The following is a 244909-nucleotide window of genomic DNA, read 5'->3' on the forward strand; positions in this document are numbered from 1 at the left end:
TTAACTGGGAGCAGGTTTGTGTACAGGGCTAGAACAGCTGACAGTGTGGAGCCAAAAAAAAAGCCCATGTTTGGCTCCTCTGAAGAATCCCGGTATGGTGAGGGAATAGAAGAGTCCATTCAGCCCGTAAAACCCATGCCAGTGCCCTCCAGGAGCAATCAATCTCGTCCCATAGTCACCACAGCACCATTCTTCTCCCATAGCCTTGTAAGTTCTTTCTTTTCACATGCTTATCCATTTCCATTTTGAAAGCTGAATTGAATTGGTTTCCATCCTGCTCTCACACAGTGCATCCCAGGTCCTAATCACTTGTATGCAATCATTATTTCTCCTATTTCTATTGGTTCTTTTACCAAGCACGTTAAATCAGTGTCCCCTGGTTCTCAGTACTTTTGCCAATGGGAACAGCTTCTCTCCTGATGCTTGATAATTATGAAGACCTCGATCAAGTCTTCTCTCAACTTACTACAGGAAGGATATTAGTAAGTCGGAGATAGTTCAGAAGAGATTTGCCAGGATGTTGCCGGGCATGGAGGGCTTGAGTTGTAAGGAAAGGGCACCCACTGAAGTGTAGGAGGTTGAGGGATGACCTTACAGAGGTATATAAAATTATGAGAGATATAGAGTAGGTGAATATCAGGTTTTTTTTCCCCTCGGATAGGAATTTCAAGAATTGGGTGGGGGTGAATATATTTTTAAAGTGAGAGGAGAAAGATTTCAAAAAAAGACATGAGGAGCATTTTTGTTTTTACGCAGGGAGTGGTTTGCGTGAGGAATGAACTTCCAGAGGAAGTTACATTGTTTAAAAGACATTTAGATAAGTACGTGAATAAGAAAGGTTTAGAAGGATATGGGCCAAGCATGGGCAGGTGGAACTAGTTTAGTTTGGGATTATGGCTGGCATGGACTGGTTAGACCAAAGGTCCTGGTTTCATGTTGCATGACTTTATGACTCCATATCTTTGTTTCCTCAAAGGCGAGCAGTTATCTTATCTCTGGTCCATCTATATAGCCATGTAGAAGAGCTAAGAAGTTGGTAACCATTTCATAATGGTAATAGGAAAAGGGCAGGCCATTTAGTCCCTTAAACCTGTTCTAACATTTAGTTAAGTCAAGGCATAACTCTATCTACTGCCTTTGTTTTGCATCTAGGGTTGACAACATTAGTTAAATGAATTCCTTATGGTTTAATCACAAGCAATAGGTACAGAAAATGTTGGAAATAATCAGTGAACTTGGCAAGCCTTTTCGTCAAAAATTGAAGGACAATGGGAATTTAGTAGCATTTGAGCATGTTAAAAGGGAGAGATCAAAGGAACAGCAAACAAGACATGATGTGTTGGACAGCAGGAAAGGTGAAGTTAGTTGTAATGGTTGGAGTAAAGAGTCAAAGTTGAGTTTGAATGGAATTCTGCTTTACACTGCACCTGAATTTCATCTTAATTGACTTCACTGAAAATAAAAGGTGAACATAAATACGAAACAGAATTTGCAATTCCCAAGACCCTGATGCCACCAACCTGGAGAAAGCAACCCAAGCTTTTACAGTCTATTCCTGATCACTGTATCTTTTAGACTTAGTAATGAACGAATTCTTGTCCATCATTTTTGGATCTTCTGAAGTCCCGAGATAACCTTTATTTTATACTCAGTACCCCAGAAATGTTTACAATGGTCTAAACAAGTTTCAGCATAAGTTTAATTTAACTACTCTGTGTATCCTTCCTATAGATATTATCTGCAGTGATTTGCATCCATTATATCGACTTTGTTCATTTGTGTTAATGAATGTTGCAGGTCAATGACTGTCTATATACTGGATCCAGCCTGTTATAAAATGAACTTGGGTGCCATTTCTCCACAGACTTGTACATTTTTGGAGAGAATAGTGATGTCCCTGGGCTAGTAATCAATGCTTCATGGTTACATCTTCAATGGCAGCTAGTGGAATTTAAATTCAAAAATAAAGGCGGATTAAAAAATAAAGCTAACCTCAGTACATAGTAGGAACTGCCGATGCTGGGCAATCTGAGATAACAAGGTGTAGAGCTGGATGAACACAGCAGGTCAAGCAGCATCGGAGGAGCAGGAAAGCTGATGTTTCGGGTCCAGACCCTTCTTCAGACCCTTTTTCTGAAGAAGGGTCTAGACCTGAAACATCAGGTTTTGCTTGGCCTGCTGTGTTCATCCAGCTGTACACTTTGTTATCACGCTAACCTCAGTATTTGTGATTGTTATTGCTGTAAAATCTGCATGAGATCGAAGTACATTTCAGCTTGGAGTTATGGATAGTGATGGGATTCCAACTTCCTTTCTGCTGGTAATTGGCCAGGAATCTCTCTGTGTTGTAGTTCCTGCCATTGCAGTGTAAGGACTTGCAGTTTGATACACAGTTTGCTTGGCTGCAGTATGATACCCCTTCCATTGTCTTCAATGCCTGGAGTGGGACTTGAACCCACAAACTTGAGCTCAGAGGCAGGATGTGAACCGCTGTTTTGGGTCTGGACATTTCTTCAGAAATGGGGGAGGGGAAGAGGATTCTGAAACAAGTAGAGACAGAAGAGGAGGCAGATGGAAGATGGATAAAGGAGTGGATAGGTGGAGAGGAGACAGACAGATCAAGGAGGTGGGGATGAAGCCAGTAAAGGTGAGTGTAAGTGGGGAGTTAGGGTGGGCATTGGTCAGTCCAAGGAAGATGGACGGGTCAAGGAGGTGGGGATGAGGCTGGTAGATAGGACGTGGGGCTGAGGCTTGAGTTAGGAGAAGTGGATAGGTGGGATGAAGGGCAGGTTGCAGAGGCTGGGACGAGCAGGGCTGGTTTTGGGATACGGTCAGAGGGAGAGGAGATTTTGAAGCTTGTGAAGTCCACATTGATACCATTGGGCTGCAGGGTTTTCAAGCAAAATATGAGCTGCTGTTCCTGCAACCTTCAGGTGGCATCGTCATGGCACTAGAGGAGGCCCAGGATGGACATGTCGTCCAAGGAATAGGAGGGAGAGTTGAAGTTCACGACTGGGAGGTGCAGTTATTTGTCACAAACTGAGCAAAGGTGTTCGCCAAAGCTGCCTCCAATCCTCCACTTGGTTTTCACCATATAGAGGAGGCCACATCAGGAACAGTGGATACAGTATACCAGATTAGCACTTGTGCAGGAGAACATTTCCTTGATGTGGAAGGATTTCTTGGGGCCTGGGATGGGGGTGAGGGGGGAGGTGTACGCGCAGGTGTAGCTCTTCCTGCAGTTGCAGGGGCAAGTGTTGGGTGTGGTGGGGTTGGAGGGAAGTGAGGAGCGGACAAGGAAGTCACGGAGAGTGTGGTTCCTCCGCAAAGCAGATAAGGGTGGGGAGGGAAAAATGTCTTTGGTAGTCTGGTCAGATTGCAGAAGTGTCTGGAGATGATGCGTTGGATCCGGAGATTGGTGGGGTGGTATGTGAAGATGAGGGGAGTTCTGTTTTGGTTGTTATTGTGGGAAGGGGTGAAGGAGAAGTTGTTAAGGGTGAGGACGAGTTCAGCTAAGAGGATAAGGGTGTCAGTGCTGAAGGAGAAGTTGTTACTCTCTTTAATAACGACCACTCTTCACTACTGATGAAATCTATCAGGATTGCTAATATCATTTAGGGAAGGAGATCTGCCATCTTTACCTAGACTGGTCCACATGTGACTCTAAACCCACAGCAATATGATTGAACTGCCCTCTGAAATGGCCTGGCAAGCAACTCAGTTCAATGGTAATTAAAAAGGTGGACAAATGTTGATCTTGGCAGCGATGTCCACATCTCAGGAAAGAATAATGAAAAACAAACCTGGATGCTGCTTTCCCATGTTTGCATGAGAAACTAGATTTTTAATGCTTTCAACCATGTGTTGCTTAATTATAACGGCTAGCTCAAGCTTCAACAAACACCAGCAACATCAAACACAGCACTGCATCCATGTCCTAATAGAAAGTGATCTGGAGATTTGGTATGCTTCATATGAGAACCTGTCTCATTTAATAATTCACACTGTAACTGGGAATGTGTGGTAGATTGAATTTCTCTTTTTATTCATCCACTGCAGAGAAATTCCAAACAGCTAACGTCAAAAATTCAGCTGCTTGTTTACAATTTCGCAGGAACACGCACACTGTGTAACACAATGGTTCTGTAATGCAGTAATGTGAATGTTACAGAGTATTCCTGGCCCATGATGGCATGCCAGGTTAATACATCTCCTGACCCAGTGCACGAAGAGCTTGGTTCGAATTGCTGGATAATTGGCTATTGAATTAGCTGAAGGGGGGTCAGTCAGGACCAGTGTGTTACACTTAGACCCCTATGTGCCATTGGACGGAGGTCAAAGAGTTACTGCAGGAGGCCATTCAGCACATTGTTTGCTTGCTCGCTCTCCAAATGAGCATCTCACCTCATGCCAATCCCCTCTGAGGGTGAGGGGTGACCTTATAGAGGTTTATAAAATCATGAGGGGCATGGTTAAGGGTGAATAGCCAAGGTCTTTTTCTCAGCGTGAGGTAGTCCAAAACTAGAGGGCATTTATTTAAGGTGAGAGGGGAAAGATACAAAAGGGACCAGAGAGGTAATGTGTTTACGCAGAAGGTGGTACGTGTGTGGAACGAGCTGCCAGAAGAAGTGATAGAGGCTGGTGCAATGACAACATTTAAAAGGCACCTGGATGGGTATATGAATAGGAGAGGGTGAGAGGGATATGGATCAAATGCTGGCAAATGGGACTGGATTTATTAATTATCTGGTGAGGATGGACGAGTTGGTCCAAAAACAAAAACAAGTTACTGGAAAAGCTCAGCGGGTCTGGAAGCATCTGTGAAGAAACAAATCAGAGTTAACATTTCGAGTCCAGTGATCCTTCCTCAGAGTTCTGCACCTGGACCCAGCCTCTTCAAAGTCTGCTTCAGGACCGTATAGCTAGTTGGGGTGTCCCGAGGTTGTAAAGAGCCCGATATAAGGCTTTCTTACATCACTTGGATTGATTTACCTATGAACAAAATGTTTGAGAAATTAAAGTATGAAGATGAGGTGGGAAATGAACTGACTGCAGAAGGGCGGGTGGTGTGCATACACTTGGCACAGTCCAGTCAGTCAAAGAAAGGTTGCTGTGGCGAGATAGGACTGTTATAATCCTGGGCAACTGTCAAATGGGACATAAGCCCAGCTGTTGTAACCAGTGACCGTTGCTTCATGACAAACAGGCCCAAACTGCCTTTATCATTGCTTAACATCGGAGTTCTTATTGAAATATACCCCATCTTATTCAAAAGCCTGGACTTCCTTTAAGGCCTTCGTGCTCAAAGCTTTGGCAGCCAGTCCTAGGAGTATTGCTGGGAATGTAAGCGCAGGGAGCATGATTTTTAATCAGGTTGCAATAAGGACTGAATAGGCCAGCATGTTGAGACATGACATCTTTAATATGTCAGTGCCACAGACAGGGTTCAGCATAGTGGCTGTACCGTAGTAAGTGCAGAAACATGGTGCTACAGCCTGCCTGCTATTCACCAGCAGCACTTGCTTCCCTGCAGTCAGTGGATTTTTTTTGCTGTAGTGGATATCAATGTGTTGCCCCTCTGGCCTGTTTTAGATATGATCTAATCGTGTGGCAGCCCCAGCATCGCTAACAAAAAGCTTGCAATTTCTACATGCCTTAGTCGCACATTGGCCAATCGCCAACATAGAAATATTGAAAATAGGAATAGTAGTAGGCCATTCAGCCCTTCAGGCTTGCTCTGCCATTCGGTGTAATTGTGGCTGATTATCCAACACAGTCCCTGGTTCTTACTTTCTCCCTATATCCATTGACCCCCTTTAGCTCTGAGAACTGCATCTAACTCCTTCAACATCATCCTGTAGGCACTTAAATTGTGGACTACAGCTCAAACCTTCTAACTCAGTGACTAGAGTAAAATCAACTGAGCCAAGGCTGCCCCTTTGTGAGGAGGCCATAACATAGTGGCAATTCTACTGGGCTACTAGTCCAGAGGTTAAGACTAATGTTTCTTGGTCTTGGGTTCAAATCCTGCCACAGCAGCTGGTGGAGTTTGAATTCAATTTAAAATTTTGAGATTATTATAAAATAAAAGCTAGCTTTCACAATGGTGACCATGACACCTACCGTCACTAGCTATATAAGTGGAAAGGCGATGGCCTAGAGGTATGACTACTGGCCTATTAATCCAGCAACTCAACTAACTTTCTGGTCAGCTGGGTTCAAACCCTGCAGATGGTAGAATTTTAACAAATCTGGAATTAAGATGACCATGTCAATTGCTAGAAAAACACATCTGGCTCACTAATGTCCTTCAAGGGTGGAATCTGCCATCCTCACCTGGTTTGGCCTACATGTAACTCCAGACCCACAGCAACGTGGTTGAATCTCCATTGCCCTCTGAATTAGCTCATCCACTTTTGATCATAGAATAAGGAGAATGGACACCATTGGTGGCTGCGCCTTCCAGCTTTCCTGATCCTAAGGAATTCCCTCTGTTCCCTCCTTGAAACTGCTCCGTAAAACCTACTGCCTGGACTAAGCACTGGAAACAATAAATGCTGGAGATCACAGCATCCGTGGAGAGAGTGCAATGTAATGTTTTGAGTCTGGATGACTGTTCATCAGAGCTGAAGTAAAGTGTGGAGGGGACAGCATTGATGCTATAGTTTGGGGGGGGGTGTGGTGTGGTGGGGGTAATGGGTGTAGGGTGCTGATGAAGAAAAGATGTTGATAGTTCAGTTAAAGTGATCAGAATGTGTGTCTCCTGCCAGACTTGAAAGGACAGTAAGTGGGATTGGGGGATAACAAGCTGAAAGAAAGGGAAGAAATAGCTCGCAGTTTAAAGGTGCTGAACTCAATATTAGGCCCAGGAGGCTGTCAAGTGCCTAGTCTGAAGATGTGAGATTGTTTCTTCAGTTTGCTCTGTGATTCACTGGAATACTGCAGCTAGCTGAGGACAGACATGTGGGCATGGGAGCAGGACGCTGTGTTAAAATGACTGGCAATGGGAAGGTCGGGGTCCTGCTTGTGCACAGACCAGAATCCGATCACGCTGATGTGAGTAACGGGAAGGAGCAAGGACAGAAGCACGGGTGTTAGGTCAGATGTGGTTGAGGACCACAGTGGGTGGGAAACCATGGTCATGGAAGAAGTAAGCCATGTCAGCTGTGCGGGTTTGGAAGGTGGCATCATCCAAACAGATGCAATGTAGGGGAAGGCAGCTAGTTATCTGCCCAGACACCTCCTTTAGTAGCTCAATATTTATCAAAGTAATCCTTCAACTCCATAACCATCAGTGTCACTGCAGTTAAAATACTGTATACATTTCTGGTCACCACAGAAAACAAGTAAAAAAGGATATTTCAGTTGTTAAGGAGTTAAAAAAGAGAGAAACCTAAAGGATTTGAGGGTTTGGTGGAGGAAGACAGAGGGAAGTTAAGGCTAATGAGGAGATGTGCCAAGTTATATTCTCACTGTAAATGAGAAGGTCTGGAAATGGCATGACAACTGTTTTCTGAATATACAACACGGTTGTTGACTCTATCAAGCTGTATCACCCTCTCCAATAGTGTAGAATCATAGAATGTTGCCGTGTGCTCACATGGGAGCAGCCCAATTCAAAAGAATAATCAGAAATTGTATCTCACTAAGTGAGTGATAAATCTGTACACCAGATGCCCTGACAAGATGAAGGGAACAGACATTGTGACTCATTCAAAAGAAAATTAGATAGATCTCTGTCAGAAAGTCAAATGTTAGGATAAGTAAGCTGAGTCATGTCCTGTGGTAAATGCAGATTTTTCTGCTATTCTTCTATACCACGTGGCTGCTGCTGGCTGGGGAGCATTTGACGCTCATCCCGAATTGGTTTTATTGGTTTATTATTGTCACATGTACCGAGGTACAGTGAAAAGTGTTGTTTTGCGTGCAGTGCAGGCAGATCATACCATACAAGGCACATTAGGGTAATAGAACGGAGTGAGGAATACAATGTTACAGCCGCAGAGAAGGTGCACAAAGAGCGAGATCAACATTAAATTTACAATTTGAGAGGTCTAATTGCCCTTGAGCTGACTGGCTTTTAGCCAATTTCAGAGGGCAGCTAAGAGTCTACCACATTGCTACGGGTCTGGAGTAACATGTAAGTAAGGACATCAAATTTCCAGTCCAAAGGTCATTAGTGAACCTGATGGATTTTCTTTTAACAATTGAAATGCTCATCATTAACAAGCCTTAATTCCAGATTTTATTCAACAGAATCCAAAGTAATAGTGACCATCTCCCCAGTGTGTGTGTGAGGGCTACAAGACTTCTGGATCTACTAGACAGGTCACTCTCTCGACAAATGGTGTTTACCCACCTCCTTGAGATGTGGGCTCCTCGAGGTTGATAACTGAGATGAGCCAGCAACTACATTGTTCTGGTGTCATTGTTTGGCTAACCGAGACAGGGGACAATTTGTGGCACAGTGGGTCACATACTGTCTCTGAGCTGGACGCTGTAGGTTCTAGTTCTGCTAAGGTCTTGAGGACAATGCAAGAAGTTTCAAAGTGCGGTCAAACAAATTACGCACCAACCTGCAAATCCTTCCTAAACATGTCACTGGTAGCCAATAAGTTGGGGGAAAAATGTCTGGTCAGCCACAAGATGGGAAGACAATTAGATCGTCTCCTACCACTAATCATAGCTCGAGCCTGTGCAGAGATCTCTCCCACTGCGACTCACCTGTAAGACAAACCTCAGGGGGTCTACCTCCCACTGCAACTCTCTTGAACCCTATTTATTTCAGAACCCTCTTCCCCTCCCCCATTTCTGATGAAGGGTCTAGGCCTGAAATGTCAGTTTTCCTGCTCCTCTGATGCTGCTTGGCCTGTTGTGATCATCCAGCTCCACACTTTGTTATCTTGAATTCTCCAGCATCTGCGGTTCCTATTGTCTCTTCTATAAAGTCCAGCTGGCTGACCTGGCTACAACCACTTCAGTTATCTTACTGCATCAGTCCCACTCCTCCCATCCAACTACAATAAAGGGAAACTTACTTCTTGTGCTGGTCAACTGCTGAGACAGGGAAAGGTGCAAATTGCAAACAGTTCGATCAGAAAATAGATAGCACACCCCCATCGTGTCTACCTTAACTGAGCTGTCCTGTACTAAGCCCAGAGTAGTGACTGTCATGGCCACAGTGTCATGGCAACAAGGACGTTTACAAGGCACAGTGCCCACCTTCCTGCTGGGAAGGGAGCTGGAATATTCACAGACTGGGAATGAACATGACCAGCAGGTTCAGAGCATTAACACCAAAGGTTAGCAAGGCTCTAGACAGATCTCACTCCCCACTTATTATGTTCAGTACACTCCACTACATAAAAGGAGTCGGTTCATCTCATTTTTATTTTACTTCTTCAAAGAAATGTGGGCAGAGCTAGTGAGGCCAGCACTTTATTACCCATCCCTTAGTGTCCTTGAGTTGCAGCTTACCCAACTTTGGGCCTGATTTACATATAAGCCAGGCCTAGTAAGGTTAGAAGAGCATTTTATTCCTCAGAGGGCAATTAAAAATCAAGAATGTTGCTGTGGATCTGGAAACACATATAAGGGTGGCTCAGTGGTTAGCACTGCCAGCTCACGACGCCAGGGACCTGGGTACGATTCTACCTACAGGCAGCTATCTATGTGCATTTTGCACATTCTACCTGCATCTGCGTGGGTTTCCTCTGGGTGCTCAAGTTTCCTCCACAGTCCAAAGCTGTGTAGGTTTGGTGGATTTACTATGGGAAATGCAGGGTTACAGAGATAGGTTAGTGGGTTGAATGCTCTTTGGGTGGGCAATGTGGACTTGATGGGCTGCTTCCACACTGTAGGGATTCTATGATTCTATGGATGATCAGTTTCCTTCCCTACCAAGCCAATGGTTCGCTATTATAGACCAGCTTTTCAAATTCAGACTTCTATTATTTCAAACATCACCATCTGCCAAGGTGGGATTTGAGTCCACGACCTCGGTAGATTTGTCTGGGAGTTCTGTATTACTGGTCTGGTGACAATATCATGATACCTCCAGCTCCCCAATTGCAGTAAAGCCTCTAGGGACACACTGTAAATGGAGCTTACAGAGATTGGAGCAGAAATCCCAACAAAGTTCAATAAGGAGGGTGAATCTGATTATAAAAGGAGAAGCAATATGGGGGAACACCACAGAACAATGAATGCTGCAATAGCACAGGGGCAGGAATGTTGAGTGGACACCTAATGCTGTTGGTGATTAAACACCCTGACCCTCATCAATCTGGTTTCTTGTCAAGGGGATTTGATCCTCCAGTGTCACAGAGTCAAAATCTTAGAATTCCCTCTCTAACAGCATTGTGGATCTACGCACAGCACATGGACTGCAGTGGTTCAAGAAGGCAGCTCACCACCATCTTCTCAAAGAGCAGCTAGAGGCGGGCAACAAATGCTGGCCAAGACAGCAACACTCATGTCCCACAATGAATTTAGAAATAACCTCAAGAGAAATAGTGGGAACACTGTTTTCTGGAAAATTGTACAAATCTTCTGAAGACCAGCAGAAAATTGGGATAATCAAACAGGGGCTTACAAAACCCTGTGTGAAATGATACATGAATAGTTGAGAGGAGTTAGAAACTGGTGCATGTATAGAATGAGCTGCCGGAGGAGGTGGTGGAGGCTGGTACAATTACAACATTTAAAAGGCATCTGGATGGGTACAGGAACAGGAAGAGTTTAGAGGATCATGGGCAAAATGTTAGCAAATGGGAGTAGACTAATTTTGGTATCTGGTTGGCATGTTAGATTTGGACTGAAGGGTCTGTTTCTGAAGAAGGGCCTGACCCCAAATGTCAGCTCTCCTGCTCCTCTGCTGCTGCCTGGCCTGCTGTGTTCATCCAGCTCTACACTGTGTTATCTCCGACTCCAGCATCAGCAGTTCCTACAATCTCTGTTTCCATGACTCTTTGAGTTGCAGCAACGGACCAATGAAGAGATTGAGATTGTATTTCAGCAAACAGATAGTTAATGAAATGATACTGATGAGCGCAAAGTGTAACAGAAATAGCTTGAAAATCTGTCTCATAAATATTCAACAAATGGAAATGGGTTAGTGCAGACTTAGAAAGGAACCTGGGAGTAATATCAGACGAATTACATTCAACAGCCAGACAATTTAGTGTTGGAGAATCACAACTGTATGGTGGGCTAAAGATTCATAATGCATTGGATACGCTTCACTCAGATGCATGTGAATAGGAGCAGGCCACGCAGCCCCTGCCAATCTGTTCTACTGTCAGACCAGCCAGATACTCAGCTCTTAGTGGCTTTGGTTAACAACAACTTATTAATCTAATATTTTAAATTAATAAATTGTTTAGCGCTGAAATTTCAGTTTGCAGGAGAGAGTTCAAAATGTGTACTGTCCTTCTTATGAAGATGTGCTTCCTCAATTCAATCCCAAAAAGAATTTGATATAATTTGTCAAATATACCCCTAATCCCAAATTCTCCAGCTCTCAGAAATAGTTTAACTCTCTCTACCCTAGTAATTCCCATAACATTTTGAACATTTCTAACAAAATAACCCCCTTAACCTTCTGAATTCCAGGGAACACAACTTTTATTTTCTTATTTTAAGGGTACAGGCATCATTTTCTAGTAAATCTATATGGTACGCTCCCTCCTATCCTCCTGGACGATCAAAATACTTACATTGGCATAGCACCTCTTATGGCAATCAGACCTCTCTAGGCACTTTACAGCTAATGACGTACTTTAGAAGCGTCATTATTGTCGTAATGTAGGATTGTGTCCACAAACACCCACAGTTCAGCTCCCCTCCAGAATGGGAATGGCACATGTTCCCAGCAAGAACGTGAGTGCTGGTAAACAAAATGTTTATTGAACTTCCCGAGAGTCAGACCTCAGGCCCTCCTAGCTATGAGAGATGGAGATACCGCACGTAAAGAGTGAAGACAGTACGTCTAAGGGAATAGCTTTTCAGCAGCATAATCCCAATCCTCATCTCAGCCTAACCCATGAGGACTGACCAATGAAGAAGTGTTTCAGGGAATACATTTCAAATCAGTTCTCACCTCTTTTTATCAGTTTATCGCTATGATATGATTAAACTCTGTCCCAAAACTGCTGACGCATCACCCATCTCCATCAACTGGTCCACTTCAAAATGAAGATGGAAATCAAGCTCAGAGAACATAAATAGGAATTAATAGTTACAGCTTAGTCACTATTAGGGAGAAAGGGCAGCAAATGTATTGGGTAGGGGGTGTCACTGTAGAGAACCAGCAATCCAGAGGAGGGGGCCAATTGATCAAATCCTGTCGTGGAACTTGGGGAGTTTAAATTCAGTTAAGAAAATAAATATGGAATAAAATAAACTTCCATGATGGTGACCATGAATCTATCAGACTGTTGTAAATACCCACCAGGTTCTCTGATGTCCTTTAGGAAGGAAGTCTGTCATCCTCACTTGGTCCAGCCTATATGTGACTCAAAATTACAATGTCATTGGCTCTTGACTGTTGTCCTAAACAGACAAGCAAGCCAATCCATTGTACCAAGCTGACTAGCCTGGAGAAGGTGGCTCACAAGCACTTTCTCTCGAAATCAATAAATGATTTGCCAGTGATGCTCTTATCCTGCAAATGCATGAAATTGTGGCTACAGGAGCAAGTCAGAAGCCAGGAATACTGTGGTGAATAAGTCATCTTCCGACTCTGTCCACAAGGCACAAGTCAGGACCGCGATGGAATACTCCCCACTTTCCTGGATGAGTGCGTCCCCAACAACAGTCAAGAAGCTTGACACCATCCAGGACAAAGCAGCCCGCTTGATTGGCACCGCACCCACGAGCATCCACTCCCTCCAGTGATGCTCAGTATCAGCAATGTGTACTATCTACAAGATGCACTGCAGAAATCTGCCAAAGATCCCTACATAGCACCTTTAAAATTCACAAAGAAACAAAGAAAATTACAGCTCAGGAACAGGCCCTTCGGCCCTCCAAGCCTGCACTGATCAAGATCCCCTGTCTAACCTGTCATCTATTTTCTAAGGGTCTGTGTCCATTTGCTCCCTGCCCATCCATGTACCTGTCCAAATATATCTTAAAAGACGCTAACGTGTCTGCGTCTACCACCTCTGCTGGCAACGCGTTCCAGGCACCCACCACCCTCTGTGTCAAGAACTTTCCACGCATATCTCCCTTGAACTTTCCTCCTCTCACTTTGAACTCATGACCCCTAGTAATTGAGTCCCCCACTCCGGGAAAAAGCTTCTTGCTATCCACTCTGCCTATACCCCTCATGATTTTGTAGACCTCAAACAGGTCCCCCCTCAATCTCCGTCTTTCTAATGAAAATAATCCTAATCTACTCAACCTCTCTTCATAGCTATCACCCTCTATACCAGGCAACATCCTGATGAACCTCCTCTGCACCTTCTCTAAAGCATCCACATCCTGTTGGTAATGTGGCAACCAGAACTGTACACGGTACTCTAAATGTGGCCGAACCAAAGTCCTATACAACTGCAACATGACCTGCCAACTCTTGTACTCAATACCCCGTCCAATGAAGGAAAGCATGCCATATGCCTTCTTGACCACCCTATTGACCTGCGTGGTCACCTTCAGGGAACAATGGACCTGAACACCCAGATCTCTCTGTTCATCAATTTTCCATAGGACTTTTTCACTTATTGTATAGCTCGCCCTTGAATTTGAACGTCCAAAATGCATCACCTCGCATTTGCCCGGATTGAACTCCATCTGCCATTTATCTGCCCAACTCTTCTGTCCTCTGTATTCTGCTGTAATCTCTGACAGTCCTCTTCACTATCTGCTACTCCACCAATCTGCAAACCTGCTGATCGGACCACCTACACCTTCCTCCAAATCATTTACATATATCACAAACAACAGTGGTCCCAGCACAGATCCCTGTGGAACACCACTGGTCACAGGTCTCCAATTTGAGAAACTCCCTTCTACTAATACTCTCTGTCTCCAGTTGCCTGGCCAGTTTTTTATCCATCTAGCTAGCACAGCCCGACCCCATGTGACTTTACTTTCTCCATCAGCCTGTCATGGGGAACCTTATCAGATGCCTTACTGAAGTCCATGTATATGACATCTACAGCCTTTCCCTCATCAATCAACTTTGTCACGTCCTCAAAGAATTCTATTAAGTTGAACCTTCCCTGCACAAAACCGTGTTGTCTATCACTGATAAGCCCATTTTCTTCCAAATGGGAATAGATCCTATCCCTCAGTATCTTCTCCAGTAGCTTCCCTACCACTGACGTCAGGCTCACTGGTCGATAATTACCTGGATTATCCTTGCTGCCCTTCTTAAACAAGGGGACAACATTAGCAAGTCTCCAGTCCTCCGGGACCTCACTGTGTCTAAGGACACTGCAAAGATATCTGTTAAGGCCCTCGCTATTTCCTCTCTCGCTTCCCTCAGTACCCTGGGATAGATCCCATCCGGACCTAGGGACTTGTCCACCTTAATGTCTTTTAGGATACCCAACACTTCCTCCATCCTTATGTTAACTTGACCTAGAGTCCCTAACCATAAAATTTCTAACCTCAACATCTGTCTTGTCCCTCTCCTTGGTGAATACCGATGCAAAGTACTCATTAAGAATGTCACCCATTTTCTCTGACTCAGCACATAACTTTCCTTCTTTGTCCTTAAGTGGGCCAATCCTTTCTCTAGTTACCCTCTTGCTCTTTATATATGAATAAAAGACTTTGGGATTTTCCTTAACCATGTTTGCCGGCAATATCTCATGTCCTCTCTTAGCCCTCTTAATTCACATTTGATTCTATTGAGAAGGACAAAGGCAGCAGATACACCAGAACACCACCACCTGCAAGTTCCCCTCCAAGCCTCTCATCATCCTGATTTGGAACTATATTACTGTTCTTTCAGTGTTGATGGGTCAAAGTTCTGTAACTCCCTTGCTAATGTCATTGTGGGTCAACCTACACCAAACTTGAACACTACCTTCTCAAGGCTATCTAGGGATGGGCAATAAATGCTGACCCAGCCAGCAACATCCATCTCCCATGAGTGAATAAAAATAATTTCAGCAGCAGAAGGGGAAAATTGTCAAGCAGTTGCTCCCACGGGTAGGTTTAAAATGATCTGCAAAAGTAACAAGCGTAAATTAAGGCAAAACCTTTATATTCTGTGCATAATTTGCACTGGCTTGAGTGACGTCTGTCTTCGCGATAAATATTTTAGCTTGGCTTTTCAGGAAGACAAGTTGGACTCAAACCCCATTGAGACCCAGAGAAGCGGGAGTTAAATGGGAAATAAAACACAAAAAAAGACAAGTGCAAAACCTGCAAGATGTAGTTGGCACAAGTCTGCCTGTATCAACTATCCTACCAAAGCTGAAAGCAACATAATACTCATCTACAAGAGATACTGCCTTGAAAACTGATTAAATCATTAATTATCGATACAGCAGCAATGCAGCATCAGAGGGGACTGGAAAAATATACTCAGTTAATTAACAACATCACTGACTAAAACTGCAACCTGACTCCATTCCTGTTCAAGTACCACATGCTGTGCAAGGTTCTGCAGCTCAAGGAGCACAGTATTTGAAATAAATGAAAAGAGGAAGTGCTGGAGAGACGCAGCAAGTCTGGCGGCATCTGTGTAGAGTGAAACAGAGTTAATGTTTCGGGTCCAGTTTGGACCTGGATCTGAAGTTCCGAGTTCTGAAAAGGGGTCACCAAACTTGAAACATTAACTCTGTTTTTCTCTCCACAGATGCCGCCAGGCTTGCTGACTTTCAGATTTTGATTGTTTCAGATTTACAGCATCTGCAGTTCTTTTTTTATTAGAATATTTAAAGACAGTTTCTGCTTTAGTGTGGCCTCACTTATGGCTGAAATTATATAGTGCCACATGAGTGATAAATCAATTATTTATTCCGTTTATTAACAACTTTCATGAAATTATGAACACACTTCACAATCAAAACTTGTTACAACCATCACATGGTATGACTTCAACCAGTTAGAATTTCTTAATGGAAGAAGATTCACCTGGAAAGTATTCCAAAAAGTACAGGATTTAATTTGGCGTGACTTTATAGTCAATGCTAATCTGAAGGTTTAACTTGTTTTCATGGTTTATTCATTATATCTGAATGCACACGATATAAAGAATAAGGTAAATGAGCTTGTGGCACAGATCAAAACTGGCAGGTATGACGTGGTAGGCATCACGGAGACGTGACTGTGAAGGGATCAGAATTGGGAACTGAATATTCAAGAATATACATCCGATCGAAAGGATAGGCAGGTCGGCCGTGGGGATGGGGTTGCCTTATTGGTGGGAAATGAAATTAAATCAATAGGAAGAAACAAAGCAGGGTCAGATGATGTAGAATCTGTTTGGGTACAATTGATGAACTGCACAGGTAAAAATAATCATAGTTGGGTTGTATACAGGCGTCCAAACAGTAGTCAGGAGCTGGGGTGCAAGATACACCAGGAGATAGAAAAGGTGTGTAACAAAGGCAAAGTCCCAGTGATCATGGGGGATTGTAATATGCAGGTGGACTGGGAAAATCAGGTTGGTAGCGGATTGCAATAGAAGGAGTTTGTGGAATGTCTAAGAGATGGCTTTTTGGAGCAGCTGGTGGTGGAGCCCACAACGGAACAGGCAAAGCTGGGTTTAGTGATAATGGGAACTGCAGATGCTGGAGAATCCAAGATAATAAAATGTGAGGCTGGATGAACACAGCAGGACAAGCAGCATCTCAGGAGCACAAAAGCTGACGTTTCGGGCCTAGACCCTTCATCAGAGAGGGGGATGGGGGGAGGGAACTGGAATAAATAGGGAGAGAGGGGGAGGCGGACCGAGGATGGAGAGAAAAGAAGATAGGTGGAGAGGAGAGTATAGGTGGGGAGGTAGGGAGGGGATAGGTCAGTCCAGGGAAGACGGACAGGTCAAGGAGGTGGGATGAGGTTGGTAGGTAGGAGATGGAGGTGCGGCTTGGGGTGGGAGGAAGGGATGGGTGAGAGGAAGAACAGATTAGGGAGGCAGAGACAGGTTGGACTGGTTTTGGGAGGCAGTGGGTGGAGGGGAAGAGCTGGGCTGGTTGTGTGGTGCAGTGGGGGGAGGGGACGAACTGGGCTGGTTTTGGGATGCAGTGGGGGAAGGGGAGATTTTGAAACTGGTGAAGTCCACATTGATACCATTGGGCTGCAGGGTTCCCAAGCGGAATATGAGTTGCAGTTCCTGCAGCCTTCGGGTGGCATCATTGTGGCACTGCAGGAGGCCCATGATGGACATGTCATCAAGAGAATGGGAGGGGGAGTGGAAATGGTTTGCGACTGGGAGGTGCAGTTGTTTATTGCGAACCGAGCGGAGGTGTTCTGCAAAGCAGTCCCCAAGCCTCCGCTTGGTTTCCCCAATGTAGAGGAAGCCACACCGGGTACAGTGGATGCAGTATACCACATTGGCAGATGTGCAGGTGAACCTCTGCTTAATGTGGAAAGTCATCTTGGGGCCTGGGATAGGGGTGAGGGAGGAGGTGTGGGGGCAAGTGTAGCATTTCCTGCGGTTGCAGGGGAAGGTGCTGAGTATGGTGGGGTTGGAGGGCAGTGTGGAGCGAACAAGGGAGTCACGGAGAGAGTGGTCTCTCCGGAAGACAGACAAGGGTGGGGATGGAAAAATGTCTTGGGTGGTGGGGTCGGATTGTAGATGGCGGAAGTGTCAGACAATGTTGCATTGTATCCGGAGCGGAAGTGTCGGAGGATGATGCGTTGTATCCGTCACATCCTGCATTTCCCGCAACACAACCCTCACACCCTGCTCCTGCCACAACCGCCCAAAGAGGATCCCCCTCGTTCTCACACACCACCCCATCAACCTCCAGATACAATACATCATCCTCCGACACTTCCGCCATCTACAATCCGACCCCACCACCCAAGACATTTTTCCATCCCCACCCCTGTCTGCTTTCCGGAGAGACCACTCTCTCCGTGACTCCCCTGTTTGCTCCACACTGCCCTCCAACCCCACCACACCTGGCACCTTCCCCTGCAACCGCAGGAAATGCTACACTTGCCCCCACACCTCCTCCCTCACCCCTAGCCCAGGCCCCAAGATGACTTTCCACATTAAGCAGAGGTTCACCTGCACATCTGCCAATGTGGTATACTGCATCCACTGTACCTGGTGTGGCTTCCTCTACATTGGGAAAACCAAGCGGAGGCTTGGGGACCACTTTGCAGAACACCTCCGCTCGGTTCACAATAAATAACTGCACCTCCCAGTCGCAAACCATTTCCACTCCCCCTCCCATTCTTTAGATGACATGTCCATCATGGGCCTCCTGCACTGCCACAATGATGCCACCTGAAGGCTGCAGGAACAGCAACTCATATTCTGCTTGGGAACCCTGCAGCCCAATGGTATCAATGTGGACTTCACCAGTTTCAAAATCTCCCCTTCCACCTCCGCATCCCAAAACCAGCCCAGTTCGTCCCCTCCCCCCACTGCACCACACAACCAGCCCAGCTCTTCCCCTCCACCCACTGCACCCCAAAACCAGTCCAACCTGTCTCTGCCTCCCTAATCTGTTCTTCCTCTCACCCATCCCTTCCTCCCACCCCAAGCCGCACCTCCATCTCCTACCTACCAACCTCATCCCATCTCCTTGACCTGTCCGTCTTCCCTGGACTGACCTATCCCCTCCCTACCTCCCCACCTATACTCTCCTCTCCACCTAGCTTCTTTTCTCTCCATCTTCGGTCCGCCTCCCCCTCTCTCCCTATTTATTCCAGAACCCTCCCCCCATCCCCCTCTCTGATGAAGGGTCTAGGCCCGAAACGTCATCTTTTATGCTCCTGAGATGCTGCTGGGCCTGCTGTGTTCATCCAGCCTCACATTTTATTATGCTGGATTTAGTGTTGTGCAGTGAGGCAGACTTGATAAGGGAGCTTAAGGTAAAGGACCCCTTAGGAGGCAGTGATCATAAGATGATAGAATTTACTCTGCAATTTGAGAGGAAGAAGATAGAATCAGCAGTAACGATATTATAGCTGAATAAAGGTGGCCCTGGAGGTATAAGGGACGAGCTGGGCAGAATTTACAGGAAGAAGAGCCTAGAAGGAAAGACAGTGGAACAGCAATGGCAGGAGTTTCTGGGAGTAATTCAAGAGACTCAGCAAAAATTCATCCCTAGGCAAAAGAAGCATGGGACAGGGTGGATGAGCAACCATGGCTAACTAAGGAAGTCAGGGATAGCATAAAAGCAAAAGAGAAAGTATATAATGTGGTGAAGGGCAGTGGGTTACCAGAGGACTGGGAACCTTATAAAGACCAACAGACAGCATCAAAAGCGAAATAAGGAGGGAGAAGATTAAATATGAGGGTATGCTAGCCAGTAATATAAACGAAGACTGTAAGAATTTCTTTAGCTATATAAACGGCAAAAGAGGGCAAAAGTGGATATTGGACCACTGGAAAATGACGGCGGAGAGACAGTAGAGGGGAACAAGGAAATGGCTGAGGAACTGAATAATTACGTTGTGTCAGTCTTCACGGTGGAAGACACGAGTAATATCCCAAAAATTCAGGAGAATCAGGGGGCAAAACTGAGTATGGTGGCCATCACCAAGGGAAAGGTGCCAGTAAAACTGATTAGCCTGAAGGTGGATAAATCATCTGGACCAGATGGACTACACCCCAGAGTTTGAAAGGAGATAGCTGAAGAGATAATGAAAGCATTAGTGGTGATCTTTCAGGAATCACTAGAGTCAGGCAGGGTCCTAGAGGACTAGAAAATTGCTAACGTAACACCCCTGTTTAAAAAGGGAGTAAGGCAACAGACAGAAAATTATAGGCTGATTAGCCTAATTTTGGTTGTGGGTAAGATTTTGGAGCCCATTGTAAAGGAAGATATTTCTGAACATTTGGAAATATATAGTAAAATAGGGCAAAGTCAGCATGGTTTTATCAAGGGAAGGACAGGCCTGACAAATCTGCTAAAATTCTTTGAGGACGTAAGAGCAGGATAGACCAAGGAGACCCAGTGGATTTTATCTACCTGGGCTTCAAGAAGGTCTTTGACAAGGTGCCACACAGGAGGCTGCTGAGTAAGACAAGAGCTCATGGTGTTCAAGCCAAGGTGGTAGCATGGATAGAAGATTGGTTGTCTGACAGAAAGCAGAGAGGTGGGATAAATAGGTCTTTCTCAGGATAGTAGCCGGTGATAAGTGGCATTCCGCGAGTGTCAGTGTTGGGGCCACAACTCTTCACTTTGTACATTAATGGTCTAGATGAAGGAACTGTGGGCATTCTGGCTTAGTCTGCAGATGATACAAAGATAGGTGGAGGGACAGGTAGTATTGAGGAAGTGGTGAGGCTGCAGAAGGACTTGAACAGGTTGGGAGAGTGGGCAAAGAAGTGGCAGATGGAGTACAATGTGGGAAAGTGTGAGATCATGCACTTTGGTATGAAAAATAAAAGAATGAACTATTTCCTAAATGGGAAGAAAATTCAGAAGTCTGAAGTGCAAAGAGACTTGGGAGTTCTATTCCAGAATTCTCTCAAGTTAAACTTGCAGGTTGAGTCAGTAGTCAGGAAGGCAAATGCAATGTTGGTATTTATTTTGAGAGGACTTGAATATAAAAGCAGGGATGTAATGTTGAGTCTTTATAAGGCACTGGTCAGGCCACATTAGGAGTATTGTGTGCAGTTTTAGACTTCATATCTCAGGAAGAGATATGAAGATATATACTGGCCCTGGAGTGGGTTCAGAGGAGGTTCACGAGAAAGTCCCAGGAATGGAAAGCTTAACATCGGAGGAATTTTTGGGGACTCTGGGACTACACTGAATGGAGTTTAGAAGCATGGAGGGGGGGAATCTAATTGAAACTTTCTAAATGCTGAATGGCTTGGGACAAAGTGGAAGTTGGAAAGATGTTTCCATTGATAGGAGAGATTAGGACCCGAGGGCACAACCTTAGAGTAAAGGGAAGACCTTTTAGAATGGAGATAAGGAGAAACTTATTCAGCCCGAGAGTGGTGAATCTATGGAATTCACTGTCACAGAAGGCTGTGGAGGCCAGATCATTGAGTACATCTAAGACTGAAATAGATAGGTTCTTGATTATCAAGGGGATCAAGGATTACGGAAGAAAACGGGAGAACGGGATTGAAGAACTTATCAGCCATGATCGAATGGCAGAGCAGACTCGATGGGCCAAATGGTCTAATTTCTGCTCCGATGTCTTATGGTCTTATGTAACCACTCCACATTGATGCTGAGCGTTGTCAACTCTGATTAGATGACTTCTTGGAGATTGAGACCTCCAACAGTCTTGCCATTGGATGAGCAACATGCCCATCAAGGTGTCTACATTAAAAGACCATAAGAATATAAGATGTAGGAGCAGAAGTAGGCCATTCTGCCCATTTAGCCTGCTCTACCATTCAATGAGATCATGGCCAACCTAATAATCCTCGACACCACATTCCTGCCTTTTCCTTAATCCTTGACTCCTTCATTGATATCTTAGCTTTGAATATAAAAAACAATCCAGCCCTGACTGGCCTCTGCAGTAAAGATTTCGACAGTTTCAATGCCATTCAGGAGATGAAAATCTTTCTCATCCCTGTCCTCAATGTACAACCCCTTACTCTGAGTTTATTCCCTCTGGTCCTGGACTCTCCCATAAGAGGAAGCAACATCTTGGTATCTAATCTGTCAAAATTCCTAAGAATCTTGTGTGTCTCCATAAAGTTCCCTCTCATCGTTCTAAACTCCAGCTAGTACAGGCTTAAGTATGAATAAATGGAAAACCGAGATCGTTAACCAAGATTGTTAATCGATTGGACAAATCTAGTCTGTTGATTGAGCAGTCTCTATCTCTCCTCCCCCTCTTTTATACTTAATACAAAGTGTTTACATAATATTCATTCTGAGTGCTGCCTGGAGAATGAATGTTTAAAAAGTATTATCTTGGAACAGGATTATCTTGGAACAGTTGCAGCACTGTGCTCAGGGTATTATACAAACAGCTTCATTCTAACTGAGGACTTGCGCTCTGTCTCTGGGGCAGTGTTGTTGTTGGAAAGTTAAAGAAACATCGATCCACAGGGTGTGTTCACAGATAGTTTATTTAATCCAACTGTGTGTGGGATGACCCCAGGGTGGGGGAGATAGTGATGGGTGTAGGGAGATGCAATCTGTCATTTATTGGCAGTTCCTAGTTACCCTGAGGTGGTGTTGACTGAGCCTTTCTCTCGAACCGTTGTAAGAACAGGGGGCTGATGATAATTTCACTGGGACCAGAGGCCAAGCTAATTCTCTGAGAACGCTATGGCAGCTAGTGGAATTAAAATTTATTTACCAAAATTGGAATATGGAGCTAATGGTGACCACCAACTGTTGGTCAAAAAAATCAGGTTCATTAATGGACTCCAGGGAAGGAAATCTGCCATCTTTATCCAGTAAAATGTGACTCCAGACTTATAGTAATGTGGTTGACTCTTACTCACCCTCAAATGGCTAAGCAAGCCACTCAGATTAAGAATGTAAACAAAAAATGAAAGAACTGTGGATGCTATAAATCAGGAACAAAAACAGAAGTTGCTGGAAAAGCTCAGCAGGTCTGGCAGCATCTGTGTGAAGAGAAATCTGAGTCAATGTTCCAGGTCCAGTGGTGTTCTGAGGAAGGGTCACCAGACCCGAAACGTTAACTCTGATTTTTTTCTTCACAGCTGCTACCAGGCCTGCTGAGCTTTTCCAGCAACGTCTGTTTTTGTTCTGGATTAAGAACCTCTCTGTTTTACAAAGTGGAATCAACGATGTTAGAATAACTCCACAGAGGCCGGTATCCTATAACCAAGTTACCTTTTATTTAAATATGGAGAGTCCTTGACACTGATCCTGCTTCCTCAGAGCCAGCTCTGAGTGAAAAGAACCTTTGACACTCCTGTTTATATGTCAGCCAAGGCTCCCTGATTGGATGAGATTAACAGCTCTAATCATATTCTATGACGTCCATCACTGCATATGCATAATCACAACAAGAATTAAATAATACAAAAAAAAGGTCGGTTTCTCTTAAACAAAATCAGAAATTGCTGGGAAAACTCAGTAGGCCTGTCATCATCTGTGCAGAGAAAGCAAAGTTACTGTTTCAAATCCAGTGACCCTTCTTCAGAACTGATTGTAGCTAGGGATTGGTTGTTACATATGCTGGGGAAGGGGTATGAAGAGAGGGATGGAGTAAATGATAAGTGGAGATGGTGCCCACAAAGTGAGAAACACAGGTGGGAAGACAAAGTTCAGGGTCTCTTAAGCTTGTTTATAACTCTTTTATTGCCATATACCCCTCATGGTATGAGATATGCCAGGCTTGCATCTTATTGCTACATTGTTTAGAGATTGTTCCCTTAACTCTATTAGTCTTCCAAATGCAATCTCTCTCACTCACTCCAGCTACACTTTATACCCGGTCAGAAGCAGCTCTGTGACATTATCACCAGGTTGTTCCAGGGTCCGAAAGCCCTCACACAGCTATTGCCAGCTCCTCTGACAGGGTAGGTACTGCACCAGAGCTGGTAATCTGGGTTTAGGGCCCCAATTCATGGAGGTGGACTTTGTGATGTTCTGACTCCAAGGGGCTGGTTATACCAACTGGGCCAAATATTAGTGCAATTTTAAAATTCAATGTTTCCCAGAAACTACTGAGGGTGAAAATAAAGGAGAGATTCGTAGGTTGAGCTCTCTCAACAGAACACTCCTGATCTACATTAACTGTCCAGCAACAATGGTGAGCCACTTCACTGTGTGTTTAGTCCCTGCAATAACTTAGTAACTGATTATGATAAAATGTGAGGCTGGATGAACACAGCAGGCCAAGCAGCATCTCAGGAGCACAAAAGCTGACGTTTCGGGCCTAGACCCTTCATCAGATGAAGGGTCTAGGCCCGAAACGAGAGCTTTTGTGCTCCTGAGATGCTGCTTGGCCTGCTGTGTTCATCCAGACTCACATTTTATCATCTTGGAATTCTCCAGCATCTGCAGTTCCCATTATCTCTTAGTAACTGATTAGTCTGGTTTAGTGATAGAAGAGCTCAGCTAGTCCTCTCTGATAGCCATGACAAAGAATGCTCCCAGTGAATTAATTCAGAATTAGGGGACACCATTTTAAAATTCAATGTTTCTCTTTCAGTACAGAGAACTTTTTCCTCTTAGGGTTGTGCAAACTTGGAACTCTGTCTCAGAAGGTGGTGGAAGCCTGGGTTGGGGGACAGGGGTGAGGGTGGTGTGAAGGTGGTCACTGAATATCTTTAACGTAGAAATTGACAGATTTATCAGGCAAGGGAATTAAAGGCTATCAGGACTAACAAGAATGCGGAATTCAAACCACAATGTAGCCATGATCTTATTGAATGGTGGAGTAGGATTAAGGGGCTGAATGGTCTACTTCCGCTCCTGTTTCATACATTCATAAGAATAATGCCACGGGATCTTTTTGCAGCCTTCCGAAAGGGAGCAGGGCCTCAGTTCACTGTCTCATCTGAAAGGCAATATCTTCGACTGTGCTGCACTTCCTCAGTGAAGCATTGGGTGTGTCAGTCTAGATTCCGGCCATGATGTGAAGGTTCAGGGCTGGTGAGGGGAAAAGCAGAGTAAACAAGGAATATTTGGGGTTTATTCAAAACAGCCACAAAATGCCTGTGGGAAACTGGTAGAGTCTGAGTAGTATTCAGTTCACATCCTGCTGCCTGGGGTGGGGTTTAATATAACTTGGTCAATGCTGCCACCTCTTGGCTAAAAGAGTTTGCTTGCCCGCGTTTTATTAACAGTTACTGATAAAGTCAGTACTTACTCCATCTCTGAGTCATTCTTTGAGTTGATTTCCTTCAGAATTTAGCTTTAGCTTCAAGAAGAGAAAGGGGAGAAGAAATTACTTCCCCTTCTTATTCTAGATTTGCTTTTTATTGTTCTTTCATGGGAATTATTCAATATCAAAAATGTACTTTATTCATAAAAAATATCTTTATCGTCATTAATGCAGATCAGTTCTGGAAAGTACCATATGGGGAAACAAACAAATATTGGAGATTGGCTTTATCCAACAAACTAACCAAAGGCATCTTTTACTTAACCATGACTATATTTATATGCATTTGAGGCATTGGGAGGGTCTGATAACTGAACAGACCCCACCATTTACCTTCAGCAGGAAGCCCTCAGACAGTGGTCTTTCCCCACCGCACCTTGGCAGCAGTTGCCCCAACCTTTAGTGCATCCCTCAGCACGTAGTCCTGGGCTCTGGAACGTGCCAGTCTGCAACACTTGGTCGAGGTCACCTCCTTTCTCTGGAAGACCAACAAGTTTCAGGTAAACCAAAGAGCGTCTATCACCGAGCTGATAGTCCTCCAGATGCGGTCAGTGTTTGTCACAGTGTTATTCTTTCGTGGGACATGGGCAGTTGCTCCATATTCCTAGTTGTCCTTGAATGGAGTAGCTGGCTGGGCCACTTCAGACGGCACTTAAAGTGTCAACCACATTTCAATGGGACTGGAGTCACATGTACGCCAGACAAGGTAAGGACAGTAACTTTCCTTCCCTGAAGGATGTGAGGGAGCCCGTTGAGATTTTATGACAAATAGCAATGTTTCAAAGGTCACCATGGCTGAGGCCAGCTCTCATTTCCAAAGCTTATTTGAATGTAAACCCCACCAGCTGCAGCAATGGGATTTGTGGATATTAATTCAAACCTTGGGATTACTAATCCAGTAACATTACCACAGAATATAAGATGTAGGAGCAGAAGTAGGCCATTCTGCCCATTTAGCCTGCTCTACCATTCAGTGAGATCATGGCCAACCTAATAATCCTCGACACCACATTCCTGCCTTTTCCTTAATCCTTGACTCCTTCATTGATATCTTAGCTTTGAATATAAAAAACAATCCAGCCCTGACTGGCCTCTGCAGTAAAGATTTCGACAGTTTCAATGCCATTCAAGAGATGAAAATCTTTCTCATCCCTGTCCTCAATGTACAACCCCTTACTCTGAGTTTATTCCCTCTGGTCCTGGACTCTCCCATAAGAGGAAGCAACATCTTGGTATCTAATCTGTCAAAATTCCTAAGAATCTTGTGTGTCTCCATAAAGTTCCCTCTCATCGTTGTAAACTCCAGCAAGTACAGGCTTAAGTATGAATAAATGGAAAACCGAGATCGTTAACCGAGATTGTTAATCGATTGGACAAATCTAGTCTGTTGATTGAGCAGTCTCTATCTCTCCTCCCCCTCTTTTATACTTAATACAAAGTGTTTACATAATATTCATTCTGAGTGCTGCCTGGAGAATGAATGTTTAAAAAGTATTATCTTGGAACAGAATTATCTTGGAACAGTTGCAGCACTGTGCTCAGGGTATTATACAAACAGCTTCATTCTAACTGAGGACTTGCGCTCTGTCTCTGGGGCAGTGTTTTTGTTGGAAAGTTAAAGAAACATCGATCCACAGGGTGTGTTCACAGATAGCTTATTTAATCCATTTTATTTATGAAACAGGCTGCATTTCCAAAGGTATTTTATTAGTTTTCACATGCTATGGGAGCACACTGAAATACGAATGACATTGAATTTTTTTTTAAGAGGTTTTGCAGTTATTCTGGAACAACTTGTTGAACCATACGGCCAGTTGGAGTTTGTGTGGAGAGAGATAATGTGAACTGCACATGCTGGAGAATCCAAGATAACAAAGTCTGGGGCTGGATGAACACAGCAAGCCAAGCAGCATCTCAGGAGCACAAAAGCTGACCTTTCAGGCCTAGACCCTTCATCAGAGAGGGGGATAGGGAGAGGGCTCTGAAATAAATAGGGAGCGAGGGGGAGGCGGACCGAAGATGGAGAGAAAAGAAGATAGCTGGAGAGTAGAGTATAGGTGGGGAGGTTGGGAGGGGATAGGTCAGTCAGAGGAGGATGGACAGGTCAAGGAAGCGGGATGAGGTTGGTAGGTGGGAAATGGAGGTGCGGCTTGAGGTTGGAGGAGGGGACAGGTGAGAGGAGGAACAGGTTAGGGAGGCGGGGACGAGCTGGGCTGGTTTTTTGATGCAGTGGGGGGAGGGGAGATTTTGAAGCTTGTGAAGTCCACATTGATACCATTGGGCTGCAGGGTTCCCAAGCGGAATATGAGTTGCTGTTCCTGCAACCTTTGGGTGGCATCATTGTGGCACTGCAGGAGGCCCAGGATGGTCGAAGAAATGGGAGGGGTGAGTTAAAATGGTTCGCGACTGGGAGGTGCAGTTGTTTGTTGCGATTCAGTAGAGGTGTTCGGCAAAGCGGTCCCCAAGCCTCCGCTTGGTTTCCCCTTGACCTATCCCCTCCCCACCTATACTCTCCTCTCCACCTATCTTCTTCTCTATCCATCTTCGGTCCGCCTCCCCCTCTCTCCCTATTTTTTTCAGAACCCTCTCCCCATCCCCCTCTCTGATGAAGTGTCTAGGCCCGAAACTTCAGCTTTTGTGCTTCTGAGATGCTGCTTGACCTGCTGTGTTCATCCAGTTCCACAATTTGTTATCTTGGAGTTTGTGTGGAGTTGGAGTTGGAGTTGGAGGGAGGAGGATTGAAGTGAGACAGGAGAGGGAATGTGAGAGGACACTGTCCTCTGTGGCATCCTGTGGCCTGGTCACACATGGAGCTGATGAAGGATTTGAGTCATGGACTACACTACAATGGTGATTGTGCAGTGGTGCCAATAACAATGCTCAGGCCTGTTTTGCATTATATAAAAGTGTGTAATCAAATTCATTTCCTAAGAAAACAATCAGTAACTGACTGTTGTGTACACGGTATTGAGGGGACACACACATTACCAAGTAAGGGCTGTTGTTGAGTATTATTTAACATGATGTCAAGTTGAACAGGTTGGTAAAAATAAAGATCGCATTTCCGGCAAATTAACAAGCACCTTTTTGCTCCCCTGCCGAGTATTAAACGGAGGGGGAATAATTATTATATTTCTGTTGGCGTTGTGTCACCATGTGTGTTCCTCCTATTCTGCTCCAGCCCAGACTATACTGGTGAGGCCAACCATCAGTGTCCCACACAAGGCAGTTCAGATAGTTTAATTCCTAGTGACAGTCTACGTCTGTAGTCCAGATCCCTCCAATGGCTGTGAATTGAGAAATCTGCTCAGAGGCAAAATCACTAAAAGAAGCTTGAGTTTGACTTGAAAATATATCACTGTTCCTCCACTGTTGCTGGATCAAAATCCTGGAATTCCCTCCATGATGCAGTGTGGGTCAACCCACAGCACATGGACTGCAGCAGTTCAAGAAGGCAGCTCACCCCTGCCTTCTCAAGTTTCGGTACAAAGCAGCTTGTGTGTCAGCCATGTACCAGGGCAAATCCAATTCCCTGAGTCAGGATGTGCGGTGTTCATTCCTCATCCCAAAGTCATGAACTGTTTTAAGTTTGAGAAGATTTGTAGCTCGGGTTGTGGATGAGTTTGTAGTCTTGCTTGCCAAGTATTGGGTTTGTATGCAAACATTTTGTCACCCCGCTAGGTAACATTGGCAGTGCGCCTCCGGTGAAGTGTTGGCGTTCTCTCCTGCTTGTTATTATTACGCCTCAGTTCGTTGGGGTCTTTAGTACCACTTCCAGTTTTGTTTGAGGTATCAGCGTAGCCCAAAAACTAACAACCACCCTACGACAGCTACTGACAAATGTAAATGATCCCATACCCAAAACCGGTATAATATACAAAATATCATGCAAGGACTGAGAGAAACATTGTAGAGGCCAAACCAGAAGAAAACTGACAATACGGATACACAAACACCGAGTAGTCACCAAGAGACACAACCAATTCTCACTTGTCTCACTCCAAGTGGATATTGAGGGACACGAATTCGACTGGGACAACACATCGATAATCGCACAAGCCAAACAGAGACACACCAGGAAATTCCTGGAGGCCCAGTATTCTATCCAGAACTCCATCAACGTTGTGGCATGAGTCAGTCTTGACAGACCATGGATCTGCGCCTGGAGAGTTTTGATTCAGCTGCTGGTGGTAGCGCAGTGTCTGTTGTCGCTGTACAGACCCACACGGGAGGGACAGTCTCGGTTGCAGCGAATGCATTTGAAGACACACTCCTCCAGTGTTGCCGTGCTGCTGTCTTTCTGTCGAGCACACTTTTCCTCAGTGGCAAGCCTCAGTTTCTCCTCTCCTCGCTCCAGCCCTCTGCATAGTTTCCATCTCCAGCATGAGCGATCGTTTGCGATGTCCTCCCATCTCTTGATGTCCAGGTCCAATGACTTCATGTCCCTTTTGCAGACGTCTCTGAAATGAAGATGAGGTCGTCCTTGTGCTCTTTTGCTGATGGCCAACACTCTGTACCGCACATCTTTCGGGATCCTCCCGGCCGGCATGTGATGTACGTGACCCAGCCAGCAGAGGCAGCGCTGTTGGAGTAGGGTGAAGAGGCTGGGTACCTGGGCACGGGTGAGGACTTCGGTGTTGGTGACTCAGTCGGTCCACTTGATGTCCAGAATGCGTCTCAGGCTGCGAAGGTGGAAAGCGTTGAGACACCGCTGGAGTAGAGGCTCCAGGTCTCAATGCCGTAAAGCAGTGTGCTGAGGACGCACGCCCTGTAGACTGCAATCTTGGTGTTGGTAGTCAGCTGTTTGTTCTCCCAGACTCTCTCAGTCAACCTGGCGAACGTGGAGTCTGCTTGTCCGATCTGCCTGTTGATCTCAGTGTCCAGGGAGAGGCTGTCTGTGATGATGGAGCCGAGGTTTGTGAATTTGTGGACTACCTCCAACTCGTAATTGTTGATGGTGATGACAGTGGGGTGCTCAACGCCTTGACCCAGCATGTTGGTCTTCTCCATGCTAGCGGTCAGGATGAATTCCTGACAGACTCTTGAGAGGTTGTCAATGAGGTGCTGCAGTTGCTCTTCAGAGTGTGCTGCCAACGCTGCATCATCTGCAAACAACATGTCTCTAATGAGTACTTCACAAACCCTGGATTTTTCCCTCAGCCAGGTCTGACTAAACAGCCTTCTGTCCAATCTGGTGCGGAGGTAGACAACAGCAGTTGATATTCCAAACACATCTTTCAGCATGACTGCGAAGAAGATGCCGAACAGGGTGGGGGCAAGCACACAGCCCTGCTTCAAACCGCTGCGGATGTTGAAAGCCTCCAAAGAAGAGCCATCAAATTGAACGACGCCTTTCATATCCACGTGAAACAATTGGACTATTCTGAGGAGACTCGGAGGACAACCAATCCTGGTGAGGATTTTGAACAAGCAGTCTCTGCTCACAAGGTCAAATGCCTTCGTGAGGTCAATGAAAGCAACGCAGAGCGGTTGTCTACGTTCTCGGCATTTCTCTTGTAGCTGTCGGAGGGAGATGATCATGTCGATCGTCGTGTCAACAAACACTGTGAATTTGACCCTGTTTACAAACCACTGAGAAACAGAACTGGAAGGAATAACAAGCACCCAGCAAACTAAAGCATATAAATAACAAGCAGGACAGAACACCAACGCTTCAATGGAGGGACACTGATGATGTTACCTAGCAAGGGGACGAAATGTCTGCAACCAAACCCACCAGCTTGGTGAGCATGTCTATAATCCCATGAACAATATATCTAGGCTGACCCTCTGGTGCTGCACTGTCCAAGAGGGTGTGTTTCAGATGGGACGTGAAACTGACATCCTGCTTGCCTTCTCAAGGTAATATGGAAGATCCCAAAAGGCAGCATTGTGGAAGCAAAGGGAAGTTCTCACTGGGGTTCTGGCCACTATTGATCCCTTAAACGGAATCTATAAAACAGAATATGCGGTCATTATCACATTGCTGTTTATGAGAGCTTGCTAGAATTTTAATTACTTTTTAAAAATTTTTAGACTTATTTTTAAAGCAGAGCTGCTTCACAGAGCCAGTGACCTGGGTTGGAGCCTACCCTCAGATGACCGTGTGGAGTTTGCACGTTCTCCCTGTGTCTGCATGGCGTTTCCTCCCACAATCCAAAGATGTGCAGGCTAGGTGGATTGGCTATGCTAAATTGCCCATAGTGTCCAGGGATGTGTAGATTAGGTGGGTTATAGGGGGAATGGGTCTGGGTGGGATGCTGTAAGGGTCAGTGTGGACTTGTTGGGCTGAAGGACCCGTTTCCACATTGTAGGGATTCTATGGTGATTATATAAACAAACGGAATACCAAGCCCATCAACATCTATATGAAGCAAGAGACATTACGTTCACACAGAGATACATTCTGTGGGACTTTGTATCTCTCCTTGATTCACGGGCCTGTAGTCCTTTCCTTACCCGTTCTTTGTTTCACGGGCTTTGTGGTCCTTCCAGCTGCTAAACTCAATAAATAATCAGGGAAGTTGCTTCTTTTGTGCATTTTCTCCAGGTTATGCTAGCCATTTCAGTCAGTGAACTCTTTCCAGTAACACGACTAATATCTACACCAAAATACCGAGGATGGGGGTGGTAGAGTACGTTATTTGGCCCATCTTGTGTCCAACTGTGAAGCATTTTGCACTGAAACTGTCCTAATCTCATCCCTGGAACCATTTCTGTAAAATCTCTCCTGCACTCCCTTCATTATCTTTGGATGTGTCTCATCCAGTGCTGCTGCTTTCTCAACTTTACAATTATCCCCAGCAGAACACAGAACACAGCAGGAACAGGCCTTTTGGTACTCTGTTGTCTGCACTGACCATGATGCTATTCTAAACTAATCCCATCTGCATGCACGTGGTCTGTACCTCTCTATCCTCTGCCTGATCATATGTCTATCTAAATGTTAACCACTGCTACAGTATCTGCTTCTACCGTCTCCCCTGGCAGTGTATTTTAGGCGCCTACCACCTTCTATGTAAAAAAAAACCTTATTTGCACATCTTCTAACATTCCTCCTCTCACCTTAAATGTATGCTCCATTGTATGTGACATTTCCACCCTGCGAAGAAAAGAACTCCAACTTTCCACTCTATCCATCTCTCCCATAATTGTATACAATTCTATCAGGTTGCCCCTCAGCCTGCTCTAGCAAAAACAATCCAAGTTTATCCAACCTCTCCTTATACCTAACACACTCCAATCCAGGTAAGTTCCTGGTAAACCTCTTCTGCACCCTCTCCAAAGACTCCACATCCTTCCAACAGTGTGGTGACCAGAACTGCACACAATTCTCCAAATGTGGCCTAACTAAAATTTTACACAGCTGCAACATGACTTGCCAAGTTTACTACTCATTCCCCTGACTAGTGAAGACATGCTTGCCCTCTTTACTACTTTATCATCAACCCCACCCATTTCAGTGTTGTCTACAAACTTACTAATCAGGCCACCCATATTTTTATCCACATAATTTTCATAAATGTTCTACAAACAGTCAAGGTCCTAGCACTGATCCTTTTGGAGCAGCACTGGTCACAGGTCTTCAGTTAGTAAAACAGCCCTCCACAATTACCTTTTGTCTTCTTTGGCCAAGTCAATTATCACCTCATCATGGATCCCACATGACTTAATCTTCTGGACCAGCCCACTGGAAGGGACCTTGTCAAATGGTTTAGTGAAGTCCATATAAACAACATCCAGTGCCTATCCTCATCAATCATCTTTGTCACTTCCATAAAAAAAACTCAATCAGATTAGACAGAATAAGACCTCACTCACATAAAAGCCATACTGGCTATCCTTAATAAGTCCATTATTTTCCAAATGTGAGTAAATTCTGTCCTAAGAATCTTCTCTAATAATTCCTCTCCGACTGATGTAAGGCTCACAAGGCTACAGCTTCTTGGATTACTGCTGTTGCCCTTCCTGAACATTGGCTACGGTGCAGCCTTCTGAAATCTCACCTGTGGCTCTACCTTATATCTCCACCTTATTAATCCTAACCCTTTCTTGTGACTGGGATTCCTTTTTTTGTAATCATGGTCTGGGCAGAATCTACCCTGTAGATGAAGACAGATGCAAAGTATTTAATACCTCAGTCGTGCCTCTTTGTCTCTGAACATAAATGTCTTTCTTGGTCCCAAATTAACCCTACTCCTCATTTTACCACCTTTTTACTATTGACATGTTTTTGAAAGACTTTGGGATTTTGTCTTATGGTGCAAGGCTTGGGAAGGCACCGATACTGCATCTAATTCTGTTTCCATGCTATACACCTCTATGACTGTATAACTCTAAATCAAATCAGGTCACGCACCATAATGTATTGCAAAATGTGTCATACATTCACTATTTGCAGGGGACAATGAAGCTGTGGTCAGGGTGTAATAAATGTATTCAGTTTGTACAGTACTACCACAGCCCTATCCTACATTAGTCCTCTACAGAATGTGGAGCTCTCAACCCATTAACTGCAGTTTAGGCAGCAAGCGAAGCCTTCATGGGCACTGATTGCAGAGATACAATCTACTGCCATATCGGGGCCAGCCTAATTAAACACCCGAGAATATCAATGAAAGCAGTTAATCATACCATGTACTAACCACCCAAGGGAAGCCATGCGGCCAACATAGAAAATTTTCCTGATAAACAGCTTAATGTTGTTCTTGCACTAATCAGTATTCCCAGATTCAGAACTTTAAAATCGGCCAAGCCTTGCACTTGTATAGTACTTGTCACATCATTAGGATATCTCTTCACCTCCTCTGCCGCTCCCAAAGCAGTTCGGAATTGATGAGGCAATGATTCTTGAGTCATGTCACAAGAACTCACTTGTCAAACGGCAACACATTCAAATAACTGGCTAATTTGAAATAAAAACAGAAAACATCAAAACTACTCCGCCCCATTTGTGAAGAGAAGCAAAGTTAATGTTTCAGGTCTGTGACCTTCTACCAGAGCTGGGTAAAGTTAGGAGTGGGAAAAGATTTCTTTTTTATTTATTCACTTTGTGGGATATGGGTGTTGCTGGCTGGTCAGTAATTATTGCCTATTCCTTATTGCCCTTGAGAATGTGCTGGTGAGCTGCCTTCTTGAACCGCTGCCAGCCCACCATTGGGGAGGTAATTCCTGGATTTTGAACCAATGACAGTGAAGAAACAGTGATATATTTCCAAGTCAGGATGGTGAACAGCTTGGAGGGGAACTTGAAGGTGGTAGTGTTCTCATGTATCAGCTGCCCTAGTCTTTCTATATGAAAGTGGTTTTGGGGTTGAAAGATGCTGTTCGAGGATCTTTGGTGAATTTCTGCAGTGCACCTTGTAGATAGAACAATACAGTGCAGAACAGGCCCTTCGGCCCTTGATGTTGCGCCAACCTGTGAACTAAGTGTTGGTGATGTAGGGAGTAGATGTTGTGGATGTAGTGCCAATCAAAAGCAGGCTGCTTTGTCCCAGATGTTGTTGAGCTTCTTGACTGTTGTTGGAGCTGCACCCATCCAGGTAAGCAGGGAGTAATCATCACACTCCTGACTTGTGTTGTATTGATGGCAGGCAGGCTTTAGGGAGTCAGGTGAGTTACTTGCTGCAGGATTCCTAACCTCTGACCTGCTCTCGCAGCCAGTGTTTATCTGGCAAGTCCAGTGGAGTCTCTGGTCAATGGTAAGCCCCCAAGGAAGTTCATTGAATTCCCCCCTATGATGGTAACATCATTAAATATCAAGGTAGTGGTTAGATCATCTCTTATTGATGATGGCATTTGTATGGAGTAAATGTTATTTGCCATTTGGTAGCTGAGCCTGAATATTGTCCGGGTCTTACTGCATTTGAACATGGACTCCTTCAGTATCTGAGAAGTTTTGCATGGCGTGGAACACTGTATGATCATCAGCAAATATTCTCATTCCTGACTTTGTGATGGAGGGAAAGCCATTGATGAAGCAATTGAAGATGTTTGGACCTTAGGGCAGTACCCTGAAAACTCCTAGAGATGTTCTGGAGCTGAGATGACTAACCCCCAGCAACCAGAGCCATTGTCCTTTGGCCATGTATGACTCCAACCACTGGAGAGTTTGCCGTTTGATACTCAGTGATTCTAACTTTGCCAGGGCTCCTTGATGCCAAATTTGGTCTAATGCTGCCTTGACGTCAAGAGCTGTGACTCTCACCTCACCTGTGGAATTCAGCTCTTTTGCCCATGTTTGAATTAAGGTTGTAACGAGAGCAGGACCTGAGTTGCCGTGGTGGAATCCAAACTGAGTGTCACCAAGCAGGTTAACGATGAGAAGGTGCAGCTTGATAGCACTTTCGATTACACCTTCCATTATGTGGAGATGGTGGTGTTGGACTGGGGTTGACAAAATCAGAAGTCACATGCCACCATGTTTTCATCTAACACGTTTATTTGAAATCATAAGCTTTTGGAGCGCTGCTCCTTCATCAGGTGAAGTCCTCCCTGACAAAGGAGCAGGGCTTCAAAAGCTTGTGATTTCAAGTAAACCTGTTGGACTATAATATGGTGTCATGTGGCTTCTCACTTTAACTGATGACTGAAAGTAGGCTGATAGGGAGGAAATTGCTGGAGTGATTTAACATAAGTAGGAGCAGGAGCAAGCTTTCAGACCTGTTGACCTTGCTCTACCATTCCATAAGATCATGGCTGGTCTTTTCGTGGTCTCAGCTCCGTTACCCGCTCGCTTGCCATAACCTTTAATTCCTTCACTGCTCAAAAATCTATCTTTGCCTTAAAAGCATTTAGCAAGGTAGTCTCAACTGCTTCAGCAGGCAAGAAGTTCATTTGGGTGAACACGTTCCTCCCCAATTCAGTTCTAAATCTGCCTAGTTTGAGTATGCACCCTAGTCCTAGTTTTACCAGCCAGTGGAAACAACCTCCTTGCTTCTATCTAATAAAATTATGAAGGGAATAGATATATGTTTTATAAGAGCCCCCAACATTCTTCTAAATTCCCATGAGTGTAGTCCCAGTCTACTCAATCTCTCTTCAATAAGCCGAACCTCTCAAATCTGGAAACAACCTCCTCTGCACCAGCTCCAATGCTAGGTCATTCATTCTCAAGTAAGGAGACCATAAAGTATACATTTGTTCTGCTTTTTGTGTACAGGACATACCTGGGAGATTTTCCATATAGTCCAGTAGATGTTGATCTTGTAACTACTTGATGGTATTGGCTGGGGCAGTGGCAAAATCTGGATGAGAAGTTTTCACTTATCGCTAGAATGTTGTCAGGGCTTTACCTTTGCAGTATTCTGTGCCTTCAACTGTTTCTTGATATCGTATAAAGCAAATTGAATTGGCTTAAGACCCAGATCTGTAATGGTGGGGGCCACTGGAGACAGCTGAGATGCATATCCACTTGACACTTCTGACTGAAGATTGCTGGAAGCGCCCCAGCCTTATATTTTGCGCCGTTTGTTGGGCTGTCTCAGCATTGAGGTTGGGATATTTGTGGAGCCTCCTCCAGTGAGCTGCTTAATTACTCACCACCATTTGTGATTGGACGAGTCAGGACTGCAGAGCTTAGATCCGTTACTTTTGTTGGGACAGCAGGTTTGTCATACAAGGAGAGATTTGGGTTGAAGAAGAATGAAGAATGTTCAAAATTCTGGCTGAGCTGGACAGACTGGACAAGGGGTGGAGATTTCAGAAAAAAGGGTCACAGTGTAAGGAAGTGGGGTCAGCCATTTCAGACTTAGATAGGAGAAATTTCTTCACTTAAGAGGAGGGGAATCTGTAGAAATATCTACAACTGAAGGCTAGAGGTAAAGTTACTGAATATATTTAGAGAGAGGGTGGGATTGCAGCATTGAAATAGAGGATCAGCCATGACCATGTTGAGTTTTTATAAAAAGTGAGAGCTTCATGAGCTAGGCCAGCATTTATTACCAATTCCTATTTGTCCAGAGGGCAGTTAAGAGTCAATCACATTGCTGTATGTCTAGAGCCACACACAGGCCAGACCAGGTAAGGATGGCAGTTTCCATCTCTAAAGAACATCAGTGAACCAGATGGGAGAACAAGCTTGATTGATCAAATCAAACGACCTACCTCTGCTCACATTTTTTTTTAAATGCCCCCTCCCCCAGTAAGTTATTAAAAAAATCTGAAAATTGGGTGCAGAGGAGAAAGAAGTGGAGACACCAGAAATTCTAAACATTGGCATTCCAGAGCTTAGAACCTGTTGATCTGAAAGGGGACACATAAGGGTTCAGAATTGGAGGAACCAGGACTTAGAGGGTACTGAGGTTGGACGACATTAAAGATATTGGTAATGTGGAGGTCACTCAAATCAGCTGTCACTCTGGGAACAAATACATTCTCAATAAAAGTAAATACATCTCCTGTACGTTTACTTTCAGCATGAAAAGTTTCAATTCCCTCACATGCTTCCCCAATCTAAGAAAATTTTACCAAAGACTAAAATCAAAAGCAGAAAAGGTTAAAGCTCACAAAACAGAGAGATCACTTGACCAAGTACAGATACAATTAGAGCTTTCTGGATTTTCACTTTGCCATATAAAGGTGACTGGTTAGCACAATGGTCTACACAATGAACTCAAAAGTGCAGATAACACTCTGACTCAAATGCTAGCAATACACTGTCACAAAACAATGGTAATGATTCCAAATAATTATCCAAACAGCTCTTACTGTTAGGCAAGAAGGAAAATGGAACGAGAGGTGTTGCAAATTACATATAGTGTGTACAATGGTAAGATTCCCTGAAGAGCATGAATTACACAGCAAGACTGGTTGTAGACTTTTAATATTTCAATGCACAGCAAAGGTACAGAATAAAACTTAGCATTTACTTATAAATGGAGGTAGAACTTAACCTAGTCCACAATTACCTATTATTAAATTTAAACATGCTCTTTTAAAGAATTTCAAAATAAATCCAAATGCTAATCGTCAACTGATTAGACATTAAAACTCCATTCTGATCTCTGCCGTTTCTCAATTCCTCATGTCCAGACTGCAGAAGTAGTCGATTGTCCAATTTCTACAAAGGGAAGGGACACACAAGCCCTAAGTCAGTGGCACTTCTGAAATTCTGCAAAAGTCAGGTGTGATTTAAGTGCAGTGCAAAGAACTCCGGCATGGAAAGAACCAGCAGAAAGTTACACAATTTAAATGGTTCTTCTTGACCCTACTGCATTAACTCCAACAGAAACTGCAGGGACTCGTGGTCACTTTAGAACACAGTCACCACCCTCCAATTACACCAGCAAATCTCTGAATGGCAAGTTCCATCCAGCAACACTAACGTAACACCCACCAAAAGGTGCTGAAAATAAAATTTCCCATGCTGCCCCAAGCGCTGGTAATTGTCATCCCTAGTATGGAATACAGGTAGAAAATGACCCTATTCCCCAAATCCATTAGCACCAAGAATTTATTAAGAATTGTTAAAAATGAAGAATTGTTAAGAATTAAGAAACATTAAGAAATATCAACAGATCTCAAAGCTTTGTTAATTAGTCAGTCACAAAGCAAGGAGTTTCATGGACAATCTAAAACCCATAACTGTAATTTGATGCTGATCGCATTAAACCTTTAATTCAATAGGTATATGACAAGTATGATCAGAACATCCTCTGAGTTTTAACTGCATTCAATTATTTGTCCAACTAGCCAATAGATAGTCAACTCTGCAAATTCAGGAAGAAATCCAGGCATCAAATGAAAGCGTCATAAAGAGAAAGGTTACCGCAATCCTGCTCAGCAAGCAGCAGGTACAACTAGTGGACTTCCAAAGGCCACCACTGCCGTCTTGGGGCAAACTATCATTCTTACACTTGCTTCACTACCATTCAATTATTACCACCTTAACATGAAGATATTTGAATCTCAGCCAACAAACACTTAATAGATTAGAGTTAAATTTACAATTTGAGGAGAGGCATTACGTTGCATTAGATGAGGACAATGTAATTTCATTTGTACCTGCTTAAGTAAACAGACTGTTTGCCAGGTTTTTGACATTAACATCAGTTTCCTGAACACAGGTTAATTTTAGAACTTGCTTTATGCAAGCACGCAGCAACTCTGCCCAATTATATCAAATTCACTTCTGACAAAATCTTATTTATTTCAACCAAGGGAAGGGGAATCAATCCATCTCTGCAGGCAGATACCAAAAACCTACTGTATCAACATAAATGCTGACATGGCAATGCCAACCTTGTTATCACCACTCACTGAGCAGGGTGATGCGCTTTAGTGATCATTGTCACAAATACCATAGTTCACAGCAGATAGCTATTGGTACTAGAAGAACATCAAAATCAGAAGTAATAGAGGATAAATATCACACAATTAAAGCATGAGTATGCAAACTCAAGAAATGTGTGCAAAATCAACTTTGTGATATGCTGATGAAAATTTGGTAAATGAGAAACAGGAACACAGACAACAAGCTGACAAGAAGATAAACTACAAAGTCTGAACTTGAAGATTAAACACGTAATTTAAATTAAAAGCTCCTTAAATTTAAGCATACATAAGTCCCACCATGTTTATTAAGGATTAAATGACAAGAACAGCTGGGGTATACATGACTTATCAACCCAAACAGAAGACTGAAGAGTGATCTAGTAGAGGCGTTTGTTTGATCAGTTCCTTTTAACATGCTGGATATAAAGAAACCATTTCCTCAGGTTGAAGAAACAAGTACAATGGATCAGACTTTAAAAATTAGAGCCTGTCAGTTCAGCAGCAAAATCAAGAATCACATTTTTTAGGCAAAATTTAGCAAAAAAGTAGAATGTTACCATTCAAAAGGCCAGGATGGAAGGACCAAATGGAGCATTCAATACGGAGTTGAACTGATTTTCTTCAGGCAAGAATATCAGGTGAAATTCAGCTTGTCTGGACAAATAAGGCACAGACCAGCCTAGTCTATGTGAACACTAGAACAATGAGGCTGAATGATCTTCTTCTATTCCTAATATTCCGAGCTCAATTAGCACGAGGGAGAAAGTTGCATCCCCAGCATCAAGGCTGGGAGGCATGATCACTGAGTGGATCAGAGTTCTATTAATAGAATGGTCACAATGACACTAGATCCACACATGATGTTTATCAGAGAACTTGCAATGAAGTGAAAGACTTATCTCACTAACAGGTGAAAGACCCATCACCAAATACTGAAGGAAGATGGGGTAGAGACTGCCAAAACCAGATTTGGTAAACAAATTGTTATCACGTAGAAGTATCTGGGAACACATTAGGTACAGATTCTTATAACAGGAGAAGAGTCAAGAGTCAAAAGCCTGCTATATTTCTAAAACATAAAACATCCTTGTTGGATCAAAAGATTGTCTAGAAAGTAGTATCATTCATTGGTAGCTCATGTACTAGTCTTTGAGTCAATAACTTGTATTTTCTTCAAGTACCATATCCTTATACAGCCAATGATCTAGTAATTACTTAAAATATTTTCTGCTGCTAAAAATCCTTCGCTCAAAAGTTTGGCAGGCACCAACACCAAGAAAGAATTGAAGATAAAATCTACAATGGGCAATACACGTTTATAAGAAAACCTGAAGATCGGGAGAACAAACTATTCAAAACAGTTCAAGTCATTCAAAAGGGTTCTGAGGAAGGGTCACCAGACCTGAAACGTTAACTCTGATTTCTCTCCATAGATGCTGCCAGACCTGCTGAGCTTTTGTAGTATTTTCTAAATATTAGGTGAAATTCAGCTCATTTTTGTATTCAAAATGGTCATGCTGCTTCTGTAATCCATAAGCTGGAGTCTCCCACAATCAAACAGACAGCACTTAGGACAATACGAAAATTCATGGCTTACAAAGTGTTCAGAAGACTTGTTGCTAATGTAACGTAACTGACGCCTCAGTAAACAGTCTAGGTAACAGCTTAAAAGTGGAGTTGTCCGAAATGTAACCAAAGATTAGGTAACTCAGTGCATAAAATGCAATGCAGGATTTAGGCGTATTGAAGGAATGCAGACATTTCTCCCTCTCTCAGTGATTAGAGAGGAGGAAGTGGCTAATTATTTGGATCAACTATGAGCATTAATTTGAAAGGATGAATTTTAAACAGCCTACTATTGAAATTGCTTTCATTTTACAAAGTTAAGAAAAACAACTAAATTAAATGCAGAGAAATTTACAAAGAAGTTCAATGATTCAGTTTAATTCATAAGAGAGAGCGTGAAGAATGGAGCATCGCATGGATTAGACAGCAATGGTCCTGTCACTTGTCTTTTCACATCTCGCTGCAAACTCTTAAAGTAGAAGCAGTAACTATCAGAAAGCCAAGATAATAAAATGTGAGGCTGGATGAACACAGCAGGCCAAGCAGCATCTCAGGAGCTTTTGTGCTCCTGAGATGCTGCTTGGCCTGCTGTGTTCATCCAGCCTCACATTTTATTATCTTGGAATTCTCCAGCGTCTGCAGTTCCCATTATCTCTGATACTATCAGAAAGCACCCACTAGCACCTACAAACTCACAACTGCTCACTTGTGAGGATTGCTAGAAGTTTCTGAGCCACCTTCTTATATTCAAAAACATCTTCTGGATGGTGGCCAGAAAGATCTGTCTCTGACCTCTCAAGCGGTAGCGCACGTGAGGAGGCAAGTGGCAGAGTACATGGAAAAACCAGTTGCAGAGCACATGGGAAAACCAACAGGGTCGAGAATGGACCTGATCACAAAAAAGCTTCATTGTGGCATGTACAACGTGGTGTCACTATCATCCACACCAGAACTTTGTACAGGTATTGTCACCATTGCTACAAAAATGGGATGTAAAGAGGCTGCAGAGAGGTTGATAACCATCGAGCAACTTTGGAACTGCAGTTTGCTGAGATTCTTCCTGATGGAGTAGGTCCTGTCTGGGAGGGGTGCACAATGACTGCCATTTAACAACCAGCTCCTGGATCTGATCATGTTACCACAGGCAGGGGATGCCATGCACTTACCAAGCAAACCAGAGTGTAGAGAAACTAAAAGAAAAGGGCTCACTCTTTAATTTAGCCAGTGCCTCTGATTCACAGTGCAAGGATGATGTTGCTTCCAGATCCTTTTTCTTTGCTGGGGTGGAAACAGCACCATGCTCCAGCTCTTTCAGCACACACAAGCAAACCCAGCAGCAAGAACCTTGAGGCTCCTCCCACAAAGAGATTGTTCAAATGGCTCCCACGAACTGCAGTGAAAACCATTGTTAACAGTTCCAAGCTACACAGTATTATGGACTCAACAAATTTAACACAGATCAACTTAAAAATTAATAAAATATACCTTGATTTCTTCTTCTAAAAAATAAAATCAAAATATCAGTGGTCATTCATGTAAATTAGTCTTTGATTAAGTACCTTGTGCATTAAATGCTACTGCATGATTATATACAACCTTTCGCCAATCTGTTTTCTGTCTGTGCCACTAGGACAAGATGATAATGGGGCAAGGCACACACAAAACAGCAAATCCATGATGTGTACAGCAGGAGTTATTACACAGAGATGGAGCCTTCCCTGAAGTTTGTTTTTCCTATCAGGACATTTATGAGGGTCGGATTCCCTTTCCGACATTCCCCCTGAGCAGCCTGTATTAGATCGTCCATTTGATCTTCATTTTCCCGGTTCAGTAGAAAGCCTTTACCGCCATATCCCTCAGCAACTACATGATAATCTGTGGAGCAAAGACATATCAAAGTCATTGTCCTTCCAAATGCTAAGAATGCTTGCAGCAACTGGGGCTAATAGTGGTCTCCATGACTGCTGTTAGCCCCATGGAACTATATGGCAAGAGGATTGGACTTTATCCTCTCAAATATTCCCTTACCGAGTGAGCTCCTTGAAACCAGTCGGAAGGACACAAGGTCCAGACAGTCACCTCTGATTTGAGCAATTGGTACCTTTAATGGTTTCCTTCCCTTCACTCAGGAACTTACCAGGTTTGTTAGCAGAAGTTAAGCAAAAGCTGTTAATTTCCAAGTTAACACTGGAGTAACTGAATAGCACGAACAAAAGTTGTTAAATTCTATGTGCCATCCTACAGCTCAGCTCAAAAACACACCATGTGATATGGAAGAATCCGGGGTCAGTTCCAGAGCTGTGCCATTTAGCTGACGTATAGGGAGGGTGTAGGGTGGCTACACCTCTAACAAATCCCTTAGGCTCAAAACATATCCTTAATACTGCATCTGTTCACTCAGCAAACCAGAGGAAAGCTAAGTTACGATAGTCTCCAGAGGGAAACTGCCTATTGACACTGTCTAAACTCTCATGTGTAGAATGGGTACTTGGGTCCCTAAGATGATGGTTGTCATTTATGGAACTGGATCTCAGTGAAAATAGGCTTAAAGAGCAGAGTGAAGTTAAAAAGCAGAGCCAAGATTTTGCTTTTTATACACAACCATTAGCACTTGTCTGTTTAGTCAAACTGGCTGTGTCAGCAGTTAGACAGCTTGCAAATTATTAAACAACCATGTGCTTTTCACATGGAATTGAATACAATGTGAAGCAAACTCCTTCCTCTCTTCTATGTGTCTGCCTGTTATCAATATGAAAACATAAGGGGTGCTTGGACAAGCTTAATAAGACAGAATAGGTATATTTTCAGTGTGAAGCTGGCTGAACACTGCAGGCCAAGCAGCATCTCAGAAGGGCTGCTTGGCCTGCTGGGTTCATCCAGCTTCACACTTTATTATCTTGAATTCTCCAGCATCTGCAGTTCCCATTATCGCAGGTATATTTTCAGTTCTGTATTACCACAGTTGAAGATCCAGCACTTACCAGTGTATGCCAGGCCACAGGCCACATTGCTGCCCAACAAAGGAACCTGCTCTCGGGAAATCTGGCTCCAGCCAGCATCATTGCCGACCAAGGCGATTACAGGAGTCTGAAAGAATACACACCAGTAATGAGGGAGAAAATTAATTTTACATGCATCCCCTCAGGTACTAGGAAGAGTTACAGAGTGATAAAGGTAGCAAGACTAACCTCAGTAAAGATAGAGGCAGCAACACAGGATCAGTTTCTTTTTAAAATTCACCTGCGGAACATGGGTATTGCTGACTGTCCCTAGTTACTCTTGAGAAGGTGATGGTGAACTGCCTTCTTAAAATGTGCAGTACATGTGTTGTGGGTTGATCCACATTGCTCGTCAGGAATTCTAGGATTTTGACCCAGCGACAGCAAGTGAACAGTGATATGTTTCCAAGTCAGGATGGTGAGTGGGTCTCTTTTGTACTGATCTATTGCGCTTCCCCATCACTGACAATGGGAATATTTATAGAGCCACCTCCACTAGTGAGTTGTTTAATTATCCATCACCATTCACAACTGGATGAGAATGACTACAGAGCTTGGATCTGAGTGGCTGGTTGTGGAATTGCTTATCTATCTATCACTTGCTGCTTATGCTGTTTGGCATGCAAGTAGTCTTGATTGGTAGCTTCATCAGGTTGACACCTCATTTGTAGGTATGCCGAGTGCTGCTCCTGTTTGCCCTCCTGCATGTTCATTGAACCAGGGAAGATCCCCTGGCTTGACAGTAGTGGTTGAGTGGTGATATGCAAGGCCATGAGACTGCAGATTGTGCTGGAGTACAATTTTGCTGCTGTTGAAGGTCCACAGCACCTCATGGATGCCCAGTTTTGGGTTGCTAGATCTGCCTGAAGTTTGTCCCATTTATCATGGTGATAGTGCCACAAAACACAATGGAGGGTATTCTAAATACGATGGTAGGACTTTGTCTCCAAAAGGACTGTGAGGTCGTCACTCTTACCGGTACTGTCATGGACAGATGCATCTGCTGAGATACAGTGGTAAGGATGATCCCTTGCTCTCTGGCCAACATCTGTGTCTCCGGCTTGCTACAGTGTTCCAGTGAAGCCCAGCGCAAGCTGGAGGAACAACACCTTACTTTCTGCCTGGGGACCCCTACAGCCCTCCAGACTCAATATTGAGTTCAATAATTTTAGGGCCTAAACTCTGCCATGTCCCAGCCCCCTATCCCACACACCAGGCCTTGTTACCACATAGCCTGCCATTACACATCCCCTGTTGTTAGTCACTAACAGTCCCCATTAACAACTATTCACCCTCACAGTCTGACCATTACCTACTCCTTTGTCTGTCCAACTGTCTTTCTCTCTCTTTGGGCTCTATCCTATCGCTTACTCCCCACCCCACCCACCTTCCTAATTTCTGCATCTAAACTAACGTTTTCCCAGCCACGATCAGTTCTGAGGAAGGATCACTGGACCCGAAACGTTAACTCTGTTTTCTCCTTCACAGGTGCTACCAGACCTGCTGTGCTTTTCCAGCAACTTTGTTTTTGTTGTTGTTGTTCTTGTAGGTAAGGTTGACGTCAAGTATGTTCTTCCCTCTTGTTGGTTCCCTAACCACTGCTGTAGGCCCAGAATAGCAGCCCTGTCCTTTAGGACCTGACCAGCTTGATCAGTGGTGCTGCTGCTGAGCCATTCTTGGTGGTGGACGTTGAAATCCCCCATCCAGAGTACTTTTTGTGCACGTTACCCTCAGCGTTTCAACCAAGTGCTGTTTAACATGGAGGAGCACTGATTCAGCAGCTGAGGGAGGATGGTATGTGGTAATTAGCAGGAGGTTTCCTTGCTCATGTTTAAATTGAAGTCATGAAATTTCATTTCATGGGGTCTAGAGTCAATGTTGAGGACTCCCAGGGAACTCCCTCCCAAATGTCCACCCACTCTGCTGGGTCTGACCTGCAGGTGGGACATGACATGTCTAGAGACGGTGAAGCTGGTGTCTGGGACATTTTCTGTAAGGCATAACGAGTACAACTAGGTCAAGTTGTGGCTTGACTAGTCTGAGAGACAGCTCTGCCAGTTTTTGCTCTGGACCTTAACAGGAGGACCCTGTAGAATCGATAGGGCTGTTTCAGCCACTGCCTTTTCCAGGTGATCCACCCAGTTTCATTTCTTTGTTGAGACTTCATAGTGATTGACACAACCGAGTGGCTTACCACATATCTGTTCGGAGGGCAGTTGAGAGTCAACCACATTGCTATGGCTGGGAAGGACCGTCCTTCCCAAAACAACATTAATGAACAGGATAGGTTTTTCTAATATTCGATAATGGTTTCATGGTCATAGCAGATTCTTAATTTCAATTTTTTTAAAAAAATCTCCCAGGTTCATAGAACATTAGGTGAGTTACAGGATTAAAAGGTCTAGTGAAAATGCCATTAGGCCATTGCCAACCCCGCATGTTATCTGAATATTTAATTCATGCTTTGCTCCTTTCATAAGAAAATTGTCTCTACTTGTTTGAAAATACATCAGACCAAATTCCTGTATTCCTAAATGACCTTAGTGAACTACAGCACACTCTACACTGGTTGGTCCATACCTATAACTCTACAAATGGGGAGTTATTAATCTGATCACAAATCTGTCTGAAGGCATTGCACTGAAGGCTAGGCTCACCTCAAGGTCCAGCCACAATAACAAGTTGCAATTGTATTATGTCCCCATCACAAAAAAATGACCGTGCAGAACGAAACATTAGCAAATGACTAGGTAAGAGCAGGTAGGAACATGTAGGACCACTACTCACTCACCTGAGGTTGCCATGTGGCACAAGAAACCTAGACTACTTCCACTAGAAAAGCAATTGTGGAGAAGGATTGCTTTCATAAAGGGCAGCAGCAGGATGGGTTGACCAACCCAAATTCCTGTTCAATCAAGACATCTGTAGACTGCTGAGACATCTCCTGATAGCAGTGAACCTTTCATTGTAGTTAGCAACAAGAAAGTACTAAAATATTAATAATTGCCCATTTAACATTAGCAGAGAGGTGTAACACATACCTTGTGACGTTCGAATGTGTCAAATTCAGCAATGCTGTAGCCAAGGGATCCATCGCCATAAACAATCCAAACCTAGATATCAAATAAAACGCAGTGAGTCTGAACTCTGACCAACACTACAGCAATATCTCACTTCAGGATTCCCACAAGCACACATTTTTAACTTTAAAAAAAATGAGTTTGTGTTTCAAATTTGTGAATGTTTCTGAATTTCTGAAAGTGCTGGGACACACTTGAGGAACTCAGCAATCTCTAGCCAGGAACAAGAGGTCGTATGTGCAGTAAGGATTTCAGTTTCCCGTCAGAATTGTAAAGTACAGCCACCTCACAGTTCAGTGCTGCGTGTTAAGATTTCTTTCTCCAACAGTTCCAGTTTATTTGCTGCTGGCGTTTGCAGGAGATGCAAGTTGCTAAACTGAAGGTGAGGGATATGGGACAGCTGAATCTTGGCCAACAGCAACTGAAAGAAAATGCCTGAATTTAAACCAATTGATCACTCAAATAATCAATTCCAGAGGGAGTGGGTTCAATGGTTAGCACTGCTGCCTCACAGTGCCAGGCACCCAGGTTCAATTCCAGCCTCGGATGACTGTCAGTATGGAGTTTCACGTTCTCCCTGTGACTGTGTGGGTTTTCCCTGGGTGTTCCGGTTTCCTACCACAGACTAAAGATGTGCAGGTTAAGTGGATTGGCCATGCTAAATTGCCCTTAAGGACCAAAAATGTGCAGGCTCGGTGGATTAGCCATGTGGAATGCAGGAATAGGGTAAGGCTTGGGTTTGGATGGGATGCTCCTTGGACCCAACGGAACAAATGGCCTGCTTCCACACTGTAAGGATTGTATGAAATTAATAGTGAGGGAAAGATCGGATATGAAATAGAGCAGTAACGGAAATACAAGAACAAACAGAAATTAAAAATCCTCGCCCCATAGTCTAACATCTGCCAGCGTGAGCACCTATTGTTTACCTCCTGGATTGGGTGCGTGTACATTTTGTTGGGTCTAAAAACTACCTCCTTATGCTGTGAATCCCCACTGCCTGATTTTCTGCAGCAATTTTTAATTATGACAAAAGCAGCAATTTCTTGAACCTCGCAACAAGATTGCAGATGAGCTCCCACTGACTGGTACAAATTTGTGATGATTTGTAACTCATAGCACTGCTCCTTCCTGCCATAAATTGCTGGAACTTCATTTCTGTGGCAATAACACTGTGCATTGCAAACTCTGCATCAGCTTCCCTGAAAATTATGGAATAACAGATCTTAATTCTGAAGTTAAGAAAGTGGATCCCATCCGTACCACACAGTTGTCAACTACAGTAATCCTTATACTGATTGCGTTTGCCAAACTAAAAGCAATTTACTGGCCCAGTCTCATTACACAACAACAGTGGGGACCCAGGGCTTTGCAACAGGCAATTTCCTAGATCTGATCTGCATCCCTCTCCTGAAATGTTGACACTGAGCAAAGCTTTAAAACAATAGTTGGGTTTAGTTGAACCAGAAATGAAAAGCCAGATGGAGACACACAGCATTAACTGAGCAAAAAACTTAGGCTGGCTGGATTGCTCTCATACATGCTCTCTCAAGTCATCCAAAAATTTTAACTAGGACATTTAAACAACTTGATAAACTCTTTATAATATGCCATAACTTCTCATTATCAGTTCTAGGCCTTGTGCATACAGCTTCTGTAAAGGATCAGGGCAGAAGGTACTGACCTGTGACTCTGGTCTGCAAAGCTTGGCTCCAAGTGCAAATCCACCACCTACTCCGAGTGTGCCAAAAGCTCCTGGGAACAAAAAGACACGAGATGAACAATCTGCTAGAAATGCAGACGCTGCTTACAAACAATTGGGAAAACACAAGATGGATGGAGGTCTTAAATCAGTGTGCATGCTTGGTGTTTGGGTGGGGGTGCAGAGGGAGAGAACAGAACAGCTCAGTTTTTCTTTTCAAGCACAGATGATTATAGGTTCAAGCCTGGGACCAACAGTTGGATTAGGAACATAGGACAACATTCAGTGCAGCAGTGAAGGAGACACGTTCCAATTCAGTCATCAACCTGCTCTCACTACAAATCAACAACTGACCAGTGCTAATTCCAGATTATGAACCTTTATAAAACTGTAAATAAGAGGCAATCACCACCTGGATCGCTGATGTACCAGAGAGGCCATAACTATGCCTTGCTGCCCCAGATGCCAAATAACCTGTATTGTCCTAGCATCAAATAGGTGAAAACACTTTCACTCAACAGCATCATAGTCTGCATTACTGATTACTTCCAATACTACTAACCCTGCCCACTCTACCCCGTCTGATCATATATATTAAGGTTAATATTGAAATGGATACAGGAAATATAACATTATGGTTGCACCATCAAGATTCTGCAGCACGTAACATAAGCAGATGCTCCAGCACACCGCAGACAGACTACTGCAGTAACCCAAGATCATGTCTTTCAGACAAAACATTGAAGTAAAAATAGCCCTGGCACTATTTGAAGAGCACAGTGATCTCGGTATGTTTGCTTATATTTCTAACCAAACTCGCTTTACTAAAAGCGGATTATCTGGTTATTCAATCTTGCTGTGAATGAGACCTTATTATATCAAACTGGTTGGAGCATTTGCTTAATAAAAGCAATTACTATTGAAAAGTGATTCATAGGTTGCAAGGCATATGAGATGTCCTGAGGATGAAGTAAGGTGCTATGTTCTACAATTCATTGCAAAATTAATGCCTGAATAGTTCCAAAATTATAACTTGATTGTAGAATTAACATTCCTTGCCTTCCAAACTTCTCTGAGAAGCACCAACTCGTTGGTACCCCACCCAAGAAAATGTTTCTAAGCATAAAAAGTGATAAAACCACAGAAATGAATTCTAGCCAGCTCTAAACAACATCCACTTTCCACAGGGGATCTGCTAAGCACCACCAGAAACACCATATCTCACCGATACACCCAGTCCCCAGAGGCTCCTTCAACAATTCAGTTTGCACTAACCGGGATCGAGCCATCGGAGAGGGCCTCGGGGTTTCAAGATATAGGCAGCGCTTCCCACAAAGTCACCCCCATCAGTCACTATTATACTGTCTTCTTCCATCAAATGCTCGACACGATGCAGAACTTTCAGTGGATTCAAGTGGGTCATCACTTCCTCCTCTGCTTTTTCACTGAAAGATGAAAAACAAAATTCCATTCCAAAAGCTGTGCCCAAACAATACATACCAGCAGCTCAACATTCATTTTATTCGATGAACCTCTTCTTTAAAAACTTGAAATATTGTCCTCTGTCACAAGTTGATCACACCCACATAGTCAGAGTCATACAGCACGGAAATAGATGCCTCAGTCCCACCAGGCCATACCGAAAAAAATCCCAAACCAAACGAGCCCGACCTGCCTGCTTTTGGCCTATATCCCTCCAAATCTTTCCTACTCCTGTACATACATAAACATCTTTTAAATGTTGTAATTTGTGCCCACAACCACCACTTTCTCTGGAAGTTCATTCAACATGCAACACACCCTCTGTGGAAAAAAATTTATCACTCAGGTCTTTTTTAAAATCTCTCTCCTCTCGCCTTAAGACTGTGTCCCCTAGTTTTGAAATTCCCCATCCCAGGGAAAATACACCCACCATTAATCCTATCCACATCCCTTATGATTTTATAAACTTCAATGGAGGTGACCTCTGAACCTCCTACGCTGCAGTGAAAGAATTCTCAGCATACACAGACTTTCTTTAGAACTCAAACGTTCCATACCTGGTAACATGCTGGTAAATCTCTTCTGAACCTTCTCCAGCTTAATAATATCTTAGACTTTTTTTTAAAAAGTTGTTTAAGGTACATGAGTGTCAGCAGCAAGACCAATATTCTTGTTCATTTCTATTCTTGGGAAGGCGAGGGTGAGCTGCTGCAGCCCATGTTAGGAAGGGACTTTGAGGTTTCTGATCCAGCTGAAGGATGGTTTAAATCCATCCAGAGACTATGACCTATGCTTACGTTATTCGGCAGTACTAAGGAAGAGCTGCAATATCAGCGGTGCCATCTTTTGAATGGATTATTTGAATGGCACCTTACCCAACAGACACTAACCAACATCCCTTCTTACTACAAACTTCCTAATGTTGAACACACACCTCTTGTTGTTTGAACCTTTCATCATACATTATCATTCATTTGCGCATCTGAATTTAACTCCAGAACTCAAGTCTCCAACAATAAAACTCGGCTGCAATTCTAGCCGCTTACTCATTGGTCTGACCTGATCCTTCCCTCGAGGTTTTGACATTCGACATCTGCTGTCTTGATCAAAAAGTACTATTTGTGTGAGAGCCCTGAAAGCAATTAATTGGTCGGCTTGATCTCTGGGTGCCGTTCCGTCATCGCTCAACACAAATGCTCATGCAACACGCTGCAGGGCTCCTCAAGCCTATACCCGAGATTGGAATCCTCAGCTTATTCTTCTCAAAATAAAACTGACCCAGACGATTACAACACAAATTACTACCTTTAACATGCAGGTCAGCTAACAGTTCAGTTCGAGGTCAATTCCACATCCTTACATCTAGTTACTCCATTTGATTTCAAATATTCACAACTGTAGAGTTCTTGTGTCACAGTGGATAGCATCCCTGACTCTGAATTAGAAGCTCAAGGTTTAAGTTCCATGCCACGATTTGATGGCTCAGAAAGGTGCATTCATAAAGTGGCCAAACTAGAATTGCAGAATCCCTGCAGGGGGTGGGGGGAAGCAGGCCCATTAAGTCCATACCGATCTGCCGAAGAGCATCTCACTCAGGCCCAACCCCAAACTATTCCTGTGACCCTGCATTTGTCATGGCTAATCCACCTAGCCTGCATATTCCCGGATACTATGGACAATTTAGTATGGCCAGTTCACCTAACCTGCACATCTTTGGACTGTGGGAGGAAACTGGAGCACCCGGAGGAAACCCACGCAGACATGGGGAGAATGTGCAAACTCCACACAGACAGTCATCCAAGGAAAAACTAGTTGAGTATCAACTTGCAAATCCTATAAATACACACTACTGGCAGGTAGCAATGGATGGAGAGATTCCTTATCAGCTATGTGATGTCTCTACCATCACTATCCATAGGTCCAGGCTATAATGCAGAGTTTTGATGTAGGCCAGTTGGGTGTACAGCTTGTGTGGACCAAACTGATGTCATCAGCATGGGTTTTAATTCTGATTTCACTTGGACTGGACTCTGGAGCTCATTCCATATGGAGATCACAGTGTTGTGGGTCAGATTGTTTTTGCCTCAACAATTTAGCTTGAATTTCCTAAGCTTAGAAGTTTCTTTCATTGCCTCTTCTCCACTTAATTCTACCCCTCGTTTAAAATACCACAAATCACTGGAAATCATTAGTGCCTTCTATCCGATCTCATCGCTTCATAAGTTAAAGGGCTATCATGTTAGTCTGTAATCTATATTAAACGAATAAAGAGTACATTTTTCAAGGTTATAGCCTTCATGTTCCTTTCCTTTTATATACATGTATTCGTACCTATTAGCCTTTTCCTTTTTAATATCTCCATCCTTCAGGTATCGGGTCCAATCGCTGGGAGCCTGATAACCTCTTAACCCTTTTGCCAACTGCACTAAAAAGGAACCAGCATCACCTGAGAAAGAAAGAAAAACTAAATGTTCAGATATTTTGTAAGAGTTACAACTAAACAAACTGAATAAGATTATATGGCTTCAGAGTACAGTGATGGGATTGGATCAATTCAACTAATGGAAAGTCAGTCCCAATCTGCAAGAATATCCTCCCAAAACAATGTTGCCAAGTGTTATCCACTTATTCATTCATTCAGTAAGCCAATGACTGCCAAGAATTTCCATTCCTGGTTGGTCTTTGAGCAGGTGTAATGAAAGACATATTATCATTTTGGATTTCAATAAAATCCAAATGATAAAACGAACTAGACACCTGTTAATGGCAAGCTGTTGATTCTGTTGGGCTTACAACAGGTAGAGAAAATGTTCAAGGTTACTTGCTTTGTCTCCAGCTCCATTCAGAAAACACCAGCATTGAATTTAGAAACAATTTTAGTTTCTCAACCAAAGTCAGCAGTTCAGGGAGCCAGGTACCTCAGCAGAAAGGTTTAGTTTGTGGAGATTTCAAGCCAAGCAAGTTCGGTTAGAAAGCAGACTTGGAAAGAACTTAACGAATCATCTCCACAATCCACAGCAAAGAAATTGTAAGAAGTCAGCTCAATAGTTTGGGTCTCTGTAACGGATAGTGTCAAGGAACAGGTTGAGACTTGGCTTTACTGTGTATTTCAAGATTAGAATTGTCTTCTATCTTAGGTTATCACAAAGTCAGTGCCTCACTTTGATACTCATTAAGTAGCAACGGCTGTAACTTAAGCAAGACTGTCCTTCCTCCTTTTGGTCTCTGGTACAGGTTCTATGCACAAAGATCTGTGCAGTGAGTTTGAGGGGTGGGGCTGGAGAGCAGGCAGTGTCTGAGTGGTGCTTCCCCCCAAAAATGCACATTGGAAAGGCAAAAGTTGCAGGGGTGTTCACTCCACCTTGGTGGTTACAAGAAAACAAGTCAGCCAATTAAGATAGGCTGCTCACCATTCACAGACTTTTCTTGACTCTATTCAACAGGGTCAAAACTAAACCTAGCAACTCTTGCTTAGTGTTTGAATTAACATTGGAGGCTAAGTCATGACATGCAAGGTTTATGGGGTCAGATACAACCATGGACTATGTTTCCCTGAGCCCATTGTACAGAGCTACCTCTTGGTTCTTTAATGAAGATATCACCGCCTACCTCTCACAGCAAGTGTTGGTTTCCAGAACATGTCAGAGTTCTTCAGCAACTGCGAACGGTCACGGTTTACAGCAACTATCTGGCTCCGTTTGCTGAGGACACGGCCATAGGACAAACGGAAATCGCACACCACACCTGTTTGTCAAAAACATAAATGCCATCAGGCGTGGTGGGGTCTATGACACGTGGTGCAGAGGTTGAGGGGAGCTTAATCACCAATATCAGAGTAGGAGAGAATCACACAGAAGGTCAACTGACAAGGGTTTCTGATTAAGGGCAGAACTTTGCTACAGTTAAAATAAATCTGTCTTGCAGGCTGCGTTTCATTAAATGTAGGTTTTTCTGCATTTAATTGATCATAATTTACCAAGTCAGTGCCCAGCTAACAGCAGCTGCTCACAAATGATCCACAGTACAGATGAGGAGAAATGTAACATATCTGTTCTCTTTTAAACAGAAAATTGATCGGCACACTAGTTAGTATCAATTTGGTTAGACACACCCTGTGCTAACACGGAAACCTTCAAATCATGAGTCAAGCAGCTCAAGATAGGGTTTACTGAAAATCTCATTTGGCATTTTTCTGTATACGGATGAAGGAAGGAAGGGAAGAAACACCATCTTAAACAACAGACCAGAAACATCATCCTCCGACACTTCCACCATCTACAATCCGACCCCACCACCCAAGCCATTTTTCCATCCCCACCGTTGTCTGCCTTCCGGAGAGACCAATCTCTCTGTGACTCCCTTGTCCGCTCCACACTCACCTCCAACCCCACCACACTTGGCACCTTCCCCTGCAACTGCAGGAAATGCTACACTTGCCCCCACACTTCCTCCTTCACCCCCATCCTAGGCCCCAAGATGACTTTCCATATTAAGCGGATGTTCACCTGCACATCTGCCAATGTGGTATACTGTATCCACTGTATCCGGTGTGGCTTCCTCTACATTGGGGAAACCAAGTGGAGGCTTGGGGACCGCTTTGCAGAACACCTCCGCTTGGTTCGCAATAAACAACTGCACCTCCCAGTCGCGAACCATTTTAACTCCCCCTCCATCAGGGGTCTCCTGCAGTGCCACAACGATGCCACCCGAAGGTTGCAGGAACAGCAACTCATATTCCGCTTGGGAACCCTGCAGCCCAATTGCATCAATGTGGACTTCACGAGCTTCAAATTCTCACCTTCCCCCACCGCATCCCAAATCCAGCCCAGTTCTTCCCTTCCCCCCACTGCATCACAAAACTAGCCCAGCTCGTCCCCTCCCTCCACTGCATCCCAAAACCAGCCCAGCCTGTCTCTGCTTCCCTAACCTGTTCTTCCTCTCTCCCATCCCTTCCTCCCACCTCGAGCCGCACCTCCATTTCCTACCTACTACCTCATCCCACCGCCTTGATCTGTCCATCTTCCCTGGACAGACCTATCCCCTCCCTACCTCCCCACCTATACTCTCCTCTCCACCTATCTTCTTTTCTCTCCATCTTCGGTCCGCCTCCCTCTCTCTCCCTATTTACTCCAGAACCCTCTCCCCATCCCCCTCTCCGATAAAGGGTCTAGGCCCGAATCGTCAGCTTTTGTGCTCCTGAGATGCTGCTTGGCCTGCTGTGTCCATCCAGCTTCACACTTTGTTATCACAGACCAGAAATTGTCAGCAGTCAGTCAGTCCAGGGCTGACTTGTGAAAGGAGCCACCCTGGTGAAGCCACACCAGCAGCAGGAGCACAGTATGCAGGAAAGAGGGGAAGCTATCACCCACACATATTACAGGCACGTACTGCATCAAGTTGGAAAAGTCCCAGTAGACAGGCAACATTAGATTCATTGTACTAGCTCCTAGCACAGCATAAAGCATCTAACAGTGCCACATACACAGAATTAGCAATTGCACTTCAAGGGGCATGGCAAAGCCCTATACAATCACAAATATTCGTTTTACTCAGCTGTAATGCTTATTGCAGGCTTCTGACACAATTCAAGACCTGCCATGGTGATTCGATCAGGATCTCACTGACCTGCCAGTATGACCAGGTCCGCCTCTTTCAAAGCATCCCTTCGGTTCTGTCGGATGTGAATGGGGCTGTCTCTTCCCAGCATTCCTCGAGCCATGCCTCCCAGAAAGCAAGGGATAGCCAGAGACTCCAGAGCTGCCCTGGTTGGAAAGTTTTTTTTTAAAACAATTTCTGGTACATAAACATGCCATTGTCCTATTACAGAATGGTGTTTAGCAGAACTAAAGGATCGAACGGAAAATAAACAAGTAGAAATCAACATAAACGTCAAAATATTATTTCTTTTTTCCAATCTGCAACTTTAACAAGCCTTTCAAAAAAGGATGCGGAATATTGGCCAATCTCAAAACAGTTCACAGAATATCTTGCGCGTGTAAATTCAGTCCTTCTGGCCTAGTCCTAGATTGATTCAAATCCAGAAGAGTTTTATTACACATATACAGACTTTAGAGACAATTTTAATCTTTGCCCTAAACTCATTTCATGTAGAACTGGCACACTTCATACCCAAACCTGACTAAGTGATACCTAGACATTACAGGCCACAATCTCCGCTTTTCTTGTCTCTTTAATCATCACATCCCTGATTTTTACCACTTCCTTAACCCAATACATACCTTCCCTTTGCAAGTCTCAAACTTCCTCTCTGACCATTCCTCCAGCTCTCCTTTCCACACAAGGTACAAGAGAGGTGGGAAAGGTCGTCTGATCTTACCAAACGAACACCAGTCACTATTGTTGCCTCGACTTGAATGCAGCATGAGTGTATGCACAGCACATCCTATTGTATCCTCTGAAGCTCTTCCTTCATTAGTTCCACTAGCTATAACAATAGGACAATGCTGCAGCGTATCTGTAATCTCACTGGTTTAATAACGCAGGCTCTGCAGATGTGGTTTTAAATCCCATGGTAGGTGATAGAAGTAAAATTAATTATAAATCTGGATTACAAAGATAATATTGGTAATCATGAAATCAACATCATTAAAATGCATCTGGTTTACTGATGTCTGCTGTCTTTAACTCAAGCCTTCCTAAACTAGTGATCAAGACTTTATGTACGGTCACAGGCTATAATTTTGGGGGCGTGAGCTCAAGAGGCAGTAATAGCCAGAGAAAGTAGGAACTATCTGCCTGGAACTAACAGCCATCTGCCCGGAGCCTCTCACTGTCCCATCTTTCCCAACCACTGCCCCAATGCCTCACACACACACCACCCTTAGCACTCAGCTCTCTGAGATAAGTGGCGACAATTTTCAACCCTCAAAATGGGGTGACAGTGACAAACTGTTTAGGAAGCACTAACTTATGAAGTCAGATATTAACACAACACCAGAATCCACAGCAGTGTACTCTTAATTACCTCCAAATTGTCTGATAAATCCACTCAATTCAAGATAACAAGGGAAAGGCAACTAATGTTGCCCTTATCAGCGATGTCCACATCCCACAAAACAATACATTGTTAAACATGAAATAAAATCCGAAAGAACTGCTGATGCTGTAAATCAGGAACAAAAACAGAAGTTGCTGGAAAAGCTCAGCAGGTCTGGCAGCATCTGTGAAGAAAAAAATATCAGTTAGCGTTTTGGTTCTGGTAACCTGAACTGAGGAAGGGTCACTGGATCTGAAACATTAACTCTGATTTCTCTTCACAATTGCTGCCAGACCTGCTGAGCTTTTCCAGCAACTTCTGTTTTTGTTCTTAAAAGATTAAGTTAGATCCTGGGCCTCCATATGGTAATGTACCACGATTCTTTTCCCAAAATAACTCTCAAATTGTAAATTCCAACTCCTACAACAAGGAAAGGAGGGAGAATTTCAGACCATAATCCACCCCAGATCTAAATATTACAACAGGGCACTGGCCCAGTGTCTAACCTAATGCTTAAAGAGCATCCCAAGACATTTCTATCGTCACTGATCATTTCACACATGTTTAAGCAAATAAAATGGAATGTAATTAAATGTCGATAAAGCACGATCAAGTGTGTAAGACCAGCTCACAGATAGTTGTTGTTCAGTGACTTACCGAACATTGTCCACAGGTGTTGGTGGGAGTGTCGCTTGGCTGCCCAGAAGGATGACTGGTTTTTTAGCCCTGCTCACCATTTCCATACAGTGCTGCACCTTAAAAAAAAAAATCAAAAACTGGCATTCAAATTGATGCCTAAACCTCATATATAAAGCATTAATTTTGCAATCCTGACTAAAGCTCTAGTTGGTCAATGCAGGAGATAAGTAAGGACCAAAGGTTTTATAAGGTTTGAACCAGTTTAGTGGGTCTCAGCAGAAGTGGCGAAAAGCAAAGGGTTGCAAGCCTTGGGAACTTTCCCCAGCGACCGCTGTAGCAGGTTCACCGAATAATTTTAACTTAGAGGTGGAACAGATTCTTGACTAATGGGGGAAGTGAAAGGGTATGGGGAGTTGGGTTGGTGGGACAGTGGATTTGAGGCCACAATCACATCAACCACGACCTTACTTAAAATCAGTGCAGGCATTAGAGTTCAAATGGCCCACTCCTATTCCTAATTCATATGCTCATATTAGAATCATATGGCCATTCCTAATCTGCAACAATCTCCAGCAGTCAAAAATGCTAATTCCCACAGTGTCTTATAAAAGCCATTTCCCACTTTGAATATTACAATTCTCAAAAATCCACCTCATCAGCTTTGGCCATGGGATGCTCCACTGGTAGCGGCGAGATATCCCGCTTATCCCAGGCTCCAGCAAACAGGTTGTTTAGATGGTTATGAAGATACCTGAGGAAAGATAAAGTGAACTTATTGCAGAAGAGAAAAAAAACTGATGTGCAACTCAAAACACAACTCTGACCAAGGTCCAAACTTTGAGTGGAGCATTTATTACCGTGTGACCTTCACAACTGTCATCAGCTCTTCGTGTATCTATGTGAATGATTTGTACATAATGAGCTCAGAGAAAAGAAACACCAGTATGTTCAAGATAAATGCAGCTAGAATTTTGGAGGTGACCGTTCCTCAGAACTGTGCTTTTCCAGCAACTTGTTTTTGTTTCCTATTTTACAGCATCTGCAGCATGTTTGGTTTTTATCCTCTACTCTTTTCTTGATACAACTCAAATACCACACCATTACAATTCAATGATTTTTATCCAAACCTACTGGCATAGTCCGAATAATGCACCCAACCCTATATGTGTCTATATAGTATACATAAGAATTAGCCAGACTGCACGATCAACGAAATATCTCACCCTTACCCCACCACCCCTCACCTTGATTCATGACCCAATTTCCCACTCACAACTAAGTCAAAGCATATATAAGGGAACTGTAAAATGATCCCACGTTCTGCGCAATTACACACAGGCCTTTGGAGCTGTTAAACCGCAACACCACCATGCATTACTGTGCAGGCCTAGCATTTAAAGGTAATTCTGCTGATTGAAAATAGATGGCAAACATTCCCTGATGCCACCATGGATTAAGTATTCGTGCTACACTCCTATATTTCCTATTGATAGATTGGGATTGGGGAGGAAGTGACAAAGGGTCAGATTTAAACTTCTTCCTTCACTACTTGCCATATTAGAACTGCACCGCCCATCCAACCACTCAACGGTCCAAACATAACTGTACAAATGGAGCCTGTTTTTGACTCTTATACCAAACCATAATGTATCAATGAAAGAATTGTTGAGAAAGAGACATGTTTTTGAAGCAGGTCATTTTGCACTCACTAGGGTAATTAAAAAATACTGAAAATTTGAAAGGGCGCAACAACTTCTACTGCTGGAAGAAATAAATAAATTGGTCAGCGAGGGTTGACCACAATTGCTTGAGGTGTTGCCATGAAGAATGCACCAAGGAACTTCAGTTTCCCCCATGCCTTTATTTACTTCATAATAAAACACTGTGCCTGGATAAAGGTCCTTTGCCTACAGGGTGCATGAATTCACAATGTTACAACTCCAACTGATGTCATTACTGGGCAAGTCAGATCTTGGATTGCTAACCTGGTATGTAAAAATCACTTTCACTTTTTTTTCTGGTTTTAACAAAATTGTCTTTCACTGAAACAGAAGCATGCAATGCAATAAAACAGGCTATTACCAAAAGAAATGAAGGCAACACAGAATACACCAATCTATTTATACGCAAGACAAACAAAGATTTTTATACACTTGATAAATGCATAATCCAAAACACGCCTTTAGAGATCCCAAAACATTCTGTGTACTGTATTGAAGCTGGACAAGTTTTTTTCTCACACTATGACTGGTTTATGTTAACAGCAATTTCAACTTCCAGTCTGGAAAATCTGATAACTCCAGGAAGAAGGTATTCTCACACTTAAACTTAAACATACTTAATACAAATAATTTCTTCAGAGTTTTAATCAAACTCTCCTAGTCTGACACTACACCCAATTCCATATCTAAGGTAATTAGATTAGATTAGATGCCTTACAGTGTGGAGACAAGCCCTTTGGCCCAACAAGTCCCTACCACCCCTTGAAGTATCCCACCCAGACCCATCCCCCTATAACCCACACACCCCTGAACACTATGGGCAATTTAGCACGGCCAATCCACCTAGCCTGCACATCTTTGGACTGTGGGAGAAAACCAGAGCACCCGGAGGAAACCCACGCAGACACGGGGAGAATGTGCAAGCTCCACACAGACAGTCGCCCGAGGCTGGAATCGAACCCGGGTCTCCGGTGCTGTGAGGCTGCAGTGCTAACCACTGAGCCACCTGCCGCCCCTATCTAAGGTAATCTAGTATTAACAAACTTTCTCCCTTTCTCAGCTGTATACATTCACCTTCATCCATGGAATTTTGCAGAACTGCCCAAAACACAAACTCCCTCTCTCTGAGCTACTGGCATTTCCCCTAAGCTTAATAAAAAAAAACTAAGGTCTAGAAATTTCTAACCGAAACCTTGACTGTAATGTTTTCCCTTGCTTAGCCATTAGCCCCACCTAATATATATAAAAACCTATTAGTGCTGAAGGTTAGCTCTCATAAATTGTTTTGAGAGAAATCACTTTGGTTAGTTACAAGTTAAGGTCACTAACTTAAGTTCCAAACATCCAACCTTAAAATAAATGATACTGAACACATGTACGTGTGTATATGTATGTATATATTGAATGTCATGCAGTCTACATCACAATCGGAGTTGCACATATGAATTGGATTTCCTACCAAACTGCATCAATTATTATTGCAGTTGAAGAGCTTCCACAATATGTCTCCTTTTTCAGAAAAGCTCAATTTCTATACCATCAAGCAAACATTGCTAACATGCAATGTTACAAAATTTGGTCAGTCAAGCCTGGTCTAATGGCTGATTTCACTGTAGCTTCCGCTTGGCCTGTCCATCCTCTGTAACCGCTCACTCCCTTGTCAGTCCAGAGGACACTTTCTGGGAAAAGAAGTTGATTAATGAACCCTGATTTAAGAAAATGAACACTTCTCATTTTAATAGTCCCCTAGCTATAATCCACCCCATGACGGGAAACACCCTTCCAGCATGTCAAATCAAGAATCATGTTTCATTGCAACACAGGGTTAGGAGTAGAACATTTAGATCCTCAGATTTTCAACCCCATTCTACATCACTCCATGGCTGATCGGACTCTTTGTCATTTTCCCGGATTGTTCTCATATAATTAGTATTTAAAAATATATCAATTTCTATCTTGACCACGTTCAATGACAGCCCTCCACAATCCTCTAGGATAGAGAATTTCAAAGATTCATGATCTTTGGAGTGAAGAAGCTGCTCTTCTCACCTCTAAATGGTCTACCCTTCATTTTGAGTGTAGGTTCTAGATTCCCACAAGCCATCTTTGCTGTATTTACTCCAGGAATTTTAAAGATTTCAAGAGGATTACCTCCCACTCCTCTAAACTCTAGCCGAAACCAGCTCAACACAACTTCATAAAAACAACTTCAGCCCAGGAGATGGTCGAGTGAACCCTTTCTTCTACGAATTTGAATTTAATTATATCCTTTCTTAGTCCTTTTAAGTTCAAATGGCTGTTTTGCTTTCATAGGGGTTGATATTAATTTTCAGCATTCCAACCCCAAATTACGAAAGGGAAAAAAAACAAGCCAGCGTTCCAGTTTCCAAACCCCAGCCAGCTTACCTCTGCTGGAAACAGTGTGGACGCTGGGGTGAAGACAGGCTTGAGCTCTGCTGTGATGCCTTCATGGTTGAATTGGCCACACACACTTTCTGGGCTCACATTGGGGAAATGGCCACTTTTGTGAGGTGCTGAAAAGGTGCCCGTGGAACTGTCCTGCAGCACAAGTCACCACACTAGGGAGAGAAAATGGGAGAGCAATACTTGTGGCCATGTTCATTTAGTGCCAGTGGAGATGATGGCTAACTTGAACAGAAAACTGGGGAAAAAGCAACAGCATCTTCCGGTGGCTAGTTGACTCCTTACACCCTTTCCTGCCCAGAAAAACCACATTCATTTGCATGATAGGTTGACAGTGTTGTAGCAAAAATTTCCTACTTGCTTTCAGCAATATGCCTTCACAAAACTTATTGGGAAAAATAACTGATCATACAGTTCACTACACAGATTGTTGCTTTAAAACACAATTGAGGGTAATACTACCAAACTAGCTTTACTCTCTTAATGCGGTGTGATTTCAGTAAACTCACCAATTTACAGCTTTTCCCATAACTCCTTTAGGTGCATTTTTTGGAATGACCTCTTTCCGAACTACATGATATGGATAGAGGACATCAATTGGGAACTCAACAAACACGGGTCCTAGGCACGAAGGGGAAAAAAAAAGTGTATATAAAAAAAATCTGTTTTACAATAGACATCATTAAATACAAACTAACTAAATTTGGACCAGCAGATTCGGTCAAATAGGAAAACAGTTTTTTTTAAAAATTAATTCATTCATAGAATGTGGGTATTACTGGCAAGGCTTAATGGCCATTTCTAACTGGCCTTAAAAGACTAAGCAAGTCATTTCAGAGGATAGTTCAGATTCAACTACGTTGCGGAGTCTGCAGGCACACAGACACCAGGTTAATTAAGGATGGCAGATTTCCTTCCCTAAGTGACACATATGAACCATATCGCTATTTTATGACAATCTGATACCATGGCAAATAGCAGATTTTTATTGGATTTAGATTTATTTTATTAACTGAATTTAAATCCCCAGCCACAGACTGAACTCATGCCTCCAGAACATAAGTTCACATTTTAAATTAGTAATCCAACATCACCACTATGCTACAGCTCCCCCATTTGAAGAAGTCAGCAATAAACTGCCTGTGTCTCACAAACTAGAAGATACCTGAAGCTTTGTTTATTCCTGCCCAAGCAATAGGCTTTAACCTTGGAGAGGCCGATTCTGATGCGTGTGCAATTTCCACTCTAGAAATGAGTCAGTGCCTCATCTCTTCACATATCCCTGCAAACCCTTCCGAGAACATAGAACATTACAGCACAGTACAGGCCCTTTGGCCCTCGATGTTGTGCTGACCTGTCATACCGATCTCAAGCCCATCTAACCTACAATATTCCATGTACGTCCATATGCTTATCCAATGATGGCTTAAATGTACCTAAAGTTGGCGAATCTACTACCATTGCAGGCAAAGCGTTCCATTCCCTTACTACTCTGAGTAAAGAAACTACCTTTGACATCTGTCCTATATCTCTCACCCTCAATTTAAAGCTATGCCCCCTTGTGCTCGCCGTCACCATCCTCGGAAAAAGGCTCTCACTATCCACCCTATCTAACCCTCTGACTATTTCATATATTTCAATTAAGTCACCTCTCAATCTTCTTCTCTCTAATGAAAACAGTCTCAAGTCCCTCAGCCTTTCCTCGTAAGACCTTCCCTCCATACCAGGCAACATCCTAGTAAATCTCCTCTGCACCCTTTCCAAAGCTTCCACATCCTTCTTATAATGTGGTGACCAGAACTGTACACAATACTCCAAGTGCGGCCGCACCAGAGTTCTGTACAGCTTCACCATAACCTCTTGGTTCCGGATCTCAATCCCTCTATTAATAAAAGCTAAAACACTGTATGCCTTCTTAACAGCCCTGTCAACCTGCGTGGCAACTTTCAAGGATCTGTGTACATGGACACCGAGATATCTCTGCTCATCTACACTACTAAGAATCTTACCATTAGCCCTGTACTTTGCCTTCCGGTTACTCCTACCAAAGTGCATCACCTCGCACCTGTCTGCATTAAACTCCATTTGCCACCTCTCAGCCCAACTCTGCAGCTTATCTATGTCTCTCTGCAACCTTCAGCAACCTTTGTCACTATCCACAACTCTACCGACCTTAAGTGTCATCTGCAAATTTACTAACTCATCCTTCTACGCCCTCATCCAGGTCATTTATAAAAATGACAAACAGCAGTGGACCCAACACCCAGCCTTACGGTATACCACTAGTAACTGGTCCTATTCATATATCCATCCAAATGTCTTTTAAATGTTGAATTTTATGCACATCCATCACTTCATCAGGAAGTTCATTCCACACACAAACCATCCTCTGTAAAAAATTTTCCTCTTACATCTTTTTTAAAATCTCTTTGCTACCACCTTAAAAATGTGCCGCCTAGTCTTGAAATTCTCCATCTAAGGTACATATCAATCCACCTCATGTGCTTTTGTTGCTTCTGGACTTAGGGAATACAAAGCTCTCCTGGCTGGTCAATTATGCTGAGCTTGTCCAAAATGGTATGTCTTATCTCCTGACTTGCATCAAGTTCCCTTTTCCCAACATCCATGTGCTCACTTACAAACACTGCATCCTCCTCCAGGAGTGCATTGATTTTAAAATTCCCATCTGTGCTAAAATTCTTATGGGCTTGGCCATTTTTAGTTCTGAGAGATTTGGAGGAGTTTACAGATCTCAGCTCTCCTTCAATTCTGTCTCTTGCACATCCAGGTTTTGCCCATAATAGCAATTATGTTGTGAGATGCCTCGCCACAAATTTCTAGAGCTTCCTCTGTAAATATTTACTAGCCAAGTCACAAGCTTATCTCCCATTCTGTGTACTATACTCATTTTGTAAACCTTACTTTCTCTACCTGACTAAATGTTAACCTGTGTATTGCCAACCCTATCCTCTGGGCGTAATACACATTACTCTACCAGATGGATATGGTACCCTATGCATGTAGTATTGTAGCTGTGAAAATTTGCATTCGACGTTAACCGTATCAAGTCAAGAAACAATCATTAGACTGTGACAAATGTACAGATGGAAGTCTTTAAGGAATTACAAAAAAGAGCTCAAAAGTCTTGGACTCATAGATAAAACATTTGATTAGCCAAAGATAAAATAACTCTCAAAGGGAGTTCATACGTATCACTTCCTTTAAAATTAGCACCTGTTTCATAACCAGTGATGATGACATTAATGTGATATTAGTGTCTTAGGAAGAACAGAGAATCAATCATACAAAACTGTTCAAGGACCTCTCAATAACCATCACCCCACGACACTCAAAGGCATTATTATCCCTGAATCCTCGACAATCAACATCCTGGAGGTTAATATTCTCCAGAAACCAAACTGGACTAGCCATGTAAATACAGTGGGTACAAGAGCTAGGAATTCTACGGTGGTCAACTCACCTGTTGAACGTTGTTTTGTGTGCTCTACAGGCAGATCATACCACACAAATTACACCAGGTAGCGGAACAGATTCCAGAAAACATTATTAAAGCCAAAGAGAAGATGCAGAGATTAACTTGACATTTGACAGGTCCATTCAAAAGTCTTATAACAGTACAGATGAAACAATCTCTTTCCTGTATTCTGTCTCATCGTTGTTTGAGATCTGACCCACTGGTGGTATCACCAGCAAATTTGTACATGGAGTTAGGGCAGAATTTGGCCACTGTTGTGAGAGTGTCTAAGGAATATAGTAAAGGGCTGAACGCTCACACTTGTGGGGCACCAGTGTTGAGGATTACTGTGGAGGTATTGTTGCCGATCGTTACTGATCGCAGCCAATGGGTCAGCAAATCGAGAATAAGGTTTCCGAGTTGGGGGTGAGGGGATGGGCAAGATATAGGTCTTGGAGTACGGAGATGACTTTCTTTGGAATGATGGTGTTGAAGGCTGAGCTGTTGTCAATAAGTAGGAACTTGCAGTAGTTACATAAAAACCAAAAGAACTAAAGTTGCTGGAAAAGCTCAGCAGGTCTAGCAGAATCTATGGAGGAGAAAACAGAGCTAACGTTTCAGGTCTGGTGACCCTTTCTCAGAACTTCCTAGTTTTCTCCTCCACAGACGCTGCCGGACTCGCTGAGCCTTTCCAGCAACTTTGTTTTTGAGCTTGAAGTAATTATCCTTGTTATCCAGAAGTTCCAGGGATGAGTGGAGGGTCAGGAAGATAGCATCTGCTATGGACCTGTTGCACCGGTAGATGAATTGCAAAGGTCTAAGGCAATGTGGTAGGTTACAGTTGATGTGAGCCATGGCTAATCTTGCAAAGCACCTCATAATTACGGAAGTCACAGCCACCAGGCAGTAGTCATTGCAGCTCATTGCTTGTGTTTTCTTTGGCACCAGGATGGTGGTGGTCTTTTTGAAGCAGATAGGGACCTCAGATCAAGGTAAGAAGTTAAGGGTGTCAGTGCATACTCTCACTAGCTGGTCCACACGTGATCTGAATGCATGGCTGGGGTCTCCATCTGGGCCAGTCACTTTCTGTGGGCGCACTCTCAGGAAGGCTGATCTAATGTCTGTGGTGGTGACTGTGGGTACAGGTGCATCTGAGGCTGTTGGGATAGGTAATATTGTCTCACTGATCTCCTATTCAAAGTGAGCATAGAGTGCAGTGAGCTCTTTGCGTAGGGATGCATTGTTTCCCACAACTATGTTTGACTTCGCTTTGTAGCCCATTATGTGGTGCAGTCTCGCCACAAACAATGGGTGTCTGTGGGGTTGATCTGGGTCTCAAGCATAGTTTGGTATTGCCTTGTGGCAGCCCTGATAGCCTCGTGAAGGTTGTACCTCCTAGTGCAGCTCCAACAACATTCAAGATGCCTGACTTACCTATGGCAAAGTAGCCTGCTTGACTGGCACCACATCTTCGAACATTTATTCTCTCCACCACTGAACACTGCAGCATCAACGTGTACAATTTACAAGCAGAAATTCACCAGCACTCCCTATAGTTCAGCCTTCCAAACCCATGACCGTCTAGAAGGACAAGGGCAGCATGGAAACATCACTACCTGCAAATTCCTCCCTAAGCTACATATCCTAACTTAGGAATGCATCATCATTCCTTCATGGCATTGCATCAAAATCCTTGTTCAATCCGGGCAAATGCGAGTTGATGCATTTTGGAAGATCAAATTCAAGGGCGAACTATACAGTAAATGGAAAAGTCCTAGGGAAAATTGATGAACAGAGAGATCTGGGTGTTCAGGTCCATTGTTCCCTGAAGGTGACAACGCAGGTCAATAGGGTGGTCAAGAAGGCATATGGCATGCTTTCCTTCATTGGGCAGGGTATTGAGTACAAGAGTTGGCAGGTCATGATGCAGTTGCATAGGACTTTAGTTTGGTCACATTTAGAGTACTGTGTACAGTTCTGGTCGCCACATTACCAAAAGGATGTGGATGCTTTGGAGAGGGTGCAGAGGAGATTCATCAGGATGTTGCCTGGTATGGAGGTTGCTAGCTATGAAGAGAAGTTGAATAAATTAGGATTATTTTCATTAGAAAGACAGAGATTGAGGGGGGACCTGATTGAGCTCTACAAAATCACGAGGGGTAATAGACAGGGTGGATAGCAAGAAGCTTTTTCCCAGAGTGGGGGACTCAATTACTAGGGGTCATGAGTTCAAAGTGAGAGGAGGAAAGTTTAAGGGAGATATGCGTGGGAAGTTCTTTACACAGAGGGTGGTGGGCGCCTGGAATGCATTGCCAGCGGAGGTGGTAGACGCAGACACGTTAGCGTCTTTTAAGATATATTTGGACAGGTACATGGATGGGCAGGGAGCAAATGGACACAGACCGTTAGAAAATAGATGACAGGTTAGGCAGAGGATCTTGATCGGCATAGGCTTGGAGGGCCGAAGGGCCTGTTCCTGTGCTGTAGGTTTCTTTGTTCTTTGTTCTCTCCAATAGCCCCTGCAGATTTACGTAGGGAATGCAGCAACTCAAGAAGGCAGCTCACCACTACCTTCTCAAGGTCAATAATTGCTGTCTCAGCTAATGACGCCCACATCTTTTGAATGAATATTAAAAAAGAATCCATTGACGGCAGACTTGTGGAACATCTGTATATCGGAACAATGAACCATGGGACAGAGAAGGGATAGAAAAGAAACTAAGCACCAATCCTTTTTAATAGTAGATCAGGCTTGTGAGCCTTATGGCCTACTCTCAATTTTTAATTTTCTCACCTGTCAGCTGTCCTGCACCAATATCTAAAAACTAGATAACAGTGTTTGTGCAACTGAAACAAAAGTTTGATTTAGTATCTTTAGACAAATATTGACCTGACCTTTGGCTCTGAAATCCTCACAGACCTGCTATGCATTATTGACAGAAATTTATTTGAGATTGTTTTGGGGCCAGGGAGCAGAAACATGTACCAAGTAACAGCATCAAATTTCATACCTGGAGTACCAGACTGAGCGACTGCAATAGCTTTCCGGAGTACAGGAACAATGTCACGAACTGTACGCACAGTAGCACAAAACTTACAAAGGGTTCTGAAAAGTGACAGCTGGTCAATATCCTGCAGTGCACCTCTGCCCTAGGAAATAAGTGAAAACAGGAAATTGTACTTAGCTAAAGTCATGACTGAGATTTGCTTGTTGTGCCAAATTTCCCCCATTAGCCCATTACAGCCTCTGGACTAGACCCGTGCATCTATCTGATGATCTTTGGGTTTTGGTGGGACTTCCTTCTCCATGATCCGTCTTCCCATCATGGTACAGCAGCTTAAAAAAGTATTTCACCTCTTTTTCCTGAAACACTATCTTGAACTCTATCTTTTTTCCTCCTCTCTTTAGTAGCCTTGCATGTGCACTGATGGTATGCAACATAACCTGCCCTGCTGGTTCTCCACCAATCCTTCTAGTGCCCCTGAACTCTGAAGGTTTTCACAACCTCAACATCCTATTCAATCAGCTTAATCGATTGGCTTAACATACATTCAGTGATACAAAAAACAATTGCACAGATCTCCATAATATCATTCAATTCTACACTACCCCAGTTCATTTGTTTGTGAAATTCTCATCGAAGCTTCCAATGTCTCCTGAACTCCTTAATCAAGTGTTTCCTGTCTTTCAGCTTCAGTACACTGCCTTTCTGAAGCCGAGTTTTAAATATCCCATCCCATTCAGCCAACACTTTTGGGGCTCACTGATCTAAAATTAGTTCCAAATCCTCCAGTGCCTCAGATGTAAAAGAGTGCACCAAAGGCAAATATCACCGCCAGATGGGAATGCACTTGAGCTGTATTAGAGCATTGCAAACCTGCACCACTGTAATGCACAGGAGTACAGGGTACCTGTGATAAAGATGGAGCAATCCATATATTACAGGGTGGAAGCTCCAGAGCATCCCCAACATTGCTATAGATTCTGATTGAGAATCCTCCAGAATGCAAATTAAAACCTGTCAGCCATCACCATCACAGTTAGTATCACATCATTCAAACAAAAATGCAATTGCAATGAAAATTGTTTTGAAACTACACGAATCTGACTACTGGGATTACTTAACAGCTCCACTATGACATCCTAACATTATTAGGATGGGAGGCGAATCACAAAATGAAACTTGGTTCTTTCTCAGCCAGCAATGTCTCGGTCTTCTTGTGAGGTGGATACTGGGTTAGGTGCACCCTAGTGTTACAGGCTGGTTATTTTGTGGCAATCTCTAGCCCAGGACGACGCCAATTAGGAGAAAAAGGAGTCAACTATTGTGAGCATCTCTGACAGGCCCCAGTTGAAGGCTAAGCACCAACAGTGTAATATGAGCATGTTATCCATCCACTTTAAACAATACCACCTCTGCCCCACCATGCAAGGATATGTGCATCAAGCACAGCACTATTTAGAATGCACAACACCAGAGGGGAACGAAGTCATTCTTGATCCTAAAGGACTGCTGAAGGGAAGATTTTGTGACAATGAGGCCTGAATCTATACTGATTTATTTGTCATCCAAAGCCACAGGTTTTTGTTTTATCTTGATCGTTAATTTAAGACCTCAGCTCATTTTCAATTGTATTTGCCATGACTTGACATGCTCAGGGGCCTACCGGCAACTACGTTTCCCAGCGCAAGTCCTTCCATGCATCACAAACAACTCCTGGTGGCTATTTTTAATGGCACTGTGCAACGAGGGAAACACTCCAATTTCAAATTCCCTTTGTACTTACATCTTGTGCTCACCTCTCATCTCTCTTTGTCCTACCCTGGCTGCCAGTCACTCAAAAATTCATGTTTGACTCATGCTTGATGAAATCCTTCTTCCCAACACTACTGGATGTGCCTTCAGAACTCCCTTCCACATTCTCATCTATCTTTCAAAGCCTGGTTTAAAACTTGCTAGGTTTCTGTGACCCAACTGAATTTCTCCATCCATCAACTTGTTATCTGATTTTTCTACCTATTCTACAGGATGTACAGCACTGAGACAGGCCACTCCGCCCAACCAGGGAATATGTGCCCAAGCATCCTTTTGTCTCCCCTCATCTAAATCTATTGTAATCGTCTGTTCCCTTCTCCCTCTTATCCTGGTCAAGGATCATCTTAAATGCATCAATGCTACACATTTGAATTACTCCTGGTGTTAATGAGTTAATTATCCTGACCACGATTTTGATCAGAAGCTCTACCTGTTTCTCCTGAATTTTCACTTGGATTTTTCTGGTGACTATCTTATATTGATGGCCCCAAGTTATAGAAACATAGAAAATAGGAACAGGAGACGGCCAATCGACCCTTCAAACCTGCTCCGCCATTCATCACGATCATGGCTGATCAACCAACTCAATAGGCTAATCCTGCTTTCTCCCCATAACCCTTGATCCCAGTCACCCCAAGTGCTATATCTAGTTGCTTCTGGAATACATTCAATGTTATGACATCAACTACTTCCTGTGGTAATGAATTCCACAGGCTCACCACTCGTTGGTTGAAGAAATGTCTCCTCATCTCTATCCTAAATCGTCTACCCTGAATTCTCATACTGTGACTCCTGTTCCTGGACATACCCGCCATCGGGAACCTCCTCCCTACATCTACCCTGTTCAGTCCTGTTAGAATTTTATAAATTTCTACAAGATTGCCACTTCATTCATCTAAACTCCAGCAAAAACAATCCCAACCTAGTCAATCTCTTCTCATACGTCAGACCTGCCATCCCCAGAATCAGCCTGGTAAACCTTTGCTGCTCTCCCTCGAGAGCAACAGCATCTTGCCTCAGAAAAGGAGACCTAAGCTGCACACAATATTCCAGGCGTGGTCTCACCAAGGCCCAAGACAACTGCAAGAACACATCCCTGCTCCTGTACTTGAAACCTCTTGCAATGAAGGCCAACATATCGCCTGCCTTCTTTATTACCTGCTGCACCTGCCTGCTTACCTTCAGCGACTTATGCTCTTCCCTCCAAGTGGAAATATTCTCTCTGTGTCCAATTTTCAAAACATTTCATATTTTTAATGACCTCTAATCAGGTCACTGCCTTAGCCTTCTTTTCTCAAAACAGTAAAACAGACACAGTGTGTTAAGATTTGGTTGCTGTTCCACTGGAAATAATATGATTTCTAAAACAAAACACACAAAGCTCTTGATTAACATTGTATGTACCTTGGAATCTAGACATAAACTGTTGAAAGCTCCTGCAATCAAAACCTTTTTCAAGTACTTTCTTGACAGCAACTTAATTTTAGATAAGTGATTTCACACGCACGGCCACACTTAACATTTTACAACAGAAGGGTCACTAGACACTGAATTTTAACGCTGATTTTTCTTCACAGATCCTGCCAGCCCTGCTGAACTTTTCCAGCACCTTCTGTTTTTGTTCCTGATTTACAGCATCTGCTACAGCTTCTCGAGTTCTTTTAGATCTGGACTAGAATGCATTAAAAGCCAAGAATAGTTGTAGCACCAGAGTTTGTTATAATACTTACCACAATACTAAATTAAACAGCAATATGAGCTACTACAATGATAGCACTTTGTAATTCACCATTCAGTGCAAATTATATCTTGTGTGCAGACCAAGCCGAACACATTTCTTCTCATCTTACATCTTCCTGAAACATGAGCTCAAACACTGCAGGCCACATTTTAACTCACACCATATCTTGTTCACTGACATACACCAGCATTCAGAATGGTTACATTTTGATTTTAAAATTCTCATCACTTGTTGCAATCCCATTACGACCTCAACTCTCCCCTTCTCCGTAACCTCTAAAGCTACAATCTTTCTCAAGGGGCAATGGGGAAATAAAAGCAGATCTTGCCAGCAATGCAATCCCATGATTGAACTAGAAAAATCTTCTAATATCTCTACCAACTCTAGCCTGAAGTATCGCAGACTTCCCTGACTCCAATACCAACAGTCGTTCCTTAAACTAGGAGCCAACTGTAGCATTTCATCCCCAAAGCTTGCTGCCCTCCTTCAAATTGCTCAAAGCCTAACTCTTAGACACAGCTTTTGATCACCTGCCTCATTTTTTTTTTATGTAGTTCAGAGTCAACTTTGTTGATAACATTCTTACAAAAACACCTTGAATTGTTTTATGACATTAGGACCAGTATATATAAATGCATTTGTTGCAATGCCTGAAGGCCAGACACTATCAAACAAATAAAGATAAATGAACATCACAAAACAGGTTTCCAGTGAGATGAGCCTAATCATCCCTTTAGAAGTGAGAAAATTAGTGATGTCTTCCCCGTTCATTGTAAAATTTGGGGTGAGAGAAAGATCTGAGACCATGCATCAGGGCTTGGTGCAGAACTCTCAAGGAACCCTTCTGTTGTCTCTCTCTCTACTGGCTGAAGAACTTACAAAATAGGGTAAATCTGAAGTGCAACTAAACAACATAAACAAATAACTTGCTCCTGATTACATCAGACACATCATCTATGATTCTAAGAAACTATTTCCAAAGTTCTCAAAGTTTTTCGCATCTAAGTTTGCTCAGAAATGGCTTAGTCTGCCAACATATCTTAAAAATCCCAGTGCAGAACTGTCCAGGAAACCATTGGTACAACAAGTCAATTACCACTGGTTTGTAGCAGTAATAGCTGTTCGAAAATCCAACAGCAAAGCAGTGCTACACAAATGATGAAAACCCATCTTAATGAAATCCTCATCCGTGCCTTTGTTATCTTTAGACTTGACTATCTCAGTTGTCAATCCTTCTTACACTTGGTTACCTGAAGCTTTGCTGCCAGTGTCTGAACTCAAACCACTTCTCATTCAATCATCACTGCATTGCCTGCTAACCTACATTAGCTACTGGTCCATTTCAAATTTCACTTCCAAATCCTTCCATGATCTCACTCTTCCCAAACTCCTCCAATTCCACAACTGCACAAGAGAAACAGGTGTCTGGTAATTTCGGCTTTGGTCAACCTCTATGCCCATCACTCCGCAAGTGATGGCAGGGCTTTCAGTTGCCTGAGCCGCAAGTTCTGCAATTCTCTCAGTTTCTCTTTCTTTATTTCACGCCTTTTTTATTTGAGTAATCTTTTGATCACCATGCTAATACCTCTGCCTGTTGCTCCAAAGCACGTTGGCATGTGTTACAGTGGGATAAAAGCACCACATAAACACAAGCTGTTGTTATTAAGTGCATCAGATGTACTGAACGGAAACACTCCCTTGTGGGAAGACTGTTTACCTGTAGAAGAGTTGCAGCTGCTCCCCCAATCAGCAGTACTGGAGTCTCTGCCATTTGTGCGTTTTTCACTGCAGTCACCGTGTTGGTTAAACCAGGACCTGCAGTAACTGCAGCAACACCAATAGAACCTGAAACAAAGCCAATTAGCTATCAGTACACACATTCAATGGCCATGCTTCTTGCACTGCAATGACAGACAGACTCCTCAATATACTGAGATTAAATTTATCATTCCCTACATTCTGCCAATAACTACAGCACTCATGGTCATGGTTTATTCGTCATTCCCATAAAGAGAAACACACTAGGTGTAATCTCCTGAGTTTTTAGTTAAACACTAGATGGTGCTTGGTCCACCTGTACAAATACTGGGCTGTATAGTTTGGGAGAAGTATTTATATGGCAAATAAAGAGGGCAGACCAGCAGGCCTACAATATTGAATCTACACCACAGTCAATTCCACATGGAACAGGATGTCAGTCCCAATAGTTGCAGACCAGCTGCTGTTGGTTGCAATCCTACAAGGTAACGGAACTTAGACTAGGATAGCAAAACAAAGAAATAAGTTCTTTTATTAATCCATTTTAAAACTTTATCTCCAACTTGTTTATCTTTGACCTTACACTGCCCCTCATTAAACATTTCCCAAATGCAATTATCCCATACACCATGTCATAAGGCTAGCAGTGATATTTAGATAAGAAATACACAGACTATGGATTGAAGTAGGAGCCTGCAAAGAAATGGCAAAGTGCACTGAACAACCTTTGCATTTTCTGCTGTAAAGTGTTTAGCAAAGTGGCCCACAATGAAACAGGTCTGAGACAGTAATGAAGGGCACACTGTACTCAAATGGTCAGCTACACATCACACAGCGATAACTACATGATGGAGCCAAATTAAAGCTATAACAAAAAGGCAAGAGGTGAAAGCTGCTTGTTTGCAATATCAACAAAATAACAAAACCCACTGAAGTAAATAATCAATGTCACCCAATGGCTGCAGAGCAGACCAAGTACTTTCAAGAGAAGGTCATGAAAAGGAAATTAATATCTGCAGCATCTGACCCATCAGAACAACAGGAAGACCATTCGGCCCCTCGAGGTGATTCCATCATTTGGTTATATCACGGCTGATCAAGCTTAGTTCTATACCCCTCAATATCCTTGGAAGAATAAGACTCATCAATTTTCAACTGACCCCAGTGTCAGCAGTTTCTGGGTGAGGTTTTCCAGAGTTGCACTACCCATTGATTTCACCCCGAACAGTGGAGCTCCAACAGGAAGGTTGTACCCCCTTGATCTGGGCTGGCTGTGGAAAATACTTGTCCCACTCTCTACTCCTTCATGTCAATTAATTATCCTAAAATGCTAGTATTTGATTCTATACGCAAAAGAATATCTCTGTTGTCAGTCAAACCATTGCAAAAAGAGGAGAAAAGCAGGTTGCAACTGATGAAAATAAATAGTTTACAATATGTTTGTGTATTATTGGCAATTGACCTGAATGATGGTTATGGAAAACTTTTGAAAGGAGGGAAGTGTAAAGAATTTAGCTTAAGAAACATGCGTCAATGATCACTGTTAATGCATAATCGAACATTCAGAGAGGTCAGGTTAGGAAGAGGATTAAGAGAGAATGGCTGGGGGGGGGGGGGGGGGTGGATATTCCGCATTTTAAGCATTAAATCTTCGGTTATACAGCAGGTCCTAGGTGACCAAAAATGAACAGGATGACGATTCAATGTTGCTGAATTCACTGCAAAATGACCCAATTCTGTGCAACATTCCTACATCACAATATCAGGAAGATAGATAAGTGAGATTCTGATCAATGTTCTTGCAGACATAAACAGCAAATGCCAGGTTACTTTTTGAAAAATTTAAGCTTTGACATCAGTGGAACACCTTTTTACTGAAGATAAAAATCAACATTGAGTCAAAGAACAGAACATTAGGACAGATTAAATAGGTAAGTTGAAGAAAGGTCTTGAATGAGAATTAGAGGGATAGAGGGTTCTAAAGTGTACATTAATACGATTTGGCTTGGAATAGCATCAAGTTCTAGGCAATAGGAGCATGAATTTGAGAATGAGGCCAATCTGCTGTAATGTCAATGTGCGTCTTCGCCAAAAAAAAACTTAGGAATTAGGAACCAAAACCCTTCAAGCCCACTCCACCATTTAACATGATCTTGGCTGATCTTATCCTGGTCTCAACACCACTTTCTTGTTTGATCCTCACATCCCTTTATCGTGCTTATCAAACATATCTATTTCTTTCTTGAAACTGTTGATTGATTCTGCCCCCACTGCACTCTACAGCAGTGAGTTCCGCAGACAAGTAGTTTCCCTCATCTCAGTTTTGAACCTACCTCCTCTCACTCAAAATCCATGACCTCTCGTACAATACTGCCCCACAACAGGGAACGTCTGTTCAACGTCCAGCTTATCAGACCCCTTTAGCATTTTACATATCTCAATCAGATCCCACTTCATATTTCTGAACTCCAGTGACTATAAGCGAAAGCTATTCAACTACTCCTTGTTTGACAGTCCTTTCAGCCCTGGAATCAACCTGATGAACCTCCTCTGAATTGCCCCCAGTGACACCACATCTTTCCTCAAGTAAGGAGACCAAAACTGGACAGAATATTCCAGGTGTAGTCTCATCAATGACTTATATAAATGTAGCAATGCTTCTTTACTTTGAGAATCCAGTCCTTTTGCAATAAATTCCATCTGCGTTTTTTATTACTTACTGCATCTGCATACCCACTTTCTGTGATTCATGCACATAATGCCCAGATCCCTCTGCACTGACGCACTTTGAATCTGCTTCTAATTTAAGTAATAATATGCCATTTCAGTTTTCCAACCAAAACGGAAAACTTTGTACTTATCCATCTTAAAACTCCATCTGGCAGATTCTGGCCCCTTATCCTAACCTACCAATATACATCTTTACCTCCTCATCACAGCCTACTCTCCCAGCTTTTTTAGTATTTTTATGAATTTTGCTATGTTACACTCTGATCCTGCTTTCGGATCATTCATATAGATTGTAAATAGTAAAGGTCCACAAACTGAACCCAATGGCACCCAGTTCGCCATCTAGAGAAAAGTACATTTATCCTAACCCTCAGCTTTCTATCAGTCTTTCTGTCAATCATCTACCCAATCCATTACTGAACTCTTACCCCCAAGATCTAACTTTCTGTATCGGTCGTTAATGCAGCATCTCGTCAAATGTCTTCTAGAAATCTAGATATATCACATCCATCAGATTCCCATTATCCCCAAATTAGGAAGATTGTCAGGGAAACCACAAATCTGAGAAGCGTTAGTTTGGTGCGGTTGGGTGTTTCTTCAAAAGCTTGTTGTCAGCATACGATTCCTCACTACAGTCCCGTTTATTACCTGAAAGCCTGGCCACAGCATCAGCAGCAAATACAGCTGTGACCTCATGTCGGGTGTCTACCACACGGATGCCGATCTTCTCACAAGCCACAAGAATTGGTGAGATGTGTCCTCCCACCAAGGTGAACACGTACTTCACACCATGAGCCTTCAGCACCTCAGCTACACTCTCACCGCCATGTCTGGGACTTGAAGCTTCCACCTGTTCAATGAATCAAGAAAAAAAAATCACACACCCACTGAGATAATGGGAACTGCAGATGCTGGAGAATCCAAGATAACAAAGTGTGAAGCTGGATGAACACAGCAGGCCAAGCAGCATCTCAGGAGCACAAAAGCTGACGTTTCGGGCCTAGACCCTTCATCAGAGAGGGTCTAGGCCCGAAACGTCAGCTTTTGTGCTCCTGAGATGCTGCTTAGCCTGCTGTGTTCATCCAGCTCCACACTTTGTTATCTTAACTCACCCACTGAAATAGCTTCAGTTCTGATACACTGCACCTTATTTTAAGTTGGACTATAAAACACAACTGCAGAATGTCAGTCTCTCCTACTTTGGAGCAGTTTTGTCATGACTACACACAACGGTCAGAGTCAGAGTATCATGGATTCCCTAGGCTAGGAATCACTGGCCCCTTCAAATCATTTCACCTCTCACATCCCAAGACCCCAGGAAGAAGAGTGCTCCAGGTATTCAATTCCCGATGCACCCCATAAACAGCATGGCCCTCTGACACCCCAGTGCTAGAACCGGGAAAACTTCCCCCAACCACCATACAACTGATGCCTGTTTCCAGGTCAGTGAGCATTGGTTACTGACCTCTGACCCCCTATCAAGGCTCGTAGAATCTATAGTGTGGAAACTACGGTGTGGAAACAAGTCCTTTGGCCCAAGAAGTCCACACCGACCCTCACAGCTTCCCACTGCACTGACCTCTGACCTGCCCCAACAAGGCCCACTGACCTCTGACACTTGCCCTCCCTGAAGGCTCACTGATGTCGTACCCAGCCCCCTTCCTCACCCGATACCGCAGCCGCTGAACCAGACCCAGTTTCCAAGCCACGAAAAGCGAGCAGCCAAAAGTGACAGCCAGCAGGCACCACGAAAACAGGCAGCCAACTGCCGCCGCCTCAAGCGCCATGGCCGTGTCGCCGGGTCCTCCCACCCTCAGCTGGCCCCTGTGTGACCCCCCCCCCCCGCAAACCCCAGGTGGATGACTGACACCAGCATCGACCTATCATAATTATGTGTGTACGTCATCAACACAGCTACCCAACCACTGCGCTGAGGAGGCGGGAGTACGCGGGGACGTTAGGCGAACATGTCACTGCGGCACCGTGCTTCTGATTGGTTGCGTACGGTGACGTCACGTCGGGCCCTGTAGTGACGCCCTTTATCCTGAAGGTGGTGCTCATCCGCACTCTTACCACCAAGGATAGTAGGCGTCAAGAGATGACCGTGGGCGTTCAAATGGGTGTTTGTTGGGACCTCTGGTAGGTGGATCACAGCAACAAGTTGGTGCAAAGTTCTAGTTGTTTTTATTCATTACTGGGATATAGGCCAGTATTTATCACCCATCCCTAATTGTGTAAAGGGCAATTAGGAGTCAACCATATTACAGTACAGTTGGAGAGATAATGGGAACTGCAGATGCTGGAGAATCCAAGATAATAAAATGTGAGGCTGGATGAACACAGCAGGCCCAGCAGCATCGGTGCTGCTTGGCCTGCTGTGTTCATCCAGCCTCACATTTTATTATCACAGTACAGTTGGAGTCGTATTTAGGCCAGACGTTTCCTTTCCTAAAGGACGTTTTATGACCCAGATAACTATTTTATAATTTTATATCAGTGCATAAGCAAAAGGAACTTCTATGGGTCTTTTGACTTTTGGAGCCTTCTCTTTCATTCAGTACGATCTTGACAGGCTTTCTGTTGCGACTTTAACCTTCCACGTTGTCCTTTATATTATTTAATTCTCTTGGTCCTTTGACCTCTATTTTTAATACGCTGAATGTTTGAGTTTTCATAGACATCTGGGATAGAGAATTCTGAAAATTCACAAACTGTTGAGGAAGGGATTTTCTCCTTATCTCTACTAAATAGCTATCTCCAAATTCTGAATCTGTAATTCTATGTTCTGGATTTTCCAGCCAAAGACAGATTTTTCTCCTGCATCAAACCTCTAAAAATATTAAATGTTTAAATTCAATCTGTTCTCATTCTTCTAAAGTTTACTAAATCTAGTCTACTTAATGCTTACTTCACTAAACAATTTGCTCACTTAAGGAACCAGTCTGTTGAACTTAACTTGCCGTGGGGCAAGTATGGTTATTCCCTTCGTGCTGTATCATCCTTTTTTTAAAGAAATATATTTTGGAATTACATATTTAAAATATCCACAGTTCTGTGGGGTTCTGACTTGCTGTTATAATGACTTAAACTATAGTGCAGTGACCAGAGCATTGCACAGTCCACCAAAGTCCTGTACAGCTCCAAGATAACCTCCCAACTCTTATGATGTATGCTACAACTGTCCGTGTCAAACTACTTGAGAATAACCCAGCCTCTCCTCCTGGATTCTCTCTCTGATTCCTCTTTCTTTAAAGTGAAGACAGATGTGAAGTACTCATTTGACACACTTTTTTATAATGTCCTCTGGCTCCAGGCATGGATTGCTCTCTTGGTCGTTAATGTGCCTTATTCCTCTTCCTCTTCATATACTTATAGAATATTGAGTCAAAAGGTCATGGGACCAGGTAGGAAAGTGGAGTTGACACCAAAGTGAAATCAGCCCTGATCACGAACTTTGACGAATGCTTTGCTGAAGTCCATGTAGGCAATGTCTGCCACTCTGTCTTCGTCAATCTTCTTTGTCACCTCTTCAGAAAAACTCAGTCAAGTTAGTGAAACACAATTTCTGATGCCCAAAGTCATGTTGACTATCCCTAATCGGTCCTTGTCTTTCCAAATTCTTGTAAATCCTGTTTCTCAGAATTCCCTCCAAACTAATGCTCATTGGTCTATAGTTCCCTGACTTTTCCTTTACAGCCTTTCTTAAATACTGAGAGCATATTAGCCACATTAGTCTTCCTCCCCCTCACTCGTGGCCATCGATTATACAACTTTCTCAACAGTCTCTTCTTTAGGTTCCTCCCAAAGGAAAGACCTGATCAGGTCCCAGGGATTTATTTAGCTGTATGCATTATAAGACCTCCAACACCAAGTCTTTTGTAATCCGAATTAAGGGACTTGTGTTAGTCTTTGCTGATCTTTTTCTATTCACATATTTCTAGAAGCTCTTACAGTTTTTAATTTATGCTGCAACACTCTACTTTCCCACTTTCATCAAATTTTTTTGGTCCTGTTTTGCTAAATTTTAAACTGCTCCCAACCCTCAGGCTTGCTGGTTTTCCAAGCAACATTATATGCTTTCTCTTTGATCAAATAGCGTTCCTGTTTATTTTGTAAGCCTTGGTTAAGACACCGCTCTTGTTTTATTTTCGCACCAGATAGGGATGAAAAATTTCTTGAAAATCATGCATACGTTTCTTAAATATTAACCATTGCCTCTTCAATGTCAACCCTTTTAGTAAGGTTCCCAAATCCATTATTATTTACTTGTGCTTCATAGTTTGGCTTATTTCAATTCAGGACCCTAGTTTCGGATTTGACTTCTTCACTTTACATGTTAATGAATAATTGCATTATTTTATGGCCACTCTTACATAATAGATCCCATACAACATGCTTGCACAATAAGTGAAGGAAGTAACAAAACAAGGGAGTACTCAATGAAAGGCAGGACACGAGGAAGCTCAGAGGACAGAGTAGGGTGCTTATTCGTAGATCCCTGAAGGTGCAGGACAGGTTAATAAAGGAGTTAAGAAGGTATATGGGACACTTGCCTTAACTAGTCATGGTAGAGATTATAAAAGCAGAGGTAATGTTGGAGCGAAACAGGACTTTGGTTAAAACAGAGCTGGAGTACTGTGCAGTTCTAGTTGCTGCATGAGAGGAGGGAAGGAGAGGGTGCAGAGGAGATTCACCAGAATTTTGCTTAGGACAGGGCAGTTAAGCTATGAGGAGAGGCTGGATAAGCTGTGGTTGTTTGGAGCAGAGAGGGCTGAGATAGGACCTGATTTGGGTGTATAAGATTGTGAGGAGCATGGACAGGGTAGATAGAAAGCAGCTTAGTTGAAGGGTCACTAACAAAGAGGCATAATTTTAAGGTGAAAGACAATTGGTATAGTGGGGATTTAAGGAAAATATTTTTCATCCAGAGGTTGGTGTGAGTCTGGAAGGCACTGCCTGGGAGGTTAGTTAGAACATAGAACATAGAACAGTACAGCACAGAACAGGCCCTTCAGCCCACGATGTTGTGCCGACCATTGATCCTTATGTATGCACCCTCAAATTTCTGTGTCCATTTGCATGTCCAGCAGTCTCTTAAATGACCCCAATGACCTTGCTTCCACAACTGCTGCTGGCAACGCATTCCATGCTCTCACAACTCTCCGTGTAAAGAACCCGCCTCTGACATCCCCTCTATACTTTCCTCCAACCAGCTTAAAACTATGACCCCTCGTGTTAGCCATTTCTGCCCTGGGAAACAGTCTCTGGCTATCAACTCTATCCATGCCTCTCATTATCTTGTATACCTCAATTAGGTCCCCTCTCCTCCTCCTTTTCTCCAATGAAAAAAGTCCAAGCTCAGTCAACCTCTCTTCATAAGATAAGCCCTCCAGTCCAGGCAGCATCCTGGTAAACCTCCTCTGAACCCTCTCCAAAGCATCCACATCTTTCCGATAATAGGGCGACCAGAACTGGACGCAGTATTCCAAGTGCGGTCTAACCAAAGTTTTATAGAGCTGCAACAAGATCTCACTACTCTTAAACTCAATCCCCCTGTTAATGAAAGCCAAAACACCATATGCTTTCTTAACAACCCTGTCCACTTGGGTGGCCATTTTAAGGGATCTATGTATCTGCACACCAAGATCCCTCTGTTCCTCCACACTGCCAAAAATCCTATCCTTAATCCTGTACTCAGCTTTCAAATTCGACCTTCCAAAATGCATCACCTCGCATTTATCCAGGTTGAACTCCATCTGCCACCTCTCAGCCCATCTCTGCATCCTGTCAATGTCCCGCTGCAGCCTACAACAGCCCTCTATACTGTCAACAACACCTCCAACCTTTGTGTCGTCTGCAAACTTGCTGACCCATCCTTCAATCCCCTCATCCAAGTCATTAATAATAGTAATTAATAGTTGATGCAGGAATCCTCACAATCTTTAAGAAATACTGAGATGAGCACTCAAAATGTCAAAACACTCAAGGCAACAAAGTGCTGGAAAGTGGAACTGCTGTAGCTTTACAGTAGTGTTTTCTTGGTTCAGACTCAATGGGCTAAAGGGCTTTAGCTGAAATGTAGCAAATTATTACCCAGTCTCAGATAAATATAAAGAACTGTAGATGCTGGAAATGTGAAACAAAAACCAATCTCTGTACAGATCCTACTCGATCTGTATGTTTTTTCAAATTTATTCATTCATGGGAGTGGATATTGCTGGCTGGCCATTATGTTATTGCCTGCCCCTAGCTGCCCTTGAGAAGGTGGTGGTGAGCTACCAAATTGAGCCACTACAGTCCACCTGCTGAGGGTTCACTCAGATTGTCATTTGGGATGGAATTCCGGCATTTTGATCCAGTAGCAATGGAAGAATGGTGAAACATTTCTAAGTCCGGATGGTGAGCACCTTTTGTGGGGTGCTTGCTGTTGGTGGTGTTTCCCACGCATCTGTTGCTCTTGTCCTTCTCGCTGGAAGTGGTTGTGGGTTAGAAGATGCTGTCTGAGTATCTTTTACTGAATTCCTACAGTGCATCTTGCACATGTTGTTGCTGCTGAGTGTTGGTGGTAGAGGCAGTGGGTGTTTGTGCATGTAGTCCCAATCAAGTAGGCTGCTTTGTCCTGGATGGTGTCAGGCTTCTGGAGTGTGGCTGGAGCTGTACCCATCTAGGCAACTGGGGGAATATTCCATGACAGTCCTGTCTTGAACCTCGTAGGTGATGGTCAGGCTTTGGAAATTCAGGAGGTGAGTTACTCACTGCAGTATCTCTAGTCTCAGACCTGCTCTTGCAGCTGCTGTGTTGATGTGGCGAGTCCAGTTGAGTTTCTGATTATTGGTAACCCGAAGGATGTTGATAGTGGGGGATTCAGTGATTGTTATACCATTGAATATCAAGGGGTGGTGGTTAGATTCATTTCTAATTGTTGATGGTCATTGCCTGGCATTTTTGTGGCGTGAATGTTGCTTGCCACTTGTCAGTCCAATCATGGATATTATCCAGGTCTTGTTGCATTATGTCATGGACTGCCTCAGTATCTGAGGAGTTGCAAATGGTCATGAATATTGTGCAATCATTAGTTAATATACTCACTTCTTAATCTTATGATGGAGGGAAGGTTCTTGATGAAGCAGTTGAAGATAGCTGGGCTAGGATATTACCCTGAAGAACTCCTACAGAGATGTCCTGGACCTGAGATGATGTGGAAGTGCCGATGTTGGACTGGAGTGGACAAAGTCAAAAGTCACATGATTGACCTGCAACAACCACAACCATCTTCCTATGTGACAAAGCGTGGAGCTGGATGAACACAGCAGGCCAAGCAGCATCTGAAGAGCTAAGATGCTGCTCGGCCTGCTGTGTTCATCCATCTCCACGCTTTGTTATTTCGGATTCTCCAGCATCTGCAGTTCCCATTATCTCTGACCATCTTCCTATGTGCCAGGTATGTCTCCAGACAGAGGAGAGAATGGCTCCTGATATCCACTGATTCCATTTTTGCCAGGGCTCCTTGATGGTATGCTTGGTTTACGTTAAGGTCTGTGACTCCTGCCTCACCTCTGGAATTCAGTTCTTTTGTTCATCTTTAGAACAAGGCTGTAATGAGGGCAGGGCTGACCAGTCCCAGCAAAACCTGTTGGACCTGCTGTGTTTCTCCACCACTGTTTTTCTATCCAGTCTATGAAAGCCTGTGCCCTGGTTTGTTCATTATGTGTTTGACTTTTTTAAAAAAACAAGTATACACTCCAGGAAATCCTCCTCCACAGTATTATTGCTAGTTTGGCTCATTCAATCTATGTGAAGTACCCATGATTGCAGTTTTACTCTCTCTGCATGTATCTTTTAATGTCTTGCTTAATGCTTTCCATTACAGCTCCGGTACCCTTTGAGGACCTATATAGAACATATAGTTTTGTTTACCCCTCTGTTTCTTATGACCACCCGAACATATTCCACATCATGATTTTACAAGCCGGTATCCTTACTTCATCATTGCATTGACTTTCTCCTTTACAAACAATGCTAGTCAACTCCATTGCCTCCGTGTCTGTCCCTGCCAAATACTGAATACCCCCTGGATGTTCATCCTTGGTCATCCTAGGGAGGGGCAGTAGGGGTGTGGAAAGGGGTGGGTAAAGGAAAAGGAGGGGGTGGGCATGTGGAAATAGGTTGGGGTGGGTTTGTAGGAAGGGGAGGGGTTGGGGCATGGAAAAGGGAGGGGTGGCGGCATGGGAATTGGAGGGCATAGGAAAAGGGAGGGGGTGGGGATGTGGAGAAGGGAATGCATGGGAAAAGGGAGGGCATGGGTAAATGGAGGGGTGGGGGCGTGGAAAGGGGAGGGCGTGTGTAAAGGCAGGGCATGGGAAAAGGGAGGGGGAGTGGGAAGGAGGTGAGGTTTGGGAGGCCGGAGGATAATGATATTTGGGACAGCGAGTAGAGCAGCCAGTGCCTTTAGCTGGTTGTGAGCTGCCAGGCGGGGACTGCGTTTCGAGTTGCGCGATTTCGCCGCTCGGGCTGTGACTCCGCGCAGCCGCCGTTGGGAAGCAGTTCGTCCGCGGGCAGAGCGCGCGGCGTCCGGAGGAAAATCGTAGGGAGTGAGGTAACCGGGAAAAACTGGGAACACGGGAAATAATACCAGGAAAACCGGAAATAGGGACATCAGGCAAACTGGGAATGGGGGGAGACATGGTGGAAAAGTTGGGAAGGAGTGGGTGGCGGAGGCTATCGCTGGGAAGAGAAGGGATCTCACCGGGAAAAAATGGGAGTAATGGGGCTGTCACCGGCGGGGGGGGGGGGGCGGGGGAAACATAGGGTGATATCACGGGGAAAAGAGGAGAATGTTTCCAGGGAAGCTGGAAATAGAGGGCGTTAACACAGGGGTAACCGTGCATAGAAGGGGGATATCATTGGGAAAACTCGAGAGGAGATTAACACTGAAAAGCAGGAATGGAGGGGATGTACACCTGGAACATGATGTGTACTAGGTAAATAAGGAAAAGACTAGGAATTGACCAGGGGACCAAGACCTGGAAAACCTGAGGGTGGGCAATCCGGTAGTGAGAGATCGGGAATAATAGATGCAGCTTGGCCTGCTGTGTGCATCCAGCTCCACACTTTTGTTTTCTCGGAAATAATAGGAATCTCGACAAGACGGTCAAAATATGGATTGGGGAACCGGGAAGTCTTAGAATGTCAAAGATGAGTTAATTTTGGGGTGAGGGAATGGAATGTGGGGAGTGAAACTTGGTGGGGGTTGACACAACAGAGGAGACACCTGGGGTATTAGTGAGGAGATTGGGAGCAGGTAGTGTGAGGGGCAATGGGGGACAGTGTGAGCAGGAAAAACGAGGGAGTAGTGACAGGGCCAAAGATTGTTCAGGGAAAGGAGAAGCTATGTTCGGAGTGCCCATTATGAAGACTTTGAGTGTGGTGGTATGGTGACCTGGGGAAGTTGAGTGGGATGGATGAAGTTTGACTGTTGGGTTAAAATACCAACAGTCATTTCTTTCTAATGAATGAGCAGCCTTATGGTCCAGTTGGACTAAGGTGACTTTTATGCTAAAACATAAGACCATAAGACATAGGAGTGGAAGTAAGGCCATTTGGTCCATCAAGTCCACTCTGCCATTTAAATCATGGCTGTTGGGTATTTCACCTCCACTTCCCTGCACACTCCCTGTAGCCCTTGATTCCTTCTGAGATCAAGAATTTGTCGATCTCTGCCTTGAAGGCATCCAATGTCCCAGCCTTCACTGCACGTAATTTTTCAGTTGACAAAAACTGGAATTAATTGCTTGATTTTTTGATTTGTCATGTATTGTATTGAGATGTAGATTATATTTGAAAATCAGTACAGTGGGCTTTCTTGGTATCTTTTTACAGTGCTAAAATTAATGAAATGGACATTATGAAGATTTAGTTGTGAAAATACCAGGCATAGAGGCAAGGAGGGTACAGCCTTTCAAAAATAATTCATAATCTTTAACCATGTTCACAAGTCTACCGGGTACTGTTTAGTTATGTCTTGGAAGTGATTTGATGTGTGCTGTTGTCCAGTGTGGAAAATCTAGTAGTGAGCTGTTGGGACTAGTACTATATTGTAGACACAAGACAATTATTTTGCATCAAAGATCATAAATGTTATGTGTTTGTTTTGTCACAGATATGAATTTGATCTCTGTGAGAAAAGCTCAAGAACTAATTTCTTGCTTAGAAAGCCAAGTTAAGGGCATCACTGCACTCTGAATTTAGATTTAATTTGATCTTATCTAGGAATTTTTTCCGCTCCACTTGTCTATGCTGGCAGATTCTGATTCTGCCTTTCAGCTAGATTCACTGGATATTAGAAAAGACTTCAGTGCTCTTTGAATGTTTGATAGCGGGAACTAGAATCCTTTGCTTGTTATAGCAGCTAAGAGTGTAATTGCTCAGTATCAAAGCTGCAAGGTTGTCTATCCCAGAATGGCAGGCCATTGACACAATGGAGTTAATCTTTTGGCAAGAGGTGAGAAAGTTCATTGGCCAGCATTAGTTGTCTAAATTAAGTGCACTAAAAGACTGAATATTTGCTTAGTCGATGCATGTTTTTACTGTGGTAACTCATTTATTGTGGGCACTGTCTTGGATAATTGTGATAAACTGTGGACCTCATATTGATTAGTTTTAGTTGAATAGTAACTTTATGGTGTTTTTAAATTAAGATTAGGTCAGCATTGGATCTGATTGTTTTAAAACAATAAAAATACAAAGTTTTCAATGGATCACTCAGCCTTTTATAATAGTTCCCTATGAATAAACAGTGTAATAGACAGTAATGTGGATGAGCATTCATTTTGAAGAAAGCACAAAATGGAAATGTCAACATTATATTTTTACAGTTGTTTGTCTTGCTGCACAGCTTCTGCATTTTTATATTTATTCTGTTAAAAAATCACCCACCCACTTTTTGAGTCCTCAGGGCATCCCAGTCAATTACTTCTGAAATGTTATTGCCATATAAAAATAGACAAGAATGGCATTCCATTTCCCCACCACCAGATCTGATGAGCAGAAAAAGTAGATGACCAGGCTTGTTTCCAGAAGAACTTTTATATCACTTTTGTGACATCTCCACCAGGCATTGATTTAATAGCACCTTGATAAAATGAGACATTCTATCTTTGCTGTATTGATGTACCCCATTTAGATTGTTTTCAAGTCTCTCCGGTGCAGCTTGAACCTGCAAGTTTCTGACCTAAGCAAAAAAAGTTACGACTGAATTAAAATTGCTCGTAGCCTGGTTAGAAAAGTGTTTCATTATTTTCATCAAGGGAGTTAATTGGATATGAGATTTATGTAATTTTAGTATCCAGTGCCAAGATTAAATCTAGAATGAATGTTACTGATATGTGTACATTACTATATTTGTTGATCCAATTATATTACCTCAGTTGATATACTCCAAGACAATGCATGTGCTGATTTGGAATTCCTACTAAAGGATTCAGTTTATGTTAAAAATGCATTTAAAATTATTTTTTGAACTGAATCCTGATGATGTTTCCTCAAATATGAAATTTCAGTTTTAATCTGTTCAGACTTCTGAATGTTTCATAAGTAATTTTTAAAAAAAAAGGACTGCGTGAGATGAAGATGACTTAGTCTGAGTGGTCTGTTGAGTTAACCAGGCAATGCCAAGCAGATCTAATAGCACACGTGCAGAGAAACAAAGTTAAGGTTTTGAGTCAAGTCGTCACCAGTGTCGGCAATCACTCACTAACTATTATTGTATGCCTAGAAAATTCTGTTACTTGCTGTGAGTTCTGTGGGTCCTTTTGTGGTTGATGAGCTCAAACCTGGAACCGTATCTCTGACCACGCATTTAGCAGGTCTTTCTGAGAAGTGGAATTGATCGCTGGCATTCCTTTCTCCAGTTCCCTGTCCGTACTTGCTCCAGCTGAAAGATGATCCGAAAGCATTGTGTCCCTTTTAGACAGGAAATTGCTCCAAGTCATCGGTTCTTTTCTGAATGAGGCCTCCCACATATTGACATCTATGTTGCTTTGCTTGAGAGAAGTCTTCAGGGAGTCTTTGAAATGCTTGCTTTATCCTTATACTTATGTGTACTTTCTTTGAGCAGTGCAAAGAAGATTTTCTTTGGCAATTAGAACTCAGGCATTCAAAGCAAGTGGCTGGCCCCACAGAGTTGGTTTTGGATGATCCTGATCTAAAGGACACTGATATTACTCTGTCTGTTCTCACGGCTGATGTGGAAAATCTATTTCGAACGGCATCCATGCTTTGAGATGGCAAAAGGATGACTGTCATATACCCAAGGATCATGGTATCAGCCAGTGAAGACTCTCATCCTTAGGATTCTGAAGATGGTGCTCACAAATTAGATGCAGTGTTGAATCTCTTAATCAATGTCAACCTGTGATGAGAAATAGCTTCTCCATTGATTTTTAGTGGAGGGGTGGCCTAGAACAGGTTGGCAAAGGATGTGATTCTTCTTCAGGTTGAGGCTGAGACTGGTTCTTCGGTATGCTTCTGTGAATGTTAAGCAAGTTGAGGTAATATTGGCATCTATGTACTGAAGTGCAACAATCGAGGTTGGTGTTGTTTTCTGATCTTTCACCAGAGTCAGTATTCTAGTGCACGAATAATTTAAACACACAGACCTTTCCAATATTCTTGTTTGGCGATCCTCATATTATAAGGGCCAAGGTCTATGCATTCTGTGCAGAAACATGAGTTGCTGCGTAGCCTTCAGGGATCATTGCTGTAGACTCAGTGTCTCCAAAAGAAATAATCGCCAGGATTATTGACTATTTTCAACATTTTCAGTTATAATGCTCATTGAGCAAATTTCTGTGGACTCCCTTGGATCCTGTTTTTCCAGCTGTATTGTTTTCAAAATCAAAAGCTCCACATGAGGCAACACTATAATGTCTGTGACCTAGTCTTCTTGGAGACACTGAGACTACAGCATTTACTTTCCCCTGTATAACACTGAAATATTATCCCACCACCTTTGTGTAAATTGGCCCTTAATTTATCATTTGTGCATGGCCAGGTCAGTAAAGCCTTTAAATGGTTCATACATTGAAACAAATCACTGGTTAAGAGAATTGGTTTCAATTCTTAAATGTGGGAAATTGGATCCATATAGTTGCTTATGTGGATTCCCTTGTAAAGGACTCTGTGAGCATCTTGTAATTCTGTCAGTAATGTGCTGACCTTAATTTGCGGGGATAAATTAAGGAAAGCCTGTGTAGACGTGCTCAATTTGTGACCTCTGGACAAAGTTGATTCTTACTGTCGTTGAGGAAAAGAAAGGGCAAGTTGTGAAGAAGGGTGCCGAGAAAGCAATGAAGAGCAACAAGATGAGGAGCACGCCCAGGAAAAAAGTTATGCCATTTATTTTTATAAAGTGGTGAGGCAGGTTTCCCTTGACACCAGCACCTCCTCCAAAGCCATGAGTTCATGAAGTTGTTTGCCAATGATATTTTTGAGTGTATTATGGGGGAATGTTCCTTCTTGACTTATTGCAACAAACACAGCACAATCAGCTCCAGAACACGTATGTCTGCCCTTGCCTGGTGAGCTGGCCAAGCACATCATGTCAGAGGGGCTAGGTGGTGACCAAGTACACCAGCTCCAAGTGAAATACCACATTGTCCTGGAAAAATTGGAACAACAGCATGCCACTCAGTTCTTATAGCCTTTTCTATTATTCATTTAGATCGTGGCTTTTACTCCATATACCCATCTTGTTACCGTAACTTGTAATACTGTTACTGAACAAATCTCTTAGTCATCTAAATATTTCAAATGTTTACTTCGCCTCAGAAACTTTTCCAGATTTCTGCTACCCTGTGGTGATTTGTTTTCTGATATCACTTATGACTGGCTTAGCTCGAAATTTAAGATCAAACTCTTGCTTTGGTTTCCCCCACCATGTTGAGGAAATACTGTGCTCTATCTACACTATCAAATCTTTAACTAAAATCAATGAATTTAGATAATTCCTTAATTGTATATACTTTAGGGACTTCAGGCCTGGTTTATGCAATTATAATTTTAACTTCAGAATTCTGGTGAAATTGCATTGTAGCCCCTTCAAGGCCTGTGGTATGGTGTCCAGGACCGAACACCAAATTCTGGACATGCTGTGTCCATAATTTGATATGATTAAATAATCTCCACATCATCGTATTCCACCCATTGATATGAATTTTGTTTTGAATTGGTCTTTTAGCTTTGGATTGTTTCATAATGTAGATCCCTAAAGTATGCCAGTTTTCTACAATTCTTTAATTTCTCATTATTTAGAAACTATTCTGACAATTCTTGGGTTCAAAATGAATAACTTCACACTTGCCTAGAGTAAACTTCATCAGTGACTATTTTTTGCACTCATTAAATCTTCAGTTTTTCTTTTGCAACTTTCTAGTCCCATTAACACGATCTACATTGTCAACGAAATTCCAGTGGTGTCTTTGATATGTAGCTGTCTATCTAGTCTGTCATTTATAAATTTGTGAAAAGTTGATGTTAGTGTGGATTCTTTTGGGGCAGGGGTTGCGTGTATGGCACCACTTGTCATGTCCTTTTATTCTGCCTTGTGCACTGTTGTTTTTTTGTTCTCTCTGTAGATCCTGATTTGAGTGTCTTCTGGAAATCTGTATACATAACATCTACAGGCTCTTTGACACATTGAAAGTAATTCATAGTCACCTCTAAAATGTAGTTACTTTTTGTAATGTAGGCAGTACAGCAGCCAATCTGTGTGCAGTAATTCCCATAAACAGGAATAATATTGATCAGATAATTGTTTATTAGTAGTGTAGCTGGGGAGTAAATACTGGTCAAGGTAGCATAGATAATTTTTCTGCTCTTCTTTGAAATAAAACTCTGATATTTTTCCATCCAGGTGGTCAGACAGGGCTTGACAGTGTTTGTGGCTAACACCACAGCTAGGTGGAGCAACATGCCGCATGTGTAGAATTGCAATGAAGTTTTGAAATTCTCGAGAGGTTAAACACATGCAACATGGCTGCTGAGCATGCATAGACATGTCCATTGACATTAACTGTGACAGACAGGCCTCGGGCAGTATCTGTGCATGTGACATTGCCATCGTCCTGTTCCCCAGTGGACACAGGTCGAAAGCTGGGAACAGGAATTGAAAGTGCATACACACCATACACTTCCATCACTGCCATTAGATGAAATTGGCCAAATGGCTACAAGTGCTCTTGCGGTGTTTGCAATAAATGTGTTCTTCAAACTCGCATTCAGCAATGGGTTTGCAGCACCAGCTTCAGTGCCTTTGATTAGGCATTGGTAAAGGTTGAAGTTTCTAACTCCATAATTAAGTGGGCCTTCTAAGTTTCAAATCAAGTCCTGTGAGGTTGTGCAATTTTCAAACCTACAGTTATAAGGAGAGTGTACTTGCTGCAAGGTTGCTTTTGGCCATGCCATCGGTAGAGCTATGCATGGATGAGATAATTGATGGATTAATCAAATTTTAGAGAAATTATATTAAATTTGTATGAAACCCTGGATCAACCACAATGAAATAGTGTGGATTGTGGAAGGCGTTAATTTAACATCTCATCAGAAAGATGACCTTCCTTAGTACCCTGCTGGAATGACAGCCCAACTACCGCTGGGCCGTAGCTAGCATATGTTTAATTCTTGTTTGTGACCTCTACCTTTTTGTATGTTGAGTATGTCTGTTTAATTTTACTAGTTGTCATTTTTATTATGCCTATTTGATGTGACTATTTATCTCCTAAAGAACGGAATGTGAATTAAAATGCTCACGCTGATGGTACTTGGTTTGCAAACAAAGAAAATTGAATTTCAGCAATTATCTCCTACAGATGTTGTGTCAGTACTTTGACAGTTGGTTTCATTCTTTTCATATTGCCTTGTGACCAACTTGCAGGGTGGTAGAATAATCAGATGCTACTTTATTTATTTATTTATTTATTTATTGTCTATGCTTTAATATATGTTTTTAAGTGACAGATGAGTAGCCTTAGTTGATTTGCGAGAAACTGAGGTTGCGCTGTCTGATTCTGTAAAGCACTGTTGCTTTTACATGACTGCATACTTTTACTTCACAATGTAGTATGCCATTTATCACAGCTTATAAAGTTGACATGATTGCAAGTGAATTGTGAGAGTCCACCTAATGATTGTAATTAATACATTGCTCTTCTTATAGCTGGTCATGTAATTTAGATATATTAGATACCAAATTTTGGCAAATTCGGTGAGGTAGATCAGCAGGAGTTAACACTAGCCAACAATTGTTTTCTGAAACATTAGACAACGATCACTGGGCTGCTGATCTGAGACTAGGTAGAAGATTGGTCTTTTATGCCGGAATTACTCTGAAATTGATTCTCTGTCCCCGATTATTTTGTTAATATAATTTATCTACTGTGCAAAATAGTTTCAGCTCAGCTAGTATATGTCATTATTTTTGCTCCACCTGAACGTCCTCCCTCCTTTTTATCTAATTTCATCAACACAAATGAGACAGACGTCTGAAGGTGTTGAAGGATGCCCTCCTAGGAACAGGATATGATGCTCAATTCACCGATCATGCCACAGCGAAAAACTGTAATGATCTCCTCAGAAGACAGACACAGGATATGTCCAATAGGGTACCCTTTGTCATCCAGTACTTCCCGGGACTGGAGAAACTATGTCATGATCTTTGCAGCCTTCGTCACATTGAAGACGACGAGCACCTTGCCAAGATCCTGCCCCTGCCTTCACTTCTCGCTGTCAAACAACCACCAAACCTTCAATAGACCATTGTTCATAGCAAACTACGGAGCCTTCAGGATAACATTGAGCGCAACCTCTGCAAGACATATCAGATCTTCAAGATGGAAACTACCATCGCACATGAGAACACCATCCACCACGTGCACCGCAGACACTCACATGACTCAACCAGCACTGTTTATGTCATACACTGCAGGCAGGGATGCTCCAAGGCTTGGTATATTGGTGAAACCATTACAGACCCTACGGCAACGGATGAATCGACACCTTGCAGCAATCATCTGGCAAGAATGTTTTCCCCCACCCCAGTGTGGGATCACTTCAGTGGTCAGGAACATTTGGCCTTGAATTTTCGGGTAAACACTTTCCAAGGTGGATTTTGAGATACACAGCAACTCAGAGTTGCCAGGCAGAGGCTGATAGCCAAGTTCGGCACCTATGAGGATGGCCTCAGCTGGGATTTTGGGTTCATGTTGCGCTTCGGGTTACTCCACCACACTATACACACTCTCTTGCATGCACCCTTGTGCACGTGCATATCTATGGAGTAAATTTGTAATTGCAGATATATTCTATTTTGTTCAAAAAGCACACAATTTATGAACAGTCAATGTGGCGTTTTATAAATTCCTGCTTGAGAAATAAACCCTGTCTGACTCCAAACCAAAACACACACACACGTTCTAAACAATGCCTCACACCTGACATGCATTGTCTGACCTAAAATGTCGTCTCTTGTTTAGATTGATAAAACCTTTAGAACTCTCAGGATAATGACTTAAAAGGAATTTGGGGATTTATGTATGCATATTAGTCAATTAAAACCTTCCAAATAATTAAAGATTCAACAGCATCTTAGATTTACGTAATGCGTCCTCATCAATGGTGACCCTTGGATCTTTTACTTATAAATTCTATGTCTGACACTATCTTTGTCACTAGCACCTGAAGAAGGAGTAAGACTCTGAAAGCTTGTGTTTTCAATAAACTTGTTGGACTACAACCTGTTTTTTGTGATTTCTGACCTGTGAACAGATATTTTTACTGATGCTGGTTGAAGGGTAAATATTGGCAAGACAGAAGAGAATGTTTTTATGCCTCTTTTAAAGCGTGGCATGGGATATTCTGCATCCACCTGAGAGAATGGGTGGAGTTTCAGCTTTGTGTGAAACATGACACCTCCCAACAGTGTCAACTGATGTGTCAGCCTTGATTAGATGTTTGTGTCTTGGGAGTGAGTCTGAAAGTACAGCGTTCTGACTTGCATTATCAACATGGTTATCCATCATTCTTAAGCTGAGAGTCCAGGTAGATTGCCAACCTAAATCTGGCTATGGGAAAGTGCTTAAGCATTGTATGGTTATGACTACTCTTTCTTTCCTTCCCTCACAGCAAGGAGCTGCCTGATGTGTAATCTTGAACTTCTTTTCTGTTTTAATATTTTGTAAGAGCTGTTGACTGCCTGTAAGATTTGAAGCAGCTTTCCTGTTACATGGTTGCACAGTTTTCTTTGCAAATTATCGATTAATGGTGGTAATCTAAAGACAGTTTGATCATTCCGCATTACCACTTGGGCAAATAGCCAGGGGTCTGCCTGTTTAACACGGTGTTTTTAACTGAGGTTTCAACACAGACAAAAAATTGCAGTGAGTCAGTGAGGGGGGTGGCTGGCAAAGCAGTAGTTCTAATATTCAGCCTGAGTGTTTTTAGAAGCTCTGAAAATATTTGTATGTGCAAGTTTTTAAATTGTTGACTTTCATAAGTTTCAGCATAATTCCTTATTTTTGAAGCATTATCTAACTCCCTAACTTTAGAGTTTCTGTATGTCCCAGAAGCTGAATGGCATCTCCACAGAGCCAAGATTCAAGTGCAAGGAATGAAACACCAGCTAAGAAAAGCAGGTAAAGTATTCACTTCGTAATAATATCTAGTTTACTGATGCAGCTATTGTCTTGTGTTTTACTTTGAGTCCAGGGATAATTTCTTCAATTTGTTTCAAGATTTAAAAAAAATGTTTGGCGAGAGAAACTAATGCCAAACCAAAGCTAAGCCAAAATATCTACAATTCTAACCAAGATTGTATGGTGAGTGGAGGTCTATCATTAATGCAAAGTAAGCATTAATAAAAGGTACTTTAATCTTTTTGGATGATTAACATTTGGACGTCACCAGTTGACCATGGATCAGTTTAACACTAACACTGACGATTGTAACTTGAAAAAACTATGCATTCCTGTCCTTTTTTATCGATTTCTGCTTTTTGTGTAGGGTCATGCACAATATGATCTCAGTTTGTCTTTTCCAGTGGATTTATGGGAAAGAAATACATGACAGTCTCTCTTGTAATATTATCTTCATAGGTAAAATGAAATATTTACTCCTACATTCCAAATGCCGTCAAAAACTCTGCCACGTGCAAGTAAATGGAATCTAACTGATTAAAGTTAAAACTTGTGGCAATTAAAATTGGATATATGGTCTAAAAATTTATGTGGAGATCAGAAGAAATTTTGTTTAGCTAAAAGCATCTAAAATCAGGGCAATCTGATCAGGATGTGAACACAGGAGGTATGATTAATAAGTTTGAATATGACACCAAAATTGTAGGTGTAGTGAACAGCGAAGAAGGTTACCTCTGAGTGTAACGGGATCTTGATCTGATGGGTTAATAGACCAAGTTTAATTTTAATAAATTTGAGGTGCTGCATCTTGGAAAGGCAAATCAGAGCAGGACTTGTACACTTAATGGTAAGGACCTGGTGAGTGTTGCTGAACAAAGAGACTTGGAGTACAGGTTCGTAGTTCCGTGAACATGGAGTCGCTGGTAGATAGTATAGTGAAGAACAGGTTTGGTATGTTTGCCTTTATTAGTCAGTACATTGAGCATAGGAATTGGGTGGTCATGTTGCGGCTGTACAGGACGTTGTTTAGGCCACTTTTGGAATACTGCATGTGGTTCTGGTCTCTGCTATAGGAAGGATGGTGTGAAAGTTGAAAGGGTTCAGAAAAAAACTTACAAGGGTGTTGCCAGGGTTGGAGGGTTTGAGCTATAAGGAGAGGTTGAATATGCTGGCGCTGTTTTTCCCTAGACTGTCAGTGGCCAAGGGGTGAATTTATGGATGTTTGTAAAATCATGAGGGGTTATGGATAGGGTAAATAGACAAGGTCTTTTCCCTGGGTGAGGGTAGTCCAAGCACTAGAAGGCATATGATTAAGGAGAAAGATGTAAAAGGGATCTATTTTTCACACAAAGGGTGGTGCATATTTGGAATGAGCTGCCAGAGGAAGTGGTGGAGGCTGGTACAATTACAACATTTAAAAGGCGTCTCGAAGGGTATATGAATAGGACGAGTTTAAGAGGGATATGGGCCAAATGCTGGCAAATGGGATGAGATTTATTTAGGTTGTCTGGTTGGTATGGACAAGCTGGAGTGAAGGGTCTGTATCATGCTGGACATATCTGTGATAAAATTAATAGTTTATTGCTTCCCTCAGGAAAATAAGTAGGTCAAATAGAGTCCATGGTAGGAACCATTGCATATTTTTGAAACAGAAAATAGGTTTCATAGTCTGATTTTACTCATTTCAATGCTTGTATGTTGTCTGTCTGAAGTGGTTTCTACCTGTACTTTTCAAGTATCAGTTCAACACCCACAAATATTTAGATGTATTGCTCCAAATGAAAAGGAACCACAACTGCCACCTCCAAAACAAATCTTCAGATTTTGAGAATATTAAAACAATTCCAAAATATTTTGGGAAAACATCATACGTAGGGAAATTATCTCCTAGCCAGTTCGTGAAATATGAATAAAATCTATCTAGGGAACATTGGAGTGAAAATTTTCTGTACTGCAGAGGGTAAAATATTGCTTGGTTTTGATGTTTTCCACTATGTGGGGAATCAAGAGGTCCACAGGATAATTGGATAAACCTTGAGCTGGAGCCGTGTTTCATGGTGAATCAGAATAAGTTTGTCAAAAACTGACATTTGATGCACTCGAGAAAGGAAGTGCTGAGTGTACTAATGTACTGCTGCAAACAATATCAACCATTCCATAGAACAAATCAGCCCACAGTGTCAACATAGAGAGAAACTTGGATGTGTAAACAAGAATTGGTGGTCCGTAATTTCCGCAAGATGTGGAATTTTGAACGTCAGGATGAGTTAACACAAACACGTGCGAGAAGTGATGCCCACTGTCAAAACTGGAGCCACAAATTGGAGTTGAGATGATGGGGTTGGAGGGGAATGTCACATTGATGAGAAATGGAGAGCAATAGGTGGAAAAGATATATTTGTAAAACAGAGTTCAGTTTAGCATCTTTGTTTATATCAAAGACTGGTTAATCAAATGACTTGATCGATGTAATAGCTTCTACTTATAACTGCTGTTTTGAATTACTAAACACTTGCATCAGATTGCAGATTTGCCAACTGATATTGGCTCCAATTTTTGGCACAATAGAAAATGTCTGCACAGTGGCAAAAATTCTGGATGAAGTCTGGAATCCCTATTCCCACCCCTGACATTTCTCATTTCCACAGGGATGGGATTACCAGGTCGTAGCTCGCATGTGCCTGTGTTCTGGAGGTAACTGACATTTAATATATCAGAGGCCGCCACTGAAATTTGATTTTTAGAGTCTCTTGTGCTTGGAATCTGAGTGTGTGGAGATTGGACCATGCAAAAGCCAAGTGTGTTGCCAGTCCATTTCTTTTATACACCAGTGTATCCCTCTGGAGAGTGAGGTACAGTACCAGGACTGCTTGGGATTAGGGTTTCGGGTCATCTGGGGTGTGCGGTCGGCTGCCCTTTACGATTATTAAGTATGGAGAGGATTGTGTGTAAAGAAAAAAAAGTGCATAAATCCCATGGAACCATCCAACTTGTCATCGCATGTTGATCTTAGCAAGAATCAAGACGTATGAATGAGAGTGTTTTTGCAATATAATGTAGTCTACAATATAGAAATTTTAAAATAATGAAACTGTAGTTTTTCTCCTGTAGGCATGGGTAGTTGTGGATACTCAATTAGTTGTTGTACATGAGAGTGAAAAGGTTAGTGAGGTGAGGCACTAAATTGGCATAGGATCCATGTGGATAGGTAGAGGACATAAGGTTGCATAGGTTGGCATGCGGTGTCTGAGGCTAAGGGAGCACGAACAGTTGTGAGGGCTGGAAGAATGTTATATAGCTCCACTGTTTTGGAGAGATATGATACTACTTTAGTGTTTGATTCTTTCAAACCTCTGTTGGAATTGAGGCAGCATCTAGGATTGTGAATAAAAACATGAATTGATGCACAAACATTGGAGTGGGCAAAGTTTTCAAAAAACCGTGTTTAAAAGCGGGAATTAAAACAAGGATTGGCTATTTCATGTAAAACCAGTAAAGGATTTGTGCTGTGTGACTTGTTTTCCCCTAACTTGTCATTTTCACAATGATGCCTATTAAGGACAGGTCCAACTGTTTATTAAATTAATACGTTTGTTTATATAAAGTATTAGTTGAAGAATTTCAATGTATTTGGCTCCGTTTTTGTATCAGTGCAAGTCTCGTTGTTGACTTGCTTGCCAAGCTGGCTTGTTTTCGTTCAGACATTTCATCACCATGCTAGGTAACATAATCAGTGAGGCCTCTGACGAAGCGATGTTGTTCTACCCTGCTTAGAACTTTTACAGTCTGGTCTATTATGTTGAGTAGTGTCATTTATGGTTTTGTTCTGTATGGGTTTGTATATGGTATCCAATTCTATATGTTTGTTTGATTTGCATTATGGGTTGAGAACCATGCCTGTAGGAATTTCTGTGCATGTCTATGTTTGACTTGTGATGCTAGGGTTACGTTGTCCCAGTTCAACTGATGGTCTTCATTGTCCGAGTATATTGATATTAAAGAGAGTTCATCATATCGTTTTGCTGCTAGCTGATGTTCATGTATTCAGATGGCTAGTTTTCTTCCTGTCTGTCCGATGTAATGTTTGTCATTGCATGGTATTTTGTAAACTGTGTTGGGTCTGCATGTTATGGGAATTGGGTCTTTAATCCTGGAGTGTTTGTCGTAGAGTTGCTCTGGGCTTGTGTGCTATTGTTATTCAAGTGGTCTTAGGAATCTCAGTTCTCAGTTCTGATATGCAGTGTGGTAGGGTGTACAGTGTCCTCTTGTTGTCTATTTAGTAGGCACCTGCAGATGAAGTTGCAGAGATATCCGTTCATAATAAAGCTTTTCTATATGTGCCGTTCCTCTTAACTGTGATGTTCTGACGTGTTGCAGTGACTGGTGGGCCGTTTTAAGTAGTGTCCTGATACAGCTTTGTTTGTGGACATCAGGGTGGTTGCTGTGGAAGTGGAGGATTTGATCAGTGTGAGTTCCTTCGCTGCATACTGAGGTTTGGAACTCCTAGTGGGTTGCACATTCAATTTTTGATGTCAGAGTTGAAGCTGTTTGTTTGTTTTCTTCTCTGAACTTAATCTCGGCAAATATGTTGTTGATGAGGTGGTGGGTCTCTTCTAGTTTGTGTTTAATAATGATAAAATGTGTCATCCACATTTCAGATCCACAGTTCACTTTGAATGCAGGGGAGGTAGTGTGTTCTAGTCTTTATATGATTGCTTCTGCAATGAATGCTGAGATGGGTGACCTCATGAGTGTGCCATTGATCTGTTATATGCTTGCCCATTTAAAGATGAAGTGTGTGGTGAGGCACAAGTCAAGTAGTTTGAGTATGTAAGATAATAAAATGTGGGGCTGGATGAACACAGCAGGCCAAGCAGCATCTTAGGAACACAAAAGCTGACGTTTCAGGGCTAGACCCTTCTTCAGAGAGGGGGATGGGGAGATAGTTCTGAAATAAATAGGGAGAGAGGGGGAGGCGGACCCCTCTCTGAAGGGTCTAGGCCCGAAACGTCAGCTTTGTGCTCCTGAAATGCTGCTTGGCCTGCTGTGTTCATCCAGCTACACACTTGGTTATCTTGGATTCTCCAGCATCTGCAGTTCCCATTGTCTCTTAGGGCTGAGGGGGATGTCTGGTTTGTGTACCTTCGGAAGCCCGTAGAAGAAGAGGTGTTCATACCTTCTGGTTTCATTCTCATGTAGTCCTTGATTATTTGTCCTGCATCCTTTAGTCTCTTCGGTGTCTGGGTGATTCTGTTACCTAGCTGCAATGTTGGGTCTATTGCCACCTGTTGGTAAGTGTTTGTATCTGCGACCAATGCCTTTGGTTTCTTAATGTCGTCCAATTTGTTCATAATGACGGTCATGCGCTCTTTGTCCGCTGGTAGGATTATAATGTTCTTGTCTTTCTTGAGTTTGACTAGTGCTTTCCTCTGTGTTCAAGACATCCCATTTGTTCCTTTGGTTTAGTGTAGGGATTATAGTTTGCCAGATGGCTTGTTGTGTTTCATCTGTGAGTTTGTCTTTTAATTTTGTTTGCAGGGCAGCCATGAAGTGTGTTCTGTTCACATCTTTGAGGTTATAGTTTAGTCTGCATAATAGGACAGCTTTCTTAGTTTCTGTGAGTCATCTGCTGGATAGGTTTCTTACCCAGGTTTGTTGTTGTCCTTTTGTCTTTGTGGTGGATCAGTTTGGTAAGCTTCTTCTGTGGCTTGTGTCTCTTAGTTTTGGTCCTGTGTTGCTTGATGATGGTCTGTTCCAGGGTTGTAGTCCACTGCTGGTCCATAGTGTTTAGGTATTGTTATTTTTGGTGCAAAATTTTCCATTCGTACTTGTAGAGTCGATTATGAGCATCATTAGTCATTATCTGTAGCATTCTGCATCCGTTCTGTTCAGGTATTTTGTGTGCCTCTGTGTTGTTGAGTGGAGTTTTGTACTTCACGCTGCGGGCAGTACCTGGTTACTGAGGCATTTGTGGAGAAAGTGAAGTTGTTCACGGCGAGAGCTCAGTCAGTTGGTGAAAGTTTTCCATTGTCGAGCAATTTTTAGTGTGTTGCGCCTGTAGGTGTTTAAGGTTTTGGCAAAGATTTGTAGCTTGGGTTGTGGGTGTGGTTGTTGCCGAGCTGGCTAGTTTTGTTCAGACATTTCACCACCATACTAAGTAACATCATCAGTGAGGCCTCTGAAACAAAGCCCTACATCAAGAATATATCAGAACTGACAATGAGACTCCTAGGACCACTAGGAATCATAGTAGTATACAAGCCCACAACCACTCTGTGACGAATGCTCACAAGGATTAAAGACCCCATTCCCAAAACCTGCAGAACCAACCTAGTTTATACCATGCAACAACTACCACAAACGTTATATCAGACAGACAAGAAGGAAACTAGCCATCAGAATGCACTAACATCAGCTAGCAGCAAAACAATACAATGAACCTCTTCTTTAATATCAATACACATGGACAATGAAGGCCATCAGTTTAAGTGGGACAAATTAACCATAGTACACCAAGCCAAACAGACATGGATGGGAATTCCTAGAGGTATGGTCTTCAACCCACAATGCAATAAACAAGCATATAGAATTGGACCCCATATAGAACTCATACGGAACAAAACTGGAAATGACACAGCTCACCATAACTGACCGGACAGCGTAAATTTCAAATTGAGTAGAACAACATTGCTTTGTCAGAGACCTCGTTAATGACGTTACTTAGCATGGTGGCGAAATGTCTGAATGAAAACAAGCCAGCTCGGTACGTAAGTCAACAACTCTCACCCACAACCCGAACTACAAATCCTTGAGGTTTTACCAATGTGAGCATGTTTCAGAGCTGTATTTTTTTTTAATGCTGGGTAATAGGTAAGTTGCCATGAAGAGGGAAGAGAAAAATGTGCTGGTGGAATCTGTCAGCACAGAGGCTGTAAAAGGCAGTGCTAGTGATTGTCCCTCATAACCCTTATGGGTCTCCAATGGGGCATGGGATGATTGACTTGCGATTAGAGGCATGGGATTGAGTTGTTTGGAATAAAGTGGAATGGAGTGGGTAGGAATAGGTAGGAATGGATTAGATAGGGGAATGAGGGGGCCATGGGTGTGGATAGAAGGACATATGGTGGCATGTGGTATGAGTGACTCATGGGTGAATTTTGAGCATAGGGTAGCAAAGGGGTGTGCAGCAACAAAGGGAATGGGTAGATGGGCATGGTGAGTGAGGGATGAGAAGGAGAGATGTTATACTCCTTATTTTATAATAAGATATATCTGATGATGGATCCCTTTGGAAGCTTTCCACCCAGCTTATCTTAGGAGCTGGCAGCTACTTAGAAGTTGGGTCAGATGACCCTGGAAGAACAGTCTTGGCCCCCTTGACCAAAAGTTAGAATTGCCAATGGCCCTTTTAAAGGTCAACTTTGTGGACCTGAACTTTTTCTGACTGTCCCTGACATGGGAGAGAAAATTAGGGGCCGTTATGTCTGAACTAGAGAAAGTAAAAGTCATTCTCCTAACTCTTAGCTTTTAACAGCTCAGTTAACTAGCTAGTTTGACAAGCTTTTGGATTGTGAAATTGTTTGAACAGCAGGATAACAAAATGGCTTTAGCAAACAAGATCTGACTTATTTTCATCCTGTACTGCCAGTTCCCAAAAGAGTTCCTGTTAACTGATTATTATTATTATTGTTGGTCATAACTTTACTTGCTGCACACACACTGCAACAATCAAAGTAACAATTTTGACATTGAATGCAAATCTGGTCTGAAAGTCTTGAATTCAAGGAGAATATGTCTGCAGTTGGAATATAAGACATGTCCAGGAAACATCAAGTTTTTGAGTTAATTGCCAAGTAATTGCTACCTTGTGTTTCTGAATCTCCTGTAATGAGATTCATTAACTTCATATTTTTGTACATTCTAAAACAAAACAAATTTTTTTATTAACAAGAATTACTATGAGGTCATAGGTATTGGATCTGAATTCTCTTTGGATTTAAAAAAGAAATGAATCTGGCAGCAACATGTACGCTGTTACTGCATACGACCATAAGAAATAGGAGCAGGAATCAACCATTGATCCCATCAAGCCTGCCATGCGATTCTGTGAGATGATCATCGATCTGCCCCAGGCCTCAAATCATCTTTGAAGCTACTTCTTCGTAGTCCTCAGCTTCGCAATATTTCAAAACTATATCTACCTTTTTTAAATACTTCGAGTGATCTAACCTCCACAGCTGTCTACGATAGAGAAGTCCAGACATTCGCTTACACTCTGAGAGAAGAAATTTCTTTTATATCTGTTTTAAACGAATGTCTCCTTTATTGTGTAACTGTTAACTCCTAGTTTGAGATTTCCCCGTTAATGGAAAAAATTTTCTCAACATCTACCGTTAAGAACACTTAGAATCTTGTATGTTTCAATAAGATCTCACATTATTTTTCTGAACTTAAAGAAATTAATGTCTATTGAGCCGTTCTTGATAAGCCCCCCTCTTCATTCCAGGAGTCAGCATAGTAAACTTGTTTTGAATTGCTTCCAATGCCAGTACATCCTTTCTTAAATACAGAGACCAGAACAATAAGCTGCACTTCACGTGTGGTCTCACCAAAGCCCCTGTTTCATCGCAATGTGAAATCCCTGTTTTTTTTTAAAACTCCAACCTCCTAGTTATTAAGGCCAAAATTTCATTTGTCATCTTAATTACTTGCATGCTAACGTTTTGTGTTTCATATACAGGAATACCCAGATCCAAACTCTTGTTCTCTGTGTGTTAACCAAACCTCAAACCATGCTAATCCAGTATCTCCAGTACTCTGAGCTGTTATTTTGTGCAATAAACTTCTGTGTGGCACGTACTGAATGTCATCTGTAAATCCAAAGGCAGTATATAAACTAGTTGCCCTTTATTACCCCTGTTGGTTATATCCTTGCAGCAAATTTATCAAGCATGAGTTCCCTTTCACAAAACTTAACTGTGTGATTGTGGAAAACTTTTCTTGATATTTTGCTAGTTCTTCCTTAATAATCGACTCTAACATTTTCCCAATGGCAGATGCTGGGCTAACCAGCCTGCAGTTTCCTGCTTACTGTCCCTCCCTTCTTTTAAAAAGTGATGTTGTCACATTAGCAGTTTTCCGATCCATTGGGATCCTCCTGGAATCCTGAGTTCTAGAATATTCTGACCAATGCCTCCATTATCTCTGCAGCCAGTTACTTTACAGCCCTTTGGATGCTTACAGTCAGGTTCCGGTGACTTGTCTGCCTTCAGTCCCATTAGCTTGTCAAATACTTTGTCCTTGTGATAGAGACTGGTACAAGAACTTTGCTGTCATTAACACCTTATTTACCTGCTGTCTGTGGTGTGCTTATTGTGTCCTCCACCATGAAAACTGATGCAAAATGCTGGTTTGAATTATTTGCCATTTCTCTGTTCCCTGTGGTCACTTCCCCAGTCACATTCTCCAAGAGTTTTGCACTCGCTTAAGCTAGCCTGTTTATATACATACTCAAGCTCTTTCCCTTCTCTTTATTTTTATACTTCTTTCATATACAATGTTTGCCCTTTTTTTATTGTTTAGTTTTTTAAACTATTTGCTGCTGGTTCCTAAACACACATTCACAATCCTCTGGCTTACTACTAGCTTTCACCATTTTGTATGTCTTAGTGTTTCAGTGGACACTCTCCTTAATTTTCTTTGTTAGTCACAGGTGATTCATCCTTCTCATTGAGTCCTGCTTTTCAAATAGAATAAATTTTTGCTGAACATTACGAAATATCTACATTAATGTCTGGTGCTGCTCATCCCTCTTTCCCTTAGTTTATTTTCCGAACGCGCTTTGGACAGTTCTTCCTTCATACCTCTTTTTAATTTGCTGTCACTTGTGTTGAAGAAACTGGTTTTGCACCAGAGGCATTCTCCCCTAAAATGAATTTAAAATTCTGCTACCATGTGATTGCTACCCCCGAGAGGATCCTTATGAATTCTACCTCATTACAAATGACGAGGTCTAAATTAACTAATTGCCAATTAGCTTGTGTAACGCAAGACAAATCTGCAGACTGTTTCTTAGAGCAGTGCATGTTGCTGTGAGCATCTGATTTGTCTGGTCAGTATGCATATTAAAATAACAATGACAATTATTGTGCCCTTCTTTCACTCCTGTATTATTTGTAGATATATATTTTGTTCTGCAGTGAGGCAACACTTTGGGGGTCTTGAGAGCACTCCCATTCAGGATTCCCTTTGTTCGCTATTCTTCATTTTCATCCAAATGAATTCCATATTGCACCTACACCACTAATCACCACCACACAGATACCATTTTTTTAATGCTACCCCACCTCCTTTTCTCTTTTTGTCTTTTTTTTTAAGAAACTTAGAATACTGTTGAGTATTGAGTTCCTAGCCCTGGTCACTCTACAACCTTGTCTTTATTACAGTTATCAGTTCAGATTTACTTATTTCTATTTGTGCTATCAATTCATCAGTCTTGTTACAAGTGCTATATACATTCAGACAATGAACTTAAACTTTTTATCAGTATTCCTCATCCTGGTCTAATTTCTGCTGCATTATTTTGTCCTATCTTGTCACACTTCATCATATGCCTCTTTACTTCCCTGCACCCCTGCTGTCTTGCTTATTTTTGTTTTTTTTTTAAATTTCCCATCAATTGACTCTTCCAGCCTATCCACAAGCCTAGTTGTGTGATTTAGTGAGGACACTGGTCCTTGCTTGACTCAAATGAAGCCCTTCCCAATGGAGCAACCCTCTCTTCCCCAAGATTATTATCTTTATGATTCTGGCTTTTAATTTTAGCCTTGAGCTATTTATTATCGTTCAGCAGAAGCTGTTTCCTAGTCCTGCCTATATCTTGGTACCTTTTGCAGATCACAACAACTGAATCCATCCTCTCCTCCAGCTTCCTCTGTAGTAATGATGAATTGCCCAAACTTGCACCTGTTATGGGTATATCTTTTGTTCCTTATCCCATTGTCAATCCTTTTTGTACTGCACTATGATCTCCTTTTTATTATATCTTTTTATCACTCCTTGCTTTTAGCCTATTGGACCTTGCCTGACTCCATACTTGCTTCAAAACTTGTAAATCTCTAACTTCTTCCAGTTCTGATGAAAGATACCAGCTTTCTCTCTCATGCACACTGTCACATGTTTGCTCTTTTTTTCCCCTGCCCCTATGAGTCTCCTGTCTTAATGGCATTTCTATCCTTTGTTTTGTTTTCAACACCTGCCAAATTCTGTTTATGTTCCATTTTGCTGTTTTGTTGAATGTAAAAATTATCTTTATTATCAGTTACATTTATTTATAATGACAGACATTTTAAAATTAACATGAAACAATTGATCCAACAGGAAGCTTTTACCCAGTCTGAAGACAAAGAGACCCCAGGACTTGGTGTTGGTGATTGGAACAGGCGTGAGTGCTGCTGTAGCACCACAGGTCCCTGCACTCAAATCGTGGACAGGACTAATTCAAGCTTTGCTGGATGCTGCTAATGACTTTGACCTCCTCGAGGAGGAGGAGAACAAAAGATTCCAAAAATCCCTCCAAGAAGATAAGAATCTTGTGCATGTTGCACATGATTTGATACAGAAACTTTCACCAGTAAGTGCTTTCTTAGTACTTTGTGATTAGCAAATTTGCCGAACTATAGTCCATGACAACCATCATAGTTTCAAATTACCAGAGATCCAGCTTTTATTGTTTCTTTTCCCTAATAGATCAGCTTTATAAACACTTCTGTGCAGGTAATCTCAGTAAAAGGAGCGTGTGCACAGAATCGTTTTCTATTTCTAGGAATGAAATTTTGAAGTGAAACTCATATCTGGCTCTATGATTTCAAAACTCATTTGTGCTCTAGTTCATCTACTTAAAGAGAAGCGATTTGCAATCATTGTTACTGAGTACTGGTATACCCAGAGTTGTTGCGAATTTAATTCCAACGTCCATATGATCTCTTTCAGTTTTGGTAGAGCAACTGTAATTGTCGGTGGCAGCAATGTCTTTGCTGCAATAGTAACACTGATATCAGTCCTTTTCATATTTTTGTCCATATTCTAATGTTATTGGTTGAACTCCTTTTCATTTGTTTCATGACTTAACTGTGCACAAATTTAGATATAACTTGATGGAGAGCTGATTCAGTAAGTGATCTTAATTCAGTTTAGTCACGCTGCTAATGGTCTAAATTGTGGCTCACTCTCCCTTGCCCTGTTCCTTGGTAAACTGTATTTGGATCTTTATGTAGACACTGACCAAGTAGGTTTGGCTGATAGAACTATCACTCAACACTGAACCTTCGTATTGTCCTTGCTCTTTGTTTGGAAGTATGCGGTATCTGAATGGATTTTATTAAATTGAATGGACAATCTTTGCCATCCTTGTCGGAAAGTGCCTTCCCTATACTTGGAACCTGCACAGTGTGCCAAGTGGAATTATGAGCTAACTTTTTGAAGAATCATATGTCCCATTGCCCCATGATTTAATGTGTTGGGGCATCATTAGGATTGATCTTTACCTGAGACTTACTATGATTCTCTCCATCTACAGCTGCTTCTTTTTTTTTGAAAACAAATACCAAATCTTGCATAAACAGCATTTATCTGGGTGACAGATGTTTCCTGCTAAATGAATTTTTCAGTCCACTTACCTTACTTTTTTTTATATACCCAGTGATTCAGCTGTGTGTATTTCTGTTTGTAAATTAACTTTTTTTAAAACTATATTCTTTGTTCCTTTATTATTTGTACTTCAGGTGTAAATTTGTGTGTGCCTGAGCAAGGACTATCAAGTTTCCAAGCACATAAACAACAAGTAAATATCACTGTTTTTGCACTTGGCAATTTTGTCTGTACATCTGGTCTTCCATCTATCTCTGACTGTTAACCTGCAGTAATCCTGCCCAAGTATTTATAGCGAGGTTGCTCCTTTTCTGTTCATCCGTTCAGACCATACATCCTCCCTGACTGCCTATCATATTGCAGAGCATTCACTTTCTGGAATATGCAGTTCACAAATTTCTCAACCTGTTGGATGCACTGCCGTAAACCCTGTTGCTGTTTAAGCTCTAAATTTCAGTTCTCCAGCCACTCTGATAATGCTTCCAGCATCCCAGGTTGTCCAGGATACAGGAGAAATCCTGAAGGTCCCACGTGATGCAGAATGTGTATTGAATGGGATTGCCCTGCAGTTTTCTGTTTCTGACTAATTAAACTTACTAGAAATGCTCTTTAAGAGCTTTCACTAATAGGGCTTTAAAAAAAAACTTGGTACTTGTTAATTGCACTCCACTGTCAGGTGTTGGCCCTCTCTTGAAGACTATCTAATTTACTCATCCTCGGAGCTAGTTCTCAGCATAAAGTGTTTTTGCTTTTTGGAAGCTGTGATGAGCTGGTGAAGTGACTATAGCAGGAATGGCATTTTATTCCCTCTTGAAAGCAGATTGGGAGCTGGTGTTCAGTCGGTACTACATCTGATTTGATTTTAAAATGATTAAGGTATTAGTTGCTGTACTTTCATGGCAACTCCCCACTAAGCTACCTCAGCAGAAGTTGAATTTTTCACACAATGCAAGATGTTAGAACCTCATTTGCAAAAAGCAACTGGTATTTGGGAAAATAGTAGTACTCATCATAGATGGGAGTTGCAAAAAGCTGCATTTGAATTAATTAGGGGTGAGAGATAGACTTCTCTCAGAATTTTGAAAAAAATTCCACAAAATAGTATAATGAGCATTACTCTGGGAGTACGTAGTTTGCTTTTAAATCAACAACTTTAAAGAATTATCAATCCCTTTATCTATAATGATCTTGTGCAGTCTCTCACACGTGTCCCATTTCTTGTTTTCAGCCTCACATGAATATTTAATATTTTCCTTCAATAGGACTTTTGTTTTCAGACAATGTTTTGCAAGTCCTGTTGAGAATTGGAGGTTTTGCTGCAACCCCAGTGCTTGTTTTGTGTTGTATGATTGTATCTAATGATCCAGTTCAAATCCCACAGCGCACCAGTAACGTTCGGTCAACATTCTTCAAAGATTGCTTATATGAGGTTTTCGATGACCTTGAATCCAAAATGGACAATGTTGGGAAGCATCTTTTGCAATCAGTCCTGAAACTCATGGAGAATGGAACCCTGGTTTTAACCACCAACTTTGACAATCTTGTTGAAATCTATGGAGCTCACCAAGGAACGCAGTTAGAGTCCTTAGACCTCACGGATGAAAAAAAGGTAAATAGGATGAGATACTTCCTGGATTACAAACTAGTGACAACTTACACTAGCTCACCGTGGCTTTGGTCAGAGGTATTTGAGCTTTTGGAGCTGGGGTATGTACACATGGCAGAACCTGTGAATGGGATGCACAGAAATGAAATTTTGCCCTACAACCTTCGGAATTACTTAGAGTAACAGTTGCTTTGATTGAAACATAAGACCCTGAGGAGTCTTGACCGGGTAGATGTAGAGAAGATTTTTCTCATAAAGGAGCCTTTGGAACTATGCGGTTACTATTTTTAAAAGATCAGGGGTACTCATTCCAAAAGAAATTATGCAAAACCAAAAGTACTCTGAGGGTTGTGAGCGTCTTTGGAACTGTCTTCCTGAAAAGGTGTGAAAGCAGAGTCCCTGAATATTTTTCACATCATGTAGGGGGTGAAAGGTCATTGAGTTAGGCAGGAATGCAGACTTAAGATTACAGCTCAATTAGCCATAATCTTATTGAATGATGGAACAGGTTGAAGGGACTGAATAATCTACTCCTCCTGATTCGTATGTTTGTATATAACTAGAATGTTAGTGAGAATTCCCTTTTTCTTAAAAAAAATGGCACATCCGAATCCTAATAAGTAAAGTGTAAGTGCGTAAAAGGAAAAAAACATTTCTAGCCCAGCGGAAAGAGTATGGCCAATAGTAATCTTCCTTTTTTAGGAAATATTTAGGAAAGGTTATATATGGATAGATTTAGCATAATGTTTCCAGGAGTGAAGGAGACTGGAGAAACTGGGCAGCTCTTAGAGCAAGGAAGAACAGGAGTAGATTTGAGTGTGGAAAGTCTTGAAGAGTTCAGATAAATAAAGAAAAATAATTTACAATGGCTGAAGGATTGATTATTGGAGGCAAAGACTTAAGGTAATTAGACCAAGAATTAGAGATGACATGAGGAAATTAATTTTCACACAACGAGTGGTTAAGATTTGATATGTCTTCACCAATACAGATTCAATAGTAGCCTTCAAAAGGCAATTGGATGAATATTTGAAGGAGACTGATTGCAGGGATTTGGGGATCGATTGAGACTAACTGGATTGCTCTCTGAAAGAACCAAATGTTCTCATTTTGTACTGTACTAGAATATAAATTCCCCTCCTTGTGCTATCCACCCACACACGATCTGAGTTTGGAAAGGACCATTGTTGAGCACCTTTCTGGGAGTTAGGAAATTGCCAACTTCAGCATGACTGTGGAGATGTATGAAGAGAAACTAGAGGAAAAAGAAACAAAATAAAAATTGGAAATTCGTCACAATGGGATAGACCATTCTGCAGCTACAGCATGTCTTGGTCTGGGTAACTTTCTTTTTCCTGTGTTTTCCAGGTAGAAATAAAAATAGCCTTTTTTGTTCTGTAGCTTTTTTTTAAATTTAATTTAATTTTGTTTTTGTCCTTTTTTTAGTGTGTCTCTAAAGGCTGTCTGTCACCTTTCCGATTTTTATTTCTGATAATTGGCATCCACCCAAATCTTAATTTGTTTTCTTTCTGTTGGAATGCCCGCACACCTGCTGTGTATTCGGGGTAATTCCTGTTTTAATTTTAGATATTGTTCATTGCACTATTGGTTCAGAGGGAATGACTATACACAATTGTGTGGAAGAGTTAGGAGCAAGGAGACAATCTGCAATAAGTATTTCCTGTTAAGTGAGTCATTTTATGCTTATTCCTACACTATTCTAAAAAAACCCTGCACTTGCTTGGCCTCTGGAAGCTGAAAAGGCAGAGGATAAGCCTCGGATAAAATTCTTTGCGGCACTAAATTGTTCTTTACTATATTCAGTGGATCAGTGTGTGAATGCTTTCTAAAGCTTTACGTTTGAACAGTTGTTTAGCACGTAAGGTGTACTTAAACATAATTACACTTTGGATGTTATCAAAGTTAAAAGTATAAACTGAAGATAATGGATAAAGTGAAAATTAATATTACACCTAGCTGACAGCTGAGTAAGACAAACATTTGAAACAAATAAGAATATTAATTATATTTCTTGAGAGTTTCCTTGTGTAATTAATTGAAATGAACGAGGCAGAAAACATCACTTAATCTAATTAAACACATACCGGGTATAGCAATTTTCAGTTACCTTGCTGTATGTATTTTGATAGCTAAGTGAGCTAGTCTGTCTGTTTCATGTTTCTGTTTGTGATAGGTACTTGAGTGGGCACAGGAGAAAAGAAGGTTGAGTGTGTTACATATCCATGGAGTTTACACTAATCCTAGTGGGATTGTTCTGCATCCTTTGGGCTACCAGAATGTGTTGCGTAATACAGAAGTAATGGTGAGTTGTATGTTACTTTCCTAGCACAGACATCTAATGCGCAATTTGAAAGGTTATATCTGAGAATCACACCAGCACTCTCCACGTCTGTTTCTGCTGTCATGCAGCAAGACACCAGTGTATGAAATTCCCTGGAACATATTGCTTGACTAATTATCCTAATCTGTGATTTTCCTTCACTACTTCTCCACACCCTCATGCCAGCGAAAAGTGATTGTTGTCACCACTTGGGATAAGGCAGGTTAATACAATATATGTATTATTAGATGTTAGTCGGAGGTTCAGTTTGTGACAGCTTTGTAGTTCCTAGATCTATCATGTTGCTTTGATCAGTGCAGAAGGAGGGACTCCATAAAGCCTAATTTTTGCTAAAGATGGCATTTTCAACCTCCTTATCCTAGCGAATTATAAGGCTCAATATTTAGCAACCCACTCCAATGTATCAAGAACACGTGGGAGTACGTTCAAATAATGGTGTCCAAGAGGTAATATCACTGGGCTGGTAATTTGGTGTCAAGACTGGTGTCTAGGGTCACTAGTTCAGATTCCACCATTGCAACTGGAGGAGTTTGATAGAGAGACTGACCTTGTGGGAAGGTCGGAGAAAGAAGAAATGCAAAAGGCTCTGAGATCGGCTTTTCATGATGCAGCCAACATGTATAGTTTCACAGCTGTGAGATTGAGAAATTACACAAGGGCTCTGGAGATTGGATTTCACTGAAATAACAAACAAGCAGTGTGGTTTCATAGCTGACATGGGAGATCCAATATCCACCTTCAAGTGCAGCTGCAGGTGTATGTGATTCAAAAATATCACTGCTTGAAACTACAGTAGAAAAGAACCACCTTTGCTTTGTGAGCCTAAGTGTTTGATTTTAAGACTTAATTTTTTTTTGTGAATCTGTAATAGTGAATAAGGTGAGGGCAATTTTTAATTATATTTATACTGAGATCTGCCTCTTGATTGACTGACTTTTAACAGTTATCTCCAGAGCAGTGATTTTGAACAATAATTGCTGCCTTTTTGACCCGGTGTTTGTTCTTGTGTAATTTCTAGGTTTGTAGATCGTTAAAGGCGCAGAAACAGCCTTCAGTGGTGTAATGTGCTCTTCCTGTCAGATGTGAGATCAGGGAGAATTTGTTCCTGGAGACTTTGTCTGCAGGAAGTGTTTGTTTGTGCATCCTATTGGACTGTATGGATCAGTTGCACTGTCAGTTGGCATTTTCAGGAAGATGGTGACACCGCAGATAGTTGACTGACAGGAATGGTAAGAGGGTAGTCAGGTAATGCAAGAGTCTCCTGTGACTAACCCCATTGCAAACAGGTATGCCTGTTTTGGATACTGAAGGGGGGAGTGGCTTCTTGGGAGTATAGCACTGACAGCCAGGTTTCTTACTGTAACTGGCTCTACTGTAATAAGGGGTGTATCAGGTTCCAAGCAATTGATTGCAATAGGTGACTCTCTGATCTGGGGTACAGACAGACGTTGCTGCAGCAATCAGTGATACATCAGGATGGTGTTGCCTCTCTGGCGTCAGGGTCAAGAATGTCTCAGAGACAGTACCGAATATTCTGAAGGGGAGAGTGACCAGCAGAAGGTCATTGTGCCTGTTGGTACCATAGGTAGGGAAAGGGATGATGTTCTGTATAGAGAATACAGGAAACTAGGCAGGAAATTCAGAAGTCCTCAAGGGTAGTAATATCTGGACTATTCTCGCCATGTACTGGTAAGAGTAGGAATGGGAGGATAGAGCTGGTGAATGTGTGGCTGAGCGCCTGGTGCAGGGGACAAGGATTCACGTTTGGACCATTGGGATCTCTTTGGGGTAGAAATGACCTGGAAAAGAGGGACAGGTTTCACCTAAATTGGAAAAAGGACTAATATCTTTGTGGAGCGATTTACTAGCGTAACTGAAGAAACTTTAAACTCCTAAGGGTGGTGGTGGATGAAGGGTTGTTGACATCAACGCCAACAAAGGGCTAGTGGGAAAACAGGAAAGGCTGAGGCAATACTTGACCTTCTGTTGGGAAATGATGCAGGGCAACTGTCTGAGGTGTCAGTGGCGGAGCTCTTCGGGGTGAGACATCATAATTCTATTAGTTTCAAAATAGTTATGTAAAAGGATAGAACTGATTGAAAACTTTTCAAAGTTCTAAATTGAAGTAGGCCAATTCTGACAGTATTAGACAAGAAGTTTCAAAAGTTGATTGAGGCAGACTATTTGCAGGTAACAGGATGGTTGGAAGTGAGAGGCCTCTAAAGATGAGATAATGAGAGTTCAGAGACAGTATGTTCCTGTTAGTGTGAAGAGCAAAGCTGATACGAGTAGGGAATGCTGGATGACTGAGAAAATTGAGGCTCTAGTCAGATACAAGAAGGCATATGTCAGGTATAGACAACTGGGATTGAGTGAATCCCTAGAGGAGTATACAGACGGTAGGAGTATACTTAACAGGGAAATCAGGAGGGCAGAAAGGGAACATGAAATATCTTTGGCATATACAGTTAAGGAGAATTTGAAGAGATACTATAAGTACATTTAAGGGCGAAAGAGTAACTAAGGAGAGAATAGGATCCCTTAAAGATCAGTGTGACCAGTAATGTATGGAAATACAGGACATGGCTGAGGTACTAAACAAATATTTCATGTAAATGTTTACTGTGAAGGACGTGGATGCTAGGAAATTTGGGGAAATAAATAGTGATGTCTTAAAAAGAGGAGTTGGAGTTCTTAAAAAAACATAAAGATGGATTACCCCCTGGGACCTGATCAGGTGTTTCCCAGAACTTTATGAGAAGCTAGGGAAGAGATTGCTGGGCCCCTTGTTGAGATACATTGGGTACTGGTAGAGGGTTGCTTTTCAGACTGGAGGCCTGTGAAAAGGATTGGTGCTAGATGCATTGCTTATTGTCATATATATAAGTGCCTTGGATATGAATATAGGAGGCATGCTTAGTAAGGAGTGGCAGATGGAGTTTAATATTGATAAATATAAGGTATTGTATTTTGGTAAGACAAACCAGGGCAGGACTTGTACTGTTAATGGTAGGGCCCTGTGGAGCATTGCCAAGCAAAGTGGCATGGAGTGCAGGCAGATAGTTCCTAGAAAGTGGAGTCACAGAACGAATGCTTACCTTCATTTGTCAGACATTATTTGCAGGACGTTGGTGAGGCCATCTTTTTTTTTTGAAAAATGCATTAAATTCAGGTCGCCTTTCTGTAGGAAAGATATTGTTAAACTTGAAAGGGTGCAAAAAATATTTACAAGGACATTGCCCTGGTAGGAGGGTTTGAGTTATAGGGAGAAGCTGAATCGACTGGGGTGTTTTTCTTTGGAGCGTCGGAGGCTGAGGGGTGACCTTTATTGAGGTTTATAAAATCATGAGGGGCACGGATAGGGTGAATAGCCAAGGTCTTTTTCCTAGTGTGGTGGAGTCCAAAACTACAGGGCGTAGGTTTAAGGTGAGAGGGGAAAGATTTTAAAAAGGACCTAGGGGATGACTTTTTCATGCAAAGGAATGGTACGTGCATGGAATGAGCTGCTGGAAGAAGTGGTGAAGGATGGTACACTTACAATATTTAAAAGACATCTGGATGGGTTTTTGAACAGGAAGCGTTTAGAGGGACGCAGGCCAAATGCTGGCAAATGGGTGTAGGTCAGATTAGGATGTCTGGTTGGCATGAATTAGTTAGATTCTGACTCTCAATAAAGGAATGGCTGAAGTCACTGGATGCTGCAAAGGCTATGAGCCTTGACAATGTTAAGGAAATACCACGGAAGATTAGTGCTCTCTAGAACGAGCTGCCAAGTTGTTCCAGTACAGTGGTCAGTGTATACTGTTTGACTGTGAGTTACAAACTGAATCCATCTGGAAATGTGGAAAATGGGCTGATTTATGTCCCGTTACTGAAAAGTAGCACAAACCAAACCTGGCTAATTACTGGCCACGTTCCAGGTGCAGGCTATTGATGTAGCAGCTGAAAATGTTCAGGCCTAGGACGTTAATGTGCATGCTGGGATGAATAGGATGTTTCAGGGTGTATTTTACCAGTCTTGTCTTATTTAAGTATATGCAAAGGGACCAAAAGACACAGTGATGTCTCTCCTCTGGCTCCAAGAACAGTGGATATGGCATGTTTTTTTGTATCCTGGTACTACTTGGCTAGTCTGTTGGTCACGATTCATCCATACCCTGTACTTGTCCGGAAATGTTTGTCCGAAATTAAGCCTTTTATTACATTTAGGAACTTCTGCAGTGATGTGCTGTGGCTGAGATCATTGACCTCCAGTAACTTTTTTACTTTGTGCTTTGTCTATCTATAACCTGTCATTAGTTTATCCCCTATTTCCAGTGGTCACCAGTTTTGCCAGGCCTTTGATTCTATGCTCTGTCAAATACTATCTTGATTTCTAGAGCAGTCACCCTCCCAACCCTCTTGAGTTCAGATCTGTCTGTGATGAGTTCAGATCCAAGTAGGACTGACAGAATATAAACGTTACCACGAAGCAAGATATTTCTTGATAGCACCTTCCGTCGCTTTGCCGAAATTTTGATTGAAAAATACACCTTGCAACGTCCTATTTTTCCTACCATACACAGTAATGTCCTAAGCCTGAACATTAGCCATGTTGAATCTGTTTTGCTTTCTGTGGACTGGACATATCTAAGCCACTGGCTAACTTGCAACACAAGTCATCAATACTATTTCTGGAAAGTTTTTTTCTTAAGATATATAACCTGTATCCAGTGTCTTCACCTTTTTGTGAATTACTTAGTGTATGAAATTGGCTGAAGCCTGGCATCTGTGTTACTGACTGCTTCCAAAGAAGGCTGAGATTGGTTATCCACTTGGCACTCCTGGTTGAAGTATGCAAATGCTTCACTGTACACTTTTGGCTCTCATGTTTTGGGTTACAGCATCTGTGAGGATGGGGATATTTGTGTAGTAAATTGTATAATTAGATGAAGCAGAACTGCAGAGCTTAGATCTGATCAGTTGGCTATGGGATTGTTTAGCTCTGTTTATCGTATACTGTTTGCACTGTTTGATACACAGGTAGTCTTGTGTTGTAGCTTTACCAAATCAACACCATGTTCTGCGGTATACCTGTGTTGCTTTTGGCATGCCCTCCTGCCCTCTTTCATAAAGAGTCGATTTCATAGCTTGATGATAATGGTAGAGTGGGGGATATGCAGTCCATGAGGTTACACATTGTGGTTGAATATGGTTCTGCTGCCAATGGCCCACGTGGATGCTCAGTCTCGAGTTGATTTGATTTTTAAGGTCTTTTCAAAATCTTTCCCATTCAGCATAGTGATAGTGTATGGCACTTTAATGAGTATCTATAGTGTGAAAGGACTGTGTGGTGGTCACACCCGAGACCATTCTTGGGGGATTGAAAGAGGGTGGGTGGAGGCCGCTCTTAAGAATGACTAGCAGCATAGTTCAGGTCTAATGGCCTGTTTCCGTCCGGTAAACCTGGTGTAACTGATAACATAGTAATTGAAGCAGGATATTTTGATCTGCTACTGGATTTCTATATACTTCTGCAATTCTTGTGAAGCAAATCCATTTCATCAGATAAACTGTGCATCACAGAGCTGACATCTGTGGGATAATACATATAGAATAAATATGTATCAGCTATAAAGTTGATTATATTCTGACATTTGTTGATGGAAAACTTTGGAAAGAAGAATGTTGTGGTTAGTTGTCCAACTAAATCGAATATCACATATTAGCAGATGTACTCTATTTATGACTTCACACTTGGGTCAAAGGAATACAGATCAGGAAAGGATTTTGAAAAATTGAGATAAGCACCCCCTGAATGGTGCATTGATAAATCTGCTTGTGTGGTTTAGAGCCAGAGCAGACAAGTGAGTTGGCTGATCTCAGTCATGGCAGCAATTTTGTTGATGTAATTGATCTCGGCGCCCTCTGCTAAAGAGGAGGAATAAGGCCATAAAATTCACATAGACCTGTTTTCAATCCAATGATTCATGCAAGAAAATGCATGGTTTTAATGAGGTAAAGATTTAGCATTTGGTGACAAAAATAGAAATTGCTGGAAAAGCTCGGCAGGTTTGTGGAGAGAAATCAGAGTTAACATGTTGGGTTGAGTGACTCTTCCTCAGAGCTATTTTGAGGAAGGATCACTTATTCCAAAACATTAACAATAATTTCTCTTCACAGATGCTGTCAGATCTGCTGAGCTTTTCCAGCAATTTCTGTTTTTGTCTCTGATTTACAGCGTTCGCAGTTCTTCCAGTTTTATTTACTATTTCATAGTATCATAGAATACCTGCACAGTGTGGAAGCGGGCCATTCAGCCACTGTGTCCACACTGATGCTCCAAAGAGCATCCACCCAGACCAACTCCACTACACTATCCCTGTAACCCTGCGTTTCCTATGGCTAACTCACCTAGACTGCATGTCCCCGGACACTGTGGGCAATTCAGCCTGGCTGATCCACCTAACCTGCACATGTGTAGACTGTGGGAGGAAACTTGATTATCTAGAAGAAATCCACAAAAACGAGGGGAGAATGTACAAACTCCACACAGACAGTCACATGACGGTCGAATTGAACCCAGGTCCCCGGCACTGTGAGACAGCAGTGCTAGCCACTGTTGGTGTTGTATTTTACCCACTGCTGAATAGATAACTAACATTAAACTTTGAGGTTGGCAGTGACATGGGAAAGGACCTAGAAAGCACTTATGCACCAGCAGGAGCCATCAGAATAAAGGAGAACATAAACATATGCATATATGTTTGAACTTCAGTGAATGTTAACACTTGCAATTTGGTCTACATTATGGCCAGTAACAAAATCTTGTTTTCATATTATGGAATCAGCGCTGTTAACGACTATGTTTTATTATCGAGCAGAGGGAAATTCAGAAACTGTATGAAACTAAGGCCTTTGTCTTCCTCGGTTGTGGCCGGACAGTTGAAGACACAACGTTCCAGTCGCTCTTCCTAGAAGCAGTGAGAAACAAGTCTGACCTGGAGCACTTCATGCTAGTGCGCAGAGATGATGTGGATGAGTTTAAAAAGCTTCGCGAAAACATGTTGGACAAAGGGATTAAAGTGATCTCTTATGGAGAAGATTATTTTGATCTGCCAGAGTATCTTGAACGGTTAACAAACACCATCTGTTCACCAGGGAGGCAAGGTATGTTGTTGGAAAGTTGAATAAGTGACTAATCCAATAGTTAACAACACAAGTTATAAAAGATATTGGTACCAGGTCATTTTGCAGGGAAAGATCTGGATGGTGATGTAGTGGGATGAATGCAGCGTTCAGAATGGTGTGTGTATATATAGGGAAAGTCAGCTTGGGTTCCTGTTCCTGCTTGCTGTTCAATGGATGTTTGGCGAGAGGGTGTATCTGAATATGAGGCTAACCGAGACTAACTTGTAGGAAATTAAATCCCAACGTTCAGCTTCCATGGACAAGAATCCAAATCGGTAATCGGCTGAAAGATAGGACAAAGTTTGAATAAAGTGTTAGTTGTCAGAATTGTTGACAGTATGTTGAAAATTGTTCTCTGGACATCTGTACGGGTGCCTCAAATTTTCACGTTAAGTGACTTCTTTCTAAATCATTAGTAAATAATGAAAGAATTGGGGGTTGCACTTTTAGGTTTTAAGGTGACGTGAAGCCAGGAAGAGCAGTATGTTGTGAGGTTGTCTGAGAAAACTGAATCCAGATGTTTGCTTAATTGTCGGAGTTGAGGATCGAGGGCAGAATAAGGGATTAGTGTATTCAGGTTCACACCCCCTAAAAACTGTCACACAGGTACAAAAAGGAACACCAAAAAGGTGACAAAATATGTTCTGATCCCAGATGAGAATATCAACTTATACTATGATCTAGTTTGGGACCACTAGTCTTTATTTTTAAAGTAAACAATACGTGAAGTTCAAGCACTCACTAAAAGACTAAACCACAATATTCCACAGTTTTGAACAAATAACAATAAACTTTTTTTTAATATTCCATGTTAGGACTGTGATACAATCTACAATACATGTACTGTGTAGTTGTACCCAGTAATAACATGTAGTAAACATTGGTAATAGGCTGTGATCGAAGGCCCCACTGCAAACGTCAAATGGCAGATGTGATCATGCTGTGTTTATGGATTTCTCAGCATCTCATCCACCCCAGATATTAATTCATGATGAGTCATTAAAGCTCATTAAATGTCTATAAAGGTTTACAATTCTTTTATTTCCACTGATCTGTCCTCATTCTGTGGGAGACTATCTGTGGTCTGCAGAACTGCTCCTGCTCTGGTCAGTCACCTTCTTTTCCTGGATTCCAAAACTGCATTTCAGTAGTTATTTGCAACCATAATTCTAGCTCTTCTCTGACAGTTTGTTTCGCTAGCTAAAACTGTCTTTAGGTCTTACCCTAACCTGTAATTTTGCTTAGTAGAATCCAGTATAGGCAACTTTTGGGCTCCCTATGCCTGCTTGCTGTAAGGAAGTATCAGCACTTGCAAGCTTCTTCCAGACCACTTGTGGCTTCTTCAGCAAAGTGCCAACTTTCTCAGCTCCCATTCTCCAACACTTTGGTGTCTATCAATCTCTCAAAATTAGAATTTGTTACTCAGCTGTCCACAGCAGTGCTTTAAAATGAGTCTGCCTCCCTGTGTCATACACTCACTTTGTTGCCTTCCTGTAACACTGAACTCCTGTTAGTTGACTCCCAAACCGTCTTGAGTGACCGAATGAAAATCTTTTTCTATCTTGTCACCTAGCAGTGCTTAGAATTATCTGTTGTATACATGTTACTGATCATAGATTGCAGTTCTTCAAATAATGGACACCAATAGAGAGTTATTGACACAGTGAGGCTGGAGTTGTATAATTTTTTTTTCTTAGATCCCTTCTAGATTTGGGCAGGGAACCTTGAAATGGTCTTAATCTTGGAATGGATTCAACATAAATTCACCAGAATGATACCAGGAATTGAGGGTTTCAGTTATGAGAAAAGGTCATATGAGCAGGGCTTGGTATGCCTTGATTTATGATTATTAAGGAAATGTTCATCAAGAAATTTGGGGGGGATAAAAACTGTCTTCTAGTTGGGGAATTTAGAATAAGTGCTGTAATATAATTTGAGCTTGGTCATTTAGCAAGAAAATAGTTGGAAGATACATTGAACATTCCAATAATATTCAAGAATACAGGGAGGAATTAAGTATCATCACCGTCACTAGCATTAGACAAACAAATGTGTTGTAGAATGAAAGTGCTATAGAACTCAGGCCCAGGAGTTAGGTACATAATTCTTTTGAAGTTTGCATCATATATAAAACGAGGTGCTTAAGAAGGCGTTCACACTCTTGCCTTCATTGTTCAGACCTGTGGATATAGAAGTTAGGACATCATGTTGAGCGAGTTTTGAGAAGAATTGTAACTCAGGTTTAGGTTCTGGATAAAGTTTGCTCGCTGAGCTGGAAGGTTCGTTTTCAGACGTTTCGTCACCATTCTAGGTAACATCATCAGTGAGCCTTCGATGAAGCGCGGGTGTTATGTCCCGCTTTCTATTTATGTGTTTAGGTTTCCTTGGGTTGGTGATGTCATTTCCTGTTCTTTTTCTTTTTGCAAAACGAATGTCATTTACAAAATACCTTGCAAGAAATGTGACAAATACTACATTGGACAAACAGGCAGAAAGCTAACCACCAGGATGTGAACATCATCAACTAGCCACAAGACGACATGACCCACTATCACTAGTATCCTTACATACAGATGAGGAAGGACACCACTTTGATTGGGACAACACATCCATCCTAGGACAAGTCAGACAGAGACATGCATGAGAATTCCTAGAAGCATGGCATTCCAATGGGAACGCCATCAACAAACACATTGATTTGGAGCCCATCTATCACCCTCTGAGAAAAAGAACAGGAAATGACATTTCCAACACAGGAAATGACATCACTAACCCAAGGAAACCTAAACACATAAATAGAAAGTGTGACATAACACCAGCGCTTCACCGGAGGCTCACTGATGATGTTACCTAGAATGGTGATGAAGCATCTGAAAACGAACCTTCCAGCTCAGCGAGCAAACTTACATCCAGAACATCATGTTGAGGTTGTACGGGACATTGGTCAGGCCACTTCGGGAATACTATGTCCAGTTCTAGTCTCCCTGTTACAGGAAGGAAATTATTAAGCTAGAGGGGGTTCAGGAAAGATTTACCAGGATGTTGCCAGAAATGGAGAGTTTGAGTTATAGGGAGATGCCTGATCGGTTGGGACTTTTTTCACTGGAGTATAGGATGCTGTCTGAACAGCATCCCAACCAGACTCAAACCCCACTACCTTATCCCTGTAACCCTGCATTCCTACATTTCTCATGGCTAATCTGTCTAGCTTGTGCATACCTGGACACTATGGGTAACTTAGCATGGTCAATCCACCTAACCTGCACATCTTTGGGAGCAAACTCATGCAGGCATGAAAAGAACATGCAAACTCCACACAGTCACTCAAGGCTGGAATCCAACCAGGGTTCCTGGCATTGTGAGGCAGCAAGTGCTAACAACTGAGCTACTGTGCAGCAATATATAGTTTTTAAAATTTATTTAGTTCCATGTAAGTATACTTGTTGTTCAAACAAATGGTCACACGAAATGTCAACAGTTAATTCAATCAATTTCTCCTCAAATACTCTGATCTACTGCAATGCCCAAATAGTCAGTTGAGGGTGTGCGTGAGAAGGCTCTCTGCTGGTAAGTTTTATTTAAGGCAAAGTTACATTTTTATTTAATGATTTGTGTTATAAATAAAATATAACATTGTGTATAACCCCCACATTACACTTCTAATATTTAGTGTGTGTTTTTACATTGATTATGTGGACCTCTTGACCAATAGGAATATTTGGTCACTCAGCACTCTCCTGGTCCCATAGGTGCCAGATAGTTAAAAAGCTTGCTGTACGTTTACATTAGTGAATCCACAAATCACTTTGTACCAGTACAAATATGGCATTTCAGTTGTAGCTTAGCTAGTCCCTGACCACAGGAAAACAGCTTGACACTGGCTTTTCAATGAAGTGAGAATTTATAGATTTGTATTTTTTTTTAACATGGGGGCAGATGATGGGTCTTGGCATCATTCTGAACATGGGCTGTGCTGGGTTCAATAGTAATATATTTGACAATAGTAACTTAATATTCCCTCATATTTCTTCTTAAATCCAGAATAGAAAAAAACTGCTTTCAAATTAGGGCTAAATGTACGAATTTTTCTGTTTCATTGCCTGGGAGCAAGAGTTTGGCTAGCCAAAAAAGGGTACATGATGTGCGGACGTGACAGGCCTCAAGTTATTATCTGTTGAAATTAATGGGGACACAATCAAGGGAGGTTGCATCCTGACTGTTCAGTTAGTAGTGAGCTTGGTAGTAATGAAAAAAATCCAGGTCAAAATGTGGATAACCTTGGAGGCTGGTCTGGGCAATCAGATGTCACAATGATTTAAGAAAGATTATGCTTCTTAGCTTTGGGCTGGGGGTTGCTCTCAGTGCAAATTACAAATGCTTTTTGCACTGCAGGCCCATTGTGCCCAACCCCAGGGCACTTGGTGTTATTACCTAATTATTTAAGTGTTTAGTTTCCAAGAATGACTTCTTTCATCAGCTGAAATGTTCACTGAAAAAGCAATTTTAAATGCTAAATCTCATCTTGTAGTAGAAGACTGTTGCTTGAAGTTATTACTTGGTTGTGTTTAATCTGCTTTACTCCTTTCCATTTCTTTCTGATTTGAAGCATCCAATGTTGACAGCATACTGAAGAATGGTCCTTTTATGTTGAATAGCAAAGGTATGAATTCTGAGTTATCTTCACATTTTGAGTCCTTCATCCGTCATGCTTTAGATCACACTTTATGCTATTTCTAGAGTAATAGTCATAGAATCGTGCAACACAGAAACAGCCTACAATGCCAGGGCATAGTAGATGCTGCTTACATGTTGTGAATGTGCCTATCTCCGTCACCCCCCCCCACCCCCTAGCAGCATTTTCCAAATTTCTATCATCCTTTTGTGTAGAATAAAGATGTTCCTGGATCTCTTAAACCACTTACTTCTCACCTTGAACTTATGCCCTCTAGTCTTGGACACCTCCGCCAAGGGGAAAAGATTCTCATGATCTGCTTGGGGGGTCTCATAATTTTGTACATCTCAATTGGATCCCCTCTCTGCTTTCTCTACTGCAAGTGAAACAAATGAAGCTTATCTAGATCTCTCCTTTATAACTGAAACTTTCTATCCCAGGCAATATCCTCATGGATCTCCTCTGTATTCTCTTTAGTGGAATCAAGGCCTTGCAACAGTGCAGCAACCAAAAGGCACATGGTATTCCATCTCATTCTGTGTTCTAGAACCTCACCATCCTAACTGAGACCCCTGGCTACAATATTTTTGTTCTGTGAATAGAGAAGTGTTCACGTAAGACCTCACCCCCTGTCCTCTGACTCCACAGATTGCCTTTTTGTCTCTAAAGGTCTTGCTCTTATCCTGGTAATTCTCTTGTTCTTAATACACTTATAAAAAGCCTTTGGTTTTCCTTGATCCTCTAAACCAAAGGTATTTTGTCCCCTCTCTTAGCCCTCCTTTATTTTTTAAGCAACTCCCTACACTTGCTGTACTTTTGATGGGCTTCCCTTTTTAATGCACTGTCATTTGCTTCTTTCTTTTGTCAAACTCGTGATATCCCTTGGCATCGAGTTCTCTGGACTTCCTGTCCTTTCCATCACTCCTTGGAGGAACACACTCTGGCTCTGGATTCTCACTTTATGACTTCTAAAAGATTCCCTCTTTCCAAATGTAGACTTAACTGCAAGTAGCTGCTCCCAGTCTGTTTGCCAGATCAGAATGTACAGGATGGTTCTCTAGCTGGAGTTTCGTCTTTGAGATTAGAGTTTGGATGAGTACCAGTCAGTTAGACTAGAAAGTGAAGGAATTTCATCACGGTGGTTCAGATTATTGAGCATATTTGGGTCAGAGTTCAATAGGATTTTGGGACTAGGACAATTTAGAGTATAAGAAGGAGAGAAATATTAAGTTAATGTAGAGGTTCTCACCATGATCTTATTAAATGATAGAGTAGGTTTGAAAGGCTAAATAACTTACAACCAGCTCATATGTATGCTAGGAGTATCTGTTACACGTTGTAGGTATTATCTGTTGAAGCTGTCTGCTCAACAACAACTTTTGTCGCTTCTGCCCAGGCCAGAGAATGGAAACAGATGATGAGATAAAGCTTGGGAGATGAGTTCGGACTTGCCTTTCATAAGAGTGACTGTTGAATCACAGATGACAATGTTGCAGGGATACACAATAACTGACCACATGAAGAGGCCAATCAATACCTGTTACTGGCATTGAAAGTCAGAGAAAACGGCTCAAAAGAATGTCACTCCGTGCTGTATTGAAAACACTCCCATTTTCTTCACTACGTCAAACTTCTAGGCTTCACAGCCACCAATGTGTTTTTTGTTTGCTTGTTAAAATGAACTGAATTTTATAGACATCAGTATAGTTCTCCCATACTTGACAACTCTTGCAATTGTACAGTTCAAGTTTTGATGTAGAAATTTTGTACTGTTGATGACTGACTTCTGTACAGATTATTTTATCATTAAAAATCATTATTGATGCATTTGTTTTAGAAATAACACTTTGGTATTTTGTTCATGTATATGTGCATGAAAAATTAATAGCATGTTTAAACACCGTATGGGTCAAGAGGGCAAGGATCTTTTTCAATTTTCTGTGCATGTGTTCATGATTTATTAGGAAGGGACAATGACCAGAACCTAGTGGCATACAAACAAAGGTTAAGAGTGTATAACAGGTTGGCTTCTTCATAACTTGCCCTCTTGTCACTGAGGAGTAATTCAGATACCCAAGCAGTCTGTGTTTGAATGAACAAGATCTAGACAAGATCAGGCTTGAGCTGACAAGTGGCGAGTGATGTTTGTGCCACCCAAATGCCAGGTTATGACCATGATTGAATCCTGACTATCAACAGGTTGGGGGGGTGGAAATCATTGACCAGAAACTCACCTGTACACACCACATAAATAATGGCTAGGAATACTGCAGCGAGTAACTCACCTCCCAACTTTTCAAAGCCTGTCCACCATCTACAAGGCACAGGTCAGGAGTGTGATGGAATACTCCCCCCTTGCCTGGACGAGTGCTCAAGATCACTCAAGCTTGACACCATCCAGGACAAAGCAGCCTGCTTGACTGGCACTACACCCACAAGCATGCACTTCCTCCACCATTGACATTCAGTAGTAGCGTGTATTATCTATAAGATACGTTGCAGAAATTTATCCACAATCCTCAGGCCGCACCTTCTAAATCCATGACCACTTCCATCTAGAAGGACAAGGGCAGCAGACATATGGGAACACCACTATCGCCAAGGTCCTCTCTAAGCCACTCACCATCCTGTCTTAGAAATATATTGTCGTTCCTTCACTGTCACTTAGTCAAAATCCTGTAATTCCCTTCGTAATGGCATTGTGGGTCAACCTATGACTGCAGCAGTTCATGAAGGCAATTCACCACCACACCTTCAGGGGAAACTATGGGGGGGGGGGCAAAAAATGCTAGCCAACCAGTGACACCCACATCCCACAAATGAATTTATTAAAAAATCTGTTTTCTATGCCACTTCAGAGAGTAAAAGTAAACTACTTAAATATCAAGTGTTGTAAAAACCAGGTACATTACTTTGCTTGAAGTGCACAAGTAAGCCAGATAGGTTTCACAACAATCAATGCTACAAGTCATGAACACCATTACTAAGAGTAGAATTATTAATTTGTCAACACCTACCATTGAGGGATATGAACCGGAATGCCCAGGATTCTGGGTATCTTCAGCCCAGTTAGCAGTGTAAGTATGCCCTAATAAGATTCTGAAGTGGTTTTGTCTGAACCTGCATATGTTGGAAACGTATGTGTTAAAAAATTGTTAACTCAGCTTCAGTGGCAGTGAATTTTAAGGTATTTTAATAATCCATGTTGTAACAAAGCTCATTCTACCTCAGTGAATTAGAAGCTTCAGCCTTGCTTGTTGTCTGCTCTTTAAATCATTAGTGCTTATTGCACTTCCTTTAAGTCATTGAAGAAAATGTTATCACCTTGCAAGTTGAACTCCAGATTGAAAAATGAGCCTATTAGAGTTCTCAACATGTTAAACGTCAGTGTCAGGATTGCAGTTATGCAGTGCAAGGCAGTGAAACAGCTGTACTCACTGTAATAGATCCCTTTCTTAACTTTTTTTTCTGGTAGATTAAAGAATGATCTGGTTTGAAATATACCATTAGGCCCAACTGTCCTCTGTTTGGTACTGGTATGTGCTTGATCATATTTCAAAACGCATTAGCTACAAGTGAGGCAGTTACCTAGTGGTATTATTGCTGGACTGCTGTTAATCCAGAGACCCAGATAATGTTCTGGGAACCTGGGTTCGAATCCCACCATGGCAGATGGTAGAATATGAATTCAAGAAATTTCTGGAATTAAGAATCTAATGAACCTATCTGGTTCACTACTGTCCTTTAGGGAAGGAAGCTGCCGTCCTTACTGGCCTAGTCTACTCCAGACCCATAGCAATGTGGTTGACTCTTAATTAGGGATCAGCAACAGTGATGCCCTCATCCTGTGAATGAATAAAGGACCTGATACAAATAGTGCCCCAAAATCCTCAACTTTACAAAATAAATATCCATTGGAGACCAGGAGAAACTGGGGTTTATTCCTGCAAGCATGCATGCTTTTAAGTTTCCCAGTATTGTAATTGTTCCTGCTTTTTTTTTTGAGCAGATAGTGAAATATATTTGCACGGGCATCGAGGAACTAAATTGAAATGTTAAACAAATACTGATGGCAGTATTCAAAATAATATTTCCTTAGTTGTATCAGACAGCAGAATCAGAGCATATATATAGTAATAACTGGAATTGCAACTGTTCTGAGGTCAATTAGGCTGTTTTGTATAGGAATCCTGTGTACAGACAAAGTTGCCTTGGACCTCTGGCATTTGTTTTAATTATAGTATTCAAGTAAATCTTTCTTCAGTTTGGTACTGAATAAAATATTATTTTTCCAACAGTGTACAGAAAATTCTGGCACCTTGGAAACCCGTAAAAAAAGTGGACACAACTGACAATGCCACAGCTGACAATGATAGCAGCTTTATTTAATAAATTCTCTTTACAAGTTCTCTAATTCATAGGCAGCCAGTATTGAAGTTTATTGCACTAAGAATTAAAAGACATGGGTTTTTATAAAAGGAAAAGCAGTCGATCTCTTCAGTGATGTGGTGGTAGTTTTTGCTGTGTATCCATTTTTTTAATAATAGCAAGTTGGAAGGGACTGATGCTGGAAATGTTGCAATGTGAACAGATGGTTTCAATGTATTCAACAACAATCCTTCAATATGCAGGGAACAATCAATCAGTGAGGGGCTGGAGAAGGGTGATCCAGTGGCAGTTACGCTGCATTAAGACAATAGTGAAAAGCAGGTATTTAAGCCTTCATTAGAGCACTGACGACAGCCTTGGCATTAAGGCTGCGCAAGTCATTGTAGGTCTGTCCAGTTCCAACGAAAACTATTGGCTGGCCAGTGATGTAGGTCATTGAAATGGCAGCACCAACCTGAAACAACAGAAAAGTCTGTAAACCTTAGAGGTCAACTGAAGGGACAAGAGAGTGGGTAGAATGATAATAGGTACTAGTCTGACACTGGTGTTGGGAGCAATCGGATGACATATAGCCATTATGCCCAAAGGATTTTAATATAGGCAAATGTCAGATCATCCGCTTTGGACTTAAGGTGATAGAGCAAAGTACTTTCTAAATAGTAAAAACCTGGAACAATGAAAGGTCAAAGAGAATTGGGCATCCATGTACATCAACTAAAATGTCCTGAAGAGGCACAGAAAATATCAAAAAGGCTAATGGAATACTAGCCTTGACAAAGAGGATTAAAGTATGGAAATTGTGCTGCAGCGATATTAGACAAGGTTAGAGCACAAGCTACATGCTCACTTCGGATTTGTTAATAATATTATCACCTTCTGGTCCAGAGAAGGTGACTTCAAACTCCGCTCTAAGATTGATGAGGTACAAAAGCTTTTTGACACTCCTTCTCATCTGAGGCAGAAGGCCTGGGATCAAAATCCAGCTGCTGCAGAGGTGGATCACAGCATGTCAGATTGATTAAAGATAATTCTAGAGTGCAGCTGAGAGTACTGTGAACAGTTCTCTGGAGCTATGCAGCTTGGATTCACCTGAATGACATTTAGATTCCAAGAATTAAATTCAAAGGAAAGATTAAATAAACCAGGGTTGTATTCACTGGATTTTGGGATAGTTTTCAAGTTAGTATGGGAAGAGGATAGGTACAGAAAGACTTTCTCTACAAGCTAAAATTAGAACAGCCTTTATTATCACAGGCGCTTGAATAAGTGTGTAATGTCTCTCAGCACCATCATAGATACAGGAAACCTAGGTATGGATACTTTAAGTATGTTACAGAAATTAAATAGTAAAAACAAAAAACTGAAATGGGAATACAGAGTGTAAAAAGTCCAGAATAATAAAGAAAGAGGAGGTAGGGAGATTTAGAAAATGTAAAACCAAAGCCAGTCCTTTCAGGTGTGCAATTAATAAATAGTTATATTCACTGAAATTTAGAAAGCCTATAGGTGACATTTAGGGTCGAGAAAGAAACCATTTCTGCAAGTTGAGGAGGTTAGGAATGGGTGGGAGAGGACAATGTAAAAATCAAAGCCAGTCCTTACAGGAGTTATGTCAGGAAATACTTTGCATGAGCAATGTGGAATGCTTTTTCACAAATCGCAGCTGATGTTAAACTGAGATTGATTTTTTTTAAACAAAGGAGTCACAAAGGCAGGAATATGAAAAATATGTGTTAGATATTAATCATGATCTTGATTCCAATTTTCAAGCATTGGAAACCTGCGACTAATGGCAGAGAACATGCCATGTAGCCTTTCTGGAGTTTTAGTGGTAGAAGGACTGAACTAGGTGGAAAAATTAAATCCATTTCTCCTGTACTTACAATCTGAAAGTTTAACATTGTTTAATAAACATATGTAGATCTCACCCAGAGTTCACTATCCAGGTCAACCTACACCAATTAGCATGAATTTGAGCAGCACGGTGACTCAGTTGTAAGCACTGCTGCCTCACAGCGCCAGGAACCCGGGTTTGATTCCATCTTCAAGCAACTGTCTGTGTGGCATTTGCACATTCTCCCTTTATTTGCATGGGTTTTCTCCGGGTGTTCCAGTTTCCTCCCACAGTCCAAAGATATACAGGTTAGGTGGATTGGAAAGTTGCCCAAAAGTGTCCAGAGATGTGCAGACAAAGATTAGCCATGGGAAATGCAGGGTTGCAGGGATGGGATAGATGAGTGGGTCTGGGTAGGATGCTGCTCAGAGGATTGATTGGACTTAACGGGCTGAATGGCCTGCTTCCACATTGTAGGGATTCTATGAATGAAAATCAGTTGAGAAATTTCTGTTTACATTTACACAAGATCATAATGGTGAGGCATTTGCAGCTTTGAAAAGTGAACAAACAACTTGGTTAAATCTCACTGCAGTTGTACCAAATTCCACTCAAAATACACATTGGTTCATGATTATTACCTTATCGTCAATTGTATCGAATTTAGTCAGTACAATGCCATCAATCAGCCGTGGCTTCTCAGCCATTGAATGGTCAGCCAAAGCTTGGTTAAATTTTACCTGGGGAAAGAGTGGGAGAAGAGAGTCAGTACAGAGCACAAGCCCTCAGTGCTGGGATATTGCCTGGATTTCAGTAAAACATGTGAACTTGTTCCAATGTGGAAACAATATAGTAGGAATTACAGGTTCTGTTCTTCCAAGCCTGAAGTGTGCCTGGGGAGAACATCAGGATATGTAGCACCACCATAAACTGACACAGGCTACGTATATCACTCACACTGGCGTACATAACTGATGCACTGAGGTCTGTCAATCATAAATGGTACAATAGTGATGGAAACAGCATTGAGGTATAGTAGTGATTAGTACCAGTCTGTCACTGGTAGCTTAAGCCGGGATGTTGCATTACGTACATCACACTCAAGTGTTCAATGAGGAAATGTGTGGGCAAGTTCAAAATAGCATCCAGCCCTTCTCTGACAGGCAGCCAAATGAACATTAAGCTGCCTGGTGAAGCTATGACAATTACCTGCTGCAGGGGCCAGGTGAGTAACATGCCTAGTCAAGTGTGATGATCAGGATTAATGCCACTCACGCTCTTTAGCATATCAGAATAAATTCACAATGGCACTAAAGAAAATGAGGAAAGACAAGATTACCCAACATTGCTACACATCAGGTAAATGACCCGAAGTACCAAAAGTATGGCCAGTGAGCCTGTTGCATAGTTATTACTTGATTGTATCTCAAATAATAACAAGTGTACATTCAAGGCACATAAAAAGGTAGATTGGAAAAATTTGTCATTCCAATATTTTCCTTAGAGCAAGGTACCTCCAGCTGCTGCAAAGCCAAAACAGCTGCCTGATGCACAGTCACTTACTGGCACCTGGGCTAGACAAATTGAACCTGCGTCCGTTATTACAAGCAAATGCCAATGATGTCAAAAACCTTTCCCAGCATTTGTTCTGCCAGTTATACCTCATCTTGACCAAGTTTTTGATTAAATTGTTCCAAAATCACATGTCATTTTGCTTTGGACAACCATGCTTTTTAAAACACTTAATCACTCCTGCCTTCCGCTTGATCTCAAATGCTCTTTCTGTTTCCATCCTCATTCCCATCAAGGCATCACCTACCATTTTCCCTCTTCTTCTATATGCATAAAACCTAACAAATACAGAAAATAGGAGAAACAAGACATACAACCCTTTGACCGTACACTGCCATTCCACATGATCACATCTGATCCTCATATCCATGCCTTATTCCTTTTCTTTCTCCAAACCGTCTGACGCTCTTAGTCTCTAGTAACCTATTTCTTTATTTTGTTTGCTGATTTGGCCTCCAGTCTCCTGTGGTATAGCCTCCAGTATTCTGTGGTAGAGAATTCCATAGGTTGACGACCATCTAAGAGATTTCTCCTCCGTCTGAATGCCCTAACCCTGTATCCCGAGACTGTGATCCTTGTTCCAGAACTCTCAGAATTTTTTATACCTTTCAATACGATTCCTCCTCAATCTTTAAACTTTAGTCAACTCGATCTCTCCTCATACAATAATTCTGCCTTTGCAGGTATCAGTGTAGTGAACCTCTGTTGCTCTCCCTTTAAAGCAAGGATATATTTGCTGAAGTAAAGAGACTAAAACTGCACACAAAACCCTGTATAACTGCTATAAGACTTCCTTGCTCCTGTATTCAGATCCTCTTGCAATGAAGACTATTTGCCTTCCAAACTGTTTGCTGCATTTGCATGCTTGCTTTCAGTGACTAGTAACACAAGGACAACTAGGGCCCTTTGTACATCAACATTTCCTGATCAATCACTATTTAAATAATAAAGTGCTAGTGTTTGTCCGACTGAAGTGGATAACTTCACAATAATCCAAGTTGGCCATGCATTAGCTCACTCACAACTTGTTTAAAAAACACTGGAGATGCTTTATTTTCTCCTCACACTCTCAATCTCATCTAGTTGTGTCAAGCTGGTTTTCAACAAACTTAGAAACATTATATATGACTCCCCCATCCAAATCACTGACATACATTGTAGATAGCTTAGGTGAAAGCACTGATCCCTGTGTTACCTACCAGTCACTGACTTCCACTCTGAACAAGACCCATTTATCCTACTATTCTTGTCTGCTAAGCAATTCTCAATCCATGCTAATTTATTAACACCAAACCCATGTGTTTTGATTTTATACAATAACCTCTTAAGTAGGACGTCATTAAAAGCTTTCTGTAAATCCAAATATACATCTATTGGTCCTGTCGCATTTATTCTACTAGTTACGTCCTCAAAATGATTCTGATAAGTTTGTCAAACACTATTTGTCTTTCATAAATCCACGCTGACTTTGTGTAGCCCCTTGGTATTTCCTAACTGTCCTGTTACAACACCCTTTATAATAGACCCCAGCATTTTGCCAACCACAGATGTTAAATTAGTTGTTCTATAATTCCACGTTCATTCCCTCCCTCAAATTCCCAATTTCCAGTTCAAATAAAAGATCAGCAACAATAATTTTTTGTCTCCCCTCAGCTGCCCGAGCTGATTATTTCTCAGCATTTTATATTTTCGCCAAGCCACTGAATTATTATGGTGTGGGAGGCCATTTGGCCCATTATGCGCACACCAGCTCTCCAAAAGGGCATTCTCCTGCCCTTTTCTTGAAACCCTGCACAGCACACATCCAATGTTTCTTTGAACACCTCAGTTGAAACTGCCTCCACTAGACTTACAAGCAGTGTATTCCAGATCTGAACCACTCACTGCATAAAAAAAGTTTCTTCTCATATTAAATTTACTTTTGTAAATACCTTTAAAATATGTTCCCAATATTCTTTATCCATTTGAGCAGGGACAAGTTCTCCCTGTTTACTCTGTTCAGGTATTTCATAGTTGTGAGAACTTCATCAAATTTACTCTTAGTCTTTTCCTCTCCATGGAAAATGATCCCAACTTCACCAACGTTTGTAACTGAAATTTCTCATCCCTGTAACCACTTTTGTAAGCCTTTTTTGCACTGTCCTCAATGCATTCATGTCCTTCCTTAAGTGCAATGCCCAGAACTGGACATACTTTTCCAGCTGAAGTTTAATCAGTGCCTTATACTTAACGTAATCTCCCTGTTCTTGAACTCTGTGCTATCATTAGTAAACCCAAAGACACAGCATGACTTACTTACTGAACACTCTCCACCTGGCCTAGCGTCTTTAGTGAATGTCCCATATGCTGTTACAGAACAGATCAAATCTCCTCAAAACATGTTAAAGAGATGGCCTGGATCTTGTCTTTTTCTTATTTTGAAGGCAAGTGCCAGGCGTTGCATTCCAGATGCAAGTTGATTGGTTAAACTACCAGGCTTGAAGCAAAACACATTTTATCCATTCATTTGTTTTATTTTAACTAGAACATAAGAAGAATTGGAATACTAGAAAACTTAACAGAATAATTGATTATTTAAGTACAAAGCAGTAACTATTCCAACAGAGTTCTTTCCCATAAACATTCTCTTGGCAAAGGCAAATTCACCAAAATAGATGGTATCACATGCAATTTTAGCAGCAGGAAGAAAACCACAGCTTTTAGCTGTAACAGAGAGAAATAATAGCTTCCAATTCAGCTTCTCAAGACTGTAGCAACTGTTGGAGGCTAAACTAAAATCCTGGCTCTGTGGGAGCTTGACCCCACCATTCAGGCTGCTTCTTTAAAAATCCCAAAGGCTTCGCAAGCTGTTTACTGGCATGAAGTAGACCACTCAGCACCTCCGGCTCAGCTTCTTTTCATACAAAAAAAGGACAGAATACACATCTTAAAGCCACAGTATCATCACAGTACATGCTTTGTCACACCAGATTTCTTTGCTCCGACACACCCTTTACAATGGTACCCTTTATACTCTCTAGGTTCTTTGTACTGAAACATATCATCTCAAATACTCTACATTAATCTGCCACCTATCTGCCCACTCCACCTCGTCAATGTCTGAAATCCTACACTGTCCTTCTCACAATTTACAACATTGCCAAGTTTTGCATTATCCACTTTGAAATCGTCCCTTAGAACTGCCAAGATCTAGTTCATTCATATAAACCTGGAAAAACAAGGGTCCCAATCCTGATTCCTGAGGAACTCCACGACATAACTTTCTACAGCCCCAAAATTAGCCACTAACCATCACCATTTTTCCCAATCACTCAGCCAATTTGTATCCATGTTTCAACTTTACTCCATCTGTTTTGATTGTTTAGTTAAAACCATGAATTCCCTATCGTGAGATATATATATATTCGAAAGGGTAACACTCAAGTCGCATAAAGGCAACAACAGAGGCAAAAAAAGGTATCATTTCAAAAATTGTTGAAAGTCAGGGAAGGCAGAGCTATCGATGTCTATTGTTGGGTGACTGACTCAGAATGGGACATGAGCTGTTTGCTCCTGTTGTCAAATTCCCACAGTGGAGACTAAAGGAGTTAAGTAATTCCTGTCATGTGGTACACAGATGGAACTACTAGGTAACAAGCAGCAGCTGATACTCACCAATTGATCTACTGCCTCATTCCCCACCAATGCTTCACCAACAAAAAGCACCAGATCTGGCACATTAATGGCAATGAGTTTGGCAAGTGCAGTCATCAAAGGGGTGTTGTCCTGCATTCGGCCTGCAGTGTCCACCAGCACCACATCAAAGCTCTGATTTCGAGCTGTGGAAGAAAACGTACACTTAAATTTAATATTCTAAACTAGGCACCAGAGGTTTAAATCGAATCAAGCAAAAGGGGCCTTGGCCCACCTCTAAGCAAACATCACCACAGCTGATTCAAGCAGGGGTGTATTATTTTCAAATCTGAAAAGGCAATTCTTTATCGTGGCGACTACCCTAAATACCAATGTAAGAATCAGCAATCCAGTCAGACTCATTTCAGCGAGGGAAATCAGATAAGAAGCTACTTGCTGCTTTGAGCACAATTCTGATTCTGCAACCAAACTGTATCCTGAGCCTGGGGAAGCCTCGTAATTACCAAAATGAAGTCAATTAATTCACGTGGTGCGTGGGACTCCAAATTTAATTGATATCAATATCATAGATCACAGAAGATTTCTGGATCATTATAATGTGAAAACATGCCATTTGGCCTACTGAGTCCACACTGACCCTCTGAAGAGTAACCCACCTAGATCCACTACCCTGCCCTCCTCTCCCTATCCCTGAAACCTCATATTCACCATGGCTAATCCACTTCGCGTGCGCATTCCTGGACACTATGGACAATTTAGCATAGCCAATTCACCAAACCTGTACATATTTAGACAGTGGAAGGAAACTGGCGCACCGAGAGGAAACTCAGACAAATATGGGGAGAATGTGTAAACTCCAGTCACCCCAGGGTGGAATTGAACCCAAGTCCCTGGTGCTATCTGTTACCTTGTTCCTTAGGGTGGTAACAGTCATACTTTTGGCTTTGTAGATGCCAAACACTGCTGCAACTGTTTATTGGTGGTGGATGGTGTAAACGTTCGAGGGGATGAATAGGACACAAAACAAAGGTGTTAAAGTCCTGAAGTGTTATTGCTCACTTCAGCAAGTACTTTATTCATTTCCAGGATGTGGATGGCACTAGCTATGCCAGCATTTATTGCCTATCCCTAATTGCTCACAGGGCAGTTATTATGAAACTCGTTGTGGCTCTGGAGTCACATATAGAACAGACCAGGTTAAGTTAAGCAGTTTCCTTCCACAAGGGTTATCAGTGAACCAGATGGCTTTTTCCAACAATCAATAACAGTTTCATGGCCATCATTAGACTCTCAATTCCAGATTTATATTGAAACTAAATTCCACCATTGGCCATGGCAAGATTTGAACTCAGGTACCCAGATCGTTACCTGGACCTCTGGATTAATAGTCTGACAACAATGCCATTACGCCATTGCCTCCCCCCGCTCCCCCCTGGCTTTCGTAAGTTCAGCAGGGCAGCAGTGGAGAATTTTCCATTGCATTTTTGACTTGTGTCTTGTAAACGCTGTATCGAAGACTGATGCTTACAGACCTAGTTTCTAGGTGTTTTGTTAATAATAAGGGCCGGCGACGGCCTAGTGGTATTATTCGTGGACTTTTAAACCAGAGACCCAGATAATGTTCTGGGGACCTGGGTTCGAATCCCTGCATGGCAGATGGTGGAATTTGAATGCAATAAATATCTGGAATTTAAAAATCTAAAGATGACCATGAATCCATTGTTGATTGAACCCGTCTGGTTCACTAATGTCCTTCATGGAAGGAAACTGCCATCCTTACCTGGTCTGGCGTACATGTGACTCCAGACGCACAGGAATATGGTTGACTCTTAACAGCCCTCTGGGAAATTAGGGATGGGCAATAAATGCTGCCTAGCCAGCAACGCCCTCATCCTGTGAACGAACTGAAGGGAAGAAAAATTAACAGCTGCTCATTTCTGCAACGCTTCCAATTTATTCTCGCAGGTATCTGGCAAATATACAGAAAAAAAACCCCTTGATTTTCAATCTACTGGATTCCCTACACTTGTAGAAACTACAAAAAGACATCAAGAGTCTTAAAATTTCCTCCAAATGATCTCAGTTCCAGCTGTGCTTCAGTGTATATAATCTGCAGTTTATCACCCTCAGTCAGACGGGCCAGAGTTTAAAACAAAAAATCAGAAAATAACTCACTAAATCACAAAAAAAAATAGAAATATTTAAGATCAAATTGCATTCTCCAAAAAGAGACAATGAAATACTTTCAAAAGGTTAACATATAATTTCCTAAAAGTTACCAAAAGCAATGGCCTCCATTGCAATACCAGCAGCATCCTTCCCATATCCTCTTTCAAACAGCTGGACCATGCACTGGCCATTGTGTTCCTCAGGTGGGTGCAGAGTACTTAGACGGCGAGTGTGGGTGCGAAGCTGTTCTACAGCTCCAGCTCGGAAAGTGTCACAAGCAGCAATGAGAACCCGAAACCCATTCTCCATCAGCCAGAAGGCTATCTGCAGGAAGCAAAGAGCAGAGTTCAATTTCCTATGAGTTTATGTGAAACTGGTCTCACAAACAGCCAGATCCTTCCATCTAGATCTGACATTTCTCCCCTCAAATTTTCAGCATTTGGAGTTTCTCTGATTACCCCCTGAAATTTCCAACATTATTGAATACGGGGAGTTGGAGGATTTTCTTACGATAGTAATTATCACTCCAAGTCCAGCAAAAGCAAACATGCCTTTTGAACCTCTCCATGTCCTCAAGAGTTGGTCTTTTCATCTCATTCCCAACAAGATAAAATCATTGAAATTTGTCCTTTCACAAGAATCTGCCTCCATTGACACCCAGCAGTGTCCCTTATAGGGTGAAGCATTTGTTCTCGGCTGCCTAACCACTCTACCTGAACAGGGCTTTTCTCAGCCCAGCTGTCTATATCCCTCACACCCTTATGGGGCCTCATTTATTTTGCCACCTCTACTGGGTGTCTAATGTGTAATGCTGTTTCTCTCCTTTATCTGTGACTGATGCCCTTCTGCATGTGCCCACAGAGAGCCTGAAACAAATAAAATTGCTCACGGGAGATAATCTCCTTGGTGCTTCACTTCAATTGAAGCCCCTTCCATTACTTAATGGAAGAAACTGATTCATTTCTACATGTGCCAGAATTCTTGGAAACTGGAATATTGTAATCCAAAATTTTGTTAGAGGTGGGGATAGAAAACAGAAGTCAGCTGTTTAGCAATAGGTTATGCAAAGTGGAGACTGCAGGAAGTAGGAAAAGGTCCATACTCTGTCCAGAATATTCTAACCCATGGGGCAGTGTTGTCAAACTTGTACTTAGTCAATAGTCTTAAAGAAAACTTGCCTTTTGGTGCTCCAGAGGTAGAACAAAATAAAAAGACATGACAAAAGGAGAAAGAATGACTGTGTGCTTGAACTGACACTTGAAGGAAAAGCAGGAGGATGGACAGGCAGAGGGGATTAGGAACATACAAAAACCTAGGAAAGTTAGCCCCAAGCCTACTCTGCCAGCCAGTATGCATAGTCAAACACTGTGACTTCATTTTCTTGCCCATTTCCCATAATCCTTGACTTCCTAACTGGCCAAAACAAATTTGTCCATCTCAGCCGTAAAGATATTCAACAATCCTCAATTGCAATTGTCTGAGACAGAGAATTCTAAAAATTCACAACAATTTGAAGAAATTTCTCAGCTGAGCCCTAAATAATTGCGTCCTTTTCCTTAGGCTGAGCCCTATGTTCTAGATTCCTCAACCATGGGAAACAACCAGACAAGCTTCCTCAGAATCTTGCATGTATGGGCCAGATAGTATGGGCCAAATTTAGTCAGCCTCCTACCTGTGGTAACGTTCTCATCCTAGGAATCAATCCAGTGAACCTTTGCTGCAAGTACATTCTTCCTTAAATATGGTGGTAAAAAATGCAATGCTCCAAATGTCATCACACAAAAGTCCTGTCCAACTGCAGTAAGACTAATTTATTCCTGGACTCCAATTCTCTTGCAATAAGGCCAACATCTAATTTGTTTTCCTAATTATCTGGTCTATCTACATGCCCACTTTCAGCCTTCTTTGTTTGGGCAGACCATGTCCTATGAACATGAACATTTACAAGTTTCAAGTCCTTTAAAAAATATTTGATCTTCCTACTTTTAGTGAAAAATGTCAGGGTCCTGCACGTTACATTTACATTTTGTTGTTCATTCACTTATCCTACGTATAGCTCTTCGTATATTTTTCACAGCTGATAATGTCACCTCATTTTGTATCAATAGTAAATCTGAATACATTGCTTTCATTCTTTTCTTTCAAGTCATTAGTACAGATTGCAAACAGCTCAATTTAAGCAGGAAACTTCAGGAGTGGGTGATTATAATGGAATTGTTGTGCGGGAGCAGGCTACAATATAGGAGTGAACCAGGCATAAGGTCAGAGGAAAAGACAGTGGGCAGAAGATAGAGTCTAAAGATGATAAAAGAACAGACGAGATTTTCAGTATCAGTTGGACTGAAGCAGTGTGCAGACGTCTGATGTTATAGATGAAGGAAAATGTTGGAGGTGAAACGAGGTGTTAGAGGTCACCCCATTACAGCAAAGCAGTCCACCCAATCGACACCACGTCCACAGACATTCAGTTACTCCACCATTGATGCTCATTACACAATGCTGCTTCTACGAGATGTACTGCAGAAATTCACCAAAGATCTTTTAACAGCACCTTCCAAACCCAAGACCATTTCCATCTACAAGTACAAAAGCAGTAGATATATGGAAACACCACCATCTGCAAGTTCCCCTCCAAGCCATCATCTGACTTGGAATGGCAATATTTCGTTCACTGGAATCCCTTCCCTAACAGCACTGTGAGCCTATATTCAGCACACGGACTGCAGTAATTCAAGAAAGCAGCTCACCATCATTTTCAGGGACAACTAGGGATGGGCAATAAATGCTGGCTCAGCTAGTGATACCAGCATCCTATGAGTGAATAGAAAAATGTGTCTTTAAAAAGAAATGCAGTCCTGGGCTGAATAGCTGAGTCAGTGAGAAAGGAGAAAGACGCCAGTCCTAAAAGCTGGAGACAAATACAAGTACTCAAAGCAATGGTTGTCCTTGAAACTTCGAAAATGAAATGGCATAGGAGTCAGGTCGGGGGATGGAGACAAATACTTGTTGCTACTCTAGTATTTAAGGTTCATCAAACTTTATCATTTTGTATATGAGGTTTCTCATGCCTGACCTTGGCAAGGTTGGTAGACTTTCCAACTCCATTCACACCGCAAAAAGTAACAATGAAGGGACGCCTCTGTTTTCGAGCTTCTATAACATCACGCAAGATATCGACACGTCTCTTTGGTTGCAGGATCTGAACAAGGGAATCCTGCAAGGCCTGCTTCACTGTCGAGGTCACCGCTGCCAGTGAACAGAGAAAAGTATGCTTAATTAGCTAGTTAGTAAGTAATGGGATTTTGCGGATGGTGCAAATCAAAAAAATAAATAAATAAATGAAGTGCACACAACCAAAACCTAGATGGGGTGCTGCCATTAAAAGCAACCACTGTGATCCAGCTGAGAGTGTGAAAGCACCTGCAACCTTGTTGCCACCACTTGTTGTAGCAACAGGGTAAGTTCTTTAAGAACACGATCAGGCATACATTGTGTTTTGTTCCTGAAGTTTGATGAGGCTGCATTTCTGATGCCAACATTTTTAAAAACAACCACCACTGCTGATACCAAACAGATTTTTTTATTTCCGTATGTTATTGAAAATGAGCAATAGTCCCTTTAGATGGATTCCCTTTAATTGTTACAGGCATCGTTTTTATTTGTATATCAAACCAGAAGGAACATTCCAATTTTATACATGAATGCTCTACCTAGTGTGGCGTTGGCCACAAATGCAGATTTATAAGATGTTACATTTGGGATCCTCTTTCCATATACTACATGGGTACCAGGTACGCTAGCAGCCATGCATAACTACACCGTGCCTATCTGATATCCTTCCTGCTAATGGACCTACACGATTCTGCCACACAGCTGCACCCTATCCACAGTTCATTGATTGTCTATTCATAAACAAGTTCCAGCTGAAATTACTCATATTTCAGGAGCAGAAACTGTACTTAGCTATTTCCTCCCAATCCTACCACAAAAGGCAAGATCAGCTCATTATTCTGCAGATCCTATACTTTTAAAAGAGCTGAACCTTTCTTCTGTGATTCATCCTTTTTCTCAAAAAAAAAAGCTACAGTACTATATGGTGACGTTACCTTGCTGTACACATAATACCTACCAGTAAACAAAATGAGCACGTTCACAGGTAGAAGCTGCCATCCAGAGGCGGACAAAACTCTGCTAAATCTCAGGGATTTCAGAAAAACAGTCCAGTGACACAGGATCAGGGAATAATTACACAAGTTAAAACCACAGCTAATAAGAGGTGCCAGTTAATTGGAATTAATTAATTTATTGGTTTATACTGTACTACCATTGATTATGAAAAGAAGTGTTAAAATTACAAAATTTGCTCAACTTCTGTAGCAGTTGGAATTTTTCTCATTTTATCCTTGCAGTTAGCTTAACCCAAATGTTCTTGATGTCACTCTGGAGTGACTGCAATCACACAATATCAGTGTCTTCTCTCAGGATATCTGTGATGATTCAGTGAAACCAACGTAAGCGACTAAAGGGAGGCCTAGTCACAGATGGCAGTATCCATTAGAAAAGTGCCCTTACAATGACAAATTTCTTGAAGAAGGCTGACCATAAGCTGGAGATTTCATTTTAATTAGGCTGAATGTACCATTACTTTCACAGCAGGTAAATTTTGGAAAGCGAGAATGAACCCATGAATGCTACAAAAACTACTAATCTAAATATAATTTTGCAAGATATTCAGTGATAAACAAGAACAATGATGGAAATATGAAACTAAAGAATAACTCCTACAAAACCACTGCTTTGTGACATTCAAGGTCTAATCAAGCTTCCTAAACTTGGGGACCTGAAGTTAACAAGTTGGCAAAGGTCCACATTATCAACTGGAAATGCTCAGTGAGAAAGATGAACTGAATTCCCACTCAAATCCTAAGTTTAAACCCATGAACCCTAATGTAAACATGGATCATGTCAAAAGATGACAGTTGGATAGACACTCAGGATCATTACATTAATTCAACTTACTGCTGAAGGTTCCCATGACTTTTCCCTCCAACTTTTTGGCCACTGATTCACATAGCTGGACTGTGATATCTGCAGCAACATTTTTAGCTGGAGCAAAATAAAAAAAAGGGGACAAAATAAAGTGAGTCAAGGATAGTATCTTACGCCAGTAGGATTAGTTGTGGCATACAACCACATATCAGCAAAACATTTTACAGTATTATTTAGCATTACAGAGGAAATAGCTATAACATACCAATCAAGTGATCTTTCATTTTTTCAAGGACAGGTTCCATGTCTTGGGGGGTGAGACTTTTAGACCCAACCAGGCCCTTTAGCATTCCAAACATGCCACCAAATCCACCTTTCTTCTTCACACTGTGATCAAAAAGTGAACTGTTAGATCATTCTTTTTTAACAATTTTATGAATAGTTTCTTCATAATGGAGAGGTAGTTGCATGCTCACCTGAAGGAGATCATTCTGGTTCAATTTAGACATACATACCTGGTGTTAGAAATTTCTTGAACTACTACTTCATCATCTCCTTCTTCCTCTTCACAGCTCTCATAATCTACAGCTTTCAAATCACCTGCCATTGATCCACGCCATAAATTCTGCAATATTGTGTGAAGAAAAGCAATTTATAAATGAACCCTTAAAAAATTATCTAAACAGAATAATAAATCATCATTGGGCGGCACAGTGGCTCAGTGATTAGCACTGCTGCCTAACAGCACCAGGGACCCGGGTTCAATTCCACCCTCGGGCGACTGTCTGTGTGGAGTTTGTACATACACCCCGTGTCTGCTTGGGTTCGGTCCAGGTGCTGCGGTTTCCTCCCACAGTCCAAAGATGCGCAGCCTAGGTCGACTGGCCATGTTAAATTGCCTGTAGTGTCTGGGGATGTTTAGATTAGGTGGGTCAGACATGGGGAAATGCAGGTATACGGGAAGGAGTCAGGGTGGCATGCTCTTCGGAGGGGTGGTGTAGACTTGTTGGACTGAATGGCCTGTTTCCAAACTGTAGGGATTCTATGATCTTCCTCTCTTCCTGGAATTCTCTACTCATCTCACACTTAATTTCTGAAAGGCACACAGAGAAAGACAGTCACTTATAGTGCTCTCTCCCATCACTACTTTGACTTTTGCTCAATTCTTCCAGTAAATCATAATTTGGACATATATGGGACCAGGAAAGAAATAGGTGTATTAAACATACCTTGACACAGAATGAACTCAATACCCTAATGCACAATAAATTATTTTGGAATGCGTGTTTATCATATATGGAAGAAAAGAGTAGCTACTTTCAACAAAACAAGATGTCATCTCCAATAAAAATAATTAACCACCTGTTCATTCATATTTGGTGGCATTAGTTGAGACAGTGAATGTTGGGCAGCAAACCAGAGGAAAGTCTCTTTTCTCTGAATAGTGCAACCACTTCCTTAACATTGTTCAAACTGTCAAAACAAATTTCACATCTCAAAAAGAGATTACTGAGATCTATGTGGATGAAAATTACTGTCCACAAATCCCTCTAAAACCTTAACTTTACACACCAAACTAAATCCCTAGAATCCTTTCCATCTGATTCCCGGAACAGTAGGACCGACATACGAGGAAAGACTGGATCAACTAGGCTTGTACTTGCTGGAATTTAAAATAACGAGGGAGGATCACATAGAAACATATAAAATCCTCATAGGACTGGAAAGGCTGGATGCGGAAAGAATGCTCCTGATGTTGGGCAAGTTCAGAACTTGGGGTCACAGTGTAAGAAAAGGGAGGTAAGCCATGTAGGATGGAGATGAGGAAGAATTTCTTCACTCAGAGTTGTGAACCTGTGGAATTCTCTCACACAGGAAGCTGTTGGGGCCAGTTCATTTGATATACTCAAGAGGGAGCTGGGCACGGCCCTTGCTGCTAACGGGATCAAAGGGTACGGAGAGAAAGCGGGAATGCAGGAAGAAGACACTGAAACTGAATGGTGGTAACTCCAGCATCTATTTTCTGTGTTTATGTTTCTACGTTATCTAAAATTAAATCCAGGTGTTTTGTCCATAGGTAATTTTAAGTTTTACACGGTAATCTATATCTCAAATAACATTTTTAAACAAAAACCTGACTTTATTGAATAATTCCTATGTTTTTAAGATACACCGTAAGAGATCAGCCAGCATGTCCAGGGACTATCCAACGAACTGCATGTGGGAGAGGAACTGAAATTGGAGGGACAAGCTAGGCCTTGTTAATATTTTGTAGTTGACTATCCTGGTATCAGTAAAAGCCTGACAATTAATGACATCTCTGCGGTCTCAGCTTCAGGTCAGGTCAAACGTAGAATGAAGAAGCAAAGATACAAAGTTGAAAAAATACCCAAAGGCTCACAGAAGAATAAAGAACTTGCAGTTATATATTTAAGTCAAGACATCATACCACCCACATAAACATGCAAGGGCCTTTGCAAAAAGAAAATCACCTATCTCATCTAATTCCACCCACATAACTTTGCTTTCTTGTTCAGGTTTATCTAGCTTCCACTAGAACATGCCTAAGCTTATTTACCTGCACTACTTCCTGTGGTAGCAGGTTCCAAATTATAATCACTTTCTAGTGAAGTTTCTTCTGAAAACCCTGTTGAGTTTATTAGAGTTTGCGCTGTATTTATGGCCCTTAGTCAGGTCTCACTGAGAGTCTCCACATCTACCATATTAAACCTTTTCCAATTTATTAGATTGTCATTCAGGCTTCTCGGTTCCGTAGAAAAAAAACCTGCATGTTCTTTTGTTCTTAATAGGGATAATACTTTGGTGTTATCTTTGTGAATCTTTTTTGCACCTTGTTCCACTGCCTCTATCTTTTCATAAAATGGAGACAACAACTATGTTTCACATACTCCAAGTGAGGTCAAGGCATAATTCTATATGAGTATAACAAGGCTTCTGTTTTTTAAATCTGTCACTAATGACTTGCCCTTCTACAAGTTTGTTACTGTGCTCTTACATTTTGTCGCATTTCTCCTTTGTACTTTCCCCAGTCTTCTTTGCAGAATATATGCTATTAATAGCTTGTGTTTTGGACCTATTTTAAATTAATATAAAATTACACCATACCAATCTCATGATAGGCACTAACTTTGAAACTACATCCAAGTTTCTGAGCTTTTTTCTTCCCATTTGCAATTGTGCAAAATTTACTTGAGGAAATAAAATAACAAGACTAAAGTAATACTCTGATTAGAGGCTAATGATCAATGTTAAAAGATTAACACAGTCTGTAATGAGTAAACATACCATATCTGCACTGGTGTCATCTCCATTACTGGTGTAGGTGCTGGATTGACCATTGATAAGTTTCTCGCTGTAGTCAAGATCTTTGGCATTAGCTTTGTTGGAATCTAAAGGCCAGACACGACGGGTTTTCTGCTTTGGTGGCTTAGGGGACTTGCTGCTGCAGTTCATGGGGGGGAAAAGAGAGGGAGGGGGAGGAGAGGGAGGGGGAGGAGAGGGAGGGGAGAGGGAGAGAGAGGGAAGAGAGGGAGAGGGAAGAGAGAAGAGAGAGAGACAGTCACACACATTAGTACAGCCGGTCTCCATGCACCGCCACCTCATGAAACGTATGTTGAGAAATGAAATGCTGGAAGGCGCAGATCAATAAATTAGAAAGCAATTGCACGGTATGATGATATTCCAATGTTTGGCAAAGTAATGCGAGTTCCTAAAGTAAATGTTAAGATTAATTTCCGGATAATCATACATTCAGCAAATCAGATGTGCCAAGCAAAATATATATGTTCAGCACTGTCAAATTAAATTCACCAAAGTGTTTTGAAGTGTGTTACATGTAGATGCAAAAGTTGTTTTACAACATACATGCATTAACAAAGTGTAGCTAAGAAAGGCTAAACTATCTAGAAATCAGCCACGAGTGTCTCTTCGAATTAGCAAGAACAGCAAGTTTTATTATTATAGCATTACCCACCAGGCAAACAAAGCAAATACAACCAGCTAGTTGATTCGAAGATACACTCCCTTAGAAATAAGGTGCCTTCTCACCTGCTTTCTTTTTTCTCTTTCCCCAGTCTTTTACGGAAAAATTCCTCCCTATTTCTCTGGATGATTTCTTCCTGAGTCAAACCGTTTTGGTTGGCATCTCCTGCAGCCACGGAAGCCTTTAACTGAACCTCAGTTTTCTTTTCTGGTGCATCTTGTACAGGTGCTGGATTCGAAAGATGAAGGAAAAGAGAAGTAAATAGAGGAGAAAAAAATGAGAGAGATAAAAAGTAATCAAAGTACAGAAAAGAAGTTAAATAAACTTTCTGACCAGCTCCTCTAAATACACAGAAATCATATTATAACCCATCAAGTCTGTGATGTTTTCACTGCAAGAAAGGAATAGAAAATAAGTGAATCACTGAAGCACGACAGTGAAAAAAGTACACCAAGGTGCAAGTTTTATTTCTATGTTAGCTAGCACCACTACCCCATCCTAGAGAGGAGAACAAACCACATGAAACATGTTAAAAGTTTCCTGCCTGGTCATTTTTATTCAGCGATCACCGAAAACTGCATGCATCAGGAATTAGGTAAAAACAGAAGCAGAGCTGGCCATGTCTTCACAGTTCAACTACCCATCAAAACCAATGACACCCTAGTGTTACTGTGAATCAGAAATTAGCAGTGGCCAATTAACTGGATGAAGTAGATGTGTTCTAGATATCACTCCCCCAAAAACCAGGAGCTACAGTAGGGGACCGCTTTGCAGAACACCTCTGCTCGGTTCGCAATAAACAACTGCACCTCCCAGTCGCAAACCATTTCCACTCCCACCCTCCCATTCTTTAGATGACATGTCCATCATGGGCCTCCTGCAGTGCCACAATGATGCCACCCGAAGGCTGCAGGAACAGCAACTCATATTCCGCTTGGGAACCCTGCACCCAATGGTATCAATGTGGACTTCACCAGCTTCAAAATCTCCCCTTCCCCCACCGCATCCCAAAACCAGCACAGTTCATCCTCTCCCCCCACTGCACCACACAACCAGCCCAGCTCTTCCCCTCCACCCACTGCATCCCAAAACCAGTCCAACCTGTCTCTGCCTCCCTAACCTGTTCCTCCTCTCACCCATCCCTTCCTCCCACCTCAAGCCGCACCTCCATCTCCTACCTACCAACCTCATCCCACCTCCTTGACCTGTCCGTCTTCCCTGGACTGACCTATCCCCTCCCTACCTCCCCACCTATACTCTCCTCTCCACCTATGTTCTTTTCCCTCCATCTTCGGTCCGCCTCCCCCTCTCTCCCTATTTATTCCAGAACCCTCACCCCATCCCCTTCTCTGATGAAGGGTCTAGGCCCGAAACGTCAGCTTTTATGCTCCTGAGATGCTGCTGGGCCTGCTGTGTTCATCCAGCCTCACATTTTATTATCTTATACAGGAGGAGGGTAGGATCAGGTACGTTGTATTAATCAATATTCTCGGACGTCTTCATCAAAATGAATTGCAGGGATTGACACATCACTGGATCATTCTCATGATCAGCAATAGTGAGGAAGAGAATGTCACCAGTTCACAATTGGTCATTAACTCTAGAATCTCAAACTTAAGTAGTAACAAGCTTAAAAATAAGCGGATTGGAGGTTAAACACTCTAAGAATTAACAAGTAATTAATTTAAACTTCTTCCACCTTTTTCTAACTCTGTTAACCATAAATTTATTTACAACAGTCTTTTCATTAGAAAGTGTCTTCACAATTGGTTTCAGCAAAACTGAGAAGTTTCTTTTTCCACACTTGCAACAACCACCTTCACCAACATGGTAGATTAACACATTCTTACCACCAAGAAACACCTGGACAGTTACAGAAATGACTCCCCCTCCTGCTCAGAGGGCTTTTTTGCCAAGATGACCTCCAATTATAAACCTTGTGACACATCACAGTGGTACATTTAGGTGCTACATTAAACTGGATAGGATATTGCTCAAGCACTACAAATATCTGTATACAGGCAAATATAGTTGCCTCCTGTTGCCAATTTGAGAACACTCATCTGCACAGACTTCTTTCAAGACACAGATAAGCAGCAATGGCTCCTGTCATTAGACATGAACTTCGTTCCTGCCTCATCAGGTGCTCCACAGAATAAATCTAATCTAACCAGCAACTCAAAAGTTGAAGTACAAACATAGGAAGCAAGAGAGTGACAGTAATGAACATTCTCTGACAATTAGATTCCTGCCTCCTTAAATAAATGTTTACCTTCCAGTAAGGATGGAGCTGTCTGATGATTTGCTACCTTCTTTACTCAGCATCCTGTTAATCACGTATTGTAGCATCTGTGAAGGAGAAAACAGAGTTAACGTTTCGGGTCCAGTAACCCTTCCTCAGTTCCGAGGAAGGGTCATCAGACCCGAAACGTTAACTTTGTTTTCTCCTTCACAGATGCTGCCAAACCTGCTGAGCTTTCCAGCAACTTTGTTTTTGTTCCTGAATTACAGCATCTGCAGTTCTTTCAGTTTTCACCCTGTTCATCACAGCTGCTTCTTTCACTACAGCACAATAAACAATGTGAGCCATTTCCTTTGCAATACACCATTACATACCATCTTTCTTGTTTTTCTTGTTCTCCTTCCCCTTTTCTCTACGGACTTCTATCATAGATTTCACAGTTTTCTTTGATTTATCAGATTGTTCAAATGTCTTCATGACAGAAGGTGCTTTACCTTTGGTGCGTTCCTCAGCAGCCCTGAAGAACATCAACAAAATAGAATGGCTTAAGAGCAGAATTATCCAGTCACTAATGGACAAAAGAAAGCAATTAAAATAAAATCGCAACGTTTTCATAAGATTTCTATTCTCCATTCTGACAGAAATACACTTCTTTTGACTCCCCTCTCTGGTAGCTCTATGGGAGGTAACCAGATATGTTCCCAAAAGAAAAGTCTAGGCAATGGAAAGTGAGCTGGTTATTCTGCTGTAAGGGGGATTCACAGTGAAGTATGATGCTTTCTTGATCTATAATTTGCCTATTTGCTTGAAAACAGGGGTTGGTTAAATGTAATCAGAGATTACTGGCAAACCTTTAATGGAAAATGGTCTCTCCTTAAATGACATAGTTCAGCTGCTGTCAAAATCTATTTCCATAGGAGGATAAAGGTGGGACAAAGCCAAAGCTCCCAAAATGATGAAAAATATTGACAGCAAAACGAAACAGTTGATGCAGTGTGTGTGGACATTCAAAAGACATTTCATAAAGAGTCACATAACAGGTTTATCAGCATGGAACAAAATGGGCAGTAGAAGCAAGGATATGAAACTGGTTGAGTGACAGGAATTGGAGTAGAGACAAATAATTGGGGTAGCCGTTCATCTCATTGGTATACAGTGGGGATACCCAGGATCAGTATCAGGACTGTTACTTTTCTTCAACTATATTATTTGCCCAAACTTGTGTGCCCAAAGCAGAATTTCATATGTGGATAATACAAAACTTAGAAATATTGGGAAGTCATGTTTGACAAACTTTGGGATTTGCAAGATATTACTTATAAAATTCATAGAGAGGAGCTGATATACATGCTTCGATTTTTAGAAGGCTTTTGATAAAGTCCCCTACAGGAAGCTGGTCAGAAAAATTACAGCATTTGGGACAGGAGCTAACCTATTGGCATAGATTAACAATTGGCTAACTGACAGAAAACAGAGAAGGAATAAATTGGCCATTCTCACAGTGGCAAGCTGTGGGTAATGGGGTACAATAATGATCAATGCTTGAATTCCAGCTTTTCACAACATATATCAATGAATTGGAGACAGGGATCAAATGCAAGATTTGCTAATTTAAAGATGAATTCATGAATGATGATTTATTGTCACTTGTGCTCTACACTAAACAATATGGTTAAATGCAGTGAAAAGTTTCAACTAGTACAATAATAATAATTTTTCAGATAAAACAAAGCTAAATGGGGTATATTGTGAAACAGGGTTTTTGACTGGCTTAGTGAATGGAAAAGAACCGGCAAAATAAAAAATGCGTGGTTGTCCACTTTACTAAGAGAAACATATGTTTAGAGTATTTCTTAAATGGTGTGAGGTTGGAAAGTGCACATGTACAAAAACCCCCAGATGTCTTTGATAAGTCACTGAAGGCTAACATGCCCAGATGCAGAAAGATATTAGGACGGCTAATGTTGGCCTTCATTGTAAGAGGTTTCAAGAACAGGAGCAGTGAAGTCTTCCTTTAATTGTTCAGGAGCTTGACTAGACCACATCTGGTGTGCAGTTTGGTCTCCATGACAGGAAGGATATTAATGCCACTGAGGGAGTGCAACAAAAGCTCACCAGATTTGTTCCCAGAATGCTCTACAGAGGCAGAGTGGGCAAATTAGGCAGTATACTCTAGAACACAACAGAACAGTACTGCACAGGATCCTAGTCCTTTGGCCCACCATGTCTGTGCTGACCAAGATGCCATTCTAAACTAATACCATCTGCCTGCATATGGTCTATATCCCTGTATTTCCTGGAGTTCATGTAACTGTCTAAAGGCCTCAAATGTTGCTACTGTAGCTGCTTCTACCACATCACCACCACCCCCACCGCAACCACCGCCCACCGCCACCCCACCACTGACGATGTATTCTAGACATGGGCCAACCTCTGTGTTTTAAAAAAAACACTTGTCTTGCACGTCTCTTTTAAACTTACCCACTCCTCATACTGAACCTATGCCCTTAGTATCTGACATCTCCAGCCTAGTTTTGAAGAATGAGGGGCAATCTATTGAAACCTACAAAATACTTAGGCAAGGCAGACACAGGCACGATGTTTCCCTTCATTCCCCAAACAAGAGATATGCCTTTAAGGATGTGATGAGGAGAAATTGTTTTACTCAGGTTGTGAATCTTTGGCATTCTGTACCACAGGAGGCTGTAAAGGTCAAACTTTTGAGTTTAAGCTAAAGATTAATAAATTACCGTTGACCAAAGGCAGACAGGATTATGGGATGGGCAAAAGACATTCAAGTTTAATCATTCATTATAATGTATTGAATGGGAGCACAGTCTTGACAGATTGAATGGCCTACTCTTGTTCATATTATGTGCTGCAAAGAGGGTAAGGATAGGCTTCAACTGGACAAACACACACTGATGAAATGGGTGGACAAGAGATAGATTAAGTTTAATGTAGAGAAGTGCTCATTAAAGATATTTTTGTAGGAAGTACAAAGAGAATGTTTTTAAAAGAGCTGCTGGAGTAGACCTGTGGGCATGTGTACAAATTTTTGAAGTCGGAAGGGCAGGTGAAAAAAGCACTCAAACAGAGAAAGAATACAAAAGCAAGAAAGTTAATAGTCAACTTTTATAGTTACACTGCTTGAACCTTAACTGGAACATTATCCAATTGCGAGTGCCATGATTTAGGATGGATGTGAAACAGCACAATCATAGTTTCAGTAATGAGGGACTTCAATTAAACAAAGAGATTAGAGTGCTACGGCTGTTCTCCTTTGAGAACAAAATCACGGGGGTCTGGACAAACGGCTGTATGAGTTTGTAATCTTTTCTGGAGGGTAATTCTATTTCTTTCTCCCCCAATCTAGCTAAAACTTGTTTAAAAACCTTTCAGAAGCATCTGTAATTTGCATTAGGCTATTACAGTAATTAAAGCTTCATATTAAAAACAGGGAAAACTGTTTAATTCAGAAGGACAAAGGATATTGATTTAAGGTAAACTGCGAAAGTGAAGACAACATAAGGCAAAATGTTTGTACACAGCAAAAAGTTAGAATTTGAAGTTGGAAAATTATTTAAAGGAAAAACATTCACAGGGCTACAGAGAAAAGGGAGACAACGGTGACTGGTTTTTCTTGTAGAGAACCATGAATGAATACAACAGACCACATAGTCTCATTACGTGCTCATCATTTATGCAACTCTACAACTAAAGGAGGTGCAGGAATTTTAATTGCTCATTTGAATCTGACTGAAATGTACTAGTTATTAATGTTTGGCAATCAACGAACTGTGGATGCTAGAAATCTGAAACAAAAACAAAAAGCACTGGAGAAATGCAACAGGTCCAACAGTATCTGTAGACAGTTAACATTTTGAGTCCAATGACCCCTCATTAGAAGGGAAACAGCTGGGAGAGGATGTTATTTATGTTACTGATGGGGTGGGGAGTGGAGAGTGGTGAGGAGGAGGGGAAGCGAGAGGGCAAGAGAGAGTGCGAGAGGGGAGAGATGGATGAAGATGGCAAATAGAATGTACTATAGCCCCCTAATGGTTCAAGATAAGTAGAACAGCCAATACATGGGCAAGTTTCAGACAGAGATGACTGGTGGTGGTTTAACACTAGAGTTAAATTAGATTTTGACAATACACCTCAGGCAAGATGAGAAGAAGGAAAATGTTTCCTGGTAACCTCAGCTGTTGTGGGAATGGAACCTATGCTGTTAGCATTACTCTGCATCGCAAATCAATTGTCAAGCAAACTGAGCTAAACTGCATATCCTTATAAACCTTTCCTCAATACTTAACTTTCAAAGCTGAAGAATTCAAGCTGTTTTGTCTGTCCTCTTAGTTGGATTCTTTATCTCCAGCTATTTTTCACTCCACAGATGTGAATATTTCCATTGTATTGCTGCATATCTCTTTGGAATCAATACAGCAAAACCTTTCTTTTTGTATACTCGCACCTTGCAATAACCACACAAGAGACTGATGCAAGTCTTAAGTGGTTTTTCTTGCCTTGAAAGCACAAATTACAGAAAAGTAAATTCTGAAAGGTGAAATTTCATTCTCTTACCTCAGGAGACCTCTGAAGTCATCCAAAAAGTCAAAGGAACCATTAAGGAGACCCATCACCCCTTGCTGCTGTAACTGGTTCCTGTATTTATCCCGAAATTGCATGTGGATGTCATCGATAAACTTGTCTATATACGTTAGCGTCAGAATTTTTTGGTAACCCACCTGAAGCACAGAGAGAAAGGAGTAAAAGCCATTAAATGAACTGGGTCTCATTCTGACAGTCACAATAACGTGTAAAAATCAGTCAATGAAAAAAATCTCCATTTCATTTTTGAATATTTAGAAACTTAAGACCATAAAGATGTGGGTGCAGAAGTAAACCACTAGATCCATTAAGTCTGCTCCACCATTCAATGAGATCATGGCTTACCTGGTAATCCTCAACTCCACTTTTGTGCCTTTTCCCCACAATATTTGACTTGATTACTAATTGAAAATCTTTCCATCTCAACCTTGAATATATTCAAGGAACCAGCCTCTCCAGTAAAGAATTCCATAGATTCATTAGCCTCAGAAAAAAATTCCACCTTGTCTCTGACTTAAATAGGGGACCACTTACTGAGATTCTGCCTACTGATCAGAATCCCATCCACAATGAGAAACAATCTTGCCATCTAAGAACCTTGTATGTTTCATTAAGGTTGTCTTTCATTCTTCTAAATCCCAGTGACTATGAACCCAATCTACTCAACATCTCACAACAAAACTTCTCCATACCTAGTAATGAACCTTCTCTGAACTGCATCTAGTGGCAGTAAATCTTTCCTGAGATAAGGAAACCAAAAATGTTCAGTTGCTTTCATAATGAAGGCCAACATTCCTTCTGCCTTCCCTATTAACTGAATTTATATGATAGTTTTTTGTGATTTATGCATGAGAACCTCCCAAATCCTTCCATGTCGCAACTTTCTACAGTCTTTAGCTAACTAAATGAAATTCATGATGTGAACGTGCCAGTTCACTGGACTGGGATGGACAAAGTCAGAAGCCACACGAGGTTAGACTTCACCTGAAGAAGGAGCAGCGCTACGAAAGCTTGTGATTTCAAATAAACCTGCTGGACTGTAACATGGTGTTGTGTGACTTCTAAATAAAATTCAATTCCTCTATGTTAAAACTCAGAATATAGTCAATGTAATGGACTCATTAAGATACCATTTAATCCTGTAATGTTGGCATTTATTCCAGTAAATATGGGGGAAAAATCCACTGGTTTTTCCTGCTGTATATATGGATGGGCACTGCACAGCAAAAAGTAAATCAACACCCATCATAGAAACAGTGAAACCACTAAAGTAAAAATAAAAAAGGTACTTGTATCAAGTATTCATTATTTCATACTGCCATTATTTTCATATTAATTTTGCATACAGTAAGTTGGAAAAATCAACTATTTTAGGATCTCACACAGCATTTTTTTTGTCTTATCTTTACTTCATATCATGAATATGTTAGATCTTTGTCAGAATGCACTTGAGTTCATGCTCCGTTGATTGATTACCCAGTTCATTGCTATTTGTGCTTCTTCTACATGGAGGGTGGCCATTCTGATTCTACTCAACACTAAGCTGGCACTATGAGGAGTTCCCAGAAATCCTTAAGTACACTTCAAAGTGGAGTCGCAGGTAGACAGGACAGTGAAGGTAGTGTTTGTATGCTTGCCTTTACTGGTCAGTGCATTGAGTATAGGAGCTGGGAGGTCATGTTGCACTAATATAGAAATAGTAAGAACTGCTGATGCTGGACAATTTGAGATAACAAGGTGTCAAGCTAGATGAGCACAGCAGGCTGAGCAGCATCACACGAGTAGGCAAGCTGACGTTTCGGGTCAAAACCATTCTTCAGAAATGGGGGAGGGGGAGAGGATTCTGAAATAAATAGGGAGAGAGGGGGAGGCGGATAGAAGATGGATGAAGGAGAAAATAGGTGGAGGGGAGACAGACAGGTCAAACAGGCAGGGTTGGAGCCAGTAAAGGTGAATGTAGGTGGGGAGTTAGGGAGGGGATAGGTCAGTCCAGGGAGGACGGGCAGGTCATGGAGATGGGATGAGGTTAGTGGGTAGGAGATGGGGGTGGGGCTTGAGGTGGAAGGAATGGTTAGGGAGGCAGGGATGAGCTGGGCTGGTTCTGGGATGCGGTTGAGGGGCGGGGAGATTTTGAAGGTGTGAAGTCCACATTGATACCCTTGGGCTGCAGGGTTCTCAAACGAAATATGAGATGCTGTTCTTGCAGCTTTCGGGTGGCATCATTGTGGCAATGCAGGAGGCCCAGGATGGACATGTCATCCAAGGAGTAGGAGGGGGGCTGAAATGGTTCGTGACTGGGGGATGTAGTTGTTTGTTGCAAACAGAGCATAGGTGTCCCACAAAGTGGTCCTGAAGCCGCTGCTTGGTTACCCCGATGTAGAGGAGGTCACAACGGCAGCACTGGATCCAGTATATCACATTACCAGAGGTACAGGTGAACATCTGTTTGAAGTGGAAGGTCTTCTTAGGGCCTGATGGGGGTGAGGGAGGAGGTGTAGGGGCAGGTGTAGCACTTGCTGTGGTTGCAAGGAAAAGTGCCAGGGGTGGTTGGGTTGGTGGGAAGTGTGGAGTAGACAAGGGAGTCATGGAGAGAGTGGTCCCTTCGGAAAGCAGATAAGGGTGGGGAGGAAAAAATGTCTTTGGTAGTGGGGTCAGATTGCAGATGGCAGAAGTATCGGAGGATGACGCATTGGATTCGGAGGTTGGTGGGTGATATGTGAGGACGAGGGGGATTCTGTTTTGGTTGCTGTTACAGGTAGGAAATGTGAGGGATGAGTTGCGGGAAATGCAAGAGACACAGTCCAGGGCATTTTCAACCACTGTGGAGGGGAAGTTGTGGTCCTTGAAAAACGAGTTATCTGGGATGTCCAGGAGTGGAATGCCTCATCTCAGGAGCAGATACAGCGGAGGTGACGGAATTGGGAACAGGGGATGGCCTTTTTACGGGGAAGGTGGGTGAGACGAGGTGTATTCTAGGTAGCTGTGGGAGTTGGTAGGCTTGAAATGGATATCAGTTTCCAGGTGGATGCCAGAGATAGGGACAGAGACGTCCAGGAAGAGGTATCAGGGATGGTCTTCGTGAACTTAAGGTTGGACTGGAAGGTGTTAGTGAAGTTGATGAACTGTTCAAGCTCCTTGTGGGAGCATGAGGCAGCGCCGATACAGTACAGTACTAACTACCACACTAGTATAGAACGTAGGTTAGATCACTTTTGGAATACTGCATTCAATTCTGGTCTCCCTGTGATAGCAAAGTTGCTGTGACATTGAAAGGGTTCATTAAAGATTTACAAGGATGTTGCTGGAATTGGAGGGTTTGAGTTATAGGGAGATGCTGAATAGGCTGGAGCATTGGAGGCTGAGAGGTGACCTTATGGGCATTTATAAAATCATGAGACATATGGACACAGTGAATAATCAAAGTCTTTTCCAAGATAGGGGAATCCAAGATTAAAGGGCGTAGGTTTAAGGTGAGAGGGAAAAGATTTAGAAGAGACTGGAGGGGCAACTTTTACATGCAGAGGGTGGTGTGTGTATGGAATGAGCTGCTAGAGGAAGTGGTGGAGGCTGGTACAATCACAACATTTAAAAGGCATCCAGATGGGTACATGAATAGCAAAGGTTTAGAGGGATACAGCCAAATGTTGGTAAATGGGCCTGGATTAATTTAGGATATTTGGTCAGCATGGCTGAGTTGGACTGAAGAGTCTGTTTCCAAGCTGTACATCCCTATGACCTTACAACAAGACACCAACCATAAACAAGAGGGAAAGTTGTGAAATTACAAGACAGAAAGAGAAGTTCAGACTGCGGCCCTCTTTCTTGTCACATCCAATCCTCTCAAACTCCATTTTTCCAGATATTTATTCTCTTCCCTTTCTTCTTGGTAACTGCTTCTAGCACCAACAGCTGCAACTGGTGAAGGATCCAGCAAACTAAAATTGCTCCATTTTAAAAAATACTGATCCTGAATTTGTCACAGGTTTCATCAGTGCTACTTCTGCTCTTATATTGTTGTTGCTCTAGCTCCCAGCTCTGAGAGGAGGAGGCGGACTGGTATTTTGGTGCATTAAAAGCTTGAAACCATGGATACTTGAAAGTTACTAGATGCAGCCTAAGCCATTATAAATACATTGTTTGCAATAGTCAAACCTGTCCAATTGAACAGATTTTACTGCACTCCCACTGAAGCAATTTCTTTCATCCTTGTGATTATGATTTTCTTACGCTCATAGTCTCAGATTTAAGGAATTTGTAGCCCATAATTTGTTAACATTGACATTCATCAAAGCATCTGAATAGACATGAGATGCAGAATAACCTCTTGCTGAAAGTACTGTAGATACTCAAGTGAAAGATGTTCTCATGTAAAAGTCAACCCCCTATTTTTGGCAAATAATCTGGAATTTTCCGTATATCTTGCATAAAAGTTGACCCTAGCTCTTCACAGATAACAAATCAACATTTGAGAATCAAGGCATAATACTGTACATAAATGTTACAATGAGGAATTGCACTTTTTTTTCCTGCTATTGTGAGTTTTAATATGTAATTGATACCAACGTTAGGCTACGGATTTCTTAAGTTCATTATTGAATGAGCACTACAACTAGTGTGATGCAAAGTTAATCACATCATCAGTTCCTACATTAGACAGGTCTACATGCATTTACTTCCCAATAATTATCATATCACAGATTGATTGGACGTCCAGCAGTTGATCATTTCTCTTTGACTACAACAATCGGTGAGACTGTATGAGAGTCAAACGTCTGCTAACTTTTCAGAAATAAAAGCTTAAAATGTTAGTGTGAAAAACCAAACAAGAGTAGACAAGAGAAAATAGAGGGAAATAAAAGAATGTGGCACGAAAGTTTAAGATGCATCAGGTCAAGCTCCCTTTGTGTACAGTGCAGCTCAGCTCAGATCACCTGTAGCATTTGTGGAATTACAGTAATTTGTTTATTTTCTTTATTCATTTAGACATTAAGAGGGCTTCTGTTCATATATATGGTGTGATATTTTGGACTGTAGCATGAATTTCAGCCCGTCAGAACTAGTCTCCAAGTATTATTCACCCCATAAATCTAACCTTAAAAAAAGGTTTAAAGAAATTTGAATTTTACACAAATGTATACGATATCCTAACTCTGTTGAATACTCACCACAAATAGCAACTCAAACTCATTGTCCAGCTTGTATTTTAGAGTGAGGGCTTCATGAGTGAAAGAATTATTTCCTCCTCTCTCCTGCAAAAAGGATAACAGTTGAATTAATAAGGTCTGTGTTGTCTGACAAATGTGGATAAAATAGCAAGACTTAGTGAATTTACTCTGAGAGGCCAATACAAAAGAATTGCTCTTGTTCCAACACATTAAGCAAGGATGACTAACTCACCAAATTTCTACACTTGAAAAGGTTTGGAAATGGAAACTGCATTACAATATCCAAGGCATAATTGCATTTTTCTCTAGATGAGGTGTGGAAATAGGAATGTACAAACATACATTCTAAATCTGTTTTTGTATGATTTGAATTGTGTCTATGAAACCTGATTTGAGCCTCACTTCACTTGATGACCTATACTTGGTCTCAACTCACTCACATCACAAGAAATTGATTAGTACATACATAGGAACAACACAGCTGGAGGAAAGTGGAAGAATTGCTCCCTGGGAGCAATTAGAGCTCAGCTGCTCTAACTGACAAAAATATTTCTACTTGCGCAGGCCCTACAGTATGACTGGCATACAATTCTTATAAGCACAATTTAAAATAAGGCAAGATTTTATCCTGTAAAGTACTGATAGGGTAGTACAAAAGAAGTTAGAGAAAATTCTGAAGAACTGAAGCAAAAGATTTCCATTGCATTTCAGATGATTCAGAGGCTACGATAAGTGCTGGAAGAGAAGTTTAAGTAGACAACTCATGACAGGTGTGCTACTTTGATGTGCGTGTCATGGCCAGGACCCAACGGGAAGATAGCTGAGATATATTTCACAACACAGATATAAAATTAAAATCTAAACACAGGCAAAATACAACGGTCTGTAATATTAATGAACGTTCCCGACAGCCCAATAAAATCAAGTGAGCTAGAATTTTTTAAATCCTGCCTAATTTAAATTTCATCTCAAATACCTTAAATAAAACATACATTAACTGCTTTATTCACTTTTTGTCTTGCTTCTGAACCCTAAATATGTTGCAATGTGATGTAAGCTATGTTGAAGTCTTAAGTAACATTACTGGGGATTGTTATAATTGAGCAAGAGCTCTTTGGTGGCTCAGTTCACAACGTGGGGCAGTGCTTGGCGCATGAATCCAAAAAGGTCCCAGGTTTGATCTGCAGCCAGTGCTGAATTAGCTGACAGCATAAAAAATAATGGCAACAGAGCAGAATTCATCTTATTGAATCTACTAGGGAGGGTTTTGCTTCTAACTGGCAGCGAGCAAGTATCATGGAAAACACTGAATAAAAACTGAAAGAACTGCAGATGCTGTAAATCAGGAACAAAAGCAGAAGTTGCTGGAAAGGCTCAGCAGGTCTGGCAGCATTTGTGGAGAAAAAAGTCATGGTTAACATTTCGGATCTGGTGACCCTTCCTCAGTTCTGAGTAAGGGTCACCGGGCCCGAAATGTTAACTCTGATTTTTTTTTCACACAGACGCTGCCAGACCTGCTGAGCTTTTCCAGCAACTTCTGTCTTTGATCATGGAAAACACAACTATTTTTATCAAGTGAGAACAGCTTCAAACTCAGTTTGGTGCTCTTTATGGTCAAGAAGCTAACAACACTCGCTGTTCACATTCGTAGTAAATTAGCTATTACTTGTTGTCTATTAACAGAGAATTCAATTACATTCTGCAAACAAAAGCACTTCCAGGACTATAAACAACAAACTATGCAAGAAAACACCAAGACTGTCTCAATTTGAAAGATATATTTTATCAATCCAGAAACACCTTAAAAACAATTACACCTAGTATGTGTTTCTGACAACTTGATACCAAAGTCAAGTTTAAAATAACTTGCCCTTGGCATTATATGTATTCCACTACAAATAAACAGTCTACTCAGTAATCTCTGAATGGTAATGATGCTCAACATATTTTTGTTACATCATCCTTTTGTGGGCAACTACTTTTAGACATCTCACATTAATCTAAGAATTCAATTCCCCAGCCTTACCTGTCACAAGCAAAGAGGCACTCTGTTGTACTCCAATGAAAAAGAAACTGGAGATAATTAAGAAAACAAACATTGTTGCAGGATCGAACCTTCTGCATTCAAGAGTATGTCTATGTGCAAAAGCTCTACTTAGACTGCAACTGATGAAAATCAATTCTAATCAATTGATTTAAGCAGGATGACAACTGGCTGATTTTGTTCATTGTTCTAATAACAGAGTAATAAATGTGTCTGCGCGTGTGTGTGTGTGTGTGTGTGTGTGTGTGTGTGTGTGTGTGTGTGTGTGCGTGCGTGTGCGTGCGTGTGTTTCAGAACAAATGTAGCACCTCTAATGCAATAAAATGCTTCAAGGCATTCTGTCGGAGATATATGAGGTGATATTTGACCTAGAGTCACACAAGAGACCAGATCCAATTATAGTCAGAGTTTTTATGGCATGGAAAAAGATCCATTGGGTCCTAATCCTAACTGGTCATCAAGTAACTATCTATTCCGATCCCACTTTCCAGCACTTGGCCCGTAATCCTGTACAATATGGCATTTACAGTGCTCATCCAAAGATTTCTTACATGTCTTGCTGCTTCCTGTCCCTTGCGCTCTTTTAGGCAGTGAGTTTCCAATACCCACTATCATAAAGAACAAAAACATTTTTCCTCAAATCCCCTCTAAACCTCCTGCTCCTTACTTTAAAAGAGTGCTATAAGCAGCGAAGAGTGACAGCCCTTGACATCAAGGATACAGTTGACTGAGGGTGTCATCAAGGACTCCTAACAAAACTGGAATCAATGGGTATAAGAGACAAACTCTCTGCTGATTGGAGCCATACCTGTTACATGGGAAGACGGTTATAGTGGTTGGAGGTCAATGACCTCAGCTGTAGGTCTGCAGGAATTCTTCAAGGTTGTGCCCTAGCCCTAATCATCTTCAGCTGCTCCACCAACAACTTTCTCCTCCATCGTAAGGTCAGAATTGTGGATGCTCCCCAATAATTGCACAATATTCAGCACCAACGTGACTGCTCAGATACTAAAACAGTCCATGTTCAAATGCAACAAAGTTTGGACCACATTCAGACTTGGGCTGACATGTGCAAGTAACATTTGCATCACACAAATACCAGGCAAAGACAATCTCCAATAAGAGAGAAATGTAACCACTGCCCCTTGACATTCAATGGTAGCACCATTATTGTATCCCCCACTATCAACATCTTTGGGGTGACCATTGACTAGAAACTTAGCTAGGCTTGCCACATAAATTTTGGCAACATGAGCAGGTCAGAGGTTACGAATACTGCGGCAAGTAGCTCACCTCCTGATTCCCCAAAGCCTGTCCACTATCTAGAAGGCACAGGTCAGGAATATGAGGAAACGTGCTCTACTTGCCTGGATGAATGCAGCTCCAACAACACGTGAAGGTTAAATCGTATACAAAATTGGCTTAAAGGGAGGAGACAAGATGATGGTTGAGGTTTGCCCTTTGGACTGGGAACCTGAGAGTAGCAGCGTGCCACAAGGAATCAAGCTGAGTCCACTGTTTGTCATCATTCATATAAATGATTTGCATGTTAATATAGGAGACACTGTTATAAATTTGCAGTTGACACAAAAAAAGCTGGTGTAGTTGTCAGTGACGATGATTATCTCAGAGTACAACAGGACCTTGATCAAATGGGCTAATGGACCAAGGGATGGCACATGGAGTTTAACTTAGATAAATGTAAAATGTTGCATTTAGGCAAAGCAAACCAGGGCAGGACTTTTACAGTTAATAAAGAGATCGGGGTGGAGGTGCATAGTTCCTTGAAAGTGGAGTCGCAAGTAGACAGAGTGTTGAAGAAAGCATTTGACAGGCTTGTCGTTATTTGTCAGAACATGAGTACAGGAGTTGGGAGGTCAAGTTTCGGACGTACAGACTAACAGTGAAGCCACTTTTAGAACACTGCAAACAATTCTGGTCGCCCTTTTATAGGAAGGAAGTTGTTAAACTTGAAAGGATGCAGAAAAGATTTACAAAGATGGTGCCAGGACTGGAGAGTTTGAGTTAGAGGGAGAAGCTCAACAGGCTGGTGCTTTTTCTCCCCTCACGGAGTGATGGAGGCTGAGGGTTGACCTTATGGAGGTTTATAGCATCATGAAGGGCATGGATAGGGTGAATAGCTAAGGTCCTTTTCCTTGGGTGATGTAGTCCAAAACTAGAGGGCATGGGCTTACGGTGAGGGGAAAGATTGACAATGTGGCAACTGAGCTGCCATAACAAGTGTAACAGGTAGGTAAAATTACACCAATTAAAAGGCATCTGGATGGTTATACGAATAGGAAAGGTTTAAAGGGAAATGGACCAAACGACGGCAAATGTGACTAGATCAGATTGGGATATCTGGTTGGCATGGATGAATTAGGTCGAAGGGTCTGTTTCCATGCAGTACTACTGTGTGAGTATAAGCTTGGCACCACCCCGGACAAAGCAGCCTGTTTGATTGGCCCTACATCTACTCCCTCCACCACCGATGCTCAGTAGCAGCAGTGCGTACTATCTACAAGATACATACAGAAATTCACCAAAGATCCTCAGACAGCACCTTCCAAACTCACAATCACTTCCATCTAGGAGGACAAGGGCAACAGATACATCAGCATACCAGTTCCTCCACATTCTCCTTCAAGTCATTCTTTACCATTCTAACTTTGAAATGTATCACCATTGCTTCACTGTTGTTGCGTCAAAATCCTGGAATTCCCTCTGCCGTGCACTTGAAACCTGTGCAGACCAGCTGGAGGAAGTACTGCTGAATTCTTCAACCTCTCCTTTCTATAATCTGAAGTCCCCACCTGCTTCAAGAAGACCGCCTTCATTCCAATACCAAAGAAAACACATACAACTTGCCTTAATGACTACCGCCCAGCGACTCTGACCTCCATAATCATGAAGTGCTTCGAAAGTCTGGTCATGGCCCACATCAACTCTAGCCTCCCATGCTGCCTTGATCCCATGCAATTTGCCTACCAGTGGAACAGGTCCACAACGATGTATTTCCCTATCCCTACGCTCATCTCTGGAACACGTGGCTAACAAGGACACCTATGTCAGGCTCCTATTCATTGACTATAGCTCCTCCTTCAACATCATAATCCCTTCCAGATTAATGTAAAAACTCCAAGACTAGATATCGGCTCTGCACCCTGCAATTGGATCCTCGGCTTCCTGACTCACATACTGCAATCTGTGAAGATGGACAACAGCACACCTCTACGATAATCCTCAAAACTGGTGCCCCACAAGGGGCTGTGTTCTGTGCCCCTTACTGTACAAAAATAATGTTTTCCATGAACTGGTGCAGTTAGGCAGTATTATAAACCCTATTTTTGTTCCTTTGATTAAGTCATATTTGTGTTAAGAATGGTAACTCAGTACAATTTCATTAATACAGCTGAAAACAGCTCCTCCCTGTGCCTGAGTGGATTTCCTCCAGGTGCTCAGGTTTCTTTCCACAGTTCAAAGATGTGTAATTTAGGTAGATTAGCCATACTAAATTGCCCATAAAGTTCAGGGATGTGTAGACTAGGTGGTTTAGCCATGGGATACAGGGTTGGGTCTGAGTGGGGTGCTGTTCAGAGGGTCGGTGTGATGGAATGAATGACTTGTAGGGATGCTATGGTAAGTTTTGTTAATAAGGATGTCCAGTAACCCATGTGTATTTCAAAATCAAATTGCAGATTAATCCCAAAAAAAGGGGACAGCAAATTGTGTGACAGATTCACTGTAATACATTAGTTGATTTTTTTTGGAGTAGTTTGTTTTTAGTCTGAAAATCTTTTCAAAACATAGCTAATAATGCTCATACACCTAAGAAAATGAGCACAATTTGAAAAAAAAACTTCCCAAACCATTGCAGTCACCAGAACCTCATTCTTCATACAGAGGCCAAGGCTGGTTTCAGTCAGTTGGATCAAGAACCTGTGGAAAATCTGCCAAAAACATAAGGTGCAATTTTATTCCTGAATTTCTGAATTTTCTGATTTCTGAAAAAGGGGCCCAACCCTTTCAGCTTTCCTGTTCTTCTGATGCTGCCTGGCCTGTTGTATTTTTCCAGCTCCACACTTCATTATTCCTGACTCCAGCACCTGCAGTTCTTGCTATCTCATGTAATTTTATTTCCTGCGTTTTTGGGCTAATCTGTGCAGCAGCTCTTAGATAGCAATCTACTGTCTTAAAATGGCCTGGCTCGTCTCCCAAATTATATTATCTGTAATTTGATGTATGCAAAACTCCCTGGTCATGTCAAACTCACACTAAGTGTCATTCATCCATAACCGCTGCTTACTACCCTAAATGGGCTTCCAGTTAGGCAAAGCCTTGAGGTTTAAATCCCCCATTTTGTATCTAGATGACTTTGTGGCCTTGTTTCTTGATATTCTATGATGTCTTTCCAGACCCAGAAATCTCAGAGATACGTTTCTTTAATTCTAGCCTCTCAAGCAACCCTGATTTTAATCATTCCTCCATTGGTGGCTACACTTTTGGCAGCCTTGGCACTAAACTCTGGAATTCCCTCCTGAAAGCTCTCCACCTTTCTTCCTTTTCTCCTTCAAGAAGTTCCTTTAGAAACAATCTCTTTGATCAAGGCAATGGGATCTAGAGCAATTTGGAAAAGTGGATCTAAAAATCGGCTTAGTGGCAGGAAACAGAGGATGATGGTAGCAAGATGTTTTTGTGACTGGAAGCCCGTGCAACATATTATTAAAAGACTTTTAAAAATATCCAGCGGTGTGCCACAGAGTTCATTGCTGGGTCCCTTGCTGTGTACATTTTTGTCAACATTAATGATTTAAACACGAATGTGGGAGGTATGATCAGTAAGTTTGTAGATGGCATAAAAAAAATCGGTGGTGTGATAAACAGAGAGGAGGAAAGCCTGTGACTACAGGATATTATAGCAGCCAGTCCAATGGGCTGAATGATGACAAATGAATTTAATGTTGTTTCACTGATGATTGAGAGCAGACTGACAGGACTGTAACTGGCTGGGTTGGATTTGTCCTATTTTGTGTGCAACAAGACATACCTGGGCAATTTTCAGCATTGTTGGGTAAATGTCAGTAACGGAACTGTGCTGGACCAGATTGGGGAGCGGCAAGTTCTGGAGTATAAGTTGTAGTAGTAATGCCAGAATGTTGTCAGGGCCTATAACCTTTGCACTATTCAGTGCCTCCAACTGTTTGTTTAAAAACACATGGAATGAATCAGATTGGCTGAGGACTGGTATCTGTAATGTAGAGAACCAGTGGCGAAGGCCAAGATGGATCATCCAATGTGTATTTCTGGCCGAAGATTACTGTGACTGGTTTAGCCTTATTGTTTGCACTGTTGTGTTGGGCTTGTCAATCATTGAGGATTGGGATATTTGTCAAGCTTCCTCCTCCAGTGAGTTGCACTACCATTCACATACTTCTAAGTGACAGGACTGCAGAGCTTAGATCTGATCACTTAGATCTGTCTATTGTTTGCCATTCAAGTAGTCCCATTTGCTAGTTTCACCAGGCTGACACTTTAATTATGCCAGGTGCTGCTCCTGGCACGTCTTCTGCATTTTCCATTGAATCAGGGTTTAGATTAGATTACCTACAGTGTGGAAACAGCCCAACATGTCCACACCGCCCCTTGAAGCATCCTATCCAGAACCATCCCCCTATAACGCACACACCCCGAACACTATGGGCAATTTAGCATGGCCGATCCATCTAGCCTGCACATGTGGGATGAAACCAGAGCACCTGGAGGAAACCCATGTAGACACGGGGAGAATGTGTAAACTCCACACAGACAGTCACCCGAGGCTGGAATTGAACCCGGGTCCCTGGCGCTGTGAGGCTGCAGTACTAACCACTGAGCCACCGTGCCACCCAAGTGGCCCTGGCTTGATTGTAATGGAGGAGTCAGGCATAGCTGGGCCATAAGAGTGAAGATTGTGTTGCAGTACAATTCTACTGTTGTTGGTGGCCCACTGCACCTCAGGGATACATAGTCTTGAGTTGCTAGATCTCTTTGAATTCCGTCCCATTTAGCCAGTGAGAAGACCATACAGAATGATGGAGCGTATCCCCAGTGATAAAACAGGATTTCATTAATTGAATAGATTGAGACTGAGGTTGATCCAGAGAAAACAGCGCAAATTTAGTACAGGCTTTCAAGATCATGACTAACCTAGAAAAACAGAGAAAGAAGTTGATGCCTCTGTGGGAGATACTGAGAACTATATATGATAAAAATTTAAGAGACTTGGCTAAAGAATCAATGTAACGAAAAGGTTAAGCAACGAGTAGTTAATATTTGGAATGCACAGAGCACATGAAGTCAAATACAAGCAGATGTAGAAACCAAATTATTTTGGAATGAGACATAAAGTGGGAAAAGGATACTGGTTTAAATCAAGGACCAAACTATGGAAGGTAAAATTGCAGTTTTAAAATAAGTATTGGAATTCATTACGAATTATACTTACATTCTTGCCTTGTTCAGACAGAGGCATGGAACAAGACAGGCAGACAACGTTCCGGCAAGAAAGAGAGACACAGACAGAGTCCTGGCACAATTCAGAGGGAGAGAGAGACACACACAGTCCCGGCATGAGACAGAGAGAGAGACACACAAAGGAACAGTCTCAGAGCAGGACACAGACAGGGAGAGGGAGAGAGAGAGGCACACAGGCACAGGCCCAGGCCCAGATCAGGACAGAGACAGAGAGAGAGGCACAGGCCCAGGCCCAGACCAGGACAGAGACAGAGAGAGGTGCACAGGCCCAGGCCCAGATCAGGACAGAGACAGAGAGAGAGGCACAGGCTCAGGCCCAGACCAGGACAGAGACAGAGAGAGGGGCACAGGCCCAGGCCCGAACCAGGAAGGAGATAGAGAGAGGCGCAAAGGCCCAGGCCCGGACCAGGACAGAGACAGCGAGAGAGGCACAGGCCCAGAACAGAACAGATAGGCACGAGCCCAGAGCGGGACAGACAGGCACAGACAAAAGCCCGGAGTGGAACAGACAAGCACAGGCAAACACCTGGAGTGGGACAGACAGACACAGGCGCAGGCCGGGTGCAGGACAGACTGGCACAGTGCAGGACAGACAGGCACAGGCTTGGAGCAGGACAGACAGGCACAGGCCCGGAGCAGGACATACAGGCATAGGCCTGGAGCAGGACATACAGGCACAGGCAAGGGCCAGGAGCGGGACATACAGGCACAGGCAAGGGCCCAGAGCGGGACAGACAGGCACAGACAAAAGCCCGGAGTGGAACAGACAAGCACAGGCAAAGACCTGGAGCGGGACAGACAGACACAGGCGCAGGCCAGGAGCAGGACAGACTGGCACAGTGCAGGACAGACAGGCACAGGCCCAGAGCAGGACAGACAGGCATAGGCCTGAAGCAGGACAGACAGGCACAGGCAAGGGCCCGGAGCAGGACAGACAGGCACAGGCCTGGAGTGCGACAAACAGGCACAGGCCCAGGCCCGGAGCAAGACAGACAGGAACGGGCACTGAGTGGGACAGACAGGCACAGGCACAGGCCCAGGCCTGGGATGGGACAGACAGAGATACTGAACGAGACAGACAGCGACCAAGCAAGCAAGAGAGACAGTGACTGAATGTGAGAGAGAAAGCAATCGATAGAGAGATACAGCAAGCCAGTGAGTGAGTGACAGTCAGCCTGAGTGTGTTTGTGCATGAGAGAGAAACTTAGTTTTGGGTGGGATGCAGAGGGGGGTTATCATGTGGAGAACAGATGCAATCATGTGGAGAAGAGATGCAAGAGACTAAGTGGCACCATTAATTATCATGGTGTCCTTGCCAGAGATAGCCTTTGATTGGTTTTTAAATCGTGCACAGTTGTGAGATTCAGGAGTCAACAGACAGACTGTGTATGTGGACTATACAGTGGGGAAAGGCTGTGGCACTGCTCTCTCCTTACAGAGAAGTAATAAGGGGGAAGATAGCTAGCTATTCTCATTCACCATTCGCTGACAAGCTGCTGGTTCTAACCAATGACCACGACACTGAACAGTGTTTCAATTGCCACGTGTATGCTGCAATGACTGAAAAAAAAACTTAGAAAGGAAAAGGGTGATCAAAGGACTCAGAAGCAGCAAAAGGACACCTCAATGAATCTCGTGGACTGATTAAATTGAATGGTGTTCCCCTAATTCTTTTTCTCCGTCCATCATATTTTTTTTATATAAAGCCAGTATCGGTCTGCTATGTATCTTAGAAACAGATCTAAAGTTGAAAACTTATACCTTGTTTGCCTGTGCTGAGAACTGATTTATTTGCAATAAATAGTAATACCTTAAATACAAAACCTGGCCAAGGTTTTGCAACGATGCTGTCATTTTAAAAGGTTATTTTATCCTGATTTGTTTTGAGGAGAGTTTATACGAGGAATGAACTGGCTAATTGAAGATGACTTAAGCAAACAACTTGTGGGGCCTTTAGATTTTTTAAAAATTGGAACAATGTAAGCAGCCGTAATGGGTATGGCCGCTCTCTCAGATCCAGATTTCTTGGTTTTGGTTTTTTTCAGTAACATCAGAAGCTGCTTGGGGTCTCCAAAGAGCTGGAAGCTTCAGTGAATGTTTCTTGGCACTGCACTCCCTGAATTTTCTCTTGATGTTTCTTCCTTCTGAATTGCAGAACTGCATGTAAGAACCTATGTCTGAATTTACCTTTTTGCCAAGGGGTGTGTTTATGGTATGTTACTATATTGGAACAGTTAATTAGTAAAAGGTACTGTATCTATTATTTGGTTAAGTTTTACAACAGTTAAGCTATTCTAAATTCCTCTACATTTTATTTGTATTTTACTAACGTGTTTAAATAAATTGTGTTTTGCTTAACGTTGAGTAGTTTGACAAGCTGCATCACATCTGGAACAGGAAATTCACGCCTATATTTAAAATAACAAGTTAGGGTCTAGGCTACCTTTTTAAAACATTCTGAGGGGGTCTGGTCTGGTCCGGTCCGGTCCATAACAAACTGGGGGCTCTTACTGCGATTCAAATCTGTAATTCTAAGTCAAAGGCAGCAAGTGGTAGGTGTTAGTGCCTTTTGTTTTGGGTGTTGAATTTGGTTGGTTTAAGCAGGGTGTGCCTTGGGTGGTAATGGTTCTTTTGGTCAGTAAATTTTCTGGGGATGGAAGTGACGACTTCAGGAATTTTTACTAAAAGTGAGCAAGGCAAAGCCGTTGGAACTGGCAGACAAGGCGGAGTCAGGGTTGCCTGCATCTGTGAGAAAAGGGGAAGTAATTACAACAATAGCTCAACACTTAAGATTGCTGGAAATGCCAAGAGAATCATTGCAAATGGTTAGAATTTAACTGCAAATGAAGCAGCTTGAATTAGAGGCAAAAGAAAAGGAACGAATAGCCCTAGCAGAGAAAAATGAAAGAGAAAAGAAAATAAAACAGCTTGCATTATCACTAAAAGCAGGGTAAAGAGGAGAGGAAGGCCTTAGCAGAAGATAAAGAGAAGAAAAGCAGAAACAGAGTTTGAACTTCATAAGTTGGCAGTTAGAAAGGAACGTTAACTTAAAAGAGCAGAGGTGAAGGTAGAAGGTAGGACAACACAGTGACTCAGTGGTTAGCAATACTGCCTCACAGCGCCAGGGACCCGGGTTCGATTCCACCCTTAGGCAACTGTCTGTGTGGAGTTTGCACATTCTCCCCGTGTTTGTGCAGGTGTCCTCCAGTTTCCTCCCATAGTCCAAAGATGTGCTGGCCAGGAGGATTGGCCATGATAAATTGCCCCCAGTGTTCAGCGATGTGTAAATTAAAGGGATGGGTCTGGGTGGGATACTGCAAGAGTCAGTGTGGACTTGTTGGGTCAAAGGGCCTGTTTCCACACTGTAAGGATTCTATGATGAAGGTAGACAGTTGGCTTAGCAAGGAGAATAGCAATGAGGAACAAACCCATTATAGCCAAAGGCCAAGTGGGGATCTGTTTAAATATGTCCAAATATTGCCTCAATTCAACGAGAAGGATGTAGAAGCCTTCTTCATTTCATCTGAGAAAGTGACTGAACAAATGAAATGAGGGTGACCATGTGTGTATTGTTGATCCAAACAAAGTTGGTAGGTAAAGCTAGTGAGGTATGTGCATTATTAACACAGTAGGTATCTGGGGAGGTGAAGAAAGTCATCTTAAGTGCATATGTGCTAGGGCTAGAAGCGTACAATGTTAAAGGAATCTAAGGAGGGACCCTAGTCAAATGTACGTTAGGTTTGAAAGAATTGAAGTAATTTTGATAGGTATATAAGAGCACTGAAAAATAGTTTAAACATATGACACTCTTAGAGAGAATTATTTTGGAGCAGTTCAAGAATTCACTTCCTGAAGTAGTGAGGACTCATGTGGAAGAGCACAGAGTTAAAACTGCAAGATTAGCACCTGAAATGGCCAACGATTATGAGCTGGTTCATAAATCAAAGCTTGGCTTCTGACATCAATTCCAATCTAAGAAGGATAGGAATTGGGGAAAAGAAATCCTCACATGGCAAAGGAAAAGGAGATCTCATTGAAGATAACAAAGGTAGTTTACCACAGGGTTAGAAAGGAAAGCCATGAGGAGGAAAGAGAAGTAAAAAGGGCTCAGGTGTTTTTACTGTAAAGTAGGCCACATGCAGTTGCAGTTTTGGTGGTTTAGAAAAAGCACTGGGAAGATGGATGTGAGGAAAAAAGGATTCACCTGTGAATTTTGTTTAAGTGCTAAAGGAAAGCACACTAGGAACTAAAAAGCTGCCCCAGGATGTACAAAATGGTCAGGGTTACCAGGTCTTCTTACACTATTTACCTGCGAGGGTAAGGTTTATTCGCATTTGCCAGCAGGAGCAGGTAAAGAAATTAGTTTTAACAGACACGGGAGCATGTCAATCTTTGATGTTGAGAGATGAGGACATATGTAACTCAGAAGGACTACTGCCTGAAAAAGTGGTAAAACGTGGAATTTATGGTGAGAAAAGGAGTGTTCCATTATGTAAAATAATGTTGGAGTATCTGGTGAAAAGTAGAGAAGTGCTGGTAGGAGTACTGGAGGAACCCTTGGCTCCAGGAATACAATTTGTCCTTGGTAATGATATAGCTGGATCACAGGTGAGAGTGCTGACTACTGTGGGTGAAAAGCCAGTGGAAGATAGGCAACTGAGGTATTACAGGGTGTATATCCTGGGATTTTTCCTGAGTGTGTGAATAAACAAGGTCACAAAGCCACATGTTGAAGCAGGAACGAAATCAAAGAATAAAGAAAGGGAAGTTGAAGTACAATTATCACAGACCACGTTTAATCAAACGGCTGAGGAAAAAAAAATCGACAGGTGCAGCACACAAGGGATATTTTTAGTTTAGAGAAATTAACCGAATTACAACAGAAAGATGAAAAACTATCAAAAAGCATACACAGAAAATGAAACTGAATGTATTTCAAAACGTTGTTATCACAAAAATGACATCTTGACGAGGAAATGGAGAACTTCACATATTCAGGCGGATGATGAGAAATGGGCAGAAGTTCATCAAGTTGTATTACCAGTGGGTCCTGGAAAGGTGGTGTTACAGTTAGGTGAATTACCAGGAAGAAGTCATTTGGAAGTAAGGAAAATGCAAGCAAAAACACAAACATCTTTACTGGCGTGGGGATAGAAGGAACTGCTGATGCTGGAGTCCGAGATAACAAGGTGTAGAGTTGGTCTAGACCTGAAACGTCAACTTTCCTGCTCCTCTGATGTTTTACTGGGCTGGACTGCATAAGGATGTAATTAAAATCTGAAAGAATTGCAGATGCTGTAAGTCAGGCACAAAAACAACGATGCTGGAAAAGCTCAGCAGGTCTGGCAGCATCTGTGAAGGAAAAAAGAGTTAACTTTTTGGGCCCTGCGGCACTTCTTTAGAAGTACAGCTCTGAGGAAGGGTCACCAGACTCAAAACGTTAACTCTGTTCTTAACTTCACAGATGCTGCTAGGCCTGCTGAGCTTTTCTAGCAACTTTGTTTTTGTGCATAAAGATGTAGTTCAATTTTGCCAGACATGTCAGGTAATTGAACGTCAGCAGCTTTAAGGCCTGTTCTTGCATTTGAGGAATCTTTTACAAAGGTCTTATTTGATGGCGTAGAACCACTGCCCAAAACAAAAAGTGGGAATCAGTATTTGTTGACAATAGTGGATGTGTCCACTAGATTTTCAGAGACCGTTCCATCATGCAATATTACAGCTAAAAGGATTGCAAAATTACTCAAATTTTTCACTAGATACTAGAGAAATACAATCAGATCAAGGGTCAAATTTTACATCAAAATTATTTACGGAAGTAATGGATAGCTTAGGAGTAAAACAATTCAAATCCACTACACACTATCCAGAATTGCAGGGAGCATTACAGTGGTGGTATCAAACTTCAAAGACCATATTGAGGGCTTACAGTCAAAACTGTCCAGAGGATTGGGATACAGGAATTCCATGTGTACTTTCTGCAATTAGTGATGCACTAAATGAATCTACCAAATTCAGTCTGTTTGAATTAGTTTTGGGGTATGAGGTGAGAGGCCAACTGAAATTACTTAAGGCAAAATTGAACAGTCAGAGTTTAGAGACCACACATTTAGACTACTTGATAAGAATGCCAGAAAGAAAGAAATATCAGTGTGTCATGTGAATATGCTCAAAACGTACTTTGATAGGGAAGGAAAGCAAAATGAAAATGTGTTACTGGTTACAACAGAGTGAAGAACCAAGTTCAGAGGATTCTGAATTTGATAATGAGGAAGTCTCAAGAACCGGGATAAATTATTGAGTTACCTTCCAAAGGAAAATCAAGATGACTTGAAAGAGTTATTACTATTGCATGGGAACATATGTGGGAATAAGATGGGAAGTATTAACCCTTTTTACTTGATGTAGATACAGGAAATGAATACTCATCAATAGAAGTATTCCACAATTGAGGGGAAAACCTTAAGCAACATTCTAATAGACTTAACCCTGTAAAGTTGACACAGGTTCAAGAAAAGATTGAATGCATGCTCAAAGACAACATAATCAAAGTAAGTTGCAGCATCTAGAGCCCACCCATAGTAATCATGCCAAAACCAGGTGGTACCCAACGATTGTGAGGACTATCGCAAAGTCAATGCAGTTACAAAGTCTGATTTGTATCCTATTCCACGTTTAATAGGCTGTACTGAGAAGGTGGGACAAGCAGCTTATATTTCTAAGCTGGACTCACTCAGAGGATACTGGTAGGTACCTTTATCTGAAAGCACAAAGGGAATTTTGGCTTTTATGACACTGAATGCACTATACCAATTTAAAGTCATGCCATTTGGTATGAATAATGTGCCAATCACATTTCAAAGACTAATCAATAAAGTCAATTCTGAATTAATCAATTGCATGGTGTACATAGACGGCTGAGTGATTTCCAGTCACATATGGAAGAAACATTTGCAGCTTCTCTTGGAACTGTTTGATTGACTCTGGGAGGCAGGCTTGGTGATCAACATGGCTAAGATTGAATGTGCAAAACCCAAGTCACATTCCTGGGCTACGATATTGGATATGGACAGACGGCCCCACGGGACGTGAAAACAAAAGATTATTGGGGAGTTTTTCATACCATCAACAAAGAAGGCAGTACTACAGTTCCTGGGATTTAGTGGGTTTATCAGAAGTCTGTACCAAATTTTATCAGTGTGGTTGCTCCACTGATGACTTACTGAAGTGCAGAAAATTTCAGTCAATGGCAGACTGTCAGAAGGCAGGTGACAGCCTGAAAGCTGCGTTAACCACAGCCCCAGTGTTAACCATACCGAATTATGCAAAGCCATTCAAAGTGGCTACCAGCGCAAGTGATGTGGGTGTCAGTGTTGTACTCTCAAACAAAGACGACAAGAAGAGAGAAAGACCGGTTATGTTTTTTTCCAGAAAATTAAATACTCATCAATAGAAGTATTCCACAATTGAGGGGAAAACCTTAAGCTTGGTGTTGCTGTTACATTTACATTGCCAGTAATATGTCTAAGACAATTGTATATACTGATCATAACCCATTAAATTTCTTGGAGAATTCGAAGGACAAAATTCTAGACTGTTTAGATGAAGCTTATGATTACAGACATTCAATATGAAAATTATACATGTGGCAGGATGAGGAAACGCAACTGCCGACGCGTTGTCACGGCTTTGATGAAGAAAGCTGGAGGCATTTGGTAGCGGCAGTAACCAAACTTGAATAGAATGTAGTAGGAAGGTTTGCATGCTTAGTGTTAATGTAATGTATATGTATTGAAATGTACTAGTAGAGTAAGACTAAGGGTTTTAAAAATAAAGTCATCTTTGTATATTGATTTTTTTTTAAAGTGGCGGTGTGACTGTGGTGTTACTTTAAAAGGTTATTTCATCCAGTTTTTTTTTCAGAGAGAGGATGTAAGGAAGAGATGTCGAACTGGACTTAAGTAAACAACTTGTGAGGCTTTTAGGTTTTTTTAAAAAAAGTTGGAACAATGGCGATTTCTTCCTTCTGGACTGCAGAACTGCATGCACGGATCTGTGTCTGAATTTGCCTTTTTGCAAAGGGGTGAGTTTATGGGATATTCCTATATTGGAACAGTTAATTAGTAATAGGTACTGTATCTATTATTCAGTTAAGTTTTCCAATAATTAAGTTATTCTAAATTCCCTTTTTTTTGTATCTTAACTATAGAGCTTAAATAAATTGTTTTGCTCAACATTGAGTAGTTTAACGAGTAGTATCGCATCCGAAACACATACTTCACAACTACATTTAAAAAAAAGAAAATGGTTTTGGCTATCTTCTTACAATACTTTGAGGGTATCTGGTCTGGTCCATAAGTGTTTTCTGTCAACCTAAGCTCACCAGACAGGAAACTTGGGGACGTTAAGTAATTTGATTGAATCGTCAACTTTTGTGATGATCCCAGAAGTAACGGGGCTCAATGTTTTTGCAAATGGATCAAGATTTCAAATTGGAAATGGATAAATCGCTGATATAAGCACAGGTGCGAGGGTAAGTGGTGAGGATGACAAAATCAAGAGGGATGTGGACAGGTCGAGTGAGTGGTCAGAGACATGATAGATGGAATATAATGTGGGAAAATATGAGGTTAAGTACTTTAGCGGAACAATAGAGGAGCCAAATATTATTTAACTGGGGAAAAATGCAGAAAGATACAGAACAGAAGGATTTGGGGGCCCTATATCACAAAACAAAACTGGCAATACATGTTCATTAGATAACAAAGAAGGCAAAATAAATATTGCCTTTATTACAAAAGGGAATGGAGCATAAAAATAGGAAAATTTTGCCCCAGGTATATATGGCACTAGTTAGACCACACCTACGATAAGATCAACAGTTTTTGCGCCCTCATCCAAAGGAACATATTCTGGCATTAGAGATGGTATAGAATAGGTTCATTAGGTTGATCCAACAAATGGATGAATTTTATTAGGGGCGGCACGGTGGCTCAGTGGTTAGCTCTGCAGCCTCACAGTGCCAGGGACCCAGGTTCGATTCCAGCCTCAGGCAACTGTCTGTGCGCAGTTTGCACATTCTCCCTGTGCCTGCGTGGGTTTCCTCCGAATGCTCCGGTTTCCTCCCACAGTCCAAAGATGTGCAGGCTAGGTGGATTGGCCATGCTAAATTGCCCACAGTGTTCAGGGGTGTGTGCGTTATGGGGGGGGGGTGGGTCTGGGTGGGATGCTCCAACAGGGCGGTGTGGATTTGTTGGGCCGAAGGGCCTGTTTCCACACTGTAGGGAATCTAATTACGAAAACAGTTTGAGCTTGTACTCACTGGAGTTTAGGAGAATGAGCGGAGACCTTATTAAAAAGTAGAACAGCCTTAAGGATATAAGCTGGAGTGCTATTTCCCCTTGGGCGAGAGTTTCGAACCAGACAGCAAAATCTCAGAATAAGGGATCACCAGTTTTGTATAGGGAGGAGGGCAAATATCTTACCATAGAGGGATGTCAAGGCTGGGTCCTTAAGTATATTCAAGGCTGTGGTAGAATTTTAACCAGTAAGGGAACCAAGGCCTAAACGGAAAAGGCATTGAGGTTTCAGACCAGCCATGATCTCACTGAATGGCAACGCAGACCTGATCTACGAAATGGCCTTTTTCTGCTCCTACATCTTATGATTTTATACCCGAGACAAAATGTGCAAATCTTTGGGAAAACCATGTGCTGGTGAGACCAGCTGACAGCCAACGTGCATAAAATAGGCCAAATGTTTTCTTTCAGTGCTGTGACTACTTCATGGTTCCATTAATGTTACATTTTTCAACACACAAATGTTATCAGCTCTGCTTCTTTATAGCCACTCTACTGTAATGTTGTTAGTAAATTTTGCTAGCAGATTTAGAATGAGGTCAGAATTTAAATAATCAGGTAATTTTCTTTGTTAGATAAGCATGCTAGTTTCAGGCTGCAGTTCAGAAGCAGCCAGTGCACCACAACAAATGTGCAACAATGTGAATATACCTCAACAACCTCACAGTCAACAGAGGCAAAGGTTAAAGAAATAAGCAGAGGCTACTCAGTAAACTACATACTTTTGCTACATCTGCTCAAAGTTATTGCAATGACACAGATTTTCCTCTTGCTGAGCTGATGCTGTTGGTACGAAGTTGAAAAATATCTTCCATTTCACTGAAGTGGCTTTAGTTCAATTCACATGTAACAATTTATGAACATTCAGCTCAGAGATCTGTGATCATTTCTGTCATACAGAACATTATAAATAAAAGTGCCTACACATTCTACAAAGGCAACTCACCCAATGTTGCTATCTGCTCTATGAAGGGGAGCGATGGTGGCTTAGTGATAATATCATTGGGCTAGTAAAGAACAGGCACAGATATGAGGTCACTGGTCCAAATTACAATACAGCAACTAGTGAAATTTAAATTTAAATGAATAAACGTCTGGAAGGGAAAGCTGGTCTCAGTAACGGCAGCTATGAAAATGATCACTGTAAAAATTCATTTGGATCACTGATGTCCTTTTGGGAAGAACATCTGCAGTCCTTCCTTGGTTTAGGCTACATAGGATTCCAGACCTGCAGCAATGTGGCTGTCTCTAAACTGCCCTCTCAAATGACAATCATTTCAACAGCAATTAGTGATGGGCAAACAATGCTTTCCTATAAAAACATTCCAGGATCTGATCCAGAGCTTTGCCAAACTAATCAAATCTTTCTCAGATGACAGCTTATGTACTAAGTTTCATTGAAATCCGTCCATTAGATTTTGAGGTTTATTGTTTACAGACTTAAAAAAACAAGTGCACCTTTGGTGGTGAAGGTAACTAGGTCATACACATGCAATGCATATATAATTTATTACAATTGCTAGACAAACTAGATAGCTTGTTTGTGGCACTGGCAAACCAGAATGAGAAGGAAACATTCAAAAAGTCAAATTAACCTCGTAATTTCTGTTAATGATATCAGGGGATGACAATTTACTGTGATATTTGAAACAAAATGTTTCATTCTACATTAGAAATTGCAAACAAATTCTATGCAGATTGACTCACTTTGTGTCTGCCCAACATCTGAACCATGTTACCAAAAATTAGTAAGTCAGAGCAGCAATAAGCAATTTGGTTCAGCCCAGCCTCTGCTACAACTGAACTAGATGATGTTTAAATCTTTTACTTCAACACCATTTTCTCACACTAACTTTATATCCCCTAACAACTATAATATTAAGACAGAATATTAATTTCTTGAATTGCTGGTTTGAATTACGTATCATAACATGGGTATAACTATTTCCACAATTCCCAAATTTACTCTTCATACTTCAAGGTTTTTTAGTACCCAACTTTAGACACCAGCCAGTCATCATGTTTATCTTTAATCTGATAACCATTTTTCCCTTTTTCACATCAGGCTTGTTTAACTCATTACCATAAATCTCAAACATATTCTGGATGTGAGGATCTATATTTGAAAATGCAGAGCTGGTGAATTCATTATTGGTCTAATAACCTAGAGAACATGAGTCTGAATTCCATCTTGGCAGCTGTACACCTAGTTGTATCAAGCCACAAGTCAAAGTGAAGGAGTATCATGACCGCAGAGCATTCCACTGGATTATCCACCACCACCGTTTCAAAAGGGCAGCTGGAGGTAGAGCTAGGCGACAATGCCAGATTTTCCAGTGACACCCTATATTCTGAGAATGAGAACAATTTTCTTTTGTATGAATTCAAGTCTGTAAACCCCTGAATCACGGAGACTCATTTTGCTCTTTACAGTCTTGCTCTTTGTTTACCAGGAGGGGCCTTGGTCCCTTAACAGAGCTTCCTCAAATAGAACAAGCAAAAGGCCCACCAGGCGGAAAATGAGATCAGTGCAGTCAAATATTCACTGATTCTCACAGGCAAGATGGGCCAAATGCCTCATTCTGTGCTATAAACCACTATGAGTCTACAAAGACAATCGCCTCTCTCTGTTGAATTCTGGTATCTATTAGCAGAGAAGCAGAAAGCTCATTTCAATAACATCAGATGAGATGCCTGCAGCAGTTTTAAAGTGAAGATGAGCAATGTTGTTCAAGTTGTGATAAAGCAGATAATCTTGACCAATTCGTTAATAGTGGGGCTTACGCACTCAGTAACTCCACTTCACCACATTGATGATTTACCTCTGCTCCAGCAGCTAATGAGGTTGAGTCATTGAGACATACAGCATGGAAACAGACCCTTCAGTCCAACCATGCCGACCATGATCCCAATCTAAACTAGTCTCACTTGCTTATGTTTGGTTCATATCCCTCCAAAAACTTTTCCTATTCATGTACTTATCCAACTGTCTTTTATACATTATGTCTAATTACTTTGCCCCCAGGGCCCCTCCTCTATCTGGAACAACCATGTGACTGATTATGTTGAATTCATAACACAGCAACAGGCCATTTGGCCAAGCTAGTCTTTGTCAGTGTTTATGGTCCCTAACCCCTTCAACTCAACCTCTCGGCTAATCCTTCTATTCCTTTCTGCCTCATGAACCTAGATAATTTCTCCTTAAATATATCTGTGTGCTTCAACCACTTTTCACCACTGTCTAGGTAAAAAGGTCCCTCTGAATTCACTATATTACATTAGTGGTCCTGAGTATTGGGCTTACTCAGAAATGAAAACATTTTCCCAACCATCTCACTTCTTAATTTTTCAAAACTTACTGAAGGTTCAATTCAAGATCGTGTGCACATAAACTAGGCTAGTGTCATACATCATCAAAGGGTGAATTACCTTCCTGCAAATAAATTGATAGCTCCAGGTCAGTCATCTACGAATAAAGTTTCCTTAAGATACTCCTTAAAATATCTCTCTTTTATTAAGGTATCTAAGCACATTCTGATTCAATGCTAATTTACACTTGCATAGTGCTATGTAAGCTGAATTGTCCTGGTCAGCCTTCATCCCTCAAGTGACAATATCTACATAGATGAGTTAGCCCTTTGCTGACTATTGCTTGTGGTGCCTTGCTGGATGGAAACTGGCTACCATATTTCCAGTGAGATACCTTCATAACCAGAATACAACTGATATATGTCTTTACACAATGGTTAACACTGCTGCCTCACAGTGGCAGGGACCTGGATTGATTCTAATTTCAGGCAACTGTCCATGTGGAGTTTGCAAGTTCTCCCCATGTCTCAGAGTTTCCACCTGGTGCTCCGGTTTTCTCCCACAGCCCAAAGATGTGCAGGTTAGGTGGATTCCTCATGCTAAATTGTCTTACAGCATGCGGGCTAGGCGGATCAACCGTGTAAATGTGGGATTACGAGGATCATCGGTAGTGGGTCTGGGTGGGATGCTTTTCAGAGGGTCAATACAGACCTAATGGGCTGAATAGCCTCAATCTACACTGTAGGAATTCCATAATTACATCAAGAAATAAACGAAGCAAGCCATTAAACAGCAGCAGCTGCTGGAACAGAACTTCAAAAACAAACATTTTTCAAGAATGTTCCTGCATTTGTAGAAGTGCTTGCAATGTCGTATGTGTAAAACAATGGAAGAGATAAACAAAGGCATTAGGGCAAAAATCCAAAAAGATAAAATCTCTGAGGTACTTGAAAAGAAAAGCAAGCTGTAAAATTTTGCACAAGGTTAGAAATCAGACTTGGCGCAGCGGAGTCTTAGAAGCTGAAGGAACATTCACTAATGGTGAACCACTCACATCAGAAATGCTTGAAAGGGCAGAATTAAAACATGTAATCTTGGAGGGTTATAGGCCTGAAGGAGGGGTGGTGGCAAGACCACTGAGGGATTTACGCAAAGCATACAGGAAAATGGAATCAAAGTAAACTCTCACTAATGGTGTTTACATCACCTTTAAGGAGCTATATCATTGATATATGCTCCTCTCGCTTATGCCTTTATCATTTGGAAAGAAGCATGAGAATTTTAATTTCAAGATATTGCATGCCATTATAGGTCAGTGAACGCAGGGCTGATGAATAAATTAGATATTATTTATAGAAGGGTTCATGCAAGAAATGCCTCAAGCTTATATAAAAGTGGTGTATGGGAGGCTGGGTAGTAGTGCTTTCCAATTGCTAAGTCTAGTCAGTAACAAAGGCCTGGATGAGAATTTCAAGAATAGATTAATGAGATGGGCAGTGTTATGGAAATAGATTATCTTAACGATGGTATGGATACGTTCTTGGATGTCATCTTGGAGTCAAATATGATATTATAGTCTGGTACAGCCTCACATGATTGTGAGGAAATTGGAAAGCGTGACTAGGGGATTGAATTCGTAGTAGGGACCAAATACCATCGCTTTGGCTATTTGTTATGTAACATTATTACGCCCAAATAGGTACTGAATGTCAGTCAACCAGCCTGGCAATTTAGACATTGTAAAAGGGTTGAAAACAGTCGTGGATTTGTACAGCTGTGTGTTGACAACATACGTATGGAAGGTAACACCATGCTTTCAGATGTCACTTGAGGTAGTAAATTCACAACTGTTACGATGCAAGTTATGGCCATTCAGCAGATTATGTTTGTGTCACTCTTCTAATGAGCATCTCATCTGATGCCATTTTGCCCACCTTTTCTCGGTAAGCCTGCACAATGTTCTTTTTCAATGAAACATATTCGAATGCTTTTGAGTGTCTTGATTGAACCTACTTCCATCACATTCTCAGGCAGTGCACTACAGACCCTAATCATTTGCTGCACAGAAAAAAAAAATCTTTCCCTGACATCGCCTATGCTTCTTTTGGCAATTGCTTGAAATCTATGTCATCTCATTCTCAACGCTTTTCACGAGAAGGAACATTTTCTCCCCAAACATTCTTTCTAAATCTCTCATGATTTTGACCACTTCAACCCGATCTCCTCTCAACCTTTGTCTTTTTGAATTCTGCTACCTTTTCCAATCTATCTTTGTAGCTGAAATTCCTCATTTCTGAACCATTCCCGTAAACCTCTTCCAAACACTTTCCTTTATACGTTTCTTGAAATACACTGAACACAACATTCCTGACGTTAAACTAGTATCTTCTAGATGTTCAACATGAATTTTGACCTTTTATTCTATGTGTAATTAAAAAAAACCAGATATTCTATGATTTATTTACTGCTCTCTCAGCCTGCATTGCTACATTTAATTTACTAAATCTGCATTCACAAAAAAAAACCTCTGCTCCTGCACTGCCTTTGAAGTAACAGCCTTCATTTTCTGTCATTATATGCTCTTAGTACCAAAAGTTTTACCTCTCACTTCTTCACACTAAATCTCATCTGCCACCGATGTACTCACTCCACCAACATGTAGCTTTTTATCTTTTTGAAGTCCTAAACTATATTCCTCATTTTACAATGCTGGTGAAGTTCCTTCATTCATCAAAAATGTGCTTTGAAGTGCAAAGTCTAGCTAATAAAAACACTATCAGTAAAAGCAATCATCCCTCCCATATCTAGAAGTAAATGCAAAAACAAAACTGGCCCCAGGCGATTCCATTATTCCCAAGCCCAAAAAACATTTTTCTAAAACTTCATTCAGAGCTCATGGGCATTACTAATTAGGCCAGCATTAACTGCTGATCCCCAACTGCCTAGAGGTTTAGGCAAGCACATTGCTGTAGGTCTGGATTCACATGTAGACCAAACAAGCATAGCCAATTTAATTCCCTAAATGGCAATAAATTAGATGGATTTTTAGAATTTTATCTACATATTTCTAATAAACTAGAATTTCACTATCTGCTATGGTGGGATTTAAACCCATATCCCCAAAACATTAATCTGGGTTTTTTGTATTACTAAGTCAGTGACATTACCATGATGTCACTGCTCACTCAATTTAACCATTATTCCCTCTTGTCACTCAACTAATTTTGTATCCATGCTGTCACTGCCCCTTTTGTTCCATGGTCTCTAACTTAGCTCAAAAGTTTCTCAAGTGGCACTGTTTCAACACCTTCTGGAAATCCATGTGTACCACATCAACAGCTCTGTGATCATCTCTGTTACCACATCAAAAAGCTCCAGGAGGTTATTTGAACATTATTTTGCCAAATGAAATCCATGCTGGCTCTCTTTAGTTAACCCACATTGTTCATGTTTTTGCCCCAAATTGTTGTCTACAAGTTTCCCAAACAAAGTTAAACTGACTGGTCTAATTGCTAGGCTTATCACTATGTCATATTTCGAACAATGGGATAGTCCCCTGACAGCACCTCTGAGTCTAAGGAAGACTGAAAAATTAATGCCAATGCCTCTTCAATTTCCACCCTCACTTGCTTCAGAACTCTTGTAAAACTTGTCAACTTCAAGTATAGATAGGCTATCCACAACCTCAACCTTACCAGTTTTAATCTCTTCTGGTGTCTACATTTCCTCCTCTTTCACCAAGGCCATGCTAGCATCTTCCTCCTTGGGAAGTGCAAGTGCAAATAATCATCCAATACTCCAGCCAAGATCTCTGCATCCATATGTAAATCCCTTTTTGGCTCCTAATCAGCTCTATTCCTTTTTCTGCTTCCCTTTTGCTGATTATGTGTCCACAGCACACTTTGGGATTCCCTTTCTTATCCACTGCAAATTTTTTGGGGTCTCTTGGGATCCCTTGATTGAATTTCATCACCTTTCTGAACCTTACAGCTTCAGCCTAGTTCTCAAGTGTATTTTCTAACTAAGGTATGTCCATTACCCTTTATCAAATATTTACCAATTCTGTCATCCAGGGACCTCTAGATTTGTTTGCCTGATTCCCCCTTTGGGGGAATATATCTTAATTGTGTGTGAACCACCTATTTTTTGAGAGTAGATCATTGATCAACTACTATTCCTTCTGTCAATCTTGAATACCAATTTATTCAACCCAACTCCAGGTAGATGGTGTTAGCCAAGAATAGTTTAGCACAGACACGGAAACGGAAACAGAAGCCGTCACGGTTGATTCCCTTGCTACAAATTTCTTCCATTCAGTTGGTTTGAAAAGGTTGTGTATTCTGGTCAATATTCATCTCTCAACCAGCATTATGAAGAATGTACAATCCAATTATTTATTTAATAACTTGTTTTGCTTCTGCAACATAGTGCTATTTGCAAATTGATGGCATCTTTTAATATTGAAAAACTCAGGTCTGGCAGCATCTGTGGAAAGAAATCAGAGTTAACGTTTTGGGTGCAGTGGCCTTTCTTCAGAACAGCTAGACACTAAATGTTAACCGATTACTCTCCACAAATCCTGTCTAACCAGCTGAGTTTTTTCCAGCAATTTCTGTTTTTGTTTCTGCTTTGCAGCATCTGCAGTTATTTCCTCTTTTTTTGCCAATTGTTAGGAGCTGGCAACTCAAATCAAGAACATGAACCAGAGTGACAACTGCCAACAAGCTATTTGATTGTAGAGGCAGTAAATCATCAAAGCAATTCAGACTGGCTTTTTGATTAATTTCCCGATCTTAAGTATGAAACTAGTCTAGTACTTCAGATGATGTTTTTCTGCATTCTGAGCTTGTCACCCGAAGATCACATCCTTTTCACCCATGTTCCTTGAAACTCTCCTCAAAGACTGAGGCACTTGGGAAGAAATTCTTGACATCACAAGGACCTCTTCTACAAATGCCATAGCAGACTGATCACTCAGCTATTCAATAACAAGGAAAGACAGATAAATTCACCTTACTCTTACACTTCTCAATTGAGATCACTGAGGCTGGTTTGATTTCTATCAAAGAATGAAGAAAATATCATATAGCCTCACTTCTATCCTAACTGAAGCGAGATAAACACCATGGTGTAGGAACTGACAGTTATTCTATTCAAATGAAATGAAGAGAAAAACACTTACATTTTTTTGAAGATCCACTTTACAACTTCACAACCACCTCAATGTGACAGTTCATTCTATGTTTCATTTGCAGAAGCAACCCAGAACAGCTATTACGATTTGTCATTCATTTGATACATCATCCATTCCAAATTCAGCTGTTGACTGACTAACAAGCAAGGGATTCAACTCCCTAATGTGATTATAAATCCTGATACCAGTCTCTTTGCTTCACACAATGCTGAGAGACAAGAAACAACACACTGAGCAAGGGGGAAATATCATGCAGATATCCCCAGATCACAGTATGCCTCCTTACAGCTTATTCCTAGTTATGTTTTATGCAGAAGCAGATCGATCACAGATGATGTCTTCTGCAGAGAATGACGAAAAAATTTTCATCTTCATCCCGAAGCCCACAATGCAATACAATTAATACTGTACAGAGATTTAGAGACAAATTATATCCAAATGGGAATATGGAATTCTGCATTGGCATGATTGCAACTAGCACATTAATCATATTACTGTGTTTAATGCTGAATTACAAACGTGGCCATTTCTGCATTTCTACACCACACCTCAATAATATCTGCTATGCATTTCCAGCTCGATGAGTAAACAGCGATCTAATACAACGATATTCAAAGAGGACGTGATTTCAGATGCAACAATGAGGAAAGTGGGGCAAATCTGAGATAAAAGCAGATATCTTTAAATCAACATGCCCAAACTGGATTGTCCTCTGTAAATAAGAGTGAGAAGACATTTTGATACTACAGTTCTGCATGTCAGAGGCTCTGAAAATTCACAATCCACTTATTTAAAACATCTAGCCCAAGCTGGGAACACTGATAGCATACTGTTTAGACATTAGACAGGTCTTTCCCTGACTGAAGACTCACAAATGGCAGAATTCTGAAGTAAACCAGTTTCACCAACTCACTTCCCAATGCATCACGCCGCATGCAATATTAATTTGATTTAAGACCATAAGACCATAAGACATAAGAGTGGCAGTAAGGCCATTTCGGCCCATCACGTCCACTCCGCCATTTAAATCATGGCTGATGGGCATTTCAACACCACTTCCCTGCACTCTCCCTGTAGCCCTTGATTCCTTCTGAGATCAAGAATTTGTCGATCTCTGCCTTGAAGGCATCCAACGTCCCGGCCTCCATTGCACTCTGTGGCAACGAATTCCACAAGCCCACCACTCTCTGGCTGAAGAAATGTCGTCTCATTTCAGTTTTAAATTTACCCCCTCTAATTTTAAGGCTGTGCCCACGGGTCCTAGTCTCCCCGCCTAACGGAAACAACTTCCTAGCGTCCACCCCTTTTTGGCACATGCTGTAGGTTGCAGAGAGAGACATAGATAAGCTGCAGAGCTGGGCTGAGAGATGGCAAATGGAGTTTGCTGCAGACAAGTGTGAGGTGATGCACTTTGGTAGGAGTAACCAGAAAGCAAAGTACAGGGCTAATGGTAAGATTCTTAGTAGTGTAGATGAGCAGAGAGATCTCGGTGTCCATGTACACAGATCCTTGAAAGTTGCCACGCAGGTTGACAGGGCTGTTAAGGAGGCATATAGTGTTTTAGCTTTTATTAATAGAGGGATTGAGTTCCGGAACCGAGAGGTTATGGTGAAGCTGTACAAAACTCAGGTGCGGCTGCACTTGGAGTATTGTGTACAGTTCTGGTCACCGCATTATAAGAAGGATGTGGAAGCTTTGGAAAGGGTGCAGAGGAGATTTACTAGGATGTTGCCTGGTATGGAGGGGAGGTCTTACGAGGAAAGGCTGAGGAACTTGAGGCTGTTTTCATTAGAGAGAAGGTTGAGAGGTGAATTAATTGAAACATATAAAATCATCAGAGGGTTAGATAGGGTGGATAGGGAGACCCTTTTTCCTAGGATGGTGACGGCGAGCACGAGGGGGCATAGCTTTAAATTGAGGGGTGAAAGATATAGGACAGATGTCAGAGGTAGTTTCTTTACTCAGAGAGTAGTAAGGGAATGGAATGCTTTGCCTGCAACAGTAGTAGAGTCGCCAACTTTAAGTACATTTAAGTTGTCATTGGATAAGCATATGGAAGTACATGGAATAGCGTAGGTTAGATGGGCTTGAGATCGGTATGACAGGTCGGCACAACATTGAGGGCCAAAGGGCCTGTACTGCGCTGTAATGTTCTATGTTGTATAATACTAAACCAAACTAGGGCTGTGAAAAGTTCATTTTGCTTATTTGCCAAGCATAGACCCTTTCTGAAGAAGGGTCTAGGCTCGAAATGCCAGCTTTTATGCTCCGAAGATGCTGCTTGGCCTGCTGTGTTCATCCAGCTCTGCACTTTTGTTATCTCAGATTCTCCAGCATCTGCAGTTCCCATTACCAGTAATACTCTCCACTCCATTTAAAAGGTTTGCATTCTACTCCAAATATATGAGTCCAAAAATCTCAGTTGACAACTGTGTTAATAAATAGACACATTTATTTTCAAAAAAGGGCATAAAATATCCCATAGCACTATACTGAAAAAGGGGACATTCAAGTCCTAACTTGGCTAGTATTGAATTATTTGACCCATACCATGGAAACAAATATCTGAGTGTTATCACATTTTTTTTTGCAGACATGGCAGTCTGTAAAATGGATGCTGCAAATGACAACAGCAACCACATTTCGACAATACTTAACTTGAAGCAACATGCTCTGGGAAGCTGGGTTTGTGAAATATGCTAATATAAACAGGTGTGAGGCTAAAAAATGCACATCAGGTCAGACAGCATCAGAGGAGCGGTAAAGTCAGGATTTTAGGCCAAAACCCTTCTTCAGGACTGACATAGGGTTTTGGTCTGAAATACTGACTTTACCCCTCCTCTGATGCTGTCTGACTTGCCATGCTTTTCCAGTCTCACACTTAATGACTCTAGCTTCCAGGATCTGCAGTCCTTGTTGTCTCCATTGTCTCCACACTACAAAAACATATCTCTTTTTGAATCTTGTGCCAGAGAAAGATTGAGGCTCAATGTGAACATCTATTGATGCAGTGGGGTGGGCAATCACTACTCTCTATCGATGAAGTACAAATCTCTGTTTATCTAGTCAATAGGAGTCTGACACTGGAGGAAACGTTGCTCAATTCACTGTTTATATAGGATAAATGGCTGTGGATCAATGTCACAGCTGTTACACTGTAAATATCGCTAGTCAGTCATCTTTAGAGATAACACGTACACAGTTTTGAACTGTATAATAGCGATCTCAATAGAATGGGCCTGAAGCAAAGAAAGCTCTCTGCTTTAGATCGTTCCCTAACTTGTTCAGGGGCCGTCGGTAAATGGTTGTCGGGAAAGGGGAAATCAGCCAGAGCTCGGGGTTTCCTTCGATTTCCTCTCCCTCCCAGGCCATGGACTCTCTCCCCCTCTGCGGTCCAGACCCTGAGTCCCCTCTCTCCATCGCCGCGGTCTTGCTTTCACTCCTAAGCGTCTCCAGGTACCGTTCCCCGGGCCCTCACCTGGAGGATGACGCTCCGAATGAGCGCATTGACGGTGCCGCTGAAGGGGCTGCTGACACCCTGGAAGCACCAGAGCACGATGCCACCCTTACTGAGGATGGTGAAGAAGTCGAGCATGGCGCGAGCGACCCCAGAACCATCCAGAACAAACCGGAGTAGGATGCGTGTGTGTGTGGAGTGAAGGACACGTCAGGTCCGCGGTGCGTCACGTCCTAGGAGACGCATCACTTCCTGGAGACTGTCACCATGGCGTTGCCGGGGGTGTTGACACGAAGCTTGAACTTTCTTCTGCGCAAGGCTCACACTTGACAGATTTCACTGACAAGAAAATCCCAATGTGATTTAAAGATTCATTGTGTCCCGATTTGAAAAGAAGAATCCCAAAGGTTGCAACAGGTGGACCCTTAGAATAGGAGTCCCCTGATTGGGGCTGTTAATCTGGTCCAATCAGGGAGCCCTGGCTGACAGGTATAAACAGTCGTACTGTTCACTCTGACAGCTGGAGATCGGTGGAGGATATGTCATGTGCAAATAAAGCCTGACTCGGTGGTGGGGTTACTGGCCTTTGTGGAGTAATTTCAGGGACAGTGGCAGAAAAGTATGCCCCTGAAAATATTCACTTGCAACAGTCATCTTTGAGATGAGGTAAGCATTTCTGGCATCATGCCTTTATTTAGGAAGCTTGACTGTTGCTGCCATAAAGAATAGACCCAGTATGTGGAAAGAATGCATGTTTTTCCAGGTAAATGACTTTGAGACAGATGAAAAGCAGTGAGTAATTCTCCTGCCAGCTTGTGGAGTGCAGCTTTTTTGGCTATTAAGAGGCTAACTTTTTTGAGGCACCAAATACTAAAACCTTTCAGAGGTTGACTGATTTAGTAAAGGAATATTATAATGCCAAACCTCCTCTAATTCTGAGATGTGCTATCAGTTTTACTTGGCAATTTGAGAACTGGGGAATCTGTATTTGGATTTTTGACTAGGTTAAGATGACTGGCAAAGGCATGCGATTTTGGTTTAACCCAAAGTGTGATGCTGAGAGACCACTTGGTATGTGGGATTAAACATGCAAAAATGCCTACTAGCTGAAGCCCAACTGGACTTCAAACAGGCTCCACAGCTGATTTTTATCAATGGAAAATGTGACAAGTGAACCAAATGAGCTGCAGGATATTCTGATGGAAGTGGATACCCTTGCCAGCCCAACTTAGCTTGGGGAACACCACTTGAATGCAGGTAATTGCATAGACTCATGCAGGACATTTCCTGATCCGAGGGCTTCTAGGTCCAAAGCAAAACCCCATAACAAAGCCAAACCTTGGCCAAACAGTTTCAAAGTTCTTTAGGATCTGGGCTGGCAAGCCATTGTAGTTGCTGCCTGTATGTGGACTTGAGACAGCAAGAGACCCACTTGACCTAAGCTGAGTCAGAGACCTCACTGCTGAATATCCTGGAGAGTGCACACCCTCACAAGTCCATGTACATCTGGTTTGGAACAGTTAAATTGCTCAGCAATGCCCAAAACAGAACCATTCAAAATAAATGGTCACCTGGTTTTAATGACAGTTGATACTGGCACAGCCATTTCAGAGATTGTAAAACCAGTCTTTAACAAAACATGGCTCTGGACTCCAACCCTTAATTTTGCATAAGGTAGATTGAGAACCTGGACCAGTCAACCTTTAGATTAAATGTATAACTTCGGTTCTGGTCTCTCATATGCAGCACCTGGTTCAGTTGCTATTGATTGTAGTGAAGGTTCTGGCTGAAGCTTGATGTGGCAAAATTGACTGAGAAAGATTCATCTAGATTGGCTCAATGTTTTGATTAGAAATTGGCTGCCTGAGTGAAATCCAAATTAAATACCCAGAGGTAGGTTGACCAGGAAGCACTTCCATGATTTTGCAAGACTTGCCTTGTAGCTAAAAATAGAGGTGGCATGGCAGCTTAGCACTTCTGCCTTACAGCATGAGGAAGATGGGTTTGATGCCACCTTCAGGCGACTGTCTATGTGGAGTTTGTACATTCTCTACGTGTCTGCATGGGTTTCTACCAGGTGCTCTGGTTTCCTTCTACAGTCCAAAGGTGTGCAGGTTAGGTTGATTGGCCATGGTAACTACAACATTATAGGGATGGGGTAGGGAGTTGGGGCTGTATGGGATGGTAAGGATTTGATGACCAAATGGGCTCCTTCCATTCTGGGGGGATGGGTTCTATGACAGAGAGAATTTCAATCTCTCAGTTTGTCAGGGGTGATGCATGGCTGATTTTATTCCCAAATACTCGATCCATACTTTTATGACTATATCCATCCTTCCAGGCTCCCCAGAGGAAGTGACTTCATTGCATCCAACCCCTTAGGGTCAGTGTGGACTCAGTGAGCTGTACGTTAATAACAGATGACTTAGCGACAGGACACCAGTGTCCATAGATTATTTCATGCAGAATGCGAACAAAGAAAATGACTGAGGCAGAGAAAAGGGTAATACCCAAAATATTGACTGCCCCTTTCCTCCACATGCTGCCTCGCCTGTTGTGTTCTTCAGGCTCCAGTTTGTCTACCTGAGGGAAATATGGGGCGGGTTCAGCGCCTTCACAACTCTGCGGTTAACACAGCAATATGGGAAAGCACTGATAGACCACATGGAAAGGGCAAAGGCACCACCCTTACAGTGAGGTCAGGTCTTATTTTTAAATTCCCGCTGTAATGGTGCAACAAGAAGATATCACGTAACGAAGGAAATGCGGATGCTGTAAATCGGGAACAAAACCAGGAGTGGCTGGAAAAGCTCAGCAGGTCTGACAGGGACGATCACCGCATTCGCAACGTTAACTCTGATTTGTTTTTTCTCCACAGACGTTGTCAGACCTGCTGAGCTTCTCCAGCAATATAACAAAGTGTGGAGCTGGATGAACACAGCAGGCCAAGCAGCATCTCAGGAGCACAAAAGCTGACGTTTCGGGCCCAGACCCTTCATCAGAGAGACATTCCGTTCTGTTCCCGATATCACGTGATGAGTCGCCGTTTCCTGCGTGATGACGTAGCGGACGGCAAAACGCGCCTCCTGGGCCGTGCGCGCCCCTCTCCCTGCCACCCCGTGCACGCACCGCCACGCATGGGCAGCAGCTCCGGCAGTTGCTGGAATGTTGTCCCGAGTCGTCCGTACATGCTGGCCCCTGGGCTTCCCGAACCGCTGCCCCTGTTTAACCAGCCGAGGGCCAGGCTGGGTCGCCATCAGCAGCAGTGCCCGGTTCCGGAAACGAAACGGCTTCGGGAAAGGTAAGGGGCTTCAGCCTAACAGAGACAAGAATTGTCTGTCGCCCGCTGTCTTGCCTTTGTGGCAGCATGACCCTCAGTGTCCCCAGCAATCAACATTTAGTCGCTTTCTGGCATTGTCGAAAGTTCCATGAAGTTTGGAGAACTAAAAGCCTGTGAGGAGAGAGAGAAACACACTTAGTTGCTGGGACCTTTCATGAGAACTCGGAATGTGTATTATTCCCTTGAAAGCCTGTCTTACCACATTAATGCTACCAGTGACATCGAATTGGCACTGGTCAAAAACAAGGATTTAACTAGCCTAAGAGGTAGTAGGAACTGCCAATGCTGGAGTCAGAGATAAAACCGTGTGGAGCTGAGGGAACACAGCAGGTCAGGCAGCAGAGGAGCAGGAAAGCTGACATTTCGAGCCTGGAGCCTTCTTCAGAAATCGGGGAGGGGAAGGGGACTCAAATAAATAGAGACTAGGCAACAAAGTGTGAAGCTGGATGAATACAGCAGGCCAAGCAGCATCTTAGGAGCACAAAAGCTGACGTTTTGGGCCTAGACCCTTTATCTCAGCTGTTGGGCTCCTAAGATGCTGCTTGGCCTTCTGTGTTCATCCAGCTCCACACTTATCTCGGATTCTCCAGCATCTGCAGTTCCCATTGTCTCTGAGACTGTAGGTGATGATGGGGAGGAATTAGTGAGGTGGGAGGAGTGGATAGGTGGGCGAGAAGATGGACAGGTCAAGGAGGTGGGGATGAAGGGGTGCTGGTCTTGGGATGAGGTCGGGGTAGGGATATTTTGAAGCTAGCAAAGTCCACATTGAGACCATTTGAGTTGAAGGCTCCCAAGGCGGAATAACTATTCTAATCCTGTTTTCCAGCACTTGACCCATAGTTATGTATGGGTGTGGAATTGTAAGTGTGGACCTAAGTACTACTTTAATGTTAGAAGCGTTTGCGTGTCTCCACCACCTTACAGCGAGTTCCGGATTCCCACCACCATCTGCAGAGAAAATCAATTTCCTCACGTCCTCTCTGAACCTTTTGCTGGCTACCTTTAAAGTTATGCTGTTTCGTTTTTGATCTATCTGTAAAGAGGAAAAAAATGCTTCGCATCCCATTCTGAGGAAGGATCATTGGACCTGTAGCGTTAACTCTGATTTTTTTTTATCTTCACAGATGCTGCCAGACCTGCTGAGCTTTTCCAGCAACTTGTGGTTTTGTTCCTGATTTACAGCATCTGCAGTTCTTTTGGTTTGTCGTCCTATCCGCCTTGTCCACGTCCCTTCTAATTTTACAGATCTAAATGTCTCTTTATTACTCAAACTTTCCATTCATTCAACACCCTGGAAAATCTCCTCTGTACACCCTCCAGTGTAATCACATCCCTGTTATAATGTGGATTCTTGAACTAGCTGGGGTCTAACCAATATTTTCTACAGTTTCAGCGCAGCTACTTTGATCTTACACTCTGTACCTTAGCAAGTAAAGGCAGGTACCCTGTATGCTGATCAGAGGTAATGGGAACTGCAGATGCTGGAGAATCTGAGATAACAAAGTGTGGAGCTGAAAGAACACAGCAGGCCAAGCAGCATCTCAGGAGCGTAAAAGCTGACGTTTCAGGCCTAGACCCTTCATCAGAAAAGGGGGATGGCGAGAGGGTTCTGAAATAAATAGGGAGAGAGGGGGAGGTGGACCGAAGATGGATCTTCAGGACATGGTGGAGCAAAGGTCCTGAAGATCCATCTTCTATCCACCTCCGCCCCCCCCCCCCATTTATTTCAGAACCCTCTCGCTATCCCCCTTTTCTGATGAAGGGTTTAGGCCTGAAACGTCAGCTTTTGGGTTCCTAAGATGCTGGTGGCCTGCTGTGTTCATCCAGCTCCACACTTTGTTACCCTATATGCTTCCCTAGTCATTTTATTTTACTGTCCTGCTACTTTAAGAAATGGATGGATATGTATACAGTGGTCTGTGGAATCAGGATTGACAAAGGGATGGAGCTGTAGCGTTCCCATTGGTCTTTGTAAGTGGCAGTAGGTATTGAGAGAGAATTTAGCAAGCAAATGGGATCTTGGGCTTTACACAGATAATGATTTACAATAGGAAGATAAATTTTTTTACTGTCTACTCCCTTGAATTCAATTTTTAATACTTCTAGGCTTACATTGTCTGCAAGCCAGATTGGTGCCAGGAACTTGTAAAGAAGTAGCTATAAAGTAAAGTGTACACAAAGATGACTGCAACATTCCCTAGAATTCAATATTGTTCCATACTACTGCAGACCCAGTTGAAGTTAGACTTGAGTAGTACACGTACTGTATACTGTTTGAGCAAAGTTTGCCTTGCCTCTCAAAACAGTTTGTTCAGAATATGTTGTTGCAAGCCATGCACAATAAGTACTATATATAAAGAGATTGGGCGAAGGAAATATAACGGAGTCATTTAAAACCAGTAGAGGTCACCCATGAAGATCCGGAGCAACACAGAATCAGTAAGGTATCAAAAGGGAATATCGCTCAAAGCTGAAGAGTAATTCTTGGATTCACAAGGCTAAGACTTGAATTTTTCAAGTGTGACTCTTCAGATGGCCTTTAAATTCACCAATCTAACAGCACCTTTAATTTGGGTGGTTTGCCATCCTGTTTCTTTTCTTGAGCAACTTGTCCTTTTTCCTTAAAGATGTTCAAATCCTTTTTGACGTCCTCAACTGGCAGTGATTTGGGAAGTGTGTAGAAAAGTGAGGCTGGGTTAGAAATTGTCATGATTATGTTGAATGCCATACCATTAAGCAGCTGTATGGTCTAGTCCTCCTGTTTCCTATGTTCTATCACCATAAGTCATCGCATTTCAGATCAAGGACAAATTCACATACAGTACAGCATGGCTCAGTAAACATGAATGCTAAATGTGATTAAACAAACTATTTGTCAAAGAATAAAGGTGTTCAGGATACCAGGAAAGCTCCTTTTGGTGGTCAAATAAGACCGTGCAATCATTTGTATCTACCTCACAGTAGCATGTCTTTGAATCAATATTTGATCCAAAAAAGCACCCACAGCATGAATAGGTGTTTTGCTGATTCTCATTTCAAATTTGCTTTAGCAAAACTTTCAGGCAGTGCACACCTGACCATAACTGCTTGCTACATGCTTTCTTTTCGCTCACATTCCCTGGTTCTTTTGCCAGTCACTTTAAATCTATGTCCTTTATTTATTTACCCTTAACCATTGGATAGTTAAACCTCGTATTCATTGCTGAAATCACTCAAATTTTGAACACTTCCATCAGGTTTTCTCCTAAACTTGTCCCAGCTTTTCCAGCCCCACCCTAAAACTGAAACCCCTCATCCCTGGTTTCATTTCAGCAAATCCCCTGAGGCCTAATCATTTTTTTTAAGAATCTCTAGTTTAACTGTTTGCTTTTATCCACTCTTTGACTAGTAATGAAGTTGTTTGTTTTTCTTTTTTTTAAAAACTAAAAAGGCAAAGAAGCCTTCCCAAATTAGAAAGCTACAGTCATTACATTGGTGAAACATCCCATGACTTCTCAGCTGGGAATCACTTACAGTTTAAATGGGCTCACCCCTGCCCATTAGTTTAGGGAAGTATAAAAGAGCACCTTCCACTGTGGGGGAAGCATCCCTTTGAAGTGCCGCAGTTGAAAATCAAATAGTGAATAAGCGTCACCCAGAAAGTTCTGTTAGCTGGCCGAATCTGCTCCAGGTATGTGCCAGTTATTACATATTTTGCAACAATTCTGACTGAATACTTTTCATCATTCCAGCTTTCAAATTTTTCCACACTCCATAGCCTCCCCCCTACCTATTTGGAGTCATAAAGTCATGCAGCACAGAGATTCTAACCAGTCCATGCCAAGCATAATCCCAAACTAAACTAGTCCCACCACTTCCTCAGGATGTTCATTCCACATGCAAACCGCCGTGTGTGTGTGTGTGTGTGTGTGTGTGTGGTGGTGGCGGTGACGGTGGTGGTGGGTGTGAAATGGACTCGTGTGTCTTAGACCTCTCCCCTATCACCTTTAAAACTGCCCCTGGCTGGATTGTTTGACTGCGAGCCAACGTGAAGTTAATGGGCTGAATTACAACCTCCTCAGCTGTAAATGAGGCATGACTTTAAATCCCTCGACATCAAAATAAATACTGATATTCTCCAAGCTAATTAGCACTAACCTTTAAAGTAAGCAATCATGTTCAGACTTAGAAATCTTATTGATTCTGGAAAATAACCTGACAGTTCAATTAATTATATTGCTCAGTGTAATACTGAACCATACAAACTAGACCCATTTAGGATTTTTACCTCTGGTTAATACTGTGTTAGCTTCCTTTTGCCCTGGAAATAATTGTGGTGCTGCATTTACCATTAGGCCTCTTTAGCTTGAGGAGGGTAAAATATTTGGGGGCTCCTATCACTTGTTGCTGAGATATTCATGGATGTTGGATCATGATTTGAAGATGATTTGACAGTTGCTTGATGCAGTATATTTGCTTGTGGTAGTTATTACCTATCGTTGAAATACTCTTCTGCCTTTGTTGCAGATCTAGAAAAGGAGTTTGTCAAATTTAGACAGAAGGCAAACAAAGTACTCCCTGGCAGTGACTGGAGTCCACTGCATCCCCAGACTCCTGGACTGCCACCTGAGTGGGCTGACATCGTTATTGTGGGAGGAGGGGTAATTGGCTGGTCCACTGCCTACTGGTTGAAGAAAAAAGAGGCAATTCGGGAAGGGGTCCGAGTGGTGGTCATAGAGAAAGACCCAACTGTGAGTAAACCAATTGAAGGATAATAACTATTTCATGTGTCAACCAGATACTGAAACAAAACAATGTTACAATAAACAAAATTAAATAGGCTTTGTTCTGAATTATAATCCTATTCTGCAAAAATGTATAATAAAATTCAAGCACTCTGCACGTACTATTCCTGATCGTCCTTTTCTTTGCTCTCTCCTGTTTTGCGTTTCACTTGAAATGAATTTTGCTTTCTCTATTGCATTCAGTTGTAACTTTTTGTATTTTAATGTAGTCCTTTCATACAGTTGGCCATGGTGCCTATGCTAGTATCTTAGAAGAATTATTCAATTAGTCTGTCTCCCCTTATGCCTTTGCACTTTTTTAATGTCCAATACTCTTCTGAGCTACTTTCATTGCTCTTAAGTACTGCATTTCGTATCATAACAGCTCACTGTTATATTTAAAAAAAACTTACGGCCAGGCATTACCTCTGAATTCTTTTGACACTTATTTAAATCTGTGTTGTTTGGTGACACGTAAGATCTTTAGAAACAGTAGAATCATACAGCATGGGAACAGATTTTTCAGTCCAACTAGTTCATGCTGGCCATCTTCCCAAACTAAATTAGTTCCACTTGCCTTCATTTGGCCCATATCCCTCTGAACCTTTCCTATTTATGTACTTGCCCAAATGTCTTTTAAATGTTATAACTGTACCTGCATCCACCACTTCCTCAGTAGTTCATTTCACACACGAACCATTCTGCGTGTGTGTGTGTGTGTGTGTGTGTGTGTGTGTGTGGGGGTGGGGGGTGGGGGCTGGGGGGGTGGGGGGTGGGGGGGGGGTGGTGCGGGGTGGTGAATTGTCTTTTGTGTCCTTTTTAAAACTTTCTCTTCTCACCTTAAAAAATACCCCCTAATTCTGAACTCCCCAACCTGAGGCAAAGACCCTTGCTATTCACCTTATCTATGCCGCTCGTGATTTTATAAACTTCTAAGAGCGTAAGGAGTTCATCCGGGCTATTGAACCTGCTGTATCAGTCAATTCAATGACCTGACAGCAACCTTAACTCTACTTTTCTGCCTGCGCCCACAACCCCTGACTCTCTTGGCAGCGTAAAAGAGAATTCCAAAGACACATGATCTTCTGAAAGAACAATTTGCTCTTCTTGTTCTCCATCTTAAATTGGAAACATTTCATTTTTAAACTCTGCCTTGTGGTACCAGATTCCCTCATGGGGAGACATCCTCCCTATCTCTGTGCATGTTACTATTCACAGAAACTTCAGTAATGTCATTACTCATTCTTCCAACATCAATGAGCAATGCTGTTTAAAGTTTGTTATCACTTTTCTCTAGTCTCTCTGCATAATTTTCTGGGCCAACATCCCTGATAACATTTCAGTAATTCTATGTACTTGTTTAGCTTCTATCAGTTTGTTTTTTTATTGCCTCTCTTGCTCTGACACCCCACTTTAGGGGTGGAGTGCAGTTTTGGAATAAGACTTCATTTGTTTGGCCTGCAGCCTGTTTAAGAGACTGCTCAGCAACCAGAAATGAAAGAAAAATAGACTGAAAAATAAAAACTGTCACTTAGAAAATACAAACAAAATTGTTCATTTTGTAATAACAAAGTGTGGAGCTGGTTTCGAGGGCCCAAGGGCCTGTTCCTGTGTTGGAATAACAAGGTGTGGAGTTGGATGAACACAGGCCAAACAGCATCTTAGAAGCAAGAAACCTGATGTTTCGTGTCTAGACCCTTCATCAGAAATGGGGGAGGGCAAGAGCGTTCTGAAATAAATGGAGAGAGAGTGGGAGGTGGACTGGAGATGGATAGAGGAGAAGATGGGTGGAGAGGAGACAGACAAGTTAAAGAGGCGGGGATGGAGCCAGTAAAGGTGAGTGTAGGTGGGGAGGAGATAGGTCAGTCCAGGGAGGACTGACTGGTGAAGGAGGCAGGATGAGGTTATTGGGTAGGAAATAGGGGTCCGGCTTGAGGTGAGAGGAGAGAATAGGTGAGAGGAAGAACAGATTAGGGAGGCGGGGATGAGTTGGGCTGGTTTTGGGATGCGGTGGGGGGAGGGAGATTTTGAAGCTTGTGATATCCACATTGATACCATTGGGCTGCACAGTTCCCAAGCGCAACATGAGTTCCTGTTCCTGCAACCTTTGGGTGCCACCTTTGTGGCACTGCAGGAGGCCCAGGCTGGACATGTCGTCTGAGGAATGGGAGGGGGAGTTGAAATGGTTCGTGACTGGGAGTTGCAGCTGTTTATTGCGAATTGAGCGTAGGTATTCTGCAAAGTGGCCCCCAAGCCTCCACTTGGTTTCCCCGACATAGATGAGGCCATGACCGGTACAGCGGATGCAGTATACCACATTGGCAGATGTGCAAGTGGACCTCTGCTGGATGTGGAAAGAGTTCTTGGGGTCTGGGCTGGGGTGTGAGGAAGGAGGTGTGGGTGTAGGTGTAGCACTTCTTGCAGTTTCAGGGAAAAATGCCAGGTGAGGTGACGGGGAATGTGGAGCAGACAGGGTATTCACGGAGAGAGTGGTCCCTCTGGAAAGCAGACATAGGTGGGGAGGGAAAAATGTCTTTGCTAGTAGGTTCGGATTGCAGATGGTGGAAGTGTCGGAGGATGATGCGTTGGATCTGGAAGTTGAGGGGGTTGGTATGTGAGGATGAGAGGAGGTCTCTTTTGGTTGTTATTGCGGGGACGGGGTGTGAGGGATGAGTTGTGGAAAATGTGGGAGACATGGTCGAGGGCGTTCTCGACCACTGCAGGGGAGAAGTTGCGGACCTTGAAAAACGAGGACATCTGAGATGTATGGGAGTGGAATGCCTCATCCAGGGAGCATGTGCAGCAGAGGCAAAGGAATTGGGAATAGGGTATGGCATTTTTGCAGGGAAAGTGGGTGGGAGGAGGTGTATTCTAGGTAGTTGAGGGAGTCGGTGGGCTTGAAATGGATATTGGTTTCTAGGTGGTTGCCTGAGATGGAGACAGAGGGGTCCAGGAAGGTGAGGGATGTGTTGGAGATAGTCCAGTTGAACTTCAGGTTGGGGTGGAAGATGTTGGTGAAGTGGGTAAACTGTTCAAGTTCCTCGTGGGAGCACGAGGCAGCGCCGATATAGTCATCAATGTAATGGAGGAAGAGGTGGGGTTTAGGGCCAGTGTAGATGCGGAAGAGGGATTATTCAAAGTTACCTACAGAAAGGCAGGCATAGCTTAGGCCCATGCGGGTACCCATGGCCGCCCCCTTTGTCTGTAGGAAGTGGGAGGAATTGAAAGAGAAGTTGTTGAGGGTGAGGATGAGTTCGGCTAAGCAGATGAGGTGTCATTGGAGGGGGACTGGTCAGGCCTGTGAGACAGGAAGAAGTGGAGGGCCTTTAGGCCATCTGTACAGGGACTGGATGCTCATGGTAAAAATGAGGTGTTGGGAACCGGGGAATTGGAAGTTCTGGGGAGGTGAAGGGTGTGGGTGGTGTCACGGACGTAGGTAGGGAGTTCCTGTACCAGAGGGGAGAAAATGGAGTCCAGATAGGTGGAGATTGTTCTTTATCCTTATGGCCATGCAGATTTAACAAATTACAGTTTGTAGTCTGAGCGTGCACCTACAAGGAAGTTGATTGAAATTGCTCCAAACCCAACCAGTGGTAAGGAAATTTTATCTGTTGCCTCAACTTTATAAAAAAAACTGGGGTTAAACACAGTCAAGTATTACATTCCTTTAAATAACTTATAATTTCACAGAACTCTTGTAAATAAATTAGTTTGTTTTTGTTTGGTTTTCATTCTGGCACGTCTTTAATCCTTCTATATAATAGTACAAATTGTCCAATTATTGTTAATACTAAAACTGACATCGCAACGGTATATGGCATGCAAAACATAGCATATATTAACACAGCCCAAAATATTGGCACAATGATGTTCCGCATTGCTGGGCCGTGCATGATATTGTTTTACTGAATGTCTCTGTCTCCAGTTGCTAATTAGTTTTCTTTTGTATGCAGTATGCCAAAGCCTCCACAGTCTTGTCTGTAGGAGGAATTCGCCAGCAGTTCTCTCTGCCTGAAAATATCCACCTGTCCATTGAATCTGCTCACTTCCTTCGCAATATCCAGGTATCAGTAGATTGGGTGTAATATGTAGCTGGCTATTGGTTGGACTTTTTGACTTTGCTGAATGGTTTCTTAAAGGGGTTAACAGCCTACAGACATCCTCCAGCCTTAGTCATTCATAAAATAATGCTCAGACAGCACACTTTGCTTTGCCTGTCTATTTTCTCTTGTATATCTAGTGACTTGTTCAAGGCTACAATTCCACAGATATTGGCAGCTTTTCTGTACCTCATCCACAACCTTCTTCAAGTCTGTGTTGTGAACATTGGAAGGATATTTGACCCTTTGGGAAATGAGCCTGAAGGTTTCCCACTGGAACTTTGGCTAATTTTTTTTCCAATTTACTCCTGTTGTAAATTGCGTTCAACAGCTACCTGTGAGATCAGATCATTTGGCACGACCAAGAGTTAGAAGATGGATGTTCCAAGTCAGGAAGACTCTGACTCACAGGTAGTATACAATTCCTGTGGGAAACTAAGTCCTTAAAATTATGATCTACAAGATCTCATCCTTGACCTGACTATACAGGCAGATTTCCTGGTTACAAATGAAAGTAAGCTGGTCAGTGTTCGGGGACCTGAACACTTGGTACACCTGTACCTCTTTTGACTGTAGCAGGTACATAAACTGCAAAATGTATGCAAGCTTACAAATTATGACCAAAAATATTGTCTGTGCTTTGATCCCAAAGTGAATGACTGCAAAAAAAAAAGTACACAGTTCAATGTAACTCATTACAGTAACAGCCCCAAAGTAAACCTAACACAAACCTTGCACCTTGACAACAGCACTTGCTTTTGGCTGGTGCTTTAGAATTAAATCCAACAAGGAAAGAGTGTATTTAAGTTCATAGTTTGGCACCAGCTGCATTTGAGGCGACAATGTCATCCTTTTGCCTTAATCTTTTTCCTCCTGTTCCACATCAAGATTGATCTGCACCTTTTGATAGTAGTTGACTCTCCAAAATTTAAGCTCGTCAAAATGAAATGTGGATGAGGATCACTGGCTGATGTTCAATATTTTTCCTGATTAAAATTAATACATGCAAACATATGGAAATGTCTAAAATTACTAACTGATTCCTTAAGTCAGCCCTGTACTCATAGTGGCTGGAACAATGTGGTTAGACCCTTCTAACCAAATCCTCTTCCACCCGCTGCCACCTCACCCACCCATAATCATGTACTCTTCTTGGAGAAGTAGAAACTAATGTTTGCAGTGGGTTAAATTTGGGAAGATGTGGTCAATTAAAGAGTAGAGATGAGGCAAGAGAGAAAAGTATTAACATTGCAATCGATAATCAATCGGGATAGAAAATACAAATCTGAGAAGAATCTTAGAATTTAGAATTAGCTTTATTGTGGTATGTACTAAAATGATTACAATGAAAAGTGTACAAGTTGCCACTAATGGTGCCATCTTAGGTACAAAGGTACCTATGTACAGATTCTTAAATACAAATTCTTTGGGGGTGGAGAAATAAAAAGTAGGAAAGCAAAGAAGTAAAAAGTTGGCATCACAGATCATAGGAATAAATTAAGAAAACAAATAAATGAAAAGTTCAGAATAATAGTCCCTCCAACCCAGTCCACACTGGCACTGGGGCTTGACTCCAGATTGTGTCAGGCTTCACCTTGAGGCCAACCACTTTGGAGTTGTCTCGAGGCTGGAAGTCCACGCTGAGGCCAGACCAGGCTGAGAGACTGCCACGCTGAGGACAGGAGTCTGAGTCTGTGCTGAAGCTGGGAATTGACGACATTGCTAAGAAGAAAGAAGGGGGCGAGAAAAAAAACACGAGAACAAGAAATGAAAAGAATAGACGAAGCAGGCCAGCTGTGGCTGAGAAGTCCTATGCTGCCACCATCTTGGATCTAAATATCACCTGCAACAGTAAATCAATAGTTAAGGCTCGTGCTTGGGAAAATAGTAAAATAACAGCATCAGTATAGCCATTACAGATACATGGTAGCAGATTGACATGGATTGGAACCTGAATATGGAAAAGGAAATAACATTTTGGAAAGGCAAGATGTTAATAAAAGCTAGAGAGCTAGCTCTGTTCATTTGATCCACAGGTCCCAAAAGACTTCATTCTAGAGTCTTGAAAGAACTTCCTAGTGGGACACTTTAATATGCTGGTTTTAATTTTCCAAAATTCCGTAGTTTCAGGGAAGACTCCATGAGATTGGAAGATTTGAATGTAATTCTTCTCAAAAGAAATCAGAAGAAAATAAACTACACACCAGTTAATTTAGTATCTGTCATAGTGAAGCTGTTAGACCTATTATTAAAGATGTTATGACAGGCCACTTGGGAAAGTTCAAGGCAACGTAACATCCCCTTCTTTGACTTGATGTCAGCTTTTGTCTGATTATGCTCTTGCTGCTTTAAAGAGGCTATGTAAATGCAAGTTGTTTTCTGTATAAAACTTATAGGAAGGTTTAATTCTCCAAGACTGCTATCTCGACTTGACAAAATTCAAAAGCAAGTTCAATGATATCCTCCCCTTTGTGTACATGAACCTCTTTAATGAGGCATTTTGGCCATTTGTTGTCATATGTTGTTATGTGGTTCTCTGTCAAATTTTGTTTCACAGAACATTCCAAGGTGGTTCATAGGCATGTTATTACATTAAAGACATTGTGTAAATTGTTAAACATCTAGGTATTCAGATCTGTTAGTTATTTAAATGTGTATTTTCTTCTCTGAGCAGTCAGCATAAAAGCGTTCTATTAAATCTCAACTTTGCAAGACATTTGCAGGGAGTGGCACGGTGGCTCAGTGGTTAGCACTGCAGCCTCACAGCACCAGGGACCCAGGTTCGAATCCAGCCTTGGGTAACTGTCTGTGTGGAGTTTGCACAATCTTCCTGCGTCTGCGTGAGTTTCCTCCAGGTACTCTGGTTTCCTCCCACGGTCCAAAGATGTGCAGGCTGGGTGGATTGGCCATGCTAAATTGCCTGTAGTGTTCAGGGATGTGTGGGTTATATGGGTTTGGGTGGGATGCTCCAAGGGGCGGTGTGGACTTGTTGGGCCGAAGGGCCTGTTTCCACACTGTAGGGAATCTAATCTAACTTAATCTAAACAGTAAATGATGAGAGAAGAAATAAATTAAACATAGATTAAAAAATTGAAGTTTAATTTCTACGGTTATGCGTCTGGAAAGTTAGAGCACAATCATTATGTTGGAGGTGAATCATTGTGTACATTGCAGTGAATTTTTTTATCACAAGGTCATTAATTTGCAGTTTGTCAAAGTGGCACTTAACACATCATAAGACCATTCACCTTATTACAATGCAAACCAACATCCTGACAGTAGTGTCATAGAGATGTACAGCACAGAAACAAACTCTTTGGTCCAACTCATCCATGCTGACCAGCAATCGTAAATTAATCTAATCCCATTTCTCAGCATTTGGCACATATTCCTCCAACCCTTTCTTATTCACCCATCTAGATGCTTTTAGATCTTTTAATTGTACCAGCCTTCTCCACCTCTGGCAGCTCATTTCATACATGCACTGCCCTTTACGTGAAAAAGTTGCCCGTTAGGTCCCTCTTAAATCCTTTCCCCTCTCATCTTAAACTTATGTTCTCTAGTTTTAGACTCCCCCTACTCTGGGAAAAAGACCTTGTGTATTCACCCTATCCATGCTGCTCATGATTTTATAAATCTCAATTAGGTCACCTCTTAGCCTCCAGAACTCCAAAAAAATAGCCCCAGCCTATTCAGCATCTCCCTATAGATGAAACCCTCCAATCAGTGCTTTGACTAATTGAAATCAATCATTTGTGTACAGTCACAGATGAGAGGAGCAGGCACAGACAATCTTCGCTGTGGTTTCTATTTGAAATCTTTTCAATTTCACAACGGTTAATGTAAAAATAGCAAGTGTATGGATACAAATTAATGCTGATGGCAAATGTATTCTAAAAATAGAAGCATGTGGGATTAAGTGTAATTTGGGTTTGTACATGATTGGAAGCAGAGCAGTTGTGAACAGATTGTGATTAGAGAGAAGTATTTAATGAGATTACATGAAAATATTAGGACCATTAATCCTCTGTCCTTGAATAAAAGGAGTAAAGTTTTTGCAGCTCGTGGATGAAGTAAAACAGCCATCTGACAAATTATGAGATGGTTTATCACAGATTATTGAGGATTTAGTTTGTTGCATTGGTGAGATGATTGGCGGATGTGAAGTGACACACTTTAGGAGAAGACATATAGGGAAACAGTATAATTTAAATGGTGTATAGCTGGATGAACACATCCAGCTCTACACCTTGTCACCTCAGATTCTCCAGCATCTGCAGCTCCTACTATCTCTGAAGTAATCTAAATGGTATTATTTTCAGTTTAGTTCAAGGACGAAGAATCCAGATAAGTATATTCACAAATGTTTGAAGGTAGTAGAGCAAAGAAGAACCAGCAATGAAAAATGGCGCTTGATAAGTAGCGACTTCATTGGTTGGCCCCAGTGCTGGCGACGGTGTAGCGGTGGCGGAATGATCACAGACTTTCTTTAAGCTATATCTTTTTCACATTTTAAAATTATTTTTAAACTATTCAAAATAATGCTGGATCATGTGACAGTGGAAGCTTTTCACCGTAATTTCCTATATTTTTCACAATAAATTACATGCAACAGTAAAATCACTCATTCATTCATTCAAATATTTTAGGTACTCTTGTTAAATAGGGGCTATTGGAGATAAAAAGAAAAAAGTGATGGTAAGTCTTGACAAATTACTGGTTAGACCTCACGTGGCGTATTGTGTACAATTCTGAGTATCACACTTTAGGTTTTGAAGATCTGAGGTTTAGAGTTTACTCGTTTTTGGTTAGATTCCTTGGAATAGTGAGGATGACTGGAAGTAGTCAAAATAGTGAGTTTTATGAAAGAAAATATGGAGAAACTGTTCCCTCTGACAACTAGTAGGACATTGATTTTAAAATTACTGTCAAGAGAGCTAGATGAAAATGATAATTTGTTTCATCATAACAATCCAGAATGCACTAACTGGATGATGTATTATTATTTCAATCTTGTGTAAGCATGAATATTAAATATTACTTTGAATATTATTTAAATAGGCAAAGACAGCTGCAGAACAGTGGTTTGGGAGTCCTCCACGTATCTCAAAAAACTGGCATCTAAGTTCAGTGAGTAATAGGGAAGGGAAATGGAATGTTGGCCATTACTTCAAAGGGAATGGAGGAAAGAAATTGGGAGATTTCACTGAAACTATACAAGGCAGTAATCAGACCACAGCTGGAATACCGTGAATGGTTTTGGGCTCCTTTATCTAAGGGAAGATACGCTGGCATTGGAGACAGTGAATTTTCTGTTTACTAAACTGATATCAGGTATGGAAAATTCCCAAATGAGGAGAAGTTGGGCAGGTTGGAACGATCCTCATTAGAACTCAGAAGGATGAGAGGTAATCTCATTGAAGTTTGCAAGCTTCTTGGAGGACTTAACAAGTTAGATGCAGAAAGCATCTTTGCCTTGTGGGAGAGTCTGCAACCAGAGGACATAATCTCAAAGAGTTGCACGTTTAAGATAGAAATTAGAAAATTCTTTACTCGATTTTTAATTAGTACAGTATCAAGGATTATGCAGAAATGTGGAGTTGAGGATTATCAGATCAGCCATGATATCATTGAATGGGGGAGCAGACCTGATTGGCTGAATAGTCTATTTTTATGTCTTATGGTCTTAACAGGAAGAGCCAACAGGATTTTCTGAAAGCAAAATCATATATGCCTATTTTATTGGATATCCGAGGAACTGCATTGTGGGTGTGACTGCAGCAGTTCAAGAAGACAACTTAAAACCAGCAGCATGGAGGGATGTGCGATAAATGTAAGCTCAATCAGTGATACCTAAATCCTGTCAGTGAATTAAAAGAAGTGAAGTGCGTTGAAGATGAACAGGAACTGATGCACCCGATATAGAGTATTTGGTTTTCCAGAAGGCATTTGATCAGGTGTCATGTCAAATGTTACTGCAGTAATTAAAAGCTTGTGGTGTGGGTGGTGACATGTTGGCATGGAAAGAAGATTGGCTAGGAAACAAAGAATCAACATAATTGCTCTCTTTCTGGTTGGTGCGATGTCATGAATGTTGTGGCACAGGGATCAGTACTGGGATGTCAAATTTTTACAGTTTATATAATGATTTTGGATTAAGAGACTGAAGGAATAGTTTCTAAGTTTTCTGATAACTTCCTAATTATCTTTGAAGCTTTGAAGAAGAAAGGTTGGCATAAGTGTAAAAACTGGAAAATTGAGTATAATGTGGGAAAGATAACAAAGTGTGAAGCTGGATGAACACAGCAGGCCAAGCAGCATCTCAGGAGCACAAAAGCTGACGTTTCGGGCCTAGACCCTTCATCAGAGAGGGGGATGGGGAGAGGGTTCTGGAATAAATAGGGAGAGAGGGGGAGGCGGACCGAAGATGGAGAGAAAAGAAGATGGGTGGAGAGGAGAGTATAGGTGGGGAAGGGATAGGTGAGTCCAGCGAAGATGGACAGGTCACGGAGGCGAGATGAGGTAGTAGGTAGGAAATGGAGGTGCAGCTTGAGGTGGGAGGAAGGGGTGGGTGAGAGGAAGAACAGGTTAGGGAAGCGGAGACTGGTTTTGTGATGCAGTGCGGGGAGGGGAAGAACTGGGCTGGTTTTGGGATGCAGTGGGGGAAGGGGAGATTTTGAAGCTTGTGAAGTCCACATTGATACCATTGGGCTGCAGGGTTTCCAAGCGGAATACGAGTTGCTGTTCCTGCAACCTTCGGGTGGCATCATTGTGGCACTGCAGGAGGCCCATGATGGACATATCATCTGAGGAATGGGAGGGGGAGTTAAAATGGTTCGCGACTGGGAGGTGCAGTTGTTTATTGCGAACCGAGCGGAGGTGTTCTGCAAAGCGGTCCCCAAGCCTCCGCTTGGTTTCCCCAGTGTAGAGGAAGCCACACCGGGTACAATGGATACAGTATACCACATTGGCAGATGTGCAGGTCAACATCCGCTTAATATGGAAAGTCATCTTGGGGCCTGGGATGGGGGTGAGGGAGGTGGTGTGTGGAGCTAGTGTAGCACTTCCTGCGGTTGCAGGGGAAGGTCGTGTGATTACCCAGTTTGGCAGCAGGAATACAAATTAAGCATATCTAAATGAGTGACTACTAAGAAAAACAAAACAGAAATTGTTGGAAACATTAAGCAGATCCAGCAGCATCTGTAGAGAGAAAGCTGTGTTACAATTTTGGGGCCAGTGAACTTTATTCAGAACTGAACAAGAAGGGTCACCAGACCTGAAATGTTAACTCTGCTTTCTCTCCACAGATGCTGGTGGACCTCTTGAGTTTTTCCAAAAAATTCTTTTTTGTTTCTAATTTCCAGCATCCACAGTTTTTTTGGCTTTTTGTTTAGGTTGCAGAGAGATCTGGAAGTACTGGAGCATTAATTGCATAAGACTGGTATGTCAGTAATATGGGAAACCAATTGAATGTTCTTGTTTGTTACAAAGTGAATTGAGAAAAAAGAACAATCATGCTCCAATTAGGTCGGGCATTGGTGAGATCATATCTGGAGTACATTGTATACTATAGGTCTCCTTATTTAAAGAAGGATGTAAATTAGCAGCAGTTCAGAGAAGTTTTTCTAGACTAACACCTGGAATGAAGGAGCTGTCGTAAGAGGAAACACTTAGACGGGCGTGGAGTTTAGACGTGGAAAAGGCAACTTGATTGAAACATATAAGATCCTGAGGAATCTTGACCGGGTGCATGTGAAAAGGATGTTTCCTCTTGTTACAGAAACTAGGGGTCACTATAAAAAATAAGGGATAACATGTTTCAGACAGTTGAGAATTTTTTTTAATTAGAGGGTGTTGAGTCTTTGAAACACTCACTTCCTTGAAAGGCATGGGAGCAGAATCTTTGATATATTTAAGGAAGAGGTAGACAGCTTCTCAATAAGCAAGGGGTAGAAGGTTATTGGGAGTATGTGGGTTACTGCACTAATCAATCAGCCGTAATATTTTGAATGGCAGAACAGGCTAGACGGTCCAAGAGACATACCCTTGCATATAGATGGCATGATGTGTAAAAAAAGAATGAAACCAGCACATTAAAGGGAGAAAGGACTTTGGAAAATTCCCTTCCTCAAAATTCATCCAGGAGATCACTTTGGTATGTTGCCATATCTGCAAATCCACACAAAATACAACCCCTGTCCCAAATAAGAAATGGCTTCACTTACCTCCATTGAAGGCAGACAGTCAGCAGTCACCATATTATCAGCTGTATTATCCACCGGGTAGGAGAAATAGAACATTTCCATCCATTTTGGTTGGTCCTCCCAACCTATCAAATTCAAATTCTCTAACATGAAGCTAACAATGTAGCCCTTGCAATATTTTATTAACCTTCAAGCCTGTACTGCTCTGATGTAAATAGACCCAGTTCTCTTTTTGAGAACTATTTGAGTTACTGAGGTTCTGTAAACTGGGAATAATTCTTGCAGCTGTTCAAATGAGGTTACCTTTCAAAGAGAATTGACTCAATCAAGAAGTAAAAGCACTCAACGATGATAAACGATAGGCTTGTACAATAGACAGGAATAAATCCTCTAATATGCTAATAAAACTTAATTTTGTTTTCTGTCACTTATTTGCAATACCGAGGAGGACAAATCTGGGGAAAAGCAGGGAGGCACAGTAACTCAGTGGTTAGCACTCACTACCTCGCAGCACCTACAACCCGGGTCTGATTCCTGTCTTGGGTGACTTTCTGTGTGGAGTTTCCATCTTCTCCCTTTGTCTGCTTGGTTTTCTGCCAGGTGCTCTGGTTTCCTCCCACAGTCTAGAGATATGTAGGTTGGGTGGGTTGGCTATGGTAAATTGTAAGTAAGGTCGAGAGATGTGCAGGCTGGGTGGAGTAGCCATGGTAATTGTGTGGTTACTGAGATAAGGTGGGGTGTTGGGTCTGGGTGGCATGCTCTGGTGGGTTGGTACAGACTCGAATGGCTGAATAGCTTCTTTCTGCACTGTAGGGATTCTATGAAATCCCAATTAAACAAATTGTGGCATGGTGGTTCAGTGGTTAGCACTGCTGCCTCTTGGCGCCAGGAACCTGGGTTCGATTCCAGCTTTGGACAATTGTCTGTGTGGAGTTTGCACATTCTTCCCCTGTCTGCATGGGTTTCCTCCAGGTGCTCTAGTTTCATCTCACTGTCCAAAGATGTGCAGGCTAAGTGGATGTAATGTGCATAGTGCCCAGGGATGTTAGGTTAGGTGGGTTAGACATGGGAAGTGTAGGGGTAGGAGAATGGATCTGGGTGGGATGCTCTTCGAAGGGGTACTGTGAGATTGTTGGGCCGAATGGCCTGTTTCCACACTGTAAGGTTCCATGAATCTTTGAAAGTGTACCAGCAACTGTGGACATCTGTTTGATTGCATTTTTGAGCTTTAATAATGTAGCCACTGAATCAGGGGAGGAGCCCATTGTTTGTAATAGTGGTAAATTTCCTTATCATTAATGAAAGGGATGCGTGGAAACAGTTTTGCCAGATAAAACTCATTCCATGTCTGTCAAACAGGAGCACTTAAATGTGGTGAATGAGGATCCTGTGGATATCCAGTTCAATCCCTCAGGCTATCTATTTCTGGCTGGACAGGAGCAGAGTGCAATTTTGGAGGAAAACTATCGAATTCAGAGGTGAGATATTTGAAAATCAAGGCTTTAATAACATTTTTTAAGATGACTTTAATCAGAATTTCTCTTTTTTGACCTCCAACACCTTCAAGTGTCTCTCCCAACTATATATTCTTGTATGAGCCTACAAAATACATAATAGTGAGCTATTGACTCTCGGCAGACAAAACTAAGCCTTATTCCATTTATACTTAACGTATGTATATGGGAGCTAGGCAGTAGTGTTTCCACTTAAAATTGCAGACACTAAACATCACTTTGCAATATATTTGTAATAAATACATGAGACAATAAATCAAATTGAATCATTTCCTTAAATGAAAGGACTTTAAACAAATTTCCCTAAATATTAGTCTGAAAGCAGTGGTTGGATTCTGACGTTGCCACATGCACTTTGCTGGCCTTTTCCATAACCCTTGACTCTCCTCCTGATAGAGAGTTTATCAATCTCAGCCTTTCCCTGTAATCATTGATTTTCTTACTGATAAGAGTTTATCTATCTCCGCCTTAAATATACACAAAGACTCTTCCCCCACTGCTCTCTGTGGCAAGGATGTCCAAAGACACACAGTCCTCTGAAAGAAGAATTTCCTCCTCATTTCAGATTTAAATTAATGCTGCTTTATTATAAGACTATGCCATCAGGTGCTAAATTCTCCCATGAGGAGAAACATCCTCTCAGCATTTGCCCTAAAAAGCGTTCTGTATGAGATCAGTTGTCTTACTTCTTAACTCCAGTGAGTAGAGACCCAACCAATTTAGCCTTTGCTCATAAGACAATCTCTTCATTATCAGACATAATCCTATGAGCCTTCTGTGAACTGCCTACAGTGAAATAATATTCTTCCTTTAAGGTGACCAGAACTGTTCATGGTATTCTAGATGTGACCTCGCCAGCAGCTCGTACAATTGCGGTACGACTTCCCTACTCTTATACTTCATCACCGTTGAAATAAGGGCCAACATTCCATTATCCTTCCTGATTACCTGCTGCACCTATGAGATAGCTTGCTGTGTTGCATGTACAAGTATCCTCAGCCAAGCCAATACAAAACTGTTAAAAACCAAATCTCTCCACACTGAAGAACTCAGACCCCAGTAACTGAAAGGCGTTGAAATGAAACGATATAAACAGAGCCCTGCCGAATCTTCACCATCCCCCCAGACCTCCCACTGACTGAGGACGAACGGTCAGTCCTGAGCAAGGGGCTCACCTTTGTCCCCCTACAACCACACATCAACGAATACCAGTCACGGTCGGACATAGAGCAGTTTTTCCGCCGTCTTCGCCTGCATGCCTACTTCTTCAACCGGGAACCCAACCCTCCTTCCACTGACCCCTTCACCCGCTTCCAACACAAGTCCTCCTCCTGGACACCACCCCCAGGCCTCCTACCCTCCCTCGACCTCTTCATCTCCAACTGCCGTCGAGACATTAACCGCCTCAACCTCTCCACCCCTCTCACCCACTCCAACCTCTCCCCCGCAGAACGGGCAGCCCTCCGCTCCCTCCGCTCCAACCCCAACCTCACCATCAAACCCGCAGACAAGGGTGGCGCAGTGGTAGTATGGCGTACTGACCTCTACATCGCCGAGGCCAGACGCCAACTCTCCGACACCACCTCCTACCGCCTCCTCGATCATGACCCCACACCCGAGCACCAAACCATCATCTCCAACACCATTCATGACCTCATCACCTCAGGGGACCTCCCACCCACAGCCTCCAACCTCATTGTTCCCCAACCCCGCACGGCCCGTTTCTATCTCCTTCCCAAAATCCACAAACCTGCCTGCCCTGGTCGACCCATCGTCTCAGCCTGCTCCTGCCCCACCGAACTCATCTCCACCTATCTGGACTCCATTTTCTCCCCTTTGGTCCAGGAACTCCCCACCTATGTCCGTGACACCACCCACGCCCTCCACCTCCTCCAGGACTTCCAATTCCCTGGCCCCCAACACCTCATATTCACCATGGACGTCCAGTCCCTGTACACCTGCATTCCGCATGGAGATGGCCTCAAGGCCCTCCGCTTCTTCCTGTCCCGCAGGCCCGACCAGGCCCCCTCCACCGACACTCTCATCCGCCTAGCGGAACTCGTCCTCACACTCAACAACTTCTCTTTTGACTCCTCCCACTTCCTACAGACTAAGGGGGTGGCCATGGGCACCCGCATGGGCCCCAGCTATGCCTGCCTCTTTGTAGGTTACGTGGAACAGTCCATCTTCCGCACCTACACAGGCCCCAAACCCCACCTCTTCCTCCGGTACATTGATGACTGTATCGGCGCCGCCTCTTGCTCCCCAGAGGAGCTCGAACAGTTCATCCACTTCACCAACACCTTCCACCCCAACCTTCAGTTCACCTGGGCCATCTCCAGCACATCCCTCACCTTCCTGGACACCTCAGTCTCCATCTCAGGCAACCAGCTTGTAACTGATGTCCATTTCAAGCCCACCGACTCCCACAGCTACCTAGAATACACCTCCTCCCACCCACCCTCCTGCAAAAATTCCATCCCCTATTCCCAATTCCTCCGCCTCCGCCGCATCTGCTCCCACGATAAGACATTCCACTCCCGCACATCCCAGATGTCCAAGTTCTTTAAGGACCGCAACTTCCCCCCCACGGTGATTGAGAACGCCCTTGACCACGTCTCCCGCATTTCCCGCGACACATCCCTCACACCCCGCCCCCGCCACAACCGCCCCAAGAGGATCCCCCTCGTTCTCACACACCACCCTACCAACCTCCGGATACAACGCATTATCCTCCGACACTTCCGCCATTTACAATCCGACCCCACCACCCAAGACATTTTTCCATCCCCACCCCTGTCTGCTTTCCGGAGAGACCACTCTCTCCGTGACTCCCTTGTTCGCTCCACACTGCCCTCCAACCCCACCACACCCGGCACCTTCCCCTGCAACCGCAGGAAATGCTACACTTGTCCCCACACCTCCTCCCTCACCCCCATCCCAGGCCCCAAGATGACATTCCACATTAAGCAGAGGTTCACCTGCACATCTGCCAATGTGGTATACTGTATCCACTGTACCCGGTGCGGCTTTCTCTACATTGGGGAAACCAAGCGGAGGCTTGGGGACCGCTTTGCAGAACACCTCCGCTCAGTTCGCAACAAACAACTGCACCTCCCAGTCGCAAACCATTTCCACTCCCCCTCCCATTCTCTTGATGACATGTCCATCATGGGCCTCCTGCACTGCCACAATGATGCCACCCGAAGGTTGCAGGAACAGCAACTCATATTCCGCCTGGGAACCCTGCAGCCATATGGTATCAATGTGGACTTCACCAGTTTCAAAATCTCCCCTTCCCCCACTGCATCCCTAAACCAGCCCAGTTCATCCCCTCCCCCCACTGCACCACACAACCAGCCCAGCTCTTCCCCCCCACCCACTGCATCCCATAACCAGTCCAACCTGTCTCTGCCTCCCTAACCGGTTCTTCCTCTCACCCATCCCTTCCTCCCACCCCAAGCCGCACCCCCAGCTACCTACTAACCTCATCCCACCTCCTTGACCTGTCCGTCTTCCCTGGACTGACCTATCCCCTCCCTACCTCCCCACCTACACCCTCTCCACCTATCTTCTTTACTCTCCATCTTCGGTCCGCCTCCCCCTCTCTCCCTATTTATTCCAGTTCCCTCCCCCCATCCCCCTCTCTGATGAAGGGTCTAGGCCCGAAACGTCAGCTTTTGTGCTCCTGAGATGCTGCTTGGCCTGCTGTGTTCATCCAGCCTCACATTTTATTATCTTGGAATCTCCAGCATCTGCAGTTCCCATTATCTCTGATATTAAACAGAAGTTTGTTTTGTCTTAAGAGTTAATAGATAATGAGAAGGCTCAGGTTCTATATTCATTTGCTCCACTAACAGAAAACTGGTTTGTTCCCTTCTCTGAAGAGTTTTTAGTGAAGAAAGCTTCATGGATGGCGCAGGACATATTTTGCAACTCTTGTGTGTCACAAGATCAGGTGGACACAGGTTTTTTTGTACTTTGTTTGCTGAGGTTTTCAACCTTAGATGAACTATTGTGGCAGAGTGCAAATTGAATGTAAAATTTTTCCCTTATTGTCAGGAAAAGAAAAATCAGCAAAGCCAATACCCGGAAGAGGTAGCAAGTATTTATTGGTAGCTGCTTGCACAATCTATTGTGCAGAGGGCAACAACCTGTGTGGGGGTGGGTGGGAGGCTGCATGGCATGGCGATTATTGACAGAAAAGAGATTGGCTCATTTTCAAGTTAGAATTTTAATGCAATGCATCTAATCTCTAGGGCTGAAGGAGCAGCAGTCACTCTGCTGACACCACAGCAGTTACAAAAGAAATTCCCATGGATGAACACCGATGGAGTTGCCATAGCTTCACTTGGTGAGTGTATCATGGAAAAAAACTTGAATCATCAGAACAATTAGTGACACTTGTACATTAACCAAAGTGGAAGATATCACTCAGATGGTACGAACTGCTGATGCTGAAGAATCTGAGCTAACACGGTGTGAAGCGGGATGAACACAACAGGCTAAGCAGCATCAGAGGAGCAGGAAAACTGACGTTTTGGGTCTGGATCCTTCTTCAGAAATGGGGAAGGGGACTCTGAAATAAAGACAAAGAGGGGGAGGTGGTGATGAAAAGTGGATAATGGACCAGATAGGTGGAGAGAAGACGGACAGGTCAAGGAGGCGGGGATGAAGCCAGTAAAGGTGAGTGTAGGTAGGGAGTTGGGATGGAGGCTGGTCACTGGGGCAGGAGGGGCGGGTAGGTGGTTGGGAAGACGGACAGGTCAAGGAGGCGGGGATGAAATGGGGTGCTGGTCTTGGGATGAGGTCAGAGTTTGGGAGATTTTGAAGCTTGTAAAGTCCACGTTGAGACCATTGGGCTGCAGGGTTCCCAGGCAGAACATGAGGTACTGTTTCTCCAGCCTTCAGGTGGCAACATTAAGGCACTGGAGGAGGTGCAGGATGGACAAGTCTTCCCAGTCGTGAACTCCAGCTCCCCCTCCCACTCCTTGGAAGTGTTGCCATTTGTCACAAACCGAGTGTAGGTGCTTCACAAAGTGGTCTCCAAGACTTCTGCTTGGTTTGCCCAATGTAGAGGACACCACATCGGGAACAGTGGATATGATATACTACATTAGCAGATGTGCAGGTAATGTCTGTTTAAGGTGGAAGGTTTTCTTGGGGCCTGGGATGTAGGTGAGGGGGCAGGTGTAGCACCACCCTGACCTCATCCCAAGACCAGCATCCTCCCCCTGCCTCTGCCTCCTTGACCTGTCCGTCTTTTCTCCCACCTCGCTGACCAACCCCATTCCAACTTACTACCTATGCTCACCTTTCATGGCTTCATCCTTGCCTCATTGACCTGTCCGTCTTCTCTCCACCTATATGCTCCACTATGCACCTTCTTTCATCGCCTCACTTCTCTCTCTTTATTTGAGTGTCCGCTTCCCCTCCATTTCTGAGGAAGGGTTCAGACCTGAAACATCAGCTTTCCTGCTCCTCGGATGCTGTCCAGCCTGCTGTGTTCATCCAGGTCCACGCCTTGTTATGTAAGATATCATGCTGGGAACAGAACAAAAACAGAAGTTGCTGGAAAATCTCAAAGGTCTGGCAGATCTCTGGAGGAAAAAAATTTTAGTTAACATTTCTGGTCCAGTGAGTTTTCCTTAGAACTGAGTAACATAGACACCAGGCTCCGTGTTAAATTGATTTGTATCCAGGTTAGGTGCAGAGGATAACCCAGTCTTAAGTGTATGGCCCCTGAGCACCATATTTTCATTCACTGTATCAGCCAGTATTTGGCCCTGGGTGTTGAGAGAAGCTACTGAGCTGAAATAAAGGTCCATTTTGTGTTGTGGTGACAAGAAAAACATGGCCACTCAAACGTGAGATTGTTTGGCTTGCAGAGTAGAAGATCTCTGCTCATTGTAATTGGCAAAATTTTAACACTTGATGCCTTAACTTCCATGAACAAAAATGTTTTGCGTAACCCAGCTTGTCAATTTCTTCTCTGGAATTTAATCCCCTGTTATTACCAATTTTAGATTTTATTAGGAATTTCAATTCCACTTCTTTGCTTGTGAATACTGCTCACTGTCAGTTCTTCAGACATGTACAGAGGAACTTTGAGTTACAGGAATTCGTTTATAAGTAATTTTAAGTTGCAGCACCACTCTTCTTCTTGAATTTCACTTTAACATCTTAACTCAAGAGTTTTGTGTGAATGAACGATTCCTTTCATTAGAGTAACAGTTTGTCATGCATCTGACACACATCATAGATTATAATGGCCTTTTAATTTATACTTGAAAATTGCATCTGGGCTTAAGGGCAGAATTCCAACAGTGGATCATTTCTCAATAGAATATGAGTATGGATAGAGCAGGGACAGGAATGGTTGTTGCAGGTTCTGGGATTTAGATGTTTCAGTAAGAAGATAGAAGACGGTAAAAGAGGGGGAGGTGTGGCATTGTTGGTCAAGGACAGTATTACAGTTGCAGAAAGGATGTTTGGGGATTTGTCAACTGAGGTAGTATGGGCTGAGGTTAGAAACAGGAAAGGAGAGGTCACCCTGTTGGGAGTTTTCTATCGGCCTCCGAATAGTTGCAGATATGTAGAGGAAAGGGTAGCAAAGATGATTCTCGATAGGAGTGAGAGACACAGGGTAGTTGTCATGGGGGACTTCAACTTTCCAAATATTGACTGGGAACACTATAGTTCGAGTACTATAGATGGGTCAGTTTTTGTCCAGTGTGTGCAGGAGGGCTTCCTGATACAGTATGTAGATAGGCCAACAAGGGGCGAAGCCACATTAGATTTGGTACTGGGCAATGAGCCCGGCCAAGTGTTAGATTTGGAAGTAGATGAGCACTTTGGTGATAGCGATCACAATTCTGTTATGTTTACTTCAGTGATGGAAAGGGATAGGTGTATACCGCTGGGCAAGAGTTATAGCTGGGGGAAAGGCAATTACGATGAGATTAGGCAAGATTTATGGAGCATAGGATGGGCACATTAGAAATGTGGAGCCTAATCAAGGAAAAGCTCCTGTGTGTCCTAGATAAGTATGTACCTGTCAGGCAGGGAGGAAGCTTAGAGCGCGGGAGCAGTGGTTTACAAAGGAAGTGGAATCTCTGGTCAAGAGGAAGAAGAAGGCTTATGTTAGGATGAGATGTGAAGGCTGAGTTAGGGTGCTTGAGGGCTACGAGGTAGCCAGGAAAGACCTAAAAAGAGAGCTCAGAAGAGCCAGGAGGAGACATGAGAAGTTGTTGGTGGATAGGATCAGGATAAACCCTCAGGCTTTCTACAGGTATTTAAGGAATAAAAGAATGACGAAAGTAAGATTAGGGCCAATCAAGGATAGTAGTGGAAAGTTGTGTGCGGAGTCAGAGGAGATAGGGGAAGCACTGAATGAATATTTTTCGACAGTATTCACTCGAGAAAACGACAATGTTGTCGAGGAGAATACTGAGATACAGGCTACTAGACTAGGTGGGATTGAGGCTCACAAGAAAGAGGTATTAGAACTCCTACAGTGTGTGAAGATAGACAAGTCCCCTGGGCCGGATGGGATTTATCCTAGGATCTTCTGGGAAACCAGAGAGGGGATTGCCGAGCGTTTGGCTACAGGAATAGTGCCAGACGACTGGAGGATAGCAAATGTGGTTCCCCTGTTCAAGAAGGGGAGTAGAGACAACCCTGGTAATTATAGACCAGTGAGCCTTAGCTCAGTTGTTGGTAAAGTGTTGGAAAAGGTTATAAGAGATAGGATTTATAATCATCTAGAAAAGAATAAATTGATTAGGGATAGTCAGCATGGTTTTGTGAAGGGAAGGTCGTGCCTCACAAACCTTTATTGAGTTCTTTGAGAAGGTGACCAAACAGGTAGGTGAGAGTAAACCGGTTGATGTGGAGTATATGGATTTCAGCAAGGCATTTGATAAGGTTCCCCACAGTGGGCTATTGTACAAAATACGGAGGAATGGGATTGTGGGAGATATAGCAGTTTGGATTGGAAATTGACTTGCTGAAAGAAAACAGAGGGTGGTAGTTGATGGGAAATGTTTATCCTGGAGACCAGTTACTATTGGTGTACCGCAAGGGTCGGTGTTGGGTCCACTGCTGTTTGTCATTTTTATAAATGACCTGGATGAGGGCGTAGAAGGATGGCTTAGTAAATTTGCAGACGACGCTAAGGTTGGTGGAGTTGTGGATAGTGACGAAGGATGCTGTAGGTTGCAGAGAGACATAGATAAGTTGCAGAGCTGGGCTGAGAGGTGGCAAATGGAGTTTAATGCGGACAAGTGTGAGGTGATACACTTTGGTAGGAGTAACCGGAATGCAAAGTATTGGGCTAATGGTAAGATTCTTGGTAGTGTAGATGAGCGGAGAGATCTCAGTGTCCATGTACACCGATCCTTGAAAGTTGCCACCCAGGTTGACAGGGCTGTTAAGAAGGCAGATAGTGTTTTCGTTTTTATTAATAGAGGGATCTAATTCTGGAACCAAGAGGTTATGCTGCAGCTGTACAAAACTCTGGTGCGGTTGCACTTGGACTATTGCATACAGCTCTGGTCACCGCATTATAAGAAGGATGTGGAAGCTTTGGAAAGGGTGCAGAGGAGATTTACTAGGATGTTGCCTGGTATGGAGGGAAGGTCTTACGAGGAAAGGCTGAGGGACTTGAGGCTGTTTTCATTAGAGAGAAGAAGGTTGAGAGGTGACTTAATTGAGACATGTAAAATAATCCGAGGGTTGGATAGGGAGAGCCTTTTTCCTAGGATGGTGATGGCGAGCACAAGGGGGCATAGCTTTAAATTGAGGGGTGAAAGATATAGGACAGATGTCAGAGGTAGTTTCTTTACGCAGAGTAGTAAGGGAATGGAACGCTTTGCCTGCAACGGTAGTAGATTCGCTAACTTTAAGTACATTTAAGTCATCATTGGATAAGCATGTGGATGTACATGGAATAGTGTAGGTTAGATGGGCTTGAGATCGGTATGACAGGTTGGCACAACATCGAGGGCCGAAGGGCCTGTACTGTTCTCTAATGTTCTATGTTCTAGTAAATAATACAGTGCACCAACTTTACTTTGTTCCCATAGATGCTACCAGATCTGCTGAGTTTCGCCACCAATTTCTGATTTTGTTTTGATCTCCAGCATCTGCAGTTCTTTGTTTTATTTTAATATATATGGCCTGATTTTGCCTGTTGGTTGCTTAAACTCCACGTGCTCTGGCGCAGGTCTGGAGAATGAAGGTTGGTTTGACCCCTGGCTGCTGCTGAATGCTTTCCGAAAGAAGGCGATATCAATGGGTGTGTTTCCGTGTTATGGAGAGGTGATAGGTGAGCAATTTAAATGCAATCATGTTGGTGGTATGATCCTCTTTAAAAGGATGGAGAGCATTCAACTGTCTGAATACGAGAATGGATTTCAATAGGTCGTTGGTACCTTAAACCACTACCAGGGTTGGTTCAGTCTGTTATTTATGTAATCATATTCATTGTAGTTTCTTTCATAACCGTACGATGTTGCATGACACTTCACAATCAGTTAAGTAGTGTCTGAAATATCAGTGTTTAAACATGTCAACTAAATTGTGCACAACAAGATCAGATGAAAAGCAACCAAATAAATGATCGTTGTTGGTTGACTGATGTTGGGCAGACCACCAAGCAGAATTTCTTTTCTTCTCTTCAAAGTGAGTCATGGCCTTAAATTTAGAGCTAATGTTACAATCTGTGTAGAGACTTTAAAAAAAAAACGAATTTTTAATTGGAAAGGCCATGCCACAGGATATCTTCTTTTTAAAGAACTAAACTTTTACCGATAAAAGAAAAAGAAGCATTAACCAAACTCTTGTAAACAAAATTCCAGACAGAACTATTCCTGCTGTACTTCTAATTTAAAGATAGAGGAGACAACAAAGCCCGTAGATGCTGGAAACCAGAGTCTATAGGTCGGAGGCTAGAAAAGCGCAGCAGGTCAGACTGGGGCTTCTAAATTATTGTACGCTATGAGCTACATTGGAGATCAGGAGCCTGTATTTTCTACACTGTTATTGACCATTTTACCCAGATGTTGGGAGTGCATAGTGAGTACAAGATTTATTGCAAGTGTTCGAATAAAAATTGAGTGAACATAGAACATTACAGCACAGTACAGGCCCTTCAGCCCTCGATGTTGTGCTGACCTGTCATACCGATCTGAAGCCCATCTAACCTACACTATTCCATGCACGTCCATGTGCTTGTCCAATGATGATTTAAATGTACTCGAAGTGGGCGAACCTACTACCGTTGCAGGCAAAGCATTCCATTCCCTCACTACTGAGTAAAGAAACTACCTCTGACATCTGTCCTATATCTTTCACCCCTCAACTTTAAGCTATGCCCCCTTGTGCTCGCCATCACCATCCTAGGAAAAAGGCTCTCCCTATCCACCCTATCTCACCCTCTGATTATTTTATATGTTTCAATTAAGTCACCTCTCAACCTTCTTCTCTCTAATGAAAACAGCCTCAAGTCCCTCAGCCTTTCCTCGTAAGACCTTCCCTCCATACCAGGCAACATCCTAGTAAATCTCCTCTGCACCCTTTCCAAAGCTTTCACATCCTTCTTATAATGTGGTGACCAGAACTGTACGCAATACTCCAAGTGCGGCCACACCTGAGTTTTGTACAGCTGCAGCATAACCTCTTGGTTCCGGAACGCGATCCCTCTATTAATAAAAGCTAAAACACTGTCTGCCTTCTTAACAGAGTGAGCTCCTTATGTTTGCCTTCCAGGCCTAAGTCTCCATTGGCTGTGTGTCAGATTTTGTTCCACAATACTTTATTGTATAAAGGTGTTGAGAAGGGCAAACTGTTTTCAGTTAGCCAAAATTATCCAATGGCTTTCCTATTTCTTTTCTAGAAGACTGAGACTGTTTGTAGACTTGATTGAGGGGAGCAGTGCTTGTGTCAGTTGCATCGTGAAATATTGGATATCCATGAGGACAGCTGATTGTTTCCATCATTGACCTTGATTCATGATTTTTTGGAACATTTTTACCATTTTTGCCCTAAAAATATGAACGGTAGCACCCATTGCATGTCATGATCCATATTGAAATTGATCACGGACCAGTTGTTTCCACACTCTGAAAGGTGAATCAGTCAACTGTTATTCTCACCCCAGAGCATTTATCTAATCTCACTAGAAGGATTCAAGTTATTTATTTCCTGCTATCTTTTGCATTTCTCAACTGGCAATTGCCCCCAAGCTTTCATTAATTTACAGTTTTACACTGAGACAGTGTGTTAGTAGGTTATAACAAAGTAGGAGGAGAAGTAGGACATTTGGCCCCTCTAGTTGGCTCTACTTTGCAGCAATGACAAGCAAACTGAATTTGGACTTATCTGACATCTATTCACGTTCACTTTCAAGTGCGCTCATTGAATAATAACAGTAAATAAAAACTGAAAGAACTGTGGATGCTCTAAATCAGGAACAAAAACAAACCTGGAAAAGCCTAGCAGGTCTGGAACCATCTGTAAAGGAAAAAAACAGTTAACGTTTCGGGCCTATTGACCTCAGAACTGATGGTGAACTGGGAAAATGTCAGCTTATATGCAGCGTGAATAGTTGTTAATGGGGACTATTGGTGATTAACAACAGGTAGTATAATAGCAGGCTATGTGATAACAAGGACTGGTGTGTGGGGTAGAGGGGCTGGAACATGGGACAGTTTAGGTCCTAAAATTATTGAACTTGATATTGAGTCCGGTGTGCTGCAGGGTCCCCAAGTGGAAAAGCATCAGACGCTATTTCCGCCGCCACCACCAGACATATATTCCCTCCCCTCCCTTGTCTGCCTTCCGCATGGATCATTCTGTCCAGGACACCCTGGTCCACGCTTCCTTCACCCCCAGCAGCACCCTTCCTCCACATGCACACGCACCCTCCAGCACCTTTTCCTGTAACAGGCGAAGGTGCAGCGCCTGCTGATTCACCTTCTCCCTCACCAGTATCCAAGGGCCCAAATATGCCATCCAGGTGAAGCAACACTTCATCTGTACTTCCCAGAATCTAGTCTGCTGCATTCGCTGCTCACTATGTAGTCTCCTTTACATTGGGAAAACGAAGTGTAGACTGGGTGACCGCTTTGGAGAACATCTGCGTTCTGTTTGCAAAATAGGACCCTGAACTACCCTTTGCCTGCCACTTTAATGCACCACACTGTTCCTTGGCCGACATCTGTCTCAGCTTGCTGCAATGTTCCAGCAAAGTTCAATGCAAACTGGAAGAACAACCACCTCATTTTCTGACTGGGGACCCTGCAGCCCTCTGGACTCAATATTGAGTTCAATAATTTTAGGGTTTAACCTCTCCCATGTCACAGCCCCCTACCTCACACACCAGGCCTTTTTATTACTTAGCCAGCTATTACACCTCCTTTTAGTCACTAATAGTCCCCATTAACAACTATTCACCCTCCCAGCCTGATTTGTTATCAACCCCTTTTGTCTGTCCAACTATCTTTCTCTCTTTTTAGACTCTACCCTACTGTTTACTCCCTACCCCACCCACCTATTTTCTGCATAAAAACTGGTGTTTCCCAGCCACTATCAGTTCTGAGGAACGATTACTGGACCCGAAAAGTTAACTCTGTTTCTCCCTTCACAGATGCTGTCAGACCTGCTGGGCTTTTCCACCAACTTTGTTTTTGTCCCATAGTAATAGTTCCCTCCTTCCTACCTCGGGTCATGGGGCTAGTTGTGGCATCTCACCTGTTACTTTTGCTGAGATCAGCTGATGGTACTAACTGGTGATGATTCTAAAACATTGTGATCTGTACGGCTGCTTTCATCAGGTGGCGCATGTCACGGAGAGGTTACAGTTAAATTTAGTTAAGCTTTTTGTTTACCTGAGGTCATTGCTGGTTTGGTCAGCATTTATTGCCTGTCCCTGCTTGCCTCGTGAAGGTAGTGGTGGGCTGCCCTCCTGAACTGTTGCAGTCTGTGTGCTTTAGGTTGACCCACTATGTCATTTAGAGGGAGGGAATTCTAGGATTTTTGAGCCAGTGACCGTGAAGGACCAGTGTATATTTCAAAGTCAGGAAGATGAAAGGCTTGGAGGGGAATTAGCAGGTGGTGGTGGTCGGATGTTTCTGCTGTCCTTGTCCCTCTAGATGATAGCTTTTGAATATTTGGAATGTGCTGACTGTTGATGGTAAAATGACTGAATGTTTGTGATGTGATGCCAATCAGAGGCTACTTTCATCTTGATGATGTCAAGGTCTTGAGTGTTGTTGGAGCTGCATCTATCCAGGCAATTGGAGACAATTCCATGAAATTCATGACTTGTGCCTTGTAGGTGGTGGACAAGGTTTAGGTTTGAGAGTCACTTGGTATGATCAGGTTGAAGGCCACGATGAATGTGCCAAGTCAGTTTCTGGTCAATGGTTGTTGATAGGGGAAGATTCAATGATGGTAGTTCCATTGAATGTCATGGGGTGATGGTTATTATTGGAGATGGTCATTCCCTGGCATTTGTGTGGTGACAATGTTACGTGCAGTTTTTCAGTTCAAGTTTGGATATTGTCCAGGTTTTCTTGCATTTCTACATGGATTGCTTCGGAATCTGAGGACTCTCAAATGTTGCTGATCATTGTACAGTCATCAACAAACATTTCTGAACTCATGATGAAGGGACGTTCAATCTGGATGTACTATTAACTCCATAGTTCAGTTTTGGGAACTAACTAGCTCCAAAGTTAATTTGTACCACTTTATCAGCAAGTCTGCAAAGTATATGAGCTCTCATTTCAGGCAGGAATAGTTTAATATACCAATTAAAAATTAATCTGACAGTTAGAAAACGGAACTCGTGATGAGTCTGGAGAACAGCAAATTTCAAATCAGTGTCATGCTCAGTGAACAAGAGGATAATGGATGAAAGAAAACCTAAAACAATAAAGAAACAGAAAACTGCAGCATGATTTCAAAATGTGCAGATCATGAAATAAAGTTTCCAATTAAATTTTTCCCATATGTACACCAGAGATCATAATTTTCACAAGTATGGGCTCCTCCCATATGAGGATTCCAACTGAGATCTACAAATTTTGAATTTTATCTTATACCTCATCTCCTATTAGAATATAAGATGTACTCTTTTCAGGATATTTGTTTATTTCATATGCACGGTCATAGAGTCGAGCAATAGCCTTGTCAGCAGCTAGATGGCATCTCTAAATCTGCTGTCCAGTTCAGCTAGTAGATGTTTCTGACAATTTGTGTTGTTTTCTTGGATGGCAACACAGGTGTAACCTGAATGGCTTTGACCCACTGATGTTGAGTAGCTGCACAGACAGCTTGGACATCATAAATATGTATGTTTGACATACTGGACAATTAGACAGTATCCAACTCTTTGATAACAAGGTGTGGAGCTGGATGAACACAGCTGGCCGAGCAGGAAAGCTGACATTTCGGGCCTAGACCCTTCATCAAGAAATGCTGTGTCTCTTTGCCTTGATCCTATAGTAAAACATGTTTTTTGCTTGAATGATCCAAAAATTTACAATATGTCAAGATTGGCTATAACTTGTAGAATTCTAATAACCTAAGCTGTGCATTAGCCTGTACTGCACTTAAATTTTCACTTCCTGTTATACTGACTTCCACTGCAAATCTTGTATTTTATTAAATATTATACTAAATTTCTTGCTGAATTCCTCCTGATGTACATGTGATTCTTCCATTTTTCTGAAGATCTAACCATTCAAGATTCTCTTTAGATGTCTAATCATTAAACTCCTTGTACACCACTTACAATCTAAGTTTCATGGGCTGCTGGGATTCCCTCCTGCTCATATTTTGCTTGTTGTTCACTTGGATAATGAACTAGTGGTTGCAGTAGTTCCCTAAAAGTTATCACGAGCAGGTTTTAAAACCCAACTCATTCACAACTTCCTACTATGCTTGTTGTACATGTGTCTTCAGTCCTGTGCCTATTGATTGATCCCTACTATCCTCCAACCAACTAGGTACATGCATAATACTGACTTTGGGTGGCACACATCTCAGAAGTACCAGTTGAAGATTATTTTGGTGTTGAACCACTAAAGCAAACCAAATAATGCTTCGAATCCTCACCTATCATGTAAACTGTGACATTAAACTGAACAAAATACATTGGGTGATGATGTAACATAAAATCCCAACCAATTTGTTTTGCTATTTGGTTTAGCACCTGAACAAGAATGAAGGAGTGGGTTGCACAGTGGTTAGGACTGCTGCCTCACAGTGTCAGGGAGCCGGGTTTGTTACTGTCTTCGGGTGACTATCTATGTGGAGTTTGCACATTCTCCCCATGTCTGTGTGGGTTTCTTCCCACAGTTAAAGATGTGCGCGCTAGGTGGATTGACCGTGCTAAGTTGCCCGTCGTGTCCAGGGATGTGCATGTTAGGTACGTTACAGGGAAAGGGTAGGGGCATGGGTCCTGGGTGGGGGGGGCAGGGGGATGCTCTGAGAGTCGGTGCGCACTTGTTGGGCTGAAAGGCCTGTTTCCACGCTGTAGGGATTCCATAATTCTGATTGATACTCAGGTGACTCTAACAAGACTATGAATCTATTTTTCAAAAATAGAGAAGTTTGATTTTACCAAAGAAGCTTAAGAATGTCTGGCAATTGCACTAGTGCTTACTCGTATATTTCTTGCAGCTCACTATTAGTGTAAATCTGATTCAACATCAGAGCTCTCAGCTGGTTCAACACATCTGTCCAAGTAGTGAGAAGTGTTGAGCTCTCTGTCTCTACTACTAGCATAGTTTGCTGCATTAGATGGGAGGTTTGTGGAGGGACAATTTGCATAGCAGTGTTATTGCAGTACTGCTAATCTCCAGGCTGTTTGGTGAGATCTTTTTTAAAAGACTTGTGTTCCAGCAGGTTTTCAATGTTCAGCCAGAGAGATGAAGACTGACGATGGCAGGGGTGTCTCACTGAAAAGAATTCACCATGTCAATGTACGTAACCAGTGGTAACTTATTTCAGCCTCGTAATAGAGGGTCCTTTTGTTTCTTGAGCCCTTTATGCTACACATCAATTAGATAATGGCTGAGCTCCATCTTCATTCCATTTATATATTTATTTGCCTCTGTAAAAGGACCTTGTCAGTTAAACTTTCTTCATTCTCTGTTGACCTCACCCCTGAATGATGTGGATTTAATTTTAGGGTTCTAACTGTTTATTCTGGACTCTCCTACAAGGTAACTGTTTCTGTTGAATAGAATCACGCAGTTCAGAAGAGGCTGTTTAGCCCATCACCTCTGTAATATCAAAGCTGCACTAAATCTACACTAGAATGAAACCAAGAACTTTGGATAAAAACTGAAAGAACTGCAGATGCTGTAAATCAGGAACAAAAACAAAGTTGCGGAGAAGCTCAGTAGGTCTGGCAGCATCTGTAAAGGAAAAAACAGTTAACATTTTGCATCCAGTGACCCTTCCTTAGAACCTTGGATGTTGGATGTCATCCAGAACAGAAACCAAGCTGATCTGGCAGCATCTGTGGAGAGAAAGCCACATTAATATGTTGAGTCCGTTGACTTTTCATTGAAAGTCCCTCCACCTATCTGTGTGTCATCTACAAACCTAGCAACAATGCGCTAAGTTCCTTCGTACAGATTGTTGATATATAACGTGAATTGTTGTGACCTAACACTGACTGCTGCGGAACTCCACTAGTCACCAGCTGTCACCTAAAAAAAATACTGTTATATGTGCTCCCTGCCTTCTGCCAATCAGCCAATCCTCTATCCATGCCAGTACCTTGCCCCTAATAGCTTGGACTCTTATCTTGATTAGCAGCTTCTTGTGTGGCACCTTGTCAGAGTCCTTCTGGAAATGCAACATAGATCCATTGGCGTTCCTTTGTCGAACTTCCTCAGTACCTCAAAGAATTCTCCACAATCCCCTACCTGCATCACCATCTTCAAAATCTCCCCACTCTCAACCTATCCATCTTCCTACTCACGTATCCATTTCACCCTTCCAGCAGACCAACCACAATAACCCCTTATCTGCATACACCTATCTCCTTCTCAGCTGCCCTGTGCCCCTCCCTCTATTTCTGGGCTTCCCTCCCCCTTCCCAGTCCTGAAGAAAGGTTCTAATCCAAAACATTGACTTTCTTGCTCCTCAGATGCTGTGTGACCTGTGTTTATCTAGCTCCACATTTTTTTTTGACTCTCGCTTCCATCATATGCAGTCATTTCTATCCAAGTCTCATTCTAACAGATTTGTCAAGTTTGACGTCCCCTTTGACAAAGTCATGCTAGCTCTGTCTGGTTTTACCATGCTCTTCCGATTACTCTATAATCTCATCCGTAATAATGGACTGTAAAATCTTACCAACAAGCAAGGTCAGACTAACCAGCCTGTATGTTCCTGTCTACTGTCTGTCGTCTTAATCAAGGGTTACATTCACCATTTTGCAATCCACTGGGGCCCTCCCTGTCTCTAGTGATCCCAAACACCAACCTGAATTGGAACTAATTGTTGTTTACACCACTCCAAGAGCAGCAGCAATTTAGGAAGGCAGCTCATCAATAACCTCTTGACTGCAATTGATGATTGGTAATAAATGCTGCCCAAGTCAGTATCATTTATATCCCAGAAAAAAATTTAAAAAAGACTCTGCAGCTGACTTTCTCTGTTCTTCTCCCTCACTCCACCCTTGCTTCATGTGTTCCTTTGGCTGACTATCTAAGCTCCTTGCACTACTTTGGCTGACCATCTCCCTTCCACTTCATGCACTGCTGCAGCTGAATATCCACCACCTCTAGGCCCTGCATGTGCTGCTGTGTACCCCTGCAAGCTCTGCTAGGGTGTTTCATAAATCCATAGTCAGTTGTGTTGTGATCCCAGATCACAAATTGTTATGATCCCTGATGAGATTTTGAAATATTTTATGATCTGGCTAGGACTAATAACATTTTTGTTTAAAGTAGATTCACTTAACCTGCCTCGGCCCCTCTGTAGGCCCCACTTGCCTCCCTATCTCTGTTTGTTTTTTTTTGATGCCATCTACAAACTTAGTGATAATACATTCTTTTCCATCGTTCAATTCATTCATATGCATAGTGAATAATTGTGGCACTAGCATTGATGTAGAGCAATAGTTACAGATTGCCATCCTGAAAATGCTCATATCTGAGTTGACCAATCCTCTTATCAATATTAATTTGCTTCCCCCAATGCCATGGACTCTTACGTAGTCTTATAGGTGTTACCATTATATAGACTCTTGACATCTGTCATCCCACCCAGATCCATCACTCTGTAACCCACCTAATCTAACATCCCTGTTGATCTATTTTTGAACTGATCTAGATGACTTCACAAGTTCTTTGAATATCTTATACCTGTTCCTAGACAAGATTGAATAGAGATCAGAGATGGAGCACTGTGTTCCTTGAGTAATATGTCCTTACAATATTTGCAAGTTGTTGGCTAACCCAACACAAATGGATACCAGTAAAGAGATTCCTGTCATACATGTTGACTGGAGATCTCCCAGTGACCATTGCTATGTCTCCTACATTATAGGTCCGGATGCCAAATAGCATAGAGTACCAACCAGTGGAATGTGCAATCGTAGTCAATGAGGCCGGTGCATGGTCAGGAAAAGTGGCAGAGATGGCTGGGATTGGTAATGGACCTGAAGGCACCTTGGAGGGCATAAAACTCCCAGTAGAGCCCAGAAAAAGGTGAGCAAATAAAGCAGCTTTCTGCAAAATACAGAACCAGGTAGGCTGCACATTGAGGCCTACAGAATGTATAGTAAGAACGAAAGACATCCCTATATTTTTCTGTGGACTTTTTCACCAAAACAAGGAATTGCAGAATTGGTTGAATTTCTATTTGCCATAATCTGGTGCACCAGCCTCTCCACTGAAAAGTCGCATGTGATCTACCATGACATGTCTTGGAATAAAAGCAGGCACCACCTGAGATTTGCTGGGAAGGAGCATTCAGGGTGTCTAGTGTTGAATGTGTTCCTGCCTGTGATTTTGATATCACATGTGACTTTCTGATTGAAGCACGAGGCAGAAGGGAAAGTGATCCAGTGTAATTTTGTACTGCAGTTGAAACCCAAGGGAACAAATGGTGTGGATCAGAGTTGAATGACAGCAAACACCAGTGCTGAGCAACGTTGTATTCTTCCTATTGAAAAATTTGTGGAGTTCTCGAGGATTGGTGTTAGGACCGGTGCTTTCCCATTCATGATCTGTGCTTGAATGTGCAGAGCACAAGTTCAAAATTTGAAGTGACAAAAATGGAAAGTTTTGAGAATTGTGGGGAAAATAGTGACAGATCCCAAGCAGATAGACGTATGCTGGTAGAATAGTCAGACAAATGACATTTGAAATTATATGTAAATAAGTATGGATTTATGACTTTATTTGTCAGAAGATTAGGGGGGGGAGCAATATAAATTATAAGATAGAGTTGGTTGTAAAGGGGAAAGCAGAAGGGTGTTAACCTAGGGTTTTATAAATGGAAATATAATACACAAAATTAGTAAAATTATGGTGAGCCTTTTTAAAGCATTCCTGGTTTGGCTTCAGCTGGAGTGTTGTGTTAAGTTTTGAGCTAGAATGCAATGTCTGATGGAGGCAGATTCAGTCGTACTCTCAACAAAATGTGGTTATTACCCGAAGAGAAAACATTTGTAGACTCCAGAAAAGAGCAAAGTAGCTGAGTTGCTCTTGGAGAGAGCTGGCAGGGACGCACAAGTCTGAATGGCCTCCTTATTTGGTAGAATTTTTTTATTCTTTAATGGGATGAGGGCATTGCTGGCTAGGGCAGCATTCATTGCCTCATCCCTAATTGCCCAGAAGACAGTTCAGAGTCAACAACATTGAGAGTCTGGAGTCACATGTAGGTCAGACCACATAAAAATGGCAATTGCCCTCCCAAAACGACATTAGTGAACGAGATGCATTTTTCTGACAATTGATTTGTGGTCATTATTAGATTCTTAATTCCAGATTTTTTTTTTTAAAATTGAATTTCCACCATCCACCATTGGCAGGATTTGAACCTGGATCCCCAGGACATTATCTGGATCTCCATATAACAGTCCTTCGATAATACCAGTAGGCCATTGCCTTCCCTAACTATAGAATGGTTACAAGGGCAGAGCTTGGGGAGAACACCAAGCCTGCCATGACAGGCATAATACTTGACCAGGTTTTTGGTAACGATCTCAGAACAGTTCAAACAAATGGCAGCTAAAGATTTTCTTAAACATTCTAGACTAGTGACTTGAAACTGAATATTCTGAGAACCTATGCTTGCAGCACCCACCAATTCATCTGCAAATTTATTAACCTGACAGAGCTTCATGTAGGATATTTAAACTGTACCTGTTTAACATTTTTGTATGTGCCCCCACCTTGGGCACTGACTGTGTTACTGTGGCAGGTTTAATTTGTTTACCTAAGTGTCTGTTCCTTTTGCATCAGCCAAGGCAGAACACACCAGCAAAGATACTCAACTGTTTGCATCCTGTGTTCACACAAAGTCCAAAAAAGGTTTCACAACCAGCTGATATTTCAGTGCTTTACAGCTAAATAAATAATTTTGAAGTGTTGTTTGACAGCAGGCAATATAGATGCTAATTTGCACAGAACAAACTCACACGTACAACAATGTGGTAATGACCTGAGAACCTGTTTTTTTTGTGATTTTTTTTGGTCCTTTAGTAGTGTCCAATATTTTATCTCTCTACATAGAATATTAAGCAATAGATGATCAGCCCCACTGTGAAGCTTGAGACTGACCCTAGAGTTAAGACTCCCATTAAGCATGAACAGAGTTAACTGGGCTGCACGTGAACTTGTTCCACAAAGCCTTTTTGACTTGGGGGGTGACTCCACAACTGACTGACCAAAACATTTCAAACATCTGCCACCTGCTGGTTTGAACAAGAGATTTGGGCAAGTTTGAGCACAGTTCTTTGGCAGCTATAGTTTATTCCATGTTGCAGTGTTGAACACTGATAGATTCGTTTGTTACAGTTGCTGGCACTCCTGTTCCTTTTGAGGCATTTTTCCTCTTACTCCTAGGGATTTGTACCTTGACCTTCATTTTAAGGCATTACAACACTGAAAGGAAAGTTTGAAAACTTTACTGACTGGAAAGACGTTAGGAGCCATTGTGCAACTTCCAGCAATTGCAGTCCCTTTTGCTTTTCAGATGCTTTTCTCGGGTTGGTGGCAGGAGTTGGTGATCTTTTGCTTCCACCTGACTGAACAAATTGGCTATTGGTTTAACGTTTTATTGGCAGTACATCACTGCACTTCATACAGTGTAATACTCACTTAACACTGGATTGGAATGTCAGTTTGATTTTTACTGTAGTCTTGGAGTGAACTTTGTGATCCAGAAAGTAATGCTAACTGAGAATGTTAACAATCAGGAGTAGGATCACTGGCTTTCATCTCCCTGACAGCCAGAAGTATTTTTTCCACCACTACCTCAGTTAAGACTAGTTAGCTGAGCAAACTCTGAGACCTTGCTAGGACCATATGAATCTGTGCTTATTACAAGTTGTCACTGTCAGTTAAATCAATGAGTCTTCATTTGAATTTAATTTCTTTCCTTATTCTTTGTCAGATATGTGTATGTCTTCCACTGTCCGAATGGTCCAGGGCTGGAATGCCCGTTGATTGTTGACCACAAGGGAGCTTATTGCCGTCGAGAAGGCTTTGGAGGAAACTACTTGGGAGGACTTTCTCCAACCAAGGTAGGCACAATGAGTTTGGTGTAAGCTGCAATTTTCATTTCTCCTTTTTGTATATGGGAGCTTGTGGTGTGGGTTGGCAAGGTCACCAGGATGGTTGTGTACTGTCCTTGCTTGGATGCCTATGAAGATGTACCTTATTCTGTCTCTTTTTTTGTTTTATTCTCATTGTTTTCTCCATCCAAATGTGTCAAATCCCAAATGTAGTTCCATCCTCCCTGGTAGGAAGTATGACACACAGCAAAGGAGGCATTTGGTCCATTATGCCTGGTAATTTTTTTCAAAGAATTTTTCCAATTCCTTTTGAAAGCTGTTCTGTCTTTTTCAGAAAAATATATTCTCTGGCCTTTAACATTGAACGTGAGAATATAAATCTACTTGAGGCACTTGAACTGGAAGTCCCAACCATGAACCAAAAATACTGAGAGTTTATATGATATGACTTTAGTCCAGTCTTAATCCAAATGCACTGAGTTCTGGGAATGCCTGATTGGGCTCAGCTATACTGTTCCTTGCCTGGAAGTGTTAGATGGTGCGTTCTCCATTTCTAATGTTCATCATCCCAAGTAGGCGATCCACAAAAAAGATGTAATGGAAGTTTGTCTGTCTGTTTCGCTCTGAATAAAACGGTATAAAATGGAATCGACTCACCCATGCCATTAATAACTCCAATTCCTGGCTGTTTTAGGAGGATGAACCAGATACCAGTGATCTGGAGGTGGATTATGAATATTTCCAAGACTCAGTTTGGCCCACACTGGCTCAGAGAGTGCCTGCTTTTGTGTCCTTGAAGGTAAGTTACGTGAAACATTTTTAATATCTTTATGAATATTGGTGCAGTGTAATGTGGCTGTTTCTGAACATTGTCTTGTTTGCTCATGAAGTAAGACTCTGTCTATATTGTCCCTGGCTTGTCTGACTTATTTCCTGTGGGAGCCCATGGATCACACTCGATCAGTATCAGCTTAACAGTAAGGGATCTGAGCTTCATCCTACTGCAAACTCTGCTTGAATTCTCCAAACCGAAGTCACTGGGAATATGGAATGGTTACTATTGCTATTAATTTATTTCTCCTTAGGGAGCATAAGGGCATTTATAAATGTTGAGCATGTATATTACTAGCCAACCAACATCAATTAATTCAGTATGTAATGCAGTTTGTGTCTCAGATCATTTCTGGCCTGAAATTCGTTTGTGAGCAGAGCTAAGTGATTGATTTTGGTTTCAGTTGAAACTTGCTACTGTGATGGGCATGTTCATTGGATTCCAAACTGAAGAGTGAGAAGAATAAACTCTAGTCATGTAATGCCAGCTCCAGCTAATTCTGGGTCATTATTTCTGTTTGTCTCCCTTTCTGGCTTCTAATTCTTTCCCAGTCCCTTGACCCTATCATGGGCAGTTGTGCTGTCACTCATCTAGGCCTGAAGGTCTGGAATTTGCTCCGACCTGCGACTTTGCATTTTCCTATAAAGCCATCTTTTAAAATCAAGATATTTTAATCAAAGTGTTGATCAGCTCTCCAAATCTCACCTGCTGGAAGTCCGAGTGTGTGATTGCATTCTTGCAGGCATTATCTGTGCGGGAGTGAGGGTGGAGAGGGGGCAGGGGGACGATGTGTGCATATTTACAGGAGGTATCTGTAAGGTGGGGTGCATATGTGCAGATTTGCTGTGGAATCTGAGGCATTATTAAGTATGTGCAAGGGGTCTCTTTGGATGTGTAAGCTCATGGGATCTCTATCAGGATATTTATGTATTTTCAGGGTGTCTCTGGGGTAGTTATGGGTTTTTAGAGAGAGTTCTGCGATGGGGAGATTGTTGCCATTATTTTAACCTAATGTATTTCTGTCTATAGTTGAAAAGTGCTTGGGCAGGTTACTACGATTACAACACTTTCGATCAGAATGCAATCATCGGAACTCATCCATTGGTTACCAACATGTATTTTGCAACTGGCTTCAGCGGGCATGGCATACAGCACTCACCTGCCGTGGGCAGAGCTATTGCTGAACTCATTCTTGATGGAAAATTCAAAACACTTGACCTAAGTGCATTTGACTTTATCCGATTCTTCAGAGGAACCAAAGTACTGGAAAATAACATAGTGTGAAATACTGCAATCCTGTTGTAATCAGATATTCTAGAAGACATCCAAAAATTAATTTAATTCACAGTTCGTCTCTACTTCACAAAATGTAATCATGACTAATCCTGGTCTTTGATATGTGGACGTTGGATACTTTTGGACTGAATTTTTAAAAGGAATTTGAATTTACTGTAATTCATCTCACAACTGATCCTTGGCAGATTGCAGACTAAATGATTGAGCTGTGTTCTTTGAATTATTATTGCAATGTGATGACCTAGTATCTGGTTTTTTAAAAAAATCAAGACCTGTAGCAGCATTTACAATCAACATTTCTATTGCAGCACTTTTCCTTGGTGTTTATTCTGAAATGGTGCAACAATTCAAAGTTTCATTTATCCCAATGTACAACTCTTTCTCCCTTTTAAAACTCTGATTTCTCAAGCTATATTTGTATCACCTTAACCTTCTTGATTCATTTCTGTGCAATGGCTTTTCAGTGCCATGCATCCCATGTCCCTTGACAATAAACTTGGCTTCCGTGAATTTATATTCTATGAAGTAGAAAAATTAATTGGCATTGTATTCATTGTGTTTCTCTTTGGTATAGGAATACTTCTGATTAATAGATTGAAAAAGATTGTATTTCTTGACTGTTGATCCCTTCAGAGTGTTGATAGGTGGTAGGGTCAGGGAGGAAATCACAGTTCTAGTCAGAAGTGCTGGTGGTGTAGTGGACAGCAAAAACAGTTACATCAGAATATAACAGGACCTTGTTCAGATGGCCCAATGGGTCAATGAGTGGCAAATAGAGTTTAATATTAGATAAATGTCAAGTGCTACATTTTGGAAAGGCAAATCAGGGCAGGACTTATACACTTAATGGTGAGGTCCTGGGGAATGTTGCCAAAGGGACCTTGGAGTACAGGTTCATATTCCTGGAAAGTGGAGTTGCAGGTAGAGACGATAGTGAAGAACATGTTTGGTACATTTGCCTTTATTGTTCAGTGCATTGAATGTAGGAGTTGGGAGGTCATGTTGCAGTTATACAGGATATTGGGTAGGCCACTTTTGGAATATTGCATTCAAATCTGGTCTCCCTGTGATTGAAGGATGTTGTGAAACTTGAAAGTGTTCAGAAAAGATTTACAAGGATATTGCCAGGGTTGGAGGATTTGAGCTACAGGGAGAGGCTGAATAGGCTGAGGTTATTTTCTCGAGCGTCAGAGGCTTGGGGTGACCTTTATAGAGGTTCATAAAATCATGAGAGGCAGGGATTGGGTGAATAGTCAGACCTTTTCCCTCAAGGTAGGGAGTCCAAAACTAGAGGGTATAGATTTAAGGTGAGAGGGGAAGGATTTAAAAGGGACCTATGAGACAACTTTTACATGCAGAGGATGGTATGTGTATGGAATGAACTGCTGGAGGAAATGGTGGAGGCAAATGAGGTGATTAGTTGGTTATTAAATGATCATTTAACCTGAAACAATGTGCTAGATATGGGAAAGGGCAGGAAAACCAAATCAAATTATAATAGATATTTTTGCTATATATGTTGCGTTAACACGAATTGCCTGTAATGCAATTGATGAATAGTGGACGCTGTTTGAATAATGCCTTTTAAAATGTTGTACAATTACAACAATTTAAAAGGCATTTGGATGGGTATATGAATATGAAGTGTTTGGAGGGATATGGGCCAAATGCTGGCAAATGGGACTAGATTAATTTATGAGATTTGGTCAGCATGAACAAGTTGCACCAAAGGGTCTGATTCTGTGATGTACATCTATATGACTCTAAATGAATCTTAGAAAACCTCAAGTGTTCATCTTATTGTCAAACGATAAAATAGAATATGGAAAGCAGCAAGTCATTCAGTCCGCAAACCCAAACCTGGGTTTATTCTCCCCTCAAACCTCCACCATCCTACTTCATTTCACTGTCAGTATATTACCTTTTCTTGCAATTGTTTTTTCCAGTTTGGCCTTAAATGCATCTGTACTATTGTCTAAACGATTCCGTGGTCATAGTTCTACACTTCCACATCTCGGGATGAAGTTTTTTCTTCTGAGTTCACAATTGGTTTTCTTGGTGACTGTCTTGTATCGATGACATCTAAATTAGCACTTTCCCCAAAGTAAAAATATTCAGTCTGTGTCTACACATCAAAACCTTCCATGAAACCTGAGAAACAAAACCGGAGGCAATACCAATCACCCTAACAAACTGAGTATCTTAATAACAAGTGGGATGCTTTACTGGAGGTGCACTGACGATGTTACCTAACAGGGTGACGAAACATTTGTAACCAAAGCCATTGGCTCAGCGAACATATCTACAACTTCAAAACCTTTCATGTTTTGTAATCTCTGCTTTGCCTTCCCCTTTCAAACAAAGACAGCCAGCATGTTCACCCTTGATAGATGCATTCTTTATTATATAGGAATATAGTCCTTATTTAAATTTTTCTGCAGTTTACCAGACTCATTTTTTAATATAATGTCCAGAATTGTACACAGTACTCTGATCAAGTTCGATCAAGTATTTAGCATTTGTGTTTGAAATTCAGTTGTTAATTATACAATCATACTGCCAGTTTTTTTTTAAATTTCTTCTAGTGATTTGTTGCAGTCCATCTCAGTATTGACTGTTGTTTAAAATCTCATCTATATATAATACAGCATTTATTTTCAAAGCTATTAAGTTTATTATATATGCTTTAAAGTTCAGTAAACATTCAATTTTTTTAAAAAATTCCGAACTTGCAACAGTAGGGAGTATGTTGTGTATTTGTGCTAAAGATTTTAGCCTTATGTTCTCCAGCACAAGGAGACAGAGTGCCTATCCAGACCATCAGGTCCCAGGTATGATCCTTGGTTTGCAATACTGTTGCATGTTTGAGGAATAATTGTTTATTAGGTTTACCAAAAGCATTTTCTTCAATAATACGTTAGAAATTTACGCATCAATCTGAGAGAATATCTGGGGTCTTGAAAACAACACAGCCAACAATGCTGCACCCCTGTTTATCAATATTAGAGTCTCAGCCCAGATTTAAATTAGACTTAAGCCCACCATCTTGTGGCTTGTCTGAAATTTATAAAAGGAAATTAGGCTTGGTTTTGAAAGACTCTGTTGCCAAATTGTCCCTATTCCTGGAATTGAAAATAGATCTTTCCCTGTTCCAAATCTGTAATTGATAACTTCTGATATGTTAGCTATAATACTTCCTTGAAGGCACTATTTCTTTTATGGACTGAGGTGAATGTCAATTTTTTTTTTTGCTTTGGTTGATTCCATTGCCATTAGGGTTCTTTAATATTTGAAATGGAAAGATTCTAGATATCTGTAGAGTTCTTGGCTTGTGCTGAGTTCAGTATTTGTTGTTCTTCCAAATAGTGATTTTTTTTTAAACCAAATTGAGCTTTGGATCCCTTAGACTCAATCATATAGCACAGAAACAGACTCTTTGGTCCAACCAGTCCATGCCAAACATAATTCCAAACTAAACTAGTCCCACCTGCCTGCTCCTAGCCCATATCCCTCCAAACCTTTCCTATTCTTGTACTTATCTAAATGTCTTTTCAACGTTGTAACTGTACCCACATTTACCACTTCCTCAGAAAATTCATTCCACATATGAACCACCCTCTGTTTAAAAACAAAATTGCTTTCATGTCTTTTTTTTCCCCCTCACCTTATAAATATGAAAATGTCCCCTAGTCTTGAAATCCCCCAACCTAGGGAAAAGACAAATATCCCTTTATTATTTTATAAACTTCTTTTAGGTCATCTCTCAACCACCTACACTCCAGTGAAAAACGTCCCAGCCTGTTAAATTGTTCTTATATCTCAAACCTTCCATACTGGTAAATATCTTCTGAACCCTCTCCAGCTTAATAATATCCTTTCTGTAGCTGTGCAAACAGAACTGGACACAGTGCTCAAGGAGAGGCCTCACCAACATCCTGTGCAACCTCAACATGACTTTGCTCAGTCCTTTTGAGTATAGGAGTTGCAATGAAAACAAGCATGCTAAACGCCTTTTTAAACCACCCTATCTATATGTGTTGCAGACTTCAAAGAATCATGTACCTGTACCCCGAGGTCCCTCTACTCTACGACACTATCCAAGCCCTACCCCTGTTTGTTCTACCAAAATGCAAACCTCATATTTATCCAGACTGAAGTCCATCTGCCATTTTTCAGCCCATTGACCCATTTGATCAAGATCCCTTTGTAATATTAGAAAAACCTTCTTCAGTGTCTACCAAGCCACCAATTTTGGTGTCTTCTGAAAACGTACTAACCATGCCTTCGCCATTCTCATCCAAATCATTTCTATAAATGACTGACAAAAGAGGACCTAGAACCGATTAGCAAGCACTTCAAATTTTGTCCAAAAAGAGACATTTTTAGTCACTTGTATGATTATATGCTTTTTGGATATTTGTACCAGATAAGTGTCATAAATGCAAAGCAAGTTGTTGTGCCAATTAGCCAGATAAATGTATTAAATCTGCATGTTGGCTTGATTTTGAAAAGTGATACACTACTGTTGGTTTCATTGGCTTAACTTTCTGGACTAAATAACCAGTCTAGTGCTGAACTATCTGAAGGAAATTGCTACCTTGTCTCAGTTCAGTAATATTCATATCACTGTGGCATTGAAGAATGTCATTAACCATGTTGCCTTCTCCCACCTACCAGTCCCAATGAGAAGTTACTCATATATTAGACTGTTTCTTGTGACCAGGCCATCAGTCTGTGGATCATCCTCGGAATGCATGTAATCGGATATAAATTTAATTAGGTAGACGATTGATGTTGAGAATTATCTGCCCAATTAAAGTATTGAAACTCCATCTCCATCATTTTGAGGGATACACATAATGAAAACGAGAAAAACCACTCACTAAAAATAGGTTCAGGCTCATTTGTCTTTTATGTTCTTAGATTAGTTAGGATGGCATACAGGACACTTGCCTTTATCATTCATGGCATAGATTATAAGTGCAGGGACTTAATGTTGTATCTGTACAAACCTTTTGCTTAGGCCACAACTGGAGTGTTATGTCCAGTTCTGGTCGCCACACGATAGGAAGGATGTGGTTGCACTGGAGGAGGTTGCTAAGAAAATTCATCAGATGTTTCCTCGGCTGACTCAATTTAGCTATGAAGATAGGCTGGTTAAGTTCACATTGTATTCTTCACAGCAGAAAAGATTGAGAGGGGGAAACTGATTGAGGTGTACGAGATTGAAAAGCATGATCAGAATTCAGAGAAAGCAACTATTCTCCTTGGTTCAAGGGCCAATAACAGGCATCGTTTTAAGATGAGAGGCAGAAGGTTTAGAGGCAATTTGAGGAAAATTTATTTTAGAGGGTGGGAGGAATTTGGAACGCACTGCCTGGGAGGATGGTTGAGGTGGGGAACTTCACAACTTTTTAAAAGTTCTTGGATGACCATTTGAAATGATATAATATTCAAAGAAAAGGGCCAAGTGCTGGAAAGTAAGATTAGTGTGGAGGAAGAATGCCACACTGTCAGAGGTTCCATACCAAGGGATTGCCGCACTGTCAGAAGGTAAGTACTGAAGAAGTGCTGCACTGTCGGACTGTCAGTGTTGAGGGTGTGTTGCACTGTCAGATGATCTTTGTCTTTCACATTTAATCAATGTGTTGCCTGCCTGTTTTATTGTCAGTGCAGACTCGATGGACCAAAGGGCGCCTCCGTACAGAATGATTCTATGAAGATTAATTGATGTTCAGCTCCTGTGAAATATCTTGCGATAGTTTATTTGGTTAAAGTATAGTATTCAATATCATTTCAAGTTGCTATTGTACATTTGACAAATTTTAAAAGGAAATTGCATAGGAATTTGAAGAAAGTAAACTTGAAGGGCACCAGTGGTTGGAGAAGTGTCACTGGCTGGATTGTACCATGGCAAGTCAGTATGTACCCAATGGGCTGAATGGTGACTTCCAGTATTTGAAATTATGCCATGACAGGTTTTTACTCAAGGCTTAGCTTGGTACCACTCCATTATGACTCAGGATTGAGAGTCTGGGTTTTGGTCACAACTTGGCATTTCTCAGTGCAGCATTGTGGCTTATGAAATCAGGACCCCATCTGTATTTGTGAAGATACAAGTATTCTTCCTACAAGCAGCACCTACTAAAAGTATTAATTTTAGTGTTCATAAGGTTGGCCAGTGCCTGCATGGACATTTGTTAAAGATTTCAAAATCATGAGGGGTATGGATTGGCAAGGAATAACTGCTCCCACGTGTAAATGAATCTCAATGTACAGATTAACAGTGATTTGCAAAAGCAGTAGTTGTGATGTGGAGCTAAGATTTTTTTTTCAAATGGCAAGTGATTCAGATTGGAGAAAACTGCCTGGAAAACTCATTGAGGCAGGCTCAAATGAGGTGATTAAGTGGTTATTGACTGATCATTTAACCTGAAACAATGTGCTAGATATGGGAAAGGGCAGGAAAGCAAACTCAAATCATAACACGGGTATTTTTGCTATAATGTATGTTTTGTTAACGCGAATTGGCTGTAATGTAATTGATGAATAGTGGACGCTATTTGAATAATGTGAACTTTGCTGTGCAGATTGTGATTTTCTTTGAACTTATAAAGCTATTTTCTATAGTGTGATTTTTCAGTAGCACAATACCACAGAAGAATTCAACTATTTCCATTATAGGTAAACTACCTGTGCTCATTTGGATGGCCTGCAGAGACTTGAAGGGCCAAATGGCCTCCTGCACTGAAGCATTTCTGCGAATCTGTGATTTGGTGTCAAAACGTCATAGGAGTAAATGTAGACTATTCAGCCCATTGAGTGTACTCTTGCATGCAATTAGATCACGGTTGCTCTTATAATCTTCAACTCCATTTCCTGAATTTTCCGCACAACCCTTGATTCCTATTTTAGGTTAAAAATCTGTCTGTCAGAGTCTTTAATATTTTTAAAGACCCAGCCTCAAGAGTCCTGTGGTAGAGAATTCCACAGGTTAACAACCCTTAGAGAAGAAATTCCTCCTCTTCTGTCTAAAATGTACAACACTTTACTTTGAAATAATGCCTTTTGGTCCTAAACTCTCCCATAAGGGGAAACAACTTTCCAAGCCTACCTTGTTAAGTCCTTTGAGAATGTTGTATGTATCAATTTGGTCACCTCTCAATCTTTATTTCAATGAGTACAGGCTCAATCTGCTCAAGCTGTCTTTCTAAGACAGTCCCTTCAATACTTACTACCAGCCTAAATTAACCTTCTCTGGACTGCCTCTAATGTCTATATGCTTCCCCTTGGATCAAGGGCCAAAAGCTGCTCTCAATTGGCTAGTTGTGGTAAGTATAGCACCTTGTACAATTTTAGCCAAACCTCCCAAATTTGAGACTCCATTTCCTTTGAAATAAAGGTCTGCATTCCATTTGCCTTCTTTTATTATCCACTGAACTTGGATGCTAGAATTTTGTGAATCATGGATCAAGATTCTCACATCCTTTTTGTTCTGTTGCTGTCTACAGTCTTTCTCCGTAAATAATCAGTGTTATTCTCCCTGCCAAAGTGCATAACTTCAGATTTCCCCACATTATATTCCATGTGCCGCTCATTTAACCTGTCTGCATCACTCTGTAGGTTGTGTCATCTTCACTACTTGCCTTCATGCCTGTTATTGTGATGTCCACAAACTCTCCTGCAGTGTATTCACTTTCGTCTTCCCATGCATTAACATACATAGTAAATAATTGCAGCTCCAGCATTGATCCCTGTGGCACACCCAATAGTTACAGGTTGCCATTCTGAAAATGCCCCCCCTTAACCCAAATGTCTGTCTCCTGAGATAGTAGGAACTGCAGATGTTGGAGAATCTAAGATAACAAGGTGTGGAGCTGGATGAACACAGCAGGCCAAGCAGCATCAGAGGAACAGGAAGGCTGACATTTCGGGCCTATACCCTTCTGTACCTAGTTTGCTTCAGGATGTTGTTGAGTAGTTTCAGGCCGAAGAGTTTACAAGAGAGTTGCAGTGGGAGAGAGATCCACTGAGGTTTTTCCGGAGGGAGGAGGGTAACTTCTTCAGAGTAGGCATCCTTAGAAGAGGCTTCGCAGTGGGGTTAAAATTGTTTCAGATAGTAGGAACTGCAGATGCTGGAGAATCTTAGATAACAAGGTGTAGAGCTGGATGAACACAGGCCAAGCAACATCAGAGGAGCAGGAAGGCTGACGTTTCGGGCCTAGACCCTAGGGTCTAGGCCCGAAACGTCCGCCTTCCTGCTCGTCTCATGCTGCTTGGCCTGCTGTGTTCATCCAGCTCTACACCTTGTTTCTGTCGCCTAAGTTAGTCAATCCTCTATGTATGTTAATATACTACCTCCAACACCATGGGCTCTTACGTAGCCTAATGTGTAGCATCTTATTAAAAGTCTTCTGAAAATCCAAATGTAGTATAACCACAAGTTCCCCTTTATCTATCTGGCTTACTACCACCTCGTAAAAGTCTCAAATTTGTCATGCATGATTTTCCCTTTGTGAAGTCACATGGACTCGTCATCATCCTATCATGCATTTCTAAATGCTCTACTACTACATCCTCTAACATACCAACAACAGACTGGCTTATGGTTACCTTTTTGTCGTCTTCACTTTTTTAAGTAAAGGTATTATATTGGCAATTTTCCGAACACCTGGAACTTTTACAGAATTTAAGAATTCCCAGAAGATTGCTACCAGTACATCGACAAACTCTGTACTACTTCCTTTATTATCCTAGATTGTATTCTGTCAGATCCAGGAGATATATTGGTCATTAATGGGATAACATCTCATTAATTTTTATGCGCCTTATCTTCTCACACAGGGGTATGTGGAAACTGTCTTAAACTTGCTGCCCGAATAGGGTTGGATGGGAAACATTTGTAAGGGTGAGTCTTCTGTAATTCTGTAAAGGGGTGAAACTTTGGTTTATACTGAAGAGGCCAGGTCAGTGACCTTTGTTCAAGTCAGACACTATGGCGACTTGAAATTGCATTCTGTCGTTATCAGTCACTTCGTGAACGATCAATGCTGTATCCTGTTCTCTTTATGTTCCAAACGTAGTAACTGTTTTATGTATCAGCCAAAATAGAGGATAAAAAGTGGAAACTGTCCACTGTTTGGGGAGAATCGCTTACGGAACCCAGCACTCTGTGCCAGATTGAGTACAACGTTCCTCCACAGCTTGTACTTGCTTAATAATAATGGATTGTGTTGTAGCCAGGTCAGTGTCTTGCTATTGCAGCAAGTCTGTGAGAGTCTCTGAAAAACGAACCTAACAGACTCTGTTTTCCTAGCGCACTTTTCTTCTACTGATGGTTATTGTGTTTATTTCCTCTCCCCCTTTTGCTCATGCTGTTCATCTTGATATTACAAGTTTACCCTCAAAGTTTTTATTTTCTCCCTTTTTTGGTTCTCTTGGTGTTTAAAAATTCCTGTTAGTTAAGCTTATCACTAATCTTGCCACATTGTATGTGTTTTTCTTTCAATCTGACATAATGTTGAGGTTACAAATTGTGGAGCTGGATGAACACATCAGGCCAAGCAGCATCTTAGGAGCACAAAAGCTGACGTTTCAGGCCTAGACCCTTCATCAGTAAAGGGGTATGGGGAGAGGGTTCTGAAATAAATAGCGATTACAAGAGAGTTGCAGTGGGAGAGATATCCCTGGCTAGGTGAGCTGGCGAGCCAACCAACTCCAACACCCACAACCTGAGCTACAGATCTGCTCCAACACCTTAGAATCTGACATTATCTTTGTCTTTAACTTACCTGTTCAGCCATTCCAGAATCCTCCTTCCTAACTAGAATATATCTTGCTATGAACTATTTTTTAAATTGTCTAACATTGTTCCTTAACCATATTTGCTGCAAACCTCCTTCCCCAGTCCACTCTAGCCAGCTGTGGTGTCATTTCTTTACAATTACCCATATTTAAACATACCAGTTGTTTCTGACAAATTGTTCGTTCTCAAACTGTGAATGCCAAATTCTTCCATGTTATGGTCACAGTTTCTGAAGGGATCTTTTACTCTTGATTTTTATTAAAACTGCCTGCTTACACACTACCAGATCCAAAATGACCTGATTGCTGGTTGGATCCATGACATAATGTTCTAGGAAACTGTCCTAATACATTCTGAATTCTTCCTCGTGGCTTCTTCTGTCAATCTATCTCAATTGACATGTAGATGAAAGTCACCCAGGATTAATGTGCTGCTTTTGCTACATGCCTTCATTATCTCCTGGTTTTCTGTCTCACTATATAGCTACTGTTGGGAGGCCTGTAGACCTCCGCCAGTGTCAGTCCTTTTATTTCCTTCACACGAATGGAATGTGCATTTTTCAATTCAAGATCATTTGACCCATAGCAAAAATGCTATCCATCATACTTTCCTTCCTGCTTGCCCCTTCAAAAAGTTACATACCTCTGAATATTTAGTTCCTGACTTCAATCTCCTTGTAACGATGTTTCTGTAATAGCTTTAAGATTACATCCAGTAATCTGTATTTGTGATGTTTTATTTTGTTAAAGAGTCTTTAATTTTGTGGTCTGATTAAGGGTCACTGTTTTTGAAACAGCAAGTCTGTTTTTTTTCTCTCCACCGAGGCCAGTCTTAGTGTTTCTTCAGCAATTTCTGTTTTATTTTAGATTTCCAGCTGTAGTTAACTTGTTTTATTTTGGCTATTAACTTTGCCCTTTAACCATTTATTCCCCTTTTTACCGTATTTACTGCTATTTTTCTATGTACTCTGTCCCTCTCTGAGGATCATTATCCGAATAGTTGCCCTGTAATACTGCCATATCCACTTGCTTTATAAGCCTACGTTCCCCACGTGAGGGTGGTACAGTGGCTCAGTTGGTTCGCACTGCTGCCTCGCAGCCCCAAGGACCTGGGTTTGATTTCACCCTCTGGGGAGTGTGTCGAGTTTGCATATTCTCCCTGTGGCCGCATGGGTTTCCTCCTACAACCAAAGACGCATGGGTTAGGTTGATTAGTCGTGGGAAATGCAGGGTTACAGGGATACGGTAGGGGAGTGGGGTTTGGGGTCAGTGTGAACTCGATGGGCCGAATGGCCTGCTTCCACACTGTCGGGATTCTATTCCGTGAG

The 244909-nt window shown here is 42.0% G+C and overlaps 4 protein-coding genes across 13 annotated transcripts; 2 read left to right on the forward strand and 2 right to left on the reverse strand.

Annotated features, from left to right (window-relative positions):
• Positions 1 to 41372: 41372 nt before the first annotated feature.
• On the reverse strand, positions 41373 to 78150 carry ilvbl (ilvB (bacterial acetolactate synthase)-like). The gene is made up of 15 exons (XM_048562440.2): positions 77997 to 78150; positions 76978 to 77179; positions 73559 to 73686; positions 68295 to 68433; positions 62318 to 62429; positions 58315 to 58414; positions 57682 to 57779; positions 55653 to 55789; positions 53637 to 53771; positions 52359 to 52473; positions 49821 to 49990; positions 48528 to 48598; positions 46805 to 46876; positions 43746 to 43851; positions 41373 to 42639 (listed from the first exon to the last, which is right to left on the reverse strand). The coding sequence occupies exons 1-15, from the start codon at positions 78114 to 78116 to the stop codon at positions 42461 to 42463; spliced, it is 1884 nt and encodes a 627-aa protein (XP_048418397.1). The 5' UTR covers positions 78117 to 78150; the 3' UTR covers positions 41373 to 42460.
• Positions 78151 to 78382: 232 nt separating this feature from the next.
• On the forward strand, positions 78383 to 125300 carry fam118b (family with sequence similarity 118 member B). 7 transcript variants are annotated; one of them, XM_048562097.1, is made up of 8 exons: positions 78383 to 78468; positions 94947 to 95015; positions 106395 to 106647; positions 109045 to 109272; positions 111464 to 111592; positions 118495 to 118780; positions 123408 to 123461; positions 124870 to 125300. In XM_048562097.1, the coding sequence occupies exons 2-8, from the start codon at positions 94954 to 94956 to the stop codon at positions 124911 to 124913; spliced, it is 1056 nt and encodes a 351-aa protein (XP_048418054.1). In that variant the 5' UTR covers positions 78383 to 78468; positions 94947 to 94953; the 3' UTR covers positions 124914 to 125300. The 7 variants fall into 7 exon arrangements, with proteins under 7 accessions (XP_048418054.1, XP_048418056.1, XP_048418058.1 ...); XM_048562099.2 differs by having other exon boundaries at positions 78403 to 78468; positions 94929 to 95015; XM_048562096.2 differs by lacking the exon at positions 78383 to 78468 and adding an exon at positions 84772 to 84925 and having other exon boundaries at positions 94929 to 95015.
• A 2522-nt stretch (positions 125301 to 127822) lies between these two features.
• srpra (SRP receptor subunit alpha) lies at positions 127823 to 188199 on the reverse strand. 3 transcript variants are annotated; one of them, XM_048562312.2, is made up of 14 exons: positions 187978 to 188199; positions 158081 to 158164; positions 152889 to 153052; positions 148679 to 148821; positions 146128 to 146290; positions 145366 to 145519; positions 142575 to 142684; positions 142325 to 142446; positions 142090 to 142176; positions 140144 to 140316; positions 137181 to 137394; positions 134923 to 135086; positions 130338 to 130436; positions 127823 to 128316 (listed from the first exon to the last, which is right to left on the reverse strand). In XM_048562312.2, exons 1-14 carry the CDS (start codon positions 188092 to 188094, stop codon positions 128188 to 128190), a joined length of 1923 nt encoding a protein of 640 aa, XP_048418269.1. In that variant the 5' UTR covers positions 188095 to 188199; the 3' UTR covers positions 127823 to 128187. The 3 variants fall into 3 exon arrangements, with proteins under 3 accessions (XP_048418269.1, XP_048418268.1, XP_059494960.1); XM_048562311.1 differs by having other exon boundaries at positions 145366 to 145522; XM_059638977.1 differs by lacking the exons at positions 127823 to 128316; positions 130338 to 130436 and adding an exon at positions 133946 to 134161 and having other exon boundaries at positions 145366 to 145522.
• A 2821-nt stretch (positions 188200 to 191020) lies between these two features.
• On the forward strand, positions 191021 to 238292 carry foxred1 (FAD-dependent oxidoreductase domain containing 1). 2 transcript variants are annotated; one of them, XM_048562021.2, is made up of 11 exons: positions 191027 to 191257; positions 195803 to 196026; positions 200013 to 200123; positions 209723 to 209841; positions 214137 to 214231; positions 219104 to 219205; positions 225793 to 225869; positions 228454 to 228614; positions 231529 to 231658; positions 232344 to 232448; positions 233511 to 238292. In XM_048562021.2, the coding sequence occupies exons 1-11, from the start codon at positions 191122 to 191124 to the stop codon at positions 233763 to 233765; spliced, it is 1515 nt and encodes a 504-aa protein (XP_048417978.1). In that variant the 5' UTR covers positions 191027 to 191121; the 3' UTR covers positions 233766 to 238292. The 2 variants fall into 2 exon arrangements, with proteins under 2 accessions (XP_048417980.1, XP_048417978.1); XM_048562023.2 differs by lacking the exon at positions 200013 to 200123 and having other exon boundaries at positions 191021 to 191257.
• Positions 238293 to 244909: the final 6617 nt, after the last annotated feature.

Source organism: Stegostoma tigrinum, chromosome 32 (genome assembly GCF_030684315.1).
Source record: "Stegostoma tigrinum isolate sSteTig4 chromosome 32, sSteTig4.hap1, whole genome shotgun sequence".
Taxonomy (NCBI): Eukaryota; Metazoa; Chordata; class Chondrichthyes; order Orectolobiformes; family Stegostomatidae; genus Stegostoma; species Stegostoma tigrinum.

Excerpts from the sequence above, each read along its gene's own strand:
- ilvbl (XM_048562440.2), bottom strand. The coding sequence starts at position 78,116 with ATGGCGCTTGAGGCGGCGGCAGTTGGCTGCCTGTTTTCGTGGTGCCTG. Across the intron at positions 55,790-57,681 it reads ACACCTGTGGACAATGTTCG|GGCAGCTCTGGAGTCTCTGG; the intron begins GTAAGTCACTGA and ends CTTTCCAACCAG. Across the intron at positions 46,877-48,527 it reads TTTGCAGACCAGAGTCACAG|GTTTGGATTGTTTATGGCGA; the intron begins GTCAGTACCTTC and ends TTTGATATCTAG.
- fam118b (XM_048562097.1), top strand. The coding sequence starts at position 94,954 with ATGGCATCTCCACAGAGCCAAGATTCAAGTGCAAGGAATGAAACACCA. Across the intron at positions 106,648-109,044 it reads TGATACAGAAACTTTCACCA|CGCACCAGTAACGTTCGGTC; the intron begins GTAAGTGCTTTC and ends CAAATCCCACAG. Across the intron at positions 118,781-123,407 it reads CTGTTCACCAGGGAGGCAAG|CATCCAATGTTGACAGCATA; the intron begins GTATGTTGTTGG and ends TCTGATTTGAAG.
- srpra (XM_048562311.1), bottom strand. The coding sequence starts at position 188,094 with ATGCTCGACTTCTTCACCATCCTCAGTAAGGGTGGCATCGTGCTCTGG. Across the intron at positions 158,165-187,977 it reads TTCGGAGCGTCATCCTCCAG|GAGAGAGGAGGAAATAATTC; the intron begins GTGAGGGCCCGG and ends TCCTTTTTGCAG. Across the intron at positions 140,317-142,089 it reads AGTCATGGGAACCTTCAGCA|CGGTGACCTCGACAGTGAAG; the intron begins GTAAGTTGAATT and ends GTTCACTGGCAG.
- foxred1 (XM_048562021.2), top strand. The coding sequence starts at position 191,122 with ATGTTGTCCCGAGTCGTCCGTACATGCTGGCCCCTGGGCTTCCCGAAC. Across the intron at positions 196,027-200,012 it reads TCATAGAGAAAGACCCAACT|TATGCCAAAGCCTCCACAGT; the intron begins GTGAGTAAACCA and ends TTTTGTATGCAG. Across the intron at positions 232,449-233,510 it reads CTGCTTTTGTGTCCTTGAAG|TTGAAAAGTGCTTGGGCAGG; the intron begins GTAAGTTACGTG and ends TTCTGTCTATAG.